This window comes from Hydra viridissima, unplaced genomic scaffold, assembly GCF_058129835.1.
Source record: "Hydra viridissima isolate aposymbiotic clone 2 unplaced genomic scaffold, HvirCarnegie_v1 scaffold_6, whole genome shotgun sequence".
Taxonomy (NCBI): Eukaryota; Metazoa; Cnidaria; class Hydrozoa; order Anthoathecata; family Hydridae; genus Hydra; species Hydra viridissima.
In genome coordinates this window covers 943314-1208313 of record NW_028324305.1, presented here as the reverse complement: position 1 = coordinate 1208313, position 265000 = coordinate 943314, and the positions used below count along the sequence as shown (strand labels likewise).

Genomic DNA, 265000 nt, shown 5'->3' with positions numbered 1-265000 from the left:
AGATTTTCTAAATGTAGCGTTTGATGTCCAGCATTTCAGTTGAAAACTTTTTTTTTAGAGCTGCATTTTTCCAATAACTTTTAATAAAAGTTTATACGCTGTATATAAATATTAAATTTTTTTTTATCTTATTTTATAACCTCAATATTTAATCTTTTTTAAAATATGTAAACATGTTCGTTTTTTAAAGTCACAAGTAACTAAATGTAAAAAAATAATTTCATCTGTAAATTACCCGGTAAGAAAAAATGACAAATATTGCTGATGTTACAAGTGTTACAAGGTTTTTGTTAATCGAACTATTGGATTTTTCTCCGTGTCAACTCTGAAATTAAATGTAAATCGGTTCATACTTTAATAAAAATATAGTTGAATCGAGTTTGCAGAATATTATATATCGGGTTCATACTTTAATGGAAATGTAGTTGAATCGAGTTTGTAGAATATTATATATAGGGTTAAGCTAAAATATCAACCTCAACGTTTGATTTTTTAAGTATAAAAAGATCAAAGCAAAACGATCAGTATTACAAACTTTCTTAAGCTAATTTTGTTATCCCAATATTTCGAAAGATAATTTTCTTATCGCAATATTTCGAAAGAAAGAGTTTCAAAACTTTGTCAAAAATATTGAAAGCATCGCTAATTTTTGGAAACCCAAAGCCATTTCGGAAAAGTTCTACCGCAAAAAGTTAAGTGATTTTTAAATCTATTAAAGTATGCAGCATTTTTCGGCACACCATCTATGAATTGCATAGTTTTTTTTTCTTTTAATGGAATCATTTTTTGAAGCGTGTTTCCAAATATCTATGTATTTGGTGACGTATTTAACAACTTTAAAAGATTCGGATGTTTTTAGTTTTATCAGATTTCAGAATTTCAGATTATAGATCATTTTGAAATCTATGAGAACCTTCCAGGTGTAATTTTCATTGGGAGGGGGGGGGGGAGAACCGATGTCAGTTGTAATAAAAATTTAGTTTTTATTTTTCATGTTACTTTTTGAGATTTTAAGTTTAACTTTATAAGAAAAAAGAAAAAAGTTTTAGAAATTTAAAAAAAAAAAACTTCAGCGACTAATCTTCGTTGTTTTCTTGTTTTTTTTTACGAAGCAACCCCAACCTCCGCATTCCTTTCATTTAACCCTCAAACCCATATCTCCTCTATTACCTTAGCAGTGAAGAAAATTTTTTGCTAGCCAGAAAATGACGTCACAGTAACTCAAAACAACAAAAAAATAAACCCCTCACAACTTTTTTGTAAATATAGTGCACTTTTTAAAATTATATTAAATGAAAATGATCATTTATTTAAAAAGTAAAAACAGTTTTTTCATAAAACTTATATTTTATATTTTATGGTTAAAAGAAGTTAAAAACTTTAATACCATTTTCAAAGAAATCTAAAAAATGAGATTTTTACTTTGTAAAAATGGAGACCTTTCAATCTAAATTAAAGTCTATATTTACTTTTAAGATAATCTTTTAACTTTATATATTTCAAATGTATTGGATAAAAAAAATTGCATCCTGATTTTTATTGTTCAAATTAGAAGAATTTTCTAAAATAATATAGAATACATATTTTTTGTTTTAAATACCAGCTAAAAAAAATGTTCCACCGAGTTCCAAGGAGATACTTTTTTTTTTCAGTTTATTAACACTTTTACTTTTAGAATATAAAGGAATTGCTGCGGTCACCAGCGGTATAGGGAGTTATTGAAGAAATACAAATGTCAATAAACCCATAAAAACCTTGTTTTCCGCCATTTTTAAACAGTAGTTTGTTAAATCAAAGCAAATGAAAATGGCGGAAAACAAGGTTTTTATGGACTCATTGACATTTGTATTTCTTGAATTTGATTTTTTCAATTGTATGACTTGTTTTAACATATCAAATATAGTTTCAAGAAATATATTTTTGTCATCATATGCTACTTAGAAATTTGTTAAAATGTTTTTATTTGAATAATGATTTACTATTCAAGAAGTGTTAGATATTTGAAATAGCATTACTTAACAACTTCAGTATTTCCTGTAATATACAAGTAGCATTATTTACTTAAACATTATAGGAAACTTAATTTGATAATTGTCAAAGAAATAATAGCATAAAATGTTAAACAGTGTAAAGTGAAAAATTATATAAAGTACTCAAAAATGTTTCTTATATATATATATTAGTAAAATAAAGATTAGATCTTATCGCGAATATACGTGAATTAGGATTGGATAAATTACGATTTTGGAGGGATTTACTTAACAAAATCATATAAAACTGAAGAGAGTAGCAAAGAGAACATACTTTAGATACATTTATTTCAAAAAACTAAAACAATGTAGTAGAAATTATGATTCTTTTATAGAAAAAGAAAACCAATGGCTTCAAGAAAATCTTAAGACCGATAAAAGTAGCCATTTTGGCTCTGGGAAACCCCATAAACAACGGGTCGTTTTTGGAGAGCAAAGCAAAAGAGAAAAAATAAATGTACTTGGTGTTGAACTTCATGCTCTATTTTTAGTCTCTGCAAGAAGAACACTTTTTAAAAAAAATCAAATGTTTTATAGATCAAAAAAGTTAAAGACACTTTGGATAAAACCTCTCCCTTAAATATGAGTGTAAAACAAACTCTTGCATTAGAAGTGAATACTGACCTCAGCGACAAACAATCAGTAACTTAGCCCTTGGATACATATTTATTCCCTTCTTGCACGATATTTTAGTGGAAAAAAATAAATACTATCCTAAAAATAGTTTTTTTTTCTCTGATTTCAGCTGCTACCATTAATATTGCTGTGTTTGTATAAATGGTATAACAATATTAATAGTAGCAGCTGAAATAAATAATGGTAACTCTGCCAGAAATTCATTACTAAATTTTTACATTAAGGATTAGCTAGTATGTCTTGTTATGTCTCGTTATGCTCCGTTAAAAAGATGTAAGCTCCGGGAAATTGTAAAGCTCCTACTTTGTCCGGGACATCTCGTCTAGTCTCGGTATTGTCCCGGATTTCAACTGAAAATTGATAATTGTCTCGATATTTATCGCTAATCGGGACAAAGCTTTTAGGATCGCCTCGTCTCGTCTCGAATAAAAAAATAACGAGACGCAGACGCTTACTCTTCACCACACACGCACATTATTTAAAACAACGCCCTCACAAAACGCAGGTAATAGAATTCCTCGGAAGCAATCGTGTAAAATGGTTGAAATTATTCACTTTACATTGTTTCCTTTTATTAACAGCTTTTAAATCGAAATCTTTGTAAATATAGTTTGAACTTTTCTTTTATAACAGTATTTAAGGAGTTTTTATGGATCATGAGAAGTATAAATTACGTAACACATTACATAGTGCTCAGCAAAGTTCATTTTTTGCGCAATTTACTGACTTGATTTCAACTCATGCGGCTTGGGCGGACACGTGGTTGGACTAAATACGAAAGAGACTTCTAGTTCGCTTTGAAAGTCTATTTTAATCTAATTAAAAAAGATGGGACTGGTATTTACTCTGTTTTATTCATTACCAAGTTAAAACCCATACCGGGCTCGCCTATTTTAAGGCACTTGGCATAACTTTGACTATGTGTACAGAACGAGTCTTTGGAAGTAACGGGTGCTTGTTCTTGTTATGAAACATTATCGATATGAGACTCCTGGATAAAATGATTATTTGTATATGCCATTTATTCGAATTGCAACAAACTCCTATAGCTTTGAGTAGACAGGTTCATCATGGGATATATTAGACGTTCGGAATGGACCAACATGCAGATGTAGCAATTTTTTGAGAGTTACGTTGGTTTTCACCCAGCTTTTAGAATAGCAAAACTTCAATGCACTTTTTTCAATTTGTACTAGTCTGTTGCATAGTAGATAAAATTATATGCTTAAACATGAATTTCACATTATTTAACACTGTGCAACATTTTAACAGAGCGTAAATATTGCTTTATTAAAAGTTGGAAGTTTTTAATTCTAAATTTAATTGCTCACCTGTATCGGTGTTTTTTACAAAACCTGTTTTCTAAAACACCGGTACCGGTGAGCAATTAAAAAGGAAGCGTAAGGTACCGGCGTTTTCTAAAACATCGTTGCTCTTATACCTTGTAGGATATTGCTTAACAGTTCTAATATGTTGGGTTTTTTTTTCGCAGTTTAAAAAAATAGAATAAAGTTTTATACCAAGATATGTACAAATTGCAATGAGTGCAGTTTATAGAGTTGTAGAGACGGAGTCGTAGCTTATACATACACAAACGCACGCACACAGAATCAAGGGAACGTTTCTGTTAATTTGTTAAAAGCATGCATAAAAGATAACTTGAAACTCGTTCCCCCTACATTTCGACGGCTTTGTATTCACTTTTTGCGAAAAGGTAGATGGGGTTGGGGTGGGGGTGGGGGTGTTTTAACAAGTCTGAGAAACTTGGAACACTGGAAGATTTTTCTGGCACAACTTATTTTTCATCTATTTTAAAGCTGTTAATATCTACCTCATACTCATCGATCGTATCGTTTAGTTGTTCTAGATATAGAATCATTTTTATTTCGGTATCCTTTTTAATTTCGTTGTCCGTAACTTTTACTTTGTCGCTGTCGAAAAGCAATTGAGCTTTCACAACAATACTCCCATCCTCAAAACCGTTAATGATGACTTTGACAAAGCCTCGAACGTTTTCCATTAAAAAAGAAAGATTTCTTATCATTTTGTATTCGAGAGTTTTATACTCTTCAGAGCTTATATTTTTCAATTCTTTAGTAAAATTCCCCTTCAACTTCAATTCCATAGATAACAGTTTTTCTCGAGACGGTGGAGTCTGAGAAACTCTAATCCTTAAAATACCTGTTGACTTTCTTATCATTTTTCAAGTTTCAGTGAAATATTTTCAAGGAATATCAGTAATTTACAAAGTTTACTAAACTTAAACTTCCCTCATCTAAAGGTTTTAAACGTGTTCGTTAAAGTTTAAGCTTGATATGAAATTAGTTACTGTTTCCATTTTTCATTTTCATCTTCATCTTCATCTTTCTAGAAAAAAAAACAAAAAAAAAAAAAATCTGTGACTTTATTAATCTTCTTCAGCTAAAAACGCGAAGAACAAACTTAACTATCTCTCACTAGTTTTATATTTATTCAACGCAAAAAAGATTTTTTGCGAAGATTTTTAGTAGCGATTACATAAATTATAAACCTTATAAAAGACGATCAAAACAATAAAAAAGACTAACAATGGGTTTTCTGAAAAAACAACCAATTGAAATGGGTTTTCTGACAAAACAACCAATTGAAATCAACATTTAAATCTTTGTCATTAGATGTCCTCAACATAAACTGACCTTATAATCTCCTCGACATCACGAAACTGCACAAGTATTTATATTATTCTTATCGGACTATATGCAATGCTTTTAATTGGAGTTCTATCAATTGGGCTTGGTATGTATTTACAGTCTGATACAATTTTACTCATTTCATTTTAACGGTCCGAGGAACATGTTTTGAATTTTTTTGTACACTTTTTCTGTAACAAAAACTAAAGGTACGAAAAACATAAATTATTTTTAGTATTTACAACAGCTTTGGATTCAACACCAACTGCAATTCCTCCATTAAATCAATGTGCGCTTGAATGCTACATCAACGTTAGTTTTGCAACAGAAAAAAACTCAACTCAACTGGTAAATGAGATAAAAGAAATTTTATCAATTGAGTTTAAAAATATCAGCAAAAACTACTTATTTTTGGAATTCGTAAAGCTATCAGCTCAAGCAGATTACTCTGTGACATACTGGTTTAATCTTCTCTTTCAAAGACCCTACTGCGATGGTATTCTAAAACAAGAAGTTTTGACGAAATCACAGTATTTTTTCCCAAAACCAAAATGGTGTTACATTATTTTACGAAACTCACTTCAAATAAAACCGTTCGAGATTCCACCGTCTCGAAACAAACTGTTATCTATGGAATTGAAGTTGAAGGGGAATTTTACTAAAGAATTGAAAAATATAAGCTCTGAAGAGTATAAAACTCTCGAATACAAAATGATAAGAAATCTTTCTTTTTTAATGGAAAACGTTCAAGGCTTTGTCAAAGTCATCATTAACGGTTTTGAGGATGGGAGTATTGTTGTGAAAGCTCAATTGCTTTTCGACAGCGACAAAGTAAAAGTTACGGACGACGAAATTAAAAAGGATACCGAAATAAAAATGATTCGATATCTAGAACAATTAAATGATACGATTGACGAGTATGAAGTAGATATTAACAGCTTTAAAATAGATGAAAAACATGTTGTGCCAGAAGAATCTTCCAATGTTCCAGCATGGGCAATTATAGTATTTCTAATATTATTAATTCCTTTAATCATCATTTGGTTCATACAGAAGGTTTGAGAATAAATCCATTTACAGTTGTTCATTCTTTGATCGTTTTTTAACTGTGTGTTGTTCATTCTTTGTTCATCTTTTAACTGTTCATTTAATCACATAGAAAATTTCTTGTAATTTTTTAGATAAAAATTAAGAAATTGAAAACTGCATTGCAATCATTCATTACAAATCAAATAACGGATGAACTTTCTCAAATTAATTCTAATGGAAGCTGTGGTAAAAAAGCTTAGAAAGTACAGCCGCAAATTTTTGAGAAAATAGGTAAGTTTATCTTATTTTATTCAATATTTTTTATTTCGTTTTAATTGACCTAGATTTTTTATTTAATTAAATTTTGAAAGGGCTTTGCAAAACTACAGGACACAGGACTCGCGTGGATAAGAACTTGCCTAGTCGTTCATTTGGCATAAAGGGTCAGTTATAATTTAAAATTATAGGGGTCAGTTATGATTTGAAAATTTGGTCAAATATTTAACAATAGAAATAATATTATTTATAAAAAACATTTAAAATAAATCTTTTTCTTTAAAACCAATGGCAATATTTTTAGAAGCCACCAGCTATTATTACATCTGCTTCTTAAATAGGCTTTCATTATCAAACTTTTGTTTAAAAAAATTGAAAAACATTGTGTGGTTTTACTTTAGCATGATTCCTTTGAGCATTTTTTTAATTTGGAAACTTTTTCTTCAACATATATATATATATATATATATATATATATATATATATATATATATATATATATATATATATATATATATATATATATATATATATATATATATATATATATATATATATATATATAATATTTTATCATTATATATATTATATATCTAATTATATATTGTTTCTTTCGAAGAATAGTTTTTTTCACTTTTTGTAAAAGTTCATTCAACCTTTAATATATTCGTTTAACTTAAATGCAAACGTCTTTTTATTTAACAAAATGTTTAATATTTAGTCCAGTTCAAAATATGAAACTATTCAACGCTTGCTTATGTATGTACTCATTCTTATTTTTAGTAAAAAGATGCTTTCGCTTGTAAATTCTCCGTCAAGAAAAGCGACAAATATCGGTGATGTAATTCGACTAAAGCTTTAACATCAGAACTGATTAGATACTACTTTAAAGTAAACAACTTGAACTATATTTAACTAATACATTATAAGAAAAGCTTTTATTGTCATTTATCTATGCGTCCATCTAAAATCGTTGATCGCCACCTAAATTCTCTTCTTAAGAAAATTCGCTTGACAAAAAAATTCCATTGATATTTCTAAACTTTTATAATCAATGATTTCAAATTTATAATACTTTTATAAACTCCTTTGCGATAATCTATTGTAACATAACCAGTTCTATATATGATCTTCTTACGTGGAATTATTTAGACATTTGAATATTTAGGTATGTGAAATTACTTCGATATTTAAGTATTTAGTATGTAAAATTCATAGTTTTTACAGATGATTTAAAAACTTTATGAAAGCAGAGATTATCAATTTGCTTATTGTGATGACAATATCAAAGATGGTTTCGTAAATAGTTCAGTTCAAAAATGAATAGAATGACTAAAAAGGTTTCAAATTGCTTTCTGAGTAAAAGTACACCAAATCTCTTCTGAAACATAGCCGTGATCGTTAGTCATTTAAAAATACACTTAAACCATTGACGCTTTATCATTCATTACCTGAATGTTCACTAATAAATGCAGGCAATAGTCTACAGAAAACATATAAATTATAGAAAACCTAGCAAGTTAAGTAAGTTTGCTAAAACAGGGTTGTCTTGCAGACCTAATAGAGAGCTTAGCCATGTTATTTAGGTAAGCATGACCTGTGGTGGACGTGAGGGAGTTTTTGATGAGCTTAAACATGTTACATGTATTTTCTGCTGATGATGGCTGTGGCTGGCGCTGAAACGAACAACTGACACTGAAATTTAGGAACATACGTTTTAATTTTTACTTTGCCAAAGTACTTCACAGTTTTATTGCATCCATATTTTTCTATCAAAGTTGGGATGTTGATCCAAAAAAATCTCATTTCCTGCACAAGGTTTTCATAACAGATCTCTTTAAAATACTTCTCCGCTAGTTTAGCTAATTTTTTCTTCAATTCATCCTCTGACATCTTTAGCCAGTTCTAAACAAATTTGAAGGTATTATAAATCTGTTTTTCACTGAAAAGAACTGTAAGCCTTCCAATTAACATCACCTATGACGGCTTAAGAAATTTTCTTTCAGAATTTGTCTTCTTCAGGGGATTCTCAGTGGACCTGCTATGTTCATTTTATTCACATTTCACCAGGTGTATCCCCATCGTGGAATCATGTTCTTTTTCTGGTAGTGGTATTACTGTTTCTAAACTTTTGTAGCTGTATCTGCAGGCTAGGCACATAAGCATAGCTTTTTTCCATTTCGCTTCCCAACTGTCTGGGGAATCCACTAGTTTTGAAAGCAAGCTTTTTATATTTGCAACTTCAATATCGACCAACTGCGTCGTAGAAAATGACTTTTTCATTTTTTCGGAATTTATTTTATTTTTAAAATCATCAATTAAGTAAAATTTTTTGAAAAACAAAACTAAAAAAGTAAAAGGGTTTTATAAGATTTTATGTATCCACCATCAGGTGCGATCAGAGCTTCATTCCTGGGGTGAAGATTTTACCATATGACAAGAGTGTTACATATTTCATTTCAGTCCACTGATTAATGATGGAAGCTTTGAGGGCGCCAATGTTGCGATGCTGATATGTAAAGGTTTTGGACTTCAACGCTGAAAAATTGAAAGATTTTAAATCAGAAAAAGAGGGAGATGTGCTTTGTACCAGATGTGCTTTGAATTAATGTTCATGGACTCAGACAGTCAGTTTTACAGTCTTTTAAAGGGAATGTTTTCAAAATATTCCAGTTTGAGTGTCATTAGGCGGACACTAAAAAGTAACGTTTTGGTTCTGAATATTGATCTGTCACATATTCATTTTTTATTATATTTCTCATTGTTGCTTCAGAAGCATTGATGTCTTTTACCTTCCTTCTCATCATCTTGATTGGGTTCATGTCAATTCGGATTTCGATGGCACTGGGTATATGACGAACTAAAAACTTTCTCCCTGACTTGCGTTTGACATATCCTTGTTCTTTTAAACTATTTTTGACTTTGTAAACTGCGCTCAGAAATGTTCCAGCCATCTTCGTTATATTTTTTTTGCCGCTTCGCTTTTCTTTTTAACGTAACTGGAAACATTTTTTAATGAAAAATGAGCGTTGGCTTCAAACTTTTGTAAAAATGATCACGTGCGTTATACCAAAGTCTGTGAGTTTTGTATTGTTAAAGTTAAATTTATATTATGAACAAAAATGTAAAAAATCAATGATAACTTGAAACTCTTTCTCTCTACATTTTTACTGCTATATTTTCACTTTTTGTCCAAAAGCGGAGAGAGATACCCTCACTTTACATTTTTAAAGAGCATTTTTAAAAAATCAGAGATATTTCCACTCTTCAAAAGACTTTCTGGTTATTTATCATTTTTCAATTTTTCATAAAATATTTTCTAAAAATATCGGTGATTAACAAAGTTTACTAAACATAAATTTCCCAAATGTAAAAAAGGTTTTAATCGTGTCTGTTGCATTTAAGCTTAATATAAGATTTTTAACAATTATTCCTTTGAATTTTCATCTTCATCTTCATCTTTCTAGAAAAAGCAAATGATAAAGACTCGAGCGACTTTATGAAGTATTTTTTGCAAAAATGTGAAAAAACAAACTTATCAACGTTCTGTTATTCGTTTTTATATTTATTTAACGCATAAAAGATTTTTGCGAAGGTTTTTGGTAGCGCTTTGCATAAATTATAAACCTTAATAAAGACGATCAGAAAAATAAAAGAATTAAACAATGGGTATTCTGTCAAAACAATTGAAATCAACACCGTTGTCATTAGCTCTCTTCTATATAAACTGACCTCATAATCTCCCCTACATTACGAAACTGCACAAGCATTTACATTATTTTTATCGGACTATATGCAATGCTATTAGTCGGATTTCTATCGTTTGTGTTTAGTATGTATTTATATATCTGCTGTTACAATTTTAATCTTTTTTTTTTTAACGGTCCAAAAAGTATATTTTGGAGTTTTTTCGTAAATATTTTTTGAAACAAAAGTTAAATATATCAAAAATTTCAATTATCGCGTTTTTTTTAGCATTTGCAGCAGCTTTGGAATCAACACCAACCACAATTCCTCCATTAAATCCATGTGCGCTTGAATGCTACATCAACGTCAGTTTTGCAACAGAAAAAAACGAAACTGAGCTGGAAAATGAGATTGGGGAAGTTTTATCGTTTGAGTTTCAGAATAATACCAGCGAAAACTACTTGTATTTGAAATACTTAAAGCTTATCAAAACAAATCACTCTGTGACGTACTGGTTTAATCTCTTTTTTCAAAGACCCTACTGTGATGGTATTCTTAAACAAGAAGTTTTGGCAAAATCCCAGCAACTTTCCAAAAAATCAAAATACAATTATACCATTTTACCAAACTCACTTCAAATAAAACCGTTCGAGATTCCACCCTCTAGAAACAAACTGTTATCTTTAGAAATGAAGTTGAAGGGGAATTTTACTAAAGAATTAAAAGTTAAAAGCTCTGAAGAATTTAAAATACTCGAATATAAAATAATAAAAAGTCTCACATTTTTAATGGAAAGCATTCAAGGCTTTGTCAAAGTCATCATTAACGATTTTGAGGAAGGGAGTATTGTTGTGAAAGCTCAGTTGCTATTCGACAGCGACAAAGTAAAAGTTACGGACGAAGAACTTAAAAAAGACACCGAAATAAAACTGATTCGATATTTAGGAAAGCTCAACGACTCTATCGACGAGTATAAAATAGATTCAAACAGTTTTAAAATAAATGGAAACCAAGTCGTGCCAGAAGAATCTTCCAGCTTTCCGGCTTGGGCAATTATAATATTTTTATCAATATTGCTTCCTATAACGTTTGCTTGCGTCCGACAGCAGGTTTGAGAATGAAAGTTAAAAACCATTAAAATTTGTTCATACTTTGATCGTTTTTTTTTGACTTTCTACTGCACATTTTGATATTTAATGCGTTGAAAATTTATTTTTATATTTTAGATGAAAATTAAGAAGTTGAAAGGTGTTTTGCAATCATTTATCATTACAAAGCAACATTCTCAAATAAATGGGAACTGTGGTACAAACGCTTAGTACAGCGGAATTTTTCGAGAATATAATGAGGTGAGTTTAAGTTATTTTATTCAAAATTCACTCGTCATTAGTTGTTTGCAAATAAATTAGATCACCATAACGGAGTTACAAACCCCCGTTTTTTGCGTTTGAACACTTTTTTGATTTGTAAACTGTTTTAAAGTTTTTCTTTCGCAAAAAATTTTTTTTTTTTTCGGTTTGAAGCATAATTTAGTTTTCAGTTTTGCTAAATGCTCCTTCAATCTTTAATTTAAACGCAAATAACTTTTTTTATATAGTGTTTCTTAAAAGGTTTAATACTTAGCCCAGTTTAAAATTTATTCACCTATGAAATTATTCAATACTTGCTACAACAAATGTTCTTTCTTATTTCTAGTAAAAATATATATTCGCCGGTAAATTCTCCGTCACGAAAACCGACAAATATTGGTGATGTAATTTGACTAAAGCTTCAACATCAGAACTGATTCGATCCTACTTAAGAGTAAAGAACTTGAACTATATTTAACTAATACATTAAAAGAATAGCTTTTATTGTCATTTATCTATGCGTCCATCTGATGACAATATCAAAGATGGTTTCATAAATAGTTCTGTTCAAAAATGAATAGAATGAATAGAATGAATAGAATGAATAGAATGAATAGAATGAATAGAAAGGTTTTTAAAATTGTTTTCTGAATAAAAGTACACCTAATCTTGCTTTAAACATAACCGTGATCATTTAAAAATACATTTTAAAACAATCAGGCTAAATAATCAATAATGATTTAAAAGTACTCTTAAAACATTTAGAATTCTCACTGCAATATGACGGAAAGAGTTTACAAAAAATATATAAACGATGGAAAGCCTTGTAAAAAAGCTAACCTTATTAAAACAGGGTTGCCTTGCAAACCTAGTAGTGAGTTTAATCAAATTAATTAGCTGAAGAAATTCGAAATCTGTTTTTTGCACTGGAAATAACGATATGCCCTCCAATAACTTTAGCAAAACTACTTTAAAAAATGTTTTTTCAAAAAAAAATATTTGTTTCCTAAAGATTTTTAGCTTTATCTGCAAGCTGGATTCCCATTTTGCTTTCCAACTGTTTTGGAATTCCACTAGATTTGTAAAATTTTTTGATAATAAAGATAAAAGCGTTTTTTAATATTAAATCAATAAATCCACCATCAGGTCCGATCACGGCTTCAATCTAATCTTAGATATAAGTGTCATTTGGGCAGTCTTTTAAAGTGAAAACTATTTAGGTTTCGGAAGAAACGTTGTGGTTTTGGCTTATGATCCGGAAATATTGCTTTTTCTGGTGCCTATTTTAAAGCAACAGTCATTTTTCACGACGCAATCTGTAAAGTTGCATCAATAGCTCGAATGACTTTGTTGCAAAATTCAATAGGGATCAGTATTTTTTGCCAAAAGACAGTTGTGAAAGAAAAAACGATATATAACTCCACGGGTTTTTTTCCTGCTTTTTGAAGCGAGATTCAAAAGAACGAAATAAACTCCCTCAATTAACGAATTAACGTATATCGGTATTTTTATGTTCAGCAGGAGAAAGACTGGCACTAATCTAAAACACTATTGACCGGTATGTCCTCGTCACTAATGTGTTCTAATATGTTCTAAATAAAGCCAAATCCGATATAGTCACTTATTTACATTCGCTTTGAGACGTAAGACAAAGGATCTTTTACTAAGGAATTTTTCTTGCTAAGAATCAAGAAAAAGCGTACAGAGCTTTTGATTCTTAAAACCCATTTGTCTTAGGATCGCTTAAAGATGTGGAGTTGAAAGCATTTTAAAAAAACATGTTTCTATTGATGGCAGGTTAAGAATATTTATTTCTTTGCTCCAGGAAAAAAGTTAGAGAGCTTTTTTTTTTACTGCTTCTTAATTCTTGACTCTTTTTATGTTTTAGGAAAGATATTCACAAGCAATGAGTGATCCTTGCATCCTTAGAGTATTTCAGAAAATCCATTTCTCCCACCGTACCTTTGATAAAGTATTTCCATCTTCTCCCTGGTTAAAAACTTCATTTAGTTCACTAAATGAAGATTTACTTATATCGATCAGTTTAGCACAAATTTTTCGATCAATTATTTTTGATCCCTAATATATAAATATTTGGGATTTTCGTCAAAATTTTATATATATATATATATATATAGGGGAACCCTGGGTAAGACGGGATACTGGGGCAAGACGGGATTATGAATTTGCGCTACATCATCTGCATGTTTTGGAAAAGGCAAGGTACCAGACTGTGAAATTTTGATCACGTGATGTTTTGACTACAACGAGAATGAAAGTTTTAAACGCATTGAAAAAATATTAGAAAAAGTTTAATTTTTAGATGTTTGATGTAAAATGCGATGAAACTGAGAAAAATATATAAAATATAAAGAAGTAAGTTTTCGCTGAACCTGCAACTCGTTTCTTTAATGCTAACTTATATGACTGAATTTGTGATAAATTAATCGAGCTTACACGGCATTTGTTACTGAAAACATTGCTAACTTATCATCACACCAGTTGGGGCAAGATGGTATAAGGCCTTTGGGGCAAGATGGTATAAGTGTATCCCATCTTGCTCCATGCACTACATATTTACATAGTTTACCACTTTCTGAAATTCACTTTCTGTGCTTTTTTCTTTTGCATATGTTAAATAAATAAATACTTTCTGCCTTCTGGGCAATAGGCTATAGCAATATGCCCATACGTAGCATACTTTTATATGCCAATAGAGATTAAATTTGGCACTCATTTCAATTTTTTTCACTTTTATTAATTTAATGTAATTTAGCATCATTTTTATTCATGGGATTTCTGTGTCACTCCATCGTGCCCTGGTGATTGGGGTAAGATGGGATGGGTATCCCATCTTACCCCTATACCTGGGGCAAGATGGGATTTTCAGGACCTTTGCCATATTGAAGCTAGCCATTATGGTGGATGATATATTACTATGTTTACAACGGAATCATACAGGATATACATATGGCTTCATGATCAGTAAAATAAGGGGAAATATATAGGTGTCTCCGTGTCCCAATCTGACTGTTTTGCTTAAGTATCCCGTCTTACTCCGGGTTCCCCTATATATATATATATATATATATATATATATATATATATATATATATATATATATATATATATATATATATATATATATATATATATATATATATATTAGGAAAATAAAAAAACTTTGAAGAAAAATCAAAAAAGAAACAAAAACTTGCCAATTAGGCTCTTGTTAATTCGTTAATTACAATTTAATTATCAAACTTTAACTATTCCTAATGACAAAAGTTGACCAAACTTTTCTAGTTTTAATAGAATATCTCGCTTGTTTGGTGATCCTCCATAATGACAGATTTTAAATCAAAACCACCTTAAAATATTCTGTGATGTCGAGGCCGAAATGGTCAATCAATTAAAAAATTGATTTTTAAAAATTCACACAAAATGAATTTTTAATCTTCTATCTCTCCAACTTAAAAACTCCAAGTAGGTACTTGAGCAACACGGACATTCATTAAGGATATTTTTTTTTTTAATGTTATATTTTTTATAATAATAACTAAATTTTAAGCAAGGTGGTTGAACAAGCTCAATAAACTCTTATTAAACAGTACGGTGAACAAGTGCGGACGCACAGTTTGTCATTTTAACAATCTTGAAAGAAAAAAATTCCAAACTCAAATATAGACTATAACTTTGCTTATTTAAAGTATAATTATAGATATTGTAATCATAAAAATGCAAAATAATAAAAATATAATTAGCATAGATAACATTTTTTGAAATTTATAAAACAGAACAAACTTAAAGAATTTAAGGGTTTTAGATTTTAATTTCAAAAATCAAAGAAGTTTTATGAAAGAGACATTTAAATTTATATTTAACAATTAAACAAAAAAACACATTTTGATTACTAAGTTATTTGGCGTCACTGGCGATAACATGTACATCCAGTGAATCATTAATGTGTCCACAGAGTTGTCACTTTCTAAAGCTGCCTCAATTTTCTTATCTTCTAATAAATTTAAAAATTCAGGATTCATTTTAATACACTTAGTTTTCGGGCTCTCAAACTTGCTATAATCTGATCTGAAGTACTTAGCAGTCTGTTGATAAACCAGTATTTGTGTTCATTGGTGATCTTTTCCTCGTAAAATGTTCCCTAAACTCACTGTTGTGTTTGTTTCTAGCCTCTTGGGCTTCTTCAGTATATTGTCCGAATGAAAGAATGCACGATTCCATAATAGCTCTGCCATAAAATAAAACTTTATGATGGGTAACAGGCATCGGATTTTATTTTATTAATTCCTCCACAATTTTTAATCACACCACACATTTTTTAATCACACCACGCATTTTGTTGGATAATCTCTAGATTTTAATATTGCTTAACAACAACAACATATAGAGTCAACTAAGTTGATAAGAACATCTATGGGGATATTTGCCCAACAATCCGAAAGCACCTGGAATAAATGATTTTTATTGGTCGGTTTTTCGCCTTTCAATTGATGATTGAAATATTCCCAAAGATGTTCTATTGGATTTAAATCTGGGTTTTGAGAAGCCCAAACCAAAGTCGGAATTTTGAAAAAAAATTTAAAAAGTTTTAATAGAATTTGCACGGTGCTATAGATTGTTGCCTTGCGGGAAAATCAAACTACCAGGCATTTTGTCTATTCCATGGGGCAGCATAGCATTCTTGACTATATCTAAATATAAATTCTGATCCATTATGTCTTCAATGCGATGAAGTGGACAAATAGAATCACAACTGAAAGATCCACAAACCATTACATTGCCATCACCATGCTTAATTGTTGGTATTTGATGCTTAGGAGCAAATCTTTCATCTTTCGGACGTCTTATGTAATTGATACGATTGTTACCATACATACAAAACTTTGATTCGTCACTGAATGAGACTTTTGAGCGTTCTTTTGAAATCCAATCCGAACGACCTTTTACAAATTTCATTTGGACTGAGCGATTATTTTATAATATTTAAAGTTTCTTGAAAGGACAAGCACCAAACAAATCAAGCAGACGCAGAAACGTTTTGTAGTATCTACGCTGCACTTAACACCACAATTATTTCTCAAAATGTTATTTAATTCGACAGCACTTCTTTGGGAGTCTTGTTTTAATTTTTTAACAAAAGTTCTATCTTGATGTTCTGTAGTTATCTTTGACCTGCCTGAGCGATGCCTGTTTTTAAGTGTCTATATCTCTTTACTAGTATGCTAATTGTTACAAGGAATCCTTCTCTACAGCAAGTATTATTAAAATTTTCTTTTCTCTTGACGATACCTTTGGGTTTCCCATTTTTTTAAAATTCAATTTTAAGTTAAATATAATCTCCAGCAAATTAAATTTAATATAAATACATTTTTCTTAATGAAATTTTGATTTTCTTAATGGGGCATGGAATTGTTTATAAACTTTTGCACGGTTATGTTTTCAATGAAATTTGAATTACTCCCTTCCGGTACAAGTTATCATTTTTTTGAGTGAATTTTACTATGTAATCAAATTATAGGAACATTTATTGAAAATTTCATTCATTTTCAGTGAAAAGTCAAAAAGTTATGACGAAAAAACTTGAAAAATTTAGCGGTTTATAAACTTTTGCACGCTGCAGATTGCAATTTAAGCTTCCAGCTCCCGAATTTGTTGGTACTGTTGAGTGGAGAGGCATCCACTATAAGCACGAGTACTTGTTCCATCGGCAATGGTACCCATAACTAAATACTTTTAGTTATTGTAAACGATTCGCTTCTGAAACTTCATTTTAAATTATTTGATTTCGAAATAAGGATTGTTACAATCGCCTCCTAACGTAAATGTTTTCAGCTTTTAATGAAAATCTTTTACTGACTTGTAGAATTCTTTAAAAAAAAAAAAATCTGGTTCAGTTTTTAATACTATGGGCTATTCGCTATCGAAATATAATACAAATAGACCCTTTAAATTAAGTTGAAAAAATGAATTTTTTCCTCCTAGATTGTTAAAATGACACACTGTGCAATGCACCGGGTGTAACCCCGCCGCCCTCGCCCCCACCCCACCCCTGCCTTTCTATTTTTTTAAAGGACCTCGCAATATAAACAAATTTTTTTTTTAAAAAAAAGAGAATAAGGGGCTATTTAACTGGACAAAGGCTGGCCCGTTTGCGGAGATCTCGGTAAAAACAGTGAGATCTCACTTGCCGGGCTAGCTCTCTTAATCATATTAACGCTAAATAAAATTAAGTTGAAATAAAGACGATGTCAAGATCTCGGTAAACGGGCTAACCCTGCAAACGAGCTAACGGGTGATAACTAAAAATCCGGACAAAGTTTAAAGGATCATAACTTCCTCGTTTTTTAATGTTTTATAAAAGTAAAAAAAGCATTTTATAGAGAATTATTTAATTTATTCAATACAATATTCAATTTGATTCAATCACTCCAACTCGTCTGACACGGTCAATCAAACTCTTGGTGCGACTAGCTGTTTCTTGGATAACATTAGGATCAACTTTGGTCAAACAATACTTAATTCTTTCTTTAGGTTGTGAAAGTTTTCTTGCTTGCCAATTATTCTTATACACAAGACCTTTCAATATTGACCAAAAATTTTCAAAGGGCCTGCATTCGCATAAATTTGGCGGATTATATATTTTTGGTACAATTTCAATATTTTTAGCCTTTAAATATTCCAATACGCTATTGGCATAATGAGCAGATGCAAGATCTGGCCAGAACACTAAATTATCATTTAAATGATGCTCTTCTATAAACGGGACAAGTCCCTTTTGAACATAATGCTCTTAGTAAATAAACTGGTTGATAGTGTTGACAGATTCTCGAAAATATGGTTTTGAGGTACCTTTGGCCAAAATAGCGATCCAGACCATTATTTTTTCTGGAAACTTCTCTTTTTGGCTGTATTTTACATTCAATGGAGTCAACAAGTATCACTGGAGTAGTAATTAGCATTTCCATTAATCGCACTTTGATTTAAAGTAAAATATGATTCATCGTCAATGATCCATTCAAAAGTCTCGGTAATTTTGGTAAAGCCGACTGCAGCATGTTCGAATTCTTAGCATCATTTGCTCATCTCGCTTTGGAATCTTTTGCTTTTTATAACATTTGATAGCAAACTGATTTCTGAGTATTTTATTAACATACGGTAGCGAAATACTGAATTTACGAGCTACTTGCCTCTGTGAAATACCATCTTGATGGTCAAACATGGTTTTAAGCTTAGAAACCTTACTTTTTGGCATTTTTTTTGGCTCTACGACCACTTCCAGGCTTTCTTTCATTTTAAAATGATTGATTCAAATACTTTTTATGTATTTCTGAAAAAAGAAAATGTGAGCTAAATAAATATATTTTAATTATTATGTAAACTTATTTTAACACGAAATAACATTAACGTTTACGTCCGGATTTTTAGTTATCACCCGTTAGCCCACTTTTCATATAAACAGCCCCTGAGTCGGCTCGAAATAAGATTTGATTTAATGATGAAAATTTTTCGAAATTACAGAAAGAAGATCATCTCTTGATAAAGAATACGTTAAGAAAATTATGTTCATAGAAGCTTTTTTTGACACGGAAAGGAATCACACAGACAGGAATTTTCAGGAAAAAGCTAGACCAAAGTCGATTAAACAAACATTATTAATAAGCTTACCGTAAAGTTTGGTGTATAAGTCGACCGGTTTAACATGAAGTTTAAATTAGACTGCATGTATCAAAAATAAAAATCGTTATTTTTAATGGAAAGTACTTTGATTTAAATTTAAAAGGTAAAATTTGTTGGCGCTACTGCACTTTCGCACCCACCCACCCCCACCCCCTTTTTTTATAATTAAATTTGATAGAGAATTTCATGCTGATTCAGAAAAATATAAAAACATAGACTTGAAAATCAACGGAAAGGGCTCTAATTCGAAGTCAAAGTTTTAAAAAATCCCATTAAAAACCCTAATTCCCACTAAAAAATCCCACTAAAAACCCTATTCGCCATTTTGAGAATAACAAGTTATTGATCTTTTAGCTTACAAAAGCAATACATTAACAATGATATAAAGATATTACCTAGATATGCAACTTCGCCGTTTTTAGTGAAGCCAATAATATTGCGTAATATGTTGGAGGCCATTATTATACAGTACAATCTCTCTAATTCGAACTTCATGGGGAAAAATAAAAGTTCGAATTAGAGAGATTTTCGAATTATAGAAAGTTGATTTTTTTTTTTCAAATATTCTGGTCAGACTACAAATAGAGATGAAAAAACAAACAAATAGTGATTCTTAGGCCTAAATGCAAGAGATTATGTGTTTTAAACTTTTTTATTTAAAAAAAAAACTCAGTAATTGTAGATCGCCTTTTTTTGAATATAAGCTCATTTGTATGAAACATTTAAGTCAAGCTTTGTTGACATGATAATACGTATCAACCTTCACCCGTTTAGCCAAATTTCCTTGACGAAAAGCGTCAAAGATTTTATCTTTATTCTTTTTCTAGGTTAAAAGAATGTTTGGTGGAATATCAAAGATTTTCGAAACCTCTATTTGTTTTTCCTTTCTCCAATTCTAGTACAACATCGTGTTTTTGCTTTAAATTGGTTTCTTCATGCGGTCTCTTTGATGCCATGACGTTTTTTAAACAAAAGATAATTCACGTTAATCGTTTTTCAAAAACTCAAAACATTCGAAATTTGAAAAAAGAACTCAACGGTTAACGAGCTTTTTACACGTCAGAAAATAAAAAAATCGATTTACAGAGAGATTCTCACTAAAGGGTCCGAAAAATCCAATCGAAATACGGAGGTTTTCGAATTATAGAGATTCGAATTATGGAAAGTTAAACAAAAGAGTTTCTTAAGCGCATGTCACGGTGACTTTACATTTAGTCGAATTACGGAGGTTTTCGAATTAAGGAGATTCGAATTAGAGAGATTGTACTGTATCGGGCAAAAGCTTTCAGTGGATCAAAGTCGAATGAAAGGAAATTTGCAATTATAAAGTTTTGATTAAAGTTGGAATTAAAGATGATTAGCTAAGAGATGATAAATGCGATGAGTCTACAGCCAATATAAATTTGTATTGGTCAAAGAGGATTGTATTGGCTTACAAACTAAAACAAGCGGCTATTTTAATAGCCACAAATTAAAAAACATATTTAAAAACATATTTGCATTTAGAACTTTAAACGAAAACATCGTAATGTATTTTAATTTTTTATATTTTAAAATTAAATATTTATAAACCCTTAAATAACAATAATTTATTCGTTTGTTGTCTTTATCCAATTGATGACTTCCTTAGCACTTTAGTGGTATAATCCTGGGCATATCTAAACATTCGAATTTTAAAGTAATATTCACTTATCTTTTTAACAAGCTAGCTAGAATGTAGATCTTCATTAACAGTCCAATATTCTATGTCATGGCTATCAAGTCCTTTAAATATCAAGTCCTTTTTTTATCATAATTAATTTTTTTACACAATGAATCATTTTCTGCTTTATATTTCGGTCAGAGGTGATTTTTGGTTTTTTAAAATCTTTACCACTAATGAATTTAAATATTTTTTCACATGACTCAACAACAGAAATAACATCCCTTGATGGCAAAAACAAACCACCACGATTTTTTACATTATTTAACGAAGAATAAGATTTCACATAGGCATGTTCGTATAATAAAATATCAGTTAATGATTGGGCACAAATATTGCAAGAAATCTTATTTATCAACTTTCTGACTGTAAAACCAGAGATATATCCCAGTATTGCTTCTTTGTAGTTACTCATTTGAAGTTCATCACAGTACAAAGAAACTTCTTCTAAGTCAATATTGTCCTGATCAAAATTATCAACAGAACACGACCTTTTGCTCCAATTAAGAGAAAAAATAGAACCATTGGAATAGGGTTCAAACAATAGGCAGTTTGCATGATTCAATCCAACTATGGAATTTCGCAGCAGAATTTGTTTTAAAGATGACTTTAACTGTACAACATCAGGATTGTTATTGTAACCGTTTTTGCCACGAATGCAAGCAAATAGTAGTTCAAGATGATCTTGGGAATACTTGTAAGTAAGAACATACTTAAATGGTTTCTCTGGAAGTGTCAACAGATCCGTGGATAACTTTTCAGTGCTTTTAGCTGCTATAATTAAACCTAAAACAAATGTCTTTCTTCTATGTAAAAGTAAAGGAATGCAATTTTTATCAGTCAACTTGCTCAGATAAGTAATTGTATCATTTAAAAAATCTTTCCAATAAAGTTGATCATGAAGATATAAAGGTTTTTTAAAGTTTTTACTATTTGTATTTCTTGAATTTAGCATGTCAAATAATTTGTCAATAACTCAAATAAAACGGATTGTACCATTTGCTCCCAAGAATGATGGATGTTGAGATACCATTAAAAATTCAATTGCATCAGCAACAGAGCTGCTGAGAGTTTGGCCAGCTATTTTCTCATTCATTATGTGTTGATGAAATTCTGTATGTTTTCTTGAAAGTTTGTAAATTTCAATCCTTCAAACTCTTGTAATTCAAACAAAGCTTTAATGTAACTCCATTTAATATACTGGCCATCACCATCAATAAAAACACAGAATTTCTTGCTAATTTAAGCATATGACATGGATCAAGGAAAATGTGTATCAGTTGGTTGTTATATGAAAAGGTACTGACTATATTGTCAATGTCTTTGCCAAACTGGGATCCAAAGGGGATAACATAATTTAAATTGGTACTTGTACCATCAAATGTAATACTTTTGATATAAAGTTCATATGTCAAAGCCAAATTCAAAATGTTTTTGATAAAGGATGTTAAATCACTTGCTTTAACTTTATTCGATAAAACATAACCAATGGGTGTTTTCCAATGTCCTCGCAAGCCAACTAACATGAAAACTAATGCCTCAGTAGCTGGAGTATCAGGTTCGCATACAATAACATCCTTGCCGAAATCACAAAAACCAATATAGTGACCTGAACTTTTGTCATAGATTATACTGTTTTTGATTGCCATAGCATCAATAATGAGGGCACAATATTTAAAGTTTACATCTGTTTTCTGTTTATCACCAAGATAGGAAAAAACATCATGGAATAAACCAGAGTCACAATTTACAGATGATGTCCAATGTGATATTGACCTGGCAGCTGGAAGACACAACATTGGTTGAAGAAAGTTATATGCACGTGGAGAATAAAAATGAAGAGTTAAAGCAAATTTTTTTACTTCATCATTGTATCTGTGACCTTTTGGTTTAACATTTTGATTGAGAAATTGATTTTTAATGATTTCATAAGAGAGTCCAGAAAAATTTTTGCTTAAAACAGTTGCAGCATCTGTAGTCAAATAATTTTTAGATTGTAAATGAGAAATCATGTCTTTTAAAGAACTAATTTTATTTTCATTCCTTCTTAACTTTTGCTGTAAAGCTTTGACTTTTTTTTTTAATTTTTCTTTTGTTGGTGATAAAGATCTTACAGATAGTGTTGAAGATTGATTAGTTAGGTCAATACTATGAGTTGTGTTTTCTGGCTGATAATTATGTTTTAAACTATTTTCTTTGTCGGTGTCATTTATAGCAGGATAGACATCAACTTTTTTTCTTTTTGACAACGGTTCAATTTTCGGTAGTGTTCGTATTGTTGGGAGTTTCCTTTTTGGCTTTTGTGTATTTGCAGAAAATACAAAAACTGATGGTACAGCATTCAATTTTAAAATTGGTTTATAATGATGATCAACACTTGAAATATTTTTATCTGGGATACAATAATTATAGTCTGCTTCTAAAAAATGGTCGCTACATATACAAGTATATTTAGTTGGGATAAAATTTTCACGTTTCATAGCAACAATCCATCTTTTACACAACTCTGAATTTTTAATAGGAAATTTATGGAAGGATTTTGGGCGCTACTGCAGTTTCTCCCCCCCCCCCCTTTTTTTTATTTTTGATTATGATAGAGAATTTTATGCTGATTCAAAAAAATATAAAAACATGGACCTAAAAATCAACGGAAAGTGCTCTATTTCGAAGTCAAAGTTGAAAAAAATCCCACTAAAAACCCTAATATTCGCCATTTTGAAAATACTAAGTTGATGATCTTTTAGCTGACAAAAGCAATAAATTTATAGCATGGTTTTTACGTTAAAAAATTCGTTAAAGTATGTTTATCTTGCGCAATTTTTTGTGGGAATGAAAATAGCCGTTTTTTGATTTATTAGAGAGTAAACTATATTGCAAGTAATGTACTTTTGTAATGAATTTTAAAAAAGAATTCAGCAGTTTTGTTTCCTAAAATAAGAGCTTTTGAAACTTAGTTCATAGTTGTTTTATCACATGTAAAGTTTAGAAAATGTCACCTTTAAACCGTTTTTTTCAATAAAAAAAACCAGTGTACAATACAATAATAATTATTCATCAATTTTTCTACATTCCCACATTCTACGTTCAACTTTTATTTGAAATCTTCCATTAATTTCATTTTGTTTATTACACTTTGGTTATAACACTTTAAAATAGTAATACGAAGGCTGATGGAAACCAGGTCTTTTTATTGCGCAATGTAACGGTAATTAACTTTCGTTAAAAATGAAAGCGTTTTGAAAAAAAAAGGCGAATATTAGGGTTTTTAGTGGGATTTTTTTCAACTTTGACTTCGAAATAGAGCACTTTCCGTTGATTTTCAGGTCCATGTTTTTATATTTTTCTGAATCAGCATAAAATTCTCTATCATAATCAAAAATAAAAAAAGGGGGGGAGAAACTGCAGTAGCGCCGGATTTTGAGCCGCCTTTTACATATCTACTAGAACATCCATACGCAGCACAAGAATTAACCATTGTATGATGAAATTACTAAAAGAAATAATTAACTTAAATGAATGCTAAAGAAAATGAACAGAAATTATGTCGGGATATAACTGTTTTTATTATATGATATATTGACTGTTTTGCCCGATATAATAATGGCCGATTAAAATTGTAAACAAAAAAATCGGCTTCACTTGCAGCTTATAAAAAAAACCCGGAGTTTCCTATCTAGTTATTTATTATACGTCATCGTACATTAATAGCATGGTTTTTACATTAAGAAAGTCGTTAAAGTTTATCTTGCGCAATTTTTTGTGGCAATGAAAATAGCCGTTTTTTGATTTATTAGAGAATAGACTATAGGGCAAAGTGACCTAATAATGGCCGGCTCTTATTAAGAGCCAAATTTGGGTCAGCTTTTGTTACATTTATTTACTTGGCGGGACATTTACCTAGTTGATTAATATTATTTCGTGTTTCTTTGATATATCTATGTTTTATTTGAGCTTTTGTAAATTTTTCTATTAGTCTTGATTTTGTAGAAATCTTATTTTTGTCAAGGTTAGTAGAAGTAAATATTTTATACCGGCGGTACTCATTTTTGTTTTTTTCAAGCAACTTTGAGACGCATTTAACGAAGTATTCCTTCGTGTACGGCTTTATGATATATTTTGATCTGTTTTGTTAGTTTATTATGTTTATGTAAACTGTTTTATTTGTCAACACACGAAAGGAAGAAGCATAAATGTAGCCCAAGCTCAAAGATCTCAAATAGTCTCATTAATAGCCACTCGTTTGACCAAATAAGAGCCGTGGCTCTTGTATGGTACTAACGTGGCTAATATTAGGATCTTAGTGTAATTTATACTGTATAAACACTATAAAGTAAAATTGATTTCCAATTTATTTCAAATGCATCAGCTATTTATATAAACATAAGATATAGGCAAGTGCTGATGTAACATTAATTTAGTATATAGCTAGTAAATATATAAAATAGTAACTTATCTATACAATACATGTATATACTTTATATACTTTATATACTTATATATATATATATATATATATATATATATATATATATATATATATATATATAATCATTTTTAAGTCTTATGCTATATTTTAAAGCTTGTATGTTATTTCTTTAAGTTGATTTTAATCATGGAAAGCACAAAAAGGAACAAGAAAATAAAAAATAAAACTGCCTCTAGTTTTAACTCAAAGTTTACCCAGAAAGTGACAAAGATTAAGAGATTTCAGTGGTCTAGTGTTGATATGAAAAATGCAATTACAGCTGTTGAAAATAGTTTAATGTCACAACGAGAAGCTGCATTACAATTCAATGTTCCCCGGTCAACTCTTGGTAAATATTTTAGAGGAGATTCAGTTCTTGGTGTTAGACCTGGACCTAGTCCAATATTATCTAGCAATTTAGAGAACAAGTTAGTTGAATATGCAGCAACAAGGGCTACACTTGGATTTGGATTTGGAAAAAGACAATTTAAAAAATATGCTTCTGATTTAGCCATGAAACACAATTTAAAGTTTAAACATTCAACTCCTTCAGAAAAATGGTGGCGCTCATTCAATAAGCGACATAAAAATTTAGTTTTGCGAAAGCCTGAAGGTACTTCATCAGTTCGCCATCAATGCATGTCTGTTCCAAAAGTAGCAAAATATTTCTATTCACTTCATGAAGTTTTGCAGGAGACTCATGCACTTTTAAAGCCATCTTTGATTTGGAATATGGATGAGTCCGGGTTACAGATGGACTTTAAACCTCCAAAAATAGTTGCAAAAAGAGGTACAAAACACCTTCAATCTCGTACTACAGGAAAACGTGAAACCATAACCATTATTGCTGCTATAAATGTTGCAGGTGATTTAGTGCCTCCACATTTAATAGCAAAAGGTAAAACGATTAGGTCTCTTCAATCTTTTAATACTACAGATGCACCTTCAGGCTCAAATTGGAGTTTTAGTGAGACAGGTTGGACAAAGCAAGGGATTGCTTATCTTTGGTTCACCAATACTTTCTTGCCTAACATAGGCAGAGATAGGCCACAAGTTCTCATAGTTGATGGTCACGATTCTCATAACTCAGTTGAATTATTGTCTGTTGCAATTGAAAATAATATTCATATTGTGGAAATGCCAGCACATTGTTCGCATTGGCTCCAGCCTCTAGATCGAACAGTATTTGGTCCTCTTAAAACATATTACAATCAAATCTGTCATGAATTGATAAATGAATATCCTGGAGTTACTGTTGACAAGCCTAATTTTTGTGGTCTTTTCAAGAAAGCCTGGGATCAAGCCCTCACAGCTGATAACATTATTTCAGGGTTTCAATCGTGTGGCATATATCCATACAATCCATCTGCTATTCCAAGCACAGCTTACTTGCCTAATTCTGTCTATTCCATACAACAACTGCTTGATGAAAATGATCTGCTTGAATCAAGTTTGCAACCTATCAAAACTGACACTAGAATAACAACATCAGAAAGTTTAATAGAAGTGGGAGTTGATTTTGAAATAGAATCAAGCGCAAACAAATCTGAAAATACGTCTGAATATAAAAAAACATATAACACTGATTTGGTAAACCTTTACAATAATACTGCTTCTTTGGTTTGGGATACTTATTTAACACATGAGCAGTTTACAACTTTCAACTTCTGTATCCAGAATTGTTATGACATTCCAGATCCTTTGTATAAAGTATATAAAGAATTCAAACTGAAAAAGAGTTCATGCATAAAGGATGTTTTTGACATAGATATTCCAGTGTCAAATGAAAACACAGATCTTCCTATTCCAATTCTAAACGAAACCATTGTTCAGTCAAATTCTATGCCAAATGAAATCACAGGCCAGCCTTGTTATTTGACCAATGAAACCCCCTCTCATTATAATCAGATGCCAAATGAAGCTATTGTTCAGCCTATTCTGACACCAATTCAGTCTTGTACAAAGGGTTCTGCTAATGATAGTGACAATGATATTTTGCCTTATCCAAAGATATATACTATCAAGTCAAAAGAAAATCGAAGAAAGGTTCAAAAATATTTTGTATTAACTTCACAAGAAGCTATGCAATCGAAATTGAATAATGAGGAAAAGAAAAAAAATAAAGTCAAAGCAACTGAAGAAAAAAGATTAAAAAAGAAAAAAGAAAAAGAACAACAGAAGAAAGAGACACAAAAATTATCTAAAAAAGCTAATTTAGTTCAAGAGATTAATAGCAATTAAAAAATTTCTCAACTGATTTTTTTTATTTCCTATTTGATACACTAGCTAAATTTGAATAACAAATAAACACTCCGTTAAAGTACTGCTATAAACCAAGAAAAAAATATTTTTTAGCAAAACAGAGTATATTTTACTATACTCTTTTTACTAAAAAATTTTTTTCTTAGTATCTAGTAGTTCCTAGTTCATTATTAGGCTATAATCATCTGATAAAATAATACTTTTTGATATATAAGCATTCTTAGATATGTCAGTTATAGGTTATGTAGGTGGCTCATAATAGGTACCATTTCTCAATTTGCTGGCTACTATTTGGTCTACCCGGCCATTAATTGGTACGAAATTGAAATCTCTGTTTAAATACATTTTTCTCTGAATGAAGCATATTTTAGTACTAACTAGGACTTTTTTTAGGTAAAGCCGTTTGTCACCAATGTAACAGTGAAAAAATAAAAGCTCCGTTAGATTAAGGCATTCTTCACGGCTATCAATAAGAAATTTATGGCCATTAATTGGGCACTTTGCCCTAATGCAAGTAATGTACTTTTGTAATAAATTTTGTAAAGAATTCAACAGTTTTGTTTCCTAAAAGAAGAATTTTTGAAATTTAGTTCATAATTGTTTTATCACATTTAAAATTTATAAAATATAACCCTCAAACCGTTTTCTTGATAAAAAAAAAAAAAAAAACCAGCGTACAATACAATAATAATTGTTCATCAATTTATCTACATTCTCACATTCTGCACTCCAGCTTTACTCGAAATCTTCCATTAATTTCATTTCGCTATAACACTACTTTAAAAGAATAATGTTTAGGCTGATGGAAACCAGCTCTGCTTATTGCGCAACGTAATGGCAACTAATTTTCGTTAAAAATGAAAGCATTTTGAAAAAGATTTTTAAAAAATGGCGAATATTTTTTAAAACTTTGACTTCGAATTAGAGCCCTTTCAGTTAATTTTCAGGTCTACGTTTTTATATTTTTCTGAATCAGCATGAAATTCTCTATCATAATCAATTATAAAAAAGGGGGGGTGCGAAAGTGCAGTAGCGCCAAATTTGTTACTATAGCTACTTCAAATAAACCTCTCTATAAAGTCTTGCAAAACTTTCAGAAAAATTGATAAAATATTTTCTTAAATTTTTAGTTTTCGAAAAAATGCAGAATGACAATAAAGACTTATTTTAATATAAAGCAATATTTCTATGTTATTATCGAATAACCCGAACATAAATTTTAAATGGCACCATCTTGTGCGCACATGTGTTTTTCTTGTATCTCTAAGATACTAATCGAGTATGTTTATAAAACTAAAAAATGTGAAACTCTTTAAAACACCAAATTAATCCTCAAACATATCTTAATTAGAAGCCGCAGCAGACATGAACCAAACTAGTGACTATTTGATATTAGAAGCAGATATAAGTTCTTTGCTAAACGATATGAAAAGTTTATTAAACAATACTTTATACAGGTAATGAAAATTGTACCACACCAATTACATTTAAGTGGAATCATTAATTGGCTAGCATTATATATATATATATATATATATATATATATATATATATATATATATATATATATATATATATATATATATATATATATATATATATATATATATATATATATATATATATATATATATATATATATAGTGATGTCAAGTTTGCTATTGGTAATGAAAAAGTGCTGTTCCATGCCCATCGGTGCATTCTGGCTTCAAGGTATAAGTTTCTGCTTTTTTACTATTGGCTTGTATAGTTAGAGATTTTTTGCTTTGTTATAAAGTATATTTCTTGGAAATTGTATTACCTGTGTAAAAAGAAATATTTAATAAACATTTTTAGATGTCAAATGTTTGGTGAGATGTTTAAAGAGATGCCTATTACTGATGAACCACTTCTATTTCCTGATCTTCACAGCAATACATTTAAACTTATATTGGAATTTATTTACACCAATCAATGCAAAGTTTTAAAAACTGATGTGTGTTTTCATTGAATAGGAAATAGTTTTTAAGGAGTCTGGTGAAGGAAAGTTTTTTATTATAAAGATGGTTACTTGATTATAAGTTGGTTAGATTATTTTACCAATAAATACAAATCTTAAGTAAACTGGGTAAAAAAATCAAATGTCTTTCCTTCACTTAACCCCATTTTTCATAAAACCTTATTAAATATTAGTTACTAGTTTTTTATTTATCAATCCACAGAATAACTGTTTACACATATTTATGTAAGTTGAATTTATATGCAAATCACTTTGAAGACATTTTAAATTTTTTAGGTGATATTCCTTTTATCTACAGCATTAGAACTTGGTTTAATAGAATTAGTTAAGGTTTGTTACAAATTTTATGTTTAATGATTTCTAGAGTTTTGTTGATATTCAAATTTATTCTTTTGAGTCTTTCTTTTGTTGTTAAATAGTAAAAGTTTTTGAATAATTTTCTTAAAATTTTTTTAAGGTGTGTGGAAAATATATTGAGGAAAATGTGACGATGGAAACTGCTTGTCAAGCAATGCAGGTTAAAAATATTATTTAATTTTATGCTTCTAAATGTGTGTGTGTGTGTGTGTGTGTGTGTGTGTGTGTGTGTGTGTGTGTGTGTGTGTGTGTGTGTGTGTGTGTGTGTGTGTGTGTGTGTGTGTGTGTGTGTGTGTGTGTGTGTGTGTGTGTGTGTGTGTGTGTGTGTGTGTGTGTGTGTAAATATATATATGTATATATGAAATAAAAGTCCTTTAACTTCACTTTTTAATAAACACATCCTTTTGCTGAAGAAGATGTTGTTTGTGAGCTTTTAAATGACTATTTTCTATTTGAGATAACTTTTAAGAAACCCTTTTACAGTAGCTAGATATTACTTAATCTGGTTTAAATATAATGGTATAATTTTACTTCCCAAAAAAAGAGAAAGGAGAAAAGGTCACTTAAAGAGGTATGATGAACTTCCCACAAATTTCTACCTGCAGTTGGCCGCAACAATGTTTATTAAATGTTTTATACATTTTTCTTATAACTGTTGTACTAGGAAGAGTTTTTACACACTTGTCTGAGCTTTTATGAAAATTATTTTTAAAAAGTTGTTATTTTTATTAAATTGTTTAAGGAAGTATTGTTAAAAGAAAATATTGAGATTTTTTCATATAAAATCTTCACATTTTCTTTAGGCTGCTGTTACATTTGGATTGGATAGTTTTAAACGCTCTTTACTGCCTTTTTTTCGTAAAAATACAAAAGAAATCTTTAGTACAAGTGCATTCAATGAGCTAAGTGATGAGACTTTAGCTTATATTCTTCAAGACGATGAGCTCAATATGGATGAGTATGATATTGTAAAAGCTGTTGAAGGATGGACTTTAGTTAATTCTGTAAGTGGTTTGCTGATGTTTGGTTTCTTTAGAATTTGATTTCTTTGTTAACTATATCAATAAAAGTGGTTTTATTTTTCAGGTAGCATTAGATAAACCTGCTAGTGAAGTATCTCGATCAGTCGTGTGCAATTTGCGTTTGCCACTACTTTCCTCAGATGAATTAGCAGAGATTGAATGCTTAAATGTAAAAATTCATTTTATACCTGTAAGTTTGATTTCATGCTTTTAGGTTTTGGTTTTTTTTTTCATTAAATAATTTTCAAAAGAGTTCAGTTCAATTTTTTTTAAAAAAATGTTTTACTCAATGATTGCAGTATCTCTTTTCTTAAAAAGAGATACTGCAATTAGTGCATTCAAATTATAATATTTTTCTATTTCAGAGTAAACCAAAGAAAGATATTGAGGATGAAATTTAGAGTAAAACTTGAATATTTTTAGATTGAACAAATCTCACTAGCCTGGAAGCATATAGCATTGAAAACTCCCCTAAATGCTACCTTGGAAACTACACCACGTTCTGGAACTTATAGCAGAGTGAAATGAACTTTTTTTCTACAAAGAAAAATTTGATAAACTTTTTTTACTAATGATTTTTATTTATTTTACATGTTCTTTTGTTTCTAATGTGTAAATTTATTTTTTGCTATTTATAAATATAATTTATTTCTCTCTAAAATCCTTGTATGGCTTTATAAATATTAAATTGGTATTTTTCTGGATATGAAGTGATTACATGGGCTTGACTCATCCCTAAGTTTTTCTTATGTATGTAAAAGGATTGAAGTAGGTTTATGACATTTCGTTTGAAAAGTTTACTTTGTACAATCAGTATAGGAAGTCAATCTTTAAAAAAATGAGTATAAAATTTTCCTTCAGATTTGTGAACAAAATATTCTTTCCTTGGATTCATTTTAAAAGTAAAAATATCTTAACTTTTTTTAATGGTTGATAACTTAAATGAGGAAATTTGGAAATTTGTCAAGAAATTTGGTAATACAAGCGATATTTTAAATTTCTTGCTTTTTTGAGTGACTAAGAATTCTGAAGAACCTTTACTGATGGATTTTTTTAATACACTTTTCTGATCAATTTCTCTTAGTTTTTAAAAAATCTCAAGTTTTTAAATGGTAGATGTTCAGAAAGAAGATAAAAGGCAACAGTTTGGTTCCAGATTTCTTACAGAAGAAGATGATGTATTCCAGCACAATGCTTGGTAAGCATATTTATAGCTTCACTAAATCTTTTATAAAAAAAATACCTAATATTATAACGAATTATTTTCTAAAATTACTTGTATTATAGACAACATATAATAGTTATGTTATAAATTTGTTCTCTATATATCATATTAGTTGCATTTTTTTTTTTTTTGTCTACTGTATTTTTTTTTTTAAATTTAAAAAGCCTTTATAGCAATTTTAGTTAAATATCTTTAACAGGGATGATGTGGAGTGGGATGAAGAATTAGAAGAAGAAGCAAAAGAGAAAATTAAAACCAATTCTACTGTCACTCTCTCTGCTGAAGAACTAAGTAAAGGATTATATGGATAGTGTCTCAGCCTCATTGCATTATCACTTATCATCTTGCATCGTCATTTAGCTTCTTTTGATTAAAATCATTAGCTTCTTTTGTTTAAAAAATTATCAATTTTTTCCTAGGCTTTTTTTCCACCATATTGCATTTCTGTTGTAACATGTAAAAAATTTTCTTTTGTCAGGTCTTTATGAAGATCATGCTGGAAAATATTGGAATTCATTTTACTGCCAACATCAAAATAAGTATGTTTCATAAGCTATCTTACATTGAAAGTGTAACAGTGCTTATTTTTAATGTTGGTTGCTCTACAGAAACATTTTTTGTGTTAATAATTTTTTTAAATTTTTTTGTGTTTATAATTTTTTCAAATTTTTTTGTGTTAATTTATAATTTTTTTTTAATTTCATTTTTTGTTTGTTTATAGATTAGCTGAAGTATATTTAAACTTATCAAAATATTTTAAAATAATTTGCTGTACTTAATTGTTACTAAAGTTAAAGAGAATTTCCATCTGCAATTTCTTTTTTAAAGATTCTTTAAAGATCGACATTGGCTTTTTACAGAGTTTAATGAGCTAAACAAGGCATTAACCACAGTTGAAGTGAGTAAGGAACTGTCTGCTGCTGAGGCAAACAAGGTGTTTTCTTCAGCTGAAGTGAATTTGACACAATGCGTAGATAAAGTAGATGAATTGAAATATGAAGTAAATGAAGCACTCTACCCTGGCCATCTTGCTAAAACTAAAATTTTAGAAGTTAGTTTCCTAAAAATAAGTTTAATACTTTTAGTACATATTTATATTATTGCTTCAATGTTGTAAAGAACCTAACTTAATCTGTAATTAGATTTTCTTTAACAGGTTGGGTGTGGAGTGGGAAACACAGTGTTCCCAATACTTCAAACCAGCAAGTATGTTTTTAAATTTTGTTACAAGTTTAGGATTTTTTTAAAGTATGGGACTGTAATTTGACATGATTGTAAATTGATTAAAGATCACAATAAAGACTATCTGGAAAGATAAAATGGGAACCACTTAATAGAATTTGATAGTTTCTTTACTGTTTTAAAGCAAATTCATTTCCAAATACCATAAAACTTTTAGAAAGCATCATCTTCAAGCTGATCATAATAATTTCTGAATTTAGTGAGGGCGCCTTGCATGAACTTTTGGACAACAATTTTTGTAAAATTTTGTGATGCTACATCCCAAATTCGGCAGAATTGATTGATGTCTGTTGCAATATTGTCCTTCTTACACAGCTTGTTTTTCATGCTTGTCCAAAATTTTTCAATTGGATAAACTTGTGGCATGTTTGCTGGATTCATGCTTTTTAGGACAAAATCACCACTACTTTGTTGATACCATTTGATTATACTGTTAATTGGAACATTTTGATTTTTATGCCACTTGTCCAAAATAGATTTTCTCCTTTCTATTTGTAAATACATTTTCTTTAAATTGATAAAAGTTCATTGATAAGTAATCACTGATAGACCTTGAAAAATTCTTAAATTTAGACAAAAAAAAGTAATAAAATTTTTAATTTGAAGTGTATTTAAACTTATGGAGCCCAAAATTAATAATTTGAAGTGTATTTTGATTTGCAGAGCCTAAAGTTTTTGATTTAAAGTTTATTTAATTTAGCAGAGTCTAGTATGATTGGATTTATTTCCAATTGGGATACTTACGCTAGATTTTCTGAAGTGTTCATCTAATGGGGTTGTTCATTTATTACATCATGCAATTTTTAACCATTATTTGATCCCTCCTCTTTGTAACAAGTTGTAATAATTCTGCAGATCATCCACCAGAAATTCCCTTTAAAATACTTAGGTGACATTTAAGTTGTATTTTGTTAGCTGTATTAAATATAATATTCTTCAACAACACAATAGATATAAAAAATATGCAAAAATATGTTGAAGAAGAGATTGCACAGATAGACTGAAGAGATCATAGGGTAGGGTCTTAACACAACTGTCAGGTGTGTGGTAGTATCATCCAACTTTATAGCATATTCAACAAAAGGGATGGAAACTTGTGATACTTGTGGTCAAATAATTTGAGTTTTTATAATATAATTTTATCATTTATTTTTCTTAGTTTTATGCAATAGCTTAAAGATCTAAACATGCATGTTGCTAAACACAAAGTTTGATAAATCCCTCTTCCTCTCCACCTCCACTCCATCTTTGTATCCATAAAATACAAAAACACAAACCCCTCCACCTCAGTCCATGGGAAATATATGGATGACCCCAATACTGCAGAAAAGGTGAAAGTCTTTTGGGTAAGATTATTAAAGAAGATGTCAGATGAGGATTCATTATTTGTATTGACTCTGGTTTTTATTACATAAGAGGTAAGCTATCAGTATACACCATACCAATCCTAAATATTTAAATCATACTTTTATTGTTTTACATATTTTTAAAAAGCCCATAGTTGCTTTTTAAAGTTATAAAATAAAATTATTTAAAAAAATATTTTTTCCAGTAATCCAGACCTGTTCGTTTATTGTTGCGATTTTGCTGAATCTGCCATCCAGATTGTCAAGGTTTGTATTTTGTTATTGTTGGTAGACTGGCCTTAATTTGTTACTTAATCTGTTTGTTTATTAAGTGAAAGCTTTTTTTCTTAAAGGAACATCCATTGTATGATGAGAAAAGATGTTATGCTTTTGTTTGTGATGTGACAACTGCCTCCACAGATTTTCCTTGTCCTGAAAGCTCGCTAGACTTCATTGTGCTCATCTTTGTACTTTCCTCCATTCATCCTGAAAGGTATTCGTGTGTCCAGCATTTTTTTGCATTTAAAATATTGTATTAACAAAAGATTACACAATGATTTAACATTCTAAAAGAAATAATTAGCTGGTCTAGTTCATTAATTTAGAACATATTCAATTTAGAATGCTTGCAACGCTGCAAAGATTGACCAAGGTACATCAACTTTTCTAAATTTTATCACTGTAAAAATCCATATCTGTTACCTAAGAATTACTTCAATTGTTTAATGCTCACTCTCTTTTCTAAAAATTATTTTTATAAAGTCATTCCAAACTAAAATTTTGAAAAGGTATTATTGAATTTACTGTTTTATATATGAATAAATGTTCATATTTAAATGATAATAAAGAAAATAACTAATGAATCGAAGTTGATGAAAAATAAATATCATTTATATTACATTGAGGAAAATACTTGATCTAGCTTGGAAGCCAACCATGTTTATTTCTGATATTAAAGCCAATATCAATCTGCTTATAAAGTGCAACGTATATATATTTTATTATGATTTCATGAATGCTATATTTTGCACTGCAAGAAGTGTCTTTTTAATGCATAGAATTATTAATACATGTATAGTTTATAAAATATTACATAGAACTAGTATATATCGGGAAAAGTTATCTGGTATAGTAGTTAATTAGTAGTTTAATTAATTCAAAATTTCTTTATTATCTGTAAGAATGACATTTGTTTTTAAGTTAAATCTTATCCTTGCCATCATTTTACTGGTCCATTAAGAAAAAATTACTCTATTAAGAAATGATCTTTTGAGAGGCAGCACGAATATGTTTTGAAAAAGCTTGTGTGTAAAACATTGAAATTTTTCATACTCTTTGATTTTTTTTTTATCAAATTTTTTCTGGTTTGTTGGGTCAGGTGATCGGAATAAGTTGTTCATTCGTTGTCATGGCATTTTCAGTTTCTAAAACCAGGTGGGATGCTTTTGTTTCGTGATTATGGACGCTACGATATGGCTCAGCTTCGATTTAAACCAGGAAAATGCTTGGGCGATAACTTTTACGTGAGGGGCGATGGAACAAGAGTGTATTTTTTCACTCAATGTATGTTTCTTTTTTCAATATTGCATTTCTTGTTCTTAGCATTTTTGGTTATTTAAAGTAACGTTAAAATTTTAGCTGAAATTGATGTCATGTTAACGAGTTGTGGTCTTGTAAAAATACAAAACATAGTCGATCGACGCTTGCAAGTAAACAGAGGAAGACAACTCAAAATGTATCGAGTTTGGATACAATGCAAGTACATCAAGTTGAATGTAAACTCGTAGATTTATGTTTTAGTTTTTTTTTGTTTTCATATAAATTGTCACTTATTGTTTTGTTTTTTTAATCTCACAGTGTTCAAATTAGACGGCTCAATTGAAAGACTTTTTATGTTTGAGTTTTGTCTACCCCTCAGACTAAGTATTGTGCTATTTTTGTAATATTGATTTAATGAAGCTATCAATCGAATCTAGATGATACGCTCGTGAATAGGAATCACTTATGCTTTGATATACACAGTGATCCATTTTCATTTAAGTTGAGATCTGCATTAATGTTTAATGTAAATCCGTCTGCCTGGGCGTTTTTTTTTTTTAGTCACAACTGTACTACTAATATTATTATCAAAACTTCAAAAGAGTTCACTCGAGTTTTGACTTTCTCGGTCGTTATATATAGGGAAAAGCCTATACTTAAGGACCCTTTCTTATACTTAACGTTGATCGTTTTTCATGTTGTGTTTTAGCGTATTGCCTAAACTTAATGATGATAGCGTTGGTTAACCTTTAAAAAAGCGTTCTTACGGATGTCGTCTTAACCAAAGACTTGATCGTAGTCCATTAAGCTAAACTCCTGAGCCTGCCTTGTTCTGTAGTGTCCAATGGCTAAGGTGCTGTGAGTGTTATCATTCAATAGGATCCTTTTGTCATCGTTAGCGCTGAGTGCGACTTTGTTAATTTCTTCTGTGTAAATTTCGTGATGATGGGATCGGAAAACGTTCATGGTTGCAAGTTTTTCTTGTTTGTCCATTAAGCAGTCGTAGTAGTCTTGGTGAGTGAGATGATTTTTAACCACGTTCTTTTTAACCCCTTTGCATTTTTTGTCTTCCTTATCTTCATCTTCTTTTTCTTCAGGGATGTAGTAAGAGTAGAGCTTGGGTCGAAGTCCGACAAATTGCGTGATTTGCTTGCCACCGGTCTCATCTTTGAACCTGTCGATAATCTTTTTATTTTCACCTACTTTGAACCCAACGTTTTGAATAGCGGGATGGTCTTTTGGAAAGTCGCTCGTGTCAAATTTGGTTTTAACATCATCGGCAATGTCTTCGTAAAAATCTTTTGTTTCGATTTCGTAAATGAGCGAGTCGGTATCGGTCATGAGCAACTTGGCTTTATCACCGTATTTAGGTTTGATGTAGTCGTAATGGAACTCAAACATGAGAGTTTTGCTGATGTCGAGGATGCTCATTCCTAAAAAAAACAGGTTTGTCGTAAGTGACTTGTGTTTTCTTCATATGAATCGCGATTAATTTTTCATCAAAAATGGGGTTCCGATCATAACGAGGACTTTTGGATAATTTTAAGACTTCTTGTTTTGTAGTGACAAGTTTAATATCAACGTGTTTTAGAATATTCTCCATGGTTTTTCCAAAGACGGAGTTGTTCATGAGTTTAAAAAATTCTTTTTCAAATTCGTTTTTAGCTTTTGTTCTTTTCTCGGTGTTGAAATCGATGTATATTTTCATGAAAGGTTCTTCTCTAAAGGTGATTCCTCGATGAATTTTGGTGATGACTAAACCCAATCGTTCATAGAGTTTTAGGTTTTCGTGATGAACGACGTATTTTACTTTATTGTTTAAATTGGGAACGAGTTTGTTTACTTTTCTAATGGTTAATCTTTCAGGGGCCAAAGGATAATCGTTGTGTAAATCGTGAAGGTGATCAGGGTAATCTAAATCGACTTCGAGAATGCATGGACAATGTCGCCAATTTAAAAGTTCTTCATTAGCCATCCATTTGAATCCTCCAACGAGAAGAGGTTTGCTCATAGCCCATCCATAAAGATTATTGGCGTCTAAGTACTGAATGAATTAGGATGATTTTGAAGAGTCATAGTCTTGCATGTATTTGTTATTAGCAGTTCCATATCGGTTTGAGATCATGCAGATTCCACCGCGTATTCTTTTTTGGATCATGTTGAGCATATCAATATCGGTTATCAAATCCAATTTAATTTTAGTTAACTTTAACATAGCATCCCAGGCTAACCCAGGAGAGGTGAAATACCAAAGAGGGTCTACACCGTAATATTCTATGCAAGTGTCTCTAAAATTTTCAAAGACATCTGCTAGATTAAGCACGTCAGACTTATCGTATAGCTCGTGGTAATCTTTAAACGTTTTGCATCCAAATTCTTTATAAACGTTTAGAACATGTGCGTAGTCTTCTTCTATTTTATCGTCATTGAGTTTGGAGTTGAACGCTTCGATAGGAGGCAATTGAGTTTCGGAAAACTTTTTAATGGAGTCGACCCATTCATAAGGGTAAATGCCTTTTCTTAATAGCAAATCTCGTTTTGTTCCGCTGTAGAATGAATATAAATTCTTACACATGATATCTCCTTTTTTAGATCTTCTACAAGCGCAATCTTCACAATTGGCTTTGCATTTGCATTTTTTACCTTTCTTAACCAGACAGTTCTTTTTGCATGTCTTTGGATCTAATTTTGAGCATTCATCACACAAATCTTTAACAAGGTTGTCAGTCAAATCTTTTAACGGGCTTGGCATGAACCTGTAGCTGTCAAGAAACCTTAATTCTCTATACACTTTTTTTGGTTTACCTTTCTTATCAATAGAATCTCTTACTTTGATGCTTTTTGAGAAGCTGATGTATTTTTCTTCGCTGTTGGGTATGCAATTGAGCTTTCCTTTTTTTCCACCTAATCTCTTGATGAATAAATGGCTGTCATAGCCAGACAAGTTATGAAAGACAATGAGGGGATGAATTTTGGAATTCGATATTTTTTATTGCAAGCATCATGAGCAGCACCACGGTATTTTCAGTCAAATGACAGTGATCCCATACTTTATCGCCGTTAAGATCTTTATTGCAAATATGGCAAAGGGTTGCATCTTCAAACTTCTTCTTATCCTCATTAGTCTCGTGTTTCTTTTTTTCCCATCGTTGTTTTCGTGAATAACTATCGTTACAAATCTTTATAAAGTCAGCTTCAAGCCTGGTAACAAACTTTTTACCTACGTCATCCTCATCGCTTTCTGCTGTGTACTCAACAGGTTTACTTTTAAAGCCATCAGGTCCTATGATGTAATAAAAGAAAGAGCTTGGAACATGCTTTTGGTATTTTTTGGTATATGACTCTTTATTATTGTATTCAGTGCTGTCATCGATGGGTTTGATGAAACTTTCAAAGTCAGCATAGACACAGTACGGAACTCTCATACTATTTTTGTAGTTTTTAAACTCAACAGTCGACCCTTCTTTTGGAAGATCGATTCTCATAGGCGCGTTATCATAGCAGTATTCTCGGTGGATTTGAAGCTTTTCTTCTTGGTTGAAACCTTGCATACACCTTCTGCAAAAATATTGTTTATGTTGACGAGCTGATGCTGAGGAGCCGGCAAACCGACTGAAATTTTTAATGAGACAATAATGGCTGTTGTCTTTGTTTGAAATATACAGCAAATCAACACAGTGCTTTCGATCTAAAAATTTAGATATTTGCATAGGTTGAGGTTTATTCATTTCATAGTGAAAGACGTTCACGCTAATATCTGGATTATTTTTCTCAAACATTTCGATTTGAGTTACCTTTACAGGAAATTCCATCCCTTTCCAATTGAGCTCTTCAGATTTTAAAATCAAGTCTTCATCAATTCTTTCGTTATCTCTATTTTTCAGATTCAACGCTCTGGTAACACACCACTTGAAACATTGATCGTCATCGTTTTCCATGTTGGTGATTGCCTTTTTGTTTTTCAACTTGGTAGGTAGCTCCATGTAGGAAGAACCCTTGAAAGGTTCATAACCGACAAAGCTGATATCCATTCTTAAAATCTTAGACAAGACGCAATTGGATTCCATCTTGTTGTAATTAGCACTATTTTCCAAGATTTTTTCTTCCATTTGACTCATTAACGTTCGTACATCTGTGCCCTCTAATATAATCTCCGAGTTGGATGAAAAGTTAGCCATCTGAGTAGTCTCTTCACCTGTTAAGATGCTTACGCGAATCATTTCACAGGCTAAAACAATTCTTACTTTTGTGTTTCTTTCTCCTTCCATGGTTTGAATAACAGACTCTCTTACCAAGTTTAAAAAAGGAACAATGTCTTGATATCGAGAAGAAGGCTCGTAAGAAAATAGTCTAGCAGCACGCTTTACTGAATGCTTAGTCATATTAAACTTTATTGTAAAAGGTCTTTCACTACCTGTAGGTCTTGAAGCGTGAACCGGAGCAGGAGGTGTTGGAACAGAAGCATCAAATACGACGCCTTTGAGAGAATTGATCGATTTTTCCACTTTATTTTTAACAATGTTCACTGCATTTTTTATCGTGGTTGGAATGAATGGACTAACGATATCATTTAGTTGGCTAAAACCGTTAGAGACAGATGGTAACATTCTTGAATACCATCTTGGTGCGGGAACAGGGGCAGGAACAGCGATGTAATCGGGAGCAATAACCGGTCTTTGAACAATGGGATCAGCTCTTGGTGCAGGAACCGGACTTGGATCAATCGAACGAGGAAGCGGTCTAGCCTCAGTTGTGCGTCTACGAGGTTCACGTCCAATGATGGGTTTTGGATTTTTTATAGCTTCAATGAGCTCGACTTTTTTCATTTTATAGCTACCTTTGATATCACGGCCTTTAGCCATCTCTTTTAATTCTTTCACAGTCATTTTGGCGTATTCATCCTTTCGATCTTTTCGATCTTTAACATCTTTTATAAGGGACTTTTGGTCAATGACAGGTTTTGTTGTTCTTATAGCTTCAATGAGCTGTTCACTTGTCATTTTGGTATAGCCTTTGATAGCCCTTTGTTTAGCATCTCTTCGTAATGATGCCATTGAGACTTTTTTATCTTTCAATGATTTATCTTCCATTTTTATAAGAGGAAGAAAAAAATTTTCGACGCTTTCAATTTCTGAAGATTGGGGACTCATTTTATTTCCACCGTGATTTTCTTTAAGTCAATTCAATTTTTTTTCAATCTTGGCACACAGTCGGCATGTTTTCTTCTTAGAACCGTTTTTTTAAATTCTCCCGTGAAAAGAATTAAAAATTCGAAGAGATCTTTCTGATTAAGCTGCAAGATAATTGGCAAAAATTTCGCTTATTGAATCGTATACATGCGCTTGACCCATTTCATCAAATCTAATCGTATACTTTCTTCCCCAGTCATCACGTGCAGTAAATTCGCATCCAGCCGCATGAATTTCTTTGTCTTCATAAAACACATGTGCACGACCCATAGTATCAAATTCAATCACATACTTCCTTTCCATCTTTTTTATGTCAAGAAAAATTTTTAAATCTTGTTAGATTCTTCGAATCCATGGAAATCACTAGTGATTTTTTAAGCAGCAGGAGCGCAAAATCTTCCCATCCAACCAGATGAAGCGAATTCTTCCCATTCTTTTGCAATGATATCGTTTTCCGACTTATTTTCTTCCAACTCTCTTTCCTCTGACGAATCATCGCTGAAATTATCATTATCATCGTCATCATCATCGTCATCATCAGAATCGATGTTTGAATATTTTAAATCATACACCAGACTAAAATCCTGATCTCCTGTTATGTCTGTGATAGTGATATAATCTTCACCACATGAGCTTTTATGAATGACAGTCCTTTTACCATCTTTTAAATAATAGCGATGACCATATTCGTCAATGAAATAATCATTAATGACAAATTCGTCGTCGTCAGAGTCGTGAAGGACGAGATACTTTTTTCCAGTTTCGTCAAAGTAAAATTCATCTCCAAGATCTTCCAAATGAATGATGGTGCTAACATAACCATTTAGCATTTCCACATACTGATGTCCTAAATCATCAACACGAACGACATATCTATTTCCAAATTTATCATGAATCAAAACCCTTTTTCCAAAAGAGTCTAATTCATAGGGTAAACAAAATCCTTCTCTATTTTCCCAAAGTTGTTCACCAGAGGAGGTGGTTAAATAACTTCCGTATCTACTCATCTTTAAAAATGCCAAGATTTTTATCTTCCTCGAATTCAATTTTTTAACATGGTAAAAGTTAAAAAATCAATGTTGAAGCATGCGTTTTTCAAGCTTTCCAGAATTTAAAAATTCAATCTTGATTCCATTAACCACCTTTCCATCTCGACGCTCAAAATATTTACATCTATAACCAGTTCCTTTCATCGCTTTGTAAAGAGACTTGTATTCAGTTACCTCGCCTGTTTCAACGTTGGTCATTCTCACAGTGATTGGATTTTTCTTAATAAAACAAAGCCTTTCATATTTTGGATCAGTAGGTTTCTTTTCTTGCGGTTCACGACGTATTCTCTTTTCTTTTGCCTTTTCTAAAATCTTGTCTTTACTGATCAAATTATTTTCAACCGCAAGCATCATCAACGTTAATAAATTACACCGTTTTCATTCAGTAAATTTTTCAAATACGATGTTGTATATCTCATTTTATTATACCAAGATTTTTTTTTTTAAGCCAATTCAATTTTTTTTTTCAATTTTCCGAAAGAGGATCCATCTTACTCAAATTCAATAAACAGCAGTCATAGCAGTTCCATCTGAAACAAAATTAAGCAATTTATCAGAAATAACCACTGCAAAAATAACGGTGTTTCCAAGAGTTGGAGTTCGTTATTTAAGGTTGATCACCAATTCAGGTGTTTCAGAAGCCACTCTTTCCTTTTGATTGCAGATGTCGATCACAAACAAGGGATACAATTTTATATACTCAAGCAAGGACAACCCAGATTGACAAACAAGATCATTTGTTCCGTAATATTTTTCATCAAAAGAAATCGCATCTGCATAAGCAATAGTCAGTTTCTTTTCTCCAAAACTCAAATCGTAATTAAAATTTGGATACTTTATTCCATTCACAGTCGCGTAATAATTGCTGATGTCGCAATGGTCAAATAGTGACGGATTAACTGTTTGACTGGAATTTCTGTTGGTTTGAAGTCCAAACACGATAAATCTTGGAACGCTTTTATCCGTGATTCTTCCAAGCGACCAGGTAAATTCTGTTTGACCAGATGGAATAAGCTGCCTTTCGCATTTGATTGATTTATAATCCGCTTGAATGAGAATCTTTTGGGCCATGAAATTCATGAATTCAGTCTTTCTCGAATAATCTAATTCGGCGCGAGGCATGTAAAGCCTGAATTTTTTAAGGTCAATCATTCCTATACTAACGCTCTCCGCTCTATAAATCGCATCATCGCTTTCTTTCTTTGTAAAGGGGATGGTGTGTCTGAACCCATAAACAACTTTGTCATAGGTATCGCAAAATCCAAATATATGCTTCAACGGAATTTTAAACGAAAAAGCTCCAACAGATGTAGTGTCAGTAAACAAATGGTCTCGTCTAACATTGAATCCTGTATTTCCAACAAGATTTGAGCTATCCTTATACCACATCTGTTTTAATCCATCTGTAAACTGAAACCCGTAAGGATATTTTAACACTCCAAGAATGGTGGTGGCTCGACCAGGGTATATGACTCTTTCCACTTGCTCTCCTGACAAGTCATAAGTGATATCGTTAAACAAATGCATCAAAGAATTGTTCACCAGTGCAATGTTGTCTTTTTCTTCGTAAACGGTTCCATCGCTCTTTTTCAACACTCCTTCAATGAGAATAAAAGCATCTGAGGGCACTGTGTGAATCGATTGACAGTCAATCTCAACGTAATCGTTCCTGAAGAATTTAAATCAAGATTGGTTGGAAGATACTCAAAAAAATCCACTTTTTCAATACCAGTATCATGCACTGCTTTATCAGTCACTGTTAATCGATCAGTAGTTATCATTTTTATAGAAAAGATTTTTTTTTTTTTTTAATTCATTTCACAGTCATCACAAGACAGACCTTCAAGCGATCTTCATACCTCTTCCCATCTTCACTAGGTCTTGGATTCGAATCGCATTCTGTTTCGACATTTTCCTAGTTTGAATGGATGAACCAGTCTTTAATTTCTCAATGGTCTTTTTACCTTTATCAACAGCCGCATCTTTAGCAGCAGAAATGGCAGAAAGAGCTAACTCTGTGCCAGCAGATTTTGCAGCTGTAATCGCTTCTTGCCCAATTTTGCTTGATGCAGCATTTTTTAACATATTCACTGTTGCTTTTGACATACTTGAAGCAGCTGCTCTTTTGATGAAATTTTTAATCAAGTCTAGAATACCGCCTCCTCCAACAACGCTCTTTTTCACATATCTTCGATTATTGCAAATAAGCATTTTCTTTTTAAATAAAACAGATTCTTTTTAAATCCTTTGGTCAATCGTCTTCATTAACGATTTGTATTCTCCTTTATTAATCTCTCCTTGTCTCAACAACTCATCACAAATAGCAACAGCTTCATTTCTTGATCTTGTATTTCCAGCATGCCAGGAAGCAATACTCAATTCAAGCTTTTCCACCAACGCATTCGGATCGCTCGGAAGAATGATCACTCCACGACCTTTTTTCCCTTTTTCAATGCGCATCATTTTTTCCCAAATAGGAGCAATAAGTTTCTGATACTTTAGTCTTCTTGAAGCTTTCGGTTTATGTGGCTGCGTATCAGATCTTATAGCATCACTGTCCATTAAAATTTTTTCATAATTTTGCAAATCTTCATCTGTATACTCGCTCGGTATTTCAAATTTAGTCATGAGCTCCCAAAGACCTTTTGTTCTTTCATACCTTTCATCGCCAACAATAATGTCATCTCCATCCATTTCAACCTCCATTTTACCAATGAACATTTTATCTCCAACTTTATTCACTTCAAAAGGCATTTTGGATACAATTTTTTTATTGCTTTTGACGATCTTTTCGTTGCTTTCGATGAGCGGCCTAAACAGCTTGCTCGCATTAGCTTGAAAATTTGACTCTGAAATGTTGTTGTTGATGCTGTCTTGGTAAATCCTCTTTCTTCTCTCATTAACTTCTTTCACAATTTCATCTCTTTTATCCGGGTCTTGTATTTTAAAGAAAAATATCTTTTTAGAATACGCAGACAAAAAATCCTAAATCAGTTTTCACATTAATGTTATCCTTTCTTAAACATATTGTTGAACGTTTGAATCGCGTCATCTCGGCCTTTTTGGATCAAGTTTTCTTTAGTCACTTCATCTATTCCATTTTTGGTTTTGGTTCGTATTTCCCCCATCATGGTCTTAAACTTTTGAAGCTTTTCTAAAATCAACTGAAACTCTGAATCGCTTATTCTTCCATCCACCGACGCTTTGTAAATGTGCTCGCTGATCGTGTTCAATTTTGACTCTGCCAACACTTTTATCTTCTCGTGCTTTTCCGCTTTCAATGCCATTCTTTTGTTCACTTGACTACCAACAATCGATAAAAAACCCATTCCAATAGCCACGCCTTCACACGCAATCGCTACTGGACTGGCAATAATCGTTGACAAAAGCCCTATTCCAGTCGCACCCAATGCTATGCATAAACCTTGTATCACATTGTCCACATTCGAAATGATCCTGAAAACACGATGGTACTTTTTGCTGAGATGAACTCTCTTTGCTTTTTCACTTTCTATCTCTTTCTGAATCTCACCGATCTTCTGAAGACGATAAACATGCCCTTCTTCTGCAGGAGCTGATGGAAGAACTGGATAAAGTTTTTCATTCAATATCTCCATTTTTCATTAAGAAAGATTATTTTAAATCAATGTAAATAATATTACAGAGCTTTTCGCCTTTTTTAACAATCACATCCTCTTTGCTGTTGCTATTCACGTCCATAATAACGTTATCTACAGACTCTGAAATAATAACTTCGTTCTTTCTGTAATTCAACTGCTCAGTGATTTTATTCATTAATGTCACCACTGCAACACCTTTCTCCAAATTCAGTCCAATGGATAAAGCTATCGTTGTATGGGAGAGAGCAGCAAATTTAATATCTTTCTGAGCAAAAATCTCATACTGTCCGTTCGTGTTGTAATAGGGTGGATGATCCAGCGATTTTTCCGACACAATAATGTTACTCGGTCTTCTTTCCTCCAACTCTCTGATCCTCTCTTCCAAATATTTCAATTGCAATTCCAAACTGTGAACTTCTGCTGAGGCAACATTTCTAAAAAAACTTGTGAGGGGCATGCATTTTAAAATATCTTAAAAATTTTTTAGATCCTTTCTTGCAAACTGATCAATTCTTTATTGTTCACCCAAGAATTAAACGAGTCTGGATACCCCAACCATTTAACCAATGATCTGCTCTTGGTTTTGCGAACGATTTTTTCAATTCTGAATATATCCTGATGCGTCTTTTGCATCTCCTGCTCGTAAAAAGTGCCTTGAATTTCTTCACCGTTAGCATCAGCGATTTTATACGTGGGCGGATCCGTATACTGAACTTTTGACACGGTAAAAACCTCTTCAGTCCATCTCGGCGTATACCCCTTTTCAAAATGAGACTTCTTTTTTACGATCCTCACTTGATCACCCATGGAAAATTTTGGTTTTGCTGGTAATGTTTGATCCTTTCCATATAGATTCCACCATACCCTACCTTTATTCTTTTCATCGCTAGCTTCCACTGGAGTCATTTTAATGGAAGAGTGCTTTGTGCAGTTGTAATTTTTCACCATCTCATCTAAAACGTCAATGTATTTATTGGTATTGTTGGCTTAAAAATATTTAAACATTCTCTCTTTTATCGTTCTGTTCCATCGCTCGACAACACAACTTTTTTCCTCGTTTTCAGTGGAATACAATTGAACACCTAGCGCTCTCACGTGCTTGTTGTAAAATTCTTTTCCTTTATCCACCCACAATTTGACGCATTTTCTTTCACTAAAGATTTTTTTCAACGCTTCAACTACTTCAAAGCCTGTTTTGCTTTTTAACGGAACAATCCATCCATACTTTGAAAACACGTCAATCACCATGAGCAAATATTTTACGCCATTGTTGAACTTTGAAAACGAAGGCATGTCCACCAAATCTGCAGCCCATATTTCATCAATGTCGTTCACAATCACCCTTCTTCTTTTAAAATGGCGAATGACTGGTTTATGAAGCTCCTTTGCAAGCTGATCTGTCCATTTCAAATCACTCACACCTAATCCAAATTTAGCTTTGGCTTTAATCACCGGAGCAATAAGCTTTCTTTCGTTAATCTCTCTTTGAGTTGGATTGGGGATCGAATTCATCTCTTCAAGCATCATTTGATCCGCCAAATTTCTGCTTTGAGCGTCGTTAAAATATTTATAAGCTAAATCATGATGGTATGCCGCATTGTCCACTCTGTCTACCGGCTTGCTCCAATCTTGATACATGTCCGTAGAAGTCAACCTCTTATCCAAATTCGTGCCAGGTCCTGCAAAGTTCATCCCAGGAATGTGCATTTCTCCTGGAAATTTAGCCCACGGAAGCTTGATTTTACTCGACAGCTTGTTAATCGTTTCCACCAAATCACCTCCTTTTGTCGAAGATGGTTCCACATGCGAAGAAACAAATTGGCATTTAGTCGTTCCGCAAGAGTCACAAGTTCCTTTGAGCATAGTTCGATTATTTTTTGTCATTTTGTCATTTTGTCATTCAAGTGAATGGTTTCAGTTTCTCTTTTGCATTTAACGCAGTACATTTTAACATATATAAAAAAAGCTTTAATATAAAAATGGAAGTTACTGATCTGTCATGGAATATCGGAAAAACCAAAAGAAACAACAACAAGTTTTTACCAAGAAGCATTCGAGGACTCATCGTCGGAAAGTCCGGTTGTGGAAAAACAACCTTGCTTCTCAATTTACTGCTCAAGCCTGGATGGCTGGATTATAACCACTTGCAAGTCTTTGGCAAATCTCTTTACCAACCTGAATACTAAATACTCGAAAAAACCTTTGATAAGAAACTACTAAAAGAACTCATTCTTGATTTGTTCAAAGTGCAAGGAGAAATGGAAAAATTGAATTTAAGCCCTGAAGATGTTATTGATGATTTTTCAAAAAATTTGGAAGTAGAAACAGACATGGAATGTCAATTTTTCGAAACAGATGACGACGTGCCTGGACCTGAATCCTTAGACTCGACCAAAAACAATTTGATGATCTTTGACGACTTGCTAGATGCTAAGCAAAACAAATGCGAAACATATTATATGCGAGGAAGACACTCTAACGTTGACTGCTTTTACCTCGCTCAAAATTATTTCATGCTCCCTAGAAAAACCATACGAACAAATGCTAACTTTATCTGTCTCTTTCCTCAAGACGAAAATGACGTCAATCTCATTTATAGAGACCGCGTTTCCAACGACATGACAATAGAAGAATTTAAAAAGTTTTGCAAAGATTGCTGGGATGAGCCTCACGGATTTGCTGTTATCGACTTATCGTCAAAAAAGGACGGAGGAAAATACCGAAGAGGGTTGGATGAATTTGCCTTTTTCTAAAAACAACTTAAAAATTTTTCGTGACATAAAAAAATGTCTGGTATTATAATCGATGTAGATGGCAAATCAAGTGTTATCACGACTGAATTTTTAGACAAAATCGTTTTCGACAAAGGAAAAAGTTATGAAATGGCTTTTCTCGGCTTAGAAACGTACAACAGCATTCCAAATGTAAACAGTAAAAACAATTCTTTCAAATACAGCATGAACAATGGAGCTCATTGGGAAAACATTATTATTCCTGATGGAAACTATGAAATTAAAGACATCAACGACTATTTGCAAAAGTCAATTTTAAACACGATAAAAACAGCTCAACGTGGAAGTTATATCATTGCAAATAAAATTAACTACTCTCCAAACAGCCTTCAAATTGAAATCAACATTAATACTTTAAAATCAACCATTAAACTTGGCATGAATTATCTGATTGACTTTAACGTGGAGAACAGCATCGCTTCAGTTTTAGGGTTTACTAAAAGAAAATTAAACTCCAATTTTGAATACGAGTCTGATTATATTGCTAAAATTTTAAGCTCCAACACCATCAGAATTGTTAACAACGTTATCGGATCATCCTATATTAATGGAACCCAACTCAATTGCATCTACTCCTTTTACCCAAATGTTAACCCCGGTTACAAAATCATCGAAAGACCTACGCATTTAACTTATCTTCCTGTTAAACTTCTCGAAATTACAACAATGGTTACTCGCATCATTGATCACAATGGAGATTTGATCGATTTTAGAGGAGAGGACATCACGATCCGTTATCACATTCGAGAAGTGAAATAAATAATTTTCCAACACTTAAAAAATGTATCAAAACATTAAACTTAACATCTCGCAAGGACAAGCTGACAAAATTAAAAAAGCCATTCAAGACAAAACTGCTGCCAGCATTCGACTCACTCATCAAGACTTGAACGGTGAACATGTTCTTGCTGTCACTAACGCGCAACTCGACAAAATTAGAAAAGCCTACATCAACGGAAAAGGTGTCACGCTTAAACTCAGCAAAAAACAACTCATGCACAACGCAAAAGTGGAAGGAGGTTTCATTGGCGCTCTTTTACCTTTACTAGGAACTCTTGCATCTCGTGCAGCTCCAGTACTTGCAAAAGGTTTATTGGGTGGACTTGCTTCATCTGCCGGTTCAGCTATGGTTGATTCTATCGCTGGACGAGGTGTTAATCGTACAAGCTCAGCTAAAACCAATAAACCCAAAACATTTTACTTGAGCAAAGATGGAAAAGGCATAAAAATAACCAAATTTGGCTCTGGCTTATTCTTAAAACCTTGGACTGGAAATACCCAAGGCGATGGACTCTTCATTAAAACTGGAAAAGGACTCTTTGTTAAAACTGAAAAGGACATGAAATAACAGGAGGTTTCATCGGTGCTCTACTCCCCTTGCTCGGTACGCTTGTTAGCACTCTTGTTTCTGGTTCTGGTTTACTCTTATGAATAACTATATATCATATAACACAATCGACATCTCATGGCTTTGAATTTACTGTGGTTGTGCATTCTTTATTCAATTTACTGTGGTTGTGCATTCTACTTGTGGCTGTGTGTACTATGCATTCACATTAGTGTTTCAGATTACCAATTTTATACCAGTTTTGTATGGTTTGCCGCTTCAAAAACTAATTACATTTTAGTTTTCTTTTTTAAAAAAAAAACTTTTTAGAAAAAAGAATTCCAAAAATAAACGTTCCAGAGGGGCGACAGCACAATCCTCTCATTTTCCCCAACAAATCCAAATTAAGTTAAAATTTAAAAGTTAAAAAATGGATAGACTAATATTTTAAACATCATACCAAACGCCAATCGGATTTAAACTGAGAGAGAGTGTTGATAAAATAGAACAACAAAGCTAACACTAGCTTACGATCCTTCTGACGTCAAAGAATTTCAAAAAAATCCGGCGTTGACATTTAATTAAAAATCATGACTAAATATGAAATGTTATTTTGGTAACAATATTTTGTGTAATTTTTTTTTCTTTAAAAAATATTTCTTATAAATGTAAAAAATTTATTTTTCTAAACTTTAATGTTTATATAAAAAAAAATACTATTACTTTATCATTTCGGACCCCCGTGCGTGTCAAAAACAACTCTGACTCATAAATACTATCACAACAATAGTTACACAGTTGACTCATCGAAACCGATTTCGAGTTGCCCCATGCAACTAGGGATCAACCTTATTTATCTTTAAAAAATGTTATTTTACATGATTTAATAGAGTTGTATGATATATTGGTTTATGATTTATATTACCTGCGATGTTCACCATTTATTCACTTAAAAAGTTGTTTATTAGAGAAATTATGTAATCTCAAGCAAAAAGATTACTAGGGTTTATTTCTTTAGGCTATGATTACACTAACTATTTTATCTACTGTTATTTTAATTACAAGGTTTATGCTGCTGTGATTCCATTCGCTTCGACTGTAATAAACATAATGATAATATCATTTTTATAATAGTATCAATATAATGATTATAATGACAAAAGTATAAGTAATATTAATAAATAGTTTCAATAGCACCATACGATAACAACTCATAAAAATAGGTTCTTCGGATTTACTTAAATAAAAAACCCTTACCAAAGCCTAAATCAAAATCTCATTGGTCACCCTAAAAGTAGTTAACGTTTTTGTTTTATGTTGTTGTTTTTTTGCTGACACAGCTGATCTTTTCAAATGATAAAGTAATGGTGTGCCTCTATGCAGATATTTTCTATCACATATAATTTATGCGCGTTTGGCAGCCCTACCGAACATCTTAAGCAGGAAATATGTGCTGTAACATGTCTTATCCTGTTCGCCAAGATTGAAGTTTGTTGAGAATTCTGTTAATGCGTTACATGTAATGTGCGAATTTTAAACATTTACTGAATAAAAACTCTTATTTTAAGTGGATGACTAGACAAATGCCGTCGTCATGGTACGAAAGATGTCGGCAGCCTCTATGGACAAAAGGTGAGAACTAAACTTGGAAGGGAAAATGGTTTTAAGTAAATGTCTAAAAAAACCACAAGCTTAAAAAATGATAACAATTTTTATCGTAGAAAGTCCGACATTTAAAAATTGTTTTTTAAAGTTACGAGGCTTAAAAAGGCTTTCTCTGACTTTTCCAAACTTTATACGGCGTTTATATTGACATATCGCACTTACCACAAAGATGATGAACAACAACGATGCAATTAACTCAACATAACTCTTCCACTGTGAACGCCCTAAGCTGATGCAGCCATTACAATGTCACGATAGAAAGACGATAGAAAGAAAGTTTTATACTGAGTTATGTACTGGTTATTCACTGAAATGGTTTACCTTTTATACGTGCGAATTTTTAGTTTTTTTAAAAGATCTTGAAGAAGGAATCATAAGAGAGGGGTAAAGGTCAAAAATTAGGATTATAAAAGAAATTTCAACTTTAAAAAAAAATCTCAAAAAAAAACAAAAAATGAATGTTTAAGTGGTATAGCTGTTGTTTTAAATGCGAAAGCAACGACCCCCTGGTTATAGTAACTAACAAAATCAATGGATCACAATGGTACCATTAAAAAATGTTTATATGATATTTAAAATCTATATATATATATATATATATATATATATATATATATATATATATATATATATATATATATATATATATATATATATATACATATTTAAAATCTTATAACGTGTCCAAGAAATTTGCAGTCAGATAATTTTCCAGAACTCTTGTAATCATGTTTAGAAACTTGATATCAAATACACCGCTAGAAGGAAAAAGACTTATGAGGCCGGGTGAATAAAAATGAGCAACTGCTTTTCCTCAGTAATTGGTCAGCTTTACATAAATAAAAACTAGTAAATTAAAACTGGTAAATTAAATGTTGAACTAAAAATAAATTATTTTCTATTTAAACAAATAACAAATTATATAAAGTTTTTGCGCATCCAAAGAAACCTGTTCATTTTGCTCCTCCAGAGAAATCTCCCATATCTTTTAGTCCTAAGAACTAGGCTGAAATAGCAAATCTTTACTTTCGAGTTATTTGATGGAAAGACTGGGGTAGTTGTTGTTTTTTGATGAAACATAACACCAACTGTTGCCACTGCTTTAATTTAAGCGATTAAATTATTTTCTGTATTTTTAGAAACTTTTATCAAGCCTTGAGTCTTGGCCGACATCAATTGCTGACAAAGGCCGACATCAATTGCTGCTAAAGCGTTACTTCAGTTAAATCATTGTAGCGGTCGAATGTCGGATTTATTTTACCGCGAGGTGAAGATGATAGCACAGTCTACAAACAGAAAATATTTTCAAAATTTGATTTTTTCTCATAAATTTTTTTTTAAGAAAATAAAGTTTGGATTTAGTTTAAACATTGTTAAATATATCCCATCCTGAGTGCAACCCTTAAAATTCAATCTTATCATCAAAAATTTTTTAGCTCCTTGAATTTATTCCTACCAGGTTAACTTCATTTGTTGTGTGATTTTTTTGACGGTTTTTCTGATGATTTTTCTGACAGTTTTCATCATTAAAATTGCTCAATCTCTTTCCATAAAGTTTCCTTGGCTTTAGTTAAATAACCAATGTGGTTGTTTTCAAAACAACTTAAGTTGTACTGATACACCTTCATGGAGCAATACGTTCTTCCAATTCTTGTTTTTCTTTGCAGCGATAAAAAAAAAAGACTTCTAATTCCTTGGTCAGTTTGACCCAAGTATTAGAAAATGTGGTTCATCATTCCAAAGTTATTCCAGTGTTATTTCTGCTTTTGTGGTTGTCATGTATTTAATGATAATTTAGTGAAATTATTAATGAATAATTTAATGAATATTTAGTGATGATTGATCAAAAATAATAATAGTATTCATCGTTTTTAGATAAATAAAAATTACATAAAAAGAAGAATTATCATTTTGAAAGGTTGTGAACGCGACGTATCAGTTTCTTATATGACCCAGGGCTAATAAAATCTTGTTAAAACTGAAGCCGTGATATTATAATATAAAATTACCTGAGTATTTGTATTATTCTGGTTATTATATTTTGGCTTTTCCATTTGAAGATCCTTCGATGGCTGATTATCAACGGAGATTTTCAAAAAACTTTTCATTTTTTTTATTTTCCTCTAGGAAAAAAATAAAAAAATAAATATGAATAAAGAGAAAAAAATTTTTAACATTTAACAAAAATAATAATTTAATTTCAAACCTTCTGTCGTATAAATATGATGATCAGAATAACCACGACACACAATGCCACAATTAAAACAATAAGCCAAGATGGAAAGCTTGATGAGTTTTGTAACACAACTACATCCCCGTCAATTTTAAAACTGTTAATATCTACTTTGTACTTGTCAATGGTGTCGTTGAGTAGTCCTAAATATCGTATTAGCTTTATTTCGATGTCTTTTTTAATTTCGTCGTCCGTAACTTTTACTTCGTCCCTGTCGAAAAGCAACTGAGCTTTCACAACAATACTCCCTTCCTCAAAATTGTTAACGATGACTTTGACAAAGCCTCGAATGCTTTCCAAAAAGAAAGTAAGGCTTCTTATTATTTGGTATTCGAGTGTTTTATACTCTTCAGAGGTTTTATCTTTCAATTCTTTAGTAAATTCTCCCTCCAACTTCAATTTGAAAGACAGCAGTTTGTTTCTAGAGGGTGGAATCTCGAACGGTTTTATTTGAAGTGAGTTTGGTATAATAGTGTAATCATTGACTGTTTTTCCGAAAAGTTGCTTTGATTTTTCCAAAACTTCTTGCTTTAGAATATCATCGCAGTAGGACTTTTCAAAAATGAGATCAAACCAGTACGTCACAGAGGTATTTGTTTGAGCTGATAGCTTTAAGAATATCAAATATAAATAGTTTTTGATATTATTATTTTTAAACTCATATGATAAAACTTCGTTTATTTGATTTCCCAGCTGAGTTGAGTTTTTTTTCATTGTAAAACTAATATTTATGTAACATTCTAGAAGACAAGTAGGTACCGTAACAGGTAGCTTTGATGGAGGGTTTGTGGTAAATGTCGATTCCATGATGGATTCTGAAGGCGAAGAACTTATTGCAATTAAAAAAGTGAGGTAAGAACTGTTGTGTCTAAAAAGTGAGGTAAGAACTGTTGTGTCTAAAGAAGGCGTGGATGTAATTGCATCTAAATAACTAAGCGTTATTTGAGATGAAGGGGAAACAGTTGTCAAGTTTAAAGAGACTGTGGACGTTATTGCATCTGAATAACTAACTGTGATTTGAGATGGAGGGGAAACAGTTGTCAAGTTTAAAGAGACTGTGGATGCTATTGCATCTGAATAACTAACTGTGATTTGAGATGGAGGGGAAACAGTTGTCAAGTTTAAAGAGACTGTGGGCGTAATTGCATCTGAATAACTAACTGTGATTTTAGATGAAGGGGAAACAGTTGTCAAGTTTAAAGAGACTGTGGACGTTATTGCATCTGAATAACTAACTGTGATTTGAGATGGAGGGGAAACAGTTGTCAAGTTTAAAGAGACTGTGGACGTTATTGCATCTGAATAACTAACTGTGATTTGAGATGGAGGGGAAACAGTTGTCAAGTTTAAAGAGACTGTGGGCGTAATTGCATCTGAATAACTAACTGTGATTTGAGATGGAGGGGAAACAGTTGTCAAGTTTAAAGAGACTGTGGACTTTATTGCATCTGAATAACTAACTGTGATTTGAGATGGAGGGGAAACAGTTGTCAAGTTTAAAGAGACTGTGGACGTTATTGCATCTGAATAACTAGCTGTGATTTGAGATGAAGGTAAAACAGTTGTTATTTTTAAAGAGGATGTGGATGAAATGTTATCGGAAGATGTCAATATAATAGTAGTTGGAAGTGCATTTTCATCTAAAAAAGATGAAGGTGTGAGAATTTCTGAATACGCAGATGTTACTGAAGTGATATCGCTCGTTGCAAACCCCATGGTTTTATCTTCGAAGTTTGTCATGATCTTTGAATCATTTACTTCCGCTACACTTTGATGGAGTGCTGTGATAAATGCTAAAAATGATAAAGTTTTATATCTAAATTTTTAAAAATTCATTTGAGTATTTCTAAAAATTAATCTTTTAAATAAAAGTTTTATTATAAGCATTTTAACAAAAAACTACAAACATTAAAAAGATTATTAAAATGTTAAAATAAAAAGTAAAAGTAAACAAGAATAAATAAAAACTGCAAATAAAATTACCGAGCCCGAACGTAACGAAAGCAGCAAAAATCATAATTGCATCAGATTTGCTAAAGTAAGATAAGTAAATATCAAAGATAAATGTAAAAAATCAATATGAAGATATATATATATATATATATATATATATATATATATATATATATATTATATGCAATTGTGAATATATTTTAATTCATTTTATGATATGATTCTATTATGTATACCATCTTCTTATTCTGAAACATCAAAAAGTTTTTAATTGACCAGATTATAGCTGGACAGACTTGATTTAACGTCTGTGAGCTGAAGGAAAGCGAGTCAAAGTTTTCTTTAAGAAAGACTTTTTTTATTAAATAGAAATCTCTAAATTTCTGTCTTTGATTCAGTTTTATTACTTAAACTTGCTAATAGCGCAGACTGTTTCGCCTTGCATTAGCATTAAAGTTGCTAACCAGATTTCAGGTTTGAAAACATCTTTAAGCGTTTTTTGATTTTTAATTCAAAGCTTCTTGGATGTAAATTCATGCAATCTTTATATTTCGAAAACTAAAAGAAGAAATTCATTGAAAGTTGAGCTTTACATACCAGTTTTCCTTTCACGTTTGCTGTTTAATGTGACTCTGAGCTTAGTTTTGTTGCTGTCGATGAGTAATAAATTAAGATATTTGAAGCATTTTTAAAAGCTCCATATAAATCCGAGATTATCTTTTAACAAGTTTTACAAAAAATAATACCACGGAGCAAGACAATTATCAATACTTTTCATTCCAATGTTAACCCAACAATTCGTTTCCAGTTTTCGAAACGAGCCGCTATTCTACCACAAGAAATTCTTTTTGTAAATTTTTTGTCTGACATTTTGTAAATACATAAGAAATATAAGAAATTGTTTTAAGCACTGTAAAAGTTTCAATGTGTAATAAATATTACTTTAAAAAATGTTGCTTTTTTTTTTGTAATAAATGAACCAGTGAAATTTCAGAGTGAAATCATTAAACCCTTAAAGCTGGTTAACAATTTTTGTAAAAGATAGTAAAAAAAAAAAAAATCTAGTCTTTGCTTTACACGGATAAATGCCAGAACTTGAGGTGAAAAAAAAAACAAGCCCTTCAAACGAAATTTTTTCTATTATCTTAGACCATGATTTGTGTTTTTAACTGCTTGCCAATATGAACTATTTCTCATGTTGGTAATTAAGTCTGCGTAGATGTTTAATATATTTTTAAAACTATCAAATTAACAAACTTAAGACACAATTAGCTTTGAAAATGTTGTATTGGGGATATTTTTGTGGTAGATGGTATACGTATTTGAATAGTACTTCAATGCAAAAAATTACCCTCAAATACTTAGCATTAAACTATGTCTCTGTAATGCGTCATCCAAACGTCTACATGCAGCAACCAATCAACTAGCAGAGTTTAAATAATTGATTATTTTTAGACTATTATTAGATATATGGTACAAAAAACAGTTCTAATCATAATAAAAAACTATGGGCAACTCATCCGCCCTATGTACACATCACTGGTGATTTAGTACTGTTTAGTGGTGATTGAGTGACGATCACTAGTGATCGCCAATCAATTAACTCTAGATCGCCACAAATACATGACATAGTTTTACGTAAAATTCAAATATTTTGATGAGATTTTGTCAGTGATATTTCAATGGACATTTAATGGTGATTGTTTCGTGTGATCAATAACACGAAGTAATACGAAGTTTGAGAGGAATATAGCAGAAAAAGTTTCATGACAAGAGTATAGAAGTTTTAAAAAATTATTTAACGTAATTATTTGAGGTTTTTGTTGAAACCGGTTCCGGTTCATTTGTGTCTTGCGTAATACCATCTGAGGATATGAGTAATTTTTAAACAGATAACCACCAAGAAAAGATTGGTCTTTTTTTGGATTGGTTTATTTTATTGAAGAATTATGGAATAAGTCAAATTTAAGTATTTAAATTATAATATATTATTTTAAATATTTAAATTGTAATAATTTATATTCTCCAGTTTTTATTTCCTGTATGAAAAATGTGATGAAAATTTTAGAAAGTCAAAGAGAGAATTCCCAGCTAGCACACTTACGTTGGGCCAACGTATGTAAAACCATCGCGAACGTCGGCTGTTTTTTCCAATGCAAAACCAACGTTGATCCAATGTCATATGTTTAATTATGAAATTAATACCGACGGAACTAAAAACAACTGGAAAATTTACATTGGTCCAACGTATGTTTTTACATCGTAAAAAGTTAATTGCTTTTACGATGTAAATCCAACGTTGATCCAATGTATTTAAATTGATATTGATTCAACCAACGTTGAACAAATGTATGTTTTTACATCGCAAAAAGTTTATTGTTTTTACGATCTAAACCCAACGTTGATCCAATGTAATCCCAGCTAACACAATACGTTAGGGCACGTTCTAAGAACGTTCTGTAAAAGTTCTTTGAGGTATTGAGTATTTTGAGTCCTCCGGCCGATGCCTTGCAGACTTGCCCGAACCTCTCCAGGGAAGACCCAGAAGCACGTCGACCCTGAGTTTGCCTCCCCTTTGAGGAACGGGCGGAAAAAAAGAAAAGTATCTGTTTAATACAAGTACACCGGCCTAGCCAGCTCGCCATCAATCCAAGTGACTACACTTGATCTTAGCCATTAGGCCGAGAAGCGTAAAAGTTCTTTGAGAATATTCACCTAACTTTTTTTTAGCTTCAGTCTGACAGCAGTTTGGCATAAGTTAAAACTGTAAAAGTCGTAATCACCAAACTTGCGCAGTTGCGTTTCAAAAAAACTTTCCTAAGTTTTTGCGTAAGTTTAGCACTGTCGGTATTCACCAAACTGAAATGGTTTCACCAAACTTTTTAGAAACTTGCTCTCCTCAATTTTCGCAAGTAAAGTTAAGTTTGTAATGAGCTGCCCTTAACTTTGGCGTAACTTTAAAATCACTTAATAATGAGAATGGCATTACATTATTATGATGCATATGTAATTCTATTGTCAGATTGATATATTATTAGGGATCTTAACATACATAAATTATATATATTATAAAAAGGTTTAATAATAATCATAGATATTAATAAAAAACAACTGAATTTTAATGATATAACATCTTATTAAGATGTTATATTATTATATATATTAAGCTTAATATATCTTATATGTAATGATATAGCATCTTATATTAGATGATATATTGTCATATTGTTAATATGACATAATTTAATATCTTTATAATGTGTGTATATATATATATATATATATATATATATATATATATATATATATATATATATATATATATATATATATATATAATAGCATAACATCTTTTTCATAGCAAAAGTACTGATAGCACTAAGGCTTTTATCAACTGGGAGTTTTCAACCAGTAATTAGTAAGAATTATTAGTTAATACCAAAAAGATTAGCTACAATCTTATGATTCTTTATTGTTAAACATGCTTGTTATTAATGGATTGTTACAAATGCAACTTAAAGGTGGTGGTTTATACAGGGTTTTTATTCAACCTAAAATGCCTAGCAAACCTAAAGGTAGCAAAAATCCCAGGGAAAACCTGGAAAACTTGGTTTACAGAAGAAAAAGAAAAAAGAAATAAAATAAAATTTATTTTTTCTCTATATGGAAATATGAAACTTTATTATTGTGTAGCAAAAATCAAACAAACTCTAATTTTTTTAACTTAGCATAATAGATTGTCAAAAGATTAATTTTTATACTGCACCCTCCTACTCTTCCTAAATTGTGATTTTATATTTTTGCAGACTTTTGGTAAGGTTACTGTATTTTTCAAGTTATTTAGAGTTTAACCTTGTCAAAGTTCACTTTTCTCTCAGATAACTAACTTGCTTTGCTTAATTAAAATATAGTAGTCAATATGTATATTTCGTTCACATGTTGTTTCATGTAATTTTAGGTGACACCTCTCATGGAAGCCAGTCAAGCTACAGTTGCACACTTCGCCAGTTTTACAAATATTTTATTCAGCACTATCATCACCTTGTCAGATGGTATGATAGTCCAGAGGAGATGGCTGAAACAAAGAGAAAGTACTTTCAATCATTCGGAGTTAAAGGTCTCCTTGGTGTAATAGATGGTACAATGATACAAATCAAAGGATTTACTATGGCTGATGAGCCAGCATATATTTGCAGGTAAACTCATCATTTTAATTTAATACCTGATCATTTTGATTTGATACCTGATCATTTTGATTACATTACTTTAGGTCATTAGTCAAAAAGTTTAAAGTATACACTGCTTGGCCTACTTACACAGGCATAGTTAACATGAGAAACTTAAAAAGCTTTTGTTTCACAGATTTATTCTGTCTCTGTATGTTTGCATGTAATGCATGCAAGGTTCAAAAAAAATATTTCTGCTCTATTATTCTTTATAAAAAAAAAAACTATCTTTCCTTTTTTTTTAGGTGCTAATGCTTTTTATGCTGTATTTTATTTCACATTATTATGTTATTATAAAGGGCTTCATGTTGTTAATAATATGTAAAAAAATATATTTGATTTATGAAGAGACATTTCTTCAATTTCACAAAGTGCAACATGTTTATTACAAAAGTTGAAGTTTTTTTTAATATTTTAAATACCACATCATAGTTCTTTAAAGTTTGAAAACATCAAGTTAGTTAACATAAGTGCTAAACTTAAAACAATATTATAATATAAGGTCATATAGTTTAAGGTGAACAGCTGTTCTAACATGGTGTCAATATTTCCCAAAAAGGTTTTAGCTGCTCTCAGGATTTTTAAAAATTTTAACATTTTGAAGATTTTTAGCTTCTTTTTTTTAAAAAAGAAATCCTGTTTTGAACTGTCAGGTTGTCATTGATGCTGATGGAAAGTTTAGAGATGTTGTTGCAAAGTATCCTGGATTGTGCCATGATGCCTTTATTTTTTCTAATTCTGCATTAAAACAGACATTAGAATATGATCCAAATGCAGGTTTCTCAAACCAACCAAATTCGACTTGGTATTTTAAGAAGAGCACAAACCAAAAACTAAATATTTGCAATTATAAAGAAGTGATTGGAGTCTGAGAACAAGAATACATCATAAAGTTTGCCCAGGGCAATGAGTCAATAAAATAGTATTAACATCAAGAATGACATGTTATTCTTTGTTTGTAAATGAATAACTATGTAATGATAATGTTATATATATATATATATATATATATATATATATATATATATATATATATATATATATATATATATATATATATATATATATATATGAGCTTTTTCACTGCAAGAGGTGTTATTTTGTGTTACATATATTTTTAAATTGTATACAGTTCAGCCAGTTGTGTCCATTATCCTTGACATGTAATAAATAAATCATAGTCTTTCAAATAAGCTTGATATGTAATTCAGCTGATAAAAATAATAAATTTGTACTTGTCAAGTAAATCTCTGAAAGGTCAAAAAAGCATTACATGTATATGGTTGGTTAAGTTGTATGTTAAGCAGTAGCTTTATAAGAGTAAAGATTGCGTTTAAATTTTTAGTAAACTCCATTTGAAAATATTCTTCTAAAATTAAACGTTCAACTGAATAAATTTATATATTATTAACTTTTTATATAGTATTAGCTTTTTTAACTTTGTTATTGTTTTTACTTTTACTATTTAGTATTGTCTTTACCTTATGCTGCTTTCCATCTTAACAAAGCAGTAAAATCAACCGATGCGGATATTGAAGAGGTGATAAAACAATGGTTAAGATATGCATGCGATCGTGATAGCGGAAGGAGGGCGGGAAACAGGAAAAAACTAAAGAAAAAAATCCATAATGAACAAGAAAGCGATGAATTTTATGAGAGTAGTGATATATAGTTTGTTTTCTTTTGAATAATATAATCTTTACCATGTTAAACGGTGTTCTTTCTGTATACGTATTGCCTTTAAGCGAAAGGGTTTATCTAAAGAATCTATTTAGAATGCGGCGCCAAGTATTTGGCATTTCTATATAGAGACGCAACGTCGAATCAAAATAAAATACGACGTTGATTCAACATAAAATACAAATTTGAATCAACATAAATACAACATTGAATCAACATAAATACAACGTTGAATAAACATAAAATACAACTTGAATAAACATACAAAACAACGTTGGATCAACATAAAATACAACGTTGAATCAACGTAAAGTACAACGTTGAACAAACATAAAATACAACGTGGAATCAACATAAAATACAACGTTGAACAAACATAAAATACAACGTTGAATCAACATAAAATACAACGGTGAATCAACATAAATACAACGTTTAATAAACATAAAATACAACGTTGAAACAACATAAAATATAACGTTGGATCAGCATAAAATACAACGTTGAATAGGCATTATATACAGCACTGCGCCAACGTAAAATCCTACACTGTACCGACTTAAAATAAATGTTGTTCCAACGTTGGATTTTTGTTGTTGGCGACGTCGCATTTGTAACCATAATGATATAAAAACAACGTTGGCAACCGACGTTGGGCCAACGCTCCGCGCGACATTGTTCTAATGTTTTAACAACGTATAAGTGCTAGCTGGGTTAGCAGAGGATAAGAAAAACCAAAAACGATCTTACAGACCATTTTTTAGGATTTCAACATTTATAATCAAATGTTGGTGAAGAATTTGTCCTGGTTTCTATTGACAAGGTTAAACATTTAGGAAAATTAGAAACTCAATTGAAAGACAAAAATCTACATTTGCATCTGATAAGTTATGTTATCCATCAGTTAATTCATTCGTTTTTGTTTTGCTGTTTAATTGCCCAAAATACACTCACCAGTATATTTCATCAATTTCGGCGAAAAAAATTGAAAAATATAGAAATAAACTTTTGACAGTCTCTTAAGCAATGATCCTCCGTTTATCGTATTGGATCCAATGTTGGGTCAAAAAAGTTTATAGTTATAAGGGTATAGAAAATTTAAGTGATACGAGGGACCAGCAGCTGAAACAGAGTTACAAATTAGTAACTCTGTTACTGCCAGGTTTTTTATTTAGTTTTTTTTTTTTTTTTTTTAAGATCAAAAATCTTTTTAATTTTTTGGAAAACTAGTTTAAATTTTTTGGAAAACCAGTTTAAATTTTTTGGAAAACCAGTTTGAAAAATTTAAGACATTTTTTGAAGTTTTTTTTAACTTTATGAGAGGAATTCCAATTCCCTCGGTATTTTTTTTATTCATTTCAATTTGAAAATTAACTTCTATTATTGTTGTTTATTGCTTGTTTTTGTTATTGTTTTATTGTTTATTGTTGTTTATTGCATTAACTACAAATCTGTTTGGCGCCTAGATAATTTTTATCAGTGATTGACAGTGGTAATAAAAATCTCGTTATATTAATGTTTTTTTGTAAGTGAAGATTTCATAAGAAATCATCAATAAGCAAGGTTTACAGAAATCCAGTGAAACTTAATCACTTCCAACAGTAAGTTTAAAATCACAAGTGATTTGATGTTATTTCAATGGTGATTATCACTGCTAATTCACTACTGACATTTCAACACTCAATTAATGGTGATCAAACGTTTACAGATACACCAGTGAATAAGCATTCAATTGCCACTAACAGTAAGTGTGAATATACCAATACTCGACTTTCTTCAAGTTGTTTAAATACCTTTATAAAATAACTCATTTTTTGATTCTTAAACTTGTAAAAATAATGGTTTGTTGTCATACAGGTCAAGCTTCCCATGCACTAGGTGCTCCTGCCCTAAATCGCAATTTTCAGATCATACTAACCCGAAGAGGACTCGTTGAGAACACTTGTAGAAGTTAAAGCTAACGTCCATAACCATAAATAAGAAAAAAGAAAATCTCCGGAGTTCAATCAAGGATTTCCAAGTGAACTTACCTCCGTTAACGGTGCTGATAATGGCATAAAAAATTTCCGTAGAAAATATGAAATATACAAAATATTTAATATATATTACAGATGAAATATGTACAATATTAAAGATATGTAGCATATGAAATATGTAAAATCTTTAAGATATATAATATATGAAGTATGTAAAATATTTAATGTATATAATAGATGAAACATGTAAAATTTCTAATAAAAACGATGAGTTGCTGAACTACGATGTAAACTATGTATAATAAAACTGTACATGAAACTTAAATTGCAAAATAATTTTATGAAGTTAAAGATTGCTCATGTGTAATTGAAAATTTAAATTTTAGTTGTATAAATAAGGGTATATTTTAATTAAATAATAAAAAAAACTTCTAAGAATTTCAAAATCTTTAAAAAAAACCATCAGTATTTGATATTAAATATTTTACGCTTTTAAATGCTAAATCACGAAAATTTCACTTTTTTTACACTTTTTTGATAAAGCAGATTATAAAACTATCCTCCAAATAATTTCTTGGTTCTGAAAAATTTTTACCTTTTAATTATATAATTTATTCTATCACATTTACACTTCTGGATCAAGGAAGCCAGTTTGAACTGTTGGTACCTTTTTCTGGATTTTGATCCGTTTACTCAGGTAACATGCGGCTGTCCATTCTTGTTTGGATTCTTTCTTTAAAAAAAAAAAGTTTCAAAGTTGCCACAGTTCCTGTTTAAAAATCTTCGTTGATTTTCTTTCAACATTTTCGAATTTTTATTTTTTCCATTCAATAACTCTACATGATGAAGCTCATCAAGTAACTTTATCTATCGATGTAAATTTTATGTCGTGAGCTTCATCTTTATTTAGACGCTTAAACAGTAGCCTAGGGAAGTGATCAAAGAATACATTGCTTTTGTGGTGGTGTTCTTTGATTACTTCTATCCAGTGTATTTTCGTTAACGAAAACGAAATAAAAATGAAAATCAAACATTTTTGTTCAAAGAAAACGAAATAAAAACGAAGACATTTTTAAAAAACGGATATCACATGTAGTTCGTAGAAATAAGCAAGAGATCCAAAGTATTATTGTCAAACTTACTTTGCGGCAATTTTAGCGAAACCTTAAAATTTCAAAGACATAAGTAGGGTCAGTAGAAAATCACCGTGAAAAAAAAAAAAAAAAAAAAAAAAAAAAAAAAAATGAAAATCAAATAGCACAGCAATAAAATGCCAGATTCTTATTAAGAATTCTTAACATTTTTATTTTTAAGAATTCTTAATAAGAATGTTAAGAATTCTTAATAAGAATGTTAAGAATTCTTTATAAGAATGTTAAGAATTCTTAATAAGAATGTTAAGAATTCTTATTATGAGTTCTTAACATTCTTATAAAGAATTGCTAATAAAAATGTGGCATTTTGTTGCTGTGCTTTTTATCGTTTTCTTTTTTTTTCTGCCGCGATTTTCTACAAAAGTTACACCTGAAATAGTTTTTTTTTTAGAGGTATAGAAATGTAAGTTAGCAAAACATTTTTAACTAGCGGGGATTTCGACTGCTGTCAAGTTATTTATCTTTAGTTTGGTTTGCCATTTCAGCACGAATAGACTGACGCTTGAACAACGCTTCTAAATTGTGCAAATTAATTTTGAAAATCACGGTTCTGTTCGAAATACGATTTTGTTTTTCTTTTTTGCAAACCATACTCGTTAAGTACTGTTACAAATCTTTGTTTTAAATAATAGAAATTAAATTATATTAAAGTCTGTCGGATTCGTCGAAAATTTTTGGTCTCGTCTAACCAGTCACATCAACTTTCTTTTAGTTATCAAAGATAACAGCAATAGAACCAAGTTTCAAGCTTAATTTTATATAGATAGACATTCTTAATATTTTAAGAAATAACGCTGATGATAATATAGAAATTGAGACCATTTACTTAAATACTTTAGTACATGAATAACTAAAGATATAATAAATAATACAAAATATCAACTACCCAGCAAGCTCACAACGTTGAAACAACGTTGAAATAACATTGATCAACGTCGATCAACGTTATTTCAACGTTGTTTCAACGTTGTGAGCTTGCTGGGTAGTTTTGTAGTTACCTAGTGCGCAATGGTTTCATGTCCAGGGAACTACTCCATCTACTATAATGCTGTAGACTTCTAGTTTATGAATATTATAGAATTTTCTATTTTTATGTTTAACAACAGAAATATATGCAGTTAAGGATAAATAACTTACACTTAAAATGATTATAAATACAATAACGAAAAAAATAACCTGTCACAGTTTTAAAGAATTTAGCAAAGCCAATTTATGGCAAACAGCAAGAATAACCAAGTATTTAATATTAATATAATATGACTTACCATCTATATATAAACTAATTTTTATTTGACATAAACAAATAGATTATTATGTGCTTTTTATGACAAATGAAATAATACATGAAATATGAAAAGCGAAAACATGAAATATCTGGCCGCATTTTGCAAGATAATTATAAATTTGAATAATTTTTTAAAAGGTTTTGCTTTATCAAATGAATTATAAAAAAGTCCATTAGAAAATACACCAACTTGAAATGAAACCGAATCTTGAAAAAAAAAATTATTTAAGCTTTTTTATATTTCGCTATACTTTTTTTTGTCATTTTAAAATTATCCTTACAGGTCCATTTAACATTGATAGACTTTGTTCACACGAAAAAAGTTCCCTAATGTTCATCTTGAAAAAATGATGAAAATCTGTTTGTACCATATATCGTCGCCTTAGAGGGCAGAGGTTCTATCTCCATGTTGTGCTCAAATTCAACTATGACTTTAGGGACATCTTCAATGTTAATAATTTCAAAAAAGTTGAATTACTCCTATCATGTTTGATAGTTCTAATTGATCAAAAAACATTAACACTAACAAAAAATGAAATTGCTGATTTATGCTTAATGCTCAAACTTTGTTTTTGTTCTCCTGCAAAACTATCCAAAATGGAGATAGAACCTCTGCCCTCTAAGGCGACGATATATAAAAAATGTTTTATATATCTATGGTTCGTACCGACAACTAATTTCCTTTACCATAGAGTAATTTGTTTAGTAATTGTCAACGCGTGAAGTGGTTACTTTATCCTGAACATACTTATTAAATAAATGCTATAAAAGTTTAAACTAATACCACGTGATCAGAGTTTCTGTTTTAAAACTGTGGACAGCCATTTAATAGATTTTTTTTGTTGACAGGTGAAAATTTAGAGTTTGTCGGAAACTCGCATGGCTCGGTGATTTCTGCGGCCTCTTTGATGTAAAATAATGAGTTGCACGTCCATCTTTTATTCGTCTATGGAAATAGATATCGTGAACTACGTCCATTTTATGGTCAGCATAATCATCCATCAGAGCAATCAATTCACTTAACCATAAAATATTTACGCACCACGTTTACTCTAAATGATAATACGCATCCACAGAGGCGTTGTACAGTGCGTACAGAAGAAGTTGTCGCTGCTGTAGAGCGTAGCATAGAGGAAGACCCGAATCAGTCTATCCGCCATCGTGCACAGCAATTGGATATTTGTTCATCCACCTTATGGAAGAGTATGCAGAAAGATCTTGGTTTGCGTGCTTATAAAATCCAACTCGTGCAAGAATTGAAGCCACACGGTCACCTAGCAAGGAGTAGATTCGGCGAAGGGGCTCAAGACGAGATTGCCGTTGATCCTGATTTTCATAAGCGAATTTTGTTTAGTGATGAAGCTCATTTTTGGTTGAATAGCTACGTCAATAAACAAAACTGACGTATTTGTAGTGAAGATAATCCTCAAGTGTATGTTGAGATGCCATTACATTCAGAAAAACTGACTGTTTGGTGCGTTTTATGGGCTGGTGGAATCATTGGTCCGTACTTCTTCAAAAACGAAGCTGGCCAAAACGTTGCAGTCAATGGTGACCGCTTTAGAGCCATAATTACTGGCTTTTTCATTTCTCAATTGAACAACCACGATGTGCAGGAGCTGTGGTTTCAACAAGGCGGCGCAACATTTCACACACCTCGTACCACAATTGATTTATTGAAGGAAACGTTAGGTAATCGCATAGTTTCACGTTTCGGACCCGTGAATTAGCATCCGACGTAGTGCGATTTAACACCGTGAGACTATTTTCTGTCGGGATATGTGAAGTTGTTAGTCTACGCTGATAAGCCTGAAACGATTGACTACTTGGAGGACATCATCAAAAATTGAACCTCCAGATAAGACTACGTCAGAGCCAGCTGCGGCGGTCATATGCCAGAAATCATATTTAAATTATAATCTTAAAAGATTATAATCCAAAACGATTATCTTTCAAATAAAGTCAATTTCATTTCAGTTTAAAAAAAATCATCTTTGATTTTGTTCTTTTTGAAAATTCTATACTTCTAAAAAAAACATTTTGAGACATACTAGTTATGTCTCTTTACATCTGCTCTACTTAATGTAACACTATTCAGTTGCTTCGTTTTTTAATGTGTACTAGCCAGTGATTGTACTGCTCTTAGGCTGTATATTAAGCTTCAGTATATGAAACGAAATAAAAACGATATCTTTTTTTGAAACTGAAACGAGGTTGTGAAACTGAAATTAATATTCAAAAACGAAATAGAAACGAAAATAAAATTAGCTATAAAACGAAAACAAAACTGTAACTGAAATGAGATAAGCAAAAATGAAATAAAAACGAAACTGGTTTAAAATCTTAAAATGAAATTATCACTGCTTCTATCTGGAGATATCAGTCGTTTATTTCTTTTTTTTTTTTTTTTGTCGTGTCGTTCGTTGATAAACTATTAACATATTTTGATTGATTATAAAGTTTGTCACGTGTTTTGTTTATGTAATTTATGTAATTTATTCTTTGTTTATGTAAACTAAGAAAACTCATTTCATCTTTATTTTTTAAGAACAAAAAAACTTATCTCGTTTTAAATGTTTGAAACAAAGTTTGATTTTTTGCTTGTCACGGAAAATGTATAACATTTGATGTTAGTATTTTCAGTATGACAACACTTCCTGGAGGAAAAAAATGTTTGAAAATGTTTCATGTCCGGTTTTTTGTTTAACTGTGAAAAACCTTTTCTTCGAGTATTCCTTTAATTCCATTCCTTTTGAAATAATCTGATTTTTGATTTGTTTTGTGATCTACTTTTGGTTTGTGCAATTTTAAGGTGGTACTAAAACTCTAATTACGTGGAAAATCAATGAACAGTATGAAAGTTTGAGGTTTTATGTATGAAAAACTGAAGTGAAAAACTTTTCTACAGAATGAAAAAAAAAAAAAAAAATTGCCTCGATTATCCGTGTTAAAAAAAAAAAAAAGACGCAGAAGGTAATATCTAAGGATGGGACGATTGAACACTTCTAAAACATTTTTATACAAAAATCCACACTCATGCAGGAGTTCCGGCTTATGGACTGAATATATATATTTTTAGGGTTTATACGTTTTCTCAGTAAGTGGACATAATGGACAATTTTTTATGAACGAAATTAAAGAGTTTAAAAGTTTTACAAATCCTGCTTGTAAGTATAAGGAATGTATTTTTAAGAGTTTCATAGCAACTGCATCTTCTAATCTAAAGATGTCTCATTTTGCGCCATTTTCTTTTTTATATGTCAAAACTTGGATAAGCAAGGCAATTTTAAGTTTTTTTTCCAAATTTTTTCAAAAAGTTGCATAATTCAATTTTTTGATATAAAATACCTCAAACTTGCGTTTTGTTTATTGATTATTTATTTTTGTTATAAAAGTTTTAGTGCCATCTTAAATTTAGCTTGTATTTTGTATAAATATCTCTATCATCCTCATCATCCTCCTTATCATCCTCCTTATCATCCTCCTTATCATCATCATCATCATCATCATCATCATCATCATCATCATCATCATCATCATCATCATCATCATCATCGCTATCAATATTCCCACCATCATTGCCATCATCATTATTACTTTCATCATCATTAGTACTTTCCTCCTAATTTTGTATAAAAATAAAAAAGTTGTCTTTTCCGACTTGCGAAATTTTGATTCGTATGTTAACTTTGTCGTCAAATAACTTTCACATATTTTCGATCTTTCCGACGTTTTTGTTTTTCGTATGACTTTTCATGTTTATAAACATTGCGCTGGTATACTAAAAGTAAAAAATGATAAGTGTTGTTTTGTAACTACCGAGGTGTATGTAAAATAAACGAAATTACGGATGGTAAAAATGAGATTACGGAAGGTAGGGAAAAAGATTTTCCAGAGTTAAAAAAAAAAAAACAAATCGCGCCAGTTATTCAAGTACTGAAATTATATTAACTTCTGATAGCGAAAGTGGTAAGAGGGTTACTGTGGTTTTTGCTTTAGAACTTTTAACTTTATTAAAAAAAATTACACAAAAGATCAGTCCACAAAAGAATTTCAGAAAAAAATCGAATTCACCAAAAAAATATTTATGCAGAAAAATCATTTATGCTGTACACACCGATGTGGCTTCTGTGAAAATATTAGAAACTTTGTTACCTCTAAATACCTGTTCGAAAATCAACACGAGCAGGTTACAACATGTCGTTGGTATTAGTCCAAGAATGCACTTGTCGTATTTGCTTAGAGAATGGAAATGGGATGATAGCTCCTTGCGAATGCTCAGGAAGTATGAAGTATGTCCATGAAAACTGCTTGATAAAATGGCTTACACAACATACAGAGAAAAACACGTGCGTAAAATCATCATGTGAAATATGCTTATCACCGATAAGTATAATTCCCTTGGGATATAAACCAATTTACAAGGTAAAATGTTTTAATTTTATATATATATATATATATATATATATATATATATATATATATATATATATATATATATATATATATATATTGCTGCGGTACTGTTAAATAATGTAATTTGCAATATCGAGCCTGGGCAATAGTGTTCTCCGAAAAAGCAGGCAATAGGTACTTGTGCACGTATAGTGAGCGTAAAATGATTATAAACATATTCGGCTTAGCATTTTGTCAACTTTTTACTTTTCGAAAATTATTTTAGTAACTAAAAAAAAACGCGATAATATTATTCAGGGCTGCCTTAATCAGTAAAAACGCAGGGAGCTTTTGCGCACCAACGGTTTTCTGCGTACCACTTCTCGCTTTTGACACTCGACATTAGCATTTACACGATTGCAACATCTGATAAATCTGTTTACTTATCTTGTTATTTTTTGTTTGACTTTTTGACAGTTTTTTGCCTTGAAATTTTCTTTTGTTATTTTGAATAGTTTTGTTTGATTCATTCCAACAAGACTCGTAAAATACCGAATAGAAAATCAGAGGAACATTTTAGCAAACGTTTCTTTGTAATATAAACTGTTTACAAAAAGAGAGAACCTACGCTATTTTCGTTGCTTTAAAGAAGCTTTGAAAATTTTATTTTTATATTTTATCTAATCTACGTTTATTTTGTTCGTTTTGTAGTGGAAATGTCCTGAAGGTGTTTGTGATTTTATGACTGGCGCTTTTGTGGTTTATGTTGTCATTATGTCGGCTTTTGTAACTCTGGTATTATGGATAGCGAGCCAAAAATGTTTGTCATCGACATGCTTATGTTTATATATTGTATGTATATTAGCTATCGTTTACCTCTTGTATCATTGCAAGAGAGAAGATTACCCACTTAAGCTATTGCGACCCATTTTATCGGCCAATCAAGTGTGGAAAATATATAACCATAGAGATATCATTATCGAAAATGTTTAGTATTCCACTCACGTGCAGAAAAATAAATCTAAAAAAATACCGTTTCCAGCAAGCAAAGCATTTCAAGCTGTTAAAGAGTAAATATGCCAATCTAATTAACAAAGAAAACCCTTGTGAGTGCATAGGACATCTTGTTTTAATAAACAACAGATAATTTATGTTTTCCGCTAATTAAAAAAAATCTTCCGGAAAGAAAATTTGTTTCATTCTTATTTACTGGAAATTGTTTAGTGAAAGCATAACGTCATCAGCTCTCAAGTTCTATTGAGACTTGGCTTAATTAAAGTCTAAACTTAATCACGTGGTGCCTGACGTAACTTTAAAGCGCAAAGAATATAATTAACTATTGATAAAATATATTTGTACCTAAATTATTTATTTTACGTGTAGTAAAAAAATTTAAATGACTGCATTTTTAAAAGCACCGATTTTTTTTTTAAAAGTGTAACAGTTTTTTTTTTTGTTTGTTCCTATCAACCACTCAGACCATTTAGACCATTCCCCCTCTAACCCTCTTCCCATTGAGCAGTTGCAAATAATTTTTTTTTCTTCAAGCTTATAACTAAATTGGTATATCAATTACCCGTCGAAATTCAACTTACTTGGTATTGCCTCATCAGTTAATCAAGCAAATGAGCATAATTACCCACATGTTCAATCATATATAAATGGTATATACACATCAATTTTATATATCATAGTGCGCTCTTATGTCAATACCTTCCCCTTCCACGTCTAGATTATTAAGGACAAGACGGAAGTAATGAAATCTATTTTCTAATAAAATTAATTAATTAGAGAGCTAAACTTTGAAAACTCTTTAAAGAGATCAAAACTAAGCTAACGGTCCCATCATAAACTTGTTCTAACATATTTCTTTCTAGACTACCACCTACTTTTGTGATGGGAAAATTGGTCTCTCTCACCCCTCTTCCTTAAACAAACAAACCTCCTACCAGAATAAAGAATTCATGTGAAGAATACAGAGTATTTACTAGTCAAATGAAATGCTAAAAAAAGCATAAATTTATAGCAAATATTTCTATTTTAGGCATATTAATTTTGATTTCAGCAACTTTGTTACTTGCCAACATTTCTAAACAACTAAGGCACGATTAACTCCGATAACGTTACTAACCGTTACAAAAGTAATTTATGTTTATTTAGTAGTTGCTATTTAACCAGTAAGATTGAATTTAGAAAATAGAAACTAGCAGCACGAATGTTTTAGAAACTTGCCAGCAACTCCCTTTTTACTAACTCAGCATTGCTAATATCATATATCAACATTAGCAGGTGTAAGGATAAGGTATTTAGCACAATCAGCTCACCGAGTACTGCCAAATATTCTTTTTACAATAATTGTAAAAAGAACATTTGGCAGTACAAAGAATCAATTATTGATTCTTTGTCATTGAGGACGCATTGATTAGGAATTTAAATACATTTATGGGAGTTTCAACTTTGGCAGGTTCCATCTCCTAAGCCATTGAGAAAGTTCCTCCTTTCCATCAGCAACACTCATATTTTCAGTTTATTAGAATTCTCAAGATATTAACACAATGCAGAACTTTTTTAAACATTTCTAAATAATTTCAGTTGATCGTCTTCTGTGCACAACATGAAGTTTTTTGCTAGAAATCACCCCCTAAAAGAACAACTTTTCCACTAAAGGAAAAACGTGTTATAGAAAAATTTCTTGTAACAACTTGTTAAAAAAGAGCAACTTAACTTTACTTAGAAATTTCCCCGAAATGCGGAATTGGGAATCAATTTGCAAGAGTTTGATTCTAAAATTGGAAAGATCAATTTAAAGGGGTTGTAGGCAAATTTTTCACCACAATCGGCAGGACCATCCATAAAAAACAATCTTGAGAATTGATTACCATATCTTGAAAATTGATTACCATTATTTTATTGCAGTAATAATTGTATTTGTAGCACCAAATTGGTTTACATTTAACACCAGTTTAGTTCAAAACTCTTAATTAATAGCGTTCTCAACAAAAGACTTCTAGATGTTGTTCAATTTCTAAAGAAGAAAGATTGTAACTAACTAATTTTACCATACTGAATGATAATTTTCTCAACGTGAGCGAAAGCACCATGCTCTACATTAAAGGTGACATTCTGCGAATGAAAACTTCAATCATAAAGTTTTTAAATGTTTTCTTCAAATGCAAAGGATCATTAGTCACAGAATGTCAAAAAAAGAAAACAACTGCCTAATTTGTCTAGGCAATTGAGTTGTTCCAGCTTCGGAAATGGCATTATCCCAATCATCATCACTTTGCAATAAACTTCTTTGACAGAAAGCATCACGAAATGTTTCAACCGTCTTACCGTTTACTGTACGCAACTCATCAAAACATCTTGCCCCAGCAGTATGAAAAGTTAACAAACGGAGAAAAATACTTCTCCTGTCTAATTAACTCCGAGCATTCAAACAATTATCCCCTTCCCTTTTTTGTGTTTGCAATTTAAAATTTAAAAAAAAAATGATTCTGTTATTTTCAACCATTATTCTGGTATTTTCAAACTAAATTTAATTTTGTAAATACTTTACGTTAGCTTCAAAATCTCTGGAAGTAACCTTTATCTGTCCAAAGGTTACTTCCAGTGTTTTTTTAAAGAAATCGGTAATAGCAGGTGGGTTTCAATAGCATGGTAACAGGAGTTTGTTTTGTACTCTTTTCGAACTCATCGCCAATTGACTTTACAAAATGTTGCGTTGGAACTTCTAAATCGAACTACAGTTAAACTTTGTGACAAACCTCTTTAAAACTCTTGATTCTTCGATTCCTATTTCTCCTTCGAGATTCCTTTTGGTCTTCTCATTCTGCAGTTTGACGATTTGTTGTTTAAAAGTTTTTTTTAAAATCATCAACCTTGCAGTTAAATTCTGCTAAATGCCATATCTTTTTTTTTTTCATCATTCTAGTTATTACTACTAAACCCATTTTATTCTGCCATCTTTACATAAATTACATTGTTTTGATTCCAATCGATGTTATCATCGTTTTACTTTTTCTGCTTAATTGAAATAAATAGAAATCAAATTAAACGCAAGATTTTTTCTGCCAACTTAGACTAAACGCAAATTTTTTTCTGCCAACTTAGACTAAACGCGAGATTTTTTCTGCTGAAACGTTTTTCTGAACGCGAGATTTCAAACTTATAAGTATTGTTAAAAATAAAATTCGTTCCATGGTTCGACGTTCGATGGTTTCTTAGTTTAGCATTCAGTTTCTTTGAATTCATTGTAATAATGTTATTATAAAATACAATTTATAAACATCTTTGCCACTGTATATTTTGGAGAAGGTATTGTTTTAAAGATCTCAGTATTAATTTTGTAAGAAACATTTTTGTTTGATTTTTGTGAAGAATGCGGCTTTCTTCAGACATTGACGTCATTAACTCGATTAAACAATTTAAAAATAATCTAAATTCAATTTCTTTAATTCATTCAACCAAAATGAAATTAAAATTATGGTATGGTTCGACTTTGATATTTGTTTCGACTTTAAAATTGTTGAATATGTTATTTTTTTATGATGTGTTTTGAAGTTTGTTTTATTTTATTTTATCATTATTTTTTTTTGTTGTTGTATTTCATTCGATAAATTAATTTGATTTGTTAAATTAACTTCAACTCCGAAATTAACTTCTTAAAAACGTTTCTAAAAGAGCTGTAGCAGGTTTTATCAAAAAACTTTGTTAAGAGTTTTTTTTGGAAGTACGTCGAGTAGCATTTTCTTGTTTTTTTACTTCATGGCTTTTCGATTCCCAAAAAATCATTGAGCTTGATTTCAATTCTTTGACAAATGGGAGCAAGGCTTTGTTCCTGAAGAAATGATATTTGACTTGTCACGTGTGTCCCAAGCCATGTATACAGAAGTAATCTCTACGGGCTGTGGCCTTTCTGTGGAAATATGTACGGTTAAACGCTGCAAAACAACTTTCTGTATTACAGGTGATTACATCTCACAGAGTGGAATCAGGCAGTCAAAAATCAAAAAAGTCGCATTTTAAAGTTCTATAAAAAAAAAACATCCAAAATACGATTGTTCTAAGCTATGCCTCAGTTATTTCTAATTTATATAAGTTATGTTCTAAGTTACATATTTAGTGATGAAGTCAAAAATTGCAAAGAGAAAAAAAATCGTAAATCATACTCTTAAAGAATTTTTTTTTAAAAAAAGCATTTGTATGGTAAAGAAAAAACTTGCCACATCTATATATCGCTAAAACCAAAGTTAAATGTAGTTTTTAGAAACCACTTTCAAAAAATGCTTCTTTTTTTTTTTGGCTTATCGTTCTAATTTTCTCGTAAAATCAAAATTTAAGAAAAAATATCATAAATTTTATCTTTGTTGGACATTTAAAAATTTGTTTAGATTGATTGAGATATAAGTCACAAAATTCAGCCGAAAATTCAGTTTCGTATTTCTTTACTTTTTCGAGATGATTAATATTCAAGAAAACTATTCAAATATGAAATTGCGCAGCAACATTTTCATGGATAAATTGTATAAACCCCGTTAAGGTTTATCTATGAAAAGGTTGCTGCATTCAATATGGGATTTTTTAGTACCAGGTGCAAGCATGTCATGTAATGCATCCCCAGCCGCTGGTAGAAAAGTGTCCTTTTTTTTTCAATTGTTTATCAGATACAAAAATATTTATCGACGAGCTTTCTCCAATTTAAATAAGTGAAGTTTTAGGTGCGCCAGAAAACCGGATTGTTCGATTCAGCAATATGTTGATTGCTACCAGCAGGAAATCAGTTCAGAGAAGTTGGGTTTACATTGCATTGAGACTTGTGAATCATTTCTTGATTATATGGATCTTCGTCTATGATTCCATCTTAAGTGCATAGAGTATTAGCACATGCTGCTGAAAGTTTGTTGCATTCGCTTGTTCTACTAGAAGTAATGGGTGAAAAAGCCGCTGAGTCAAGAAATAAATTATACAGGAAGCATCGTGAACTTCACCCTCGTAAAATAAGTAGGGAAGTGTATTTAAAGACATTTTTGTACGGACGACAGTATCATCTGGCGCTCTCATTAGCCCTATCAACTTATAAATCCGGTTAAAAGAAAAACTTAAGACCTCCATTGAACTTTCTCATGTTTTTAAAAGACTTTTTAATCTTCGACGATGAAGACACAGCAAGTGAATGTGAAATTATCCCTGAAAATATTGAGTAGGCAACCTTTAACTAACACGACAAAATTGACGAAAAATTTGAAGATGACAAAAATCTGAATGAAAGTTCTGACAAAGAATAGGTTTATTAACAAGAAAATTATTTTAATAATATAAAATGTGACGTTAAAGGTTTATAAAAAAACTAATTCTTTTAAATTAAATTTTGAGTTGTTTTTTTTTTATCTTCTCAAAACTTCCCCAAAATTTTCCCAAATTTTTAAAGCTGGAAGGACGAAGATTTCACTGAGGCTGAGTTAACATAATATAACTTTAAAAAGGCTATAAACTTTTTACTTAACGAGGTTTTTGATTTTTGGCCACCATAAACTGAAGTTCCACACTGTGCATCATTGAGAAACTTGAAGTAGCGGAAAATTGTAGGGAAAATTGTCTTATATTTGATTATTTGATTAATCATCCGGAACCACTAGGAGGATCGGGATGCGTTGTTGAAATAAGCAATTTCTTTTCTTTTCTTTTTTTTTTAAACGATGTTGGTCGCTTAGTTCCACAACAATGGATATGCAGATGGTGCAAACCTAATACAATTTAAATTTTTTTCTAATAAGAATTTCTGTAGCATACCACGACATTGTTATTTTAACTCCAATTATCTGGAATCTTCCAGAGTTCAGTAATCTGGAGTGACATTTAAACTGCAGATAACTATTTACTAGCGTCTGTATATTTACATGGTTCACTGAACAACAATCTCCATTCTGTTGACCATCAAACATGAGTAACAATAAATCATATGAAGCAATATGGTGTCGAGCAAAAGCCGAGATAAAAGCAGAGATGAGACCGAGCATGCGTGAGATTTGATTCTACTCGCCTTTGAAGTTTTTTTTGGGAGCAAAGCTTTTTTGGAAATATCCCTTTTTGTTTTTTTATTTTTGGAACGAAATATCTTCAGCTTGTTCTGTTTAAACTCTATTTACAAAATGAAACGTTTTTGTTTAAGTTAATTTTTCGTTCATTTCAAATCAGAGTACTTTAGGTTGGCCAATCAATACCAATTTTCTTGACTTTAAACAATGATCTTTCATAATCCGCAATGAAGCAAAAAACAAAAAAAGGAAGAAAGGCTGCGAAAGTGAATTTTCCTCCATTTAACTTTTGAATGGAGGAAGCGTCAGTAGTTAAACATTGGCATGTTGAATTTTTTGAAGGAGTTTGAAGACGGTAATTGCACGAGTTCCATATTGTTTTGCTGAGATCAGGAAAGGATTTGAAGTTTCCGATTCATTTTTTATTTGGCGATAAAGAAAGTTTGTTGAAATATTATCAGATATCTTCTTTCAGCTGTCGTCTGGAAATATGATAACTAAAGTTGTATAACTTAGCAATGTGTTTCAGGCTTTAAAACCAATTAAGTTTTTGTTATTAGCACTCGATCACAGGTCTCATCCCCCGTTTTTCTGGTTACACTTTCATAGACATTTCTTGTTTAATGACATGACACATTTTACATTTCAGGAAAAAAGCTTTGATATTGCAAATTATTATCCAAAATGCGCGTGCTGCATCTAGAAAACGGCGCGTGCTGCATCTAGAAAACGGTGCGTACTGCATCTAGAAAACGGCGCCGACTGGAGATTGGCTTTATTTTGATGTTTAAATATCTGCTTTAAAAGTTTTGAGGAAGTAATTTATAAGTTATTTTATCATTTTTATATTTAATATTTCAATTTTTAAAAATTTACCAGGAAACAATCTCGGGAGCTATTAAAATTGTCTAAATGAAGAACAACCGTGAAACTCTTGTTTGGCGCTAAAACTACACAAAAAGTCCAGTAATAATAATGACTCTCTTTTATCACCTCTTTAATAATGGCTTTTCATCAAAGCTTTTTTAATCATTGTAATTTAAACTAAAGTGACATTAATTTGTCTCAAATTTTTAAATGCGTAAAGTTCAATAAGCACCTGTTCGGTAATTTAGGCTTTGGGGACGTGTCAGCCACAGTGTTAAAATAACACTTTATTTGTATACAAACGATTTGAAAATAGAAGTCAATTGCTCAACAATATTTTGGATGACAGCTTTTAGAAGCGAGTTGTGAAATCAGACGAAAAGTGGGTCTTTTTTGTTAAACAAGATCGAAACTAGAGATGGGTTCCAAAATTTCAAACTCTTCGTTTCATAAGAAATTAATTTGAAAAGAGGATCTTAATTTGCGGCAGATGGAACTTCGAAAGAATCTTGCATTTAGAAACTACATCGAATAGTTGCGCCATCAACGTTGAACTTTACTACGAGCAACTTGCATGAGTTTAAAATGCGCTGGTTAAAAAGAAATAGGTTTGTCAAAAACGCTCTTTGTTTCAAGAAGACAGTTCAATGCCGCATACCGCCGCCAGAAAGAACACAAACAAGTTTGAAGAATTGATATGTATCAAAGTTTTACCGCTTATAGTTCAGAAGTTGCGCCATCTGACTACGGTCTTTTTCCATCAATGTAGCTTTTTTTTTTCTTACTTTGTGGTCTTTGTTTGGAAGAATAATTGTTTTTGTTCTGGAATTAATACTTAGATAAAAAAAAAAAAAAGCATTATTTTTAACACAGCGAATGAACTTTTTTCTCAAGTTTTTTGCGGACTTTTTACTGTTGAAGCTAAAACATCTTGCAGCAGAGAGTGGCTTCCTTTTAAAAGATCTTTTCATATCAGCAATAAAAATCTTGCTTTTTTTAAATCATTTGGAAGCGTGTGATTGATTTTATAAAATATGCTCTTTATTGTTGCTTCTAGTGTCCTGGAAAAGAGTAACAACAAATGAACCGGGGCCGGAAAATAATTGAAAATCTTTCTCATTACAAAAAGATTCTTTACGGCAAACATATGCTTTTTGGTTGTCTTATCTGCGGGTTCTTTACATTTTAAAAATTCATAATCAAAGATCTTCTTTATTGCCGTTTCATAACTGTAAAATTGTAAAGAGCTATCTGCACAACAAAAGTACCATCAAATTAGGTGTTCGGTAAATTATGTTTATTAGGTGTTCGGTAAAGTATTTTCTTATCAGAAACAATTATACTTACTTCTTCTCAAATAAAACTTAAAACTGATTGGCTTTCTCAACATTTTTATAATTTTACATTTTGAATTTTGTTCTTTTGTTTAACTTTTTTTCTTTTTTTTTTATTATTCTTTTTTTTATCTACTCTTACCTCTTTCAGTTGAAACGATGGGTTAGTAAAATGGTACAGTTAAATTGATCTTTGATACCCGTGATAAAAAAAGACTTTTTTTCATGTTAATTCGTTGAACACGTGTTCTTTACAACAGAATACTAAAGGTTTTGCAATCAAAATATAAAACGTCAATAGAAATGTCGGTTAACTGTAGGAAGATAACATCAATATGGATAATAGTAACCAATATTTTATTCACGGCTGTGTTTTTATTCACGCCTACGTATTTTTATAATATTTTTCATCGCAATCTCTATTTTTAGTAAAGCAGTTTAGGTAATCAGCCAGTAAATTTGTGCAAACGAATTAGTGAACAGACAAAAAGATTTTGACTTTTTTCTTTACAATATAAAATGGAGGAAGGGGGGGCGGGGAGGATGCTCAAGCTACACTAATTTCTGTTTTGATTTACAAGTTTTATCAAAATATCTTTCTATGTAAAATATGAACACGTTGTACATGATAACAATAATGAAGCTGATTTTTTTATTGAGAGGAGGATATCCAAGAACTTTTATCAAAGATTTTTAGCAAAAAACCGATGTTTTCGATGGTCTTTTGAAAATCTGCCGCTATTTCTTTGGTAGTTAAAGTAATAGGGGCCCGATTTCCAAAAACTGAGTTTGGAACTGATCTGATTGCGCCTTGCTTTAATATATATTGTATTTATAGATATTATAACATATTAGCAATTATTTAGCAATTTTTTTTTAAAAAAATATTCCCTAACTTCTGTATAGTTCATGTCACTTGATTTTCTTTTAAAAATTATTTTGTTGCTAGTAAATAAAAGTATTTCACTGACGAAAGGGCTCTACTTGTTTCAAAAAAAACTGGTGGGTTAAATTTTTTAATTGCCAATGCGAAAACCTACTAAAATATGAATTTAATTTCCCATTTTATCTGTGATTGTAATCTGAAGTACCAAAACTGGACTCAAGTACCAGAATATATATATATATATATACATATATATATATATATATATATATATATATATATATATATATATATATATATATATATATATATATATATATATATATATGTATATATATATATATATATAATTACCGCAACAACGCTAAAAGTATGTTTTTGCACAAGTCCTGCTGATACTCTTTATGAGGGCCATTTAAAAAAACAATTTATATTTTATCGCAAAAAAAAATAAAACTTCTATGGAGAACTTTTAATTGGTTTTAATATTTAATGTTTTCACTTTTGTTTTCTGAATTCTACAATTAAACGCGTAAAAAATACATTCTTTGGTGTTAATCCTACCACATGTTCTCAAAGAATATCAAGTAGCGTTTACATCTCAAGAAGCTGCACGAGCTTGAACTGGTTTGTTAACTAAATTTAATTAAAATCGCGTTACTCTTAGAGGGTAGAGTTGTTATCTATATTTTTAAAATTTTATTTCGTGACTGGATGCACATGACATGATGACATATGGCGGTATTGCTAACTTCGTCACCTTTTTATTATAAGTTATGCTATTTTCCTGTTGGATTGTTCATTTTAACAAAATCTGATCGATCACTCTTCAGTATATTTTTTAACCATCTAAATAAAAATAAATAAGACCTGTTGATATCAATATTGTTAAGCTAACAGGTCATGATAGATCATGATAGATATCACTGCTACTTTGATTTCATGATTTTTCAAATACGGGCCACTGAAAGGCGAAGTGATTTGAAAAAATATATCAACAAAATTTTATAATGTTGCTGCTACTCTAACAATATTGTAAAAATATCTACTTAGTGACTCAGTTTCATTCGTTTATTTTCAACGTTTATCAAATTCAACGAGTTAATCGATCATTAAATAACTGTTGTTTTTTTAGTTTATTGAATAATGGACTTTGTCTTTGCAACTCTCCAAGCTTTAAAAAAAATACGGGGGACCAAAATTTATTAAAAGATATTGCAATATTTTCTATACTCTATTTAAACACTTAGGGACTATTTTTTTCACTTCTTATGATCATGATTGCAACGAAACTTAAAAAGAAGAATTTTATGAATTTTTTTTTATTATTTACTTTATTTTTTTATTATTATTATCTTTCTTTTTTTTTTTTTTTTCTCTCTCTCTTTTTTCTTTTTTTTTTTTTTTTTTTTTTGTATATAATTTGATTAGCTCTCTTTTTCAGCTTTATCTCCTTTTTTCAGTTTACTGCATAGAAAAAAATTTCAAAAGTTTTATCTCTAAAAAAATCTATATTTTTTGCATCTTCAAAAAAAGTTATCAAAATGCAAATAAGAAATATTTTAAAAATAGACTGTTAACTTCAGATTTCTTTGTAACTTTTGGATTTCGCTGTTGAGCAAATATTTGCAGGAAAAACGCAGGTGCAATTGCAATATCGAGGAAGTGAACGGTGTACGGTATTTTTATACTTTACTTTAAAAACCATTTCTTCTTACTTTTACAAAAAAAAGAAAAGAAATAATAAAATAAAACAAGGAAAAACTTGTCTGCTGAACGTATTGGGACTTCACCCTTTAACACGTTTACAGAAAAGGATTTTTTTGGTTTGTTGAAAAAGCAAGGAGGGGAATGGTTTGCAGTTTTTTTGGACAATTTTGTTATTATATTTTTCTTTATATCTTACTTTTGACAACAGCCACAGTTTCTGTCGGAAGAAATATTTGCTATTAGTAAGTTTTTGTTTAAAAAAAAAAAAAACGAAAATAATTGAACTAATTTTATTATTCTTAAGACCTTTTATTCTTTACTATTATTTATCATTCTTGATAAAAAACGTTAGAAAATCCGTAAAGATTTTCAAAACTTGATTTTAGATGTATACGAAAACACACACATATATATATAAATATGGTGCTAAAAAATCAATATGATATAATATGTGTTGCTTTAATTACAGTAAACATTAAGATATATATAAAGATATATACAAATACATATTTAAATATATATATATATATATATATATATATATATATATATATATATATATATATATATATATATATATATATATATATTTAAATATATATATAAAAATATGTTAAAAATATGTTAAAAATATTTGATTGAAGAACATTTTGCTGAATAGTGCTATTGTAATATCTCATTTAGTTTTTTATCTTATTATTGATCAATATTTTTCAACTTGTATTAATAATTCAATTTGGTATTTTGAATCGAACGATTGTCATCTGACACACAATGTAACCATGAAATTCGTTTTTTGTTGACCTTAAGGTTTATGAGCCTTGATTATCTTTTCCGCGCATAAATCGACCCATACTAATATGCACGCACTATCCAAAGATGTAAGTATGAGGATAAGCGCTTGAAAAGGATAGATGCGTGAAGTCAAAATTTATTCATCAATCGAAACTTTCAAAGATAACAAATACCTGATAATAGTTTTTTTAGATCGTTTTTTGATTCTTATTTCATTCTTGACTTAAATTACACGACACTGAACGATCAATAATAAATTAAATACGAGGGAGTTGAATGGTATTGATTAAAAGTCAGGTTGCTATGGTAATTAATCTACATAATCGTAAGTCTGCTGTGTAATTTAAACCGGAAATTAAATGGAAAACTTTTTATTGCTTTCTATTATCTGTAAATTCTCAAGATGAAGGTAAAAAAGCACTCTTAAAATAGTTTAAACAGAATTGATCTTCTTATTTAGATAAATTGACAGCTGATCCACTTTGATAAATTGGCTGCTTAAATACATATAATTTATAAACATATAAACAAATGTATTAGCCTCGTGTTAATTGCTGGTAATTGAAAGTTTTTTTTTTTTGGTACTGACAGTTTTCGCAAAATAAAAGAGTTTCAAAAATAGTTTATTCTTTTGGAGATTCTAACTCTCGTTATCATTTTTTTTTTTGTTTGCGTCTTGTGCTTTAATACATCAAAAAAAATAAATAAATAAACCTAATTCTTTACTTTTAAAGATTATTATCTTCTTTCTTTTGTTAAAGGATAAAAATGATGACAAGTGATTCAGGTTTTTTTGAGCAGAAAAGATTCCATAATAAATCTTACTGGATAAAACTCGATGAGACTGCAGATAAATGCTTTGCCGAAATTTATGCAGATGGTAATTTATTGCATGAATATACTTCAGATAAAGAAAACCGATCAGCAGCGATGCAAAACAATGAAATTGAAGACACTTGTAACACTAACGATATTAATGATATAAAAAAATTTTCCAAAAAAGAAGACTTTTGCGATGATGAAGTTTTCAATGGTTTGGATAATAAAATGGCATGCAGCCTAAAACAATCCACCAGTGAAAACGAATTAGAAAAGAGCGTTTTACAGTCATCAGCTGGGGGAAATAAAACTAATTCATTATGCGAACCCGAGGACAACTTACAACACTTAAAAACAATAGAAGATTTTAAGATCAAAGCAAATATATCGAAAAAAAATCATCCCAGGAAGTTGATGAGGTCAAAAACCATAGATGACGCAAACAGCAAAAAAATTGAGGAAACGCTTAAAAATATATCTTCTAATAAAAGAAGATTGATTGGAAGATCATGGAGTACAAGCTCCGAAAGGAACAGTATTTCAAGCAACGCTCCTTTAATGACGCCAGAAGCAACCAGCAAACAACAGATGCTGCCCAAACGCAAAGTCCTGCAACGTTCGTTTTCTTCTTGCTTTAGTAGGATCAAGCAGATATCAGTGTTTCAAATGAAAACACACCAAAAATTTTACGGCGAAGATGGCGTTTCAGATGAATTCGAAGAAGCAGAAGGCGTAAACGTTCAACTTGTTCATAATTTAAGAAAATGCATATCTGTACCTGATTCTTTAAATGGAGAAGATCTAGATGGCTCAAAACTTTTTTTACCTCGCCGAATGGCAATTTGCTCTGAAGTACGCACACCAGCATTGAAACAGTTAAAAGCATATCTCGTTTTAACTAGACTTAAACAATATAACTTTTTATAAAAAAAAACTTTTGCGCCTAAACCTTGATTAGCCAATATGAAGGAAATCCGTCCACCATACAGTACTCCGTTAATTCCTCGGCAATTAGTAAAGGCTTCGACAATCCGTCAAACCTGTATGTAATAATGCGGTTGATTACCAAACAGCTCAAAGCAGTTGAAGTAAAAGAGAAAGATGAAGAAATGAAAAGAATATATTAATGTACAGTTAGCATGAAAGAAATTCTAGTTGGTTTTTTTTTTGTTTTTTTTCAAATAAAGATGTTTGTTTTTCACTCCAGAGGTTTTCTACTTAACGGTAATCGCACAGTCCTCCAAGACTATCGCAACGATTGAAGTTAGTTCACACAAACACATATTTTAATGAAAAAATTTATTGAATTTGTTTTTAAGTTAGTGCAAACAATAACAGTTCATTCAGCCAGTAAAACAAGTTTAACCCGTGTAACTTGATTTTCTGGTTTAGGTTTATTTGGTTTTTTTTAAGAGACTCCTTCGTATTTTCGTTATTTCTCTATTAAGAAATAAACTCTATACTTTTTTAGTTTCGTTATTTTGATGTTAAGAAATGATCTTTACCAATTCATAAAAAATTTAGACTGAATGGCTAAGAAACGCAGAATGCTCTTTTTGACAGGTCGCAAGACGTGTTTAAAAATCGCGGCAAAAGAAACGAAAAATATTTTGATTGATTTGCAATTTAAAATTAATGTATAACTATTTTTAATGTAATGTAAAGATAATGTAATAATAAAGTAACATAAAGTTTAACAAAAAATATAAGTATTTCAAATCTAACAATAAAATGAATAACTTTCTCCGATCTTTTTAAAGGAATTAAAAATTGCGAAAACAATTTGATTGGTTTAAATTTAATCTAATTTGATATAACAATTTGATTGGTTTAAAAAGATACACTGAAGTGAGAGAAAGTTTTAACCTTTTTCTCAACAATAAAATAACGCTATCTACTGGTTTGATCTGCATAAAACATAAATTAACATAAATTTGAAACACTTAATCAATTTTACCGGAACCTTTTTAAAAAAAAACTGTTTAAAATTTAAAAAAGCAGTTTTAGATCGAAAAAAAAGAAATAATGATAATATAAAATGTAATAGTTCAGATAATCATAAATAAACAATAAAATTATGCTGTATTAAATAAACAAACAAAATTGAAAAGTTATTTACTGATAATTTGTTTAGTTATTTTTTGTGAAATATTTTAAAAATCTTTTAACAAATATGACTTTTCCTTTTTTGAATATTCAATTTGAGTATAAATAATATTTATAAAAACGTAATAAATATATATTTCAAGGGGAGATTAATATGGTATTTGGGTATTCAAATAGTCAAACTTTTGAATTTTGGAGAATTTATCAATTTATCGCACAAACAACATAGGGTAGACCGGGGCGATCTCGCCGCTTGATATTGCGAGTAAAAGAAAGAATTTTTATTTCTTTTGTAATAAATATGACCTGTAATATTTATTGCTTTTTTTATCATCTACTAATTACTGATTGATTATAGTTGATGCTTGATTTTATTGGATGTTGTAACTTTTAATTATGATTTGCTGTTTAATGTTATTAATTGAAATTATCGTGTCACTCGTTTTCTTTGTGGCATTCTTATTTTTCTTTGTGAAATTGATCGAAACGAAGTTTCACGAAAACTGTTAAGGCTAGTTTTCATAAATCTGTTATCATCATTTCACTCCCATTTGTGGTGAAGATTCTAAATAGGTTTTTTTCCAAATAAAATATTGCGCGACTATTTCGCCACAAAATGATGAAACAGTTCTTAGTTTAAAAAAAAAAATTATGTACAATATTTGTGCTTTCTGAACAACTTTTTTTGATAAAATCATGGTCATGTTGAGGGGATAATAGTATGGTAAGTTGATTCTTAATGACATAGAACTAATATAAATACCTTCAAACAGCAATCAACGTCTACAACCGCTGGACACACACCGTAAAACAAAACAATAAAACAAAAGTGATGAGAGACTTTGCCCAAACAACTTTCTGACGGATCATCAGTCTCTTTACCTCGTGATCAATTCTATCTCGTTTTTAACAGTGTATGGGAAGATATGGCTATGAAAAGAGGGCTTATTGTAGATGCATTTGCTTATTGTGGGCTGTATCCTCTCCGTAATACTATAAAAGAATACGAGTATAAAAAAGGGCAGCATTCCAAGATAATGATGAATTTTAGCAAGGAGATGTAAATTTCCCGTTGCTTCTCCGTAAAGATTTCTAACCCAACTCACACAAGACCTTATTCTCGGTAAAGATTTCAAACCCAACTCACACAAAACTTTATTCCGCAAACATAACAAGCGCTGAAAACATTAAAAAGCTGAAGGAAAAATTAAAAAAAAAAGAAACTAAAAATAGGAAATCTCTAGATATGCTTTTCAATTTGATACCAGCAAGTGACTCGAAGAAGAGGAAATTCTCTTTTAATAAAATACTATCATACGGTTTGAAGAAGAAGAGGTTCTCCAGCTTGCGTTTTAAATCATTAATCAATTCTCTGGAACCAAGTTCATCAAGTGTTAATAACCGCAAAAGAAAAAAAGTAACTCGCTTTTGTGTGTGCGGTGTGACATGGTTGGATTCATCAGAAGACTGGCTTTAATGGATTTATTTTTATGGATGAGCTTGTAAAGTCTGCTTTTGCATCGGCATGTGTGCAAAATGCTCCTAATTTAGTTAAATAACACACAATAAATAAAACTCTTTTTACACTGGCGAAATCGCCCCAAAATTAGTGTATAAAACAAATTTTGATTTATGACTACAAAAAATTAGAAACTCTTGGTTTTTTAAACACTATCAAACTAAAAATAAATAATTCTATATCATTCAGTTATTAGTATGACGTAAAAACTTTTCACAGCTGACAATTAACATTAAAGTAAAAAAAGTGGTGAATTACCCCCGGTCTACCCTACAGCATTTCAGTCATTTTTTACATTATTCTGTTTTTTACGTGACATGATTAATCCGCAAATCAAAAAATCGGTTATTGATCAGAAGAGTCAATGATGGTACTCTAGATGAAGCTCGTTTTTGAATTGTTGGCAACTGAAAATCAACGTAGGTGATGGAAAAGGTCCAGCACCATTTATTCAACACACTCCAGTAGTGTTTACGTCACTTGTTATGCATCCTAATTGTTGTTTACTTCTCAGCGCCATGACTTCGGCTGGTTTCTATACTGTACCTATTCTAATCTCATCGACGTTGTTTAATCAAGTGAAATATTATGTTTATCAACAAACTTTGTCTGTATAATGAAAAGAAATTCAACATTTTTTTTACAGAATCCTACCGCCCTTACCTTAGCCTCTGTTTCAACAAAACAAAAATTTTATTTAGTGATGAGGTATTTTGTTTTTCTCTGCAATTTCAAATAATTGCTTAAGGTTTTTAGTAATTATTCCAAACAAACACGATTCAAGTTACAACATGATCTACTCACTCTTTGTCAACTTCAGAAGGTAAATCACGTGCCTCCTAAAATCTTTTTTTGATTCTGAAATGGATTTCTTTGTTTGCAAATCCAATTTTTAAATTTCTGCACATCTTTTTAAACCCAATATCATTATTACAAAAAGTAGAATTCTTTTAGCTTACCTTTTGGGGTTACACTTACCATACTTTTGAATTAAAGTGATTTTTTAGACGCGTTTTTAAGTTTCCAATGTAATGGCATTGGTAAAATTTACAAAATTTAGTCAAGGTACAAATTACGCAATCTGACATTCTCTAATTCAAAATTCACAAGACTAATTTAAGGTATTTTAAACTCTTTGTATTTAAAGGGATTTTAGATCCGTGTTAACCAGGTCATGACGTATTTTGGATCACACTTCAAAAACGCTAACTTACAATCGAACCAAAAGTTCGAGTAAAAAAAATATATTAATTTTTCTTCTTTTAGTAAAAAATTTACTTTTTTTTTTTATTTTCTGTTTTTTCTTGAACAAATATTTTGTCAAAAACAGTCCGAAAAGTATTTTTTATTTCAGTCCTCATCATCGGAATGGAAAAGTTGAGAAAAAAAAACCAAAACATCAAATATAATTTTTTTATGCAAAATAAAATTCCAATTCTTGTGGATATATTTTGTTTTTCACGGAAGTAACAGTATAAATTAAAATGTGTTATTTTTCGGGTTAAATGAGTCATTAGCAAAACCATTGAATGGAAAATGATATTTGAAGTATTTGTACCAGTGATAAAAAAAAAAAAAGCTTGTGGACAACATACTGTATTTTTAGATACTCATGCAATACGTTACCTTGAAATCGAAGGAGATTTGTCGAGATAATAACAAATAGGTGAAAAGCAGGAAGACAAATTTTCCAGCTCACTTTTCACGTATTTTGCAATCGTCAGACCTAGGTGTCATCTACACCAACAATGCGATATAGTCAATTTTAAAAAGCAGTTAATCAGGTAAAACTAAATTGGCACTAAAAAGTTTTCTGCAAGAGCAAAACCAAACTTGACGGCACACTTTTGATAAAAAAAAAAACGTACAATGCTCAAGGATGGGAAAGAAATAAGGTTATTAAAAATTGTATATAAAGCAAACAAAGTAACCAAATAACGAAACTTTTCGTTTAGCTTTGGTGATAAAAGTCCTAATCATAAAGAGCAAGCAAAGCGTTCAAAAAGTGATTTAAATGCAAGAAATGCAGAAAAACATTTCATGAAGATAAGTTTGCATGTGAAAACTTTTTGTGTCCCACTGACTCTGCAAAAAAACCAAGTCTTCCAAAAATTATAATAATCAAAGTATAGAAATTAAATCTTTAAAATAAAACAGCTTGTTAAAACAACTTACCAGACAAAATAATTTTATAAAGCAAATAAATCGTTGCTGTCTACATAAAAAAAGTTTAGCAGTTGCACTACTAAAAACCCCATTAACTTAGTCATATTGGAAGAATTAATTTTTGAATTATATTTTCAGAATTTACTATATTTGCATATGTTTGCATATATTTGCATATGTTTGCATATATTTGCATATATTTGCATATATTTGCATATGTTTAGAAAAAACACATTGCGATGAAAAATGAGTATTTCACTAAAACAAACCCTTAACGTTAACTAAGTAGCTTCATTAAATCTTTCTTGGATTTCAGATATGGAAAAACATTTCTATGTTCTATTCTTGCTCTGATAAAACCATCCCGTCTCTGAAAACCATAAACAGCAGCTGTTGCTTCAGTTACTTACTTTACGAGTAACCTTATCAAGTTTTTACGGTTCTTTCACAAGTTTGGGTGGAGGGGGTGTAGAGAGAGAAGTAAGTTACTTCCATAGGAGTTTCTTTCACCTTCTCCAAATCCACTTTTATCATGTGACATGTGAAAATTGGCTCCAAGATTTGTTCAGCACTTTAGTCAATGAGTTTAAAGAGTGACATAGCATTAAAACTTAGTGTAGGTTATTCTTCACGATCTTGCACTTGCATCGCCTTACTCTGAATCTCCTCTAGCCTTACTCTGAATCTCCTCTAGCCTTCATAGTTGTGTTGACTGTAAATGTAAAAAAATATCACCTTCAAATCTAAGTAATGTTAAAATGTTATCATTTCAAAGCAAGTTCCTTTATGTAAAACTTAAGGATTGTCTGACCAGGCCACTTCCTGTGTAAAAGATTGCCACATTTTCTGTCGGTAAGCAAATGGTTTAAGGTACTTGATTCAGAGTAGGAAATAACTTCTAACTTAGTGAAGCGTTGGTTGACATAGACTTTAAAATGTAATCAGGATTTTTAATCATTGAATTAATTCGAAATATTGGTTGAAACTTTTCTTATTGTCTTATTTGATTTACTTTTGATAATAGTCTCCCAATGGGCCCTGTCAATCCATCCTTGGAGTTTCTAGGTTAATCAAGACTTGCAATCAGGTGCCTTAAAGGTAGCTCATTTGAATGAAACATCCCAATTGATCAAAACCATTTTCTTCCAAAAAGTCTTTCTAGATGAGTTGTTAATCCACTATTCTTAGCCCAGATCCAGAATCTGAGCCACAATTATTGTTTTATTAATTCCTCTAGTATCATCCAGTTATAAAACCCTATTTTATCTTCTTTTGCTGGTTTGTTTGGACTCTTTAATGGTGTTTAATGGTTCAAATAAATACTATCTGTTTCAGTAGTAATGTTTTTGTACATTTCTATCTTTGGTACTTTTTTTTTCTATCTTTTGTACTTTTCTATCTTTTGATGAAACTTTTTGTTGATTGAATCTTCAATCTGAGCAGAACGTTTTCTTCCAACTACAAATACATCAATCATAGGTACAATCAGGTAACATCAATCGTAGGTACTTAAATAATCAGTTTCTCTGATGAAACCCTACTTTTAACTTTAATCTATTATCTAGCTCTCTAAATTTTTATAAGATTTTATAACAAGTTTTTTTGGAGTCAGATGATTAAATTTGATCAAATTTTGAGAAAAGCAAAAAGAATCGCAGATGTTGTGGCAGGAAATACGTCCAATCAAAGAGAATGCAGCACTACCACTTATTGGGATCTTCATATGATTCTGTTAAATGGTATTACATGGGGAATCTTATATCATTTGAACTGCCTTCTGAGGATATTCCATTTGCATTCTCAAAATTGTCAGGTGAAGTTTTCTTAACTGTAAACTTCATCTTCAACGTTTTCTATTTGAATCTGTGCATAAATAAGTGTTATTTTTTGGTATATTTTCATTTTTATTTAATAGATGCAATATTAATTATTTTAATTTTCCTTACCTTCACCTATCTTTAAGCGTAGCTTAACCAACCCCATTTATAGCGTAGTCTAACCAACTCCATTTTAGGCGTTTCTTGTCATTTTTAACTTAATTATTTTCCCAATTCAAGTTTAATTCAGATTTTTTTATTCAAAGAAACAAGAAACACTAAAGTTGGGTTTGAGTAAATAGTAGAAACCACTCAATATATTTTGTAATTACAACTTACTTGTGTAACATACACACATTAATTTAATGGCCAACATTTTATCCAACAAAGCATTGTGGGAAACACTAGTATAAATTTTATGAATGTTGAATATTTGGAAAAAGTTTGATATGTAAAGTTCAGTGGTTAATAATTTGAGTTGTTTACAAGTGGTTTTTTCGGAAGGAAGAAGAAGCCGCAACAAGGATGTTTAATGCCAATATTTGTTTTGTAAAACAATATATTACCACCATTACCAACCTATTTACTACTTATTAAAACCAAATTTTACTAGATATTAATTTTCTAGTTAAGTTCTCATAATAAAGTTCAGCTTTCCTTTCAATTCCTTTCACAAGTTATAAAATAAACTTTTGAAACCTTAAGTGGGCGTATCGTTAATTATTGTTGTAGATTGTTAATTATTGTTGTAGATTGTCAACATATAGTAATTCATGCGTGGTGATAAACTAATTTTAACATAAATAATCTCTCATATTAAGTTAATTAATTTTGCCGCTAAGAACCGCATATATTCTGCGCTGCACTTCGTTCTGTAAAATAATAACAGTTTATTAAATCAACAAAAATAAAATCGTTAAGTTGAGATTCATCTTCCTTATTTGAAAAATTGATGCACACCCACTTTAGGTTGACCTTTTCCTATCATAAAAGGAAAAAATGCGTTTAAACAGCTGAATCGTATTTTGCTAACCGTATCTTGTAGTAAACTTACCATCAGATAAGCGAACTCGTTTCAGATGTTTTAAGCCATGAACAGATTAAACTTAAGCGAAAACTGTGAGCTCAGTTTTGATCAAAATCTTTCGATGCTAAAAGTTGAACCGAACTCAAACACTGCTGTTCAAACATCCAAACCTGAAGCGAATAATCTAAATCTATTACATCATAATCCCGAATCTTCCAAAACATTCAACGGTGATAACCAATCAGGGTCTCAACCATTCCTGAAAATTCAACAGATATGTCGCATTTGCTTAGGTGATGCAAGCGAAGAAGAACTTATAGCTCCGTGTATCTGTGCAGGAACTACAAAATACGTCCACGAGAAATGCTGGTTGCACTGGTTTGTGCAATCAAATAATCAGATTTGCGAAATATGCCTCGGGGAAGTAAAAATTAAGCAGACAGGTTACAAACCATTGCTAAAAGCAAGTAATTTTTTTTCTTAACAAAATTTTTTATTTTTAAAAATAGATAAATAAGGAATCTTTTTTCTAAAATATTTCTGAAAGTATTTCTAATTCTATGCTTTATGGTTGGTAATCTATTTTGAAAAACTCTCTTTTTATTTTCAGTGGAGGCTACCATCTAACTTAAAACTAAACTTAGTCCACTTGCTGACTCTTCTATACCTGCTGATAATGATATTTTTCACAAGCCTAGTGACATGGATTGGAATCGGACGATGCGTTTCAATCACTTGTACTTTTCTTTATGTCGTTTTTTGTCTTGGTGCAATATGTTTGATTTATCTTTGTAAAAAAGTCGAAAACCCGACGAAGTATATTAAGTCTGTTTTATCTGCAAACAGTGTGTGGAGAGTATACGGGCGCGATGAAACAGCATCAAAATACAACGATTTTCGCGTAACTGCGTGTGGGTGTGTTTAATCTACACCATCAACAACTTTGAACTCATTTTTAAATATGTCACAATATTTTTCACGATACTGCACTTTTATAGTATTTTTAAAGTATTTTTAATGTAAATAAAAATCAATGTTTAAAAGATTTTTATGTTATAACTAAAAAAATGTTTTTATTTATTCGGTCAAAACCGCGTTTGTTTAGGAAGGCTCTCGTTGTTATTTTTGTAAATTCTTTTGAACAATGACATAAGACTAGGCTAATCGTAATGTGAAAAACGACTTTTGATATTTTCTTTATTATTCGTTTGCCACAAATTAAAAAAGGACTGCTATAGTCTTAGTTATCATTCCTGCTAGCTTAATATGGGATTTAGTTGCATTCGACCATTTGGCACCGGTGTTTAGGGGCCTCTAAGCACAAGACGTTTTTCTCCATCTCTCAGCCACCTTCTAAAATAAAAAAAAAGTTTGTTTTTAAAGATCTAAAAAATCTACTTATTATTATCTTTTAATGCATTATAAATATAAATAGGTATGTGACAAATAAAGAAATAAATTACAAATTTAAGTGTTTACATTATACTTTTGATTAAAATACGTTTCACTTACATTAACAACATCAAAATCATGACTACGTTTTTTCTAATTTTGATGATGGAATATTTTATCGATTACGTCAAAAGTTTGACGTTTGGTTTTTGCAGTTGTTAATGAATAATAAAAAAATTAGAAAAACTTCATAATAGAATTTTAAAAAAAATCGAATTTCTGAAGTTAATTAAAATAAAACTCTCTTCATCCGTTTAAAACAAGATTATATTTGTGCATAAATTATATTTGTGCATAAATTATATTTGTGCATAAATTATTAATTTTCTAAATAAGTTTTGCGGATTTAATTAATCACTAATATTGCGCATTATCTAGAAGGGCTAAAAAAAAAAAAAAAAAAAAAAATAGTGGAAGGTCTGTGAGGTGTAGTAAATTTCTTTCTGGGACCTTATAACATTGTATGTCTAAATATGTTCAGTGCAGAACAATTAAACGATTGGTCGCTCACATTGCATTTTAACAAATTACACTTGGAGAAAATTATTTCAACCCATTTACTAAAATCAATTTACATTCAGGTGACTTTAAAAAGAGATATTAGATTTAATTTGATTCTGACCAATCACTAATCTTCTTTGATTTATGCGACAAAACATCAAAAAACTAAGAACTAATACAGCAAGTAACTATTTAATACAAATGCAAAAATATTCAGATGCAAAGGCGTCCATAAATTATGAAAGACCACAACCTGTAAGCTAGGTTATAAAATTCAAATAGTTCCTAGTGACGCTTTGAGGGTGTTGCTGATCCAAACCATCCCACGTTCAGTGGCATTTCTACGGATTAGTGGGATTTCAAATTATTTTTAATCTTATGCCTAGAGGCTAAGCTATCGCCGAATTGTTGTTTCGTAGAAGTTAATCTTGCAGTTTCGTTCTAAATGTAACCTAACCCTTATCCAATTAACCCTCATCCATATAACCCTTACCCCAACGAAATAAATTCTAAAGCAATCATCTTTTTTTAGGAATTTATGCGATGAAGGCCGCTTATTTTGCTGATATGTCATACGGCTCTGGTTGCGTTTGTTCCTTCCAAATTCTTCTCAAAAATGTTATGAATTAGTAACAGTCCTAAAGAAAAATTAATCTAAAAAATTTACCTGTACGTATGAAAGTTTCCCTCAGTAAATCATTTCCTTAAAAAACATCTGGTTGTTGATTTTCTAATCTGATTTTTCAACCCCGGATACTCACCTCTTTACTAAGTAGCGCATACTGTAACACAAAAAGCGTTTTATTATTTACCATTACACGCAATAACAGAACCATTCAATATTGAAGATATTAGAACGACATTTAAACGAAATTCATTGATTATTTAGTGATACGTTTAACATGAATTAGATTTCTATGTTTAACAAGCATTAAAAAATATATATGAACTTGTAAATAACTTTAATAAAGTTGCATCTATCCTAAGCCTTTCCATGAATTACTTTGCGGTATCCAATAAACTTCCATGAATACAACTGAACATGTTGAACAGGATCGGGAAGTCATCAAAAGATCAAATGGTTGTCTCAACTTTAACGGTAAGTTTTGTACATGTTTTTTTGTATTTTCGAGATTATCAGTTGAACAAATTTTATTGGAGAATATATCATTTAAGAGATCTGTTTTACCTTAAACGACAATTCATAAGTATACAGATACAGATGCAAATCTAATAGCTATAAACTAGGTCAAATTTGATAAGAAATCTGATGGCGGTGAAGAATTATACATTCAGGCATTCAGTGACTTCTAAAATCTTGTTATTCTGATTACTCATTAGTATGGATAAGTAGTGAATTTTAACATTTTAAATCATTACAAATTTTTTGAAGATATATTTACTTACATGACTTGTATGTATGTATGTATGTATGTATGTATGTATGTATGTATGTATGTATGTATGTATGTATGTATGTATGTATGTATGTATGTATGTATGTATGTATGTATGTATGTATGTATGTATGTATGTATGTATGTATGTATATATGTATGTATTTATGTATCTATGTATTTATGTATCTATGTATGTATCTATGTATGTATCTATGTATGTATGTATATATGTATGTATCTATGTGTATTTGTATATGTATGTATATATGTATAAACACACACACACACACACACACACACACACACACACACACATACACACACACACACACACACACATGGTTATTCATAAAAATTATCCCTACATAAGTTAAGTATGAAATAATGTGATCAGTTTAAAGCCTGAAACATAAACATTTTTTCAAATATAGCAAAAATGGCTCCATGAAAAGAAACTATTCTGAAAACTATAAAGCTACTGGAAATATATTAATATTTGTTTATTTAATTTAATAGTAAATCATTTGCATAAATCAATTGTTGTTTTCTTTGTTTATCAAAATTATGCAGGCAATGTGATAAGGATCTCATATGGAAATCCTATTTTAATTGAATATTTTTTAATTTTGTTGTTATATTTGCTTTGTTATAGAAAAGATATACAACATAACTACATATGCACAGAGCGCATTAATTATTTCTGTCTACTTTTTAATATATGTAATTTTTGTTAGAGTGGTATATATTTTTTTTATAGAGGTGTGTGTTTATATACATACATGCACACATACATACATACATACATACATACATACATACATACATACATACATACATACATACATACATACATACATACATACATACATACATACATACATACATACATACATACATATATACATACATACATACATACATACATACATACATACATACATACATACATACATACATACATACATACATACATACATACATACATACATACATACATACATACATACATACATACATACATACATACATAAATGCATGCATGCATGCATGCATACATGCATACATGCATACATGCATACATACATACATACATACATACATACATACATACATACATACATACATACATACATACATACATACATACATACATACATACATACATACATACATACATACATACATACATACAGCTTTTTTGGGGTGTTTCAATCTAAAATCTGATGAATGTATATATAATATATAAATAGGTGGTAAAGTTTTATTAAAATGCAATATCATTTCAAATTTTAGTGCCACTTGAAAACTATTACAGCAATTTGCATTGTCAACCCTGCACCACACACTTGTTCAGAAATTGTTCATAGATCATTAAAAAGACAAAGCAAGAGAAAAAAGAAACACATCTTGAATTTACAGGAAACATTTGATGATGCTTTGAGAGTTATAAACACAAGAACAAGATTAAGAAATAATATATTTATATCGACATTTTCAAAATGGAGTAAATTTTTCAGTCGCAATAAAAGACATGAAAGCTCTTCACAAAATGACACACTAGTTAAGGAAGTTAAGGAAGAATACCCCAAACCAAAAGTTGAACCAAGTCTGTCAAGTGTAGATTATTCATATTCAAGTGTAGAAAGCAGCTATGAAAGCAGCAGCTCAGAGCAATCTGATAATGATAGTCAAACAGATGATGGGGTTACTTTTGCTTTGACGCAAAAGTTTATTGGTTGGAGAGTATAGTTTTTTTCAAAAATTTTTTTTATTTGTAAGTATTTTGTGTAATGCGAGCAGCATGTAAATAAATTGGTTAAGGAATAAAATATATGGTGTACATATGTAGATAAATTATGCAACAGGCAAATGTTAATGTATGTTAATGTATGCAAATGTAAATGTTATAGTTAATTTTCCTTAAAAATTCTCTCTTCTTTTTTTTCTCCTCTAATTTTATTGTTTAGTAATTAAAATAATTATATTTTATTTTATAGTTTTATATTTGAATTTGTAAGAAGTTATTTTAACACTGCTTTATTTATATAATAATGATATTTATAACTTTTCAGTGCTTCGGTTTCTTTTCTGCAGAATATATCTGTTTTAAATGTTTGCCTCATCCTTAATGCATATTAATCTTTATAACTTTATATTTGAGTGGACAGCAACACCAACGTTAAACATGTTAGTGTTATTATCTCTGCCATTGATTTTTTTAATCTATTCCTAATCTTTTAATTTGAAGTAACTGAAGTGATCATTATAATGAAAATAATCCTTATCATGAAAATGATCCTTATCATCATGAATATGATCCTTACCATGAGGCTATAAAACCCCATAAAATCACGCTGTTGACAAAATAATTTGCAGAATTGACAAATTAACCAATCAAACATTGAAGTTCATAACTTTTTATGTTCTTGAAACATAACTTTGTTAAAGTTTATGCCGAGGTTACACTTGGTAAGAAAGAACGAACGGGTACAACAATTAAAAGTAGAGCTGATATGTGGCTTGACCCAAAACTCATAGCTGAGATTTAAACTTCTGTTCACAACGATGAATATCGTGACGACAAAAGTGACTGTCTACTCTATAAACTAATTTAACTAACTGAGCTTAGATAAATATGCAAAATAGCACTGACATTCAACAAAGTTATTCAGCAATTAAGACATTGAAAACCAAATTATCATTTTATTGTTCTTTTGGTAAAATTAACAAAAGAACAGTGTCCCTTATATTTAATAAAAAGTACATAGGGAACCCAGTGTCAAATAAAGGTACTTAAAAAAAGAGCCTAATTAGAAGTGAATAGAGTTGACAACACCAGGACTAAAACTATTACTAGAGGAACTCTATTTGAGAACAAAGTTAGTTATAAAAGTTAAGAATATCTTTTGGCAAAATAAACTCAAGTCATAAAAAGGAGCTATTTCAAATGCGGCTAATACAAGATAGGCGTGCAGAACTGTTATTTAGCAATGTGATCACTAGTAAAACATCATAAAAGTTTCTTAATAACATATGCAAATATATACGAACATGTATAAATAAACTTTTTTAAACATTAAAAAGGTACTTTTCAGGTGTCAAAGTTTTGAAATGCTTTAGAATCTCTTTTTATTCGGAAGTTTCAATAAAGCTTACAATTTATATCCACAACCATCCCTTAATTTACATTAGGATATCACTTTTCATTCACCACTTTCACCATTGCAATTTTGGCCATAGCATTTTTATTTTGATAATACCATCGTTTTAACCTCCGCAAAAATTAGGCTTAATTTTTTTGCTCAAAACCTTTGCTCTTTTTTGATGGCGGGTGGAACGCATGGATTGAAACAAATTTCAAAGTCATTTTATTTTAGAACGATCAAAAGCTCTTTGTTTGAAATTTTAGATTTATTTGCTACTTATTAACTGTTATTTGCTACTTATTAACTGTTATTTAATTTTCAATGTTTTTTATTTGGCTTGCACACCGTTAGCAGTAAATTTGCGCAATTTTCCCCATCATCCCTTTCGTAATGCCTTTTAAAAAAGTTTTATCTATTTCTTTTACCTAAGCTTTAGTAACATCAACTGACTTTTGAGCCAAACATCCTCGAAAGCGTTCAATCAGTCTTGCTTTAGGAAGATTTGTTGGATTTATATCAAGGGGATAAATAATTGACATTATCTAAGCAGCGTAAAACCTTCGTAGCATAATATGCACTTGCCAAATTTAGCCAAAATAAATATTTTCCAAGGCTTTATTATACTTAAAAATAACTATACTTAAAAATAAAAGGCTTAAGTCTTTTTATCAAACAGTCTTCAAGATATATGTCCTAATTTATCGCTGGAGCATTGGCTGATCGCACAAATACCTCAGAATACCCCCTTTCAGATATCACTATCCATACAAGCATGTGCTTCGGATATTTTTCTCTACCTTTGTATCTTACTTCACTTGGACACGTATCTATATTACTTGTGTAAAATCCATCATTACCGGGTATTCTATCACAACAGAATGTGAAATACTTTTCATCATTCATAACAATCATATTATCTGACCCACATAGTTTTTTGACTTTTAAACTAATTTTTCATTGTATTTTTCATTGTATTGAGGTTTCTTTCCAAGTGTTTTATATTGAACATCTGCTAAAACCTTTTGACGATGTATGGTTGTGTGGCTTGATGAAAATTTTCGGGCTAGTTTACGCAGACTTACGTCAACCTTACTTTTCGCAGTTTTTTTCAAAGTACCCCGATTTTTATTGCTCCACACTTTCTATTGTATACCTTTATGTCGTTGTTTAGTATCTTTACCTTCCCCTGCATCTCTTGATATTATTGAAAACAGTAGCTCTTCCGTAAGCTTCTTGTTTGAAATGATTTACTGCAATAACATCTGTAGCATGAAGATTTTTTACAAGGAATGTTTATGTTTTTTCTTAAAATCTCTCTTTCTTAAAAATTTTAATTTTTTATATAATGTTCCTAAGTCATTGATGCATGACTTAAATAACTACATATAGATCCAAGTGATTTTAAGGCATGGTGAAAAAAAAAGTTATCTTTTGTCTCAATCGACCAATGATATTTATTAACTAGATATCTAACTCGTGTTTCCGCAGTGAAACAAATTTTTTGCCAGCCCAAGTTTGTTTTGCCAGCCTCAAAAGACACAATGATTAATCAAAGCAAAGCAAAAATGAATTATTGTCAGTTTAAATAAAATTGCTACCGGCATTAAAAACTTTTAAAAACTTGTTTCACTTTTTCTTACGGAATTTTTTTGAAGTTAGACATTTAGTTGATAAGTTAAACATTTCATTAGTTCCACCCACTGATCTCTATAATAACTGGATAGCGCAACTCCGAGCAAAACTTCTAAATTTTTGACTCCAAAATCGCCATATTGGAAAGCCCCAAAAATTTAAATCCCGTAAGCTTAAAGTTCTGTTTTTCGGCTTTTCGCTTTAAATTCACATATCAGATTTCAGCGTTCTGGGGCTTTCCAATATGGCGATTTTGGCGTCAATTTTGATATTAGAGATGAGCTATCCAGTTATTATAGAGATCAGTGGTTCCACCCGTAACTCAAGAAAACTTACATGTAAAGAAGACACTCAAGCTGGCTAATCTTTCGTTTTTTACATGGTTTCCTATGCGGTTTTACTAAGAAGAGATAAGAAACTTTTATTAGTTATGGGATTTTAAAATTTTATTTTGTCTTTTATTTTTCTCACCTTTTTTCTATACTATCACTATTTCTATGCTATCACATATCACTTATTTCTATGCTATCATATATCACTTATTTATAGAAATTGAAACTCGCTTTCACTTTCTTCTACTGCATTCCTAATTGATTAAGTATTCGTAGTCATTCGTGATTTAACTAATGTCTTGTCAAACTGCCTTAATAATTTTTTAATACTTCTTTTTTTAGCTTTTTCTAATTTTTCAATTAATTTTTGAAGGGAGCTCAAGAAACTCCCAAAACCCGGTTATTCTGTGTAATAACCGGGTATTCTGCGTAATAACCGGGTATTGTACTGAGCTTTATTTTGCGCAATGAGAGGGTTTTGTACGAAGCTTCACTATACGTAATTGTCTGTCGTTTTTCAGGTGGCGAAAGCTGAAATTTCTTACAAATGGATTTATTTAAAAATAAAATAAAAATTTGAATTCCTTTGTAATTATAAAAATTTTAAAACATTGTTGGAACATTAATATTCAATTTTTTGTGTTTAACCAAGTAGTGAAATTTTTTTCATTAAAGTTTATTTAATGCTATAAATATTTACAAATGATTTTTAATTTTCCCAGATTTAAAAATCACTAAAACTCTTTACATTTACTATTTTGATGCTTAAGAACAAGTGAATGCCCCTGTATTATTTAACGATTTAGAACTGTCTTTTAAGACGTCTTTACGTCTTAAAAAAGTACAGGTGTAGTCAAAAGAACGTATTTAAGTCAGCGCTTAAGTCGATGCCCCATTTAATGAACTTCAGTGTTTTGGAGAAAGTTATTTTTTCAGATTTCATTATAAACACTTAACCGGTGTCCTAATTGGATTGATTGGAATTTTGCGAAACTTACCTCTGTTGATGGGAATCGATGCTTTTTTAGCGCGTAAAAAATTTTTCACAAAATATGTTTTTCTATTAATTATGCACACAGTTCGGACGTGATTCAAATCAACAATAATTTTAAAGGATGATTTCGGAAATCGATAAAAGTTCGCTATAGTTCGGGGACATTATCGTGATGTATATTTTGTGATACAAAAACTAACATCTGCATTTACATGATATTATATGGCTATATTAGGTGTACTGAAACCATAAAAAGAGAAAAACATTAAAAAAATATGTCAAAAAGAGGGGGAGTTTACTTTAGAAGAAGATCGACCATTGCTCTGTAAAGTTCAACATTTTTTAACAACTAAAAATAAAATAAAAACTCTTTAAAAAGATAATTTGAGTGACATACTGGTATTTGTTGTTTAAGTAAAAATAAGCCAAGTATAGTATAGTTCAACTAGAACATTACTATTATTATTGTAAAGTTATTTTTGAGTTATACTATTTGATTAGTTTGTTAAACCATTACAGTACATCTGCTTCAACATAGTACAAGTTGTGAAAAAAGGTAGCTTAACAAATCAATTTTTCATGCTATATTATTTATATAATATGTATTATTATTCAAAATATAAGATTTTATATGTAACTATACTACATGTAAAAACAGGTTAAGAAAACCAGTACTAAAAACTTTACATGTAGTAATGAACCCTCCAAGTTTATTCAACTCAAATTTCTTTATGTCTTGAACTATGTTCAATAAATTGGGAAAAGTAAAGAATCTCTTTTGGTTTAAAGTCTACCTAAATTGGTTAAAAAATTTTTTTTATAATAAAGTTTAATAAATCTTTGGAAAACTAAAATTTTATGCCCTATTCCATATCAATGGTATAATATATTTTCTAGAGGGAACATTAGCAACATCACATGGAAAATAAATATTTTTTCTAACTGGCAATGAGTTTTTTTTGCGCATAGGGCTAAGTATAACGAAATATATTGACTTTGTTCTAATTTTTAAAATAACATTATTTTACAAAACAACACCAGTAGTTTAGTGAAAATAAAAAGTTTAGAGTAGTTTCAACCATTATGATTTTGGTACACCAACCTTGACATAATTTCAGCAGTGATATTTAAAAAATTATTTTTTAGAAAAAAAAATCATAAATTATATTGTTAAAAAAACCAATTTTACGATAATCTATAAAATAATTACTAGGTTTTCTAAATAATATTTAACAGTTTCATTCCGTAAAATAAAATTTTAAAAGATTTAACTTTAGTTCTCAATATTATAGATGTAAATGTTCTGCATAGTCTGTATATTGTATATAAAGCTAGGTCTATTTTGCTGTCAATGATAAGCAGTAATATGTGCAATTTTTTTTTTTTTTTTTTTTTTTGTATAAGTAGATTTTACTTTTGAATATTCCACATTTCTTTTGATCATACTTAGATTAAATCAATATATAAGTATAATGAAAGAAGATAATGTTTCAATATCTCCGTTAAGCTATGATCATCACTCTTTGCTATCAGCTAATCTTTTAAAATTTCGACAATGTGGAGTTCTTTGTGATGTTACTTTAGTATGTGAAGATGCATTTTTTCAAGTTCACAAAGTTGTTCTTGCTGCTTCCAGTGCATATTTTCAGGCAATGTTTACTGTAGGAATGTGTGAAGAAAAAAAAAGACAGGTTGGCAGATTGTGTTTTTATAATTTAGGGTATATTATTTTTTCAGAATAATATCATCACTGTTTTTTTTTTATCACATTCTTCAAAACCTTAGTAGGAGCATTAGGGTAATTCCAAAAGACAAAAGATTTAGAAAAAAAGATTTCCAACTTACTTTTAGGTGCTTTAGGCAGAGAAAAATGTTAAAAACAACTTCTACAAAATATTTTTAGAACTTGCACTAATGCAGTAATTGTTTTCATAAATAGTTTTTTTAATTTTTAGCATTTGTTTGGTGTTTATTTTACCTCTAAAAGTTTAAAAGACTATTAATAGATTAATTGCTTTGATAAATGATGAGAATTCATTTAATTCCACAGCTCCATCCCTTGTATTTTATAAAAATGTATTGTATAAAATTATTGATCTAAACATAAGGAATTACTTTTTATTTGAAAATATAACAACTCTAACAACTCCTTTTAAATAAATTCACAGGCTAGAGTAGATGTTGCTTACCATATCTTTTTTAAACAAATTATGCTCATAAAAGTTGTGTTTATTATACCTCTAAAAATTTAAAAGACGTTATTAATAGATTAAACGTTTTAACAAAGTAAAATCATTCAGCATAATGGGTATTAAAAGTGTATTTCACACGGAAGAGTCTTTTGCTCTAAAGTTAACTGTTAACTCAATAGTTAATGTTTTAATAGTTAGTCAATAGTTAAGGTGTCAATAGTTAGTTTTAGAGACAAACCAATAATCATCTCAAGATTGGAACTTTTTTATCTTGTGCAGCAAATTTAATTATGATGATCTTTGATTAGAGCAATTACAGCTATTATACTGTTATCTTCAATGACTAAGTATAGTATATTTTATCCACTCTATGCAGAAAATTTTTAAGATGCTGAAATTTTTTGTTTGGATACTTTTAGAATTCAAGGAAATTAAAAATTGTTAATATAGATGTTAACATCTGTCGGATGAGGCTAAATTTAGCAGTATGCTCCTTTTGCTCTGCCATTTTATTTGTAGTGAAAAGTTTTTTTAACTTTTTCAATCTTCACTTTTCTCCAAAACATTTTTAATGTACTCTACAATATGTGTTGTAAGACTAATGTTGGAGCTGAACATTGTTTATGCTCCATCTGAGGATTCTTATATTCTTCCTGTTAGCCAATTTTGCTTCCAGGAGGAATGTAAGAATCTTCCCTTTGTTATTTTTTTTCTGTAAACTTCTAAATTGTTTAGGATGCATCCTAAACAATTTAGAAGTTTACAGAAAAAATTAATCCTAAACTTTTTCAACATTTTTTCATATTCTTTTTTGTGCTCTGTCCTAACAAAGAATTGAACTTCAGATCACATTAGAAAGCTTTAAAAGTAGGAAAATATAGTTTTAAAAAGTTTAAAAGGAAGTTCAAGAAGTATAATATCTTTTTCATTTCTTTTTCATATAATAAAAAAAACGGCATATTTTGTTTTGCACAACTGTTAATCACTAATGAGTTTTCATTTAATGGTGTATTTTTGAATTTCCCTTACTTTTAGATTTCTTTGAAAGATGTGGACAAAAAAGCACTTTCTGTTTTAGTTGATTACGCTTACACTGGCATGTTTCCTATTGATGACAGAAACGCCCAAATCCTTCTCAAAACTGCTGATCTTTTACAATTTCTGACGGCTAAAGCTCTATGCTCTAAATTTATAATTGATCACATGAACACTGACAATTGTCTTGATATATTGAATTTTGCTGATATTTATCACTGCAATGATATATTAGCTCAATCACAGTCAATGTTTAATAAAAATTGGGAGAAAATAATTAGATCAGAGAGCTTTGTACTTCTTAAATTTGAAATGTTTGTTAAACTATTATCATCAGATGCTCTTCATGTAACTAAAGAGGCAGATATATTTTATATAATAGTGCGATGGGTAGAAGGTGAAGTGGAAACCAGAAAAAAATTACTCTTTGCATTATTAGAGCATGTTAGATGGGCGTTTATATCACCAAATGATCTCAATAAAATAAGACAACATCCTTTAATGTTGTTTGATGAAGAATCCTTAAGGAAGATTGACAATTATTTAATGCTTAATACATTTCAAATTGAAAATTTCCATATGAGAGATTCATATATTGGGTGGATGTATATTCTAGGGGGTGAGCAGTCATTTCTAATGGAAATGAAGACTTGTGAGTATTATAATAATCAGTTAGGAGAGTGGAACTATGGTTTTTCTCTAAATGGACCAAGAACCTCTTTTGCTGCCATAACAGTCAGAAATCGTCTGTAAGTTAAATTCTTTTTTTGTATACCTTGCTTCATTTTATATTCATATAATTGAATAGATAATTGTTAGGCCACATATACTTAATACATACTAATACAAGCTCAAACCATTTAACAATAAATATTTTGAAATTGTGTTAGAATTGATGAAATATAATTCTGATTATTGACTTTTTACAAATTTTTTGTACAATATTGATCACGTTTTTTTGAACTAGAAAATGTCATTAAAAGCATTTTACTAAAATCACCATTAAAAATATCTTTATAATATCTATATGAATCTAGGTACGTTCTTGGTGGGATGAGATTTGGGGAAAAACTAAAACTAGTTGAGTGTTATGATCAGTATCTTAACAAATGGAAAAGGCTAGCCTCCATGAAAAAGTGCCAAGGAGATGTTGAGGCAGCTGTTATTGATGATGTTATATATGTAGCTGGTGGTTCTAGTGGAGGAAAGCCAGCATGTAGGTAGGTACATGGTTTATTTCAAACTTTTTCTTTTCAGTGTAAAGTTTCTAATTCACCCTTATTAAGTCAAATTATTAAACTATTTGATTGGATGCAATTCATAAACACATTTTCTTCATTTGGCAAACCCCTTTGAAAATATAAGAAAAAATGTGTGCTTTGGGTTTATTTTTAGCCATTCAAGTACCTGCACTCACCAAATATTTCTTGTTTAATATGAGTATTACCTTTTTTGTTAAAGTTTACAATATACAGTAGAGTGCAAAAGTTTAGAAACACTAAATTTCTGTCAGTTTTAACTAAAGCATAACTTTTCACAAACTTTCTCAAATCAGCTGAAGTTCTTACAAAATGTTCTTTGTATTTATTCAATTCATAATACAAACCATAAAAATTATAATTTATAATGGTTAATTAAAATTTAATTTTTTTTTTGAAGAGGCTTTTATGCAAAAGTTTAGAAACAACTGAATTTTGATAAAAGTTTATTTCAAAAATCATTAAAATGTCAGTTTTAATTAGACAATTAGTATTTGGTGGCATATCCATTTGCACTCAAAGCAGCATCACAGCAACAAGGCATCTAATAGTTGATTAGTTAAGGAAAACATCCTAAGGAATATAATACTGAAATTCTTTAATCAAAACAAATGAAAAGTCTTTGTTGGTTGGCTTTCTACCAACTAATTGGCAGTCAATTTACTCCCAAAGATGCTCAGTAGGATTGAGTTCTAGGCTTTGTGAGGGCCACTCAAGAACTTTAATAATTTGTGATTTAAGATAGTTCTTAAAAGATTTAGATCATTATCTTGTTGTAAGATTCATTTGTGAGTCATTTTATTCTTTGCATGTGGTAGCATAACACTCTTCATGATGTCTGAATAAACTCTCTGGTCCATAATACCTTCTATGCAATTAACAGATTGCACATTGTCATGACTAAAACATCCCTAAACCATAAGTTTCCTCCACCATGTTTAACAGTAGATAACTGATATTTTGGACTTAGTCTGTCTCCTACTGGGCGTCTGACATACCTAATTCTATCACAACTAAAAGAATAAACTTTGGTTCGTCAAAGAAAAGTACTTTTGACCAGTCATTAAGTTCAACAGTCTTTCATGGAATGCCTTACCAATAATCTATCGGTCTTTTCAGTTGTAACTTTAGATCTTCCAGTGCAAGGCTTGATTTCAATAGTTTTGCTTTGACGAAATTTCTTGATATTGTGAATTATTCCTGGTTTTGAAAAATCATAAAGCTCAGAAATCTTTCTGTAAGTCATTTTTTCTACAGCGTTTATAGTTAATTTCTTTATTTCATTTGAAACTTCCTTAGCCTCTCCCATGCTTTTGAAATATCACAAAGTAGTTAAATTATAAAACTTCATAATTATTTTGACAATTACTCTTAAACTTCACTGCTTTTAAAATATCTCAAAGTAATTGAGTTATTTAATTTCACAAATAATTTAGCCTTTAACTATGTTTTTGTTTACAAAAACTTGATTTAATTGAAGTGTATGATACCAGATATGATGCAGGGTATAATATTGTTTCTAAACTTTTGCACAGAAACCTTTTTAAAAAAAAATTTAAAATTTATTATTATAATTTATAATTTTTGTGGCTTGTATTATGAATTGAATTAACAAGAACCACATTTGGTAAAAATTTTATCTGATTTGAGAAAGTTTGTGAAAAGTTCTGCTTTAAATAATGAAAAAACTGTGTTTCTAAACTTTTGCACTCTACTGTAGAAACCACATTTTAAAAATAAAATAGAAAAAGTAGCTGTTTTTCTGATGTTAACAGATTTTAAAAATTGAGCACTTACAGAAAATGCATTCCAAACCTGATGAACTTCTTTTACTTAAATTTGGGTATAGGCCCATCAAATACCCAGTAGCCCGAGCACCCAAAACAATGGCTGAATGAGTTAACAGGCAAAGGCAGTTAAGGAACCAAAAGCGATAAATTATTGGGCACCTGTTCAAGTGCTGAATTTTTTTAATACCTGGAAACCCGCACACATTTGATTTCTGGTTTCATCACTGTTCGGACCAAACATAAAATAGACATTCAAATACTATCTGAAGATAGTGTTTGAATGTCTATTTCATGTTCACTTTCTTCTTAGTTTTCAGTATCAACTGATCAGTATTGCCTGAACTTCGTGATAACTAAGCACTTGTTTGGCTAGCAAACATTTTCAAGATGTTTTGCTATTTTATGCTTGTCTGATTTTAATTTCAAAATTTTAAAATTAGGAAAACAATTCTGAAAGCAAAAAGGAAACAATTCTGAAAGCTCACATGATGCTTCACGATTGCTTTTGCTGGTTTTGGCTTACCTTGGATTTTTTTGTAAAAACCAATCAAAGTCAACTATTTCAAATAAAGGGCAAGATACAGTATTTTTGGCAATCAAAATACATTAAATTTTGTTTATCTACCGAAATGCAAAGTGATGATATTTTGTTTAACTACCGAAATGCAAATTAATGCGGTTATACTCCTCTCTTGGTAGTTTTTTTAGAAATATCAATTATCTTTGAACAAAATGGGCTTTTTTCACAGAATACCCGACAACAGAACTGTTCGAGTATTATTTTATTAACGGGTAATCAGGTTTGGGTACCAATAGGCTCTATATCTTTTGGATAACCGATAGTTAAAATTACTCAAAAGATCGAGTCAGGTCGAGTATGAAAAATGTTGACTACCCAATCTATAGGCGTTATCGGGTAATACCCATTAGGGTAATCAGGGTCTGATAAAAAATTTTTTGCTTTAATTGGTATCCAATAACCTTTCAGGTTGGGTCTCGTTTGGTTCCTTTGTGACCCAAACAATCCCAATTGTTAGAGGCATATGTTTGGAGTATATTTCTAGTGTTGGCAAATGTCAAATATTCAGAATGTGGAAAAATTGTTAAAAATATTATTTTAAAAGGCTTTTTTTATTCATTCTTAAAATTTTCACTTAAAGGTATGTCGAAAGATATGATATGTGCAATAACCAGTGGAATGCAGTGGCATCTATGAAATCTAGGCGACGTCGTTTTGGACTTTGTGAGTACAATTCTCGACTGTATGCATTTGGTGGTTTTCAAGATAGTTTGGGTGAGTTAAGCGTGTGTGAATCTTTCTGCCCCCATAGCAACTTATGGGAATCAATTGCTCCCATGAAAACAAACAGATGTGATCTTGGAGTTACAGTTTTATCAGGTGAGATTTGCAAAGTAACTGCTCAAAATTTTGTTACTTTAAAAGTTGTTGAAATTTTGTTATACTTTTTGATTTATGTAAATATTTTTTTATCAGTTTAAAAAAAGATTGATAAAAGTTGATATAAGTTTGAGCAGTTTTATTTTAACATGGAGCAAAATGAAAAAAATGATTTTATTCACCAAAATTTTACATGTTTGCATAAAATCATTAATTACTTTTATCAAAAGTTGTAGGAAATATACTTCTGCTATATTAATATTGTTCCTACACATATTTTTAATGTTTTTCTTTTTCATAAAAAAAATGAGGCAAGCATGTTAAGATATTTACTTTCAACATTGTTGAAAAAATTAAAACATTTAATCATAAAACCAATGCATTTTATATCATTATAAGAAAATTTATTATTTATTTACTTGTATTATTTTAGGATATATTTATGTAACTGGAGGAGTGAACTCATATGCTGGCTCCATCTCAACTGTTGAGAAGTATGACCCTGCTTTAAATACATGGAGTATGTGTGAACCTTTAGTCCACGCTCGCGGGGGTCATACAATGGTTACATACTTTGGAAGAGCAGTTGCTATTGGTGGAATGAACAGTTATATGCAGACTTGCAATGATGCTGAGTGGTACAACGAGGTAAACTGCCTTCTTTTTACAATAACTCATAATCACACAATATTTTGAGGGTTACCATAGTTACATTTGTTTTTTGAATTTTTTTCAGGTAACCGATCAATGGTCAGCACTACCACTGATAAATATGCCTCGATTTGGTGGAGTTGGTATCGTCCTGCCCTTTTGCAAACATCTAATGGGTTATAAAGAAAGTCATGTTGAAGAAAAGGGTTAAGAAAAGAAATGTACTTTTTATACGTTAAAATATACAATGTATAGGTTATTTATAAGTATTTATTACTATAATTTTTATTATTATTTAAATTGTTATTTGTATTATTAATATTATTATTTTTAATAAATATATATATATATATATATATATGTATATAAAGACATACATACACGCACGCACACACACGCACACATATACAGTGGTTTCAAAGAGGCATGAATTCCATATTTCTACAGCTGTATTAGTAATATTTATAAAATTTAGACGTCATCTCCGCATTATACCTTCGTTCATGTACGCTTATGTATATTTGTAGATATAGTTGTATAAAAGAAAAATTACATATTTTAAAAAATCTCAATGCATAACTAATGTTGTTATTATTGTAAAAATTAAAGTCTGTAAGAAACCGACACATGTACTGATTTGTTTGAAATTCTTTGTGCTGCATTCCCTTACGTAAACTTGCTCGGCTTTTAACATTGTTTTAAAGTTGAGGTAGATGTCTGCATTTTGTATAAGAGAGGACTTTTTAGGAATTTTTAGAGAATTGTAAATCACTGAGGTCACAACGTTTTTTCAAACGTCTCCTTCATAAGTGGAATTGGTGATACATTTTTTAAATTTAATATGATGTTCTAATTTTCTGATGGGTTTTCCAAGATCTATTAATCTCAAGTTGATGCAGCTCATGCTTAATAGCAACAACAATAATACTTTAATAGGGTTGTTCAACCAAACAATATTCATAAATTAACATATCAAACATAAATTTAAAAAAAATATTTTTATTTCAATAATTTTTCAACGAGGTTACATAAAAGTTCAAGACTAAATCGATGGTTTTAAATCTATCAGATCCACATGGAGCACATCACAATATATATATATATATATATATATATATATATATATATATATATATATATATATATATATATATATATATATATATATATATATATATATATATATATATATATATATTTAATACACATCAGCAGATAACCAATCTCGCTCTTTTTCTATTATTCATTAGAATTTCGGCTGTCAATAGTGAATAACTTTAAAATAATTTAAGATGTTAACCCCATTTCTAATAAATTTCTTTAACAAATCATTTTTATATCATAATTAGTCTATCGTAATTATCTTAGAACTGTCTTCTCGTAACTATTTTTTTATAGAAAAAAAAAACAAAATGGTAAAAACTTTGGTTTCCAGAACAGAAGGTCAACCTCGTACTCGAGTTCTTGTAGTGCCTCTTAATGGTGTTTTAAACGCCCATGAACACATCCTAAATCATCAAGTGATAAAGAAGATTATTGACAAATTTCCTGGATGTTGACCGATTTTGGTCACTTTTCTTTTTTGTCCAGATAAAGCTGAGTTTTTTGTATTGGTGATTTACAACACAAAAGGCAAGTGAAGATGGAAGAGAGCTCAAAAGATGGAATTTAATCTAATATAATGATTTTAACAAGTAACCTTAGAATGGGCTCATGAATATCTTTTTGAAAATCATTTGCTTTTTCTGTGTGGGCACATGCAGTCTTTTTTCTGGATGATATTCTCGAGTTGAACAAAAGGGTCTAAGTTTGCTATTTCTATGAAGATCTTTTAAGCCTTCAACACACTACATGCAAGAATGATTGCATGAATGAGGCTCCACAAATACTTTTACTTTTGTTGAATTTTCTTAGATTAAAAAGATTTCTCAAAGATCTCAGTTGGCATTTGAGGACCTTTGAAACCAATTTCTTTCCCAAGAGCATTTGACAAAACAACATCTTTTAAAAAATGGTTTCCCAAAAAAAATTTTTTTCTAAAGTCTCGGAACTATATTTTGACGGCAAATAAATATCAATATTTCTTCTTCAGACAAAATTGTTTGATTTGAGAATTACATTTTCGTGGACTCCTATATTAATACTATCATACACTACCCAATACTATCATGCCCCAAAGGGTTTTGCTTGGTGCAGAAGTAAAATGAGTTTTAGTCCACTCTGTAGTACTAACAACTATTTTCTTTAAAAACTTCATCGTTTTTTGTGATTGAATTCAATTTTGAAAAACAAATGACTTCTGCCCTTTTAACAAAAATAGAACGGTTATCAGCAAATAGAGATTCTAGCAATACTTACCATTTGAATGATGGTTTAGTTTTTATAAAGTTACCATGTACAACTTTGAAGACCTGAATGAACGGCTGTTACGTAACAGAGACACGGCCTGACAGAAAGCCGTTACAAGAAATGGACGCCAGATTTACTCAGATGTAGGTCTTTTAAAAAAATGTAAATATTAGCAAAATCAGTATGTAATTTTTAATAATATATAAAGCACTGCATTGAAATATGCATAATGCCTGGGCATGATGGTAATGATATCTCCAATGAGGAGATTATCTGGCCACATAAGCGTCAACTCAACAAGATTTTCAAATTTTGTTTGTTTGTTTGTTTGGACATTACCACTTGTGTTTCAAAATGAGGATAACTTTCAAACCGTTTTTATAAACCATATCAATTTTAAAATGTAACATGAAGCAGGCTAGAACTTCCAGAAGTGCTTTCAAAATAAAAATCGTTTTAGTTTATAGAAAGAAAGATTACATTTATAATAAGTGCAGTATATCGAGAAAGGTGATGTCATTAAGTGAAAAATGAAGTTGAGAGGCTTGTGCAAAGAAGTCAAGAAATACACACAAAATGCTCTTCTGGAACCAGATTCTTAGATAATTAAAGTCATATGGGTGCGACACCAAATAGCAAATGAGAAAATTTTTCAAAAAATTAAAAACACGAATACGAAATTATTTTCCATACAAAACTAATTTTGCGATAAAATTTTTTTTTTAATTTAAGGATTTTAAATTTCATTTACTCAGCAAAAAACAAACAACATTTATTAATCCCATAAAAATTACCCAAAAAAAAAAATTTACATTCATATTGTTGAAATAGACTCTTTAAATATTTAACAATATTTACACTGCAGTTAATTTTCCCATTTAAAATGACTAATAATTTATTTACATAATATAAACAAACTAATTTCATTATAATTAATATTTTTATTATTGAAATTAATTTACCATGATAAATATTCAGTGTTAAAAACATACTATGCTCCATCTTGAAGTTGCTTCCGCACGCTTTAACACGTTTTGGACGGAACTTCCTCAAATTGATGTTGCACTGAACGCATTAAACAATGGTTACTTAGAAGAAACCACGTTCGGAGGAACCAACGCCTAAAAAAACAGCGTAAAATAAGAAAAATAGTGCAAGCAAACTGAACAAAATGTAACAACAGAATAAAGTGTAAACTGAACAAAAGAAACGTCGGAAACATTTAAAACCTTTAGTTCAAGAGACATGAATATCTGAGCATTTTCAAAGCAATCTTTTAACGCAAAATTTTGTTTCAGGCACATGCTTTGAAGATCAACAAGGGCAGAAATTTCATACTCAATTTTCCCAAGAGGCTCTCCGTTCTCATCATAAACCTGTGACGTAAGTTAATCTTTATAAAAAATGCATCTAATTATCGGGTTAACAAAAGCACGTTGCAATGAGGAAGATAGATGTTGAAGAAAATTTTACTTTCAGTTTTAGGATGTCCTTAAGAGGATCACTGAGGAAGAACGTAAACACTTCCTCCCACACAGGTCGTTTTGTATTGCGTTGAGTCTTAAAATAATGGATCAACAAAAAATCAGGTTAAAAAATCTTTAACCTACACAAAACAGTTTCATCCAAAAAAAAAAACTTTGTCAAAAATATCATTTAAACCTTCAAATATTCTATTTAAAAAATTTCGACATTTCACATAAAGTCCACCTTTGATTGGACGGTTTTGTTGTTAATCGTGATTTCCACGAACGCACTGACAGTATCTTTTTTTAAATTTGTTGCCTGAAGTAAAAAAAAGAAAATATTAGAAAAAATCTGTTCGTGTTTTTTTTTTTTTTTTTTTTTCATCAGCAGTTTGGAATAGAAAAATGTGATAACAATAAACGTAAAAAATATGATAACAATAAACGTAAAAAATATGATAACAATAAACGTAAAAAATATGATAAAAATAAACGTAAAAAATATGATAAAAATAAACGTAAAAAATATGATAACAATAAACGTAAAAAATATGATAAAAATAAACGTAAAAAATATGATAAAAATAAACGTAAAAAATATGATAAAAATAAACGTAAAAAATATGATAACAATAAACGTAAAAAATATGATAAAAATAAACGTAAAAAATATGATAAAAATAAACGTAAAAAATATGATAAAAATAAACGTAAAAAATATGATAAAAATAAACGTAAAAAATATGATAAAAGTAAACGTAAAAAATATGATAAAAATAAACGTAAAAAAATTAAAAAATCTTAAAAAGGAATTACAGGTAAACCCGTGGCGTAATCAAGCAGCACAAACAAACAGGATTGTTCTCCTTTTCCCTGAAGAAGAAGATTTTAAGAATCATTTTAAGAACCATTTTAAGATTTATTTTAAGAATTAAGAAAAATTTTAAAAACTGAAAAAAAAAAAAAAAAATTCGCGATTTTTTTAAGGTACAAGTTTTGCAATAAGTTTTTTTGGTGCATAAATTTTCAACGTGATTTTAATAGCTTGAGGCGCCCATTGCCAATATCGTAACCCACAGGAAAATGCAACTTGAAAAATGTGAAAAATTGAAAAGAAAATAAATTGTATCAAGTTTTCTTATTTGCATAGAAACATGTGCATATCAAGATAATTTTTCTCAGATTATAAAAGTCTCTCTCATCTCAGTTTTTTGTGGAAACATTGTTCATGGTTCAGTGATGCTAAAATAATTTTTTTGCTTAATTTGCCACCACACACTGTAGAAGCATAGAGTGTAGCGAGATATAAAATCCAAGCTGTAGAATTTAAACTTTAATTAAAACATTTACAAATGTGAAGCAATTTATTGTGGAGAAGCTTAAATATCTTTTTAAAATGGATAATTGTATGAGTGTAAACTGCATGAATAATTGTGCACACAAATAAATACTCTAGTACATATTTGCATTCAAGAAATACAGATGCAAACTGTAAGATACATTATCCCAGAACAGAAACTATTATGAAAATACTGTTTCACTAATGTTGACATCAACTTACTTTCTTTAAGTCTTTGATGCTATCACTGAAATTAAACCATCCATAGTTAACATGAAGAGAACCGGAAGGAGTATTCTTGAGAGGAAGCCACTAAATTTTAACAGATTTGAAAAAATCAATGATCAGTTCAGAATTTCAGATTTTACATTAAAAAGATACACAAACTCACCAAATCAATAGAACTGGAGTCAACCACTTGATGAAGGTTCAAAGACGCACTAATGTAAAAGAAACTTGTTGTTACTTTTTTGTATAAAAAGGTAAAAAATGGTTTTGAACAAAGAAATGGTGCACTCAGGATTTATTTTTAGAAAAGAGTGGGACAAGTGGAAGGGGAGGAAAGGAGGAAAAAAAGAAAAGGAGGACGCGAAAAAAGATATGAGTTAAGAGAAAACAAAAATTCATTTTTTTTATAAGCAGAAATCACTACACTACCAAGAAGTTATTTACATATACTAATAACATACAGGGTGTCCTAAAAGTCACTATCTGATTTTATTTGTTTATACCCTTTAAACTAATCACTTCTTCTGTATTTTATTTTCAGATAATTGAAGATAAACTCAAAAGATTTTGGATAATTACACTTCACAACATAGTGCTACAATAGCGTTGATGTATGCATGAAAGAATATTTAAATTATTTTAACAATCTGAATTTCAACAATAATTTCTAGGATGAAATCCTCTTTTACTACTTTTTAAACAGGAAGACCTAACTGGCAGAGCTATCATTAGAAAATATAGAGCAAAATCCATAACTGTAGGTTCTGAGAAATTGCAAATCCCAGGCTAACTTACTCAAGGCTTTTACATTTGTGTAAGGTTACTGTATGGCATGGAGAAACAATATGTTTTATATATGTTTTCAACTGGGCAGTGCTACAGCCCATACTGCTTGAGAAACAATTAATGTATATTTCCTGATTACATCATCTCCAAATATAGTGATTTTAATTTGCCTACCAGGTCACCAAATTTAACAGATCCAGAGATTTTTCTGTGGGGATATCTGAAGTCTAAAGTATGCATGAACAAGCCACCAACTATAGATCATTTAAAATAAAACATAAGAGCCAAAATTCCAAACATATTACAAGATTTGCTATGTTCTGTTATGGAAAATGCAATAAAAAGAGCCCAAATTTGTCACTGCTTTAATGGGGTCCATTTATTAGATATAACCTTCATAACTTAATGTAAAAAAAGTTGTTAGAATTAAACTTCATTTATTGTTAACACTTTGTATATTAGTAAATCCAATAAAAAGTTATAAGTAAAAACAAAGTAAATTTAAGTAAAACAAAGTAGATAGTTTCTTTTAGAACACATGAAAACAACTTGAATTTTATTTCAACACAATTACCTTCCTAGATCATCGTCTTGTAAACCATCAGAGTCAAATAAGTCAAACGTTATCTTCTTACCGATTATCGTTTCAACAAACACCTAAACAAAAGTAATATCATAAACTCTTAACATGCATCTCTCTCACACACGCTGTGTGTGCGTGTGTGTGTTGAGATTCATAAAAAATCCTCAAAGTAAAATTTTATGTTTGTAATAAAATGAGAATTTATCTTCACCTATCAGGTTAGCATTTCTGATTAGCAGAAATGTGGAATTGTCCAATAAAAATTACTTCAAAACTTACTATTGCTGCCTCATTATTCCACTTTGGATTTAGAGATTTTTGTATAACAGATGTCTTGTGAATAAAGGTTCCCACTAAGGAAAATTTTTTTTTTTATTATAAAAAAGTAAAATTATTTATATAAAGAAATAAACAATAAAAAAAAACTTTGTTTTTAAAATGCAGAAGTAGAGCTTTCTATTTAGTTTAAAAATGTTTTTTTGCATTTGAACAAAATACATAATGTATTTAACATAGTATTTATAAATGCATACACAGTAAATAAATACGTTTTATGCATTCCAATCAAGCAGCAAGTCAGTCACACTTGCACACGCATGAAAAATAAATATTCTTTTGTTGAAAGTTTGTATTGTTTTGTCAAAAAAACAAGTATCCAGTAAAGAAAAGTTATTAGAAATAATCTCAAAAATGTCAACAAAAGAAATGTATATATAATAAACTTGTAAGTTGTTCATTTAGTATTAGCACTTCTTTAAGAAAGGGTGACATGTAAAGCCTGTACCTCTTTATGAAAAGATGACACGTAGGTTGTAGATTGGTAACCTCTTTTTAGTGGTGGCTTTTATTATTACTATTTTTGCTTTTGATAAAACTACTTAGGAAATAAAATACTTTGGTCTCTTTTTTATGTCAGTTAAAATTGTTCAAATGTAACATACATACACATACATACATACATACATACATACATACATACATACATACATACATACATACATACATACATACATACATACATACATACATACATACATACATACATACATACATACATACATACATACATACATACATACATACATACATACATACATACATACATACTAATATCAATATTAATTTAAAACTTTGAAAATTTCTAAAGTTGGGTAAAAGTGAAGTTAGATAAAAGTATCTTCAGAATTATAAATTGGCTATATTCAACAAAGCTCCCAATGCATTTGTCAGAACTACAAATTGGCTAAAAACAATTAAAATAAAATAGAAATATGAAAAAATATTTATAATTCTATTTTAGTTACGAAAAGAAAACATCCAAAAAAGTTAGTTGCAATAAAAAAATTTCACCACTTTCATTGGTTCACAACTATGAATTGACCAAAAAATCAGAATTACAAAAACAATTTCACAGAAATATTACGATTACAAATATTACAAATAAAAGTAACTTAACTATGAATTTAAAATTATGAATCACCAAAAAAAGTTGAAACTCTTAACATACGCTGGATGTAGTAGATTTTGGAAATAGAAAAAAAAAAAACTTTGATTCTTAATATATTTCAAAACTTAAACTTTTGCGTAAAACATGAGAAAAATTTAAAGTGTAATTTGTATTTCAGGAACATCATCAACTCAGCAAAATTTAGACTTCAACAACAAGAATCAACAAAAGGAGAATCATAGGAAATCTCACAATTATTCTTAGGGACGTACGAGCTATACATTTGCAACTCATGTCAATTAAGTTTCACAAACTTAATCATAATGCATGTTAGCAATCTTTTGCATGACTTGGGCAGAGCAAACTATGCAGCTTAGGATGTGGTGTCCTGATTGCAGATATTCTCTTCTGTTTTAATAAAACCTCCAATTAAAAAAGAAAAGAAAATCAGGATTTTTTTTCCTTGCAACTCTGAAGTTTTTGGCAGCTTTGCAACTGTGACCAGTAATTCAATTCAAATTTTAAAATTTACTTTTGTAATTGTGATATTTTTTGTCCATTATGTAATCTTGACCAAAATATCATTGAAACTTTTTTTTCACAATTGTGAAGTTATTTCAGATTCATAATTGTAACCAAATTATCAGTAAATTTTTTCTGAACAAGGAAATTATTAAACTCAGTAGTTTGAAGTTCTCTCTGAAACCATAAACATTTTTTTGTTTTTTCTATTTTTGTAAGAAGTTCAAACAAAATCACCTTTTGTTACGACGTACGGATCAGATGAGTTTTTCGTGAACAAATTGTTGTCTTTAGCAACAAGATCCTTTGCTTCCAAGATGTTAATCTTTACTACTCCCTAAGGGGAATTTTTTATGAGAATATAACAGTTCATAGAGTATTTTGCCTAATTGTTAGGTATAAGACAACCAAATATATTTACTTTAGGGCGTGGGAATCTGAAAGCATCTGAATCTGCTGGTTCTCCAAGTGGAATCTTTATACGATTGGGGTAAACCACAAAACTTTCAATGGTATCTTTTAACAAGTTTTTCACGATGTGACTAAAATATAATGCACTATTAATAAATACAAGCTATTGGTATTAGAAACTATAATATTACAGTCATAATAATACTAAACATTTTATGCAGAAAAATAAAACTATCAATTCATGCCTAATTCCAGGTGCATCAAGAACATTCAACAGATTTCTAAAATCGTAATTTAGCTCCTACAAGTAAACATAGGTGTGTGAAGTTAACAATGACAGAAATTATAAACCAGACAACAATTTTACACAATAATTTGAATTTTTCTATTATAATAAAAATGTAACATCCTCCCTCCTTGCCCCACCACCTCCTTATCTCTCCCTGTAATAGTTAAATAAAAGACCTCATGTTTTCTAAAAACATTAACAATAACAATTCCTTTGTGTTCCTTAAGCAATTTAAAAATAATCCCATCACCTAATGAAAGAAAGAATCAAAAAAGAAGTTTACTGGTGTATCAAGAAAATATAATGAAATTCCACCAATTAATGGAGATTTTGTCAATAAAGGAGCTATTTCCACTCGAAGTGTCCCATGAACCTATGCAAGCCACAAAAATATTAGTAGTAAAATATTAACAAACAATTAATTACAGAAAATTTAGGTATATAAAATAATATAGGTAAAAATATAGGTAATAAAGTGAGGAAGATCCTTTCCTAACAAAATGGAGAAACGTAATGTAAAATAATGGAGGTTTATGGTAAAATAATGGAGGTTTATGGTAAAATAATGGAGGTTTATGGTAAAATAATGGAGGTTTATGGTAAAATAATGGAGGTTTATGGTAAAAGTAAAAAACACTAAAAAGCAGCAGATTTTTTGATTTTAATTTAAAATTAAATCTTGCAACTTAATTTTGGATAAAAGAATAAAATTTTATGTGGCAACTTAAAACTACAATATACAAAACAGAATAAAAAAGGAAAATTACTTGTATGTCAGATATACCAGCAGCAATACCATTATCTAGTGAAACCTCTAGTAATGCATCCCCGGCATACCTACATAAAAATATATGTGAAACTCAAAAAAAGCTTTTATGCTTTGATTAATTTTAGGATAGAAGGCTAGTATATTATCTACAACACAATATATAGAGCTACATTACAAAGCTACGCTACTACAACCAAGTTAAATTGGACTTTAAATATAGTAAAATTGTTGTCACTAATTTTCAGCAAGCATAGTTCTCTTAGCATGATAATGATTTCTAAATCAAGTAAAATGTAATTTAATTTCTAGTAAAAATTAATAATTTAATAATGAATTAAAATACTAATACATTAGACCCTTTTATTTTATCATAAAAATGAAAAAAAAAAAAAAAAAAAAAAAAGGGGGGGGGGGGGGGGGGGCGGGCGGCGCAAGGTCTTATATTGTACGAGGATAGCACATTTTTCGTACTCTATTCTGTGATGAACTAATCATCATTAAACATTTGCTTTCTAATTCTGATCAGGGATATAATTGCTTCACTCAATGTGTTAACCTTTCTAAAACAGGATACAACCCAAGATTCGCATTATGATCCATATATCCCAAATATATGGATCATAATGCAAATTTTGCTGACAATAGTTATTACTGTAGCAAGAGGAGAAAGACTTTCTAAATTAAAATTAATCAAAAGTTATCTGCAGTTGACAATGACACAAGATAGACTAGTTTAGGAACTCCATTATTGCAGAAATTCAAAATTTTTTGCTTTTATCAAAGGTTTTATTGACAAAAAATGCTAAAAGATTAATTTATCACATTAATCGATGATTAGAAAAAGTAATTTATCTTGTTTATAAATGTATGTTTTATGTAAATAAAACTTTTCTATGCCTTGTATTGTTTTGGAATTTAAATGACATCTTTTTGTAGTTTTTTTTCCTTTTTTTTTTTTGTACATGCAATTTACTAGCATCTTTATAAAACATCAGGAGTGGCCAGCACTGTAACAGGGTAGCAGAAAAGTTAAAAAAAAGAATACGAAAAAACATAATTACTCACACTAATTCAATATCAGCAATAATTTCATTTGGGGAGATGTGATCTGTGTAAACCTTTATACCACCAAGTCGTAATGGCTAACAAAAAAAAATACGAAGAATCAAGAAACCTAAATAATTTAGTATTTCTTAATTTTAAAAAACTGATGAAAATATTACTGGCACACAATCTTTACTTTGTTTCCCAGATCTGTTTTTGTGAACTTAAGAGATTTAATTGTTGAGGGAAGTTTTTTTTTAATCTCAGGTTCAACTTTTTCCTTTAAAATGTCTGCCACCATTTTTGAAAAAAAAGGCCAGAACTGTTTGATTATCTATAGTAACAAAAACACAAATAAATAAACAGAAAGAAACAGAAAAATACAATAAAAAAGATGCTAAAGAATTAAAAAGTAATTATGTGAAATTTTCTACAAAAAGTATATATATATATAAAAAAGAAACAAACTTGGTTCAGCCATTCTGCCCTTTCAACATCTGGGAAATTTACCTAAAATATAAATAATATAAGTATAAATAATATCTTTTAAAACACTGTTGACTAAAATCTAAGAATTAAATCACATTGTATTATAAGATACAATTCTTACACTTTCTTTGCAAGCCATTCAAGTTTCACAAGTTTAACTTGTTTTTTTTTTGTTGTTTTTTTTTTCAAAAATATTGTTTTCTATTTATATAAATTGTTAAGTGGTAATTTATTAAGTAAATTCTATCAGCTGTTTACCATCTGTTTTAAGTTTTACAAGTTTGACTAACTTATTTTTTTCCTTTCCCAAAACATTGTTTTCTAACTATTTATATAAATTATTAAGTGGTAATTTTTTTAGTAAACTCTGTGAATTCAGCTGTTTACCATATGTTAAATTGGATAATTGTTTTTACAAAAAGTCAATAGGAATAATCTTTATTCAAAAATGTTTTTAACATTTAAAACGTATTTAAGTTATCAATAATATCAATCAGCAGCATTAAGTATAAAACCAATGTTGGTCAAAACAAAGCAACTGTTGGCCCAAACAAAACAAAATATGGGTATTATAAATTATGAAGTTTCATTTTCAACTCATTTCTTTTTATCATCTGTTTAATTTCATAACTATAAACACCAAACATTTTCAATTTACTAAAATTTTTTGTTGAAGTTCTATTCTAAAAAATTGAAACCGCCATGTGAAAAAAAAAAAGCCTTTGTAATTTGCAGTAAGTAATTCTCACTTGGGAAAACAGAGCTTATGATATTAAAATAAATTTTTAAATGTTTTATAATATTTTAAATATATTTCACTAAATAATAAATATACCTTTTATTTAACTTTACAAAACATTTTATAAGTTTAGAAATGATAACATACCCAAGAAGGGACACTATTAAACTTGTCTTTTACAGTAAAAGTCTGCCTTTCTTTGTTGATGTCTTTACTATCAGTGTTATTATTATCATAAATACTTTTTATGAGTTCATAACTCAACTGCTTTTTTCTAGCATTGAATTTCCAAAATAAACTCATTACAAGAAAGCCTAAAACCCATGACCAGCTAAACCCGAACCAACCAACAGTCCAGGAAAATAATGCAGACATAAACGTGTAGATAAATGTTTTTTGGCTCTTAGTAAGAGAAACCTTACACATGGAATTCTCAGCCATATTTAGTTAGTTGCTTTTGAAGCATCTGTCGTATTTGATGTATTGATATTGTGCATTTAAAAAATGTTAAATTAAGCCATTTGTAAGTTATGATATTTTCCATTCTTGAATTTTGATAACCTAGCAGCATGATAAAATATTTCATTAATAATTTCTATGAATGTTTGTTGCTCTAACCGCGTATTATTAGTTTTTGAATTGAATTTAACTAAAAAATAGTTAAAACTTTTCTTGCAGTCAAGCGGGCGTTTATGATCGGCGCTTTTGAGAACGTTTTATCTGTCGCTTTCAAAAGTAATGTGCATTTATAGACCTTTCCGACAACCTAAAAGGAACAGGCAATTGAGGTGCATAATTGGACAGTGTTGTGCAATACAAGACCACAAACATTTTTCGCATTTCTTGAATAAAAGCCAATTAAAATTTTAAATTGAATGGATTAGAAATCAAAATAGGGATTACAAATTTTGTGCCATGGTCTTTTGGTCTTTAAAAATAGTCAATTCATTAGCTATCATCAGGTCTAAGTAAAATGTAGAACTCATGAAAAGCAATATGATGGTATTAGTAACTCTAAAATGAAAAAAAAAATCACGTGGTCTTATTGTGCATAACACCGTCCGATTAGTCGCTATACGTTGTATTCAACAACTATGAAGAAGGGAAAAAATAGGAATAAATTTGCAGACCAAACGCTTATCAATTTCGCTTATTGATTAATTTATGGCAAAAATCAACAATTTTGAATTCTATAAAAATAGGGAAGTGGCTTCTAATACTTTAAGACCAAATTAAAATAAATTTTATTTCTAAAAAACAGAAAAAGGAAGTTTTTAAGGATAAATGTGCTCAACTTTAAGAAAGCAAAAAAAGTTTATTGTGAATAAAATTAAACAAAACAAAATTAGTTATTTTCGGATTTTTTTAAATATTTTTTTTAAACAAACTAAAAGCTTCATGGTTACTAAAATCAACCAAATAAAACATTATAACGCTTCGCTGATCGAATAAGTTTAATAAAGGCTTGCAAAATGGAAATAGAAAATTATACTTGAATTAGCTCACGTAATCTTCAGAACTTTTAATTCAAAGTTGTATTATTTTTATTTGAACAAATCATTTACTTTGTGAGTTCTGACCTGAAACAAGATTTGTTCTTAAATAAACCTTACTCGCCTATTTGTAAATCCAGTGAGCTGACTTACTTTCTCCATAACAATAACTTTAATCTAGTGATTGTACGAGAGCAGGTAGAATCATCTAAAGTGTTAAAACGAAAATACCCAAAGTAAGCATCATTAAATAAGAGCGTTTTATATCGAGAGAGCTCTTGATTTTGAATCACTTCAAAAGATCGAGAACAAAAAATGTTCTTTCTGTACCTCATTAATAGTTTTTAATACTGCTTCACTAACAGAGCTGAAATCAAAATGTCTTCTAATCATTTGAGTTCAAAGGAGTTACATTCCAATTAAACATTTGTAAAGGGAATAGAAAAAGTAACTTGTTTGAAGAATTTCAATATTTATATGTAATTTACACCGAGAACTGTTTGTAATGTAAAATGCAATGACTTATTGTGCATAAACAAAGATTATCTTCAACAAGCAGTCGCAAATAAATGCATTTATAAAGAAATTGTAGGGGAAAAAAACACCATAGTTGAAACAACAAAATAGGAAATATTAAATCTGTAAGTTAAATTCTTTAAGGCTAAAATGGTCGTTGGCAAATTATGGTCACCAAACGCATTTAAAATTTAGTGTGGGCTGTTTGACCATTGAATAAAAAATGTAAGAAACTAATTCTGAATAAAATATCGACATATGAAGCGTTACTCTTTTGATCGACCTTCTAACAATTTTAAATTTTAAGGTTTTAACCAATATTTAATAAACTTTGATAGCATCAATAAATTTAGTTAAGTTCAACACATTTTATTAGTTTCAGTATTTTCAGCTTTTGTTAATTTTAAAGCGATGGAAAATATAGGAAATGAATGCTTGTGTCGTGTTTTTGCTGTGTGTTGCTTTCGTTTTTTTCGATTGTTAAATACAACACACATCAAAATAACTTATCAAACGCAATACACAACAAAATATAATCTGCAAGTTTTTTAGAACAATAATTTTTGATTCAACCCAAATGTTTTTGTGCGCCATTATGAAGGAGTGTTCACTAAAAACTTTCACGTCTTGAAACAATAATTCAACAAGGTGTCAGTTAAAATGAACAAGATTTAACACAAGTGTAAAGGAAGCTAAACATACGACTTGTAAATTTGAGGAGAAACTGAATGAAATAAAAATGGTGAAAATAGGAAAAGACATAAAAACAGTAGAAACATAATGGAACAAAAAGAACACTATAGAAGACTATATAGACTTTTAAGCAAGGCAGACTCTATTCCTTTTTCTTGGACCCATATTTGTCATGGCTATGTGACTATTTTTATAATACTTCCTAACGTTTCAAAAGGTTTATATTACAAACATTTAAAATATTCAAAAAGTTGATAATGGAGTATGATAAATAGAAACATCTGCAGCCATATGTGTGATTGTATCTGACGTTTTTATCTGACAATTGATTTAGTTGTCAGCAAGTTATGGGTGCAAGAAAAGAACACACTGCAAGATATCAATTATAGTAATTGTCCCATCAGAAAGCTATTGCAGGAAATATTCGTAAGTAGGATTGTATTGAAATTAATAGTAAAGTTTAAAATGCTTTTACACTTTTCCGTATTAGGATGTTTTACGTATCATTCAATATTTTTCAATATTTTGAGCTCGAATGGGTTCACCGGTTGATCTGCAAACGAACTGTGATCTCTGGCCACATACTTTAAAGTGCGTCTCACCAAAAAAACATGGGAAAAACCACTGACGTCCAATTTTATTTTCGCATATGGGATTTTTTCTTCGTCGACTGGTGTTTACCTATTACTTCTGACAATATGCAAGCAAAAAAGCCACCATCCGACACGAAATCCGACATCATCCAATACGAGATCCGACATCATCCGACACGAGAGGTTTAAAATGATTAACATTGTTGATCTCAAACCCAAAACTCTGTTCTTTTGAAAAATAGAAAAAAAAATATAGAAAGTGGAAAGCTGTGGGTCTTCCCCTGTAAATTTTAATTGCTTTAAGTATATAAATATGATTGTAGTCATAAAACTTTAAATAAATAAAAAACGAAATTAAGGTTAGAAAGAAAAAGTAGTTTTTCTTACGTTGTACCAGTTTTCATTTGTCCAGCGTTTGTGTTGTGTCTGTTTATCCCATGCCAGTTGTTTCTTCTTCATGACCAGCATTAATAACTGTTTATTTAGTGGATTTTTAGTCGGCTCTACAGTATTGAGCTGGTGTCGTCTTGCGCTTTCAGATATTTTATTTATCCCAAGATCACCAAGATTTTAATCGCACACTTTTTTTCTTGGGATCTCTAGGCTCCGATGCAGTAGAAAACGATTATCACTTGGATTGGTCAGACGCTCACCCTCATAGCGACCTTTTTTCTAGGGTGAAAGTGTCCCAGCTTCTTTGTACAGTTTGACAATTATTAAGCGGAAAAGGAAATTTGTGCATGTACAGGTATTTATAAACTTGTAAACAAAATAAAGATGGTGGAAATGAATTTAAAAAAGGAGGTCAGTATCCCTCTGGTTCTTACAAATATTACTTATTTACAAATATTATTTATTTATTTAGACTTTTGTATTTTTTAGATTTCTCATTTCTATATCAGTATCGAGCTAAACCTTTGCAATAACCATGACGAGTGGGGAGTAAGTGGACAATATCCTTTCTAAAATCAGTAGATGAATACAATATCAAAGCGTAAGTATAATACCAGTTTTTATCGGAAGTTATGTTGGTTCTCAAACTTATATGAGTTCTGCATCAAACCCAAATTTTAACAATAGATAATGTTAAATGATGCTTTTAGGTTGTTTATCGAGTGTATAAAATCTGTTGTGCAAGCAAACTGTCATATATTCTGTCAAAGCCTTTCAAATTAGTCTTCTTTTATCAGTATTACATGATTAAATTGAATCAGGTTGATCGCCTTGAACTGTTTTATTATGGTAAACCTCATGACTTATTGCTTTAGTTTAGATCAAGTATGAAAGAGACATTTGATAGTTCACAAATTTTATATTCAACAAAGCATGCATATACATATTAGAGATATTTACCAGCTTCAGATTAATTTATCTGGTCATCATATTCCTCTCTTTCAACTCATTTAACAAAATTAAGTAAAAATCTCATCAAATGGTGGAAACTCAAGTTTAATGATTTTCACAACATAAAGCTGCTAATAAATGTAAAAGACTTTGCGGGAATGAAAGCAAAGAAGGCTGATTTATAAAGAGCTGCACAGCAAAAAGTTATTGTAATTTTTTGCAGTCCAACTTTTTTTCCTTTTAATGTTGTTATATGGCTGATATTTACTGAAAAAAATTTCTGGTGATATGGAGAAAGGACCTTCTTAAATTTCATTGATTTTCGCATCAATTAGAATACGAAAATCAAAGAAATTAAGCTAATTTTTGCTTAATTGCATCGGTTTTCTTATTCTAATTGATGCTTTTTAAAAGAAATAAAAATGAGGAAATAATTCATTTCCTTTTTGTTGACCGGTGGCAAACAAAAATGTTTTTAATACACTTGTTCATAAATGAATTGTTTAATGTGTGTTAACCTAGTGGTCTTTCTGACGGAAACAAACGTTTGTTTTATTCAATTGAGTAATGTTACTCGGAAGTGTTTAAACGATAAGACATCCTTGCGTTTGTTAAGCAGAATCGGTGTGACATGTTCATAGATGGAAATCATGTCTCCAAAACGCAATTCTTATTTTTTATCAGTTTTTTTTACAAATTATTTTGAAATGTACACAAGGTCAGCACCATGTAGCGCATTCTATAAGTTCCCCGTAATTCTTATTACAATAAATTTCTTTATTCAATAAGTTTTTTTCAAAAGGAATGCTTGATGTTGAATCTAAAAATCGGACTTTTTTTTGGTTTCCAGAAAAAGAACGTCTCCATTCTGGTTTAGACTCATGAAACCCAGAAGTTTTGCATTTGTATTCGTCCTCGTATTTTTTAAGTTTCGAAACGTCAGAATTAGTTCTCAGGAAACCTCTAAATTCCTCTTTCAGCTGATTTATTTTTAGATCTTTTTCGCTTAGATTAATCGGGGAATCTGTTTCATCGTTTAAACTATTGGTTTTTCGTACTGTCGGGACAACGGTTGCTGTCATGGGAACAATAGTTGCTGTCTTGGATTTAAATTTTTCAGTGATAACTTCAGATTTTTTTTTTTCATTCGTGAAAACAATTTCGCAACTTTTGTGTTCAAAAGTGTCTAGCTTTGGTTCTTGAGTTAGTTTTCTTGTCGGAAGAATTGGGACGTCTATTAGAAAGTTACTCGGTACGTAGCCCTCATTTCCATTTGAAGTTCGAACCAACCACCAGTCAGAATCTGATTTATCTATTACACGCACCCATTGCCCGATATGGACACTCAAATCGCTTTTTTCTGTAGCTTTGAAATCATAACAAACAAGCTTGAATGACAATTGATCGGCTGAAAGGTTCGATGCATGTAAAATATCACCGTTATTAATGGTCTGTTGATGAAACACTTTTTCGTTCGGACATTTTTTATCAGCCGCGTATTCAGCAGAATGTTCTGATTTTCGGTCGTGTTTGTTAAATGACTGTGTTTTTTTAATTGTAGCCTGACCTGTTCTTACATTTGCGACGGGCGTAAGCGGAGCATTAGTTTGATTATTTCTAAGGTAACAGGATTGCTTGCTTAATTCAAAATCAAAAACAATTTTGCCGCGAATATCAGTTTTGCGCTGATTTTGGTTGGAAATTTGAAAATCTGAAACACTATCACTATCAGTACTATCCGAAGACACGTATTCGTTGTAAAGTTTTTGATGCCACACATCGCAATTTTTTGAAAACTGCATATTAATAGCTTGTTTTTTTTCAGTTTTTTTTTCAGTTTTTTTTTCAAAGTTAAAAATCTTTTTTCTCAGCAACTTCATCTCCTTTTTCTTTTTCTTAAAACAATAACAAAAAGCAAATATTAAAATCATTAAAGTAAATAAAAAAACCTTCATAGAAAAATTATCTTGAAAGTGAATTTAATTTTTCAATCATTTTCTAAAACAAAAATGATAAATATATAAAAAATTATATATAAAAATTATATAAAATCATATATATATACATATATTGTGTATATATGTATATATATATGTATATATATATATATGTATATATATATATATATATATATATATATATATATATACAAAAATGTTAAGTATATCTCTTTTACATATTTATAACTATCATAAATATAAAATCATTTATATATTTATAACAAATTGTAAATATATAAAAGATTTTATATATATATATATAATTATTCAGCAATTTTTTCAAAAATCTATTCAGATGTACTGGATTCCGAAACAACAGAGAATTCAACAGAACTAAACTTCAACAAAAATCTCCAAGTATGACAGATATGGTAAATATGGCGGTAAGTGTGAACGGAAACAGTTTTTCAATAAACATATTGAGGACATTGAGCTGATAGGTAAATCCTCAAATATACATTTTTAGTAAACTAAGCGAATTTTGCTTACACCGATCTTTCCCATAAATATCCAGTTTCAACACAGGTTTAAACACGGGTTTATTTACGGATTTAAACTAATGAAAAAATTTAAACAAGCCAATAACAGAAGAATTGGTGTTTGAAGGTTTATTTATGTGACGAAGTAAATTGTTACGTAATTAAAACACAGCAGCTAAAAAAATAAGATTCGCGTTTTTCTTCTTTAAAAAATTATCAGGTCTTTATGGACTGAAAAACGCCGACTTTTTGATACATTATTATTTCTTTTGAGATGTTTGTATTTGTTAGCGACATTCTCGTAAAATTTTTATTGCCGGCTAAAAGCCAGTTTCTATTTTTTTTTTTTTAACTCGAATCGTTGAATTTTTTGATTGATCGATCATTTTTTACTAGCAGCGATGATTTTGCTAACAACTATACTTTTCTTAAAGTTCATTATATTGGTTTTTAAGATATACGCCATCGAATAAAGGCCTTTTTGAAGAAACCGCGCTTGAAAATACTTCTGTAGTGTTTAAATAAACATTCATGGGCTGTGATTGGTGGGCGTATATCTTTAACACCAACACGTTATGATACACATATGTATAATTTCCATGGATTTTGTAAAACATTACATATTCCGTATTCTTTCTAAGGGCAATTTTTATTTGACGAGGGTGAAGAAACTAAAGCTATTGCATGATGTGCTCTAATTTCACTGGGTAAACTCAAGGCTCAAAAACTAATTAAATTTTTCTGATTGCAATCTTGCGTTAAACTTCTTCTTCGTGTATTCGCGTTTTAAATTTTTTTCCTCAATTATACAAATGTTTTTCCTTTTCAATTATACAAAACCTTCACAAACCTTTTTAAACATAGTGGAATGGGTATAAATATTCGAGTTGTTATAGATTATGATGACGACTAAGTTTTTACTTTTATCTCGTTTACTTCAAAGAAATCATTGACTTCAAGTAAAAATTGTAAAAGTACTAAAATGTTTTTACAGGGATCAGTTAAAGAGGAGCTAAAGAAGAGCTAGTTTAAAAGTAAATTTTATTTCAACCTATTTCATAATAACGAAATAAACGAAGGAAATCATACAATAGTTAAAGAAACATCTTGGTGTCTTAATTTTCTAGTTATAATAACTTACCCCAAAATACAAAAAGGTGGACACCAAAATCAAAAAGTTGACGCCAAATCATAAAATTATTCCGAATGACTATTTTTAAAAAATGAGAGATAATCTGCGCATTTCTTAATTGGCACAACTATTTGAATTTCTGAGTATAATTCCAAGCTAAGTCTTTAGTAATCCGCTCAGCACAGCGTTTATTTGATTAAACAAAGCTTTAATATTAATATTAGCTAAGTATATATTTGACGGGTTAAATGTTTACAGTTCTTAACGCCAGAAAACAGTTTATAGTAGCATAAAGTACAAAAGCTGCCTCCTTTGATTTTAAATTTTGCGGAAGACATTATATCCCCGAAAAAGTTGCGAAGTTGTGAAGAATTCTTTAACTTTTTTACAATAAAAAACTTGTAAATTAGTTAAAGAATTCTTCATAAATTGATTTAATCCAAACATAATTATTCAGAAATTAAAATATAATTATAATAATTAAACATTTAATTATTCAGAAATTAATATAGAAATACGAACAGAATCATTCGGTTCATTGGGAATTATTCAGTCAATTTAAACGCATAAATGATGGCGTAGGTTTTTATGCATTTAAATGACCATTTTTAAAAATACGGCATAGACTTAAAAGAATTTGTGGGTTGAACCCGAGTTTCGGGGGGGGGGGGGTGCTATGGGATATAATCATAATTGTTTATTTCAAAATGAAAATGTGACCAGTAGTTATTTATTTCAATAAACTGTTCTGTAATGTGTTTGATGAGTGATTAAAAAAAACATGCTTTCGGACATTTCGGAAATATTTTTATTCTAACAAAGTTTGGGCAGATAAGGCTAGAGTTGTAAGAAATCTCTACTTCTACTTCAGAAATTTAGAACATTTGCATTTGTACAACACTTTTTTATTTCCGCTTCCTCAAAATTTAAAAAAAAAAAAGTTTAACGGAAGTGGTTGATTAATTTAAAAATACAAAAACTTCAGTTAAAATTTCATGTAAAAGTTTCTAAAAATTTTCTTTTGTTTATGAGAAACAGATATTTTAAACTTTTATTTGAATAAGAACCGAATTGGGCCCATTCTATCATCTCTTATCCACTCTGTCATTAAAGTTAAATCCATCTCGTGAGACAGTACTACATGTTGAGAAAAGTATTAAGAAAGTATGGTTGGTGAGTCTTGATTCTGAGAATGCCCTTTTAGATGAAGAGGTTGAGGCAGGGTTGCAGTAGACATCGGTTGCAATTATAACCGATGTCTACTGCAACTGATTTGATTGGGAAATATGCCCGTTTTTCTTCCACAACCTAAGTTGAAGTAAAGAGTTTTTACATCTTAAAAAAGCATTCTTGTTCAAAATATTTGACACTATTAATTAATTATTTATTTAATCATTTTTTATTTAATGTTTATTTATTTAATAATTAATTAATTTTTATTTGTTAAATAATTATTTATTAAATAATTATTTATTTAATTTTTGTTTATTTAGCCATTATTTATTTAATTATTGTTTGGTTTACCGAAGTTAATCAATTTCTTTCGAAATTTCAAACGTACTTAAATTACCAGTAAAAATTTTTTTATTTCAAAAGTTTTGAACCGAGGGGCCACTGCAACAAGAAGCTAACTCCATAATTGGCCATTTTAAGATTACACCCATGTTCAAACAATATTTAAGCAGCACTTTTGTTTGGATTAACATGGGGCCAACTCCTAGAGTTTTGAAAACATACTCCTTATTTGCCAAAATTCAATTAAACGGAGCTCCTTATTCAATTAAACGGAGCTCCTTATTCAATTAAATGGAGCTCCTTATTCAATTAAACGGAGCTCCTTATTCAATTAAACGGAGCTCCTTATTCAATTAAACGGGGCTCCTTATTGCTCCCCAAAATTGTGTTGTTTGTTTTTAAATAGTTGTGGCGAAAAATATTCGCTGTAAACTTTTTAGGTAATGGCTTCGCAAGTTCTTTCAATTTTATGAGCTCCATCTTCAGGAGTTCAGTTTGAGGGTATTGGTCTTGATTGCTGCTACTATCTACTAGGAGAGCCTTACAAGCTTCATTAAGACCATCCTTGGTGGCATCTAGTTACGACTGGCTGACTGTCTCATAGCTCCTGTTCACTTTCTGTCTGTACTTTTTAATGAAAAAACATTTCTTAATTATGACCTGCACAATTTCATCAAAGGTTCTGTTTTTCTCAAGAGTCTGCTTCGCCAAAAGGTGTGCAGAAGATGTCCAACTAAGTTCTATCGGCTCTAATTATCATTCATAAAGATCGAAAATTTTCGGTAAAAACATAACGTCGAAACTTTTCGGAGAATATTCGGTATCAAAACTTGTCGAAGGTATTTGAAAGCATTTATTTCAAATTTCTGTTTACCAATATTGATTTATTTGATTGGTACTCGGAATTATGAAACTTTTGATGAATTACTTTTCTTAGTAAACCAGTTCTGGGTTCAATGTTCTGGGCTAAAGTTTTAAAAGCGTCGTGAAATTCATAAAATTATGATTGGGAATGGCTTTTTGTTTTAATGTAAAAAAAATGCAAAAGACATAAAAGTCATTGTAGAGAGAGTTTGATAGCCAATTCATGAGAGCAACAAATCTGAAAATATTTCAAAAAATTAAAAAAGAAACCTCTGATCTTCTTTTTTTTTGGAGAACTTATAACAGTTGTTATGACTACAAGTTACGTTACCAACCAAAAAACTTCTTTATTATGAATATTTCAAGTTTTGCGGGTGAAACACCTGCCTGAATTCTGGTCTAATGTCTCGATTGACCAATTTTGACCAGAAAAACCAGAAATCATTTCCGATTTGTTAAACACCAAGGATAGTAGCTGATATGTACATCACGTGCAAACAAGTCAGTATCATCATCTTGTGCTTTAAATCTTGAGTAGCGACTGATCAGGCGAAGGGCAATTACTTCGGCTGCACATCAGTCTGAGTTTATGGCAATAAGCTTGATTGAGTAAAAATGGGAAGCACTTTGATTGGATTGAGGAAACTGAATTAGACTTGCCTGATGTTCAACTCATTCTCAACGAAGACGTTGAAGGCAAACCTTCCATGCCAATTCATACGCTGAACCCTTAAGCTCATCATAGACATTCTGAATAAAAAGTTAGCTAAATATAAACACACTATGTCAATATTTAACCCAGAAGTGTACTGCTATTTTTTAAATATAGTATACTTTGTTTAGAGAGGGTGAGGGGAAAGATTAGAAACTTGTATCGTACCTTTAAAGGGGTGGATGGGGGTTGGCAAAAATATTACAACCTATTACAAGAAGGAAGTGGAGATAGTGCTCGAAAATTTTCAACAGTTGTGTGACATTATGTATGGACGATCCTATAATAGAAAATTAGCAACAGAAACTTATAAGTAATATTTTAATATTATTGAAGTATTATGTTTTCCGGAAAAATTCTTTACCGATTAAGAATTTAAGTGTCATTTTCGGTAAAGAAAAAAAAATTATCTCTAACTATTCAATAGAGAGCAAAACCCTCCCCTTGCCCGAATGTACAGGTGCCCATGATCTTAAAATACAACACTAAATTGATATATAAAAATAATAACATTATTATAATATATAGAGATTGGAAGTACTAAGGAGTTGGAATTACTAATTGGAAGTACTAAGGAGTATTTATTCTTATTACTTATTTAACAAATATCAGTTATCAGCGCATCAAAAATGTGAAATTAGGAATATAAATTTTTTAGAAATGTAAAAAACATAAACTTAGTTGAAAAGCTAATAAAAAAATGTTTGAATTTTTGTAACTGAAATTTGGTGCTAAGAGTGGTATATCATGTATTGAAATCTGTAGATAAATTAATGTAAGAAAAAATGGTTGTTGAAACCCAGTTAGAATTTCATGAGTGCTCAACACAAGAAGATAAAGTTCTTAGTGACATAGAATTTAAAAGACTAGCTTGTGATCAAACTCTTGTATCAAATTACAAGCAACTTCAGCTAGAGATAAATGCACAGAAGAACTGGGATCTGTTTTATAAAAGAAACTCTACAAAATTCTTTAAAGATCGACATTGGACAACAAGAGAATTTCCTGAAATAACTTCTGACGTAAGTAAAATGTTACTATAACTAATTTGTTTAAAAAGTGTGAAGAATAAGTTATTAGCAATGTCACTGAGCTATATATCATCATTGTACTGTCAAAACCTACTAATCAAAGCTTTTAGATAATTTACCAAACCACTGTAAAGAATTTTTGTTGTCTGAGATCTATGATATATCAGCAATTTAGGTTAAATTTGTTATTAAAAAAAGTTTTTCTTAAATTATATATTTCAATGATGAGTTTGACTTTTTTGAGTTTAGTTTTAATATATTTTTTAAATTAACTATAAAAATTTCTAAGAGTAGTAGCATGTACTTGGAAAACCGGAAAGTTAATCCACTCTTGATGCAGGTTGAGGCAAATTTACGATGTAGAACACTATATTATGGAATTGCATCAATCCAATAAGCTAAGCAGATTAATTTGAAACCCAGACAAGGCTAAAAAAGCTGCTGGAAAAGATTGTTTCAATGGTTTTTTTAAAAAGGTACCCTCGATTTAGTTTGAGTTTTTGTCTGCTGTTTCAGTTCAATTTATGCCTTCTTCAAATTAATCCAGTTATGATGACTCGTAGACCACCTAATAATGCAATTGCTTGCTTAAGTTGAAATAACAGTAGCATATTTGCTGCTTGTCTCATGCATTTTTTAATAATTAGGTGTTACTGTTGAAAATCATGAAACATCTTGTTGTCCTTTTTGTAGACTGCATAGCACAATTTTTTTTTTTTATCATCTCAAACCTCAATTCCTGAATTTAACAGTTTGGTTTTTTGAAAAACTCTAACTAGACATCCATCAGACTAAATACTGATATATGTGGGAGGAATAGGCATGCAGTATGATAAAAGCAAGACTTTTGGTGATGTGTATTTGTAGGTTGCAACCATGAATACTGATCTTTTATTTGATCACTGGCAAATGGTGGTCAATCTACACTATAAAGTTCCACTCAATGGTTAGATGCCAGAAATTACAGCTGATGGAAGTGGAACAGGAAATGGTATATCAATTTCCTCCAACTTAGCCAATGGATGCAATATTAATGGCTACTCTTACAACTGAAAAAAGAAATTCTCCAAAGTGTCCTAGTCTATTATCTCACCCATCTCAATACAATTAGTTAAACTTTCTAAAAGATTGGTAGAAGTTCAAAGATCCATGATACTTGCTGCATCACTACTGGTGCTTACTGCATCACCCAAGAAGCTAAGAACACTGAAGATGGTGCAACTCAAGTAGTATAAGAAGTTCAAAAAATAGCTAGAAGCAATACCACTAATCTATTATTTGATGCTAGTAAAAATAGTTAACAAAGTTCTAGAGATTATAAACAAATCACAAGTATCTTACATGTAAGAAAAACCTAGAAGTTTAGTAGCAAATTTAAACAGGAGAAACTTTATATTGCTGTAAATTTTGCAGCTAGTGATTCTATTTGCAATATAAAAGTTGCTTGTTTTGGTGTGACAAATGCTCCTTATAAATAAAAATATTCCACAAGCTTATGTGGTAGGTGCAATATAAATTATTTAAAAAGTTTGACATATTTCCTCTTAGTGTCAAAGTAGTTTGTATTTATATTCAAGGTTTTAGTGTTTCTATATATTTTTAGTTGGATGTTATTTAAAGCAAAATTTTTTTTGTATACCTTTTACATTAACTATATAATTATTACAGATCCAGTTTTTTATTTTTACACTATGATCAACTAAAAAATTTTTCAAAAGAACTGGTAATCAATAGACATCATGTTCAGCTATACTTGATTACAGTATGAAATTTTATTTTTGTTTTCTTTTTATATAAGCTGTTTATTTAGTTTATTAATTAAAGACAATTAAATTGGACAAAAAATTTAAATGGTTACATGACTAATAATATCTCTTGAATGAAAACTGTTACCCCGTATGTGGGATAATAGTGGCCTTTTCTTTATTTTTAGTTTCTTGTGTGGTTTTACAATTATTATAGCTGCTATGTAATTTAGTTGCATGAAAATATTTTAGCTAATAGTTATAAAAAGATTGTTGTTATTCCATTTTCACCTACAACAGGTTTACAACTAGCTTAAGTGTGAACTTTTATTTGCCTATAAAAAAATGCATAAAAATTTATATATTTCTTAGAAATTAAAAGATAAAGTTTTGTTAGAGGTTGGTTGTGGCTGTGGAAATGCAATATTTCCATTGATTGAAGAGAATAAAAATGTCTTCATTTATGCCTGTGATTTTTCTCATAGAGCAATAGAATTTGTAAAGGTGAGACACAAAACATGATTAAACTTTAAAAAAAAACTAATAGCAATTGTATTGAAATAAATATATTTACAGTTGAATACAATTAAGTTATTTTTTTTTTTAACAAAAGCTAACTTTTTAGGCTCATGATCTTTATAAACGGACTCAGTGTCTAGCATTTCAGTCTGACATAACAAAGGATGATCTTTGTTCTTTTATACCTGAAACCACGGTTGACGTTGCACTAATGATCTTTGTGCTCTCTGCTGTTCTTCCCCAAAAAATGCAAGATGTCCTAAAAAACTTGCATAAGGTATGTTTTTATTTTAAATTGATTTTGAATTTAGATATTATAACAATTTCAGCACAAATAATTTTTGTTGAGGATGCTTTAAAAAAGTTTTTAAATCAAATTATTTTTAGGTACTTAAACCGGGTGCAGTTGTATTATTTCGAGACTATGGTTTATATGATCATGCTATGTTGAGATTTGGACCTGGTCATAAACTTGATGATAGATTTTATGTAAGGCAGGACGGTACACGAGCATATTACTTTTCCATAGGTAATATATATATATTTCAATAAAAGTTTATTGTTTTTTTGTTGTTTTTTTAACTCAGAGCAAGTAGTTTTTTTAATTTTTTCGCAATATAATATTCGTTTTTATTTTTCAGAATTTTTGTTAAAATTTTTTAAGAATTTCAAGAATCTTACTTTTTCAGTCTTTGTAAAAGAAAATGTTTCAGAGTTTTTTTTTTTACACGATCAGCATTTAATTGGATTATCATTATGAATTTAGAAAGGTTGGCAGAGCTGTTTACATCATGTGGCTACGAAGTTATTGAAAATCTCTATGTACATCGAAGAACAGTAAATAAGAAAGAGGGCATAGATGTCCCAAGAATTTTTGTGCAAGGAAAGTTTTCCAAAGTTGCTTAAATGAACAATTTTATTTTTGGAGCTACATATTTTCAGAAGTGAAATAAAGAAAAATTTTTTGTAAAAATTATCAAAGCATTTGAACTCGAGATTTTTAGTAGCAAACTTTTAAGTTTTAATTTTTTATGGAAATTTTACACTCGAGAAGATTTTACAAGTACTCGAGAAGAAAGACTTGCAATAGTTGATATGGTTTTAAATTAGGTGTTAATTTTGATTTAACAGTAACTATTTTAAAGACTTTATTTATTAAAAAGAGAATAATCATAATTATTTTACGCTCATATCAACAACATTCATAGGATTCCATCTACCGTGAGGTAGATGTAGTGTAGTGATACAGTGAAATCACGCTAAGAGAGGAATTTTCTAGGACCAGCCCCTGGTGATTGTAATTTTTCATCACACTTAGTTGTTTTATTCAAACTAAAAAAGGATCATAGCAATTGGATTTCTTGCCGCAGTAATAGCTTTCTTCTACGATTTTTTTGTTTTACCGCGGTATTTTTTTGTATAAGACCGGTTAGGGAGGTGTTCTCTGTAAACCCTCTTGTTCTCTGTAAAACCCTCTTTTTACTCCTCCGTCTCCCTCCTGCAAAACCTTTTGGGACTTTTATAGTTTTTGTTTGTTTTCGGTTGTGATACCTATTCATCATTTATATGGCGGGTTGATGAGTCTTCGTGTGTGTACATCTTTTCCTGTCGTTGTTTTTAACTTCATTCTCCCTCCTCACAATGTAGATCTTGTAATTTAAAACGCAGTTAAATCCAGTGAAAATGGCTTCATTTATGAGGCCATGACATAAGTAAAGATTTTGATTTCATTATTCTTTTAAACATGTTCTAAGTTTAATTTTTTGATTCACCGATTTTTATTTAAATGGTTATAATAGAAACATTTAACATTTTAAAAAATTGCTTAACGTAACTAAAAGGCATTGAGCATATTTAAATTTCTGAGATGCTGATACTGATTTCGATTGAGGATAACATGAAAAAGTGAGGGAATTGGAACTTACTCCGACCCTTCTTCGCCCTTTTTCTAGAATTACATCTTCTAAAGCCATGAATTTTTTTTTTTTATATAGACTAGATCAAAATTCATCGACAGATTTCAAACTTCATCGAAAAATCACTTTTCGTTTAAGATTTATGACTTTGTAAAGTTTAAAATTCCCTCTGTTTACCTTCTTTAGATGGTAAACAGAGGGAATTTTAAACTTTACAAAGTCATAGAAACTCTAGATGGTCCCATCATTTAAGGTAGTCAACCTTAACTCAAATAAATTTCTTTAATAGAGCATTTATACCACTAAAATTATTTTATTTATGTTGTAACTGATTTAGAAGTTTACACTTAAAGAATAAAAATTTCCCTCAAACAATCAACATTTGTATCGTTTTAGAGCGTTATTTTAGGAGAAAGTATTAGTATAAATATTATTTCAGTTTATTAAAAAAAATAATATGAATAACATTTACACATTATATACAGAAAACAAAAATAAAATATCATTTAAAATGCCTCAGATTCATAAAATTTGAGGCAATTTGATTGTTCTGTAAAGTAAAAAAATGTGTTGAAAATATTGTGCAGAATCAAGTTTCTTTTCTGTTCTTTATACCTCATCCAAGAGAAAGATAATGTTGATCGAATGGAAAGCTTTTAAAGTTTATTAAGAGTCTGAATTTTTTAAAAGTAAATATTGAAATACTGCAAATTATATTTTATTTTTATATTTAATAAATTTCTTATCTTTTGTAAATATAAGTGTTGCGTAAAAAGTAAGTTTTACATCAAAGTGAAAAGAAACGTAAATTTTTTTCTTGAACGGACAATCAATTTTGTTATGATTTTAAAATATAAGACGAATAAAAAATGTTCTATGCGTAACGGTTAACATACTCAGTGAGGCTGATTGTTAATCAGTCTTCAGTGCTTCAATGAATACTATGCTGGTAGTCACACCTAGTCATAGACTGTCGGGCTGTTTCTGATGGGCATATCTTAGGCAGAGGGATGGAGCTCCGAAATTCTAGTGATGGGATCCAGATCTCAATTACTCGTACTCCTGGATCTGGGATGATTGATGTTGCAGTATTTATTGTAATGAATACAATTGCAAAATTATGATGGTGGTTGATTCGAAGGCGTCTCATGATAAATTTTGATGGTGGTTGATTCGAAGGGGTGAGGGCTCCCCCCTCATTTTCTCATGATAAAGAAAAAAATGTTTGCACTTGTACTTACATAGTCAACCTTTTTTTTAGGAGGGGGGGAGGAGATAAGAGTTTACTTCAATAATAAATAAGTAGCAAACTACAATCAAGATTAGTTGCAAAAACTTATTGCTACTGTAATGAAATTTGTCAGAAAAACCACTGGTCTCAAAACCTCATATGAAAAATTTGGTGTTCCCAAAGTAATTCAAATCCTTGAAAACAAAACACCAAAAAAACCATTGGTGACTTTTCTGGATTGTTCTGGAACAATTTTATTGATGTGATTTTTATGTGCGAACCTTCTTATTTCGGCGTGTTTGATGTAATACCGTCGTCTCTCTTATTTTTCTTGAAAACATGTATTTAGAAATAACGTAACGTACTACAACACATTCTGATTTTTACAGAATATCATAGATACCACACCTTAGGAGGATTTTTTACAATAAAAAGAAAAAAGATAACATGAGGTTTTTTGGAGATCACGATTCAAGTTTGAAGTGAATTAACTTTAAAAAGATATCTTTTAGATTCTCCCCGGAAATTGACATATATTGGCGAGGTTAGAAATTTTTTGTTCGATTTCCAAGTTTAAACGTTGGGAGAAAGTTTTTGATTTTTTCTAAAAGTAAAAATTCTTTAACGTTTTAGCTTTTATTTTTAAAGAAATAATAACTTATGCTTTAAATAATTTATGTTTAAACAAACTATTTAGAAAAAAATTTGTAAGATAATGCGTATTTTAAATGTTATTATTACTAACAAAAATTAATAACTCATTTTCTCCCAACTTTTAAAATTGGAGATAGAACAAAATAATTCTAACCTCGCGCATTGACAAAGAGTGATGTATACAAAGTAATGTTCAAAAATTAACGTTTATAATTTTACCTGGAACTTTGGAACCTGCAGTTTATAGTTTTTCGCTGGAAGAGTTTTATTTAAGAGTAAAGTTACTTAAATGTGCTTTGAATCAATCACATGGACAATCCATGTGGCACAATGTGCAGCACATGCTTTTGTAAGACGAACTCCTCTAGATGATGTAAGCATGGGAATTTCGGCCTTCGAAATCGACGAAATTAAACGAAATTCGTGTTTCAATTTCGTATCGAAATTTATATTGAATTTCGAAAGACGAAATTTTTAAACATTACAAATTCACGAATTTCGAAATTAAAACTTATGTTTAATTTCGTGTCAATTTCGTTACTTTCAATGACCCGAAATTATACGAAATTTTTTCGCGAAATTAAACAATCCAAAAAATCGAAATTTCGTTCCCAATTTCGATCCGAAATTGAAACACGAATTTCGTTTAATTTCGTCGATTTCGAAGGCCGAAATTCCCATGCTTAAGATGATGTAATCTCTAAGACACAAAGTAATTAACTCAAGGAACTCATGATAATCTGCTCGTGGGTGGCTGTTCTAAATTTCTTATTTGCAGAACATAAGATTTGCATGTTTTTCTGCAAAGTCCGATTTGTTGAATTCATATCTGTCTTAATCTATTGAATCCCAACTGTTTTTTGAAACGTTAAAAGAACTGTATATCTGGCCCAGTTATTAGACAATTGTTAGAAAAATCTGAAATAATAACTTTATTTACATGATGTTGACATGCCAGAGGAAACAATGATCTTCCATTGCTTTTTTCATCTCAGTGCACAATGGAACATCTTTAACGAAACTTTGTTTCGTTTCCTCAGTCTTGTAATAAATACTACTTTTTGATTTACAGTAACAGATGTAAACTGTATATTAATAATTTTTAAATATATTTTTATATTGTATAATAGGATAGCAAGGCATTTTCTGTTTTAATAATGTAAGCGACAGTTATCAGTAATAATTTATTTTTATCTTTTATTTGCCATCATTACAACTTTATCTTAAACTTGATCTAATGTTCAATCGTATTACGTTTATCTGTTTCTAATTTGTAAAAGATAATTGTGCAATATAAGAAAAACAAAATATCAAAATAACCAAAGGAAGATTTTGTTTACATGAAATCGGCACCGTTGCTCTTGTAAAACTATTAAACTGGATTGTAAAATAATCAAATTGTAAACGTTGAATATGAACACTTGTCGGACTTTACAGAGCTAAGTAGATGACGATGATGCCACGAAGTTCAGAGTGTGACAAAACTAAATGTAAACTGGTAAAGGCAGTCGACACTCTTGGAGATGAGCATCCATTGAAGCGAATAATTGTAGACGCAAAACTGGTTCTTTGAGAACTATTCCAAAGTGGCTTTAAATTTGAGAAATCAAATGTTTTATTCAATCAAATGTTCAATCACGAGGTAAAGAACTCTTGAATTCAAGTGCAATCGAGATTTAAGAGCTCGAATATCAAACGCTGATCTTAGATAAAAAAAAATAAATCAATATTACACGCAAGCTTTTTCTGTTCCGCTCTTTTCAAAACTTTTCACTAATTTCTTAATAATCTTGAAACAACTTTAAGGTGGTTCCTACATAATCAAAAGTCGAAATTTTTTCAAAAATTGATTTTTTGGCAAATTAGATATTCTAATGTAAAATTTATTGCTCTTTCTCGTGGTATATACTTTTTTTTTAAGTTTGTTTATGCTTTTTACAATATTTTTAATTTTATACAGGTAGGTATAGTTTTAGTGCCTAGCAACGGCCATAGCAACCGTTTTATTTTTTAAGTTAATGTCTTAAATGTGTTTTAAAACTTTAAATAGTACATCTCTTTTGCTATTCTAATGTTGCCTTATACGTCAAAGTTGGACATGTAAATAAACGAATAGGTTTTCGACTTAGGGCACTAGTACAAGAATATAAAAATACCTCTACACCATTTGGTGGAAAAGGAAAATTGACAAACAACTCCATCAATTCAATAACAAATTATTATGGTATTGCTATTCGAAGAAGTCTAAAATTAAATTGCACTAACGATGAAAAAATTTACTCAATGAAAAAGTGGATAGGTGCTATCCTTCATCATTGTACCAACTTTTCTAACTTAGATAAGCGCCACATGTTTTGTCAACCAGGAGAAGAATCGTGGTGTACTTATAAGAAAAATAAACTTAAAAAACACAAAGAGAAGATTAATTTACCAGAGTGGATGTTTCCTATCTTGTCAAAGATTTTCCAAGATCTTTCAAATGATGATCTTCTTCGCAAGTGCATCCACGGGGAAACTCAAAATGCTAACGAGTCCCTGAATAATATTATCTGGATGAAATGTCCTAAGCAAGTCTTTGTAGAAAGGTCAATTCTACAGTTAGGTGTATATAGTGCTATTCTTCAATTCAACGAAGGTCAATTTGGACTTGTTAAAGTGTATGAAAAACTCCGAATACAGACCGATGTCTGTTTTAATATTATATCTGAAAAAATGAACCGACGCAGCATCCAAAATTTACTTATTAAAACATCAGAGAAGACAAAATCAAAAAGAAAAAAACTAAAAGCCATCAAGAAGGGTTTATTGGATATAGACTTACATAAAGAGGGAGGAGAAACTTATTTAAAAGGAGGATTTTAGTTTTAAAAACAAATTTTTTTCTTGTTTTTTGATTTTCTACCGTATCGTTTTTCAAGAAAATTGTCTCACAAAAAACATCATAACTTTTGAATTAATAGTGATAGCTACTTGAATTTTTCAGGACTTATTCATCCAGTGTACTGCTAGTGCCTGAGTTTTTTTCAAATAAGTTTATTACTTGTAAGTTGTGGTTAGGGAACTAAGATCAGAGGCCTAGTAGCACATTTTTCGAAAATACAGTTGTTTTGAAGCATAACTTTTAGTAGAAACATGATCTTTTAATAAAAAAAACTCACGCACTAGATATAGGTAGCACGAACAAGTATACTAAGTTTGAAAGTAAAATGAGCTTTTACTCATGAGTAATTGTGTTTCTAGTAAACTCAATTTTTAGGGGTTATTTTGACTATTATAGGCCTCTATGTGATCATCAATATATTATTGGTGTTCGAAAATTTTTTTTTTTTTACACATTCTGTATCTGCTTTTGAGAAAATTAATGCTTAATGAATAAAAAGTAACTTTTTTTGATTACGTAGGAACCACCTTAAAATAGTATGACAAACTTTTGCCAATACCAAACTCACCAATACCCAACAGCTTCTTTCAAAAACCGTTATGGTTCTCATTCCAATACTTCCAATCTAATTACCGCATCGAAAGTTAATTTCTTTTTTTGTAGTTTTCGTCATCGTGTTTAATTGACTGAGTTAAAATAGAATGTGACGCTAGATAACTGATTTAAACGAATTATTCTTACTCTTTCACGGCTTACAGCAATTACAAGTAAAAAAAAATCAGTATTGCTACAGCGTTGTAAAAATACATTGGGTTTATAAGATTCCCTAAACAATTTCATTTCCCTTAATTTTTTTTTAAAAAAAAATAATAATACTTGGTTTGAAAGTTGAATTTTGGCGAGTATTACCAATATTGAAATAGAATTCCATTTAAAATAAAAAAAAAAAAGTCTAAGATACAGAAGATGAATTAGGTTTTCTATTTGTACCCTAAGCGCATCATTCCAAATATAAATATACAGATATTTAACTAAAAAAGAGCATGTAGCTGGTTCAACATAAAAATCCAAAATCTAGATAAGTATTTACAAGTCCTTTTCTAAGGCTTCTCAATATAACCAATAGCTTATAAGATTTAACGTTTCTTGCAACTCTCGTTGGTGGCGGACTAATCACACATCATTTTATGGTATTTTCTTGATTTAGAAAACAGTTTGCCGATCTTCTATAAGAAAAGAAAAAGGCACATTAAAGTAACCGGAGTTCAAATTAAGCTACCGAAATATTTCACACTAGGATACAAAAATTGTATACAAACGTTTTACAAGATCAACGAAAATTACTTACATAGGTAAAATTTGCCTCCAGTTTGTTCTTGGTATACTTCTATTACATCAGACTCCTCCATTTCCAACTGAAACCAATACAGGTTCATTAAAAAAATATTAAAAAAATAGAAAAATCGTAGATTTAAAGAAAATAATAAGCTTTAAAAGCATCAAAATCGCTGCAATTTTTTAAAACGTACCTGTTTTGGTGACATTTCATCCGATATTCTTTGTCCATCAAATAAAAATCGCAAAGAATTCAGTGGAACTCCCTTAATGAAAATAAATTACTAAGATATTTTACTTTTAAAAAAAAAATGTTTCTAAAAATAAATTGTCCTAAAACTAATTATTTCCAAAACAATTACCTGCCTATCTGCATATGCTTGCTTCAGTTTTTTAAGCTGAGTGGTTTTTTTAATTTTAAAATGAACTTCAGAGTTGTCCTGCAGATATAACAAACATAAAATACTTTACAAAAAAGAACCAAAGCCTATTTATCCAAATAAAACATAAGCCTATATATCCAAATAAAACATAATTATATAATTACAACTATTATACAATTATTAACTAAATGACAAACTTTTTAAAGACTTTAGCTCAGCAAAGACATTGAAACTAGAAAAGTCAACCATTAAATGAACTTTCTATAATTTTATTTATCCATTTAGGCAATTTGATGAGTTTTTGATTAATGAAGAATTAATTGTACTTTTCTTTAACATTTAGAGGTTTTGCTAATTCATCAAAGAGCTTCTTTATTATTTTTAATAGTTAATATGCAACTTTTAAGGTCACTATTTAAAAAAAAACTTCTAACAAATAAACTTATAATAAATTTTTTCTTTCAAGTCTTTTTCTTTCAAATCTAAACATCAAACAAATTTGCAAAACAAAGTAAACAGAGGTCTTAACATGAGTCATATGGAAAAGCAGCAACAAGTCTTCATGAAATAGGTTTTTAGCTGCAATCTAAACTATCTACAAATGTTTTATCTAGGAAGTAGACATTTCTTTAATTGAAATGACAATCAAATACACAAAGCATAATATAGTGGTGCTTATGTAAGTTAGAATAAGTCAACTGAAGATACTATAACTGTCTAAAAAAGTCAGCACTATAACTTTCTAAAAAAGTCAGTACTATAACTGCCTGACAAATAAGTTAAGCAGCTTCACTAAATTGTGTAGTTGAGAAAAAAAAAGAATTTGGAGAATGGTGATGTCTCATCATTTAAAGAAATTGCAAAACTCATGAACTTTAACATTCATCAAACGTAACATTAGGGATTAATATTAGCTAAAAAATGTTGAAGTTTGTAGTAAAATAAAACGTTTAAGAAATGCACCCACACATTGACAAAGGGGAATTAAGTTAATAATGTCATTAAGTCCATGCTGTGCTACTATTATGGTTTGAAAATAAACAAAAGCATTAACAGCTCATATCTAATGAAGAAAGAGGTAAGCATGGTATCACTGGACCAAATATTAGTGATGAATCTACCACTCTAAGTGTTGTAATGTAAGCCTCATGTAATGTTAAAAAATTTTTTATACATGTAAAATTCATTTTTCATGGTAACTCTTTATTTGCAAGTTTAGAAATGACATGGAGGAATTATTTGGAAAAAGATTACCTAAAAAATGCTTACTTGCGTATAGAGATGAATATAAATAGGTCCAACAAAAAAATGGTATAACAAATCAGTTTTGATCATATTAAAGCACCATGAACTTGAATGTGTCAACTTTATTAGTAAGTTTTAAGAGATTATCTTCAAATAATACTGATTGGTTAATTTTATCATTTCAGCTAATATCTTACTACTTGTCAAAAGAAAACAAGAAGCCTAATTATTTTCTCTTGATTTTTTAAGCATAAAGTTTTATAATTTTTTTAAAAAGTTTTGCAGTTTTAAAGAAATGTTTTGAAAACCAATAACCAAAGTAACTAAACAATTGATTGATAATGAATGAAAGCTTTCTTCCTAATAATGGAGAAACAGTACAAAAATATCAGTTTCTAAACATTCCTAACATAACAAATGGTATTCAAGATCAACTTGGATATGTAAAGCCTAAAAGGAAAAACAAAATGGGAACAACTTTTTTGTGTTTAGAGTCTGTTCAAGGTTTAGTTATTGTAAACTTACAGGGTGGATATTTTAAATCCAAAACTTTTTGAAATTCCCACCATTTATTCCTATTAAACTGTTTCAAAATTCAAAACAAACAAAATCAAAGCTGATTTTTAAGAAAATACACTTTTTTTTGTGTAGCAATTTTCATCACCATGTTGAAAGAATATGATCATAGAGCTGCAGTGGTGGAATAACTTAGTGCCAGGCACTCAGTCCAAAAAATTACTAAGTGGTTTGGGTTCCGAAAAAGCACAGTTAATGATATTGCAAATAGGTTAAATGATGGTGTGGACTCCATAGATTGTAAGGAACATGCCAGGGAGAGACCAGTCAGTAAGCAGGACTTCATCATCAGGCTCCAGGAAATCATCACTGACAATCCTAGCATTTCCGACAGAAAAATGAGCAAGTTAATGAATATGGTTCCTGATACCATGAGTAAAACCATCTATGAAGACCTCACAAATTCTACAACCTAAAAGTCAGGTAGATGCTATCTACTAAAATAAAGGCACAGAGAGAATGGCTAGGTGCTCTCTTCTTTTAACATCAATCAGGCATAAAGCAGTGACAATGGTTAGCTCAAGACCTTAAAGATGTCCCAGTGATAGAACAGACTAAGTTCCCAGCCCCTGTCTGATGTGGCCTTTGCTTGAAACAGCCATGAAGACATCTTCATGGCTGTTTCAAGCAAAGGCCACATCATACTACCCCAATTTTGTAGAGGGGCCAAAATGTCAACAAGGAAGTCTACCTAAAGCTACTGAGCAATGTGGTAAAACCTTAAATGGACAGGTGTTCTGAAAGTAGACCCTATATTTTTCAGCAAGATTCTGCACCTGCTCATGCACCAAATTTGGTACAAGGCTCAATGAAAATCTGCCGATGTTCTGGTCCAAGCACCTATGGCCTACAAACTCACCAGATCTGAATCAATTGGACTACTATGTATGGGGCACATTGGAACAAGAGACCAAAAAGTCCAGCCATAACACTATGGACTCTAAAGCAGGCAATTGCAACTGCAGCTGCCAACATGTCTGGCAACTGGTACACAGCAGCAAGGTGGTGTGTACCAGTTCTAGATTGTGGAAACAAATTGAATAAGTCCTTTATAGATTGATGCTCATAATAAATTTTTAACAATCTTTGAACAAAGCAAGAAACATTAAAAATAACCGATGCATATGCAACCATCATAAATTAGAGACTCGATTAGTCTACAAAACATCATTTATAATAACTTTTATCTTATTAACTTAACTTTGTTAAACCATTGAAAATAAAATAAAAAGGCTTTTGCAATAATACTTGCTTATTGTTTTATAAAAGGAGTCTAAGTGCCACTTAAATTGGAATGCTACAGTTAAAATCGCACTTAAAAAAGAAACATATTAATAGAGACTTTAAGTTTTGTTGCATAAATATTGGTTAAACAATTGCTGCATATACAAGGTATGATGAGATAAAACTTGATCATTCGGGAGTCAAAAAAGTCACAATTTATAAATTAATTCTTTTTTCCCCTTAAAAACTGACTTTTGAAAATCAAAAGTGAGAGTAGATAGAGATTTATGGTTAACTTAGTTATATAAATAAAATTAACATTGGTTGTAACCACAAGAATAAGTTTAAATATTATTCTTGAGGTTACAACCAACATTAATTTTAAACTATACACAAATGAAGGTTGCAATTATTACTTAAGTAAATCTGAAAATCTACAGAGATTTGCCTTTTGAAAATAATATTATAATCAAGAACTAACTAATAAGCGAAACAAGTGGTCAGCTAATTTAATCTAAAATTATCCAGTAGATATAACAAGAGGGCTTAAAGCAAAAAATATGCTAAATTAAAGTTTATTTTTTTAACACTTAGAAAAACAAAAAAATAAAATTTAAGCTACACTTACAGCACCAACAACTTTTAAGTTGATATGATTTTCATCACCTTTGCTCTCCTGAAAAACAAAAGCAACAACACTTTGTAGAGTAAAACTTGAAAATGAAACAAATTTTCTACATATACCTGAATTTACAAATGATAAACATATACCTGGAACTTAGATACATGTATGGCAGTTTCTAATATTAGTTTTAACTTAAAACTTGAAAATTGTTAGTACTTAAACTATTTTAAAATAAAACCAAAACTTTTTAGCTCTTTAAAGAAAGATTAACATACTATTCTTATATTAACAACAATTCAAACAAAATAGAAAAAGGAAGACAAATAAACTTAAGCTGTGTTACATTTATATGGACACTATTTTACTTTTAAAATCTCCTTCACCATCTATTTTAAAACTTATTGCAAAATATGAGAGAACATTTTTTAAAATTAGGATGGGGATGGGGATATATATCAATATAGATTGATTGTTAATTGATCCATAAAAAGAACTCTATATAATATTTTATTACCTAATATTTTTCAGTAAAAGTCAGCACTCTGTATCTTTATTTTGAAATTTCAAATCAGAATGAAAATGTGTTAATAACATTTATTAGATTTTATTTGCCTAGTTATTATGCTTATTATGTATAAGATTTAAATTGAAGGTGAAGGAAGAGTAAAGTTTTTTTTAAAAAATAAAAAGTTAGAAACATGAGTTAGAAATTAAATTATGGGTACAATTTTTTTCATTTCATAAAACTTTCTTTTATTACCATTTTTTTATCACCAATAAAAAAAATCACTAAAAAGTAAAAAAAAACAACTGCCTCAAAACTGAGCAGTAAATGCTGCCATAAGCTGATGTAATCAGAACACATGATAAAAAAATAGAACTTGCCAATAAAAAATACTTAAACATGGTGCACTGAATAGCTTTTCATAAATTATTGGTTTTTAAACATTTTTTTCTTCCAAAGAGTCTAGAAAAAAGAATGTGTAAACCTACCGCAGCATCACCCATTTTTAATGAAGTTTCAGGTGTTACTTTAAAGCGACGTGACCGTCAAGAAAAGAAATGCGAAGTGTGATTACCATGTCGATGGAGAGGAAAAAGAAACTTTTTAATTACAGTCTTGAAGTTACGGGAAATGCATCAAAATACCATGATTCTTTTTTAAAAAATTAATAACTAGAAGTTGCTACTTTGTCTCGTTATTAATTAAAACTCATCCCGAACTTTAGGGGGTTAAAATACTCATAGAGCAATTAACTTTCAAAAGTGTAACCTGTCTTACTTTTACTATTAGATAAAATATTACTAACACCTAGCTTTTTTTTTTTTTCAACTAACATTTTTACTAATAAAAGATAAAATAGCTCACATAGGTGAAAACTGATAATTTGAATTTCCCTGAAATTTGGGAAATTTAAAATTCATTTTTAACCGCCAATTGTCAGTCGGATATATTTTAATATTGTGGGCACTGTAAACCAGTAGAACAGTATTCTAAAAATAAGATAGAGCCTTTGGGGTCAGTGTTTTAGAGCAGGAAGTGCAACTTAAAATTTAACTTAAACTTTATTCGCCCTGCAGACACGTGTCTGCTTTTTATTAGTTTTTTCACTCTCCATCTTGAAATAACTCTCCTCCTTCACAGTTTCGGCGTTATTTTTCGTCCGAATTTAGCAAAGAAAATCAAAAGCTTAAAAGTCAAATTAAAAGTGTTGTAAAGTATCAGCAGTGGTTTCAGGAAATAACCCCTAGGAAAAAAAACCCCCTGTAGCGCTTAAGTTGAGGTTAGGAGTTTATTTTTAGCTGCTTATAAATCCAACGTCTTAGAATTCTTTAGAACAGTTTCGAGCGCGATGTAAAGTTTTGAGTGAAATGAATTTTACATCAAAAACGTCACAGAAACGATTTTAAAAACTGAAGTACTAAATCGTTTTAATAACAATATAAAGAATATAAGAAAGTCATATAAAATTTTAAAAAAATGTCAAGTAAATAAGTTTAAAAGAAGAAATGAAAGCTAAGTAATGATTTCCAAATGAAATAAAAATAATCAAACGGCATTTTGATGAAATGTCTGTTTAAACAAAGCATCATATTTTAAATAGCTATTGTTTATTTCACTTTAAATCCTCGATAGTTATTTATAGATTTAAAATTTAACATATAAGTTAAATTAAGTATATATATTTTAAAATCCTTTTTAAAAGTTGGAGGTCTATGATGACATTATCGATACTAAGAAAAATTAAATGGCTCTAACAAAATAGTAATTAAAAAGTGATCTAAATGCGCCCTTTGTTTTTTAGTTTTAGCTTGATCAGTTATTATTAGCTCCATATATATTTTTTTAAATTTCAAACCATAAAACTTGTCCCGGAAAACTTGTACTCTAAGGTTAAGGCGCCCATGGTTTCACATGCTTAGTTATAAAAAAAACTAGCTTCTATTTGACCCTTCGCTTCACCTCCTGCAATGTTTCCTGCAAACACCTGCCAGTTACTATTTCTACTGTAGAACAAGTGGCGTTACTGGATCAAACATCAAAGATTAAAAACTCATAGATTTTTGTTATCAACACTCTTTCTCATTTTTTGACACATTTTGACACATTTTTGTCCGCAACTTGCCAGACTATAGTTTAACGACAACTAAGGTTTTCTTTTTTAGAAGAATTCCGGAAACTTTTAAAAAAATGTCAAAATGTGTATGAAAAAACATGGCTATTGTATAGACTGTTGCATGCAGTTGCAAAGTTAGCAGCAACAGAGATATTGTTTAAATTACCAATTTACTTTGTGATTTTGCATTGTACTTTGATTTGATTTTAAACCCCCAAAACTAACAATTTAGAAGATTGTTTTATCTATATTCAGGGTTGGACTGGCTTGAAAAACCGGCCCGGGAAAATTGGTCAAGGCAGCCCACTTCATTGTATGTTGCATAAATTTTATATATAAATATATATATAAATATATATATATATATATATATATACACATATGGCTATTTCCACGATGGAAATTTTGTGTTTAAAAATTTCTTTTTTCAAAAGATTTTTTTTCTTTAATTGTAGTTTATACACCTTAAAATTATTGTTAAAATATATTTTGAGTAGAAAATATTTGAACCGAGTAGATAAATTTGATGAATGTTAGCAACTGTTTTTTCTTTTATTATTCGAAAAAGTGAGTAAAATTTGAGGGCAAGTTATTGCAATATTTTAAACAAAACATATCCATATTTTTGTTTAGAAAGAATCTTTGACATTATATATGTCTTGAGTGAAAACACCTTTAGTCTTTAAAAATAATTCAAGTGTTTTTTTATCACATACACATCTGTAAAAATTAGGTTGCGTCACTGAACTAAAAGCTAAAAAAGTTTAATTATCACAATAAAAATAGGCTTTAAGGCGAGATTTTTTTAGAAATTATATATTTTAATGTAAACTTTTCATCATTACTAAAAAAAAGTGGGTCAAAAAACATTATATTAACTTATAGTAGTAGTTTAAATGCTGTTGCGTCACTGAGCCCATCAACGTGATAATTAGCGTTTTATAAAATTATTGTTTATTATTATTTAAAGTATAAAAAAAAAAATTTAATCTTCTCTGCCTAAATATTGATAAAAATAAATATTTCTAAAACACTGCTGTTAGTTGGAGTCTAGAAATGATTGTTAAAGTCTAGCATGATTGACTGTAAACTTGACTGGCTAATCAAATTTCTTAATCTGTTCAAAATATGTTTCAATTTCGAAAATGACCTTTCGCAAGCAACTTGTGATGAGGATTATGTCAGCACAACTTTTTAAGCCAGAAACAAATTTGAATACGCAAGACTATGCAAGTTAAACTTCTGGAGGACAAAATAACAACAAAAAATACATTTTTTGCAAGATTTGCATTTATTTCTGTGGCTGTCACTGTTTTCCACTTCTGGGATTGTAAAGACAGTTTCAGATTCTTCGGATTTACATTGTTACATGTTGTGCAAGACACAGTGAGATACTTCCGTGTCAAATATCAAGTTATATTCATCTTCAAGAGTTATTTCGAAACTTTCCGATTTCCTTGCAAAGTCCGATAATTCCGTTTAAAGCTGATCTTTTGTTACACTAGCATCAAACTTTCTGAGCAACCCACTCAGATGCTGCAATCTGCTACTAGGCATTTTTTTCAAAATTTTTGCAAAATTTCTTGGATCTAAACAAGATAAATCAGCATATAGACTACCATGCTCTGAGAATCTCTATTTTAAACTTCTGATTACTTGATTCATTACCATGTTGTGAACATTGATACGAAATTTATCTTTTGCACTTTCAAGTAGTTGATTTGCTCTGATTCTTTTCTCTTTCAAACCAGTCTGAACTTTAATTTACATTTTATTTGGATAATATAATGTAGCTTAACTAAAAATATAATACAATTTTTATGCCAACCGGCCCACCGGGAATCTCCCGGTATCCCGGCGGCCCAGTCCAAGCCTGTCTATATTTATTTAAATTAACAACGATGTGGCTTTGATAATTAAAACATGTTTTCTACATAGAATACAGATTTTTTTTTTTTTGTCTGAAATGAATCTTTAGAAAGAGCTGTTAAGACGAAGAAAGGCGGATGAGAAACCGTTTAATACAATGGCTCCTCGCATTCTTGTATAAAGAGACTGCTTATTACTAGTGCCAAGTATTATGCTGTTTACCATCATCTTTTTTAGAAGAATTCCGAAAACTTTTAAAAATGTCAAAATGTGTATAAATATACGTAATATTTATATGGCTACTGTTAATTGACATTTACATGACTATTGTGCATTTTTTCCCACATTTTTTGTTCACCGCTGTGTGGAACAAACTTTCGACATAAAATTTTAACAAAAAAATACACACAAAAAACCTATTAATTAGTTTAGTGAACTTATATAATTAGCAATTGAACATGAAAAAGTATACAAAATGCTTTTGAAAGATAAGAGTTCTAAAATTGCAATCACATCAAGCGGGGATGAAGGAGATTTCAAAGCTTTTAGTACGTACATTTGTACGTACAACTTACATTTGTAAAAAAATTGCTAAAGTCCCTAACGTAACTTTTACATCCACGCCGTGTTTTTCTTGTTACAACGCTGTGTATGAGCAAATGTAATTAACCTATATTTTTGTTTTGAATATTTTAATGTTAAAAAAAGGAACAACATAAAAGATTTGTGCAGTTCTAACAATTGTTTTAAAACGAGCGGATAGCACTTGATTTTTTTTAAAACAATAGGATTGCACTGATTAAGTATTATTGTAGAGACTTAGCACATACATACATATTGCTTTTCTTCGTAACTTTTGTATTTATTTGGTGCAAAGAATTTATCTTGTCGGGAAGAAGATTGTTGCTATCCACAATCATTTGTTGTTATCCACAATCGTTTGTAAAAGCTGACTGAAACTTGATTAACTGATTCAAAACTAATTGAAAATGTAATAAAGTTTTGTTATACGAATTTAAATTCCTCAAGTAATAAATTTGGCGAATCATTTATTTTTAATATTCCTTATAACAGCTAATTAGTCATTTTGAAAAACAAATTAAAAAACGAGAACTAGACAAAATAAATAATTGAATCTATCGATGGGATAAAAATGTAAGTAAGGAATGTCACGTATTTATACTCCTTGGATATTTTACACTACAGCAACTACATTACAGTGTGGTTCTTCTTTACACTTTATATTTTACTCTGTAATGACTCTTAATTTTCATAGAAAAAAAGAAACTTGGTGATAAGGCAAAGTTGTTTGGCAAATTCATATATTTATTATACGAATTTCATGTTGTAAATACTCTTAAACGGCGAAATAGGTATGAAAAACTAAAACATCAAGGAGCATCATTATAATGGGTGTGTGGGTGGGGGGTTTCTATTTTATCAAAAATATTATAAATCGTCGTTTTCTTTTGATACATGAAATATGAAAGTATCTATTTTTAAAAATAAGCGACTGAACTAGTCTAGTTCTAACCGCATACCTTAAAACGTATCAAAAAATATACAAATAACATGACATTAACAATTTTAATGTTTTTTCTAATTTTCTAAATTTTTATGTGATTACATCTAAACTCTTAATTGAGCAAGGTAAAATTTAAGATTTTTTTTTGTTTACGAATTGAATCGATGTAAACAAAAACGTTCTAAGTCATAAAAACTATTTAATGACTTAGAACGTTTTTGTTTACATCGATTCAATTAATAATGATTATTAAATGCGATAATTAACTCTCGGTTGGTTTATTGCGAAATATTTGGTTGGTTTATTGCGTTAAAATTTTTCGGTTCTCTAATAAGACACCAGCTAAATTCTCTTTGCGGACTTTGTAGTAAACATGAAATTTATTTGGAACAGCATCTCTAAGTTTGATACATGAAGGAGAAACTCAGACAACAATACTGTTAACGAGAGTGTATTTTTCTTTTTAGAATAGCAATGTTTCCTGGTCGAACTTTTCACCTATCTAATTATTGTAAACATGTCCAGTTGTCTAAAAGTAAAAGTCTTAGTATTTTCCGAAACTTCTGCAGCACTGGAGGAGGTGGGAGCTTGTACTTTGTTTGCAAGTGCCTTATTTTGAAATTGTTTTTGTTTACAAATGCCTTTAAAATTTACTATTGAAAATATTTTTACTGAAATTATTGCAGTAAACTTACAGTGGATACTATGAGGCTAGTTGTTTTATCACAACATAAGTAAATTTGATTTTTACTTGAAATTTTACTTGATTTTTACTTGAAAAAAAATATTTTTACTGAAATTATTGCAGTAAACTTACAGTGGATACTATGAGGCTAGTTGTTTTATCACAACATAAGTAAATTTGATTTTTGACTTGAAAGCAAGTTTATTAATTTTTTTTTTATTATTATTCTAACTGGTTACTTTTGTTATTAAATTTTTTTTATTATTAATTACTTTTTAGTTCTACTTTCTTTTTCATACAAAAAAGCAATCTTTTTGATAAAGATTACTTTTTTGTATGAAAGTAAATTTTTGAAATCCCTAATATTTGATAATCCCTAATATGACATATAAACATGAAATTTTTGTTATCAATAAAATATATATGCCTTGTTCTTTTTTAAAGTTTTTTCTGAACTAAGTAAGTCTATGTGTCTTGTTCTTTTGTAAAGTTTTTTTTTTATCTGAACTCACTTATAACATAACTAAAGTTATGCTATAAGTGAGTTCAGATAAAAAGCAGAAGTTTTATCCAATAGCACTATAATAATGCAGTAAGAAACATTTTCTCTTTAAATCTATGTATTCCATGCTATGTAGGCAAATTTATTTAAGTAGAGTTTTTACATTTGGTAATTATTGAAAAAACTGCGAAAATATTTTAACTTATTTTTCCCTTTTTAAGTTGATTTTATTTCTTCTGAGTTTAGATGTAAAAAGTGTACCTGAGGCCAAGCCAGTAGAAGTGAAAGTAAGTAGAAGCAAAGTCTTTATAAAATAGTTAAGCTTTATGTTATAGATTAGCTGCATCAACTTTAAGTTGAGAAAACCAAGTTCTAAAATTCATAATCTTTTTTGGTACCTTATTTAAATGTATATTTATGAATTTACAGTTCATAAGAATCTTTTAAGAATATTTATGTTCATTTAATGCACTAAATAAAGCTTATGTTTGGACAGTTCAAACCCTGTATTCTTAGACTTAGTTGCTATAAGTTTGTCTATTATAGTCTTATCTACTATAAACTTAGCTACTATAAACTCAGCTACTATAAACTCAGCTACTATAATAAAAAAAGCCAACATACTTCTGTTGCTGTCATAATTATTCATCTTTTTTGTCATTTGTTGCAGCTGAAATAACAGATATCTTTTTTTTTTTAAATAAAAGCTGTAAAAAGATAGGTGTATAAAAAAATTTTTTTAAAACAGTGAATGTATTTTTCCAAATCCCTGTTTTAAAAATGTTTTGACTTTTTGTAGGAGACGATAGGATTTATTGGACTTGGGAATATGGGAAGTCGCATGAGCGCAAACTTGTTAAAGAAAGGTTATAACCTTGTTGTTTTTGATGTTTATCCAGAGTCTATGGAAGGTTTAAAAACGCTTGGAGCAGCAGTTGCAACATCACCATATGATGTTGCACAGCAAGTAAAAAAAGTCATTACAATGTTGCCTTCAAGGTATGTCACTGAACTCAAACCAGTGTTAATGTTAAATTTTTACTGTGCTTGATCATTCATTTAGGCTTGAAACAATCATTTACATAATGTTACCTTTAGCTACCTTTATATCTTTATATATCTTTATATCTTATATCTATATCTACCTTTAGCTAACATTATATAAATGATTGTTTCAAGCCTAAATGAAGTAAATGATAAGTTAATAGTAATAAGTATTAATTGTAATAGAAATATGTAAAGCCTAAATTAGATTAAAATTGTAATATTAAGTTAAATGATTAATATTATTATCAAAAACTTGATAATAAAAAAATTATTACTGTTTTTTGTACATTTACTTTTAATAAAAAAGCTTGGAAAAAATTTTAAAGTTACTAAAGTTATTGATTGGAAAAATTTTAATTTAAATGTTCTGTTGTTTTTTTGTTTTTTTTGTTGTTATTAACTTATGATAAAGTTTACATAAAAAAGTATTATTCTAATATTGCTGGGTATATTTTGGGGTGAGCTACTATTTAACAATTTACACAAGAAAATTATTAAAATGTGTTTAGGGTCATTTCCATACCTAATGTGAATTTACACTTATTGTAGGTTTCCAAAATTCAACAGAAATTATCTAACAAGTTGTTATTTGTTTTTTACATTTGTATAAAACACAAATGTATGAACAACATAGCCATGCACTTCCATTTGAATACTGCAATGTATTTTTACTTTTATGAATACAGCAGATATATTAGATCCTCACTTAAAAATCCTTTTTTTTTTTTTTTAAGTAATAACATTTAGAGAGTTCTCAAGCAAGTTTAGCAAATTTGAAAGGATTATGTAAAAGTTTTTTTCTAAATTGAACTTAATAAGGTAAATAAACCATGAATTACTTTTAATATTAACAAAACTGCTCATCGTTATAGTATAAATGTAGTATTTTTGAATGTGCGATAAGTATGAACTAAAAATATGTGATTCCCATACTTATCATATGTCCAATAAATGATCCATGTATCCCTTTTAACTGTTAAAATAATAATGAATATTGTATCTAAAATGGCACCACAAAAGATAAGATGAAAGCTGGTGACTGAAAACAAAGTCTTCAGTATACAGATAATCAATTATGAAATGCTCTTAATGCTGTTTAAAAAAATATAATTTTGTAAAATGGAATAATTCTTGTTGCTTTGTTCCCAAATGCAACACATCTTGCAGCTACTCAGTTTTTGGCAAAAAAAATCAAAAGTGGTTTTAAAAAGACTGGAATCTTTCCATTTGATACAAATAATGTTGACTACACAAAAATTGCTCAAAGATTAGTTGTGCCAATTGTAATTGGCGCTCCAACTCCTTATTTAGAGCAGAACCTTTCAAATGTGACTTTATTATCTTCTTCTCACATAGTTTTTATTGAATCGTACATTGATCCAAGTCTTCTAGAGCAGTTTTAAAAAGCTGACAATCACTCAGGTTGGGAAGGTGATCTTGAATACTTGTAGCTATTTCATTTTTGAAAAAGAGCCTTATCTAAGACAAAATCATAATTGCATCTCATGATGTATAACAGAATATTTAAAAATAATAACCAAGTTGAAATGTAGAAAATGTGCAAATTATAGCCAATGTGGAAATGTTAAGTATAATATTGTAGCGGTAAAGGTACTAAAAACATCTTGTTTCAGTTTAAAAACAGCAACAGAAATTGTGAATATAGTTGAATATGTTTTAAAATGGCCAAAACAACCAGTCCAAATACCCGAGCACAAAATAGAATGTTTACCCTCAGTTGTGACATGTGAAATGTAGCACCAAATACAAAACAAAAAGTTACAAATACATTAGGTTTTCATTTAAAACCATAAGTCCATTATAAATCAGACACAAGAGCAGACTAAGATATACAATAAGTGTTAACACTATATGTGATAGTTGTGAAACACATACGATAAGACTATAAAACTTTGTTTTAAAAGTTTGATCAAAATTAGTACGTAAATGATTTAAGTTTCAGGCTGAGAAAAAATTCTTAACAAAATTTTAAAATATTATATTTGTGGTTTCAAAAATTTTATTAATACTTTTGTAATTCTTTAATAATCTAATATATCATAATAACTTTTGTTAAACTCACGGTTGGTGTGGAAACAATCCTACTTGTGTTATGTTTGACTCAATCATTTCATTTTTTTAACAGTCAAAGTATCGATAAAATTTTTTTCAAATGAATTTAGAAATTTATAAAAATTATTTGCTCTCCACCAAATTAACAAAAATTTTTAATAAATTTTTAGCCCAGATGTAAAAGAAGTTTATGCTGGTAAAAGTGGGATACTTAGGTATACATGTTTTTCTTTGCTTTCTTTTCTTGGAAAAGTCTTTTTACAGTGTTGTTATCTTCATATAATATTTACATTAAAATGTTTATACTAAAACTTGTTTTTAAAACTTAAAATTTTTTGCCTAATACAAATCTATCATCCCAACTCTTTCTATACCTAGTGGTGCACAAAATGGTAGCATTTTTATTGATAGCAGTACAATTGATCCATCAGTTTCAAAAGATATGTCCAAATTGGCTGCAAGTATAAACTGTTCATACATGGATGCACCAGTGTCTGGAGGTAAATTCATTCAAACAAAAAAAAAATTTTCCCAAAATACTTTCACTCGTAAAAATGATGATTGAACTTGGAACTTTCTTGACAATATCTTTCTGAACAAGTGCAGCAGTTTTTTCTTAAATTTTTCTTTATGCATAAATTGCCTGCTTTTTGAAATACAAGTTTTTTTAAATTTTCTTTATAAGCTTTAGATGAATGAAGTTCTGTAAGTTTAGTTTTGTTTTTTCTTCTGTATTTTAAATAGGAGTTAATGCAGCAAAAGAAGGAACTTTAACCTTCATGGTTGGAGGAAAAGTTGAGGATTTTAACATTGTAGAAAAATTACTTTCAGCCATGGCTAAAAATGTTGTACACTGCGGAAGCATAGGAACTGGTCAGGTGAGTCTCCCACAACATCATACCAAAGACCTTCCTAACAATTATTTTTTTATGTCTCATATAAAAATGTTTCTGTAATAAACTGTAGATTATTTAAAGTAGCATTAGTTGAATTAGGGATTGTAAACCAGGTTTTGGAATATATTCTATTGCAGCTAAATTTATCAGACTTTATTAGTTATTTTCACACCTTTTTTTGTACTTTTTTTTTTAGGCTGCCAAAATATGTAACAATATGCTGCTTGCCATTTCCATGATAGGTACTGCTGAAGTCATGAATCTAGGAACTAGGTTGGGCTTAGATAAAAAAATGTTAGCTCGCATCTTAAATATGAGTACCGGTAGGTGTTGGTCGAGCGAAATTTATAATCCATGTCCAGGAGTTATCGAAAATGTACCATCTAGTAATAATTATCAAGGCGGTTTTGGAGTTCAATTGATGGCAAAGGTAATCATAGCTGTTATCATTTACGTTTTAAGGATTTTATATTCTTTAAGTATTAGTTCTAAAGATTATTTATAAGGATTGTTTTTTTTATTATTATTATTCTTTTAAAAAAAGCTTTTTTATATTGCTTAAAAGACATTTCATGAAAATATTTCAGTTTAAAAATATCATCAAAGTAGATTTAAATATGGTAGATTTGCATAGGCATTTAGATAAGCGTGGTATGTATTTAAAGGACAATTTCTAACAATTTCAAAGATCACTGTTAAAATGTTTTTTTGGAACTCTAACTAGGAACTCTTATATGGTGAGTTTCACAGTTTCAAAAATAAAGATTTCCTTTTATTATAATTTGTACGATTGTATATATTGTTATATATTGTTAAATATATAATTTGTTATTAATTTGTACAATTGTATGAGTTAATATAACTGTAAGAGTCAAATTTGTTAAGGTTTCAATGATTACAGAAGATTTCAACTGCACGATCTCACTTAAATTACTTATCTTTAGGATCTTGGTCTTGCCCAAAACGCTGCTACGGCAACTCGCTCTCCTACACCCTTGGGGTCACTTGCCCACCAAACTTATCGTGTTATGTGCAATCGAGGTTACGGAAAATTAGATTTTTCATCGGTTTACAAGTTCTTAAGAGAAGACGACTAAAAATAATTTTGATATTATAATCTTTGTATAAATACGTATTATTATTTTATACGAAAGGTTTTTAATATAAAAAAAAAAAAAACAGATTTTGAAATGTTTTTTATTTTTCAAACTCATTGTACTTTAGTTTACATTGGTGTGCTTTCGTTTACATATTTTTTTATTATCGATTTCGTGTTTTTAACTTAATAGAAGACTGATGCTTTTCTTATGGTATGACTGCGATCCGTAAAATTTTTGTAAAGTTTTAAAATGTCGATGTTTGATGTTTGCGTTTTATTACATACATATATCTCTGTAGTTAGTCGCAAAAACGATTTATCTAAATTTTATATTTATTTAAAATTTATGTCAAATGACGACATCTTTGTAGAATTCGATTTTTTTTTTTTTTTTTTTTTTTTTTTTAATTTTCAACTTGACCTTGGTGAGAAAGGCACGAGTGTAAAATGAGTGGTATTTAATGGAGAATAAAATAAGATAAGATATCATAGTAAGTTAAATTTAGGATGGATGAAATATTTACGACGTAACAATAAATTGTTTTGTCTTTGACTATCTTGCGATTATAAATGGCAAGCGTGCAAAAAAAATGGAAGCACCAACAGCTTGAGCATTGATAAGATTGAACTCTTTAAACCTTTTCATTTACCAGAATGCTTTCATGTATCTAAATGAGATTTTAGCGTTAGGCTAAGCCAACTAATATTTCAAATCTAAATAAAAGGGTGGATATGGGTAGCTGGTATTTAAAATCTTTTTAATAAGAAACTATTCTGACTAATAATGGCACATAAACGTGGTAAGCTTGGAGCTTGCATGTCAAAACGACCAGTTTACACATAAAAATAAACATTTTTTCGAGAAATTAATGTGACTTTCTTCTTTCTGCTTTTTTTACGATAAAAAAGAAAGTCCGACCCTTAATAAAATATTTTATTGTTTTGAACCCCATATTCACAACAAAATCTAGATGAAGCATTGGATAAAAAGAGAAAGAAGACCACGACAATTTATGAAGCATTGAAGCATTTAAATTTTGTAAAATACCGAAAACAGCTCTTGCTCAGCGAACACAAGGTCGAATTAAGAATTTAATTGGGCGTCCAACAATTTTTTATAAATCCGCAGAGATTAAAATTAAAAATTGGCTACTTGATATGGCCGAATTTGGTATACCGGTTCGCAGAGTAACTTCTTTTTAACTGTAACGGTGTATCTGTTTTAGTACATGAAATGAATCTTGACCAAGAAGTAATCGGCACTCGTTGAGAACGCAATATTTTCAATAGGCATTTGACACATTCGATTTGAAAGGCTCAGACCAAAACACTGGGTGCTGATTTCCAAACAAGATATTAAAACGTGGCTCCGAAAATCAACAGATTTTACGGATAAAGATGGTTTGAGAATTCTTGACGAGTCATCTTTCGATCTATGTTCATCTGTTAAAAATGCAATTCGACAAAACGCAAGCGATTGTATAACACAACCGCAATTAGTGATAAAGAAAGTTTCTCGGTTTTGACAGCGGCAAATGCAAGTAATTTATTTGCACCACCTTTGGTTTTACATCCATATAAACGGCGAAGTCCACCAGAAATCGTAGCTGACTTTCCTAAAAATTGTGTTGAGGCAATTTCCTCAACATTACCAAAGATTACCAAATGTCCCAAACACTTTACGATTATTTTTCTGTACATTTCATTTTTTTTTTTTTAAAAAAAAAAAAATATTCCATTGCCAGTATATATTTTTTAATGGTCACAGATCACATTTGATTTCGGACGATTTTGACAAGAAAATGATTTTTCATCATTTTTTTTTTCTGCTTCCAAATTGCAACATTGCCAATTTGGAAATCGGCACAACCATCGATTTTTTTTTTATCTAAAAAAAAACAAAAAACATTTGGACTGACGTCTTTTACCAAAAAAAAGACATTTGCGCCCCCTGCTTCGCACTATAGTTCCCAAAACACAGGGAAACTCAACTTTAATACCAAATGAATTTAAATGCTGCGGTTTTCTTTTTTTTTTTTTACTAGAAAATTTGGATTTAACAAAAGTACTGCACAAGAAAGTGAAATCCAATCTAATCCAAAAAAATCCACCGAAATTCCGGTTATGGTAGAACTATTAAGTTCAATTTATAAGGCTAAAAATCTTTTAGAAACTGATATGACACATGAGCCATTATAATCTTTTAGAGCCCATCGTAATCTTATGTATCGGACAGATCCGATAGAACAAGAGGACTTTTTTTATACCTGGCAGAAGAGGGCGTAGATCCCACAACTCGAGAACAGAGCATGGATCAAGGAATACCAGTAGAGGAAATTTCAGTAAGTATTTACTTTACACAGGCAGAATTTACAATTGAAATTAATGATACAGCTTGAGCACCAGTTCAAGGACCTTTGCGAACGAATGACAGTGTTTTCAAGTTGGTATTCGTTGGTCCAGAAAAATTTTAGATTAAAAAAGTACCAAAACAAGCAACAAAGTTGTCATCAGTCATCACATCCGACGAATACAAGTTTAGCGGAGAAAAAGAGAACTAAAGAAAAATTAGAAAGACAGAGAACTAACAAAAAGCAAGAAAGAAAAAGAAAAAAAAGATGAAAAAGTATCCGAGAAACAAGTAAGAAAGTGAATTCAAATATTTAAAAGTAAAAACAAGAAAAAGCTGCTTAAAAAGTCTAAGACTAAGTAAAATTACTTCAAGCCAAAAGGAAAAGAGTTTTTGATTTTTATATTTTGTATAGAATTAATAAATTTCTTTAAAAAAAAAAAAAAAAAATGTATTTTAGTATATTAGTCATTTTAATATTCAATCAATATACAATACTAAACATTAGAACATTCTTTTTTACTTTTTAGGTATTTTCTTTTATTCCACACAAAGTTAATGTTTTTATCATTACTCGAACTCTATTTCAGCTTAAATTAACACTTTAGAAATGAATTCACGTCTAAAATAAGTTTAAAATGAGATTTTATTGATTATTTTACAAATCTATTCAAAAATAAGAACTTAAATTCATTATCTATAAGTATAAATTCGTTCTCATAAATTTATATCGAAAACTAGGACTTTCATGCCACGGTATATAGAGAAATTATCACGGAGAATCCCCGCTGTTCCGTTCCGCCGTTTCTAGAATTACTCTAAGAATCAATAAATCCTCATGTCAGACCAACCTTAGAGTTAACATCACCACAAAACCAGCAAAAGGTCCATCATGTCATCTTCAAAATTCATTAAGGTAAAACCTACAAGTTTTGAGTGATATGATAATTAAAGTTTAGTTCACTGTTTGATGTTAAGCTCGTGCCTTAGAAAGCTTTTTGTAGAAAAAAAAAAAAATCAAAACCTGAATAAAAGTTTAAAATAATTTTAATTTTTTTAAAATGCGTTTTTAAAATGAACAGAAGTCAGTGTTTATTTTTATTGATATTTTATGTAAATTAAAAAAAGTTAAAGAAGAAAAAGGTTTAAGAAAGTTAAAGAAGAAAAAGGTTAAGAATAATTTGTTTTATACGGCAAAGTTTTAAAATCCTTGATTTTATAGGAAATAGAAAAGCAGAAGCTACAATGTGACTTAAGTTTTTTTATTTCAAAAGTTTTATAAATTTTTCATTTCTATTATATGCTCTCAATAAGAATTTTTAAAATGATATAAATAGTTTCAGTAATGTTATCATGCAAGTGAATCAAAATATATAATTTTTTTAGATTGAAGATAATGGTCATTTTTATTCCACAGACCACTTCAGTCTTCCTCGTCATTATGAAGACTCAATTGAATCAATTCTTATTCCTCATGGACTGATTGCTGACAGGTTAGTTTTTTTGTGTCTCAGTTAAAAAATCAAATCAATGGTGTAACTAGGTAGGAACAAACAGCAGGTGGAAATATTATGATGGACCATAAAAACTACTTACGTTTTAATGCTTATGTTTTGTTACCTACCAATGACTCAAACTGTTTGAAGTTTTTTAAATGCATTTGCATCAAAAGAAAAAGTTTTTGAAAAATGTTTATGAGAAACATACTTTAGACATCTAATTCAGTCGACACATTGGCTGACCAATGACTGACACCTATATCCAATCTAATATATATATTTATATTAATTAGATTGGGTATACTTACATTAGGATGGTTTAGAAAAACCGTTTGCTTTTAAAACTGGTGGTTCTCCACAACAATATTTTTGTTCTATGCCTAATGAAAATTAATTCTTCCAAATAAAATATCAATATTTGGAGGTTGCTTTAGGTTTTTGATAGTAAAACTTTTCCATCGTCATTGAAGGCAAACAAAAACTTAATTAAAAAATATATTTTAGAATTGAACGCATGGCTCGAGACATCCATGAATGTTTTGAAGGAGAATCTATGACTTTACTTTGTATATTAAAAGGTGGCTTTCGGTTTTGCCAAGACCTTATGAACTACATAGGTGCTATAAACTGCAGTTCTGGTATGTTCTTGTTATTTTTCACTATTAAAATTTTTTTTACCAAGTTTTAGTTTTTCATATTAAGATTATATAAATTAGCACTATCTTTATGAGCATAGTTATACACTTAGTAAGTAGTACCACACCTTTAATAATTATCCTTCCATATAATTTATGTTAAATTTAAGTATGATGTAATGCCATTTAAATATTATGCAGACTAAAATAAGTTTTTGAGTTTCTATTTAGCCTTTTCAAGAATGTTTTTTTTAGTGTCAAGTAGCAAGATTTCCCTCACTTCTCTTATTCAACCTTTTTATTTTGAAAATCTCAACGAAACATATAACATCCTCTTTCTAGGAATTAAAGAAATTTTCAATATCTTTAACAAAATCTATCAAATTGATCTTATCAAAGTGCTGCTTAGTTCCTGGATATTATCTATTTATATTACCTTCACCTAATTAAAGAATTAATAATTAACATAAGTTTATAAATCCTATATATTCATATATTATAACTATATATAAATCCCAGAACCAATTCTAAAAGAGTGCAAAAAATACTTAATCTAAATTGTGTTTTGCTAAAAATCAAACCTCTAAAGCTGTAAATAGATTTTAAATGAATTGCAAAGTTAAAACCCAAATTTAAAATAATCAAATGTATAATAAATTTGCGTAGACAGCTTTTATTAAAAGTTTTAAAATACCACCAAACATGCAGCTTTTAGACAATCACATAATAATGACACTTTTGATTTGTATTCTTATGATCTACTTCTGATCTTCTAAATGGCCAATTGACAAGACGCTAGAATATGGTTTTCATTTCACTTTTGTAAATCCTTAAGTGTCAGAGTTTTTGGGTTATTAATGACCAGATGTTTACTTTTTTTAAAAGTAATATTTTTTAAATTTGAATTCAGGAAGATCGTTTCAAATTGGATTAGACTTCTTGAAATTAAAGAGTTACACAGTGAGTAGTTTTATCTTCCTGTTGTATATTGTATTCCCTTTACAGTCTAGGAAAGGAGTAATTTTAGTTGTACACTGTATAAATATGTGTGACAAAAATGTGAATCACACACAAACATCTTACATCTCAAATACAAAAACAGTTTTTCTGGAAGTTTTGTTAACAGTATTGTATGCCTTTGTTAATTACTACCATTTTTTAAGAAACAAATAAGTTGTTAAGTTAATTAGAAAATTTTGCACAATTTTCCGCAGTAACTAGTTCTGCTTTGAAATGTCTCAATTGTTGTAATATTGTTGTAAAGTTGTTGTACAGTTATTGAGCAATTGAGACATTTTACTTGAGTATGTCTCACTGCAGTTTTTATTTCATTAAAGAAATTCTTGAATAATTTATATTTTTAAAGCTAATTTATTATAACTTATTTTAATTTATTATAACGTACATTATAAAATCCTGAGATGTTTGTAGCTTAAAATTTATTCAAAATACAAACAAAATTATAGATTGACTTTAGCACTGAAAGGAAATAAAAAAGATGATTTTTTAATGTTATCATCAAAATAGTGCTTATTTAGTTTTTAAATCCTGCATTCAAATTTTTTTTAAAAAATCCTTGGTTATGAAAATAGAAACATATTTCAATTCACAGTGAAAGTTATGTTCTCTTGGATTGTGGATGTACCCAATAATTGTTGCTTTTTTTTTTAGTAAAACTAAGCGTTAACATTTTAAGAACTTTGATTCAATTCACTATATATCTTAGAATGAGGAAAGTGGCCAAATACAAATAACCGGCACCGATGGTTTAGAATCATTAAAAGGAAAAGTAATATTTTATTCCAATATTTTATTAAATTTTTTTAAGTAAAATATGTTTCAAGAAAAAAAAATCTATAAAAAGTTTTCTTTGTTTCTTTAGAATGTGTTGATTGTTGAGGTAAAAAAATGTCATGTTTTTTCTTACATATATTTTATAATTTATATATTTTCTGATATATTTTCTTATATATTTTCTGATATATTTTCTGATATATTTTCTTATATTTACATTTTTTAATTGTTGTTGTTGTTTAACATGAAAATTGCATCATGTAACTGCTGCTCGTTGCTGGAATTTTTGAAAAACAAAAACATTGAGCTTTTAAACTTGTCTTTTTCTAAACACAATGCCCTTTTTTTTTTTTTTTTTTGCTTAAAAGTGCAGTATATTTAGTATATTAAAAGCTATTTTTAGTACATCAAATTGAAATGAAAATTTTAATTCCTGGAAATACTAAAGTTTTTCTGTTTTTCTGTTATAGGATATAATAGATACAGGGAAAAGCATGGAAAAACTTCTAAAAACACTTGAAGTTTACCAACCTAAATCAGTAAAAGTTGCCAGGTAAATATTTCCGTCCAATATATAAGTGTGTTTTTTTAAAAATTGTCTTAAAAGCAAGTTTGAAAGGAATATTAAAAGAATCATAAAGAATATAAAACTTCTGTCAGATATAAAAACATGAAAAGTTAAATAAGGAATCAAGAATTAAATATATCTAAAAAACTAAATTTAAAAATTTTTTTTGTTTTCTTTATGGAGTTAGGGTTACTCTAGGTATAGAACTCTGGGTTACTTAAGATTGAGGTTTTAGAACTTTAATTGCATCTGCTCAAATTTTCTAATCAGATATATGCGTCTGTACATTCCTCTGTTGTGTATAACTATCTAAGAGTTTGCTCCTTTTTTATACAATTTAAGAGTCATAAATAAAATTTCATCATCTTAAAGTTTTAAATATATTATTTAGTTTGCTTCTGAAGAAAAGACCAGACAGCACTGGATATATACCTGATTGTAAGCTGTAGTTCTGGTTATTTTTTTTTTGAATGTTTTCTGTGGTGATAGCTTTAACTATTATATACTGTGAAGTTTCAAATGTTGTTTTGGTGATAAAATGATAGTTACTTTTTTTCTAGATGTTGGTTTTGAAATTCCAAACAAGTTTGTTATTGGTTATGCTTTGGTAGGTTTTTTTTCTGCTTTTCTTAGGTGAAAATATATAAAAACTTTAAGAATTAAAATTGGTTATTGCACATACTTTCGGTAAGCACACACTTCGGCCCATACACATTTTGCACATACTTTCATGCTTTCGGTTGTATCAATAACTCATACTTGTGCTCCTACCATGTTTACAAGAAGAAAAAAAACAACAACTGGAAAATTGGAAAACTGGAAGTTAAAATTTTAAGTTTTAAGTTTTCACCAAAGTAAAAATAATTTTGCTAAGTGATACAAAAAGATGATAGCAGCATTCAGTATGCAGTTAGATTCTGATTTAAATGGAATTTTTTTTTTTTTTTTTGAATTTACAAAATTCAAAAAATTTTGAAAAAGTATTTTTTAATCTTAAAGAATAATTTCTTTGTTAAATTTCAACCATTTTTAAAATTGTATTTGTTTTTTTGTCATAGCAAAAGTAAACTTAATTGTATCATATAAGTATTATTTAATTTGTATTATGCATTTCTCATATTTCACTTTTAACTATAGATATCATACCTAAAGCTTAATAGTTAATTCATATTTAAAACAAAAAACTGTTTTTTTTTAGGATTATAATGAATATTTCCGTGATCTGAATGTAAGTTCCATCTGTAAATATTTTTTTTGCTGTGTATAATTTCTTAGTTCATTCAAATAAAATTTTACATTAATAAAAATTTTAGCACATATGTGTTATCAATGATTTTGGCAAGAAAAAGTATGCAATATGATGTCTGGATCACCCACCAATCATTGGACAGTTTTCATCATAAAATATTGAATGGATCACACAATAGAGATGGTTTTCACTTGATAGCTTAAAAAATTTTTTAGAAAATTATTGCGTTGTTAATTTTAGATTTTAGAATAATTTATTACACTTTCAATCATCTTTCATTTTCTTGTGTTTTTTTTTATTTAAAAAAGGTTTGTGTTTTTTTTTCACACACTTTCATTTTCTTTATCAAGATTCTGATTTTTAAGGATTTTCTGGTTGTGAAAAATTTCTAAGAGTTCTACTTTTTAAACATGTATTTATGAAGATTTTTTAAGATTACATATAAATAGTTGTTTTTGTTTTTTTTATCTTTAAATAAATTTTTAAAAATTCCCAAATTATTTTATAACAACAGACTTGAATTTTGAATCTTCTCATTGGTTTCATTTTCAGTTTTTGATTTTAAATCAGAAATTGTTGAAATTTTAGGTAAAATTGATGACCTTTTGCATAAAACTTAGTCATTTTTAAATGAGAGAAGTTTTGTTTAGATTTTATAAGACATGATGTAAGTTATTCTAATTTTAAAAAAGTTTTTGAAAAGTTCCAATGGAGAAAAACAGTATCTGTCTTCAAGGTATCTTTAGAGAACTTTATGTCATTAAAGTATTCTTTTACTATTACAGTTGTGTTACTTGAGCTGTCAATCCTTTGAACCTTTTGCAGGATTTTACAGATACAGACTTTTATTACAGGGCGTTAAATATAGATCTATAAATTTCAATCCTATAAAATCTAAATATTCTCTGTAAATGCATAATACAGACCAATTTTGTTTACTTTGTGAGGTTGGCAAAAAAAAAAAATTGGGGGGTGGGGTAAATTTTTATTTTAGTAGCTAATAGCTACAAACTTGGACAATGTAAAAAAAAAAATGTAAACAACAATCAGTGAAGCGATCTGCTAGCATCAAATTAAATTATTTTAATAGTTTTCTGAATTAATCTTCCAACAAAGCAAAAAATGAAAAAGAAGAAGCAAAAAACAAAAAAGAAGTTCAATTGAAATTATTAATTATAAAGGGTAAGTTTGCTTAAATTTTTTTTCGTTATATTTCCTAAATCTCCAAATTCAGAAGGTTGCATTAGTAAACTGCAGCAGCATTAGCTAGTATGAAACTTATTCTGACACATAATTTTGTGGAGCCCCTGAATTCCATCACATCAAATTATACTTTTTTAACGAATGGCTCAAAAATACAGACTAACTGAGGTGTGTAAAATTTTTCTGTAAAATATCACTGTATTTACAGTTTTATAACTTTAATTTTTGCTTTTTTATTTGTACTGTAAATACAGGTCTGTAAAGTGTTTATAGGATTGACACGAGGTTAAAGGAATTAATTTCCTTTTAAAGTGTTTTTCACTTTTTCTGATAAATGGTCTAATGATGTTTGTAATTGAGCAACAACACTTTGTTGGCTCTTTCAATTTGAAACTGTAAAATGTAATTTGTACCTGTACTACTTATTATTTACTGTACTAAGTTTAGTTATAAATAAAATATCAGTGAGCTTTATGAGAACCATTAAAGGTTTAAATCTACTGCTGTTATAGGGTTGCCAGGGGTAGTTCGAACCCATGTTCCATCAGCTGAAGAAAATGGGAATGATGTTTTGTATTTTCATGGCAAAGAAATAAATCAAGTAGTGGTTTTATTTCCAGGAGATGTTCAGGTAAAAAAAAAAGTGATTTATTTTTTTACTTTTTTGTTGTAGTTGTTTAGCCTGATACATTTCTAGTTAATAAAAAGACTAGTTTTATTCATCACTAAAAATGATAGCTTTGTAATTCTATTACCTCTAGTCAGTGCTATGCCTAGAGCCCCTCACTCAACATACCCAGAAAATTAACAAGAAAAAATTGTTAACAACTGTTAACTCATTCTGACAAAGGTTATGATTTTCTGAAAATCACAAACAAGCAATTTTTTTAACTGGCATGAGGACCTTAAAAATGCTTTCAACTTTTTAGAGACAATCAGAAATAGCTTTTCAATTACTTTTAATTAAGATGTTTTCAATTATTTTCAATTACACTGGATGAATACACTTCTTTTGTAAAATGGAAGGTACATGAACGTTAATATTCATCTAAAAAATAAACACTTGAATTTGTATGAATGGAGGTTTCATGGTGGTTAAGTTTAAAAAACTGGTTTCAACTGAGCATCAAACTTGTTACACTCATGGAATGCATTTCAAAAGACTGCAAAAATCTTGAAATTTTCCAATGAATTTCGATGACTTAGAATTTATTCAATACGTGGTTCAGGAATCAATGAAATCAATGAAAATCCACTTTCACTTGAAGATAAATTCAAGGAAGTTAATTCTGCAAAAAAAATAGCTTCAAATTTCACACAATGATTTCAAAGTCATTTCAATAGAAATGTTTGTCTATGAAGCTACCCGAAAGTGAACTGCAAATCTTTAACTTTTGTTGGGCAAAAATCCCAACAAGTGTTAAATCTAGCAAGCTTTTCTGCTTTTGGATTTGTGACAAAAATTTTATCCATTTGATGTGTGACAACTTGGTGCACTTTGTTTCTTCAATGCTCATTTTTTGATAAAAAAAAAAAAAAAAAAACATTTCTGCTGTTTGTGCTGGGCAATCTAGAAATTACAAAAACATACTGATTCTATGCTTTCATCAACCTGGTCTTTTTTTTGCTACAAGGCAAGTTTAGCAGTGGACTTTACACAATCAAATCTCTGAGAAATTCCATCAATTTTTACACAAAGTGAAAATGTTATTGCATGTAATAAAGAGAGAAGCCACAGTACCAAGTTTCAAAAATTTTGGACAAGAAGAAGAAATTAATTTCAATTTTTAATCAATTACAAAATTGGGTTTAAAAGAATTTCAAGTGATTTTAATTCTGCATTTGCACTTTTATTTGCAACAACACAATTTTAAAAAAGTGATTTCACAGTATCCACCTACTGTGTGATATCATTTCTAATATATAAAGAGAATAACTTTTAAAGATTTTAAACAAATGTTCATGTGGATTTCTTGAAGACATCTTGATGTTTATATAATAATTTTACATTTTAAAAAATTTCTTTTTTTTTATATATGTTTTCATGCTGAGGCAACGAATAGAAATTTAATATACTTTTACAATCTTTTATCAAGTTTCAAAAGTAGAAAAATACATTTTTTTCATCTAAGTTTGTAAAATGTTTAATTGAGGAAAACTCCAGACTTATTCCGTTAATTCTTTTTCAGATAATTGCCCAAATTTAAAATATGCTTATTGTTTATTAATGCTTGTTTATCTAACTGTAGCTAATTCCTTAGACTAAAAACTTATAGCACATCAAACTTGGTTTTAGTTTTCAAACTTTTAGTTGTAAGCAGTGTTCTTAGGATTAAGGCTCAAATTTTAAATAAATCTTATGAAAGCCTAAAATATGACATAAAATATGAGTAATAGCAAGAATAAATGTGCAAGTAGTAGTAATTTTTGCGTTATTATAACGTGATCTCTAACTCTGAACCATGATGCAAAGTTGTCAGGAAGTTATCATGCGCTAGACAAAAATAAACCAACCATTAATGACGTTTGATAATGTGACCACTTGAACTAAACACAGAAATAATTGATATTATCAATTTATTTTTTTATTATCAAAGGATTTCGGAGAAAAGATGCAGGTGCACAGGGACAATTATGTATGGATAGACTATAGTTTGGAGAACACAACAAAGATCCTCTACAATCATTTTCAATTAGCTCTAATTGTTGTTATTCGAGCCAGCAGGCTCTATCTCAACACGTTTGCTAGTTACAAGAATTTTGTTGATGGAAATCTATTTGGAGTACCAAATTATTCAAGTGATTCTATGAAAGCTATCTCCAGACTACGTATTATACTCGAGGCTCTGTTTAAAGGTTCTGATTTCATCTGTTTTTATTTAAAAAGCATTCTTTTTTTTTTACACTTGAATTCTAACTTTAATATTTCCTAAAAAAAGGTAAATGTTATTTTAAAGTGCGTTTGTTATTTTAATAAGACCAAGTTCAGTTTAATTTTTTACTCAACTATTGAATTATGAAAAAGAAGCAAACGTTTTTTTTTTTTTTTATCATTTCGCAATTCGTGATAAAAGCAGCAAAAGATTTAATTGACTTCAATATGAAGGCAATTTTTTATTTTAATTCAATATTAAAAGGCAATAAAATTAGTATACAAATTTTCTTGATTTAATTTGTTTAAAAATTAACCAAGAACTTTTACAAAATCGGTTTAAATGTTCTTTTAATGTTTTAGAAGTTGCTAATGGAGAATATGAATCATTATTAAACAACCTGCCAGTTGATGTACTGGGATTCAGCAAAGGCTGCGTGGTACTTAATCAAATGCTATACGAACTTCCGTTGTTGGAAGCAGCACAACCATTAAAAGAATTGTTTTCGCGAGTAAACGCTTTCCATTGGCTGGACTCGGGTAATTGTGGTCAATCAGGTGCCTATGTTCTTAACGAATTGCATTTGAAATATGCCTCACGTATGATTCCAATGGTTTTTGTGTACAGTACACCGTATCAAATTAAGGACAAAGCTAGACCGTGGATTTCTGTAGAAAGAGAAAAGTTCGTTCAATTAATGAAAAAAAACACAGCGTCTTTAAGAGAAGCGTTTTATTTTATGGACAGTCCACCGTCGCTGAACAATCATTTTCTACTTCTAAAAGAGTTTTCGTATAATGGCTAACTCAAGCCCTTTAAGTAAATAACATAATTAAAATAATATCGATATATAGTATCGATGACTGAAATAATATTCAAGAACGAAATTTTTCTATCAGTAATGTTATCAATTTGACCTTTTAATTAATTATCAGGTTAATATGAGTTACTGAGAAACTATTTGTTTATATTATAACACCTGTTCGAACGTTTTTAAAAGATGTTTAAATGTAAATATATTTTTGTTATGTAGAGTTTGCTGCAACTAAATGGTAATATTAAGAATGTATTTTTAGACAAATAGAAATGCAATCATGGTGGGCTCTGTTTCTGGTTCTTCACACTTCAATATTTTGTTCTTCAAAATGCAATAAAGACGCTTGCAAAAAACCCGAAGGTTCGCGTCGGGCTTTAATTTATTGCGCTGGTGTAGTTTTAGGCAAGGAACTTGATGCAGTAGGGTATGTAAAAAAGTTATATCACGCTGAAGTAGAGAATGTTCTTGTGGTAGTCAGTTTTCCGCGCTTCGATTTTCTAAAGGAGGATTTTTTACATGGTTTGACAATGCTTGCGGCGTTTCAGGGCAACCCGAATGTGGTAGAGTTGATTGGTTATTGTAATCGTTGGGAAGACTTACAGGTATTGTAGAGTGTTCTTTCTGCCTATTATTTAAATTTTCTACCCATAATTTAAATTTCTAACTTTCACTCAAATTTTAATAAATATAAATATTAAATTTCTACTTATAATTTAAATTTCTATTTATAAATACAAACATAGTAAATATTAAATTTTTACTTGTAAATTCAAATATTAACAAATGTAAATTTCTACTTATAAATTCAAATATTTATGACAATAAAAGTTTGTCTTAAATAAGTTAAGTAAATCTTATGTTTGAGTTATGACTGAGGTTATAATATGAAGTCTCAAACTTTTATTGATTCATTTTGATAATTTATTTCGTGTAGTTAATCACAAAATATTTGAGGCACGGTTCTCCTGAAAATCTTGATAAAGTTCTATCAGACTTACGGTTAACCTCTGAAGTCGAGTTTCAGGTGAGATTGAGTATGGTTTTAGACTATGTATCTATTATCGCTTTCTTGCACGACAGCCCTCTTGGTACAAGGGTTATGTGCGATAGCAACAGCTTGAACAAAACGTTGTCCCAATATTTGATAACAGATGAACTGCGTTTAGTGGTCAACGATCTCGATGCTCTTCCTCAGGTAAATGAAGGTAATCAATATAAAATCAAGTGTGGGAATCGCCAACTCTTTGGTGATTTTGTTGCACCAGAACAGTTATGGCCTCACTTAGACAGACCCTTTAACAATAGCGAGATGGAAGGTTACAGTGAAAAAATTGACATATGGAAAATCCCATCTGTTTTGCTGAATCTTCTTGGAACTAGTATTTATTCCACGCAACTGAAACTTCGATTGTTCAGTTTATTTTCTCGTTGTCGGTCGATTGATCCAGCTAAGCGACCGAGTGCTAAAGAAGTTCTTGATGAGATCAAAGTGCTCTCTGCTAGAGAAACAAATTTTAAAGTTGAGTTTTGAGTTTTCTGAGCTACAACTTAATGCAGTATGATAAGAAATCTTTCAATAAAAACAGTGCTAAGTCAGACTACATACTTTTAGAGTTATCTCTAACAGCAAAAATGATTCAAGAACGAAAGTTATATTTGATACTTGAATTGACAGGTTACAGAGGCGTATTTTGGGTATGAAGTGTTGAGAAATCTAAGAGTTTCTCATTGGTATTATCTGTTTATGACTAAATATGATTTGGAAATTAAGGTCCTTAAGGATTTTTGTGCAAAAGTTAGACGCCACTTACCATATGCTTTGAAAATAAGTAATCTTTCCCCTCCGTTAGGCTTCACCACTGCACAATTGATGTAATATCATTCATGTAGTATGTTCAGGATGGGGATATTAAGTTTAGGTTTCTTGAGAATTTAACGACGAAGAGTTTGATAAAAGGGAGCAAGCTTCTGAAGAGTTCAAGTTTTTATTTTGGTTCTAGAAACTTTCTCTAATAATAGTTTCTTTGTAAAAAAAAAAAAAAAAACTTAATGGATTAAACATGGAAAACATTTGGCGAGATAATCCTTATAACAGAAAAATCCAACCGTTATATTTTCAGCAATTCTAAAAAAGAAAGTTTTATAATAACCTAGCCTGAGAAAAAGTAATCCAGCAATGTGATTGTCCGCCGTGCAACTATAGAAATCTGCTCCTATTAATTAAATATTTTAATATGCTGTGAAAGACATTTTTTTTGCCCAATTGAAGCTTGCAGATTATAAGCAAACAAAGGTTATTTCTGATCTGCAGGAGAGAGCAATAATGCTATACGGTATTATCAGTTCAACAGAGTTCAAGGAAGTGCACCGCAAGGTTACACAAAACATTGTGCAATAATTACATCTACTTATAACCTCTTGTTTTCAAGAAACAAAAAGTTGTCTAGAAAAGCAAAATCTCCTTTTCACAAATAATGTAATTTATTAACATGGCTTACACTTTAATTACAATATTTTATGCGACGTGAAGTTTTGATCCGACGGATAATTGAGATCATCTGATAATTCTTTTCATTAAAATAAAAAAAAGGCAGAAAAACGTTCAGTTAGAAATTTGTTTTTTTAAACAATGGAAATGTTTCTGTTGGCTCTTTTTATTTTTGGGGGAAAAACTGAAAGTAAACCCATTGGTTGTAAGCCTACACTGGTATCAGTTTTTCTAAATATTCCGAACTGCGAGAAGAAAGAAATTCGCGTTTACGGTTGCCAAGGGACATGCGAGTCTAGTTCTTACATGACGCTTGACAAGATTCAACAGACCGGCTCATGCTGCAAACCAAATAAAATCAGAAACTTTGAAGTTGCTATAAACTGCTCTGCATCAGAGAATAAAATCGAGCACGTAAAGTTAACCTCTGCAGTGAGCTGCTCGTGCGTTAAACAAAATTCTGCAAAACAGAACAAATGATAAATGTAAAGGAGAATGTCTCGAAACATTTAAACTAATTCCCAGGTGATCTTCAAAACCTCAAATGTTTCAAACAGTTTTGGAATGGGATCTGTGGTATGATTAAAATTGACTGTGTGTACAAAAACATTTTGTAAGTTGATGATTTATATCATCAAGAGATGTTTATATCATCAAGAGATGTGTATATATGTAGATATACAAATGTAAATACGAGATTTTATATTTATTATAAAAACTTTAAATTAGAAAGAATGGTTTGTTTTTCTATACGGTACATTATGTTAAATGTAAACAGGACCTTCACGTTCTGTCAAAGTAATAATGATAATAACCGTATGGTCTCTTAAAGACGTTAATTAAATACGCTACAAAAAATACAAAAGTTTAATAAAAAGTGCGGTGATCGACAATTTTTTTCAACATATAAAGCGTATGTTAAGGTAATTAACTTTTGTGTTGATGACATTTTGTATGAATCGTTGGTGAAAAAAAAACAAACTTTCGATGCCATAAACATTCATATTTACATAAAATGATATTGACACGCATGACAGCTATTTAGGGAATCCTGCATTGAATAGTTGAATTGATTCAAAAAAGTCAAATAGTTTTTGTTATCAACTATTTGTAAAGTCATTTAGAAACGTTTTGGGTGCAGGAACGTGATTTTTAAGTGATTTACAACTATTTACAACTATTTACAACTCTTGCGTCAGTACTCTTTGTCTTGTACGACGATTATCCCTCATGCAAATTCGTTTAGTGCAACCGTTACACGTGGCGCGCCGCCTTTAAATAATTTATAAAAATTATGTAACTGTTATTCAACAAATATGTAATTTAACATAATTATGTGCTATCGTAATTATAGGCAGGTCAATATTATTTTTATTAAAACTATTGAGATCTTATTCTGAAATTTTTTCTCATTAACCATTAATCCAACAAAACTATCGTGAATAATTTTGTAATCGCGACTATTTTTTGCTTAAATCTAATTTTAATCTTGCATCAATAGCTTTCTAAAAATAACAGGTAAATGTAAACGGTATTTTACTTTCGTTAATTTGAGAGCACCGGGTTTTGTCACGCTTTTTGAATCGTGGAAGATTACTGTGAAATATTCCGAATTCCTCTCGAGATATCTTTTGTTTACTATGATGATCGTGAATCTTATCATTTCTGATGTAATAAATGAGCGGGCAAGAGAAACAGTGTAATAATTTCAACAAATCTTTACTTTGAAAATGAAATACTAAATACAGCGTAATCAATGACGCCAACCAAATGTATTGTCAACGATAAATGGGACAACCTTTCTCCATTCTTCCCCGTAAGTTTTCTATCAATATTTAGTTTTATTTGATTTATAAAAAGCTTGATGATTTTTAATTTTATATCATTTTATAACTAAACTTCTTAAAGCAAACACATTTTTCGAATTTTTTTTTTTTGTCTTTTCACTGAATTTTGTTTGTAAACTTTTTGCCTTTTCACTGAATCAAATCTTAGCAATTGTTTCCCTAATGTGACTACAAAGTATAGTTAGCTCAAAAACAAAAGAAAGATAACTTGTAACGGAAGGAAGAAATTCAAATTTTATTGAAAACATAGTCGTGAAAATGTTTACGAATAAGTAAAAGAAACATTATTTCTAATTCTTTCACATTTTTCTCATCACAGCACATCAATATTTTGTTGGATAAACCTGTAGATTTTAATACTTCTTGACAACGATGAAGCATTGTGTCAATTAAGTTTTGATGATGGCTATTAAGTTTTTGACGATGCTTATTTTCAAATGTCTTAACAAGTAGGCTAGTAAAGGCTGTTTCAAGTAACTTAAATACTAAAGTAATTGTTTAAACAACTCAAGTACTTAGATAAATTTATATTAAGTAAAATTAAGTAACATTTTGTCAAACTAGACTGATATTTTTCCGAAACAACAAATATTGGAACTGCAGGTCTTTAAAGATATTTTAATGGCATCAAATCAGTAAAACCAAGTTCAAAAATATTATATTTTAGACCAAGAGAAAAGAACTTCCTGTTAAAGCAAATGATATAATCCTGGCCCAAAATTCAGTTTGATAATGAATAGGGTTTTCTCAAATGTATTGGATTCCATCAAAAAAGAAGTCCCTGTATTTGAAGGATCAAATGACTGTACTAGAATGTCTAAAAAGTCGCACTGTGCTTTTAAATCTTTAGCACCATCATCAGCTGAAGCAGAAGAATGCTTCAGTACTGCTGGAATTTTTATTACAAAGTGGAGAGCATCAAATGATAATTTGATTGACACATGTTTTTTGCATTCTAACTTGAAAAGCTTAGTTATGCTTTGTCATGCTTATGTTGTACTATCACACGAAAATGTGTATAGTATTTCACTGTTTGGAAAGTAATTAAAATTGTAAAAGTTACTTAAGTAATTTGAACAAAACTAAACTTAAAATTGAGTTTTTTTTTTTTTTTTCCGAATTACTTGAACACCCTTAATGCTTAGTGTTGATTTTGTCAAATTACAAAGCTCAAAAATTTGCTTACAAAGAATTTTCTCCAGCACTTTATTATTAAACTTTTAGTTCTCATGAAATTTCCTTAGATTTTGTCTTTATATTTTAAATTGAATTTTAGTAAAAAAATTACCTCCAGTAAATTAATTTTAATATGTTTTGCCAGAGAAAACCTTTTTAAAGGGTATGGAGCGGTTGTGTTTTCAATAAAATTTGAATTTTTCTCTTCCGTTACAATTTATCATTCTTTTGAGTTGATTATACTATCTAGTAACGTTAAAGAAACAATTGCTAAAAAAATTTCATTCATTTTCAGTGAAAAAAAAAGAAAAAAAAAAGAAAAAAAAAATGTTACGACGAAAAAGACTCGATAAAATTTTAGCTGTTTATAAACCCAACATCATAATCTCTTTGCCATCTCTTCAGTACTGTTACGGCGTGAGGTATTAAGAGTCTCGTTGTAATTTTACGCAGTCATTCGAAAATGTAGAATGAAGAAATAATTAACAATGATAAAAATACTAAATGCTAAAAATTGTCTTATTACAATTGAACATCAGGTCAAAAAATATAATTAACTCATACTTACATATTTTCGGTGTAAAAATTGTTGATTTTTGAACTTGAAAAATAATTATAAAAAGTTTCAAAATTTTTCATGTTCACGAAAAAATCTTGTTTACTCACTTTTTTTGATGTTGAAAACCGCGTTCATTTTTTAAACAAATAAATAAATAAATAAGTAGTAAACTTGAACGCGAAATTCGGATGTCTTCTACAAAAAGCAGAGATCGCAGTCAATCAAAGATTGCAAAAAGAAAAAAGAGAAAAGAAAAAGAGAAAAGAAAAAAAGAAAAAAAGAAAAAAGAAAATGAAGCTTTATAAGGTTTAAATAATTTATACTAAAAATTTTAACACAAAAAAAAAAAACTCAAAAAAATTCAACGGCACGAAGTGAAGTTCGTGTGTCAGGAGCGCTGTTACTTAAATAAGGTGAGATCGGACCCAATGGTTTAACCCTAAAAAAAAATAAAGAAATTAACTCGTAAAAAAAGTTGAAAAATGCGATCAACTAGCAACTTGGAAATTTTTATGTCAAAACGTGTTAATTCTACTGAATGCAACCTAAAATAATTTAAAACTATATCAACTTTAATAACATAACAGCGTTAACTTTCGAAAACTTAAAATCCTTTATTATCCTTGATTGTGCGTGCATTATCGCACGCACAATCTATCTAAAGATCAATTACAATGTCTAATTAAATCAGATCAACATCCCTTCTTCTAAACAAGTTCTTCTATAATTGTTTCGATAAGATATATATTTTTTTAAGCGGTTCTTTTAAAAGCGTTGATATATTTTTCAAAAAAAAAAAAAATAGAGAAAAACTTTAGCACGACCAAAACTTATTTGGCGTAACTTAACTATGGTGAAGTATCGTGTAAAACGCGAGAGAAAAAAACAACAAATGAACAAACTTCAAAAGCAAACCTCATATTTTCTTGATTTCAAAGCAAGGGAAATTTGCATTTCAACAAAGTCCATTTTTATAGAAACAAGAAAAAACTTTTTTCATAAATTCTGGTGAAACCTGTCAGACGAAGTTATATTTTTGAATGATAAGTTTTTTTTTTTTTTTTTTTTTTTAAGTTTTTCATAGTTTAATTCAGAAAGTAGGCAATCCTTACGTTTACAAGGCTCTTGTGTCGTGAAAATTTTCATTGCAGTTTTCTTTTGAAATATTAAAAACTTTTTTTACATTTTATAATAAACTAATTTTCAACAGAAAAAAAATTATTATAAATAAATTAATCAACGATTGCGTATAACAAAACAACAACAAAAAAAAAACAGAAAAAAAAAAAAAACGTTTTATAGCCTAAAACAGTGACATCTCCTTAAAAAAGGGGGAAAAAAACGGTAGTCAAGTAACGTTTTCGTCGAATATCTTTGAATGTCAGAAAATACTGAGGAAGTGAAGGCAAACGCCAATGAAAAACTTCGCCTACAATGCAACGAGGGAAAAATGGAAATACGAAGACTCACCAAAGTCATCGAGGACTTACAAAACCAACTAACGGTTACTCAGGTAAGAAGATAAGTATGCATACAATCACTGGAAAAACACATAGCTACTTATATAATAAAGACTTCTATTATTTGCAATAGAACCGTCTCTGCTATTCCGATGAAAAACTTTTACGCGTAGTTTCAGCGAGCGAAGTTTTGCAAAATAGTAAAGGCGAAGAATACGTCATAGTTACTAAAAGTTATTTTGAAGATCAAGAAAATGAACGCAAGAAATTCCAGCAAAAAATATGCGAGGCCGCTGAAGATAATTTAAACCGAAGAGAAGCCATTGAAAAGCGACGTCAGGATATAGAAGAGAGGCTGCAGCTGCTTCACAGTAAAGACGCACAAAGTGCAGAGATAGAAGACCAACATAAGCAATTAAAGGAAATGCTACAGGATGTGCGAAAGCTACTGGAAGAAACTGAAGCTGCATTAAAACAAGAAATGTTGGGCATGAAGGCTGAGAAAAAAGAACTTAAAGAAATCTTGCAAGAGAAGATTAACCAGGCAAAATTATATGAAGAAAGTGGAGAGGAAATAAAAAATAAAATAAACGATAAAAACAAAGAGATTGAGGATTTAAAAGAAAATCTGTTGGAGAACGCGCGCCTTGTTGACTTGAAGCAAAACGCAATAAATGCTTCGATCAACGAGTCAAATACTTTGAGGCAAAGATTGAAAGACATAGAAATGGAAATAGAAGCAAAGCAACGGGAGATCCGAGAACACAAAGATTGGCTGGAGCAGCTTAAGGTGCGAGAGATTGCAACCTACAAGGAAAAAGACGAGCACCTAGCGAAACAACAAAAGAAAATCGAAGAAAGAATTTTAAAACTAGCAGAACAAAAAGAAATCAATTCTAAGTTAGACAAGGAGCTGAAGAATCTTAGAAGAAGATCTTTAAACCAATGGAAATAATTTTTCATTTTGAAAACTAAAAGCAAAATTGTTAAAATAAAAAAAGATAAGAATTAACATCAAAATCTTTTACCTGGATGAAGTTATGTTGTAGTATCCGTTTTCTAACAAAGAGTTTTCCAGTATGGACTTTAAAAAAAATATATATATTAATAAAAAGGGGATAGGATGAAGTAAAAAAATAAAAAGAAAAAATAAGCAATCAATAGAATAACTAAACAGCACGTGAACCTGCAGGTCTTCGTAAGTCACGTTATCATACATTTTCTCACTAGAAGGTTCTAAAGAAATAAACTATCTCGTTTTTATATGATTAAATCATTTACTAAAAGGCATAAATTGTTAATTCGAAATATATTTTTAACCTACGTAGTGAAGAGAAGTCTGGGAAAAAATTGTCGACATGTTCCTTCGAACCTTCCATTAACTAAAAAAAAAAAAAATTTTCATTAAATTTTAAAGTTAAATAATAAGCATCAAATAAGAATTTTAAAAACTTTGGAAAGATTTACAAAAACCTTTTTTAATTCATTTTTTAAATTAGCAGCAGAGCTTGGCGCAGTGAACAACGATCTTTTATATTGATCGATAATTCGGCGATTCGGGTCAAATTTTAAAGAAGGGGGGAGCTGAAATAGAACGGAAAAACTCAATAACCAATAAAAACAACACCAAACAAAGTTTTTTTTACAAACAAAAAACGCTAATAAAAACTTTTTTTAAAAACAAAATAAAGAACCAAGATTTAATACAATAATACTTGACATAATGTAATAACATTTAACAAAATATTTAGTATAATGATTTAATAAGCAAAAAAAAAAAAATACTTGAGATATAAAAAGTATTTTATGAAGCTGAGAGAGTATCATAAGAATCGGATCATTAATCTCGCGAACCTTCCGTGGAGATATACTTAAAGTAGTTTGAGCAGAAGCTATAATTAATATATATATATATATATATATATATATATATATATATATATATATATATATATATATATATATATATATATAAAGCATTTAAGAAATTTCTGTAAATAAATTTTTGAAATGCTTTTTTTTTCAAAAACAAAAAGTAAGCGAAATTTTTTTTGGAAGATAATTGAACGGTGAATTAAAAAATAAATTTGAAAACGGAAAAATTACTTGGACGAAACTTTTGAGATGTTTTTTCATTTACAGACTTTATGTTATCCAAATAGGAACTATAAGAAAAAATAGGAACTATAAGAAAAAATGCCTGAGGTTTTACCCACAAACCATACTGTGCAACAATACAACTGAGTATTTAGGAACCAAAAAAGAGAATATTAAAAAGTAACAACTTTTATTGTAATTAAACTTACCAGCTATTTGTTCTCTTAATAAGATCTGATGCAGCAGTAGTGTTAAAAACTTGTGAGACACTTGTTGAACCACGCCTGCTACTGCTTATTGATAAATGCTCTAGTGGTAATAATTTAGATTTTTGCAAGGAGGTGCTTTGTTTTAAAAAAGCATCCTCATCCATGCTCTCCCAAGATCCAGAGCTTGATGTTTGTTCAGTTTTTTGGAAATTTTTTATTAGCAATGGTCTTGATCCTAATGTTTGCTTGTTAAGTAAATTTGTTTCATTCAAAGAAGTATTAACACTTTCTACAACTTTATCAGAAAAAATCTCATTGTAAACTTGCCGATGATTTTTAAAATGATCTGTTTGCTTTTGAACACGTTTTCTCTCTTTTTCAAATTTTTTAACAATATTAGAGTTTTGATTCCTCAGTTTTTCAATATGTTGAATTAATAAATCTGGAATCATTGAGGCGACCTGAAAACATTATTAACAAAGTATTTATTTATAATATTTAGGGTTAAATATTTATTCATTAATATTTATTTTTAAAATATTAGGAATAAGATAAACACCTTTCAAAAGTCAGAATAAGTTTTCTTAAAAAAAAAAAACATGAAAAAACTTTTCTTAAAACATGAAAAACAGAAGAATTTTTCTTAAAAAAAAACATATTGCCTCTAGAATGTCAGGTCTTTCTTCAGCAGGAACTGTCAAGCACCTAAAAATGAATAAAACATTTTGCAGCTACAGATTGTCAAAAAACAAGTTTTTGCATCAAAATTTGTGCAAATAAACAAACCAGGAGTTTTGTTAAAATATCTTGCGTTTACAGTTTCAAAAAAGTAGAATGAAATTTTTATTTGCGCATGTACACCAATTCATTTTAATGTCTTGTGATGTCATGTTATGAAAGTATGCATAAATTTTCATGAACTTTGTTACCTCTGAATTACAAGAGACACCATAGCAGAGTAAATGCCATCTTTAAGAGGTTCATATTGGCCTTCCACTATCTAATAAATAAATAATAAATTTAAAATGCTATCACTTTATTTTGTACAATAAAAGTTTAAAAAAAAATTTTTTTTAGGAAATAAATGTGTACATGGAATAAAACTCAAATCAAGTTTTGTTGAAGTTGTTTTTAAAGAAAAAAATAAAAAATAAAAAAATCTTAATAAAAAAACTTTTTATCAGTATTATCTTTATTAATTTTTTTGGTAAATTTTGGCTGAATTTATTATTACATAATAAATTCTTTTTTCTTACAATTTTTTTTTTTTTGAATTGAGTCATAACTCAGTAAAAAAGTAAGGTGGATTGCTAAGGTAACGGCTGTCAATTGATGCTATCATATGCCTTTTTGTTCTTACTAAAATATAAAATCAATCTATCTTAATTTAAGCAATTGGTCTCAAATATCCTCTTGTTTCTTGCAATAACTGATCAGATTTAAAATTTTTATTGGAAAGATGACTTTTTACAAAGTAATTCACTAACAATAAATGAAAAGTTGAAGTTGGACTCAGCACAAAGCACATTATCTGATTTTATGAAGATCACTTCTTTAAATAAGCTACAAAGTTCTCTTTTTCATCCTCTTAATCTTTTCCCTTGCTTATAAAGCACCATACTAATCATGATTAGTTAAATAGATTAGAAATGAATCACAGTTAGTTAAATGAATTAAAAATGAACTAAAATTAATTAAACAAATTAAGGATGAGCCACAATTAACTGAACTAAATATAAACCATAATTAGCTAAATATCTTAAAAATGTATCATAGTTAAAGGAATTAAAGATGAACTAAAAATAATTAAATGAATTAAGGATGAGCCACAATTAATTAACTGAACTAAATATAAATCATAATTAGCTAAATAGTATAAAAATGAATCACAGTTAGTTAAATGAATTAAAGCTAATAATTAATTATATTAGTTAAAGATGAACCAAAATTAAACAAATTAAAGATGAATCAAATTAAATTTAAGATGAATCACAATTTCATTCTGAACTTGGTTCTTTTATTGTAAATCACTTAGAAAAGCTGTGGAATTTGCTAATTGTTAGATTAAGAATTTTTGTGGAATTAATTACAGAGTGCTGGTAATAGCAAACTAGAAAATTATATCAAATCATTCTTTATATCCAAAATTACACGAATTTCATGTACTTTTTTAGAAACAAGCCTATATAATATTTTGCTGCTTTGACAAATGATTCAGTATGAAAATAAGTGAAATTTTGTCATTGCAATCAAAGCTTGCAGGGTTTTTTGTTTAACTTTATGTGTTAAAATAAATACAGATTTTCAACAAAAAAAAGTTATGCATAGCTGGGAAAAAAAAAAAAAAAAAAAAAGGTTTAGCAAATGGAACCAGAACTAGAAATTGCTATAAAGATCATTACTACCTTTTTGAAGTTTATGTCATACACTTAAACCATTTTATTTCAATTTTATGATGTTACTTTAATTATCACTTGTTTTGCTTTGAAAAAAAACACATGAGACATTAAAAGACATGGGACATTAAAAGCAAGTGACAAACAAATTGCATTTCATGTTGCTAGTTACATAATATTTCATATTCACGGTCACATAATATTTTAAATCACTTGTCAAAAAACCAATCAGATTACCTATCACAAAGCCAATCAAATTACCTGTCACAAAGCCAATCAAATTGCCTGTCACAAAGCCAATCAGATTACCTGTCACAAAGCCAATTAGATTACTTGTCACAAAGCCAATCAGATTACCTGTCACAAAGCTAATCAGATTACCTGTCACAAAGTCGATCAGACTGCCTGTCAAAAAGCCAATCAGACTGTCACAAAGCCAATCAGATTACCTGTCACAAAGCCAATCAGAATGTCACAAAGCCAATCAGACTGTCACAAAGCCAATCAGACTGTCACAAAGCCAATCAGACTGTCACAAAGCCAATCAGACTGTCACAAAGCCAATTAAAAATTCTTCAATTTAAAAATTTAGAGATGAGATTAACTTAATCAATGTTGTGAAATAAATATAACAGATCTTTTTGTTTATACTCATATGGTTAGTATATACTTACATGGTGAGTATATACTCATCTATATTTATACTTCTTAATATATGCTCTTAATAATACATATTTTTATACTGCATTCAAAATTATTTCATATGGAATTTTTTTTTCTTTTAAAAAAACTTACTACAAGAAACACTATCCCACCAGCCACTAATAATTTGATAAATTAATCCAATAGCTCTGCTTACAAATAGCTCTGCATGATACAACATTAGTAATATTTATTTTTCATTGAAAAAGGAAAACATTAATTACAAGACCTTCATTCTGATTTTAACCCTACCATGCTTTTGATATAAGAACAAGTTTATAATACAAGAAACGTTTTACCTTTGTTGCCATTGACAACATGTTATTGGAAAAAAATGGAGGCTCAAGCATGGCCATTTGATAAAGAATACACCCAATTCCCCAGATATCAGCTTTTTCACCATAAGGAAGACCTTTTAAAATCTCAGGACTAAAACAAAAACAACAGCATTTTCAATTTTAAGACTTCACTGATTTAATGCAAAACTTGAAAAACCAGATTTTCAAAAACATAAAATTTTTAACAAGAATAAAAGAATAAATATGAAGAGATATTTTACCAAGAGTATACAATTGTTCCAACCATAGAGGTTAGTTTACTTGCATCTGTATTCTTTTGTCTTGCTAATCCAAAGTCAGCTAAAACAAAATATTCTTGCTCTATTAGAGTTCAAGATCAAACACTTTTGTTTTACATCTTATTTATATCATATTTATATCATATTTATATAACATTTAAAAGTAAATGCTACTTTACAAAAAAAAACTCACTTATGGTGACATGGTCATCTTCACCAAGCATTATATTGTTTGGAGTTAAATCTCGATGAACAATAAACTTCTCTTTGTGAATATAACGTAATGCCAACACCATCTTTCAAATATAAGATATAAATAGCTACAAAAAAACCACTATCAAGCACCACTTAAAGCTAAATACTGAAAGTCTAAACTTAAGAAAAACTAAATTTATTTTCTTTATAAGAACTTACTTGAACAAAAATGTTCCACAGGCGTTCTTCAGAAAATCTTTGCCCTTTTTCCTTTAATGAATTGAAATGCTCTCCAAGCGGAGCACCATCAATAAGATCCATTATGATATACAACTTTTCACCTGATAAGTAAAATAATTTGAAATAATTTTCAAAATGTTTACAAAGTTTTTTAAACAGTTTTTTAAAGAAAACTTCTTTGAGAAAAAAACAAAACCTTCTAAGAATGCTTTATGGTACTTCACAATATTTGGGTGATTTAACTAAAAATAGAATAAACAACAGTAACCTAATAATGATTTTTACAATGATTTCTATTCAAAAACAGTTTTATACCTGCTTAAAACTTTAAAAACTGCTTTATACCTGCTTCTTCACAAGCAAACATTTATTCTGAAAAAATTCAATTTACCTGCTTCTTCACAAATGAACATTCATTTATAAGACTGTCAATGTTCTCACTTCGCTCTTTTCCTTTACCAAATTCAGGATGACGAACTGAAATCTAATTTTTTAATAAGATTGAAAAATAATTTTAAAAAAAAATTGATTGAACTTATTTAAGATTTTTTAGTATCAAATTATTTACTTTTTTGTAAAAGTTTGTTTGAAATGTTTTTACTGATTTACTGATTATTTTTACTATTATCATTATCATTATTATTATTATCATTATTATTGTTACTTTTATTATTTTTATTATTATTTATATATTATAAACAGTGCTCTTATTGACATTACAAAAAATTTTCTTCAACTCTTGAAAGACTGGAGAATGCAAATTTCATGAAACCTTTTATTAAAAACTTTTTTTATACCTGTTTCATAGCTAAATATGACTGGCCACCTTTCCTTTTCACCTGAGTAAAATAAGAAAAATAATATGTCATGTAATATCTAATATAAAGAACAATATATAAAATTATTGTTAAAGTATTGTGCTTACAAATTTATCTAATTATCTTTTTAAGTTTCAATAACCTTATATACACTTCCGAAAGCTCCAGTACCAAGGTGCTCATACACAGCATATGATTGTATATAAGAGCTAGGTGCTTTGTTCAGATTTGTTGTTTGTATTCTCTCTCGGATCTCTTGATATTCTAATGGCTTAAAATAAAATTTGTTTAATATCATTTATTTTTTTTTCATTTTAATAAAAACCAGCACAAAAATGAATTGGAAATGTAAATTTAAAAATATATTTCTAAAATGTAAATTTAAAAATATATATTTTAAAAGTATGAGAAGAAAAAAATTTTTTTCGGCAGTGTTACTTTAATATAAATAAAGAGAAAAAAGAGGATTTTAAAGAATATAAATTTTTCTTCCCTTATGAAATTAAGAACTTTTGTTTTGTTATTTTGTTATAATTTTTAAAAATTATTAAAATTATGACTTCTAATATCTGTAATTTAGTTCTTACAGTAAGTTGGTTAACATAAGAGACCAGCCCATTATATGAATTTAAATCTCGCTGGTAATGGCCTACATCAATAAACTTTTCAAACAGTCCAGCAGGAAACATCCTTAAATTAATAAATCAATAAATATAGCTAATATGTAAAATATAAACATAAAATAATAAATAAATACATTAAATAAACAGATGAAATAAATGAAGCAAATTTTAATTGACAATAATAAAAAAAGCTACATGGTAATTTAAAAGTTGAAGAAGCATGAAAATAATTATCAAATCAAAGTTATCATTATGTTGATTATTAGCTTGATTTTAATGTATTAAATGACATGAACATGAAAATAAATGAAATGAGATTATGTAAGAAAAACAACATTTTTTTTTTATAGTTTAGAAATTTTTTGCAATATTGCAGAAAAAAACAATGTTTTCAAAGAAAAATTATCACAGTAATTAGTTCCTTTCCAAAATTTACAAACAATAAAAAAAAAAATGTTGATTTTTTTCTTAAGTTAAACAAGAAAAAAAAACAACACCTTTTAAATAGCTGTCTATTTCTTTCCATACTAAACAAAAACCTTAAAAAGAATATTTTTTACAAGTATTTTTTTGCAGCTTAAATAAAATTGATAACCACTATATAAATTAAAATCTTGGTCAAAATTTCTATTTCTATTTTATCACTACATTTTTTTATAAAATTAGATATAACTTTTGAAATAATCATAAAAATTAAGTAAAAACTTACCTAAGAGTGCGGAAAGCATTTTTCTACGAAAGAAACAAACAAATATATTTCTTGAAGAATAAAATGCATTTACAAATTAAACAAAAAAAAACAAAAAAACTTTTTTACCTGCAACTGCTCCTCTCCGGAACTTATCGTACCATTATGATCACTAAGACAAGAGTTCGTCATGCCATTATGATCACTAGGACGAGGAAATATCAGCATCATAATAATGTAAATTCCATTTGCCTAGAAAATAAACAAAGTAAAGGTATATATTTTTCTTTTGACAACATTTATGTAACTTATTTTAGAATTTAAAATACCACAAGACACTACTCCCCATTATCAATTTTTTTTATCTTAAACAAATATAAAAAAATTATAACACATTATTTCTTTTAGTACTTCCAGTTTCTTTACAAGGTTTTTTTTTTAATAAACTTTCAAATGACTTTTCTGTATTCTCTCTAAAAACATTTTTATAAGGTTCACAAAAAATTTTTTTTATTTTAATAACAATAAATTTTTGCATCCGCATAGCATCTAAAAAACTCTAATAAAAATCTCTTCAAACCTGTACAACACATCTTGCATTTGTGTCATTTAATACCAGTTCAGTTAAAGCAGCACAAACAGCTAAAACAAGTAAAAGTATATGATTATTAATCATTTTATAGTTATTTATCAGGGTCAAAAATGTTTAAAGTAAAAGTAAACAGAAGATAAAAAAAAATAATCGTCTGTTGTTATAAATACTTTTACCTGCTTGTAGTGAGTGCTTCTGTTCGATTGTAACATCAGCGTTAACCTTTTAAGTAAAGTTAGAATACAAAAACATTAAATACAAGCACACTTGGCTCACTTTTAAAAACACCAAAAAATTTAACATGTTAAATATAATTTCAGTGGTTCCCAACCTTTTCTCCTTCATTAAACGAATTGTAAAACTTTTACTCTATGAATCACAACTTTGAGCTGAATTTTGGACCTTTGGGATGTAAATGTTGTTCGTAAATTTTTTTAATGTTTTGTTTTGTACTGAATAATGTATATAAGATTAAGCTCCATGTCAAACTTATTTCTGTATTTTTTTTTTTTTAGCTTAATTGCTAAAAAAAGAAAAACTCTAAATTTACAGTATGGACAAAACAAACATAGTTCAATCCAGGAATAATTGTTGAAAACAGACATTTGTTGTAATAGATAATGAAGCAAAATTATTTCATAACTCTATCAGTTCTTCTTGAATGTCTTCTAGAGTCAATTCTTAGGAGCAGGTAAATGGATTTCTCACTACATCCTCACAAAAAGCATTCAAATTTGTAAACTTTGAAGATCAATTATTAAATTTTCTAAACGGATGATAATTTCTTTTGAAACATTTTCATTCAGCTTTTTCTCAACATTTTCAAGTCCTTCAACATTCAAAGGTTTTTGATTTTCATTTTAATTTTTGTGCTGTTCAAACTTCTTAGTAACTTCTTTTAATATTTCTCAAGTTACAAGATGAATTTATAAAGATGACCCATTATCTACATACCGGTGTAAAAATCAATCCATTTTAAAAGTTGACTTCCTATTTTTAAATGGAAAGATTAGTTTTATAAAAAATATATAAGTTGAGGTGTATTTCCACAGAATATTTTCATCTTCTTACATTCTTAAGGATTTTTTTTGGATAGATTCTAAAAATTCTCAACTTGTATGCCAATAATATGGACTAACTTATGTTTTAAATTTTTCATATTCAATTTCATATTCAAAACGCTCCACCAATTTTACTCAGATCAAAATATAATTATATCCTTTTCTAAGCACAAAAAATCTAAAATTTTCTCAGCAGGTGAACTCAAAGCTGTTAAAAACAGCTTGTTGTGTTTAATATTTTTAGAAATGTCCAGTATTAGGTGTAGATGAATCTATATAATTTACCATTTTGAAATTATCATACAGTGTTCCGCTAATGATGGAAAGTTAATATACCAATCCTTACCTATGTATAAAGCAAAGTAAAAAAAGTTTTTGCAGAACAGTTTCTTTTTATGTAGTTTTCAATCCAAATTAATAACATCAATTAAAATTTTTTTTATCTCCCATAACATTTTTGCAGAACAGTTTCTTTTTATGTAGTTTTCAATCCAAATTAATAACATCAATTAAGATTTTTTTTATCTCCCATAACATTTTGTTGTTTTAGTTGAATGAGGCACAAAAAAAATTCTTTACACTCACAAAAAAAAAAAATAATAACTTTTTTAAACATAGAGCAGAACAACTTCTTCTTCTTCTTCTTTTTTTTTTTTATTGTAAAACATTTAAATAAAAATTATTTTAAAAAGATATAAGAAACAACATTTCTAAGACATACTTACTAAAATATTAATAAAAAAAATTATGTAACAAACAAGTTATAATTTTATAAAAAATCATAACTTATTTGGTACAGGATTTTTTTAAAAACATTAAAATTTAAGAATAGTAAAAAAAACACCCATGTATTGAATAAAAAATATATTCGAACATCTTAAACTTTTTCAAAATGTAAAAGTTTAATATATATATATGTATATATATATATATATATATATATATATATATATATATATATATATATATATATATGGGAACCACTCTATTATACTTCTGTTCAGACATAAGAGAAAAAAAAAATTACAGTAGACCCAACAGATAGAGAGTCTTCTTCTTGTGAAAAAGGATCTCTAGAAAAAAAACAAAAAAGCATAACTGCTTAATTAAAAGTAAAATTAAAATTTTTTTTAAAAAAAAAACTTTTTTTTTTTGTTCCGTAAGGATTTTCTACTTCAGAATTCCCTTTCTTCTGCAATTGTTCACTTCCCTTTCTTCTGCAATTGTATTTTGTAAACAACTTACTGGAGTAAAGCAATCAGCATAGGAATTCCACCGAGAAGTCGAATCTCATTGCTAATATCACTATCTTCAGATAACTGAACAAGAATCCACACCTTTTTAAAATACCAATATAATATTACAAGAAACAGTAAACTATAATTTTTGCAAAACTATAAAAATTTCAAGTATCTCTTTGAACACTATAAAAGCAAACATATCCTTGTAAAAAAGATTTTAACTATGTGAATTTTATATTACCACATTCCATAGCAGCTTTAAAGAGTCACATCTCAACAGGCTAAAATGGAATTTTCCAAAAAATAACTTAAAATAAATTAAATAAAACTAAATAATATTAAATCATAAAAAGCAAATCATTGCGATACCTGAGAAGTATAGGAATTCCATTGAATACTTTTATTTGCTCACGTGTGTTTTGTTCTGAACATAACTGACGAACTAAATTAACAGCCAATCTAAAACAAAAATCTCTTTTGACACATATAAGACAAAACACTTGGAAAAAAAGACTTAACTAGTTAACTTTGATTTTTTTCTTCAGGCCAGAAGCTTAAATTCAATTCTATTTGAAATGGAACAATTAGTGATATCATTATATACCAGAAACAATAATTTATAAATTTAAAGACAGGAAGAAATCAAATCTCTAATAATGTTACTACTACTAATAATAAAAAACTAATAATTTGATAATAAAAACCTCTACTATCAGTATTGAAAAGTTATTAACTTCTTGTATGTTAAATAACATTAAGCAAGGAAAGTAAAAAAAAAAAACAATTCTGTAAAAAACTTTGAATCTTTGATTCTTAAGATCCATGAATCTTATTGCTTTGTGAGATTATAAAACGTTTTCCACTCTATAAAAAAGTTTTCAGAAGAAAAACAAGTTTGAAGAATGACAACCTCATGAAAAAAGCTCTTAAAATTTAGAGAAGTACAAAAAAGGGCATACTGCTTTGATAATTCATCGTATTCTCCTATAATTTGTATAAGAACTTCCACACAGTTCATGCCACTTATGGCTTCTCTAGCATCTTCACTAAATAATAATTATTGCTAATGTAAAAGATTTTAAAATTAGTAAGAAATTAGTAATAAGAAATTCAAAATAAAAAAATATGAATGAAGATGTTAAAATTTAACAATAAGAAATTTAGAATTTAATTATTACTAATTAATAAAAATTAATAAAAAATCAATTAATAAAAACTTTTAAAAGTATTAAAAAAAACTCTGATTAAATAAAATTCACTTTTGGTAGTTAGAATAATGCTAACCACTATAAAAAAATATTGTAAAAAAATATATATCAGCATCATTTCTACAAATGTACCTTTTAGTGAGAGCAAGAAGAACATAAATAGACAGGTGGAGAACAGAAACATCTGTGGAAGAGAGAAGCAAGACCAAGCTCTAAAAATAAACAATCATTTCATCATCAAATACTGTTTTTGTTTTTTTTAAACAAAATTCTTTTAAAAAGCTTTTTTTATTTTTAAAACTGTTTGTAAAAAAGGTTTTTTATTTATAAACTGTTTACAATTGCACTAAAATCAATCAGCAACAACAGAAATTTTGGAATAAATTTTTTTTTTTTTTTTCACATAACTCTAAGGAAAAAAGATTTGTGTTTGATTAATAAAAACCACAAGTTGTCACAACCCTGCCATAACAAAAGCAAGAAAAATCTTTAACAAGTAATTAAGTAGAATGAATGAACATTTCAACACACTTAATTATGTCAATTAAAAAACAATAAAAAATCCACATAATTTGTATTTGATAATTTTCAGCATAATTAAACTTAAATATATCCTCAGCATAATAACAAGTATTTGTGGAGGGCTAAAGAAAATACAAATTAAATAGATTTGTAAATTTTATTAGAAAAAGTCAGTTTATTTAAACTAAAAATATTTTTTTGCCAATGGAGATCAATATTTTGAGTAAATTATTATTCATTGAAACAATAATGTGTGTTATTATAAAAAGAGATACTAAAGATTCCATCACTGGATTAATATCTGAGCAATGCTCAGCCATTCAGGGCTCTTATTTTGAATCATCTATTTGTAAATGTGGAGATATTTTGAATGGAGCAACATTAGTATCAGAAAATCAAGCACTGAAATGTCTTGGAACAAACACTATTAAAAATGCAACTGGTAAAAAAGATTTTATCTTTGATCTTTGCTGCTCTCATCAACACAATTTCTTCTAATACATTAAATTATAAAAAAATAACAAAGAAAAAACGTTGAACATGCTAATATTTTAGCATGTTCAGCGTTTTTTCTTTGTTATTTTTTACTAAAATTTTATGCATTACTCTGATCTAAAAATAAGTTTTCTAACCAAATCTAAAATGCTGACAATTCTTTTTTTAGGCTGTAAAACTTTTGCATACAATCAAGATTTCAGCAGTTGCTTTGAAGCTGACATAAAAAGAGCAGAGGTTTGGGAGTATAGCAATTCTACATTCAGAGGTTTATGGGATGAAACATGGAGTTCAACTATAAAATCAATGCTATTCAATGATAATGATAACATTGAGGTAACTTTTTTATTTTTTTTGGTTTTGTAGGTGATCCTCATTTCTTTTAGATAAACATTTTTATAAATTGTGAATTCTAATAAATTATAATAAATTATAATAACTTGTGCTTATAAATTGTGAATAACTTAAAAATAAATTCTAAGTTTTGTAAATTGAGATTGTCTATTAATATAAAAATTTCATAATGTTTTTTGTGTTTAAGTTGAATTTACTAAAGGAAAAAAAAAAAAGTTAACAAGCATACAAAAATAAACATTTAAAAGACTGTGAAAATTAATTTATGGAATGTCTGAATATTTTTTAAAAATAACTCACGGACTGCCCATAAAAGTTTAAAGAAAATTTGAATAAGAAAAAAAAGACTGGTTAATAAGAGACAGCATCTGCTTATGAACAACAATTTCTTTTTTGTGCCCACTAAAGAAGCTAGTGTCAATCTCACTAAGATTATTTTGTGAGAAATTAAATTATCAAAACATAATATTTTTTACAAATAATTTGATTTACTATTTGCAACTATAAAATAATAAAACCTTATTCTTAAATCTTTGGTAAATAATGTAATTATCTAGATAAATACAACCAATGCTGTATGGGATGGTTTATTATTTAAAGTATGGTACACTTGTAACTCAATTAACTCTGAAAACTGCATTCTTATAAAAATCCCAGGAGAAAGGAGTTGTAAGTACTTTTACAAAATATTAAAACTCTCCGAAATAATTGTATCATATTTTATTTTAACTGTTTTCATTTCTATTTGAACTTTTTTAAGATTCAAAAGCCATAAGCAATACAAAATTTGTATAAAACTTATTTAAAAATTCATAAAAATTTTTTTTAAAATCTTTTACTAAAATATGTATAATTTTCCTTGCAGATCCGCTAGCACAAAACTATGGTAATAACATTTTAAGATCAAATTTGTCTATACAATTAGAAGATAAATCTAAAGACATACCAATAATGACTATAAATTTAACTGATATCGACACAAAACTAGCAATAGAAACACCTCTTTTACCAACATTCATTCCAACAGAGGTGTACGAAAATCCCACAACGAAAAGTGACCAAATCAATAATTCAACAGAAAGAATCCAGACAACAACACAAAAAATCACCATTGAAAGAGAATATCAAAATAACATAGAAAACTGCAGTATACATAATGTTATCAATGATGCGCAATGCAAGTGCAAAGTTGGGACATTCATTTTACCTCAAAACTCATCAACTGCAATATGTTTAGGACAAGAAGAGTTACATTTGGTATTAGGTATAAAACTGATACTTTTGTATGAAACAATTTTAGGATTTATTTTTCTTATTTGGCTTTTTTCTTATTTTAAAGAGTGGTTATATTAAAACCTTGTTTTTATGTTTTTACATCTGACAAATATTTTTATTATCTATTTACATACTTAATACTTTATTTATATATTTTGTATATGTTTTATATGTTAATCTAAGGTTATAATTTTAGGATGTGAAGAGCATCAAACCAGCAGTATCTTAAAACCTTCATGCCTAGTTAACAACACAGTGAAAATCTTAGACGTATACATATGGGATCATCAAGCAAATGGAGGATTCTGGGAAGAAAAATGGAGCAATTTGCTGACTTCTAGATTATTAATCAATAAAGAAAATGAAATAATGGTAAAAAATGTTATATCAAATTTTTACTTTAGTTTTAAAACATAAAAATAAAATGTAAAATGACAAAATTCACAATAAAAAAATTCTTTTTCAGGTTAACATTACTGATGTATTATGGGAAGGGTTAATAATCAAAATTCTGTATCAGTGCTCAGACAACAACAGCATTTATTGCATTACAACAAAATATAATGGGACAAGATCGTGTAAGCTAATCTTAACTAGATTATGTTTATAATTGAAATTCAGCATGATTTATGTTTTTTTATTTTAAACTTAAACTTTAAATTTTTTATGGATATCTAATTAATTATTGATATTTTAAACTCATGTAATGTTATAAATTTTCTCTTTTTATACAAAATAAATCAGCTTTCTGCTATTATTAAACATTCTATTTTTAGATCCACTGGTAAATTTGTTTAAGAATGAACTTTCTTCGCAAAACAATTTTTCTGAAATTAGTGCAAGCAGAACACAGAATACAAGAATAATATTAATAACATGCACCCTTGTATTTATTTTAGTTATTGTAATTGGATCCTTTTTAGCTAGGTATAATCTTTAATCTCATAAAACTTTGTTTATTGGTAAATGAATTGTAATCTATTAGACTGGAAAACTAACTTTGTTGTTGTTAATATTGTTTTTCTAAAATGTTTTTTTTAAATATCTAACAGAAGAAGAATGCTCAAAATTGACTCAGCAAGTGAAGAAGCTACGGTTAGAAACTTTGATATTTAAATCTTACACAGAATGATGATGATGATGATGATGATGATGATGATGATGATGATGATGATGATGATGATGATGATGATGATGATGATGATGATGATGATGATGATGATGATGATGATGATGATGATGATGATGATGATGAGAAAACAAGTAATTTTTAGAAAACATTTAAGAAAACAAGTAATTAAATTTACTTTTTTTTTTTTTTTACCAGGTCAACAGCACATGCTATGAAGCCAACAACTATGAAATACCAATTGATCTTTGTAAAATGAGGATAAAAGACTTAAATAATGAAACAAATTCAAATATTTCAACAATAACACATGAATACTATGCAGAAGAACCAGAGTACAAAGTGCTAGAGCCAGAATATCAAATTCTGGACCAAAATTTGTTAACAAATTCAACAGCTAGTAGCATAGAGTTTAACTTATATAATTATGCCTATGATGCATTCTCAGGTGTACCACGCCATTTGAATTTTTTATCAACAGATAGAGTAAGTGATGAATTTACAGACTCCAATTATTACAGCACAGTAGCAAGCCCAATTCCAAATCACAAGATATCGAACTATGCACAAGTTTACCCGAGAAAATGATTTCATGATTTTTTTAACTTTTTAAAATTAAAAAGATTTTAGGTTGTAAATGCTTGAAATAGAATACAAAAATATGCCACAGGTTTTTGACTGATATGTTCATAAAAAATTTCAATCAAGTGTGAATAACCACATGATATATATATATATATATATATATATATATATATATATATCATATATATATATATATATATATATATATATATATATATATATATATATATATATATATATATATATATATATATATATATATATATATAAACTTGTTTATTCAGAAATCTTTCTTGCATAAATCTGCATAATTACAATTTTGCTGATTTCCTAAATAATATTTTAAAAATATCAAGTCACTACTGCTTTCACCACTAACACTTCCACCACTCTTCTACCACTAGCACTTCCATCACTCCTCCACCACTATTTCATCCACAAACACTACTTTTTTCATTACTAACCATAACTCACTTGAACTATAGATATATACATTCATTCCATAAAATCAATTACATTGCAGCCATGTACATTAATCCCTTATGAACAAAAGTTTAAAATATAGCAATCAGAAGAATAATTTGATAATAAACTATGGAAAAAAATCTCTTTGTTAGCAGACATTGTGTTTGGAAATAAACTTGTATTTTGTTTTATTTCAAACACTTTTATTCAAATTTATTTTATTTGTTTGTACATGAATACACAAGATTTTACTTTAAAAGCGAGTAAAATTTTTACAGTAAAAGCGAGTGTTAAAATTTTTTGTTTTAAATGAACAAGAATTTAAAATAAATAGTAATAAATATGAAAATTTACATACAATTTTAGAATTTACAATAATCAACAAAGAAACAGTAGAAACATTTACTTGATGCATTCCAAGAGATAAAATTTTACTGCTTTGATCTACTGAAAACTTTTGACAGATATCTAAAAGTTTTTTAAATAACAGAACAATAATAGAATAAAAAAGCCATGGAGCTGTAATAAAACCTTGCTTAAAAAAAACTTGTTTTTCTCATTGATTTTGTAATGGAAAATTGCAACACTTACTGAAATTTTTTTTTTAGTCAATATCTTAAACTTACTGATAATTTCTTTAAGGATGTCAGTTGATAAACCTTCACTAAATTGAATGTGTTTTTCACTGTATACCTGCAAATACTATTTAAAAAAATACATTTAAATAAAATGCCATTAAAAGGAAAAAAAAAAAAACTTTTTTCACTAAAATAACAGAGCACAGAGTACAGAGTATAGTACAGAGTAAAAAAAAAAAGTACAGAGTAAAAAAAAAAGCAACAGAGAGCGAACAGAATATGTTCTAAAAGCATTTTTCAGATAAAAACTTTCGTAAATTTTGTTTATTAATTAGAACTAATGGCTGAAGCTAGCTTGAGCCAAAAAGTTTGAATTTTTTTTGGGGAAATTGCAGAGTTTATACCTTAATCTTCTTGCTTAAAAACAAAAATTTTTTTTTCTTTTCATTTATATAAATGAAGTTACTAAAAGAATTTTTCATTCTATAAAATCTTATAATTCTTTTAGTAATTCTGATTATTTACAGAAAAAAAAAGGAGTTTACAAAAAGAAAGGAAAAAAATAAATTCTTTTCCAACTTATTTATTGAGAAAGCTGCAATTTCAAGTTCTGCAATTTCTACCAAAAAGTTGGATCTTTTCAGCTCAAGCCAGCAGGGGGCATGTTAAGCTTTCAGGTTATGAAAAAGACAAAATACTTAGACACTTGTTTCAAAAATAAATGTACTTATTAGTGAGGTGACCAAACTTTTTACAATCAAGAGACAAAAAAGTTCAAAAAAAAAGTTAAATCATAAATAGAAAAAATAATTTATCCCAACAATAATACCCTCTATACAGGTAATGAAAATTGTACCACACCAATAAACATAAATACCTCATTTATTACTACTAAACCATTGTTTTCATCAAACTCACTCTAAAAGTCATAAATTAAAATTAGCAAAACTGAAAACTCAAGCAATAACTATCAAAATAAATGTTTTATTCATTTTTGTTGTTAGGTAAATAACTTAAAGTTAAATTACCTGAAAATAATTGTCTCTCAGTAAGATTCTAAGACATTGGAAAAGACGAAATATATTTTCAGGAGGGGCTTCTTGCTTCCAAATGCTAAACAGAGTAAAATTGGTAAGCACTTCTAAAGTAATCTAGTTAAAATATTTTTTATAGAAAATAACTTTTTACCTGTTCAATAAACAAACTTTAACCAGTCCTCTGAATACCTAAACATATTTAAGCCAATATGGTGAATGAAGAAAATTTAAAAAATATTAATTTTTAACATTAAGCAATGAACTAATTGAGCTTAAATTATGTTCCAAAGAATTCTTTAAAAATGTAACAATACCTGCCGAAATCTGTCAGCATCTTTTGATGGAGTAAAAGAGCGAATAGACTTGAATTTCAACCTGAGAATAATAACTTTAAATGACCGCTGGCACAACTATAGTTAATTTTTAAGAATTCCTTATCAGTATCATTAAAAATAAGAAGGGGTTAAGAGCCAGTCTGTTCTTCAAATTTTCCTAATAAGTTATTTTTATGTCTGCATTAGGAAATTAATCTATTCTTTTTATTCAGTTTCTTTGTTCATATATTATGATTTTGCCCTTTTTATTGAGAAATAACTTGCAACTTCTTGTGATTGGGTTGAATAAAGCACTTTATAAATTTTCACTTAACTATAGGTATAAGGTTCACTTCTTTGGCTCTTACATAGCTCTATTGGTAGCTTGGTATTGTTCTTTGAAAGATTTTATTGACATTTTTTTGTTTATTTGACAATAGCCTAGTATAAGATGTTTTTTGATAAGCACACTGATGTAAAGGACAGTTTATATCATCAAATGCAGTTCATGTTTTTTTATTTTTAATTGCAATTTAAAGTAAAATTTATGATAGCTTTCATGTTTGACTTACAGTTTATTTGGACATTGTTTTCTGTTGAATATATTGTGGGGAAATGGAAAATAATAGTCAACTAGATTTAAAAACCTATGTTTGTTCTAACACATTTACCAAATAGATTTTGTTTGAATGTATTAGATTTGTTCATTTTCAGAAGCAAAAAAAGGTATAAAAATAATTTCAAAAAATCAACATCATACCAAAACTGTTTTAGCAACTTTGCTTCGTTATCAAAATGAACTTTGGACAATGAACTATTCACAATCTCACCCTTAAAATAAATACAAACATGAAAATCATCTCTATATGACGTTTAAACTTCCTTATATAACTTTATGCAAGCAATTTATCAAATATTATAAATAGGTAATTTAATTATTTGACATTAATCAAACAATATAACAAGATAACTTAATAAAAAGATGTATGTAAATATTGCGCATGCTATAAAGAAATTATTCATTGGAAATTATTCAAAAAAATTTATGTTCTTTTTTAAAAACTTAATTCAAATTTTAAGACAGTATGACAATAAAATTTATAGAAAAAATTATATGTAAATCAAAATAAAATTTAAAATAATTGAGAAATACCTTGTTATATTTTTTTATTGGAACATTAAACAATTCAATTAAGTTGTCAAGAAACCTTGCATCAGAAGATCTAAAATATGAAAAATAAAAAAAAAAAAAAACTTAAAAATTCGATTTTCAAAAAGTTATGTAAATACTTATATATTCAAGTGCCCAAGTAATATGGTATCAGAATGTAATAAAGCTTATAACAGGAACAGAAGCATTATTTTATTATATAGTAGTATATATTATATAAGCATTATTTTATTGTATAGTAGAAACAGATGCAGGTGTTTAGCTGGAATTAGAATCTCAGCAAGGCAGGTAAAATAGAAGGTTTTTTTAGGATGAACTGCATTATGTGTATTTTATTTTTTTATTGTCAAATTTCAAAATTTAATAATGAAAAATACATGTCATAAATTATAATTTAGCTGCTTTTCCACTAATAATTTGTCTCAAAATAGTTCCAAATTCAGCTTGCTTTAGCCACTGATTCAGCTTCTGTATTATGAATGTTTTATTTCAAAAGATTGAAAATTTTAAAATTCAAAATTTGTTAAAACATCTTTCAGTTCATTCTTTTCATTAAGCAGTTTACTCACATTTTATTAAAATTTTGTATATCTAGAACTGAGAAGAAAAGTAAAAAATGGGTCCAATTTCTATTTTTGTTAAAAACAAAGCTAAAATTATATGCTTTAAATAAATAAAAAAGCATTTTTATAATTTTTCTATTAAGTTTAAACTCAATTTTTTTCTTCCGTATAAATCAATTAATTCCCCTAAAATCCTGTTACAAATCTGCAGAAGCAGAACCAGTTGTGAAAAGTATACATTTTTGAAGCAGAACAGACATCTGCTACATCTCTTATATAACATACTTTAACTTTAAATTCCCAATATATATATATATATATATATATATATATATATATATATATATATATATATATATATATATATATATATATATATATATATATATATATATATATAATTCTACTTTTATTATGTGATTTTTTTAATGCTTCTCTTTTGTCTTTTCTTCATCTTACTTAGGTCATTACATTTTATTAGTGAATTACTATTTGCAATGACCTTTTTTTTGTAACACTCTTACTAGCAATATGTGTATATATATATATATATATATATATATATATATATATATATATATATATATATATATATATATATATATATATATATAACAATCAGTAATACACACTACCTCACCTTTCAATTGATTTTTTACTTCTTTTGGTCATATCCAGGGGCATTCTGAGTTAAAACAAGCATTTGATGTTTCATTCTTACATTTTATAGCAAACTAACTTTATTCGCCTAAAAATCATTTTTTTGAATAGTTAATGAACTTATTTATACATATACAAAAATCGCTAAACCTCATTCTTTTTTATTATTATTATTACTTTTAAAAAAATATTAAATGATGCTTTGGAGAAATTCTTTTGAGCTAACTCTTTAGATTATAAAGCTGCGATTACTCTAAAATTCCACCATTTCGGAAAGTTATTTACCAATTATTAAAAATTAGCGTAAAGGTGAGTTTCCACTAAAAGATTTTTAAATATATTCTGTTTTTAAAACAAAACAAAAGTTTTTGTCTTTCCCTTTTTCGGACTGTTAAGATTTCTTAGCCCAGGGTATTTATAATTGTCATTACTTCTCCTAGAGCCCAAAATCCAGACCGGGCGAACTAACATAGAAAAGAGGCGCGTTAAAAAAAAGTTATATACTAATTTGAAAAATTTATGATATTTATAATTTTACTAAATTAAGGTCTTCATTTGAAAACCAATCAATTTCTGTTTTCTTCATTACCGTCTTTATTTGAAAACCAATCAATTTTTGTTGGAATAATTTGGTACTTTACAGTATGAGGCCAAATATAAATTATTTTTGGGGAAAAAGGTAGGACCAAAAAATTCTACTCCACTTAAAGACTAACAAGATACTAGTTTTAGCCGTTCAATATGGTAGGTTGGGCGAATTTGGTTACCAAAAATTATCCAGACTTATGTAAACCTTTTTTTCCACGTGATACGCAGTTGTATCTAATAAAAAAAACAATAAAAAAAAAAAATCGTTTTTTATTTGATGAACGTCAACTTCAAGTCTGTGAAGATTTTTTTGCCTTTTTATGGAAGTGCTAATAAATGCATGGTTTATAGATACTTGAAACGCCTTAAAGAAATATTTAAATATTTAACCATAAACTAAATGAATTATCAGTGATGGCAGGCAATTAATATAGCAACTACTATTTCTACTATAATATAAATACTACAAATTACTATAAATGCTACTATACTACTATACTATAAACTACTATAAATAATCATAAAAAATTGTAGTCAATTGATCATGTGGTAGCGCTCAAATTAGCGCCATATCCTTACTGGATTATAAAAATGCAAAATCTCTAAATTAGGAAATCAGATCCATCAGCCATTTTTATTTATGTTGAATAAACATTCTTTTTCTTGTTTAACTATATTGCTGATAATATTATGATTATCTACTTCTAATGTCTTTTTGTTTGCACTTTTTAAGTTACAATGCCGAAAAATAAATGAATATTCTGCTGAAAAAAGACTACTTCGTGTGATATCTTATAAACAGCATTTTTAAAAAAACACGTCGAAATTTATTTAATAAAACAAGAGTCTGTGTTAGATGAATGCATTGTGATTGCAAAATTCAGCTACCAGTATTATTTTTATTTTTAACACCAGAGTTTTGAAAACTATTGGGAATCAGCAGATTTTCTTTTGTTCCACACCAAATATCAGAAGCATTAAGGATTGCTAAGTACCGTGAACACGTCAGACATTGTCGGACTTATCTTTAAAAGAATATGTAGACCTTTTTTTGTTCTCCACTAGGCTCATTGTCAGGTTGCCGAATGGAGCAAATGCTACTAGCCCGGAAAAATGACGCTGTAAATTACAATTAGCATGATTTGGACTGTATCAAAGATTTTAAAGTAGCGATGCGTGAATGTAAATACAAGACCAGAATTTATCTATAAATGATCAGGAGCCTCTAAAAACTTTGAAGTTTGAACCAAAGTTTGCAAGAAGTTCTTTTTATAGCGAATAATTCTTATGTCAGCAAAAATATCGAAAACCAAATGATAAACCTAAAAATGAGACATAATAGCAAATGTAGATAGTGATCTTTTTCTTGCAGCTTATTATGTGTGTCATTCTTACAAAATGTATTAAGAGCTTAGCCTCAGATGACTTTTGAACAGCGTTCTAATTGCTTTACTTGAAATAAAACGAAGAATTAAAATACATTTGAATAGTAATGCTAAATATTTTTATATATCTTGATTTGTCATATTGAGTGGTATAATTTTATTTAAAAATTCATCATTACAAAAATTAATGTGGTTATAATATGGTTATAATCACATTAACTTTTTAATCATAACTTATGCAACTGCTCCAACAAAAAGACTCTGCACAGCCGATTCGAATTTTTCGAAATATCCATCAGACCAAATATATCAGACCAAACCCAGTAGGCACACTACGTTGAAAAAACTTAGAAATAAAGTTGATCAAGGTCGATCAACGTTATTTCAACGTCGTTTGCCCGCTGGGAATATCTTACTACTGCGGTGATCATTGGCCTCCTTTAACTTTAATTTCAAAGCCTCCGGTGTTCATCAAGGCTAGGTCAAAATGGACACAAATGTTTATCTAGATGAAAATAATTCTAAATCTAGTACATAGCCTATCTACATTCAAGAAGATAGTATAATTTTTCAGCGAAAAGGAACTACGTCACATACATCACGGAAGATACAGAACTGCAGGAAGACAACATGCCGGATTTCTGGCTCAAGAATAAGTGGCCACCCTCATCACGAGATATAAATCCTCTTGATTTTATTGCTCGGATCACATAAATTACGAAAATTACAATCGCATTCGGTATACCGTACATTTTATTAATAAAAAAAATTGTAAACAAACCACAAGCTCTAGATTAAAAGAAACAACCAAACAATCAGCTTTGCATATATTTTCCAGCATAAAATCTTTTTCTGCAGTAACTGCAGTATATAATATAATATGTAATGAATAAGACTAGGTGCTGTTCTTGTGATTTTTTGTATGCTAATGTGATTAGTGTTATAAATTGTCTTAAATATTTTATTATAATTAAAATGAGACACAAAGTTGTTTTTTTCTTTCTCAATAGGTGCTCCTTGTTATAGATTTCTCCAATTAGTACTTTTCAAAATTATTATTTAAGATTATTGAAGCCCCTGAAAAAATATCAAGCTTTATATGTATGTATGTATGTATGTATGTATGTATGTATGTATGTATGTATGTATGTATGTATGTATGTATGTATGTATGTATGTATGTATGTATGTATGTATGTATGTATGTATGTATGTATGTATGTATGTATGTATGTATGTATGTACTTATGCATGCATGTATGTATGTATGTATGTATGTATGTATGTATGTATGTATGTATGTATGTATGTATGTATGTATGTATGTATGTATGTATGTATGTATGTATGTATGTATGTATGTATATATATATATATATATATATATATAACTTGAAAAATCTTTTATTTTAGGCATTTGTTGAAGATTTTTGACCACACTTTTCCTCAGAAGTTCTGCTTTTACAATATGTCTAAAATAAATTGTGAAAAGGTGCAGATTTTTTAGATTTACTTCTAACATATGTGTAATGCAAATATATAATGAATGTATTTTTTCTTATAACTATTTATTTCATTTATTATGCAGTACTTTATTTCTGTATGTTTATATAAAGATATAATTGTGTGCATTGTGTGTTTAAGTAAATAAATTAACCAGTTGATAATAATAGTAAGAGTAATAATAATAATGATAATAATAATAATAATAATAATAATAATGATAATAATAATAATAATAATAATAATAATAATAATAATAATAATAATAATAATAATAATAATAATAATAATAATAATAATAATAATAATAATAATAATAATAATAATAATAATAATAATAATAATAATAATAATAATAATAATAATAATAATAATAATAATAATAATAATAATAATAATAATAATAATAATAATAATAGTAATAGTAATAGTAATAATAATAATAATAATAATAATAGTAATAATAATAATAATAATAATAATAGTAATAATAATAATAATAATAATAGTAATAGTAATAGTAATAATAATAATAATAGTAATAGTAATAATAATAATGATAGTAATAATAATAATAGTAATAGTAGTAGTAATAGTAATGATAATGATAATGATAATGGTAATGATAATAACAATAACAATAACAATAACTAATAATAATAATGATAATAATAACAGCTGCTTCTGATGTATTGTGTTATTGAATGTACTATTGTACTACTGTTGAGAGCTGTAATCATAGTTATAAAAGAAGCTGCAAATTGTTAGGTGGGCCAGAAAAAAACATAAACATGTAAACCAGGTCTGTAAATAAACTTTTAGTTTAAAATTGACCAAAATTGACCATGATTAGCATCACAATAACTGGCTTCACGCTCATTTTCTACTGCTGAATTCTACATTTATCTTTATTTGTTGCATCTGCTCAGCCTCTTCTGTCTTGCATGTTTTTTGCTAAAGAAATTCTCTGCCCTCAGGTAGGTTTACCATGGTCTAAGCTTTAGCATCCATAATATTAAATGGTTCATACAAATTTTCATAAGTTCCTTTTTTTCTCCTTCTGCAAGATGCATTCTTCTCCATGTTGTCCTTCCAATCCATGTTGAATGTAGTTAATTTATTTTAGCAATGATGTGGAACTCCTGAAAAATTGGGATCTGTGTTTTGTTCCAGAAATCAGCTACTTTTTTTGTTATTGTTGTTGTGCTTATTAAAAAAAAGTTTAAAATTCAATTTTGTGTAGAATTAAAAAATACTGCAGCTCCTCTTGATTTGAAGGAAATTTGCTTTGAGTCAGGAGTTCCTCCAATCAACCATGTACCATGAACTTTCTTGGGTAGACTACAACTGCTGCTTTCCATAACATTGACAATAACAATATATGATTCTACAGTCTATACTGTGCAACTTGTACTGTGTACTGTATAACTATTTGTTAATAAATGCAAACAACAGCATCAAAAATTCTTATTATCACTCAGTCAATAAATTGTGAACAATATGGCAAAAAAATTAAATCACCAATGCCACAATCACCTTTAGTTCTCTTCTCAATAAATGAGACAATCAAGAAAGTTATTTCTACTATTATTAATTAACTATAATTAGTAATTGATGATGTAATAAAGATTAATAAAAAGTGACTGATGGCATGATACTTATTCTGAATCATTAAAAGTATGAACAGCAACACATGTATGTATGTTTATAAATGTATACACATGTATGTATACATTTGTAATTTTTTTTCAGTAATACGTTTGCAAATAAATCTGATTAAAAGGTAGTGCCTTGGTATCTAACCTGGTTTTCCTAAGCTTTTCAAAAAAAAAAATTATAAACATTTTATAAATACAGTAGTCCAAAGTTAAGGATTTTTAACAAATAATTTTCTACAATTTCAGATTTCTGATATGCGAATTGATTATAATACAAGTAGATTAGAAGACCATAAGCTTCCAACAAAAGATCCTTTTCTACTATTTCAGTTATGGTTCCAGGAAGCTGTTGACCACCCAAGTATAAAAGAAGCAAATGCCATGAACTTAGCTACTGCCTCAAAGTAATTCAAGATTGAAATGCTTTAACTTTCTTTTTTAATCATTTCTACATTTATTTGTGCTATACAACTAAAATAACTGCTTTTAACTTATGCTTATGATATTTAACTATTTTAAGTAATTGTACGGATTACGGATAATTATAGGAGGTGAATTAAAAAAGTAAGTAAAAAAACATTTTTTTAAAATTCTTTGTACTTTTTTTTTTTATGAAATGGTTTAAGAAAGTTCCCCTTTTTTTAAAGAGATGGCGTTCCGTCTGCAAGATGGGTGCTTTTAAAAGGCTTTACAGAGAATGGTTTTCGGTTTTTTACTAATTATGACAGTCAAAAAGGAAGAGAACTTGTTAGTTACTAAATTCTTTCAAAATTTTTCAAAAATATTCTTTTTCACATAAAAAAAAAATATAATTTTAAAGATTTTATCTGAATTAAAAGCTGATCAGTTCATGTATTCAATTTGTTCATATATGGTTTCTTAGGATGAAAACCCACATGCAGCTTTGACATTCTTTTGGGAACCTTTACAAAAACAGGTTATTTCAGGTTATTAATATAGAGTAGTAAAGAATAAATGCTATTCTGTTATTTTTGTTATAAACATGTAAGTAGGTATGAGTGTAAGTTTTATAATAAAGGTTCGTATTAACGGATGTGTGGAGAAAGTATCAGAGGAAGAGTCTATAGAATACTTTCATTCAAGACCATTTGCTAGTCAAATTGGTGCTCTTGTTAGCTGCAATCAATCTTCTGCTATTCCATCAGAACAGGTATTTATTATTTCTTGATAAAGTTATCCATAATTTATGTAAAATAAAACAGCGATTGTTTATTCATAAATATTTTATAACTTAATGATCACCTTTTTACTTTAGTACTCAAGTTAACTTAATTTTATTTTCAATAATCCAAATGTTTTTTTACAGTACCTTGAGGATCGAAGAAAAGAAATATCAGAAAAATATTCAGGAAAGGTTGTGCCAAAGCCTGCTACTTGGTGAGTCACTATATATACTATTCAATATTACCCTGTAATCTATGATAATTTAAAAATATACTGGGACAGAGATAAACATGTATCATGTTTAAAATTGTTTCCGAAGAGATGATAACATGATAAAACAATATTTTCACATAACAACTTTTATGATTTATTCCATATCTTATACATGTAGGGGTGGTTATTTGTTGAAACCCAAAGACTTTGAATTTTGGTGCGGCGGTTCAGGACGTCTTCATGATAGAATTAAGTTCTTTAAATCTGCAAATTATGAATTTAAGCAAACTGGAGAAAATGGATGGTCCTACGTTCGACTTTCGCCTTAACACATTACTCTAAATAAAAGAAATATTTATAAAGTCAACTTAGTTTTATACTCTTGAGACAAATATTATAATACTGTATTTGGAAATAAAAATCTGTAAGCCATAATTGTTTTTTTTATTTATTTATGGATAACCGAACATGATGGTGGCAAATTATGAAGTCATTTTAATGCCTCTTTCACAGAGGCGTATCTAGAGTAAACGGCGTGTATGGCAAACACTGATATTACGCCCCTCTCTGATGATAGGTTGCTTATGCTTTATTTTCTTAAAAAAACTACTTTAAGGTAGCTTTATAATATCTTTTCATCCAAAAAAAAAAATTTTTTTTTATTGACTTTAAATTCTGGTCAAAGTATTCAGATGGAAGCACTTTTTCTATATTTGTTGGTTAGTTACCATTTTTTATTTTGGTTACTAAGGACTTTTTTTGTTTGATCTAAAGGGTAATAACTAAAGATCTGCAGAAAGTTTAAAGGATCATAACTTCCTTATCTTTTTTTATATTTTTTAAAAGTAAAAAAAGTATTTTATGAAAATTTTTTTTATTTTATTTAATGCAATATTCATTTCGATTCTAACACAATTTCGTCTGACACGGTCAATTAAACTCTTAGTGCGTCCTATCGTTTCTTGGATGACATTTCGGTAAACTTTGATCAAACAATATTTAATTCTTTCTTTTAGTTATTGGAGTGTTTGACAAAAAATTTTCAATTGGCCTGTACTCTGGTAAATTTGGGGGATATCTCTTTTTTTGGTGCATTTTCAATCTTTTCAGCCTTTAGATTGTCCAATACGTTTTTGGCATAATGAGAAGATGCAAGATCTGATCAGAACACAAAGTTGTCACTATGATGATGCTCTTCTATAAACCTGATAAGCCTCTTTTGAATAAAATGCTCCATGTATATAAATTGGTTGGTAGCGTTGCTAGATTGTCGAAAATACGGTTTAGAGGTAACTTGGGACGAAATTGCGATTCAGTTTCTTTTTTTCGAAACTTTTCTTTTTGACTCTATTTAACATTTGATGGAGTCAACAAAGTATTACTTGAGTAAATTTGGCGTTTCCATTAATCGAATTGTGATCTAAAATAAAATAAGATTCATCATCAATGACTCATTCGAAATCCAGGTAGTTTTGGTTAAATCGAATTGTTCGAATTCTTTGCAGCATTTGATCATCTCGCTTCGGAATTTTTTGTTTTTTATAGCATTTGATATCAGACTTATGTTGAAGTAATATATTCACATATGATTGCGAAATACTGAATTTACGAGCTGATTGTATTTGGGAATTACCATCTTGACGTTCAAAAAAGGTTTTTAGCTTTGTAACCTTACTTTTTGACATTTTTTTGGTTATACGACCACTGCAAGCCTTTCTCTTGTGTCCAAGTTTGTTTTTAATATGTTTAATTATGTCAAATTATTCTTCTTGGAATATTTTCAGCTTAGAAATGCTTTACCGTGTATAAAACTCATACACACATTTTCGACGCTCATCCTAGAGTTGTTAGTGGGTTAAGAAAATTGAACCCAACCCAACCCAACCCACTGCCACATGAACCCAACCCAACCCATGGGTTGACCCACGGAGTGCATGCAAACATGTATAATTATACCGTTAAATTGGCGACATTTTAATACATTCTAGCCTATACAACCATATTAGATACAAATAATATGTTGTTACTCAGTTACTGTCACTATATGTGTTAGTAAGCAAATTAACAAAGAACAGCTTTAACATAAATGAGCACTATATTAGTGAAACATGTCATTTCGCATTCCCCAGCGTACTAATTCGATAGCTTCTACGTTAGCCGGTGATAGTTGCGACCTTGTGTCTGTAATGGAGTGCCCAACAGAAGAAAAGTCTCTTTCTGACTGCGCAGAGCTTGCTGATATGCAGTATAGTCTGCGAGATGTTGCTGCTAGAATGGGATAATCGGCTGCGTTGTCCTTCCAGAAGGTTACGGGATTCTTGCACGCAGCAGTAACACGAAGACTCTTGTAGCTGGACAGTTCATGTTGGCAAGTCTCCTGTAGCACTGTTGCTTCATTATGTAATTGCGCGTCTTGCGTCTGTGGCCGATCTCGCGTTGACTGCATTGTTCGCAGCTCATCAAACGGGTCCGTTCTTCTCTTCTTTGCTGGCGCTTCCAATTGGAGTTGGACACCTTGTTCCATCAATTCTTCTGCTGCTGCTTTCCTGGCAATTTGTGTAGCAGCGGGCTGCATTTCAGCCAGAAGCCACTGATCGACGTCATTGAGCAAGTCACGCTTAAATCTTTTGTCAGCCGCCGTCACATTAGGTATAAATGCAAAATTTCTGAAAGAGGGATCTAGGAAACAAGATAGCCAATGCATTGCTTTAATAGATGTCCAAAACTTTAAATCTAAGTATTTAATGAGTTTTTGCCGAAATGTTGCTGCTGCTGTTGTCAATCCTGGTGCAGGTTGAAGCCGCTTAATCAGTAGGTAGTAAGACGGAACTACTAGTTGCATAGTTGGTTCAGTAACCTTCTCCATACCTTCAAATATATCTTTTATGCCGTCAGTCACATCACGAATTTCGCGGTTAACTTTTCTGCTGACATTGGCGATTGTCGATAGCTTGTCCTTGTTTGTCAGAATAACGACGAGTGCGTCATAGCTGTCTTCCACAGAGTGGGCTCGGCGAAACATGGATATCCACGGTCTAGTGTCACCTCCATGCTTTAGTGACTTTGGTAGTTGTTCCTACAATAATTATTATTAACAATATATAAGTTACAACGTAACAACAACAACAACAGTCACAACAACAACATAGCATTAGCGGCACCAACAATAACAAACTAATAAAAATATAATAATGTAATTTTTGCAATAAAAAATGTAACAACATATTATTATTGTTCATGTATAACACAGACACACACTGTCATCGCAGAACGAGGTAAACTACTTTTAAGCAACATGAGTTGTAAACATTTACCTGTATGCCAGTAGCTTGCTTGACGTAACGACAGAGGTCAGAAACGGCAGATTCATAGGTAGCAGCCTCGGGTTCTTCGGCCATTGTGTCTTTCCATGCACTGGTGAGGACCGTGTGTAAACGGTGGCACATGCAGTCAAGTCGAACATTGTTCTTCAATGCTGCTACGACGTTCGATCCGTGGTCAGTTGTCACTGGCTTATCCTTTTCTGGCAAAGCATATTCAGCGAAGATGGTATTCACCGCAGTTGATATGTTGACACCCGTGTGAGCTTCAGTCCCAAAGTGGCGAATGGCCAACGCTGCATGTTGTACGCAAAATTGTCGGTCAATCCACGAAGCATGAACATCAAGGTACGCTTTTTTCCTGTAGTCGTCAGTGTACAAGTCGAGACACAGTGAAATTGTTCCATCTTCGATAGGCTCCTTAATAGCGTCTATTATTCTCTTCTTTATTTCTGCAGCTTGTAGCCGTGTAGCTTGCGTTATAGTTTCACGTTTGACTAGAGCGTCAGTGATGTCAAATTTTCCATACTTGGCGCCAAAGTCAACACATGTTTGAAGCAGTCTCTTAAAACCATCGTGTTCGACAGATCGAAAAGAATGAAAACCATCAGCACAGAATTCTACTTCTTTTCTTTTCATAAGGTCACAGTCATCTTTTGTCAATTGACACTTTAACGCGAAACATTGACGAATCTGCAGTTGTTTGCTGTCCTTCGTGCCGCATAATTTTGCATGATTTATGAGATTTTTTGTGCCAAAGCAGCTTAGACCATCAGCAGACTTATACGCATACACTTTTTTGCATACGGTACACGCACAGAAATATTTCAATTCAACACTCGATGACTCTCCATTTCCGGCAACGTCACGCTTTTCAAATATTAAAGTAAACCTATCCCAAATCGCAGATTTTGCAGCCTCGTACGGTTTGAATAAATAATTATTGGGGTAACGTTTCAATTTATTTTCTAACTCATCGGCATTCGCCATCATGCTTAGTTTGAATTATTATGATGCTTTTAATTTAATTTTATGCTGTTTATATAGCCGTACCACTGATCTCTATAATAACTGGATAGCGCATCTCTAATATCAAAATTCACGCCAAAATCGCCATATTGGAAAGCCCCAGAACAATGAAATCTGATATGTGCGATAAAGCGATAAAGCGATAAGCCGAAAAACAGAACTTAAAGCTTACGGGATTAAAATTTTTGGGGCTTTCCAATATGGCGATTTTGGCGTCAAAAAATAAGAAGTTTTGCACGGAGTTGCGCTATCCAGTTATTATAGAGATCAGTGAGCCGTACTCAGCGATGAATTTGCTATATGACGTCATTCACGCAGAAAAAAGCGCTCTAATCGCTAACTGTAAAAAACTGCTCTTGCGTCATCGAAAGTAATTATGCTTTCGATGACGCAAGAGCAGTTTTTTATTACACTAATTATTATACATTATTTTTTTTTACATTAATACAGCGGCCTGGATATCGATGTGTTGACGTCAATTCGACGGTTGGCTTTAATAAAACTGTGTCATTCGATAGCAAATCCGTTAAATCTTAAGCGCAAATAATGAAATAAACATAACGGTGAAACGGCGAAAATACAATGAAAATGCAGCTAAGGCGTGGGTTATCAGTGGGTTATACTTCCTCAACCCAACCCAACCCAACCCAACCCAACCCAACCCATGGGTTAACCCAACCCACTAACAACTCTGGCTCATCCTCGTTTTTTTTTTTTTTCTTTTTTTTTTTTGTTCACCATTTTTAAATATTTAATAAAAATTCTTTTTTTGTTTTCTGAAAAATAGAAACTCTAAGCTTAATAAATATACACTACCGTCCATAATTATACACTATCGTTCATGATGATAGACTACCGTTCATAATTATTAACTACAGTTCACACCTATTAGAATGACATAAAGATTTTTAAAAAATCGGTTAAATTTTATTTTTCTTTTCTTTTTTTTCTATTTTTTGTAATATTGTTAAGTCATGGTGATGTAAACGTGAATATATAATTTAAGTAAAAAAATGCTAAAAAAAAATCAAATTTAAAAATATATGAATATGATAAATCATAAATATATGCTTTCATATTGTCTCAAGTGGGTTTCTTTACCTAAATACCCTCTATAAATAATCCATGATGGCTTCCTCGTTTTTCAACACCAATGTTCATGTTAAAGTTAAAGACGTCAAGAAACATAAACATTCGATAGTAATTGTAATTTTGTTATTTTTAACAAAGTTGAGATTTTAAATACAAAATGGCAAGTTGCAAAAAAGTTTACAATTTACTTCAACGGTGTGGAATATAAAAAAAGAAGGAAGAAACGCCATGGTACGTACCATACCTGGGTATCAACTGAGAAAGGGGCGCAAAAAACTTTTCTGCTCTTTCAGAATTTTTAACAATTTACTAAAAGAGACACTAAGAGTAAATTTCTCCGTTTCAAAATATCTTGAATACTTTTGCAACTGGTAAATTAATTTAGCAAACAATCCGCTTTAACACTCAAATGCTGAACAGTGGGGCTAAGAGTTTGAAATTTATCAGCAGTGCTTGAATATGTAAAATCAATGAACTTGTAAATCGAATCTTTGACAACCGGGAAGTGCATTCCACATTTTTTTGAAGCGACCGCTTGAAAATCTACTAAAAATTTTATGGGCAATCCTTGCTAGCAAAAATCTTGCTCCAAAGAATATTTCCAGTATGAGATGTCAACTGGCAAAGAACATCAATTAGAGGGTTTTTAATTTAACGTCATGGTAATGCAAAAAAGAATTTTCGCAAACTATTAAACTATATCTACCTGATAAGAAAGCAGCTGAAAACAAAATAAAAACCGCATCTTCTTTGAAGACTACGATTTTTTTAAAAGAATTACCCTGTACAAGGGTGTTTACAATGGTGCATATACAGGGTGTATACGGTGGTATATTATCAATACAAATATTGATTGCATACGCCAAGTTTATACAATTATTTATAGAGCATTAACATTTTCATTGTTTAATGTTTAAAAAAACTGTACAATTGTAAGAATGCATTCAAAATACCTTTTTCTAAATTAATTTTAATATTGATTCTTTATGCGGTTCGGAAAAATGACCAAAGTGCGTACAAAAGTACCTTGGTCAGATTGGCAATCTGGGGAAGCAAAGAATTGCTGTAACCTAATCAGCGATCTGATCAAAGGGCTTACAAAAGTGTTATCGTCAGATCGGCGATCTAGCTCAGCATAAAATTGTTTATACAAGATCAGCGATCTGAAAAAATGGCTATAAAATTGCTATAATCAGATCGGTTATAAAGTTGCAATCATTGGAATTGTGCCAATCTTTTGAAACCGTATAAATTTGGTCTCAGACTCGATGAGCATTAAGCAAGTGAATATTTATTAGTGAATATTTTTTTTATGCTCTTGTATTTTTAAATTCGTATTTTTTTTTTTTACGTTTTACACACAGTCTAATTTTGTTTTTATTTACAGACTGTAAGTTTTGCAGATGTTCAAACAGTTTTTGTTACAACTTACATTATTCCTAATTAGTAGAGAAGTGACTTACGATTGCGATTAACTGAAGTAGTGTCAGTTTAATCGCAAACGAGGAAAATTTTGATCTTCCGAAAATCGATTAAATTAATTGTATTTTCGTAATAATTTGATTCGTAACTTACGCTCATATTCTAATTAACGGAAATTCAATTGTCATAACTTGTATCTTTACGTCAGTTACAAAACATCCGTTAAAAATTTGCGTTAAAGTTCTTAAATTACGATATGGGTTTTTTTATTAATGGTGTTTTTTATACAATTTTATTTGTTTACAAAATTTTACTCTACATACTAGATCAGTTTTCGTTTTAAAAAAATAGTTTTTAAAATCTTATTTTACTGGTATTTTTATTAGTAGCGTTAGGTTTACTGAATTTATTGAGATTAATAATGAAATTCATTTTTTGTTATTTGGATTTTAATCACTATTTACGATTTGTAAACGTAATATTCGTCAGTTATGAAATTTACCTACGTTTTTTTCAACTAAATTTCTACAGTCCTGGTGTCATTAACATGCCAAAATTTCTATATGGCGATGGTTAGGTAAGGTCAGGGAGGGTGGTCAGGTTCCAATTGATGACCGTAAGAGAAAGAAAACACTGAGGTCTCGGATTCAGAGGAAGAGATAGATGATGAAAGTAAAAAAGGAGCAATTGCTACTCAAAACACCTTTCAGTATCAGTACTCAGCAACAGAGGAGCTTGTCAGAACACCAGCCAGGAAAAAACTGAGAAGATACGACTTACCCAAGGCAGTTAAATGACAAGTTAGGATTCTTGTTAGAAGATACATGTACAAACAAGTTTAACATTTTTTACATAATTTAACGTTCGAAACATTTTTATGACAACTTCAATAAAAATGAAACTATTCCAATGCATGCGTATAATATTCTTTAATAGCACTTTAGTAACGAATGGGTTTGTAGAAAAATCTTCTATAGTAGTTATCGCAAGAATAGTCAGTTTCGAAATTTAATGACAATTGAACAGGAAAGGATCGTAATAAATTAATCAATGGTTTTCGTAATTTTTAACGGAAATTTCGAGCAAATTAATTGATTTACGTAAATTATGACGAACCTTTCGAGCAAGTTACTCGAAGTTGTAAATTTATTGAATCAGTTGCTCGTCGGAATTTCAATATTACAATTTAAATGATACCGTTAATCGTTGCGTTCGGTTAATTTTACGAACGCACGTTAATTTTATTCTTTAATCGTTACGCTCGGAAAAACTTCTAAGTCTTTCCTCTACTAATTAGGCTATAATTGGACTCCTCAGTTAACATTTGTAAATTGTTACTATTATTATTTTGTTAAATTAATACTACTATTGTTTTTGTTACTATTACAATTGTTATTAGGGCTGTTATTATTTTTAATTGTCATTATTATTTGTTTTACTGTTAACACCATTTTTTTTTTTTTTTATAATTAAACCTAAACTTAAATAAGCAATTTATCGTCGATCAAGAAAAACCAGTTTTGCAATCCATAATCAAAAGCATTCTTTTTTTGAGTAGTCTCTTGGCTGATAAATCTGGTGTTACACTATCAATAATAGAAACCTACCAGCCTACTCATGCATACATATTATCAAGACTACATTCAAGACTAAATCGAACAGCATAGAAAAGCATAGATATAATGACTATATCACATATTTCAAACACTTGGTATTATAAAAGAAACTTTGTAAAAACCTCAATACATAAAGATAAAATGTTCTCCGTCCGATCTGACTTGAGTGATTTATTATTTACTTTAGCAAAATCGCCGGAAGATGTAAACACTGTCGGATTGCATGTCGAGTGGTACTTTTAGTAGTGTAAGGTTCCAAACTGCAATCTCCCAACTTTTATTCCCTGAATTAAATGTAAAAATTGAATATAAAAATTAAATGTAAAAAAAAAAAACAAATCAAATGTTCACAAATAAAAAATTATTTTCATTTTCTTCAGGATAAAGGACTTTTTAACCACCACGTATTTTAAACTAAAATACTACTAACTCTGTTCCACAATAGTTGTTACATTTGGATACCTTTGGTCCAAATATTGAAAATGTATGCTATTTGAGTAATTTTCTTAAAAGATTTGATAAATTTGTACCGTTTTAATTGTTTTCTAAAAGTGCCTAAAGAAACTCTAAAAATCGTTTAAAGGAAACTCCGGTAGTGAGAGTTATGGAACAAATCGGCAAAGAAGAAATTCGAAATATGATGATTAAAAATGTTTTACTAGCTATACGCGTTAAATAAATGTTTTATCAGCTATAAGCAGCTTGTTAGAAGCCTTGAGTAACCCTCTTTAACAAGCTATTACTTTTGAAAATCGCTCCAGCACAAGCGAAACTATAGCTATAAAAGTTTGATCAAATGGGACAAGAATTATAGAACAAAATTTATGCATCAAATGTAACAACTATTTTGGAACAGAGGTTTTATGATTTAATTCAACCGTGTTTTAAAGTAAGTATGAACACGGTAAAAATACCTAATAGTGTTTATCGTTAGTGTAAATGGGGTCTTAAAGCCAAGTTACATTTTTGAAATTAAATTCCCTTTTTCAGTTCTTAGACTTCTGAATTATTCGTAGGTATATACAAGAGTTATTTTGATACATTCTGCCGAACCACATGCAAGTATACTGTTCAAGACTTCTATAATTTTTCTTATTTACAAACCTTTTTTTGCTGTAGAATCATTTTGTCAAAAGTTATAAATCGTTTTATCAAATTCACATTATGGTTTTTAATAACAAGCTCTTAAATTTTTCTTTTGCTTAGCAAAAACTTATATCTATTAGTTAAAATATCAAAATATAGTTTTCTCTTTGCTATTTTTTTTCTCCCATTGATAAGTTTAAAAAATGTAAAAAATGGTAAAGAGATGGTCTTTTTATTATGTAGCTTTTTTGTTATTATTTCATCACCTACTTTTGTTACAGCAATTTATTGTTTTAAATCATTAAAAAGTAAGGGTTGTTGTTTTAATCAAGTTATTTAAAAGGAAGATGGCAGCTTTAAAACAAAGGTTCTCAATGAATACTGTGAAATTATTTGGAACTGCTTTACGAAGATCAGCTTCAACCCAATCAGCTAGCAAATCTTTTGTAGTTCCAATTATTGCTGGATCACTTATGGCTGGTACTGGTTTTATCAGCTATTCATTATTAAAGAATGATATTTTCAAGTTTTTGCCTGCTGTTCATGCTTCAGCAGTAAGTATTTGGTATCCTATTACTAAGTATAAATTAAATCTCATAATTTTAAAACTCAATAAATTTCTTTATTAATTCAGAGTGTAAAATTTCCAAGTAAATATTTTCTGAGTGTAATTAATTTCATAAAGCTGAATATGTAATTCATAAAAATATAAAAAGCTTTTTTTGGTATGAATTAAACCATATTCTGCATATGGTTTGCTACATACTAATATGAGCTTTTATATATGCATTTTAATAAGATTAAATTGATTCTTAACTTTATTTATAGCCAACACAACATAGAAAACAAGAAAGAACCTTTATTATGATAAAACCTGATGGTGTTGCTCGTGGCTTGATTGCTGATATTATCAAGCGCTTTGAACAAAGAGGTTACAAACTTGTTGCACTGAAAATGGTTGTGGTTGGTCTTAATTTTATAACTTTTTCTTTGTTATTGTTTGCTTTTGATTGTTTTTTGTTTTTTTTATTATATATCTTAAATGGGTTTATTAATTGTTGCAAGACATTTTTTTTACCATCAAGAAAATAATAATAAAAAATAATACCAAAAGTAAAGTTTTCAAGTTTTGGCCTGTTTCAGTTTTAGTTTCACTGAAGTCTCACTTTTGGTTAGAGTTTTACTGAACCAAAATTTCAGCATTTTTGGTTTTGGCTTAAATTTCAATATCACCAATATATTTCTGTTTCTATGTTGTAGCCAAATGAAGAGTTACTTTCACAACATTATGGAGATTTAAAAAATAAGCCATTTTATCCTGGGCTTATAAGGCATATTTCTTCAGGACCAGTTGTTGCTATGGTAAGTAGTTATTTAACTACATGCATACATACATACATACATACATACATACATACATACATACATACATACATACATACATACATACATACATACATACATACATACATACATACATACATACATACATACATACATATATACATACATACATATATTTTTATGCATCACATATTCAAACATTTAACTGATAAAAAAGTTTGTACTGTATTTTTAATCAGGTATGGGAAGGAAAGTCTGTTGTTTCACAAGGTCGACAAATGTTGGGAGAAACAGACCCCCTCAAATCTAAACCAGGTTCTATTCGTGGTGACTTTTCAATTGACTTGGGTCGCAACATTATTCATGGGAGTGATTCTGTTGAATCAGCAGAGCAGGAAATTGCATTGTGGTTTGCAAAGGATGAAATTGTAGAATACAATTTGCCATTGCACAGTCAAGTTTTTGAAGGTTTTCACTAAAAACTCTGAAACTTTTGAATGATGTAAATCAATTAATACAAAAATATGTTTTTTTTTTTTTTTAAAAAAAGTATTTTCTTATCTAGATAATTTAAAGTAGCAAATCTTTATTAAATTTCAATTCTTTATTAATATTTCTTGGTGTTGAGTTTTTATTATTTTAATCAGAGAAAACCATTCACATTTTGCTTTGTAAACCTCTTCAATGTTTACAGATAACTTTCCCTGTTTTTAAACATGTTTTTGAATTTTTCAAATTTAGAAAAATTCCTCTTTTTTTGAGAGGAACTTTTTTCTATTTTTTTCTTTTTTTTTTTTTTTTTTGAAATTCATACTCAATTGTTAAAGATTAAAGGGTTAGGTTTTCTTTTGTTTAAAAGAAATTATAGTTGATGTTTGTTTTTTTTTATCATGTGCTGTATTTTTAGGTATTTAAAATGGCACTTTCAAATCCTTCAACTTCCAACCCATCCCTTCTTTTACCTTTTGAACTAATTGATAAATGTATAGGATCTAAAATACACATTATCATGAAAACTGATCGTGAAATTGTGGGCACCTTTCTAGGTTTTGATGACTTTGTTAATGTTGTCTTAGAAGATGTAACAGAATTTGAAAACACACCTGAAGGACGTAGAGTTACAAAGTTAGATCAAATTTTGTTAAATGGAAACAATATTACAATGTTGGTCCCTGGAGGACAGGGCCCAGAAATTTAAAATCCTTACCAAAGTTCATAAGAAGGAGAATTGAGAAGGATTAAAACTCCTGCAGATTTTTGCGTTCTGGGACAATCAGATAATTTTCAGCTTTTCAAGAACTCTGTGTTTATTATACAGATAATGATTATTTGAAAATATATGTTCGATTAAATACCTTGGTGTTATTTTTTTTATTGTTTTTTTTTTTATTTTATTAACTTTATAGTTTCTTTTATTATGTTCTTTTTATGGAAATTGGGTGTTGTTATTTATATTCTAGGAGGTTTGTTTTGTATATACATGTATGCATATACAAAACAAACCTCCTAGAATATAAGTAACAGCACCCAATTTCCATAAAATTTCCATACTTGATTAGAGGAAGTTTTTCAAAAAAACCAAAACTCATTTAAATTAATTAAATTAGAAGATTTTTTATATTTTTGTGTTTCTTTAGATTTTCTTTTTTGAAATAATGAAAACTATAATGAGTTTTAATTTTTTTTTTTTAGATATTATGAGTGGTTGTGATTTTAGGTCCTTTTTAGCAAATCATCAATCTCAATTTGGACAAAAAGGTTTTTTATTATTTTTATGTATTCAACATGCAATAAAAGGTTTTTAATTTTGATCTAATTTGAAATATTTTGCTGAACAATTGGTGAAAAAAGTTATTTTATTTTAGACAATAAAAGATTATTAGTGTGTGCACTTGAGGGTAAAAAACCTCTATATGCTCCTATTGATTATGAAAAACTAACTGCTATTACAAAAATAAAACATTCAGCTGGTGAGAAAGCCTTACTTAAATTTAATGAGTTAAGTTTAAGTAACAAAGAAAATAAGGAGCGTTTTTTTCTGCAAGAGCATCGCAGATTATGGGAGCTTGAACTGCACAGTCTCATAAGTAAGTATAAAGCGCTACACAATGAACTAGAAGCACTTCATTCAAAGAACACTTCATCTTCAACAGTATCTGAAGTGTATGATTTTATTAAGGATTATGAAGTTTTGTTGAAAAAGAGTTTTGATAACTTCAAAGAAGCAACTATTACACCTGTGCATAACCTTCGAAGTGACATTCAACACTGGATAAAAGAAAACAAAACTCAACTTACAAATTGTTCTAACGAAAGAATTTCAGCCATTCAAAATTTAATTAACTCAGTTAAAGAACAACAAAATCTTATTATTGAACAACTCAAACAAGAGCAGTTATGTTTAGAAGAAGAGCTAAATGAGCGTTTACTTGTGACAATTTTTGATGCTCAATATTCATCAAAGATCTTCACTAATCCACCTAATGAACTAGTAATGATGATGTGCCCTGATCAAAGCTTAAAAGAATCATCTTTGGTCACATTTCAGAGACTTGATGAAAAGTATATGCAGAATATAACTGACTTAAAAGTGAGGTTTAACAAAATTGACAGGTAAAAATACCAAATTTTTCTTTTTAAACTTTTCAGGTATTAAGTAAAATTTATGAAAAGTCAATTATTTTATTTTAAGTGATCCTTTAGGTGGTTGGAGCAAGCACGACAACTTTCTTTTTAAAAGCATTTTTAAGCAATATTCTAAAGTTACACACAACAAAAGAAAGCTCTTTATGGATAGGTTGCGAAGAGAGATGCCCCATATGAATAGTTCTCAATTGGTTAGGCTATTATGATTTTATAAGTAAATAAAATTACTAGAACAAGCATAACTAATCTCTGTAAATCAATGAAGATTACTTTAACTATATTTTTAAAAGTAGATATTTTCAAATCACATGGTTCATTGGTGAATTTTATATCTTGAGCTTGGAACAAAGTTCTTTTATTTTAATGGAAGCATTCATATATATTTGAGTTTCCATTAGATATCTTATGAAAAGTGGTGGTTGAGTGATAAGCTATTTAAAACTCAATTAAAAGATATTTTTCAAGCGTGGAGAAGAGATCGCGATGATCTTACTATGCAAGTGAAACATTTGTTTCAAGAAGCGCAATTTAAGTATGAAGAAAGTGTAGAAAAAGCCTTAATGCATCAGAAGCAGAAGTTTATTTGTGAGAATCTACATAAAAAGGTAAAATCTCCTTTGCCAATTGTGCAACTTTATGGTGGAAGTTATTTGTTTTAACATATTTTTATAGCATTAAAATGAAGTTTTAGGTCGATTGTAAAACTCATGATAATAGTTTACATGTAAATATGCATTATAATTTGATTTAAAATAACAAATATTTACATGTAAATTATCCACTAAATTATCATTAAATCACACATAAGCTTGAAATTTTTTTCTGGTTAAGAGGCCTTAAAAGTCTTTAAATAAAGCTAAAATCTGTTATAACAAATGCTACTTATAACATTTACTTTATTGGACAAAATGTTTGTTACTTAACAAGGAATCACTAACATGAAGCTCTTTTAGGAGATTTTTATGCTATTAGTGATTCCTTGTTATAAATATATGCAGACATCTCTAAAGGCTTCTTTGATGACCTGCTGAATGATGGATGTTTTTATAAAAAAAAGAGTTTGCATAACTGAAATAGATTGGACTAGAACAAACTGTCTCATTTACTTTTAACTGGAAAGTAATTAAGGAGAACATTTGATTCAAGTTTTTATTGTTCAAAAGAAAAATTGATAGAACATTTGAGTAGCTAGGATTTTGGCTTCAATTTGTTGTACTTTATACAAAAATGCTCCTGATTTGATATCATCTCTTGACTATTACGGAGAGATAAATATCGAAGCTCTGACTCATTTATAGAGCAGACCAAGAGTATATGATAATTATCCCAAAGTGCTTACATAATTACAGATTTCACCAAATCTGGTCTGGATTTAAGCCTTCAAAAACTTGCTTCTTTCAGAAAAGATCGATTTACAAATCCTACTGACTCAAAAAATGAAGGAGTAGTAGTAGTGAAAGTGTTGCATGTTTTACGAACCATTAGCACTGTGAGAAGATTGTGTTTTCTCAAATGAAACTGTTGAAAACAAGGTGTCCCCAATTTGCTGAAGCAAACAGGGCCAGAGGCTCTTCTGTATATTCCCACTGAATCACTACAAAATGATTTCTTACACAAAATATGAATAATTAAAAGAGAGTAAACCATAAATGAAACTTCAATTGTGAAATTACAGGATCAATTTTCTTTTTTTTACAGCTTCATAAATATCAAGAAGAAATGGAGGAAATTCTTCAAATTGAAGCGAAGCAAAGAACTTTAGCAGAAGAAAAGCAAAAAGAAAAAGAAAAAAAAACAAAAATGTTAGAAAGTCAAAAAAGGAAGCAAATGAAGATGCAGGTTTTTTTTTTTTTTTTTTTTTTTTTTTTTGTATTCTTGATGTGCATTTCTCTTGATGCCACTGAGTGCAATAACGTTTTTCTTAAATATTTCTTTACTGTTCACATTGAACTACAGTTTGTTTTTCAGTGAATTGTTTTCTAAGAAAGCAAAGTTTTTGGATTTTTAAAGTTTGCTTTTAAACAATTTTGAATGTTTCATAGCTCATTTTTGTGATTTTCGAGTGAATGAATTTTGTGCAATTCAATTAACTTTTTTTTTTTTTTTCATAGTAAAAAATGAAAATCTGACAAAATTTCAGAAAACATTTTTTAAAAAACTTCTGTGAATAGCAATAATTTTAAAAAGTATTTGAAAATTCAAATTATGATTTTTAATGCAAATTATTTAACTTTTGTCTGTACACATGATAGGTATAATGCATGCAAATGCATTTTATGTGCCTGTCTAAAAGAAATGAAGGAAAATCTGTTGAGAAACAAATTTTATGAAATTCTTATTCCTTTTTTTTTTTTTAGATAAATGATTATAAAGCAGAAGTTCTAAGAAAAGCTGATAAGCTTAAAGAGATGGATACTATACGTCTTAAGGAACTACAAGAAGAACGAGCTAAGCAGAGATGTATAGATGAAGAGAGGTATATTGTTTTTTATAAAGATTTTTGTACTTTTTTCAGAAGTAGAAGGTGATAGTTTTAAACTTTTTAAGAGTAAGATTCCGCGAAGAAATCTTTCTCCAAAAGTTGCAACAAAGAAAAGAGAAAGAAAAATCAAAAGAGGAATTACTTGAAATGAAAGAACATGCTTTGCAGAGACTGCGTGATCAAGTAATTACATTTTTAAAAATAGGAGCTTTTGATTCTAATTGAATTTTGAATAGATTATTAAATCAGCATTAATTGATTTTTGTGTCTTTAGGTTTCAGTGACAGCAAAAAGCGATCCGTTAAGAATTATTGAACACACTGAGGTCCACTTAAATGTCTTTTATTAACTGTTTGTTTTGATGGATCCTTGCTTAATAGTGCTTCAATTTTTACAGGCATCAAAGGCTCGTATTGCAGCAGTTTATGATTTGGAGAAAGAAGCACAAGAGCCTCTCTTTCGTGTACACACTTATTCTGTAGATCAGGTAATTTCGATGACTCCTTAAACGTAATAGGTACATAAGTTTCCAGTTTTTTTACTTTTCTATTCTTACAGATTGCTGCAGACAAGCGTTTAAAGGTTGAAGCATCTCTTCGAAGTGCAAACATTCACGCAAGCAATTATGCTCGTGACTTGCTCGCTCATGTTCCCCCACCTACAAAACCAAGAAAAGATAATCAATCCACCATATTCAAGTAAGCCAATTCCTTATGATGGGAATAACTTCATTTTATCAACATCGTTAGTTCCTATTTGTAAAAATAGCTTTTACTTTACTATAAATCTATGATTTAGATCTTAAAAAATGATGAAGTACCTTTAAAACCTCTGATAATCCTGATCAGTCAATTATCTTTTACATAATTCATTATACAAATTATAAGAAGTTCTGAAAAGTTTTTTCATTACCTGACTGATGTGAAATATTTCCTTTAATGAATTTCGCTGAATTCAAATTTTGGTATTTTCAGTTTCTGCCGAAATTATCGATTTTGGCTGTTCACTAGCATGAAGCCACGTGCTTATATTATATTAGTTGGAATACCCGGTGCATAGCGCCACGTTTTTCAGCTATTAGATTTATATTAGATTATATTAAAACTTTACTGTACTAATCAGAAATAAAATTGTAGCTATGTGGTCATGTTTTTGGGAACTAAGCCACACTGTGGTGATTTAGCTTTTTCGCAACAAACACATCGATAACTCACAATAATCTTCTCTTCAAACAGAAACCTGTCCTTACAATTTCGTTCATTTATACTGTATACTTTTCCAAAAGTATCCGTCAGAATTTATCAAAAAAAACCGCTAACACATACTTGCGTTTTTTTGGTTTTCACCGGTAATAACTGTTAAAATTATTATCTCCATAAGCACCTCCTCGCCGGGGCAAGGAGTGGTTGGAGGAGGCTGAAACTTGGTTCCGACCATAAGTACCCTGAACATGGAGTTCGGGATGGTCCAAACCTGGGCTAAAAAACTTTCCCTGGAAAAAATTTGACCTGTGTATAAAATTTGGTGAGGATCGGATTAAACTGTAGAGCACACCCACATACAAACTTTGGGCTTTATATATTAGATTGTGAATATGAAAACCTAAATAAGCCCTTTGCACTCGGTTGTCGCCGTATTTGCGTCATTAAAATGCTAACATTAAATGCACTGTCACGACTATGGCGACACGGTTGTTTAAAAACAGTAAATCAGCAACAAACAGACAACAGAACACCGATTCACCGAATCAGTAATTTTATGGAATATACCAATTCAAAATTTGCGAAACATTTTGTACCTGGACAAGATATATGTCGACGAATCGGTAAAAAAATTCAAAGTTAAAATTCATTTTATAACCTACAACCCAAATAAGCCTACAAAATGCATACGCATATACGTTTTGGCTGACTCAGAAACTGGGTATGTGTACAATATTCTCCCATATTATGGTAGTATTACCTCCGATAATCTTATAAAACCTCAATTGCCTGTCAGTACTAGAATTCCATTGCATCTGTATAGCAATTGTCGAACGTACCAGATGCACAAGGTTATCATATGTATACAGATAGATATTACACTAGCATTTTACTGGCGAAAGAATTACTACAAATGAAATGCCATCTAACAGGTACAATTAAAATCAATTGCAAAGGCACACCTGATATCAAATAAAGAATTTTAATGAAAATAAATCAATCGCTTACAAAAAAGGAAGAACGATGATATTGTCCTGGAAAGATAAAAGGGTGGTTACGCTGTTAAGCACCAGTGACAGCGCTAGGTTCATTACAAAAACAAGATTTGTAAGAGGACGTAAACAACAAAGTGTGGAAAAGCCAAAACTTGTTGTTAACTACACGGCTTCAATGAAGGTTTTGATCGTACGGATCAATACGCATCATCATACTGTTTCCTAAGAAAATCTCTTAAGTGGTGGAGGAAAATATTCTTTTGGGGAATGGAGATGTCTGCCATAAATGCATACATTTTATATAAGTATGTAAAAAAAAAGCAAGAGCGAAAAACCACTGTCCCATTTGAAGTTCATCGAGAGTTCCGTGAAGATCGATCAAGACCTTCCACTTCAACACATGAAACAAGATTGGACAAAAGACTGCACATATTGCGAAAACGCAAGAAAAGAGATTGTCTTGTGTTCCAATAGACAGGAAAAAGGACAAGACGTAAAACTTCGGAAAACTGTCATACTTGCCCCAGTAAACCGCCAATGCATAAGGGCAATCGTTTCGAAAGATTCACACTTTAAGAAGTTTTAAGCCCTAAAATTTATGTTTTTCTTTTGTAATATAAGTTAGAATATGTTTATTTTATAAAATAGCTAATAAAGAAATGTTTTGTTTTATTGCAATGACTCCATTTTTCTTCTACATAACAGGTATACTCTATGAGTTACTAGGCTGGAGTGCAAAGGGTTAGTAAACAGGTTTAAAATGTTCAGAAGTTTAAATTTCTCATTATTCTTCTCTTTAGCGTCCCCTCTGCTTCTCTTCACTTTTCTTTTGTATTAAAGAAAGGGATTATTTTTTTACAATTGTCGAGCAGCATCAGCTGTCTGCATTGATAGACTTCATTTATCTTGGTCTCTTTTTTCCACAGCTGCAATATCTTAATTAAAGTGCTCTACATGCTCGTCACTCGCTTTTCCACAATTTGATGGAAAGAAAATCAAATATGTGCAGAAAATAAGTTTCTATTGACATCTTACAATCAAGATGTTTGTAGGTCTGGATAAAAACCTGAACCACTTCCTTGTAGTTTGGTGCTTTATTGTTTCCAAGAAAATCTATCACTGGCATGAATGCAATCCACACAGCTTTTTCGTTGCCATGCCACCGGGAAAGAAACTCATCGTTACTAAGATGACGGATCTGTGTGCCAACAAAAATTCCTCCATTTTTTTCAAGACAAAGTGTTGGAAATTTACTTATCTGGTGCATGAAAGCTGGTTTTTTTCTTGTTGATTGTCTTGACGAAGTTTTCTTGTTCATTATCTTGACGAAGTTTTTAATTAATCCCTACTTGATGTATAATGGTTGCAATCTTATTGCTGTCTTATACTGTAAGTTTTGGATACTTAACGATTAGCTGTAATATCTGCCGTAGTTGCCAGCTCTTAGTATAGTGCAATTTTTTCTCACAACTATCTTATTCACTTAGAAAGCAACCAAACTTAGTATATTCACCTTAAAGACCAAGAAAGTTATCAACCAGGTCACCACATTAACTATGTTGGTCATGATTTACACTATTAAAAGCTCTTTCAAGTTTTCATGTTTCTTCAACTGCGTAAGCAATCGGAACTGATGGTGGCTGTCATTATTTTCCAGAAATACAAGTTTTAGTTTTTTTTTAATCATGGTTTTGATACATTGTGGTGCAAATGTAGTAGAAATTATTTGCATTATTTACACAGCTTCTCGGCATAACTAAATATGCTAGTGTAAAACAACCTTTAAAGTAGCTATCTAACTCGTCAAGCAACAGATATCCCTTATAAACCATACTTCATTAGCCGATTCCTTCTATCATAAAAACTAAATCCAAAATTATGTAAGAAACTGTTTATGCTCGCCACCTTTTTACCTCTAGAACTGGTACTTTTTTAGAACCTTGAAAGCTTGTAAAAAAAACACGCTCTTTCAGAAGAATTGATTGGATTTTTTTTTTCTTAAGATTCGAATGACGTCAACAATTGAAATGATCGGCTTGAAAGCTTGGTCGGCTTCTATTTCGAATGATTTCCGCAATATTTCAAGCTGTTTTAAATTTGAGAGAGAGACTTACTAGATTAATGCTAAACATAATTTTTTTGTTTATTTCTTTAACGAATTCAAAGTAAAACCTGTAACTAAAATAAGTTTAATCCGAGTCTCAGACCTTTTCTCTTATTTTTTTTTTTTTTTGCTTTTTTGCGGATTGTTCAGTTGAAGGATAACATTTTCTGTTTGAGCCTCGTGTTAACATATTTAGCACGTGTTCTGTCACTTGTTTTGTAGTTTTTTTTTGTAAAACTAGTTATAAATAGAGATTATTCCAAACATCCACTTTTTAGATTTCCAGAAAAGAATCCAATAGTAGCGGATGAAATTGTGCATGTCACATTGTTTAAAAACTGATTGGAAAAAAAAAGTGTTAATTGTGAGAAGGGAAAACGAAAAAAATCATAATCACAATCTTTATTCGACTCAAACGTATTACTTAATCGACACACATGTACAGTTGCATGAAAAATAAAACAGTCACAGTTAAAATTTAAAAATGTTTTATTATTAGCGACTAGTAATTCCATTGTATCGACACCGACAAAAAATGATAATTAGTAAGGTTCGCGACAATTCTGTGACACTATGATTTTTGCTAATAAGTCGAGACGACAGGCCAGTGTAAATCAAATGATAACTGGCAAAATCTAACTATAAAAGACGAGACCAGCAGTAAGTATTATCAAATAAATATTTTGAAGTGGGAATTAAAATAAAATCGTTATCATTTGCGTCAAGATTTTGATGTTGAAGCTTTACGTATATCTAAAGTATCAGAAGTCAGCGAACCTACCATAACACAAACATTTTAATGAGACACATATACCCACACACACACACACTGAGGGCAATATCAACTCAATCAAACCTAAAAGACCACAAACAAACACAAATATCGTCGTCCTCACATCAAATTGTTTTAACACAAAACTTAATAAAAGTACAAAAAACTTATTTATCGTCGAAAATTTTCATCAAACGCTTAACTCTCTTATTCTAAGTTAGCTCTAAGGGTCTGCGTCTCGTTATCTTTTTTAATCGAGACGAGACGATCTTAAAAGCTTTGTCCCGATTAGCGATAAAAATCGAGACAATTTTCAATTTTCAATTTTCAGTCGAAATCCGGGACGATACCGAGACGAGACGAGATGTCCTGGACAAAATAGGAGCTGTACAATTTCCCGGAATTTACATCTTTTTAACGGGACATAACGAGACATAACGAGACATAACGAGACATACTAGTTAATCCTTAATGTGAAATTTAAGTTATGAATTTCTGACACAATTACCATCTTATTTTAGCTGCTATTATTGATATTGTTATACCATCTACGTAAACACAGCTTTACAAAAGTTAATGGTAGCAACTGAAATCAGGGGAAAAAAAATATTTTTGGGATAGTATTTAAATCTTTCCACTAAAATATATAGGAAGAAGGGGATAAATATGTGTCCAAGGGCTAAGTTTCTGATCATTTAATATTGTTTACCGCTGAGGTCATTATTCACTTCTAATGCAAGAGTTTGTTTTACACTCATATTTAAGGGAAAGCTTTTATCCAAAGTGTCTTTAACTTTTTTGATCTATAAAACATTTGACTTTTTTTAAAAAGTGTAATTTTTGCAGAGACTAACAATAGAGCATGATGTTCAACACCTAGTTCTTTTATTTTTTTCTCTTTTCCTTTGCTCTCCAAGGACCACCCATTGTTTATGGGGTTTTCCAGAACCAAAATGGCTACTTTTATTGGTCATAAGATTTTCTTGAAGCCATTGGTATTCTTTTTCTATAAAAGAATCATAATTTCTACCACATTGTTTTAGTTTTTTTCTTCACTTTTGAAATAAATCTATCTAAAGTAGCATTAATTTATGTTCTATTTTCTAATTTCTTCAGTTTTATTTGATTTCGTTAAGTAAATCCTTCCAAAATCGTAATTTATCCACTCCTAATTCACGTATATTCGGGATAAGATCTATTCTTTTTTTTGTTGTTGTTTTTAAAATCATTAATATATATCAGAAACATTTTTGAGTACTTTATATCATTTTTCACTTTACACTGTTTAACATTTTGTTATAACTTCTTTGACAATTATCACATGACGTTCCCTATGTTTAAGTAAATAATGTTACTTGTATATTATACAGGAAATACTGAAGTTGTTAAGTAATGCTATTTTAAATATCTAGCACTTCTTGAATAGTTAATCATTCAATTTAAAACATTTTAATAAATTTCTAAGTAGCATATGATGACAAAAATCTCCTTGGAACTCGGTGGAACATTTTTTTTAGCTGGTATTTAAAACAAAAAAATATGTATTCTATATTATTTTAGAAAATTCTTCTAATTTGAACAATAAAAATCAGGATGCAATTTTTTTATCCAATACATTTGAAATATATAAAGTTAAAAGATTATCTTAAAAGTAAATATAGACTTTAATTTAGATTGAAAGGTCTCCATTTTTACAAAATAAAAATCTCATTTTTTAGATTTCTTTGAAAATGATATTAAAGTTTTTAACTTCTTTTAACCATCAAATGTAAAATATAAGTTTTATGAAAAAACTGTTTTTACTTTTTAAATAAATGATCATTCTAATTTAATGTTATTTAAAAAAGGGCACTATATTTACCAAAAAACTGTGAGGGGTTTAGTGCCATTTTTGTTGTTGTTTTGAGTCACTGTGCGTCATTTCTGGCTGGCAAAACAAACTTGGTTGGCAAAAAATTTTCTTCACTGCGAAAGCGCAAGTTAGATATCTAGTTAATATAATTGATCTGTCTCGTAACGTTTCGTAACTATCCAGGACACAGTTTTTAAATTCCGAGAAAAAATTTATGTCCCGATTTATAACTTTATTCCGGGATAATCGTTTCCTTTGTCTCGTTATTTTTTTCCGGGAAATTTCTTGTCTCGTTACGCTTTTCCCGGTTTATTTCGAGAAAACGATTCCGAGACGCAGACCCTTAGTTAGCACAAAGAAGCGTCATACATCAGCATAAGTACATAGAAATGTCGTTCATGAGCACAATTAATATGACTTTATTGTAAACAACTTCCGTCGTTTAGCTTGAAGAAGTCAAAGGTGGAGTTGAATTGCGAAAGTCAATCATTTTTTTGCCAAAATTTTTGCCAAAATTGATTTTAATGATGAACATGTATTGCTGATGGAGATTTGCAGAAAAAAAGCACAATATCAGGTTTGGAAGAATGACAGGAATAAATAATGAAGACAATTTATGTAAGATGATGTAATAGCATTCTTGGTTATTTTTCTTATTTAAAAAAAAAAAATCAATTTTGTTTTAAAAAGTAGAAGTAAAGACTGAGGGAAGATGGTTTTGATGAATATATCGCATCTCTTCTAGAAAAAGGTTTTCGTTTTTGTGCTGTATTTTCTGACATCTTTTAGCTAATGCTTCAACCTTTTCAAATTAAGTTCAAAAATTCAGAAATGCCTCTCACATTACTAGTATTACTCATTCTGCAAAAGAAAACAGCACAATTTATTTATTTTTTGACATCGGTTCATCTTAAACTTTTATTGGCGTCCTACTTTTTTTTTGAACAATTTTATGATATTATTGAGGTTAGATATTCAGGGGAAATCTCATTAAAGTTAGTTAGTGGTGCGTGGGTTAAGGTTCAATTTCTTGTTTCATAACGTACGTTCAATTACTTTAGTCAAATTTAAAGAAAGCATACAAATTAACTTATAAAATATTTCTTCCAGAATACAATAAATAAAGCGTACCTGTTGCTCTTGCCAAAAGCTTCCAGATGTTCACAAGAATCTGTGAGCTTATAACAGAAATAAATAAAGCATGAAAGTTATGAGCAAGATCCTGTCCTCATTTATTTAAGGATAAGTTGTTACTAGTTTATGCAGATATTGATTTTTTGCTAATTTTGCTTCTGATAGTTTTGAAGGAGTAGCAATTATTGCAGGTTCTTGTGGTGAAAATGTTGAATGAATGAATTCAATGCGCCATATACAAAGCATGTCTAATAGCAATTTGAATTTAATAGCTTGTGAAGTGAAATATGTGTTGATCATGAAATCGTCCGTGTAAGTTTTTGAATCGTATTTTTACAAACATTTGAACAAGAGAAATAGTTTTTTTTATAAAGTTCTAAAAAACCTTCTAAATGATTTAACATAGACAAATAAAAAGAAAATAAAGCAAATTTGTTAAGTATACAAAAATATTTACCGAAGTGAAATAAATATTTTTGTCTAGGGAAACTTGTTGTACCTCCTGACCACATTTTGGTTCCGGTGGGTTTTTTTTCTAGACTATTGAACCATTCAAAGTTTGTGTTGTTCTCTCATTTTTTGCCTAATAAATTTTTACTTTTCACTTTTTTTTTCATTCGGTCAAGAAACGAGTCATCAAAGAGTATCGTTTTTAAGCGTTTTAAAAAAATAGTTAAATAGTCCATGGTACAGCATGGACGTTGTACCTTTGACCATTATGTTATTTACTAAAAAATCATGGATTGTGTGGACTTATTTAATATGTTATAGTTAATCCTATTCTAAGTTTCGAAGGACGTTGCCGCGGCAAGTTATAACCAAAAAATAATTTTTGATAAACTGAAATAAACTTTTGTTTCTTATCTTTTTTGTAGCTTTATCTCTTTTATACTTTTATCTCTTTTATAGTTTTACAATACTAAATAAAATATTTTTTTTATATTTCAAGTAAATGTTTTTTTTATTGTTTTTTTTTTTAACAATAAACTGCTAAATGTGGCATTACGGATGTCTCCTCTCAGCTTGGGTTTTTTAATAGACTTTGTTTTGTATGAGGTTATCTAGTCTTGTATAAAGGGCCATTAATTGTCCTTGTACCTAGGACCGTATCTTAAAATCCATCTATAGTCAGAATCTTTATGATTTTACTTTTTTTAAAAATATTTTTTGAAGTAAATAAAGGCAAATGACATCAGTTATCAGTTTTATTTCGATTCAGTCAAATGTTTTTTAGTTGAATGCTCTTTGCATGAGATGGTTCAGGTTGAGGTTGGAAACTCAATCCTGATTGAATTGTACAAAATATGTTTTCTAATAGTTGTTATTATCATTTCAGATTTAAGAGCAAAAATATAATTCTTTAACTTGGTATACTAGTTGATGGCTTAGGTACAATTACAAATGAACTAATTGTACCTTGGGTCACTGATTTTAAAACCCTTTTTACTTGATGGAATTTTATATTTGAAGTAATTATATTGATATCAATAGAAAGTAATTGGTATGATGTTAAAATACCAAAAATCTGGCTCAAGTTACACGAATCTCCCCTAAAGAGGTTTGTAACATAGAAACCTTTTAAAACCCTAAAGAGGTTTGTAACATAGAAACCTCTTAAAACCCTACCACAAATATCTTTAGCTGCCACATTCATTTAAATATGACCATAATGCTTAAGCGAAATATTCTAATACAGAAGATGAAAAATATGAAGTTAAAAGAATATTGTATATCAAATAATATTACTGTACAGTAAAAGATGTCAAATCAAAATTAAACATAAGATAATGACGTCTAGATGATCCGCGACCATCAAATGGTGGTCGAACTTTCATATCTTTCAATATCTTCAATTCCAAATCAGAAATATTGTCATCTAGTGTAAATCCCTTGTCTGCTGACTTCTTAAGATACTCAACTTTTTTAAACTAAACCAACAACTTTAATAACTTGTGCTACATAGTGTCGACACTATGCAGCACAAGTTATTAAAGACTTAGAAAATGTCAGATTTTGTCACCTGTTATTTTTGTCGGTCTGCCGTAAAATTTTCTTGATTACTTTTTTAGATTCATTATTTTTAAATTCATTCAATCCAAAATCAATTTCATCATAACTTTCACCGTTTAAACTTGTGTGACACATGGAGGTTTAAAATGATCTGTTTTGGTATTGGTTTTATTTGTCTTGAGGAGGTTTTTTTTTTTTTTTTGACTTTTTTATTTTTGGATTTTAAATATAAGATGACTTTCATCTCAGGTGCATTAGTTAAAGTACGTGATTTTCCCTCTCACCTCTTTGTAATAGTTGTCTTTCCTAATTTGGCTTTTGGGTGAGGTACTATTTTAGGTGAAATAATTGATGTTGATTGTAAATTCTCAGCAGCGGTTTTAACTTTAATAATATCATTAAAAACGCAAACTTCAATATCCACTATTGGCTTATCAGCAACATTTGCAGCTAAGAAATAAATTTCAGCAAAGATATTTTCAATAAAGGGAAAAAACCCAGTACATTTAAAACTGTTAATCATATTATTTGGTGCAAAAGCATGAGAATAAGCTTGACTAACATGGTAAGAAATATCACAAATTGTAATTAGTTTAACAGCATTTCCTGGAAATATCATCCAACTGTTCATGGCATCGTTATAAAAAAATTTTAAGTAGGAATTTCATTTTGTGAGTTGTGTGAAAATAAAATGTCATTTAAATTATGCCTGAACTTTTAGCTGACTTAATAACAGAAATGTTCACGTAAATTTCATGATTATCCATTAAAAAAAGAAAATGGTTTTGCAACCAAAGGTTGTACATTAGGAGAAGCAATATTCAGCGTATATTCCTTAAATTTAACACAAAAAATACAAATAATGATGGGATGCTACTTCCAATAACATTAATGGCTGTAATGTTGTTGCACTGTTGGCTCATTCTGCACTAGTCATACTTCCTACTTGTTTTTTGCCTTTTGAAGCTGTGATTTTTGGTGGTATGTGAACTGTGTAAAATCCTATTGCATTACAGTTCCAAATGTTTGATGGTTCAAAAAAAGATTAAAATGGTTAAATAATTGTTATGGTTTCTTTGTTAAATGCAGAAGATCTACCAAGAGAAGTTGGCTGTGGTTTACGTAGAGATAACTTATAATTACATCTTGAAAAAAAACACCGACCTTCCTCCTTCACATTTAAAAAAAAAACATAATAACAGAAATGATTATAGATTTTTCTGCAGTTACTTCATTATGGCTGTATAGAAATTAAGTAAAGCTATATAATCAACTCGATTTTCAAGTTACTACAGCTGCCAACTAACTTAATCATCAATATTTATCATCAGGCGAATTATACAAGAGTACATGAGTTTTATGATAATTAGTTTGGACAAATTGGTCAAAGTCTTAAATTGAGTAGTTTAATCAATTAATCAGTTATATATATATATATATATATATATATATATATATATATATATATATATATATATATATATATATATATATATATTCACATTTTATCTTGGACGGACACGTCATATATGTTATTCATGATGTTGCACGAATTTTGGCTTGACAATAACATCAGGCTGATATGTTTTCCGACTCATTCGTCTTAGATACTTCAACCGTTAGACGTAGGTGTATATTATCAGGTCAAAAGAGTTTGGCGCAAATTACTTATAGAATTTTGTGCAGCTGCAATTTTCAACCATTTACCAAAATAAAAATTTCATTCAACTATTTCATTCTACTATACTATACCGCAAAATGTTTTAGCTCTGTTGATGCATTTACACGAACACAAGTAATCGCTGGATTTCAATACACTTTTTGTTTGTTTGTTTCCATTTGATATTAGCAAAAATGGCTAATCAAAATTGCATATTGCTTAAACATTTCAAATAACATCTCAGTCTGCTTCATCATTTTTATCCGAGCCTGCTTCATCATCCTTATGCCAGTCATCATAATTTAACATCAGTCAGCATCTAACTCCAACGATTCGCCAACTTCAAAGTTTAACAACCAGTGAATCAAACGTGTCAATTGTTGCAACACTTCTCAGAAAGACTCAGCTAACTTGAAAAACGTTTTACGGCGCCACCATGTTGATACACAAAGAAAACTAAGAGTCAACTTTCCGAGAATGAAAAGCCGTCGAAGAATGAAAAGCCGTCGAAGAATGAAAAGCCGTCCGAGAATGAAAAGCCGTCGAAAAGCCAGGTGTCGAAGCACATCTGAGTTGCTCGAGAAACTAAAGCGATGAAATCAAAAAGTCAATTAAAGAAACTGAAGAAAAACTTCATTGAAGCTTCAGATGAAGCTCATTAAAATATAAAAAAAAAACCGGATAAAGACAAAGACATCAAGAGAGTCGCAGAGTTCGGAAAGAACCCTTGCCAATTCAAAACAACCTGTGGTATCCACATGAAGAATTTATCAAACATTTCCAGAATATAATTTATTTTACGCTCACTCACGCACGTAAGTAAATGTTTCAGCACGCACGCAAGTCATTGTTTTATTGAGAAATCTTGTAAATATAGTAGGCCGTCGTTCTCCTCGTTGTCGAACCAAGTCATCATTATCTCATTTCGGAGTCGCGTGGTGTTTAACTTTTCATAATTATTTTTTTGCAATGAAATCTTTTTGCAGTTTTTAACGAATATTTTATTGCGGGGCTGAGCAATTCGTAAAAAAGTTCGATAAAATCAATTGAAGGAGGAGACTACAATTACAGTCGAGAGTTAAAAAAAAAAAATGATTCACATGATGAACGTATCAAAGATTCACATGATGAACGTATCAAAGAATCAAGCAATTGGAAAAGAAAATGTTCCATTAAGGTAATTCTTTTCTTTTAGTAACAAAATCGTTCGATACACTGCCATTCCTTTCCCAATTTAGCTGATTTATTCAAAGTAAAAATTATTCGTGTTTATAGAGGGTTTTCGCAACATTAAGTAACCTCACAGCGTATAAAGTTATTTTCTGCATTTATAACTTGAATTCATTTATCTTTTCGCGCAACTTCAAAAATTTGATTACTACAATTAAAGGCGCATGCGCTTCTAAATGTCTTGCGCAGTTACGCATCGCTTAAAAATAAGTAAATACGCTATTAAGAAACGAGATGCGCACCAACTAATTGCGTTCGCACCGTTTATATCGCGACTACGGCTCAGAAGATCAAAAAATCATGCCAAAGATGGATACGGGCTACTCGAAATTCCTTGAATGCGCGGGAGAACAGTTCTCAAATATTTTTATTAGTTGTTTCTGCATTAGGAACTTTGTGCAATTCATGATTTTTTTATGATGCAGTATCCAGAAGTATTGTAACACGTCTGTTCGATAGTCTTCGGTGAAGACATTAAATTGTGTAGCTGGATGCATCCAAGCAAGCGAAGAGTTATTTACTACACAATATTTGCAACCTCTTTGCTGTGGATATGCGGCACTATTACATTTTTATTTTTTGACGATATAGAGGTCACATTGGCGGTAAAAAGAAAGTCAATCGAAACAGGGCTTGCAGACCATTACTTAAACTCGAACTCTGAAGTAACCCTAGCTAAAACTAACGAGAAAGTAAGCCATCACTCTGAACCGTTAGAAAATGTAAAGCAAGTCCAAATGTTTATAGATTTCAGCGATGCTGAAAAAATGCGAGTAGCTGACTACGAAAGTTTTCTTGTTCCAAGAGACTATCAACTACCAGGGGAGTTGGGAACAGGCGTAACTGCACAAGAGAGTGAAAAAGAAAAGGAAAAGTTAGGCTATGAAAAACACGCTTTCAACCAATTGGTCAGCGATAAAATATCGATCCACAGAAGCTTAAAAGATTATCGAAATGATCAGTAAGATTTTTTTTTTTCTTCTTTTTTTTGGCTCAACATCTGTTGAATGGTTAAAAAATTATTTTTTAACTGAAAAATTAATAAAATCGTGTTTTTTCTTTTTTAAAAAAAACTTATCGTTCAAGTGTTATAGGAAAAATGCCCATTGAACCCTAAACTTCTCCGAAAAATTTGACGCTATTAAAGCAATTCTGAAAGATTCGAATGTTAAAAACAATAAATTTAATGTACCTAATAACCTGGTTTTTACGTTTCATCTAAAAATTATTACATATATTCCATACTGCCATACGTCAATAATACACGAAGTGGTAAGCAAAACATATTTACGAATCTAATATTTTATGCTAGCAAATCTATCACGAATATAATTTTATTTCGATAGCTCTCTTTTTGAATTCTTCAATAGTTTTTATTTACAACTGACTTTTTTCTTCTGTTTAGCAACAATCTTTGTTGCCTCCTCCTGACATTAAAATGAAATGTTAAAAACCTTTTTAATCAAGACTTTTTTTTTTTCTAATTTAAGATTTATGACAGTTTATTTGAATTAAAATTCTTTTAGTTTGTTTTAAACTAAAAATCTTTAGTTAGAGCTTCTAAAACTACTAACAGAATTTAAAGTCCTGATTCTTTAAATCATGTACCATGCTGTTTTTTTTTTTTTTTTTCTTTGTCAAAGTTTTTATTTCTCTTTTTCACTTCTTCGAAAGTGGCTCTGCGGAAGGTCTCTGGATTTCTTAGTTACTTACGCACGCATTCACGCATCGAAGAGTGCGTTTTTTCCAAAAATTTAAGATAAAGCAGAAAAAAGATAAAAAAAAAAGATATAAGCACACCAAATCTTTCATATGTATAAAACACCTAAATCTTTCATATGTTCAATATACGTAGTTTTTTTTTCTACTTGCGGGCAAATAGATTATAGTAACATTTAGCTGGATAATTACCTAAAGAAATTCATCTGACTGCAGCGTTTTTTGAAATTTTGTTAATCTCTACTTATTTGGTGTTGTTGTAGTCTGCTGCCGTCTGCTGCCGTCTGCTGCCGTCTGCTGCCGTCCTTTTTTATGTCAGATTAAGACCCTCTTTTAAAAAATATAAATTAAAAGAACTTATTGTTATAAAATGAAAAATAAGGAAATTAAAATATGTAGCTAATAAATCAAATGTCATTCTGAGTTACTGTTGAAAATATTATTTGAAGGCGCTTGAGTATAAAGTTCCTTAATATATTTGAATGATGCTTTTTTTTTTTTATCATCTTTAATAAAATTCGTTTTTGTAAGTTTTAAAAGTGCTTCTTATAAAATCTTTAGCTTTCTACAACTATCTAAATATGTGTTTTTCAGATGTAAAGCAAAGAAATATCCATCTGACCTACCATCAACTTCAGTTATTATATGTTTTCATAATGAAGCCTGGTCTACACTACTTCGTACAGTTCACAGTGTCATTAACAGGACACCGCCTAAGTATTTGAAGGAAATAATTCTTGTAGATGATGCAAGCACTAGTGGTAATCCTAATTGATTTTTTTTAAAATAATCAAATTCCACTTCTTAATTTAAAGTATACATAAAAATGCAATTTAATCTTACATATGTACTCATTTGTATTTATATAAATTCAATTTTATCCTGTAGATGATTTAAAGCAACGTCTTGATGATTATGTTCCTAATTTAAAAATTGTTTGGATTGTCCGCTTGCATGAACGCCAAGGATTGATACGTGCTCGTCTTGAGGGGGCTAAAAAGGCAAAAGGTTCAATACTCACTTTTTTAGATGCACATTGCGAATGTACACTTGGCTGGGCAGAACCTTTATTGTCAAAGATTAAAGAAGACAGGCGGAATGTTGTAATGCCAGTCATTGATGAGATCAGTGAAACAAATTTTAACTACAATGCAGTACCTGAGCCTTTTCAGCGAGGTGTGTTTAAATGGAGGTTGGAGTTCACTTGGAGGCCTATACCCGCTTATGAAGAGCAGAGAAGAAAGCATGAATCTGATGGCATCAGGTAATGTTAGTATTTTCTTTATACATATTATATACAGCTTTGTGTAGCATATTCAGTTTATAGTGAATTAAACACATCAATCAATAAAAGTGATTGATTGTTTAGAACTCCTGTTATGGCAGGTGGTCTATTCTCAATTAACCGGGATTACTTTTATGAAATGGGAAGCTATGATACTGGTATGGATATCTGGGGTGGAGAGAATATTGAAATCTCATTCAGGGTAAATACAATAGAACTATAAATTTGTTACTACCAATTTCGGTTGGTTAATTTAACTCACAACATTTCACTGACAATCTGCTGTGTCACTTTTAAAATATTGTTAAAAGTTAAAGAAGTTTGTCAGTGAAAATCTTCTGAGGAGTTCTTTAGCCCATAAAGCAGTGCATGTTTACAATAAATGTTTTTCAAAATAGATTTGGATGTGTGGTGGTTCAATTGAAATGTTGCCATGCTCTAGAGTAGGTCATGTGTTTCGACCAAGGTTTCCTTACTCGTTTCCAAATCGACGAGGCGGGGATGGCGATGTGGTTAGTAGAAACTTAATGAGAGTTGCTGATGTTTGGATGGATGAGTATGCAAAACATTTCTACAATATAAGGTCAGTCTCCTCATCTCTATGCTTGTTCCTAATAATTGCACGCAAAATCATGGGGGTTTACTGAGATTACTCTTAAAAGAGCCGATGGTTAAAGTGTGCGTGCGTGTGTAAAGCAAAAAACATTAATATCAAAATGCAGAGCATTTTTTTATATTAGCAGTACTAAGTTTTAGTTTGCTGCATGTCAATCATTGTGTCAGTGTTATGATTGCCATGTAAGTCAAATTGATAAGTCATCTTAAACTAAAAAACTTTTTTTCAAGATTTGATTTAAAAAGGAAAAAACATGATGATGTTACTGTTCGCATCAAACTTCGTGAAAAGTTGCAGTGTAAAAGTTTCAAGTGGTACTTGGAGAATGTTTATCCTGAACTTGAAATTCCTGATGATAAATTTCTTGCCGCTGGAGAAGTACTTTGTTTTAAAAAATTTTTTTTTCCGAAAATTCTATTGTATAATACCTTCAAGTTTCAACAGACTCAAGAAATTGTTTCTTTATTGTATTCATTTTTAAAAAAATATCTCTTTTTTTTATGATTTCAGATTCGCAATCCAGAGAGTGGTGTGTGCTTGGATACTTTGGGGAAGCAAGAAGGAGCCCCAGTGGGATTATATGCTTGCCATGGTCAAGGAGGAAATCAAGTACAATAATAAATTTTTTGTGCGCATAATTTTTTCAAGTTTTCAGGGGAAATCAACTGACTTTTTTCTTTATAGTATTTCACATACAATAAAAAAGGTGAAATTAAATCTGAAGACAACTGCATGGATTATAATGGTCATGACCTCTACATCAGAGAATGTGATGGATTAGGGTTAAATCAAAAATGGACTTATAAGGTATGTAATTGGTGCAGAGTTTTTTTTTTTTAGTATTTGTTCAAGAATTTGAAGGTTATTTGGTCTTTTGCTTAGAACCAGCGTATTCAAAACGATCGCTTTAATGTGTGTTTACAAATAAAAGGAACTAAGTATGCAAGTGTAGGACCATGCCTTAATGCAAAATTCCAGGAGTGGTCATTCAACAAAATTGACGACATGGCATAGATAAATAGGATAAATAATAATAATTGACTTTTTATTTCCAAGTAAAATAGAAATCTAAAGTATTTTTCAGAGATTAGTTGTGACCCTTTTCTATTAACTCTTCCCTTGAGATTTTATATTTCTAGACTATTCATAATTTATAATTAGAAATTAAATATAAAATTTTATATATAAAGTTATATAAATAAACTCAATATTTGTAAATAAGAAAGAGTTTTATTTTTGTTATTTTAAGCGCTTTATATTTCGGCAGTTTTGTAACTTTTATAAAAACAAACAAAAATAAACCTTAACTTGGATTTGTTGCCTTTTTTTATGCGTAAAATCTTGTGTTAAAAATCTAACATACAGAGTACGAAGAAATGGATTGCGGTTTTGCCTGTAGATTTCTACATCATTGTATCACGATTGTTAGATTCGACGGTTGTTCGATTTGTTAGACATTGTGTATGAGCGAAATCTTATATAAATCTATATGCGAAACCGCAATGCATTACACAATAAAAATAAACGTGGAAAATAATGGTAATCTGATGACTAAATTACTGCTGATTTTATAGTTAGTTTCTTTAAAACTTTCGTACGGTTTCTCAACCAGAGCAAGTAGATATTGTGCAGCAGATAGTCAACTCAAGAAATCAATTCAAGAACTATAGAAACGCAACTCAATATTATAGAAATATAACTCAAGAAAAAGTTGTTGAATAGTCGATAGCCAAAACTCAACGATCGTAATTAATTTCAATCCCTTTGTTTTTCAAAGTTCTGATTTCCAACATCGTTTGCTATTGTAATACCTCTCATAAAGAATTTAGTATAACCGAGAGATTCGACCATTTTCGATAAACGAGATAAGAATGACACACGATAAAAGTGCGTGTGTGTGTGTGTGTGTTAGGTCATTATCAAAGGTTTGCCATTTAAAAGTTTTATTAATTAATTGCAAGAGAAGTACTGACCCCATAATAATGAAAATAAGTTGAATGAAAAAATTTAACATACATGGAGTACAAGAACCATGTAAAGAAACGTGTGCATGAAAATTTCTCTAAGAAAATTGATGAAAGACTTCGCTAGAAAATGAAATTTGATTTCGAGAAAATAACTTGGTATGAGCAGAATGTTTTTATTGAGGGCGGTACTAAGCGCCAGTCTTTGGCACACAAAAAAAACAGGTTTGTTAGTATTTCATTACTTTTTGAAACAATGCTGAGCGTCCAGAAGTTTTTCTATGCTAGATGTTTTATATTGGAACTTTGGTATATAGCAAGATAATGACACAGATCCAAAAGGAACTGCTTTCTGCCAATTCTGGATCACTGTTACCAAGACAAGATGAAAAAGTTGATCATTTAACAGATCAATCTTTCGTTATCATAAAATAGATGATATCTGTTGGGCGGGGAATGTTGCGCTCAATCGCGCAGTCATTCAAGCTTCTCGCGTTCCTTTTTGTCATGTAAAAACAAAGCATTTTGTTTTCTGTCTCTCTTCTTACAAAATAAAAGACATATATATATATTATATCTTCTTACAAAATAAAAGATATATATATATATATATATATATATATATATATATATATATATATATATATATATATATATATATATATATATATATATATATATAGTAAGCGTTGTTGTAAATATGTAAATTTCATTATATCGTATTCAAATAATACGACAATATCGTAAGTTTTATGATAACGAAAGATTAATCGGTTAAAAGTTTAAAAAAAACAGCAATGCTCAAAACCCAAGAGCAAACATCGCTGAACGCATGCTCGTCCAACGAACTGTTTATAAAACAAACTAAATTTATATGAAGAGCGGGCAGAAAAAAAAACAATCCAAGACTGATCCATGTTTTTAATACAATTAAACCTACGTCGACTCAAAATGAACGCAATTTTTCACCATCAGAGAACTTTATATTAAAAAGGTGGTTAACTAAGCCTAATGGCTTAGTCTGATTATGGCGTACACAGTATGCGTTTTATGAAATTCTACTTTAATAAGTTTAAAAAATTTAATTTCCCACCATCGCGGGAAATCCCAAATCTCGAGAATACATATTAGAATGTGTATTCTACAAATAAATAGAGACGAGCCTCAGCCAGTTGAAAAATCTACTTTTCGAAAGATTATCTTGTAACAAATGAGTGGCTAATAATGAACAATATTAACCTCATGCTATGATTTGTTACATTACTTATTTTAAAATTTTTTGCTCTTTTTCATATTAACTGAATGAATCCAAAAGAGATCAATTCAAAAATTGATTAATCAACTGAATGAATTGATCATCATCATCATCATCATCATCATCATCATCATCATCATCATCATCATCATCATCATCATCATCATCATCATCATCATCATCATCATCATCATCATCATCATCATCATCATCATCATCATCATCATCATCATCATCATCATCATCATCATCATCATCATCATCATCATCATCATCATCATCATCATCATCATCATCATCATCATCATCATCATCATCATCATCATCATCATCATCATCATTACTATCATTATAATTATTATTTATCATCATTTTTATTATTTTTTATTATTTTTTTTTTCATTTTTATTACATTTTGATAAAATGCTCTTCACTGTATATTGTTTTAATCTTATAACGCGATAAAGCGTTGTATTTTTATTATTATTTTTTTCATTTTTGTTACATTTTGATAAAATGCTCTTCACTGTATATTGTTTTACTTCACTGTATATTGTTTTACTTCACTGTATATTGTTTTACTTCACTGTATATTGTTTTACTTCACTCTATATTGTTTTACTTCACTGTATATTGTTTTAATCTTATAAAACGCGATAAAGCGTTGTATTTTCAACAAATAAAAAAAACACGTTAAAAAAATATTAATTTTAAACTACTCTATTTTAACCAATGCGACAATATAGTTTTTATCTACCATTAAACGGTTGGATTTCATTCAGAAGCCTTTTTTTTTTGTCAAACTTTGAGATCCTGTCTATGTTAGTGTTGCTAAAAGCGATTACAAGGTAATGTTTTGTTATCTCGAGTTAGGTAATAGAACTCGAGTTGGGTATCTAATATTGGTTCAAATAAAATGAAGAAGTTTATAGAGAACAAACTATCCGCAATATAGAGAATCTTATGCATTTTTTTATTAAATTCTTTTCGGAACTCTTTTTTTATTTATGAGTATAAGAGTAGCTAAAAATTATGTGCATAAGGTGTACATATTAGAGGCGAAAGGGATGCATAAAGCATATTAGAGAAAAAAGATCAGGAGAAAAAGAGGATTAACGTCAACAAAAAAAGAGAGATCAAAAGAGGATTGTGACAGATAAAGTGATTCTTGAAAGTTTAGACAACAGCGTTGCAGAAGAAACCTCCAATAATATATTAAAAACTAGAAGTGGTTCAACTGGTAATGGACATTCTACAGCTTGCTGTTTCTAGATTTGGATCATCAAAAATGACCACGCCTCATGTACAAAAGTTGTAAATACAGGTTTAGCAAGTTCACTGGATATAGTTGGTGTTAGTTGAGACAATTAAAGTCTAAGCAACAGTGGCTCGAACTGAAAAGAAGAGTCTCAATTCATTTTCTATCAACTAATCGACTATTAAAAGAGGTTGTTTGAAACCATCTCAAAAAAAACTGCTGCAAAATTAAAACTTTTTAATACTATTAGAATGACAAAATGCTGTCTAACATCGTTACAGGAACAGAAGCTGTACAAGCAGTCGCTTTTGTTAAGCATTATTGTTTGACATCACAGCTTTTAATACATACAGCATCATTATGCCGAAATGAAATACCAATTTATTTCACCGGCATGTTGTCTTTATGTCTTTAGACATATAATTGAGAAATCTTTTGTCCTGCTTTCTGTCCTGCTTTATGTCCTGCCTTTTGTCCTAGTCCATCATCTAGTCCTACTAATGTCATATTCAAACGGTTTTACCTTTAGTGGCGTTTTATTGATTAGCCGAAGTTCAGCCCACTGATTGACAATGAAGATGTAGTAAGTTTAATCGATCTGTTCTAATAAGTAATTTGACGCAGGTTTGCACATAAATCTCAAGAAATAATTTAATCTCACAACACTCACCTGAAACTTCTGAAGCTCTAGATTGTGATGCTTGGCAATTTTAGATAAAGAGCATGGTTTTTTTGATTTATTTCCTTTAAATGCGCATGTAAATAAAAAATAATTTCTTTCATTGTGTTTTCAAGATGCTTTAACTGGAAATCAAGTTTTAAACGTTAAACAAGTTAGCTAAAAAATTTCGTAGAACCTTAAGCGTGCTTTTTTTTTTTCCCAAAAACTTTACAGAAATGTGTTTTGAAAAAAAAACATCCCTGTCAAGATATATCACGTCCCTAATACATTATGTTTTATTCAAAAAAAAAAAAAAAAAAAAAAGAAAAGAATAAAGAAAGAAGAGAAATATTAAATATTGAGATCATTACGTCGTTGTTATTTTCCCGAGAAACGTATATAAACGTAAATTATTTTCCCGAGAGACGTATATAAACAAACTATTTTCTCGAGAGACGTATATAAACAAACTATTTTCCCAAGAGATGTATAAAAACTTATATATATTTATTTACAAAAATAATTAAAAAATCTCTTTCAAAAAGCTCGACCAAAAGTAAATTTTAAATTCCATCGCATAAATTTAATGCTGAAATTTAATATTAGATTGTGAAACTTTGATTTTAACAAAAAAAAAGTTCATTTGTTTCTTATAAAATGTTTAATTCTATATATATATATTGAAATTGTTAAAAGTTAATATTTCTATGACAAATATTTTCAAATATATTGTCATAATAGTACATTCATTACAACTGAAGCAGCACCTTTTTTGTTTCGCTATAACGGAAAATTGTTTATTTTGCCAATCGAAGTTTTCGCGCGCAAAGTTTGATTTGGTAAGTTACTTCTTTCTGTCAAAAATATTTAAGCTAATCTTTACAGGCTAGTTAATATTTACAGGCTAGTTTTTCTAGTTTGTTAAAGTAAAAATTACGGTATTAATGAGGAAGGTACGGTTTCAGGCATTCTGCAACTATGTTTGCCATTTTAGTATAACCTTCCGGAGTCATGTGCAGATGGTCATCCCATAATTTAGATTCTTGCTCTGGTCCCAAAGCATGGCGTGGCATCTTTTTATCGATATCGCACAATACTGTCTTACCGTTACTGGCTTGGGCAAACTTACGAAGTGAATCATTTATTTTCTGCCTCATTTTTAACAAAGGTTTATAATCAGGCCAGGCTTCTATAGAATTTTCTGGCACAGTGAGTAGCAGGGTATGGGCACCGTTATTGTATGCAATTTGATGAAGCTTTTCGATATCTTTTGTAATTCTTGGTTGCCAAACAGTTTCTAGTTGATTCATAAACTCCTGATCGTCAGCAAAGTTTTTGACATGGAGAATATCATTGGTTCCTCCCAGAATTATTACCCAATCGTATTCATAAGTTGCATTACCCAAGACCAATGGTAAACGGCTCACCATTTGCTTGTGAGTCATTTCTCCCACTATTCCCTTAGCTTCCGTATAAACCGGAATGCTTGATTTCACATTTAAATTTCGCTGAAGTGGTGTACAATAGGGAAAGAACCCCTTTCCGTGGTTGTTGTAACCGGCAGTTAAACTATCACCAAAGCATAAAATTCGAATGCGCTTAGGATCGTGCAGAGCTATAACGTGCGGATGAACAGGGGTCGTATGATGTGATGTAACAAATGGCGCTTTTGTAGCGAGCTTGTTTCTTTTTTCATCAAATATTTCTTTAGATATACCTAGAGCTTTTAGACCTTTAATTATCATGTTTAGATTTTCAAGATTTGTTGGGTGTGGTTTAGCTACACTGAAGGTGGAGCTTTGAGTTGTTTTTGTTTTAAACGGAGAACCGGTTGGTCTTTTAGACGGAAAACCAGTCGGTCTTTTTGAGAGTTTTAGTCGGTTTGTCGGTGATTGATGAAAAACTGTTCTTATGTACTTCATTTTGAAAGTTGTATGATGCATTGTTCTCATAGAATTTTGTGTTGGTGCTTTCTTCATTGGTGTTGTTGTTGTAGGGATGTTTACAATCGGTGGTGATGTTGTTGTTTTGACCGTGTAGTTTACCGACACAGATTTGACAACGGCAGGTAAAATTTTTGCAACAATGCTCTCAATGTTCAAACTGTCCAACTTCTGCTGCTTCATTAAATCAATATTGTCAATTTCATCTCCTAACATTCCGTTCGTTCCTAAAGGGCGTGGAATGCCATCTTTTTTTACGACACTTTCATCATCATCATAGGGAATCCTTTGGTTGTGTCGGTTGTTTTCTTCACTCTTTTGAAGATTTTCATTCCCACTCTCATCATCTGCATTAAAATATAAATGTTTTTTCTCATCATTTATATTTATTAAAGCATATTTAGAAAAGTTGGTGGATAAAAAGCTTCTTCACTTATTTTATCCGTTTTTCTTAACTATGATATTGTAAATAATCCATTATTAAAATAAAGTAATTGTAAATAATATTTAATTTACACATTAGTTTTTACATTTTTAATTTGACCCTCCCTAAAATAAAACCCTGGCCACGGACAGTTAAAAAATTTTCTGTCTCAACATTTAGATTAACTCAATAAGTATGCATCTAAGAAATGCAAGTTATAAACATCATAAAATTAGTGATAAATTGGTTTTATAACTTGTTAACATAAAGAATTAAAAAGGAACTTACAGCTTTCCTCTCCGCTTTCTTCTACTTCATGGCGAGATTTCTTATTCTTCTCGTGATTCCGTTTATGATGATGAACAAAATTGAACTTAACTTTGTTCCTTACTTTAAAATTATGATGCTTCGGATGATAGTTTGTATATCTATGATGATCAAAGTGATTGGGATTTACTTTCTCATCTATTTCTTTGTTTTTCCTTTGTTTAATGCTTCCATATTCATCATGCTCAGTATATTCATCATCGTAAACTTTAGGCCTATTCGTGCGCTCTCGATATCTTCCGTAATCGTACTTACGATTGTTTTTTCTATAACTTTTTGCTGACTGGTAACCATGGTTTCTATGAAATTCTTTTATGTCGGCATATTTCTTGTGATGATTTTGCTTTTTTTTAACGTAATCTTTTGTTTTATATTGTTCCTCGTCTTCATATATATGCTCTTCGTCATCTTTATCTTTTTTCAAGTTTTTTTTGAAATGGTTGGTTTTAAACTGGTTCTTTCCTTGAAGTTCTTCGAAGTCAACTTCGTTTTTTTCTTCATCTTCATAGTAGTTATTTCCACTCTTGTGATTTGGATGGTAGTATTTGAAACGTTTTTTAAATAAAGTTGTCCTGCGTTTATAAGGACTCATTTCATTTTTAAATGGTGTCACCATTTGGTTTCCTTCTTCATCTTCTCCTTTTGTATGATAATCATCGCCACTGTAATCTTCAGAGCTTTTTCTTTCGTAAAATTTGGTTTCACTGGGCTCCATTGCGTTGTTTAGAACCTGACTGACTTCATTCGGACCAAAGTTCGTTATTTTTCTGTACCCTGCTCTCTCATTTACATTTCCATCAGTCGTCTCTTTGAATTCTGCATTTTCATCAGATATTTTCTTGTACTCCGTATTTTGCGTAGTTATGGGATTTTGTTCACTTTTTAATTTATCTTTAGAAATCAAGCTAATAGTATTTGCTTCGTCTTCAGAAGATTTGTTGAAACTAACATCTTCTAACTGCGGCATCCGATGCTCTAATGCCATAACGGTTGGGACCGAATTCTTTTTAGACGCATGATCTGGGGTTTTCATCTTTTTATCATTTAACTCTATAATTTTTTGCATGGTTTTAATGATTTGATTTTCTTTTTGAGATCTATCTTCAGTTTCCTTTTTTATTTCATTTTTAAACTTCGTGACAATTTTTAAAATATCTGTAATATCGGTCATTTTTCCATCCTTTTTTGAAAGATTTTTTGGCAACTTTGAAGGCTTTTTAATCTTGAAAGTAATTTTTTCAATTTTGTTAGGGACATCTTGTATTTTTTGTTTTGTTGTAGGTTTGGACTTTTCTTTTGCTGATTTCGTAATAGCATTTGACAGATCCTTTTTTGTTGATGATTTGTGCACGCTCTTGATATTAACTTTTTCATATTCCTCACTCAGCCAGTCGCTACTCTAAAATTAACGTAAATTTTTTTAAGAATCACGGTAAAGTTCACCATTCATTGACTTGTGTATATGATTTTACATGGAGTGGTGAGTGCATGAATGCGTACATGCAAGAGATAAAGTGCTTAGCTGCATGTGTATGCATTTTACAAAGTTTTAAAGTAAACTAAATAAATACCTCTTCTCCACTGGCACTAGCACTTCCACTTTCTTCGTCATCTACTTCTTTAACTTTTTGATTGCGCTGCGTCGGCTTTGAAAAGTCGATTTTTTCTCGGCACGCATTTATTGAGAATATTTTTTTACTTCCTTGTCTCTCCTGCTTAACTGACAACCGACCAGTATTCAGTTCGTAATTTATATCGGTGCATTTAATTTTCTTTCGGTTTTCAGGTTTCCTTGCACATGCTCTTACAACGTAAACGACGCTTGATTCTTTTTTGATCGGTCCTTTGATAACTTTTACCACGCTGCCATATTTAAAAGACTTAATTTTAACGCAACTTTTCACTTTAAACGTCTCTGTTTTCTTAGCCGGTTTCTCAGCCTCGCTCATCTCTTTCATTTTTTGAGTTATTCGTGAAAGTAACTTCGACCTATCGAAATGCTTCGGTAGTTTAACTACCTCGTGCTTCTTTTTTGATAGACTTGTTTTAAATACACGCTTTTGAATTTTCCCCGTTTTTTCATGAGTAAGTTTTTTTTTTGAAACATCAGAAAACTTGCTTCGATGTTTCAACGGCTTTTTATGCTTTGAAAATGTTTTTAAACTTTTCAGAGCGGCTGCTTGTCGGTTTTGCTTTTTGCTTTTTCCTTTACTGGAAACAGTGCTTTTTTTTAACGATTCAGTTGGTTTAGCGTGATAAACCGTTGGGGCAATTTTTTCAGTTGAATGATTTTTTGTTAGTTTTTTTAATGCTTTGATTTTTTGCAAATAAGATAATCCTTTGCTTGGTAAAGCATAATTTTTTAATACTAGTGCTTCGTTTTCATCATCGTCGCTATCGACATCATCGTTGTTGTCATCATTTTCATCGCTGTCATCATCATCATCATCATCTTTGTCATCATTCTCATCATCCTTATTATCGTAATTGCTCTCGTTTTTGTTCTCCTCTTTATCGCTGTTGTAACGGATTTTATCGTCACCTATATCTTTTAATGAAGGTTTGTGATGGCTTTTTTCAAAAACGCGTAAGGCTTGAATCAAATCTTTTTGCTGTTCCGTTTTGACATCTTTTATTTTTTTATTCATCTTTCGATGACGATGGAAAAGCTCTAAAAGTGATTCTCGACGATGAGTTGGTTTATCTTCCAAATTTGAAAGACTATACTCCTCCCTGTCAGTGCTAGGATTTTCCTTCATATCAATATTTTTATCAACATCTTCTGTTTTACTGGAATAAATTTCAGTTGGGGAACTTTCTGACTGTTTTCTGTCATCCCATATTGTCATCCCGTCTTTCTCTTTTAATTCATCACTAATTCTCTGTCGATCTTCTAAAGGCTCATGAAGATTAAATTCAAGTCGACTTCCTTTTTCATTTAAACCATGTTTTTCAACGGAGTCTTCTAAAATATTATTATTGTGACCTTCACTCAGACCGTCACTGTTTGTTTCCTTATCGCTCGCATGATAATCTTCCTCATTTTCAAACTCATTAGCACCAATGAACCTATGACGATCATTATCCCAGTGGAGTTTTTCAGGGTAGTTTAAGTTGCTATCGAGCATATTTATTGGTTGATAAGTATCATCTGCGAGTAGAGAAAAAACTTTGCCACTTGTTAATTTTGAAGGCGTCGGTTGAGGCGTTGTTGTTGTTGATGTCGTCGTTGGTTTTTCTGTTGTTGTGGTTGTCGTTGTTATCTTCTCTACCACAACGACAGAAGAAGATTTTTTTGTTTTCTTTTGATGTTTCTTTTTCTTAACTGTCTTCTTTTGCTTTTTTTTATGTTTTTGTGTTACTTTCTTTTTATGTTTACCGCTGTGACGTTTGTCAGCATTTTGGTCATCAAAGTTATCATGAGTTGGTTTTATTGTTGTACTGTTTGATAAATTTATCTTCGTAGATTTTTGATGATGCTTCGTCGATAATAAATTATCTACATCATCATCATCATCATGAATTGGTGTAGGCCCCATATTATCATGTACTGCAGTTGGAGCCATTCTTAGCTTTCCATACCCTAGCAAACTCGGCTTTACTTCGTCCGGATTCGGATTGCGATAAAAGTTTTCAACTGAATTAAAAGGAGGTCTTGAAGGTATAGGGTCTTTTTGAACGTAGTGTTTGAGGTAGTTTTTTCCTTCGTTCACTTCTATGATGTCCGACGTATCCAAATCACCATAGTTTGTACTTGGAGAGAGCTGACCGATATATGAGGAGATTAAATTCCCTCTTAAAGGTTTTATTGTCGTGTAGACATCATCTAGAAGATCGAATGGTTTTAAATAAGGAAATGATGTAATCTGGTTGGAAGGAATTTCATTTCTTTTAAAAGAATTCTCTGTAGTGTAAACCCAGTTATAACCATTCCAATTAAGATTTTGGTTAACTATAGGCATTCCTGGTTTTGTGTCGGAGAATGGCTTTTTTGTCCAAACCCATGTTCTACCATTCCAGATTGGATACTGTAAAAAAGGATGAAATGTTGTTAGATATATTGGAAGTTTAGTAGAAGCAGTTGTTGTTGATGTTGTTACTGGGACTTTTTTGATTGTAGATGTCTTCAATGTTTTTGTTGTCAAAGTTGTCGAAGTTGATGATGTAGTTGATGTAGTTAAGACAGGTTTTTTTGTAGTTTGTGCAATTACTTTTGTTGTAACTGGTGTTGTTGTTGTAGTTAAAATTATTGTTGTTGTATTAGTGGGGGCGGTGGACGTTGTTGTGGTGGTGGTTGTGGTCGTGGTCATGGTTGTGGTCGTAGACATTGCCGCTAGTGTTGAAGCTGTCGTTTGCTTTGATGCATCAAAACTTTGTTTTATAGGTAAGCTAGTGGTCTTCATCTGAGAAACTTTAACGAAATCAACATCGCCATTTTTGACTGTCTCAATTTTATCGCCATTCGAAACATTCATTAAAATTTGCGGAGAGAATTTATTGAAAGATTCAGGAGACAATCTGGGTTGGTTAAACTCGGAGGAGAAAAAGTTCTTCAATTGATCTTCTGTTTCATTATTATGCTTATGTTTCAAGAAGTGGACTTGATGTCTTGGTTTTGGACTTTGTACAGTAAAAACCGTAATAATTTTAAAGAATGCAAATGCAAAAACCGCAACTAAAACAAGCACTAGTGCATATAAAGCAACCGAATATAAGCTGTTGCACCAGATCAGTTTGCAAAGAAACTCTCTCACTGAATTTTCGTCTTTTTCACTTTTTTCAAAAGCTAGATTTCTTTGCAATTTTGTTTTTAGCGCAAGATTCTTTTCAAAAATATGAATGTCATTTTTTTGATTGTGTATATTTGAGTTAGGAGAGGTTACTGGGGGTTTTTCAGAAAATGACTTAACAAGTAGAGATTCCCTGGCTTTAGACTCACCTAACAGTTGATTGAATGAATTTTCCTGATCTCTTTTTGATTCCTTATTTAATTTTGACTGTAGGGTAATATTAAGCCTGCTCTGCAGATGAGATCGATTCAGAAGCTCTTGCTTCTTTTTCAGCACTTGTCGCTTCTTTTCAAGAAAGCCGAGATTGACTTCGCTAGGTTGTGGAGCAATTGAACGATCTTCTGTTTGTTGGTAGTATGATTCTGCTTTCTTCGCAAGCTCGTCTCTCTCTGCTTTTGTGGCAAACTTCTTTTTACGCCCTTTTACAAAAAGCGGAAGTTGGACAGGACCACTTTCCGAAAGATATGGGATTTTAATGGACGGATGACCGCTCTCTGAAGACGAGGTTGAATCCTTTGTCATCAACGGTCCGAAACATTTGTGACCTAAAAGTTGCGGCATTGTAATTAGTCAAAAAAGCAAAAAGGTGTTTACTATAAAATATAGGAACTTTTTTCAGATCGGTATGTCATCATCCTATAAACAGTTTGATCCCTTTGTAATTATTCTCCTTTAAAAGGGTAATCCTTTCATAATCGTTGTTTGAAGCGATTAATGCGTTTAAGAAAAGCTCATAAATTCCAGATATGCAGTGAATATAGAAAAGAAAAAAAGAAAACAATTAACAGTATTAAAAAACATGCTTCGTTTTAATGCATTTTATCATTTATCATTTTTTTTGCTATCAGTTATACTTTCATTTTCGTCAAGAAAAAAGCTTGCTATTGTATAGCTTACGAATTCGGTTCGATCTTATGAAGAAATAAGAGGAAACTTTATCTACTCATTAATTTTGTTAAAAAAATCGAAAAAGTCATTTTTATTATCACTATTCGATTATGTGGAGATAGAAATCTGCCCAGGACAAACATTATGCAAAAGTAATAACGGTTTTACGATATTACACCGAAACGGCAGCTTAAGAGGGAAAAATGCTTAATTAGAGAGTTGGTATATTTTGGTGTCACTCTTCCAAAAACTCTATCGACGTCGCTAATTAAAAACACGGGGGTACATTTTGAGAGAAACGACAGAACTAAAAAGCTTGTGGTGGATCCATTTTAAGAAAGTATTTAGTACGTCAAAAGAATATACTTGAAAAACGAAAATACTGAATTTATCTAGATTGAAATAAAATTAAACAGCATTAACAGTATCATTATTATATATTAATAATGTATATTACCCTCCCGATAATTCAATTTTTTAAAAATCTAAATAGTTTTAACTATAGAGTCAAAGGAATCGCAAAGAACAAAAAATGCATTATAGGAGATTTAAACTTTCAGTTTTAAAAATTCTCCTCGCCAATTGGAAGAGAGAACTTTCTAATAAAAGTCTTAAACGATACCGTTGTTAGTGGAGATTATAGACACTACAGCCCAAATATGGACTCTAAACATGCTCCAATGCACTCGGGCAGAAATCAACTTCAACGTTTCCCAGCAGCGAAATTGTAAAGAAAGTAAAAAAGACGAATAAAATGTTACTAAAAATAACATCTCTAAATTTGGACCCACATTTTGCAAAACTTTGTCAATGGTGTTGCTAATTGACGGGCTGAGAGATTCCGACCCATCGGTAACCACATACATATTCTATAGTTTTTTTTAGCTATATTTAAAGGGAACATTCAAACTCCTAAGAATAAAACGTATTAAATTCAGTGCCTTCAACTGGGGCGACTTTGGGTACCACATTATTGTCTTGATCACATGCAATCCAGTAGACCAGAAAAAACTACATTTGGTAAAAATTTATTAAGAAAACTAATCCTAATATCAAGAGAAAATAATTTGCAGGGAAACAAAATCACAAATAGTGGGCCAAAAGTCATCCCAGTTAACAGTTTTAATAATTAACTAGCTGGTTGTTTTCTTAAAAATTACACGATAAATAATGCAAAACTACTAAACCACAAAATCGACATATATTTATGAATGGACAATTTCCTGAAGATTTCAGATCCGGAAAAATCACGCCGGTTTATAAAAATAGACTTTTCCCCATCCATTTCTTTTCAAATCTTAAAACGCTGGTAGCACTCCTAACTTTCTTCTAAGTTTTAATGATCTAGATGTTTTACATTTGTTTTGATTTTATTATGTGGAGGATGCAGTAATCTTTCTTAGTGGAAAATTTTGATGGTAACTAATCGATCTTACTTTACATCGGGAAGATCGTTTTGCTTTGATTGATGGTTTTTTATTGCTCAGCCTTTTCGCTGGTATGAGCTTGTGTACTACCGATAATTTCAACAAGATAATTTTTTTTTTCAGAATGAGTTTTAACGATTAGTAAGCAATTTAATAATTGCTTCTGAGTTAAGATTATGATTAATGATTGTTAACAGTGATTGCGGAAGAAAAATAATGGATACTCTAGAGAATAAAATAATACATTATTCAATGAAATATTTAATTGGCCGCTTCTCATAAACATAAACATAGGGATTTGTAAGTTCGCTACATTTAATGGTAAAAAAAAACAACAAAAAAACGGATGAAAAAATCAGGAAAAATTGCTTCGTGTAAAAGAAGACTTACATTACGTAACTTCGTTTCTTTTAGATATTCCCATCAAATCCTATTTTTGTACTAATTGTATTAATGAACAGAACAGCTATTCCGTAAACATTTCCCATTACCCTGCCATTAAACTTAACAAACGCTATACTTGATGCGCACATCTCTAAATGCGCAACATGCGCTTGTGCGCAACGTGCGCTCAAGAAAATGCCGATCTGATGCCGAGTTTGTTGTCGCTTTCAAACTGTAGACGCTTTTTTGAGCTTCCTCAAAATAAGATAACGACTTGGTTTTCATTTGACATTCTTCGCAGTATTCAATACAAAAATCAGTTGGAGGTCGAGGTTGACAACACCTTAAATTTCTCCTTGCGTTTCATGTTTATTATTCATTTTATCTAATAGTAGTAATAAATACCCGATCATATACTTCTTATTATTTTGAAAGGTATAAATTTTTGTTATTAAAATGAAAAAAAAAGCTTCATGTTTTGAATCAATATTCTTTAAAGTATAAATAAAAATTTCAAAATTATCTTAAAGTTCTCAAATTTACATTTTAAATAGACATAAAAATCTATTCGTGAGCTGCATAACACCCTCTAAAAAAACTCTCATAAACTTCCTAAAATTAGTTTAATCGAAACACAGCGAGAGGAATTTTCAAAATCCATTGTTGCTAAAGTCATTTTAAAATCTGTTCAAAATGCCATCGAAAGTTTGAAATCACTATAATTTCAAAAGATGTAAAGAAAATAGAATGTATTGTATATAATGTATATAAATAATATGTATTGTAAATAGAGTTTATTAACTGAAAAAAAAAAAAAAATTCCCAGTGTTAGTTCGAAATATTGAAGCATCACATTAAATGTAGATTTGTCTCAGAAGAAAAAATAACTTGCTGCATATGAAAACTATAAGCAAAAATTTAGTTGAATTTATATTGGCATCATTAGCACCAGATGATGAATTTACCAGAAATGCAATCAAGGAAAAATATAAATGACAATGTGCCTACTTTTTCTTCAAAAAAAATATTTTTGAAGGTAAATTATTGAAAACAAAATTAAAAAGCAGCTATTTCTTTATCAAGGTTCAGAAAAAAAAAAAAAAAATTGGTAATAGAAAAAGTTGATTGGTCAGGCATTTCTTTTAAGAATGAGATAAATGTAATTATATCAGAAGTAGCATAAGCCTTAAAGTTACCTAAAGAGTCCATTAGTTTTCAAGATGAATAAAGTGTAATTTAAGAGAAATGAAAATCTTACAAATAACATAGATGAAGCTCTCAAGAGCTTCATGCAATCATTCCCATTGTAGTGTCTTCCATGATAGAGCTGAATAGGAATATAAAGGGCTGATGGCTATTCCTCGGCCTCTGACCAAAGTTTTCAGAGATTTTTAAAAAAATAGTTCACCACTCTCAGTAGCAAAAGAAGCTCCATTAGTGGGATAGCCTCAAGAACAAACTTGTCATCTGGAAACTCAATCAATGGCAAATGAATCACATTTGTGAATTCCTTCAACTTCCTGGTATCCCCTTCTGCACTGACGAATGCAGAATGTTGTTTCCTAATCTCAATAAAAGTTCAAGGTTGCCCACAACTTTAGAGGTTTGAAGATGGTGCGTGACACCAGCATCGGTGTTAACTGCTAAGGGTTAGAATACAACAAAGAATATTTACCAACTTTAGGTCGCAAAAAAAACTACCAATGAATCTATGTGGCATTTTTCTTGCACTTGAATCAAATCAAAAAATAGCTTTCACATTGTGATAGTTCTCTGGAGTGTTTTGTGAAAGTGCCATAAATACATGCTGCCTGACACTTGTCGTTTTTTGGGCTTGTGGAGACATCAACTTGATTGTTTTCTGCACTGGGATTTGTGGTGGTGCTTTATCTTCATCCACCACAATGTGAGTAAAGCTGAATTTCAGAAATGATCCTCTCCATCAATCCCAAACTTTAAAATTGGTGATTGTTAATTTTCTTGAAGCCAAAAAGACGTCACTTATGCTATTAAGGCTTTTACAGTTAGTGACTTTGCACTTCTGATTGTTCTCTGCCGAAGTGATGCTGCTTACAATGAAGTGATCACTAACATTTTTACCTGCTTAAGGAAATTTTTTCTGAAAACTTGGTTCCAGCGATCTAATTGGACTGATTTGGTTTAGAGCTAATTCTAGTCTTCTCCAATTGTTTGAGAGTCCAGTATTCTGCAGCATGTGCACCATACTTTCCGTTTTTAGTAGTTATTTAAACAGCTGTTGTGTCTATGAGAGTCCTGTTAAGAAAAAAAAAATTATTTTTCTTTATTAAAAAAAATTGAAAAAATTGAAAAAATTGAAATTGAAATACCTTTTCTAAAGGGCGACGAGCTTTCCACTTAATTGATTGAGCCTAATTGTACCGTTGGGAAATGCATCATTTGATGCCAAAACTGTTGTTGCTACTTGTTCTGCTCCAATGGGATCTACAGCAGTCATTCTTCTTAGATTTTCATGGCGAGTTACAGGAGTACAATGACTGCAGCGAGGAAAGTTTGTCGGGAGTTTTTGAGGTTTGCAGAGTAAATTTTTGGTGCTAATTCTTGAACTGTGCTTAGTAGATGCTTTTCTTTTTCTCTGGGTTTCAACACTTTTTGTGCGTTTTGGCAAATTTAGGAATTGTTAAATATAAATTTTAAAACAAAACAAGGCATTTTTCTATGAAAATCATAAAAAACGTTTATGCTTTTTCCCGGAAAAAAAATTTCGTTTCGAAAGTTGTTTTTTTTTTTACCTTGAATCTCTCAATTGCGCTTTAAAAAACGCTGTTTTGAAAAAAAAAAAAGTGAATAAAACAACCAAAGTCTTCTGTTTTATGGTACTACAAATCTTATTTTACAGTATTTAAAAGTAAACCAAATATTGTGTCCTAAATATGTAAATCTGATTTACTTATAACAAGAGCCCATTAAAAGAAACTTCAAGACTAAAAAATGCGTTTTGATTTTAATCCAAGATTTTAAAATCACTGCTAATAGACTTCAATTGGCATGTACTGTCACCTTTTAAAAGAATTTTCTTAGGGTATTTCATTGATATCAAGGTTCCAAATTTACAAACCGTGGCTAAAAAGCAGTGGGATAACTTTTTAAAAAAACAGAGAAGTATTACTTTTTGTCCGAACATTTCAGTCGAACTCTTTCTAGTTTATACACAGAAATAATAATGTGGTACTTGAAAGGTACCTGATCGCCAGGTTTTGTATCGGCGAAATACCGTGATCGGGGGTGACTATGAACAGCGGAGTGAAAATGAACACCAGTACTAGTTTTACTAAATGATGAAGTAGCACATAAAATATAGCCAAAAACTGAAATTTTTTTACTCATTTGCCTTAAAAAAAATCTGTTGAAGATAATTTTCGGCTGCCCTCAAAATTATCTTTTCCTGCCTTTTCTCCATCGCATATAAACATAGCAAGTCACGTGGTTAGGGCAATTAACTCACTTATCAAGGAATATCTTAAGAACCCCACATCTAAACGTCATTAAAGTTGGCTCGCATCACGTTCAGGTACATAATGTTTTAATAAAATAATAATTTAAGGTATAGCTTGCCTGTATCCGATTAAAAGCTCATTTTAAAATGATATTTTTTTAAATACGAAATTAGGTTTTTCTTTGTAAATTTTAGGAACTATGCCTCGAAATTACAAAAGAAAGGAAAACAGTCGTGGTTATAAAACAAGCTACACAAAAAAAGACATAGAAACAGCTGTAATTAAAGTAAAAAACCATGGATTTACCATAAGGAAGGCTTCAAAAATGTACAATATTCCATTAGGAACATTACATAAAAAAGTAAAGCTTGGGGATCATGTTCCTAAAAAGCATGGCGGACAAACCAGACTTGATAGTAAAATTGAAAATTTATTTGTCCAAACAATTATTCATATGACTGACTGGAGAGTACCATTTGATTCGTTGGACATAAGACTTTTAGTCAAATCTTATTATGATAAAGTGAAGATAAATGACGCTCGATTCAAAAATAATTTGCCTGGGGTAGATTGGGTTCAGTCTTTCATGAAGAGACATTGTTTAACAAATAGGGTTGCAGACAATGTGAAACATAGTAGAGCCGTGGTAAACGAAGAAACCCTTAACAAATATTTTGATAATTTGTACCTAGAGTTAAAGGATATACCTCCAGAAAATATTTACAACTATGATGAGACCAATATAACTGATAATCCAGGGTCCAAATCCGTTATTGTTCGTCGTGGCCATGGAAACCGTGTTGAAAAAAAAACAAGAATATTCAAAGCAGTCGACCAGTTTAATGTTTTCTGGCAATGCTGTCGGAGAGTTTTTGCCGCCCATGGTTGTTTATAAAGCAAAGAATCTTTACCAGGGTTGGACTCAAGGTGGACACCTGGAACTGTTTATGACATCACTCCTAATGGGTGGTTTGATAGTAGAACATTTACTAGATGGTTTATGGAAATATACTTACCTGTTGCTATTTCAAAAGCCGGAACAACATTGTTAATTGGGGATAATCTTGGTTCACATTTTTCTCCTGAAGTTCTTGAAGCCACGATTCAACATATCATCAAGTTTATAACAATGCCCCCAAATGCAACTCATCTCTGTCAACCACTAGATGTTGCTGTATTTAGAGGATTAAAGCAATCGTGGAGGAGTATTCTTTTGAAGTGGAGAGTAGAAAGTCGTATCAAAGGAGCAATCCCAAAGGAACACCTACCTAAGCTTTTAAATAAACTGAATAACACTTTGCGGCCAGAAGCTTTAATTAGCGGATTTCGAGCAACGGGGATCTACCCTATGGACAAAACAGAGGTTAAAAAACGCCTTCCAGGAAAATATAAAGATCCTGGTGGTAAAGACACCGTAATGATTCTTAACGAATCTGTTTTAGGTATTTAAAAAAATAATTTAGGATTAGGCGCAAATCCACCTGCAAAACGCAAACCACGTGGTCCAAAGGTGGAACCAGGTAAAAGAATTCATTGTTTAGAAAAGTCAATGCCATCAAGTTCAACAGAGCTTAACAAGAACAGAGATAGTAATTGGTACTGTGCTTTATGTAAAAAAAAGTGGGTAGAGTTAAGCAATGATGTATGGATTCAATGCGACAATTGCAGTAAACCATATCACCTCCAGTGTTGTGGCCTCATTTATGATAAAGATTATTTTTATGAGCTCAATATTGAAAATATCAACTTTGAATGCAGCATGTGTGAATCATTTGAGAAATTGAAGAATAGTGACAGTTGATGTGCTATTTTATGTAGGATAGCTTTGTAAATATTGTGATACATGTAAATATATTTAAAAAAACTAGGTTTTAAAAGTAGTATGTTAATTTTTTAACATGAACTGAATTTAAAAAAAAATTGTTCTATTTACAATAAACTTTCTGTTATTTGTTTGATCTTTAACAGTACTTTCCCCCATTGTATTATTGTAATATAGCCTTAATTTAGGATATGAAAACGATGTGTAGTGTTCAAAGTCACCCCAAATCGGCTGTTCATTTTTACCCCGTTTCGGAAATACGTATATACTCGTGTAAAACCAGAAAACTAAGGCATTTACTTCATAGTGTTGATCAGGCTTACAACTTTTACAGAAAGCTGAAAAGTATATTGTTCTGTTGCAAAAAAAATGGTAGTGATTAGGCAAACAGTTTTCTTCCATGATGCAAAAATGTTCAAAAAGCGTTCATAGTCACCCCCATTCACGGTAACGTTTTAAAAACAAACGTTTATAAATCATAAACATAAAAATGGCA

At 29.8% G+C, this 265000-nt stretch overlaps 30 protein-coding genes and 1 long non-coding RNA gene across 57 annotated transcripts in view; 24 read left to right on the top strand and 7 right to left on the bottom strand.

Moving 5' to 3' along the window:
- The window catches only part of LOC149886541 (uncharacterized), a 2399-nt gene extending 2100 nt beyond the window's left edge, over positions 1-299 (top strand). The window contains exon 4 of the mRNA XM_090089796.1: positions 1-299. This exon is cut by the window's left edge and continues 216 nt beyond it. The gene's annotated coding sequence lies outside the window, so the exon portion shown is untranslated.
- Positions 300-5336: 5037 nt separating this feature from the next.
- LOC149886540 (uncharacterized) lies at positions 5337-7906 on the top strand. Of its 2 annotated transcripts, none has more exons than XM_090091166.1 (4): positions 5337-5441; positions 5571-6340; positions 6517-6655; positions 7424-7906. In XM_090091166.1, the coding sequence occupies exons 1-3, from the start codon at positions 5408-5410 to the stop codon at positions 6622-6624; spliced, it is 912 nt and encodes a 303-aa protein (XP_089947292.1). In that variant the 5' UTR covers positions 5337-5407; the 3' UTR covers positions 6625-6655; positions 7424-7906. The 2 variants fall into 2 exon arrangements, with proteins under 2 accessions (XP_089947292.1, XP_089947291.1); XM_090091165.1 differs by having other exon boundaries at positions 5571-6391; positions 7424-7871.
- Positions 7907-10355: 2449 nt separating this feature from the next.
- LOC149886539 (uncharacterized) lies at positions 10356-12173 on the top strand. The gene is made up of 4 exons (XM_090091164.1): positions 10356-10472; positions 10616-11436; positions 11554-11676; positions 12023-12173. The coding sequence occupies exons 1-3, from the start codon at positions 10439-10441 to the stop codon at positions 11644-11646; spliced, it is 948 nt and encodes a 315-aa protein (XP_089947290.1). The 5' UTR covers positions 10356-10438; the 3' UTR covers positions 11647-11676; positions 12023-12173.
- Positions 12174-25613: 13440 nt separating this feature from the next.
- On the top strand, positions 25614-27792 carry LOC149886538 (uncharacterized). The gene has a single exon (XM_090090230.1). The coding sequence runs from the start codon at positions 25689-25691 to the stop codon at positions 27780-27782; it is 2094 nt and encodes a 697-aa protein (XP_089946356.1). The 5' UTR covers positions 25614-25688; the 3' UTR covers positions 27783-27792.
- Positions 27793-29015: 1223 nt separating this feature from the next.
- On the top strand, positions 29016-31885 carry LOC145190748 (BTB/POZ domain-containing protein 19-like). Of its 2 annotated transcripts, XM_090090232.1 has the most exons (8): positions 29016-29260; positions 29448-29516; positions 29640-29778; positions 30079-30132; positions 30260-30319; positions 30963-31163; positions 31246-31371; positions 31605-31885. In XM_090090232.1, the coding sequence occupies exons 1-8, from the start codon at positions 29169-29171 to the stop codon at positions 31707-31709; spliced, it is 846 nt and encodes a 281-aa protein (XP_089946358.1). In that variant the 5' UTR covers positions 29016-29168; the 3' UTR covers positions 31710-31885. The 2 variants fall into 2 exon arrangements, with proteins under 2 accessions (XP_089946358.1, XP_089946359.1); XM_090090233.1 differs by lacking the exons at positions 29016-29260; positions 29448-29516; positions 29640-29778 and adding an exon at positions 29832-29910.
- A 62-nt stretch (positions 31886-31947) lies between these two features.
- Positions 31948-36872, top strand: LOC145190734 (tRNA N(3)-cytidine methyltransferase METTL2-like). 2 transcript variants are annotated; one of them, XR_016453302.1, is made up of 10 exons: positions 31948-32379; positions 32606-32697; positions 32885-32945; positions 33235-33457; positions 33563-33612; positions 35201-35261; positions 35348-35487; positions 35616-35646; positions 36373-36557; positions 36633-36872. XR_016453302.1 is itself a non-coding variant. In XM_090090231.1 (10 exons), the coding sequence occupies exons 1-10, from the start codon at positions 32291-32293 to the stop codon at positions 36779-36781; spliced, it is 1038 nt and encodes a 345-aa protein (XP_089946357.1). In that variant the 5' UTR covers positions 31948-32290; the 3' UTR covers positions 36782-36872. The 2 variants fall into 2 exon arrangements, 1 of the variants encoding a protein (XP_089946357.1); XM_090090231.1 differs by having other exon boundaries at positions 36416-36557.
- Positions 36873-52956: 16084 nt separating this feature from the next.
- On the bottom strand, positions 52957-62333 carry LOC149886537 (uncharacterized). Of its 3 annotated transcripts, XM_090090429.1 has the most exons (6): positions 62291-62333; positions 62069-62196; positions 56392-56441; positions 54382-56201; positions 54185-54298; positions 52957-53461 (listed from the first exon to the last, which is right to left on the bottom strand). In XM_090090429.1, the coding sequence occupies exons 2-6, from the start codon at positions 62083-62085 to the stop codon at positions 53381-53383; spliced, it is 2082 nt and encodes a 693-aa protein (XP_089946555.1). In that variant the 5' UTR covers positions 62086-62196; positions 62291-62333; the 3' UTR covers positions 52957-53380. The 3 variants fall into 3 exon arrangements, with proteins under 3 accessions (XP_089946555.1, XP_089946557.1, XP_089946556.1); XM_090090431.1 differs by lacking the exons at positions 62069-62196; positions 62291-62333 and adding an exon at positions 58466-58634; XM_090090430.1 differs by lacking the exons at positions 62069-62196; positions 62291-62333 and adding an exon at positions 56959-57105.
- Positions 62334-67109: 4776 nt separating this feature from the next.
- Positions 67110-68085, top strand: LOC149886536 (uncharacterized). Its single transcript, XM_090090504.1, has 2 exons — positions 67110-67132; positions 67641-68085. The coding sequence occupies exons 1-2, from the start codon at positions 67110-67112 to the stop codon at positions 68083-68085; spliced, it is 468 nt and encodes a 155-aa protein (XP_089946630.1).
- A 2408-nt stretch (positions 68086-70493) lies between these two features.
- Positions 70494-72491, top strand: LOC149886535 (uncharacterized). The gene is made up of 2 exons (XM_090089512.1): positions 70494-71107; positions 71789-72491. Exons 1-2 carry the CDS (start codon positions 70880-70882, stop codon positions 72068-72070), a joined length of 510 nt encoding a protein of 169 aa, XP_089945638.1. The 5' UTR covers positions 70494-70879; the 3' UTR covers positions 72071-72491.
- A 9276-nt stretch (positions 72492-81767) lies between these two features.
- Positions 81768-86548, top strand: LOC145190519 (uncharacterized). The gene is made up of 2 exons (XM_080067402.2): positions 81768-81828; positions 84468-86548. Exon 2 carries the CDS (start codon positions 84475-84477, stop codon positions 85450-85452), a length of 978 nt encoding a protein of 325 aa, XP_079923528.2. The 5' UTR covers positions 81768-81828; positions 84468-84474; the 3' UTR covers positions 85453-86548.
- A 5684-nt stretch (positions 86549-92232) lies between these two features.
- Positions 92233-95904, bottom strand: LOC149886534 (uncharacterized). Its single transcript, XR_016453727.1, has 2 exons — positions 95781-95904; positions 92233-94513 (listed from the first exon to the last, which is right to left on the bottom strand). It is a non-coding gene; the product is annotated as an uncharacterized LOC149886534 (long non-coding RNA).
- Positions 95905-95974: 70 nt separating this feature from the next.
- On the top strand, positions 95975-98603 carry LOC149886533 (uncharacterized). The gene is made up of 2 exons (XM_090091682.1): positions 95975-96212; positions 97807-98603. Exons 1-2 carry the CDS (start codon positions 96156-96158, stop codon positions 98260-98262), a joined length of 513 nt encoding a protein of 170 aa, XP_089947808.1. The 5' UTR covers positions 95975-96155; the 3' UTR covers positions 98263-98603.
- A 5429-nt stretch (positions 98604-104032) lies between these two features.
- LOC145190387 (kelch-like protein 23) lies at positions 104033-111338 on the top strand. Its single transcript, XM_080067231.2, has 6 exons — positions 104033-104308; positions 105845-106593; positions 106882-107064; positions 110054-110292; positions 110726-110940; positions 111029-111338. Exons 1-6 carry the CDS (start codon positions 104090-104092, stop codon positions 111152-111154), a joined length of 1731 nt encoding a protein of 576 aa, XP_079923357.2. The 5' UTR covers positions 104033-104089; the 3' UTR covers positions 111155-111338.
- A 2892-nt stretch (positions 111339-114230) lies between these two features.
- Positions 114231-124475, bottom strand: LOC145190427 (extended synaptotagmin-2-like). 2 transcript variants are annotated; one of them, XM_090090730.1, is made up of 19 exons: positions 124308-124475; positions 123552-124170; positions 122645-122686; positions 122373-122510; positions 122198-122274; positions 121131-121200; positions 120647-120736; positions 120320-120375; positions 120085-120205; positions 119901-120000; positions 117974-118047; positions 117686-117768; positions 116489-116537; positions 116320-116409; positions 115575-115631; positions 115003-115077; positions 114766-114852; positions 114522-114668; positions 114231-114413 (listed from the first exon to the last, which is right to left on the bottom strand). In XM_090090730.1, exons 2-19 carry the CDS (start codon positions 123843-123845, stop codon positions 114378-114380), a joined length of 1686 nt encoding a protein of 561 aa, XP_089946856.1. In that variant the 5' UTR covers positions 123846-124170; positions 124308-124475; the 3' UTR covers positions 114231-114377. The 2 variants fall into 2 exon arrangements, with proteins under 2 accessions (XP_089946856.1, XP_089946857.1); XM_090090731.1 differs by lacking the exons at positions 123552-124170; positions 124308-124475 and adding an exon at positions 122787-122952.
- A 3991-nt stretch (positions 124476-128466) lies between these two features.
- On the bottom strand, positions 128467-134322 carry LOC149886532 (uncharacterized). 2 transcript variants are annotated; one of them, XM_090091582.1, is made up of 2 exons: positions 134304-134322; positions 128467-129938 (listed from the first exon to the last, which is right to left on the bottom strand). In XM_090091582.1, the coding sequence occupies exon 2, from the start codon at positions 129921-129923 to the stop codon at positions 128763-128765; it is 1161 nt and encodes a 386-aa protein (XP_089947708.1). In that variant the 5' UTR covers positions 129924-129938; positions 134304-134322; the 3' UTR covers positions 128467-128762. The 2 variants fall into 2 exon arrangements, with proteins under 2 accessions (XP_089947708.1, XP_089947707.1); XM_090091581.1 differs by lacking the exon at positions 134304-134322 and adding an exon at positions 131664-131814.
- Positions 134323-135402: 1080 nt separating this feature from the next.
- Positions 135403-139051, top strand: LOC145190343 (tRNA N(3)-cytidine methyltransferase METTL6-like). The gene is made up of 5 exons (XM_080067182.2): positions 135403-135767; positions 137894-138025; positions 138147-138317; positions 138428-138569; positions 138807-139051. Exons 1-5 carry the CDS (start codon positions 135531-135533, stop codon positions 138944-138946), a joined length of 822 nt encoding a protein of 273 aa, XP_079923308.2. The 5' UTR covers positions 135403-135530; the 3' UTR covers positions 138947-139051.
- A 6629-nt stretch (positions 139052-145680) lies between these two features.
- LOC145190383 (small ubiquitin-related modifier 1-like) lies at positions 145681-151252 on the bottom strand. Its single transcript, XM_080067228.2, has 6 exons — positions 151104-151252; positions 150114-150161; positions 146420-146497; positions 146252-146323; positions 146071-146137; positions 145681-145948 (listed from the first exon to the last, which is right to left on the bottom strand). Coding segments are annotated over exons 1-6 (282 nt in total). The 5' UTR covers positions 151119-151252; the 3' UTR covers positions 145681-145946.
- Positions 151253-156482: 5230 nt separating this feature from the next.
- Positions 156483-162592, top strand: LOC145190735 (3-hydroxyisobutyrate dehydrogenase, mitochondrial-like). 2 transcript variants are annotated; one of them, XM_090091369.1, is made up of 8 exons: positions 156483-156702; positions 157556-157596; positions 158109-158308; positions 160600-160644; positions 160808-160929; positions 161174-161307; positions 161522-161755; positions 162270-162592. In XM_090091369.1, the coding sequence occupies exons 1-8, from the start codon at positions 156597-156599 to the stop codon at positions 162420-162422; spliced, it is 1035 nt and encodes a 344-aa protein (XP_089947495.1). In that variant the 5' UTR covers positions 156483-156596; the 3' UTR covers positions 162423-162592. The 2 variants fall into 2 exon arrangements, with proteins under 2 accessions (XP_089947495.1, XP_089947496.1); XM_090091370.1 differs by lacking the exon at positions 162270-162592 and adding an exon at positions 161960-162063.
- A 2968-nt stretch (positions 162593-165560) lies between these two features.
- LOC145190140 (hypoxanthine-guanine phosphoribosyltransferase-like) lies at positions 165561-170969 on the top strand. Its single transcript, XM_090090579.1, has 11 exons — positions 165561-165690; positions 166161-166267; positions 166778-166911; positions 167819-167868; positions 168635-168697; positions 168791-168808; positions 169173-169255; positions 169662-169708; positions 169831-169877; positions 170469-170498; positions 170584-170969. Exons 1-11 carry the CDS (start codon positions 165667-165669, stop codon positions 170629-170631), a joined length of 651 nt encoding a protein of 216 aa, XP_089946705.1. The 5' UTR covers positions 165561-165666; the 3' UTR covers positions 170632-170969.
- A 133-nt stretch (positions 170970-171102) lies between these two features.
- Positions 171103-175571, top strand: LOC145190739 (mitochondrial protein C2orf69 homolog). The gene is made up of 4 exons (XM_090090578.1): positions 171103-171255; positions 172235-172353; positions 174320-174578; positions 174958-175571. Exons 1-4 carry the CDS (start codon positions 171228-171230, stop codon positions 175398-175400), a joined length of 849 nt encoding a protein of 282 aa, XP_089946704.1. The 5' UTR covers positions 171103-171227; the 3' UTR covers positions 175401-175571.
- Positions 174958-178632, top strand: LOC145190738 (protein O-mannose kinase-like). Of its 3 annotated transcripts, none has more exons than XM_080067623.2 (3): positions 174958-175530; positions 175672-176014; positions 176347-178632. In XM_080067623.2, the coding sequence occupies exons 2-3, from the start codon at positions 175682-175684 to the stop codon at positions 176941-176943; spliced, it is 930 nt and encodes a 309-aa protein (XP_079923749.2). In that variant the 5' UTR covers positions 174958-175530; positions 175672-175681; the 3' UTR covers positions 176944-178632. The 3 variants fall into 3 exon arrangements, with proteins under 3 accessions (XP_079923749.2, XP_089946703.1, XP_089946702.1); XM_090090577.1 differs by having other exon boundaries at positions 175274-175414; XM_090090576.1 differs by lacking the exon at positions 174958-175530 and having other exon boundaries at positions 175630-176014.
- Positions 178633-179586: 954 nt separating this feature from the next.
- Positions 179587-200034, top strand: LOC145190727 (uncharacterized). Of its 3 annotated transcripts, none has more exons than XM_090090138.1 (9): positions 179587-179716; positions 196776-196942; positions 197518-197629; positions 197826-198224; positions 198432-198607; positions 198702-198813; positions 199012-199162; positions 199288-199330; positions 199563-200034. In XM_090090138.1, exons 1-9 carry the CDS (start codon positions 179689-179691, stop codon positions 199950-199952), a joined length of 1578 nt encoding a protein of 525 aa, XP_089946264.1. In that variant the 5' UTR covers positions 179587-179688; the 3' UTR covers positions 199953-200034. The 3 variants fall into 3 exon arrangements, with proteins under 3 accessions (XP_089946264.1, XP_089946265.1, XP_079923740.2); XM_090090139.1 differs by lacking the exon at positions 179587-179716 and adding an exon at positions 188181-188321; XM_080067614.2 differs by lacking the exon at positions 179587-179716 and adding an exon at positions 196237-196553.
- On the bottom strand, positions 181367-205003 carry LOC145190669 (serine/threonine-protein kinase Nek10-like). Of its 4 annotated transcripts, none has more exons than XM_090090136.1 (39): positions 204718-205003; positions 203497-203566; positions 203104-203174; positions 202344-202404; positions 202181-202218; positions 202021-202105; positions 201870-201911; positions 201041-201116; positions 200821-200882; positions 195722-195801; positions 195341-195427; positions 194751-194840; positions 194623-194662; positions 194386-194477; positions 194168-194213; positions 192256-192301; positions 192068-192129; positions 191617-191739; positions 191509-191531; positions 191297-191338; positions 190764-190866; positions 190319-190447; positions 190156-190197; positions 189750-189842; positions 189555-189600; positions 189338-189459; positions 189117-189219; positions 188906-188984; positions 188646-188775; positions 186178-186248; positions 185911-185953; positions 185249-185709; positions 185049-185107; positions 184728-184834; positions 184416-184526; positions 184267-184324; positions 184129-184178; positions 183971-184026; positions 181367-181921 (listed from the first exon to the last, which is right to left on the bottom strand). In XM_090090136.1, exons 1-39 carry the CDS (start codon positions 204759-204761, stop codon positions 181834-181836), a joined length of 3231 nt encoding a protein of 1076 aa, XP_089946262.1. In that variant the 5' UTR covers positions 204762-205003; the 3' UTR covers positions 181367-181833. The 4 variants fall into 4 exon arrangements, 2 of the variants coding, with proteins under 2 accessions (XP_089946262.1, XP_089946263.1); XR_016453261.1 differs by having other exon boundaries at positions 181776-181921; positions 184263-184324; XR_016453262.1 differs by lacking the exons at positions 181367-181921; positions 183971-184026; positions 184129-184178; positions 184267-184324; positions 184416-184526 and having other exon boundaries at positions 190319-190440.
- On the top strand, positions 182758-184455 carry LOC145190737 (uncharacterized). The gene is made up of 2 exons (XM_080067622.2): positions 182758-182995; positions 183076-184455. Exons 1-2 carry the CDS (start codon positions 182861-182863, stop codon positions 183895-183897), a joined length of 957 nt encoding a protein of 318 aa, XP_079923748.2. The 5' UTR covers positions 182758-182860; the 3' UTR covers positions 183898-184455.
- Positions 205004-207319: 2316 nt separating the features above from the next.
- Positions 207320-211704, top strand: LOC145190740 (pyridoxine-5'-phosphate oxidase-like). 6 transcript variants are annotated; one of them, XM_090091689.1, is made up of 8 exons: positions 207320-207449; positions 208124-208202; positions 210202-210275; positions 210519-210618; positions 210755-210808; positions 210911-211042; positions 211199-211269; positions 211448-211704. In XM_090091689.1, exons 2-8 carry the CDS (start codon positions 208179-208181, stop codon positions 211596-211598), a joined length of 606 nt encoding a protein of 201 aa, XP_089947815.1. In that variant the 5' UTR covers positions 207320-207449; positions 208124-208178; the 3' UTR covers positions 211599-211704. The 6 variants fall into 6 exon arrangements, with proteins under 6 accessions (XP_089947815.1, XP_089947812.1, XP_089947813.1 ...); XM_090091686.1 differs by having other exon boundaries at positions 210118-210275; XM_090091687.1 differs by lacking the exon at positions 207320-207449 and adding an exon at positions 207463-207609.
- Positions 211705-220702: 8998 nt separating this feature from the next.
- LOC145190742 (nucleoside diphosphate kinase B-like) lies at positions 220703-223532 on the top strand. Its single transcript, XM_090090355.1, has 4 exons — positions 220703-221388; positions 221663-221797; positions 222095-222196; positions 222418-223532. The coding sequence occupies exons 1-4, from the start codon at positions 221182-221184 to the stop codon at positions 222655-222657; spliced, it is 684 nt and encodes a 227-aa protein (XP_089946481.1). The 5' UTR covers positions 220703-221181; the 3' UTR covers positions 222658-223532.
- Positions 223095-223532, top strand: LOC145190747 (U6 snRNA-associated Sm-like protein LSm5). The gene has a single exon (XM_080067634.2). It carries the CDS (start codon positions 223095-223097, stop codon positions 223374-223376), a length of 282 nt encoding a protein of 93 aa, XP_079923760.1. The 3' UTR covers positions 223377-223532.
- Positions 223533-223695: 163 nt separating this feature from the next.
- LOC145190726 (coiled-coil domain-containing protein 148-like) lies at positions 223696-232092 on the top strand. Of its 6 annotated transcripts, none has more exons than XM_090090350.1 (11): positions 223696-223936; positions 224044-224791; positions 224871-225015; positions 225223-225429; positions 226523-226663; positions 227182-227300; positions 227372-227489; positions 227581-227631; positions 227704-227793; positions 227865-228004; positions 231886-232092. In XM_090090350.1, exons 1-11 carry the CDS (start codon positions 223834-223836, stop codon positions 231947-231949), a joined length of 1926 nt encoding a protein of 641 aa, XP_089946476.1. In that variant the 5' UTR covers positions 223696-223833; the 3' UTR covers positions 231950-232092. The 6 variants fall into 6 exon arrangements, 5 of the variants coding, with proteins under 5 accessions (XP_089946476.1, XP_089946477.1, XP_089946475.1 ...); XM_090090351.1 differs by having other exon boundaries at positions 231507-232092; XM_090090349.1 differs by lacking the exon at positions 231886-232092 and adding an exon at positions 228281-230175.
- An 8411-nt stretch (positions 232093-240503) lies between these two features.
- Positions 240504-245171, top strand: LOC145189867 (polypeptide N-acetylgalactosaminyltransferase 13-like). 2 transcript variants are annotated; one of them, XM_080066559.2, is made up of 9 exons: positions 240509-241226; positions 242579-242745; positions 242873-243248; positions 243354-243471; positions 243668-243852; positions 244116-244263; positions 244396-244494; positions 244570-244692; positions 244768-245171. In XM_080066559.2, exons 1-9 carry the CDS (start codon positions 240757-240759, stop codon positions 244897-244899), a joined length of 1818 nt encoding a protein of 605 aa, XP_079922685.2. In that variant the 5' UTR covers positions 240509-240756; the 3' UTR covers positions 244900-245171. The 2 variants fall into 2 exon arrangements, with proteins under 2 accessions (XP_089947407.1, XP_079922685.2); XM_090091281.1 differs by lacking the exons at positions 243668-243852; positions 244116-244263; positions 244396-244494; positions 244570-244692; positions 244768-245171 and having other exon boundaries at positions 240504-241226; positions 242873-243253.
- A 4696-nt stretch (positions 245172-249867) lies between these two features.
- Positions 249868-259402, bottom strand: LOC145190721 (uncharacterized). Its single transcript, XM_080067606.2, has 4 exons — positions 259213-259402; positions 253289-257052; positions 251679-253116; positions 249868-251313 (listed from the first exon to the last, which is right to left on the bottom strand). Exons 2-4 carry the CDS (start codon positions 257027-257029, stop codon positions 249965-249967), a joined length of 6528 nt encoding a protein of 2175 aa, XP_079923732.2. The 5' UTR covers positions 257030-257052; positions 259213-259402; the 3' UTR covers positions 249868-249964.
- A 5547-nt stretch (positions 259403-264949) lies between these two features.
- Positions 264950-265000, top strand: part of LOC149886531 (uncharacterized) — a 3974-nt gene continuing 3923 nt past the window's right edge. Inside the window, exon 1 of the mRNA XM_090091299.1 lies at positions 264950-265000. This exon is cut by the window's right edge and continues 165 nt beyond it. Within this exon, the coding sequence (XP_089947425.1) occupies positions 264995-265000 (6 nt within the window). The 5' untranslated portion in view covers positions 264950-264994.

What these genes read in the sequence shown, in the direction of transcription:
- LOC145190519 (XM_080067402.2), top strand. Translation starts at nt 84,475, where the DNA reads ATGATGACAAGTGATTCAGGTTTTTTTGAGCAGAAAAGATTCCATAAT.
- LOC145190740 (XM_090091684.1), top strand. An exon ending in GGGAACCTTTACAAAAACAG is followed by an intron (nt 210,809 to 210,910) that starts GTTATTTCAGGT and finishes TTTATAATAAAG; the next exon opens with GTTCGTATTAACGGATGTGT. An exon ending in GTGCCAAAGCCTGCTACTTG is followed by an intron (nt 211,270 to 211,447) that starts GTGAGTCACTAT and finishes TTATACATGTAG; the next exon opens with GGGTGGTTATTTGTTGAAAC.
- LOC145190726 (XM_090090349.1), top strand. Translation starts at nt 223,834, where the DNA reads ATGAAAACTATAATGAGTTTTAATTTTTTTTTTTTAGATATTATGAGT. An exon ending in GTGAGAATCTACATAAAAAG is followed by an intron (nt 225,430 to 226,522) that starts GTAAAATCTCCT and finishes TTTTTTTTACAG; the next exon opens with CTTCATAAATATCAAGAAGA. An exon ending in ACACTTATTCTGTAGATCAG is followed by an intron (nt 227,794 to 227,864) that starts GTAATTTCGATG and finishes CTATTCTTACAG; the next exon opens with ATTGCTGCAGACAAGCGTTT.
- LOC145190734 (XM_090090231.1), top strand. Translation starts at nt 32,291, where the DNA reads ATGGTAGATGTTCAGAAAGAAGATAAAAGGCAACAGTTTGGTTCCAGA. An exon ending in TCTCTCTGCTGAAGAACTAA is followed by an intron (nt 32,698 to 32,884) that starts GTAAAGGATTAT and finishes TTCTTTTGTCAG; the next exon opens with GTCTTTATGAAGATCATGCT. An exon ending in AGTGTATTTTTTCACTCAAT is followed by an intron (nt 36,558 to 36,632) that starts GTATGTTTCTTT and finishes TTAAAATTTTAG; the next exon opens with CTGAAATTGATGTCATGTTA.
- LOC145190738 (XM_080067623.2), top strand. Translation starts at nt 175,682, where the DNA reads ATGCAATCATGGTGGGCTCTGTTTCTGGTTCTTCACACTTCAATATTT. An exon ending in ATCGTTGGGAAGACTTACAG is followed by an intron (nt 176,015 to 176,346) that starts GTATTGTAGAGT and finishes TATTTCGTGTAG; the next exon opens with TTAATCACAAAATATTTGAG.
- LOC145190727 (XM_080067614.2), top strand. Translation starts at nt 196,316, where the DNA reads ATGGAGATCAATATTTTGAGTAAATTATTATTCATTGAAACAATAATG. An exon ending in AATCCCAGGAGAAAGGAGTT is followed by an intron (nt 197,630 to 197,825) that starts GTAAGTACTTTT and finishes TTTTCCTTGCAG; the next exon opens with ATCCGCTAGCACAAAACTAT. An exon ending in ATAAAGAAAATGAAATAATG is followed by an intron (nt 198,608 to 198,701) that starts GTAAAAAATGTT and finishes ATTCTTTTTCAG; the next exon opens with GTTAACATTACTGATGTATT.
- LOC149886540 (XM_090091165.1), top strand. Translation starts at nt 5,408, where the DNA reads ATGCTTTTAATTGGAGTTCTATCAATTGGGCTTG. An exon ending in AGTTCTATCAATTGGGCTTG is followed by an intron (nt 5,442 to 5,570) that starts GTATGTATTTAC and finishes AATTATTTTTAG; the next exon opens with TATTTACAACAGCTTTGGAT. An exon ending in TCATTTGGTTCATACAGAAG is followed by an intron (nt 6,392 to 6,516) that starts GTTTGAGAATAA and finishes GTAATTTTTTAG; the next exon opens with ATAAAAATTAAGAAATTGAA.
- LOC149886536 (XM_090090504.1), top strand. Translation starts at nt 67,110, where the DNA reads ATGACTTTAGGGACATCTTCAAT. An exon ending in ACTTTAGGGACATCTTCAAT is followed by an intron (nt 67,133 to 67,640) that starts GTTAATAATTTC and finishes CTATGGAAATAG; the next exon opens with ATATCGTGAACTACGTCCAT.
- LOC145190140 (XM_090090579.1), top strand. Translation starts at nt 165,667, where the DNA reads ATGTCATCTTCAAAATTCATTAAG. An exon ending in CATCTTCAAAATTCATTAAG is followed by an intron (nt 165,691 to 166,160) that starts GTAAAACCTACA and finishes TAATTTTTTTAG; the next exon opens with ATTGAAGATAATGGTCATTT. An exon ending in AATATTTCCGTGATCTGAAT is followed by an intron (nt 170,499 to 170,583) that starts GTAAGTTCCATC and finishes TAAAAATTTTAG; the next exon opens with CACATATGTGTTATCAATGA.
- LOC145190737 (XM_080067622.2), top strand. Translation starts at nt 182,861, where the DNA reads ATGTCAGAAAATACTGAGGAAGTGAAGGCAAACGCCAATGAAAAACTT. An exon ending in ACCAACTAACGGTTACTCAG is followed by an intron (nt 182,996 to 183,075) that starts GTAAGAAGATAA and finishes TATTTGCAATAG; the next exon opens with AACCGTCTCTGCTATTCCGA.
- LOC145190739 (XM_090090578.1), top strand. Translation starts at nt 171,228, where the DNA reads ATGGAGAAAAACAGTATCTGTCTTCAAG. An exon ending in AAACAGTATCTGTCTTCAAG is followed by an intron (nt 171,256 to 172,234) that starts GTATCTTTAGAG and finishes CTGCTGTTATAG; the next exon opens with GGTTGCCAGGGGTAGTTCGA. An exon ending in ACTCGAGGCTCTGTTTAAAG is followed by an intron (nt 174,579 to 174,957) that starts GTTCTGATTTCA and finishes TTAATGTTTTAG; the next exon opens with AAGTTGCTAATGGAGAATAT.
- LOC145190735 (XM_090091369.1), top strand. Translation starts at nt 156,597, where the DNA reads ATGTTTCCTGGTCGAACTTTTCACCTATCTAATTATTGTAAACATGTC. An exon ending in GGTAAAAGTGGGATACTTAG is followed by an intron (nt 160,645 to 160,807) that starts GTATACATGTTT and finishes TTCTATACCTAG; the next exon opens with TGGTGCACAAAATGGTAGCA. An exon ending in GAGTTCAATTGATGGCAAAG is followed by an intron (nt 161,756 to 162,269) that starts GTAATCATAGCT and finishes ACTTATCTTTAG; the next exon opens with GATCTTGGTCTTGCCCAAAA.
- LOC149886537 (XM_090090429.1), bottom strand. An exon ending in TCATATTTATACGACAGAAG is followed by an intron (nt 54,299 to 54,381) that starts GTTTGAAATTAA and finishes TTTTTTTCCTAG; the next exon opens with AGGAAAATAAAAAAAATGAA. An exon ending in AGAATAATACAAATACTCAG is followed by an intron (nt 53,462 to 54,184) that starts GTAATTTTATAT and finishes TTCTGTTTGTAG; the next exon opens with ACTGTGCTATCATCTTCACC.
- LOC145190383 (XM_080067228.2), bottom strand. An exon ending in AAGCATATGCAGATAGGCAG is followed by an intron (nt 146,324 to 146,419) that starts GTAATTGTTTTG and finishes ATTTTCATTAAG; the next exon opens with GGAGTTCCACTGAATTCTTT. An exon ending in ATGAAATGTCACCAAAACAG is followed by an intron (nt 146,138 to 146,251) that starts GTACGTTTTAAA and finishes TATTGGTTTCAG; the next exon opens with TTGGAAATGGAGGAGTCTGA.
- LOC149886533 (XM_090091682.1), top strand. Translation starts at nt 96,156, where the DNA reads ATGTTGAACAGGATCGGGAAGTCATCAAAAGATCAAATGGTTGTCTCA. An exon ending in TGGTTGTCTCAACTTTAACG is followed by an intron (nt 96,213 to 97,806) that starts GTAAGTTTTGTA and finishes TTCAAATTTTAG; the next exon opens with TGCCACTTGAAAACTATTAC.
- LOC145189867 (XM_080066559.2), top strand. Translation starts at nt 240,757, where the DNA reads ATGCATCCAAGCAAGCGAAGAGTTATTTACTACACAATATTTGCAACC. An exon ending in AAACATTTCTACAATATAAG is followed by an intron (nt 243,853 to 244,115) that starts GTCAGTCTCCTC and finishes CTTTTTTTCAAG; the next exon opens with ATTTGATTTAAAAAGGAAAA. An exon ending in ATGGTCAAGGAGGAAATCAA is followed by an intron (nt 244,495 to 244,569) that starts GTACAATAATAA and finishes TTTTCTTTATAG; the next exon opens with TATTTCACATACAATAAAAA.
- LOC145190387 (XM_080067231.2), top strand. Translation starts at nt 104,090, where the DNA reads ATGAAAGAAGATAATGTTTCAATATCTCCGTTAAGCTATGATCATCAC. An exon ending in GTGAAGAAAAAAAAAGACAG is followed by an intron (nt 104,309 to 105,844) that starts GTTGGCAGATTG and finishes CCTTACTTTTAG; the next exon opens with ATTTCTTTGAAAGATGTGGA. An exon ending in ATGCTGAGTGGTACAACGAG is followed by an intron (nt 110,941 to 111,028) that starts GTAAACTGCCTT and finishes AATTTTTTTCAG; the next exon opens with GTAACCGATCAATGGTCAGC.
- LOC149886535 (XM_090089512.1), top strand. Translation starts at nt 70,880, where the DNA reads ATGTCGTTGGTATTAGTCCAAGAATGCACTTGTCGTATTTGCTTAGAG. An exon ending in GATATAAACCAATTTACAAG is followed by an intron (nt 71,108 to 71,788) that starts GTAAAATGTTTT and finishes TTCGTTTTGTAG; the next exon opens with TGGAAATGTCCTGAAGGTGT.
- LOC145190748 (XM_090090232.1), top strand. Translation starts at nt 29,169, where the DNA reads ATGAACCAAACTAGTGACTATTTGATATTAGAAGCAGATATAAGTTCT. An exon ending in TTAAACAATACTTTATACAG is followed by an intron (nt 29,261 to 29,447) that starts GTAATGAAAATT and finishes ATATATATATAG; the next exon opens with TGATGTCAAGTTTGCTATTG. An exon ending in GCAAAGTTTTAAAAACTGAT is followed by an intron (nt 29,779 to 30,078) that starts GTGTGTTTTCAT and finishes TAAATTTTTTAG; the next exon opens with GTGATATTCCTTTTATCTAC.
- LOC145190343 (XM_080067182.2), top strand. Translation starts at nt 135,531, where the DNA reads ATGGTTGTTGAAACCCAGTTAGAATTTCATGAGTGCTCAACACAAGAA. An exon ending in TTCCTGAAATAACTTCTGAC is followed by an intron (nt 135,768 to 137,893) that starts GTAAGTAAAATG and finishes TATATTTCTTAG; the next exon opens with AAATTAAAAGATAAAGTTTT. An exon ending in GAGCAATAGAATTTGTAAAG is followed by an intron (nt 138,026 to 138,146) that starts GTGAGACACAAA and finishes CTAACTTTTTAG; the next exon opens with GCTCATGATCTTTATAAACG.
- LOC149886539 (XM_090091164.1), top strand. Translation starts at nt 10,439, where the DNA reads ATGCTATTAGTCGGATTTCTATCGTTTGTGTTTA. An exon ending in ATTTCTATCGTTTGTGTTTA is followed by an intron (nt 10,473 to 10,615) that starts GTATGTATTTAT and finishes CGTTTTTTTTAG; the next exon opens with CATTTGCAGCAGCTTTGGAA. An exon ending in TTGCTTGCGTCCGACAGCAG is followed by an intron (nt 11,437 to 11,553) that starts GTTTGAGAATGA and finishes TTTATATTTTAG; the next exon opens with ATGAAAATTAAGAAGTTGAA.
- LOC145190747 (XM_080067634.2), top strand. Translation starts at nt 223,095, where the DNA reads ATGGCACTTTCAAATCCTTCAACTTCCAACCCATCCCTTCTTTTACCT.
- LOC145190669 (XM_090090136.1), bottom strand. Translation starts at nt 204,761, where the DNA reads ATGCCCCTGGATATGACCAAAAGAAGTAAAAAATCAATTGAAAG. An exon ending in TGTTGTCAATGGCAACAAAG is followed by an intron (nt 186,249 to 188,645) that starts GTAAAACGTTTC and finishes TTTATTTATTAG; the next exon opens with ATAGTGGAAGGCCAATATGA. An exon ending in CCCAGACTTCTCTTCACTAC is followed by an intron (nt 184,179 to 184,266) that starts GTAGGTTAAAAA and finishes TTATTTCTTTAG; the next exon opens with AACCTTCTAGTGAGAAAATG.
- LOC149886532 (XM_090091582.1), bottom strand. Translation starts at nt 129,923, where the DNA reads ATGAAGTTGCTGAGAAAAAAGATTTTTAACTTTGAAAAAAAAACTGAA.
- LOC145190721 (XM_080067606.2), bottom strand. Translation starts at nt 257,029, where the DNA reads ATGACAAAGGATTCAACCTCGTCTTCAGAGAGCGGTCATCCGTCCATT. An exon ending in CTAGTGCCAGTGGAGAAGAG is followed by an intron (nt 253,117 to 253,288) that starts GTATTTATTTAG and finishes CGTTAATTTTAG; the next exon opens with AGTAGCGACTGGCTGAGTGA. An exon ending in AGAAAGCGGAGAGGAAAGCT is followed by an intron (nt 251,314 to 251,678) that starts GTAAGTTCCTTT and finishes ATTTTAATGCAG; the next exon opens with ATGATGAGAGTGGGAATGAA.
- LOC145190742 (XM_090090355.1), top strand. Translation starts at nt 221,182, where the DNA reads ATGGCAGCTTTAAAACAAAGGTTCTCAATGAATACTGTGAAATTATTT. An exon ending in CTGCTGTTCATGCTTCAGCA is followed by an intron (nt 221,389 to 221,662) that starts GTAAGTATTTGG and finishes CTTTATTTATAG; the next exon opens with CCAACACAACATAGAAAACA. An exon ending in CAGGACCAGTTGTTGCTATG is followed by an intron (nt 222,197 to 222,417) that starts GTAAGTAGTTAT and finishes ATTTTTAATCAG; the next exon opens with GTATGGGAAGGAAAGTCTGT.
- LOC149886538 (XM_090090230.1), top strand. Translation starts at nt 25,689, where the DNA reads ATGGAAAGCACAAAAAGGAACAAGAAAATAAAAAATAAAACTGCCTCT.
- LOC145190427 (XM_090090730.1), bottom strand. Translation starts at nt 123,845, where the DNA reads ATGGCTGAGAATTCCATGTGTAAGGTTTCTCTTACTAAGAGCCAAAAA. An exon ending in GGGCAGAATGGCTGAACCAA is followed by an intron (nt 122,511 to 122,644) that starts GTTTGTTTCTTT and finishes TTGTTACTATAG; the next exon opens with ATAATCAAACAGTTCTGGCC. An exon ending in CTTGATGCACCTGGAATTAG is followed by an intron (nt 120,206 to 120,319) that starts GCATGAATTGAT and finishes ATTATATTTTAG; the next exon opens with TCACATCGTGAAAAACTTGT.